At 43.3% G+C, this 288,358-nt stretch overlaps 7 protein-coding genes across 16 annotated transcripts; 4 read left to right on the top strand and 3 right to left on the bottom strand.

The window, feature by feature from the left end:
- The first annotated feature begins 17,800 nt into the window (after positions 1-17,800).
- Positions 17,801-33,571, top strand: PGF (placental growth factor). 2 transcript variants are annotated; one of them, XM_081048508.1, is made up of 7 exons: positions 17,863-18,287; positions 19,487-19,529; positions 23,749-23,945; positions 24,808-24,884; positions 26,973-27,002; positions 27,108-27,170; positions 30,874-33,571. In XM_081048508.1, the coding sequence occupies exons 1-7, from the start codon at positions 18,213-18,215 to the stop codon at positions 30,899-30,901; spliced, it is 513 nt and encodes a 170-aa protein (XP_080904634.1). In that variant the 5' UTR covers positions 17,863-18,212; the 3' UTR covers positions 30,902-33,571. The 2 variants fall into 2 exon arrangements, with proteins under 2 accessions (XP_080904635.1, XP_080904634.1); XM_081048509.1 differs by lacking the exon at positions 27,108-27,170 and having other exon boundaries at positions 17,801-18,287.
- Positions 33,572-45,378: 11,807 nt separating this feature from the next.
- Positions 45,379-61,114, top strand: RPS6KL1 (ribosomal protein S6 kinase like 1). Of its 3 annotated transcripts, none has more exons than XM_081049198.1 (11): positions 45,379-45,485; positions 46,782-47,069; positions 48,385-48,509; positions 49,425-49,517; positions 55,110-55,157; positions 55,513-55,645; positions 56,428-57,024; positions 57,481-57,570; positions 57,737-57,819; positions 59,226-59,321; positions 59,613-61,114. In XM_081049198.1, exons 2-11 carry the CDS (start codon positions 46,805-46,807, stop codon positions 59,721-59,723), a joined length of 1,641 nt encoding a protein of 546 aa, XP_080905324.1. In that variant the 5' UTR covers positions 45,379-45,485; positions 46,782-46,804; the 3' UTR covers positions 59,724-61,114. The 3 variants fall into 3 exon arrangements, with proteins under 3 accessions (XP_080905324.1, XP_080905323.1, XP_080905325.1); XM_081049197.1 differs by having other exon boundaries at positions 59,142-59,321; XM_081049199.1 differs by lacking the exon at positions 57,737-57,819.
- A 1,130-nt stretch (positions 61,115-62,244) lies between these two features.
- DLST (dihydrolipoamide S-succinyltransferase) lies at positions 62,245-83,053 on the bottom strand. 2 transcript variants are annotated; one of them, XR_013993461.1, is made up of 16 exons: positions 82,585-82,701; positions 81,974-82,007; positions 79,174-79,222; positions 76,165-76,220; positions 75,961-76,035; positions 75,679-75,734; positions 75,060-75,171; positions 73,003-73,152; positions 72,564-72,640; positions 71,460-71,557; positions 67,370-67,500; positions 65,915-65,988; positions 65,521-65,604; positions 64,927-65,094; positions 63,620-63,930; positions 62,334-63,533 (listed from the first exon to the last, which is right to left on the bottom strand). XR_013993461.1 is itself a non-coding variant. In XM_081050164.1 (15 exons), exons 1-15 carry the CDS (start codon positions 82,645-82,647, stop codon positions 63,796-63,798), a joined length of 1,362 nt encoding a protein of 453 aa, XP_080906290.1. In that variant the 5' UTR covers positions 82,648-83,053; the 3' UTR covers positions 62,245-63,795. The 2 variants fall into 2 exon arrangements, 1 of the variants encoding a protein (XP_080906290.1); XM_081050164.1 differs by having other exon boundaries at positions 62,245-63,930; positions 82,585-83,053.
- Positions 83,054-97,510: 14,457 nt separating this feature from the next.
- On the top strand, positions 97,511-105,789 carry PROX2 (prospero homeobox 2). Of its 2 annotated transcripts, XM_081050455.1 has the most exons (4): positions 97,511-98,946; positions 102,718-102,819; positions 103,779-103,973; positions 105,475-105,789. In XM_081050455.1, the coding sequence occupies exons 1-4, from the start codon at positions 97,645-97,647 to the stop codon at positions 105,658-105,660; spliced, it is 1,785 nt and encodes a 594-aa protein (XP_080906581.1). In that variant the 5' UTR covers positions 97,511-97,644; the 3' UTR covers positions 105,661-105,789. The 2 variants fall into 2 exon arrangements, with proteins under 2 accessions (XP_080906581.1, XP_080906582.1); XM_081050456.1 differs by lacking the exon at positions 102,718-102,819 and having other exon boundaries at positions 97,511-98,370.
- Positions 105,790-125,580: 19,791 nt separating this feature from the next.
- YLPM1 (YLP motif containing 1) lies at positions 125,581-184,752 on the bottom strand. 2 transcript variants are annotated; one of them, XM_081050453.1, is made up of 21 exons: positions 183,742-184,752; positions 173,258-173,491; positions 172,196-172,375; positions 170,400-171,391; positions 155,445-157,526; positions 152,670-152,790; positions 147,494-147,911; positions 147,289-147,381; positions 146,867-147,062; positions 144,981-145,099; positions 143,938-144,092; positions 141,463-141,525; positions 141,051-141,170; positions 140,635-140,811; positions 140,465-140,548; positions 140,104-140,187; positions 137,833-137,913; positions 134,597-134,648; positions 129,585-129,715; positions 126,302-126,483; positions 125,581-125,968 (listed from the first exon to the last, which is right to left on the bottom strand). In XM_081050453.1, the coding sequence occupies exons 1-20, from the start codon at positions 184,612-184,614 to the stop codon at positions 126,337-126,339; spliced, it is 6,402 nt and encodes a 2,133-aa protein (XP_080906579.1). In that variant the 5' UTR covers positions 184,615-184,752; the 3' UTR covers positions 125,581-125,968; positions 126,302-126,336. The 2 variants fall into 2 exon arrangements, with proteins under 2 accessions (XP_080906579.1, XP_080906580.1); XM_081050454.1 differs by lacking the exon at positions 147,289-147,381.
- Positions 184,753-195,631: 10,879 nt separating this feature from the next.
- Positions 195,632-215,209, bottom strand: FCF1 (FCF1 rRNA-processing protein). Of its 2 annotated transcripts, XM_081048239.1 has the most exons (8): positions 215,166-215,209; positions 214,791-214,858; positions 213,370-213,441; positions 212,709-212,857; positions 203,750-203,822; positions 200,772-200,859; positions 199,053-199,147; positions 195,632-198,370 (listed from the first exon to the last, which is right to left on the bottom strand). In XM_081048239.1, exons 1-8 carry the CDS (start codon positions 215,166-215,168, stop codon positions 198,322-198,324), a joined length of 597 nt encoding a protein of 198 aa, XP_080904365.1. In that variant the 5' UTR covers positions 215,169-215,209; the 3' UTR covers positions 195,632-198,321. The 2 variants fall into 2 exon arrangements, with proteins under 2 accessions (XP_080904365.1, XP_080904366.1); XM_081048240.1 differs by lacking the exon at positions 215,166-215,209 and having other exon boundaries at positions 196,054-198,370; positions 214,791-214,938.
- A 48-nt stretch (positions 215,210-215,257) lies between these two features.
- AREL1 (apoptosis resistant E3 ubiquitin protein ligase 1) lies at positions 215,258-250,805 on the top strand. 3 transcript variants are annotated; one of them, XM_081047769.1, is made up of 20 exons: positions 215,258-215,430; positions 228,887-229,207; positions 231,659-231,719; positions 232,567-232,793; positions 233,730-233,967; positions 237,338-237,507; positions 237,752-237,932; positions 238,135-238,382; positions 240,103-240,180; positions 240,842-240,983; positions 241,117-241,211; positions 242,178-242,253; positions 242,809-242,918; positions 243,590-243,769; positions 243,943-244,068; positions 245,116-245,245; positions 245,333-245,391; positions 247,379-247,468; positions 247,887-248,062; positions 248,166-250,805. In XM_081047769.1, the coding sequence occupies exons 3-20, from the start codon at positions 231,704-231,706 to the stop codon at positions 248,266-248,268; spliced, it is 2,445 nt and encodes an 814-aa protein (XP_080903895.1). In that variant the 5' UTR covers positions 215,258-215,430; positions 228,887-229,207; positions 231,659-231,703; the 3' UTR covers positions 248,269-250,805. The 3 variants fall into 3 exon arrangements, with proteins under 3 accessions (XP_080903895.1, XP_080903894.1, XP_080903896.1); XM_081047768.1 differs by having other exon boundaries at positions 241,117-241,238; XM_081047770.1 differs by having other exon boundaries at positions 215,271-215,430; positions 232,567-232,763; positions 241,117-241,238.
- Positions 250,806-288,358: the final 37,553 nt, after the last annotated feature.

Here is a 288,358-nt window from a genome sequence, read left to right as displayed (position 1 = left end):
CAGGATATAGTTCAAAATGCATTGGATAAAATGTATTTATCCAATACATTTGAAACAGACCTTACCACCTGGAATATGGGAATGGTGAGGGACGGACAGCGTAATGGGTGTTGGGAAGGATAATTTTCACTTTTTACTTAATATTCCTTGATACCGCTTTAATTTTATTTCAACAAGTCTGAACATTTTTTTGGTAATTAAAAATGTAAGGGTTCTATCTTAAAGGGTTATTGCCAGCTTTAAATGTTAATGTAGATTTGCTGAATGAATGAATGAAATCCCTAGTGCATGTCTGGCTCAGGACATGCTTCTCTTTCCTCCTATAAGCTAACTCTGACTCATGTTTTCTCTCCCCACTTATCTACCTTCTTTCCCCGAAGGGGTTAAAACAGCAGCACTTCCAAAGCAGAGTCAGGGAATCCAGAAGCCCCGATGCGGCAGCAGTGGGAGCTGTGGGGTGGCATGGAGGAGGCATTCCCTCCCCACCCCCCCAGTCAGGCCACCAGGGCCAGCCCACTCAGCTCGGCTCAGGACCTGCTTCCAATTACCCATGAAATCTGAGCTGGAAGAGACCTATTAAAGCCCCATTTAGTTTGATCCCCCTGGGGGCCTGGGATCTTTTCCGGCGACATTCCCCTCCTGGTCTGACTGGGACTCCAAGCCCTTTGGATGTTATCTCCTCCTGGGTCAATATTGTGACAACTCCAGCTGTGACCCGGGCCACCCTGGAGCCAGAGCTGATCTGGGCCTGTTGTGATTCAGGGGGCCCCAAACCCAGCTCCCTTCCTACCTTGGGTCTCCCGGAGGTAGTGGGGGCAGTCCTGGGAGACTCAACCCACTTCTAACCAGAGCTCAGTCTGGCTTGCACCCCTCTTTCCAGCCTGGTCTTCAGGTTGCCTGATGACTCTGGGCCCACCTGGCCATCCCTTGGGAAGCTCTTACTGGGATGGACCGTCTTTCACATATTCCCAGTCGTGCCTGGTACAGGTCCCATGTTTCATAATAGCCGTTGCATAAGAAATAATAAATAACGGTGATTAACGATCTCCTCCCCTCGTCCCTGGGCTCGTCTGGGTCAGACCTCCCAGGGAAGGCACAGGAGCTCCAGGAGGAGGAGGAGGAGGGTAGCCCAGGGTGTGGAGGAGCACCCACCCTCCTTCCACATGCACCCAAAGCACCTCGGCAGGTCCTCTTCCATGGCCACTCCCTACGGAGAAAGAAGAAGCCACCAAGAAAGGCAAGGCAGGGGCCCCAAAGTCCCTCAGAGAAGGGGGACCCCAGCACTTAGTTGGTGACCCAGGACCCCTCGGACCCCAGGGCACACTCTCACATCCGGTGGGCCTCAGCTCCCTGCAGACAACCCTGGTGAAGGATCGTGCCCACGGGATCTGCCATCTCCCTGCCCTCCCCAGGAGCCCCTCCCGTTCGGGCCCCTAGGCACCTCTCCTGTGAGTGGGAGGCCTGCGCTGTACCCCAGGGACCAGGCGGGGCTGGGCTGGGCCTTTGGGGGTGGACTGCTTGGAGAATTTGTGCCTTCTTTCCTGAACTCTGCAGCAGCAGGGAGGGAGTGAAGAAGCCACTTTAGGGGCAAGTCTGGGGCAGCCACTTGGAGATGAGAGGAGGGCAGCAGGAAATGGCGGATAAGAAGTTTCCAGAAGGAGGAGTGGAGGGAAGGATCTTGGGAGAAACAGAGTGCGCCTGACTAATCCTCTCCCCGCATCCCCTCTCGCCCCCCTTAGGGCTGCAGAGGACGGGTGTGGAGGGGTGTGCACGGCTAAAGATCACTGAGGCCAGTCTCCTGCCTCCGACCCCTTCCCGCCGTGGGTGGGTACGGATCCTGTTGGGATATTTGCAGACGGAGGTTTTATGGCCCGGGTCAATGAAGGACGCTCCGTCCTTACACGTAGCCTAAGCTTCCTTGCTGTGCTTTAAACCAGTATCTCATTTTTGCATCTAACATGGATGCACATAAATAGACACCCCTCAGCATTAATCTGCGGCTTTGCTCCTCCAAAGTTCACTCCCCAGAGGAAAGAGGACCATTGCCCTGGCATTTTCTGGGTACCCTAGTCCTGTCTCCGTCCCCACTGCCAGGATCCAGTACATGCAGCTCCTCACAGGCCCAGAGAGGTCTCCTGTTGCCTGGGGTCCAGGACAGCCATTATCTCTTGCTGGACCCGTTCTGAGCCCCCCTCGTCCTGATTGCCAGTTCAGTGAAGGATGGGGTGCTGCAGCCCGGGGGCCAGCGATCGGGTCACCATGGCGCCAGATCCCTGCCACTCACAGCGGCTCATCACCATGGTCGGACAACCTCCCAGGAAGGCTTCATTTATCTCTGTCAAAAGTCGGGATGCAGTGTTCAACCCTCCTCACTCTCCTGGCAGTGGGTGGTGGGTGTGGAAGGCAGATGGACTAGCCTTGGCCTTCCCCTTACCCCAGGGCTGGGCAGAAGGAAGTGCGCCAGGACACGGCAACTCATGTACTCATGCAGACCCACCTGCGTAAATGAGCACGCACGCGCTTTCAACACACGCAAATACTTATACAGGTTCATTTTATACACATGCTTTGGCACTTGGGCACAGGTTTACCTACACAGGCTTACATGCACACACCCACTTTCACACATTTCCACACATTTCCAAACACACACATGGCTCCCCGTGCACACACTTGCTTATATCTTCCTTTGAACATATATGTGAGGCTGACACTTAAGTTCACAGACTTGTTGCAATGATGTCGATAATCTTTTTTGATATCAGAGGGATTATTCATTATGAATGTGTACCAATTGGACAGTTAACCCAGTTTACTATTTGGAAGTGCTGAAAAGGCTGCGTGAAATAGTTAGACGACCTGAAGTTTTCACCAACAATTCATGGCTCTTGCATCACGACAATGCACCAGCTCACAGGGCACTGTCTGTTTAGCCAGTAAACAATTAACTGTATTGGAACACGCTCCCTACTCACCTTATCTGGCCCCCAATGACTTCTTTCTTTACCTGAAGATAAAGGAAATATTGAAAGGAAGACATTTTGATGACATTCAGGACATGAAAGGTAATATGAGAGTTCTGATGGCCATTCCAGAAAAAGAGTTCCAAAATTGCTTTGAAGGGTGGACTAGGCTCTGGCATCAGTGCATAGCTTCCCAAGGGGAGTACTTTGAAGGTGACCGTAAATATTCAGCCACGAGGTATGTAGTACTTTTTCTAGGATGAGTTCACGACCTTAATTGTCCCACCTCATATATTCATCCACACACAATGACACAATTTGTATGCACTCACATAGGACATTAATGGGAGGCTGCCAGCTACTGCTTGGTTCTAATGATGGAATATATGATGGGAGTTGTTCATAAGCCATTGGCTCTGGAGAGTAGGGGAGGGGAGGAACCCTGGGTCCCCAGGGGAGGTTTCTCTCATGCCCTTCAGGGAGCCATCAGCCTTCCAGGGAACCAGGAGACGCCAGACCTTGCAGAGTGAGTAGGATTTCAGTAGGAAGCATGGCATTAATGAGTTCCAGGAAGAGGGAATGGCCTGAGCAAGGGAGTAGAGAGGGGAAGTTTCAGGCCACGTTGGGGGGAAGGCTAGCAGGCACAGCCTAGGGGATGGATTATGAAGCAGAAAGTACAAAAGGCCTTTTTGCCATGGGGAGCCATGAAAATGCTTGAGCAGGAGAGTGAGCTCAGAACGGCTCTTTGGGAGTCTTTATTCTCTCAGTGCTTTGTGGTAAGGGAGCACAGGGAGAAATGAGCGATTGTGCCTGGAACAGATGGGGAGGAACAGAAGCAGCTTCACTTCTGATATGGGCTTCAAAGGGTGGATAAGAGTTGTCCCAACAAGGAAGGACAGGAGGAAGAACCAAAGCTGAACCTGGCAGCTGGGGGGCGGGGCGAGGGGAAGGGCTGTGTAATTATTCACGTGTACTCCAGAGAGCCAAGCACAGGTTGTCTGGAGGAGCTGAACAGAGTGTCTACCCCAGAATCGGAAGTCAGACAGCTATGACCAAGTCCACTGAGACATGAAAAAGAGGCGAGTAAACAGTGCCTGAAGCTACCCTGGGGGAAGCTGCCCTGACCTCAGAAAGGAGAGGAACTGTTCTCCTGCATGAGTGGGAGCCACAGGGTGAGGACACAGAAGGGGTGTCAGCGCCAGCTAGCTGACCTTCCCGACGGGCCCACTCAGGTCTCAGGGGCACCCAGAGAAAGAACGGGACCACCTGGCCCTGATCCTTTGACACACCCCTTCCCTGGGAAACCTCGCTGAGGCATTCCAGCCAGCCTCCACCCATCTGTGACCCCACCGTCCTGCTGAGCTCCGTAGCCCAGGGGCTCTACACTCCAGGCTCCAGCCCTACCTTGGCCCCATCTCCAGCCTCCATCTCCTCAGAGCAGGAAACACCACATCCCAGCTGTCTGTCCCAAATCCACCTGGAGGCCAGCCAGCTTGGCCGAAGCCCAACTTAGGCCAGACCCGGGAGACACTGCCGGGAAGAGGCAAGGACTGGGAGGGAGCGGCTGAGCCAAAGTCGGGCCCCTTTCTGGGTCCTACGTGCTAGGGTTCCCCCTGGCACATCCATGGGCTTGCCCATTGCCACGTACTTTTGAGCCCCTGGTCCCCTGGGCTGCAGGCTCTAGGCCTTTCTGTGCAGTCCTGAAGAGATACAGGTTGCCATGACAGCTGGTGGTTGGACTCCACCCTGATTGCCAAAGGCCTGGAGGCCTGGCCTTGAACCCCACTTGGGATAGAAGTGGATCTGGTTAAGAACCCAGAGTCCCATCTTGCAGACTTGAAAGCTTGTCAACAGGCTTACGCAGAGACCCTTACTCTGAGAACAGCTCTGTCCTCCTCTCAGCCCTCCCATCTTCCTGCAGCCAACAGCTTGCATCAGCAGCAACAGCTGCTGCAGCCCTCAGGGCAGCCTGGGGCCGCCACCACCACTGTGGAAGATAAAAGGAGGCTGGGCACAGGGGGGCCGAGGGCTGCTGCACCCTCCCTAGTTCTGGGGAACAGGCATCTCTCATTCTCCAGACACCAGCCCCACTGGCCCCCAGCCCCTCAACAGGCTCCTCCCTCCCTTCTCCTCTGCTTTGTCCTCTACCCATTCAGCTCCTAGCTGGAAGACACTTCTCTGCTGCCCATGGTAACTGGGTGCCCCAATTTGTTTGCCACATTTCATGCAAATTCCTTCTTCTTTTTCCTACCAGAGAGAAGAGCCAGAGAAACCCAGAGTCGGGGCGTCAAAGAGCAGGATAGACAGCCATAGAACACAGCATCTGAGACAGTCCCCAGGGATAGCTGGTCTGGAGGAAGGAGACACAGAAGAGAAAGGCGAGGCAGAGGCCTGAGGTCAGGTGACTCACACTGAGAAGGACCATTTAAGGGACAGCGTAGGTGCTCCTGTGAGGACGGTGGCCAGTGCTGAGACAATCTAATGAGGGCAGCGGGCTGGCACCTTCTACTTTCCCCACTGTTACTCTCAGCCTGGTCCGTGGCACTGGAAGTGCCCCCTGGCGGGCTGGGGGTGGGGAGGAGTTATGGGGGTGTGAGACACTTAGGTCTGCCCCTCACAGGCTATGTGACCTGAGCGAGTGCCTTCATCGCTCTGGGACTCAGTTTCTTCAACAAAAATGGGTCTACTGTAGTACCCACTATTCTTGTGAGACTTGAATAAGTCAACATTTGCAAAGTGTTCGGCAGAGTCCCTAGAATCTAATAAGCAATCTCTAGGTTAGGCTACTATCACTCTTATTTTCTGAGCTTTGATTTCCTTGTTTGTCAGAAGGACATAATACATACCTCCCCATGACTGTGGGGAGTGAGTGGAGCATTCAGTAGATGTCGAAGCAGGGTTTCCACTCCAAGTTTGCCTGTCCCTGGAGCCAGGGCCCAGCCCTACGCCTCGCTCTGTTGATGAGGCCCCCAGGCAGGCCTTGTGCCCAGTCAGGCAACAGGTGGCAGGGCCAGCAAAGCACAGGTGCAGCCTTGCAGGGGATGTGGGGGGTGGTCCCGCCTGTTTCCTCCCCACGCACTGCTTCCCCCAGCTGCTGGCTGGGCTGGCTGTGCCTGGGAGGAAGGCTGGGCGGAGGGAGGCAGCAAACACAGCCACGTGCAGTGAGACGGCCGGGGCTGAGTAAGCACCGCTTCCTGTGCCACTGGCCAGCACCAGTGACCAGTGGGTGGCTCACAATGCTTACTGGGGCAGGAGCTCTGTGACTGGACAGGGTCACTTCCCTGAATTGTCCTCACCGCCGGCTCCCACCAGCACACCTGGCCTGCCTGGGGAATGATGGGGTGTCCAGCCGGACCTGAGAACACCATCCTGGGTGGCAGCCAGCACCCAGCCCTCACCAGGCCAGGAGGCAGGGGGTTGAAGGGGCACTTGCTCAGGGATCGAGACACAGCACGAGGCTGGGTTCCACAAAGACAGGCTGAGTCTGTGTTGGACTCAAGCAACCTGAGTGTCCCGGATGTAAAGGGCCAGGCTTGTGCCACCCGCCCTGCAGCCCTCACTGGTGACATGTCTCACAGTCTCGGTGGGCGCGGTGGGGTAGGAAAGACCCCAACAGACACACAACCAGAAGAAATGCAAATGACAAGTACTCACATGGAGAAATGTGCAACACAGTTGCCTAGCAACCAATGAAATGTATCCAGAACCACCCCTGAGACATGACTTTATGTCTATGATGGCAAAGATATCAAAGCATTATAACACCAAGGACTGCCAGAGTGCGGGGGGTCTCAGCACTCACGGACATTCAGGGAGGAGTGGAAACTGGAACAGTCTTTCTGGAGGGCAACTTGACAACGAGCATCAAAACCTCTGATCCAGAAATTCTACTTCTAGGAACTTAAGGGACACAAACAACAAATGTGTATAAAGATACTCATTGTAGTATTGTTAATAATGGAGAAAACATTAGATATAACCTAAATGCCCAATGGTAGGTGGGCTTGAAAAGAAAAATTTAACCATGCAGCGGAAGTATTCCCTGGAAGTACAACCATTAAAAATGGCACCAAATAGCACTCTCAAACTTTAAGATGCATAAGAATTACCCAGGGGTCTTGCTCAAATGAAGATTTTGATTCAATAGGTCTGGCGAGACCTAAAATTCTGCGTGTCTAACAGGGGAGGCCTGTTAGACACACTTCCAGCAGCAAGGCTGTAGAATTTTCACTACTGTTGTGAAAAGGCATTACCAAAATAAGCTAAGATGAAGAAAAGCGTGTTACAAAACAATAGGATGCCATTTTTAAATGAAAAAATGATACGCGTGCATAGAAAAACACTAGAAAGATATACAACAAAGTATTAACAGGGATTTTTTTTCCGGGTAATGAAATTAGGGTTTTTTTATCTTATTCTTTATACTAATTTGTATTTTATACAGTGGGTGTATATTTAATTAAAGCAACTGAGTTTATACTGTTAGGCCACATCCTGAGTGTAAGAGGTGGGTCTCACTGGAAGGGGAAGCATTGCTGAGACTAGTTACGAAAAGTGTGTCCCTTGGCACAAGAACCGGCCCTGAGCTGAAAGGCCTGGCCAGGCAGCTGGCTGGGAATAGTGTTCTTTGGACCTGGACCATGAAGAGGCTGATAATGTAAGAGGAACCCAGGTGGTGGGCAGATGAGCTGTCCATGTGGAGGCAGGCGCAGGCCAGGAACTGAGGCCCCCGGGCCCTTGACACTGGAGGACAGACTTCTCAGGCTCTGGACGGTGACCCATTTCTGTTCCCTTGGTGTTTGTGTCTCCTTTGTCCATCCTTCCCTAGAGTACCCACTAGGACCAGCAGGGTGGGAACATGGGAATCAGGAAGAGAGAGACACCCAAGGGAAGGTGAATCCAGTCTCAAGGGCAGAAACCAGACTCCCAGGACCAACCTCCAAGGGTCTGGGTTTCCTTTGATAGGGAACAGGTTTCCTGTACAAAGTAGATGCTGCATTCTCCTACCTGAGGGTGAAGTGGCTCTAGAGAGGGACATCACGTATTTGCTCAGTGTTTTGTGAGGTAACCTGTTGCATGACCTTGGGTAGGCCCTGTGACCTTTTCTACCTGAGCTTTCTCAGCTGTAATGGAGAGAAAAATTACCCAAGGATCTTGTGGGCAGTAAATGTAGGGTCTGGGGGAAATAATAGGTTCCTAGAAGAAAGATATGGAAGTGATTCAAGGTACATGATGTCATCTGGAGCATTTGATTTGTAATTTGGAAGAATTGGACTCCCCAAAACTTTCCAGACAAAAAGCTAGAGCTGGAAGGTTTGAGAGTGAAAGTGCAGATGTCAGTGTCCAGACCCAACTCCACTTCTATATTTCCACCCCGCACCCTCCCACTTCACCCCATTATACCCAGGGCAGGAACCGTTTCTGCCCCTTAGGGTCTCCTGGGCTATAAACTCGAGGCCCCTGTTCTTCTCCAAATGAGGGGAGCTGGAGGCAGACGAGGATCTTTGGAGAAGCAGCCAAGCGTTCTTTGACTCATAGGGAGCCTGGGGCCCGAGGGGCCAGCTGGAGGTCCGCTGTCTGTCTGCTGAAGGCTCCACTAGACTTTCTGTCTCCTCCACCCCTGGGAATCCAACCATAAGAGGAACTAATCTGGCTCCCCTCTGCACCCCTCGCCCCCAACACAGTTTCCTTCCTGTGCTCCCTGGGGGAAGACAAGAGCTGGGAAGGGAGGGATGCCGCTGGGGAGGCAGGTCCAGCCCAGCTGGGCCTCAATATCTATATCCTTCACAGCGGCGTCTCCATTCCTGCTTCGAACTGAGAGGGGATGGGAGAGCCCCAGTTCTTCCCAGGAAATAGTGATATGACTCACTCCCCAGGAGAAGCCATGGAAGAATGCAGATTCTTTAAAAAAAAAAAAAAAGTAAAACATATAGAACTATGGAACTCATTTCTCTCACCTTTATAAGGTAAAATGTGGAGCAGCACATATGTTAACAGAAAACTCCAAACTAACAGAGACTTAAACATGATAGAAGCTGATTTCCTCCTCACAAAATAATACAAGCCAGGGCTGGTGTGGCAATCCTGTAAAGTTTTCAGGAATCCAGTTTCCTTGCAACTCATCCTGATGGTCCAAGATGACTGCAAGAACTACTACCGTCATATTTGAATTCCAGGCAAAAGCTTAGCAGATAAAGAAGTAAGACACGCTCCTCCCTTTATGGAGATTTCCCAGAGGTCCAACCCAACACTTCCCCTCACACCCAGAATCCTTCAAAGCTGTAAGGGGCAGGGATTGGCCAGAATTTAGTCATAAGGCCACCGCCAGCTCCAAAGAAGGCTGGGAAATGGATCATTTCTTCTGAGTAGCGTTGGGTCCCATCCCATCTCCTCCTACAGCCACTGTCCTGATTCAGGGCACACTCGGCTCTACCATAACCACAGACTTGGCCTTCCTGACTCCAGGCCAAATCCTCCACCTGCCTTGAGTTGTTTCTCCGAAGTATACATCTGGCCATATCACTCCCTTGCTCAAGAATCTGCAATGGCTCTCTGAAGCCCTGGGAATAAACCATGAACTCTCAGCATGGGGTTCAAAGCACTTCACAGCCTAACCCCAGCCTCCCCTTCCAGCCTCGGCTCCCGGCACAGCCCCTCCTCCACCCGGCATACGGTCCAGCCCATCCAGATTCCTCACTGTCGCTCAATTACTCCATAGGTCACCAAGCCACTCCACTTGACCGCAGCGCTTTTTCTGCCTTTTGATTCCTGGTAAACTTTGATTTATCCTGTGAGATGCTGCAAAGCATGACTGTCTCCATGTGACACCTTTCTTGCCCCCTCTGTGGACCTCCTGGGAAGTCTCTGGACTGCTCCGTCTTTTACATGCCTGAAACACTTGAGAGGACAGGCCATCTAAGGGTCGGAGCCACTCATCTGCCTGCAGCCGTGACTCTGAGGCACAGGCAAGGGCCGGCTGGGTTTTGCACAGACTTGGTGTTGTGTAAGGCAATATTACTCCTTTACCACCGGACTGGACATTCCTCCAGGGCCAGCATCATCTCGGTGTCCCCAGCAGTGAGCCCCGGGGGCTGGCGCCAAGTGAAGGGCCCACAGAAGATGTAACTCTCCCCTGTTCTTAGCCTGGAGCCCTGCTGACTCACCAGGCCCCGCCTCCTCCCTCACAAGTGTGGAATGACAACTTGACTGTGGATTAACACTCCGAGGGTGACATTAAAATGGAACAGATACAGGCCCTCACAGGGATCCTTTCTCAGATCCGCGCTACTCCAATTATGAGATGTTTAGTCTGTACTGTCTCTACTGACCTTTCGACCCATAACAGACACAGCGTCATTACTGACAAGCGCAGGAGCTCCTGTCACCCCCTGGGCTCTTGGCATCAGGGTGAGTGCTAAGTGGGGCCTCTAGACCCTTCACCCCATTGCCAGTGGAACAATGGCCTTTAGGCCAGACTGGCTGCCTCCCCAGACTCGGCAGCCTCTGGACACGGTGTCCTCCCAGTGAGGGGTGGGGACAGGTCTGTTGGTTGCTGTTTTCCTCCACCTCCCCAGGAATCCCTCTCCAAGTGCTCAGGGAGGGAGGTTTTCCAGTCAGTACCCAGAAAGCAGGCATCACTTTTTGTTCCTTTCGGGGGAGTATCTGGAGAAGATGCTTTGCACACTAAAATTTTGAAGACTTGGCTGAGGCACTAAGAATTCCTTTGCTAGGAATCTCAGGTCCTGGTTCTAGGACCAATCTCCTTCCCCTTCATAGCTTCTAGCTTCTGGGTGGGTGTCTTCCCTGGGGGGAGGGATGGTCGTGATTCCCAGGCCAGGGAAATCCATATTTATTTTGACCCCACGCCCCCCACCTCACACACACACACACACACACACACACACACACACACACACACACACACACGACATCAGCGCCCCACCCTTTATGTCCCCATAGTACTTTGCACCCTGACTGTGGTTCTTCAGATGATAGTTCATAATGAACTGGATCGTCTCTGTCTCCTTAGTGACTGGCACAGAGAAGGTGCGTCATGGGTGTGAGTGCCCTCTCCTCTGCCATCCTCTTCCCGTATTCCTGCTCTATGGAGAAGGAGGTCGTCAAGGTTGGCTCCAGCCCCTCAGCGGGCAGAGGAATACCCTGGAAGTCTTGCCTCCTCGGGGGTGGCTTCCTGCCACCCAGGGTGGCCATGGTCCTGGAACCCGGAACAGGGTCTGCTTGAAGCTTAGTGGGAGCAATTCCCCAGGAATTGCTTTCCCCATTCCCCAGGAAATGATCCTAATAGCTGAAGTGATTAGGCATTGACAGCATACCAGGCACTGTGCTACCTGGTCAATTTCTACTTTCTCATGTAAACCACACGACCAGCCTCTGAGATGGGGTCAAGCTTGCCCAGTGTCATGCAGCTGTAAGAGGAAGCTCTTAATCCCGGCCTCCCTGCCCATCACTGCCTCCCTGCGCATCACTGCTTCCCTGCCCATCACTGCCTCCTTGCCCAGCCTCAGCACATCTTTGGCCATTCCTCTCCTATCTGCTGCTTGCTAGCTGAGTGAAAGTGCATGAGTAACTTCACCTCTCTGAACCTCCATTTCCTCATCTGAGATGTGAGGCAACAATGCTTCCCTTGAAGGAGGTTGGGAGAGTCCCATGTTTTGAGTGTGTCAAGCACAGAGCCTGACACACAGAAGGTGCTCCATGGGCAGGAGCTCCCACCCACCGTCATCCCTCAGGCCTCCCCAGCAGAGTGGGGGAGGAGAAGGGTGACTTGCCATCCCCAACTCCCCAGCTGTCACAGAGGCGGGACAGCCCCAAGCTGTCGGCAGGCCCTCCAGTTCTCCAGTTCTCAGAAAACTCCGTTCCACATCACAGCCGATTAGTTACAAATAGCTTCCTCTCCTCCTGTATCACTTACACAACAGAGAGAAAGGGGCAATTGTTCCTGAGAAGGTCTCCCGGCCCCTCTCACCAGGGCAGCTGAGAGATGCAATGGAGAGGAAAGGAGGTTCTGGGGGGAGAAGGGGGACGTAGTCACAGGGAATGAGGACATGGAGGGTCCTGGCAGTTGGGAAAGGACCAGCTCCCAATGGGCAGCAGGCAGGCAGTGGACCAAGGCTAACCAAGTTGTGAGGGTAGGAAGAGAACTCACTTACTATTCCCGCTCAGGAAGCGGATTCCTCGACAGCATTTGCCAAGTAGCCCCCAGCTGGGGACAACTGCCCCCAATTGGGTAACCAAAGCACAGCAGGTGCTCAGCCTCTGGGTTTCTCCAGAGCTTCGGACACCTCTGAGATCTGAACAAATGCCCTCCGTCAAAGCAGCCACAACTGGTTCCAATAAAGCCCAAGCCCGAGCCTGGAAGAGCCTGGAAGGAAGCTCTGTCAGGGAGGCTGCTAGCTGTGGCCCCAGAGACTCCTTTTGCCCTTGGTGGTCCTCAACTTTGCTGTCACCACGAAGCTAGATACCTCCGTTAAAGCAGAGGGCCAAGCACACACAGAGTACCCCTTTGTCATTTCTCTTAGCACAGCTGAGACCAGCTGGCATTTTCACAAAGGGCTTTACTAAATACTAAGGGAGAACAAAAGGGAAATAATTACAGAAAACACGAAAAACCCAGCCCTGGCTGCCAAGTTCTCAAAGTACAGGTTTCTGATCCTTTGGTGACGACATGTTGCCCCAAAGGCTTGGGACACGGCCGCAGCACCTCGTCCGGCTTCCCTTGTTCGCGGCCCTCGTGGCGGGTGCCATCTTGTTTCCCACCCTGGGAGCCACTTGGTCACCCGTGGCCTCTGCTCTTATCTCCCTTCCAACTCGGCCCCACCCCAGGCCTCCCATCGGGTTCTGGTCTCTGGCCCAGGCATAAGCCTTGTCCCCTGAGGGCTGGTGGGGCTGTGGTGACCAACCCAGGCCATGATTACACAGTAACGGGAGGTTGTCCTCCCACACTCTTGCCCCACCAGAGAGGCCACCCAAGTCGTCTTGAGCATGGGGTCTAGGAGGGCTGCCTCTGAAGGCTGAAGGACATTTGGATAAGGAATGGCAGGCTTGAGACATTTTCCCTGTGGGGAGAGGAGAAAGTGCTCTGAGGACTGGCCCAACTCGATGAATACCAATGGAGCCTCTAGTGTGTACCAAGCCCTGTGCAAAGTGCTAGGGATCTAAGAGTGAGTAAGTGACCATCCTCTCAGATCTTACAGTCTAAGGGAAAACAGACAAGCAGCTAAGTAGTGATGAGAATGAGGGCCAGGTATCATGGGCATCTCTTGGTCGTGGCCAAGATGGCCAATGGAACCTGACTAGAAGAAACGCATGGAGACAAAGAAAGGGGCTCCGGGTTGAGGCTGGGTGGGGTCACAGGGCATCCCAACCAGGAAGGCAGGAGGAGAATATAGGCCGGTTCCTTTGGGTAGCAGGTGGTTACAGCATGTCCAGCCTATCAGGTGGAAAGGACCTCAGCCCCCACTGCCCACTGCTGCTCTCCCTGCCAGCCAGGAAGGGGGACAGGCTAGTCCTTGGATACTCTACTTCTCACCCACCTAGCATCATACCCAGGTCTGGGGCTGTGGGATAAGGTCAGAGGGAGTATGCTGACTCAGGGCCACCTGCGATACCACTCTAGTACCAGATGCTGAATTGTCATCAGGGAGAAAGAAGAATCACAGCTGGGAAATAGTTCAGATGGTCAGGACAATGCAGAAGCTAGGCCAAAATAGGGAAAATGAGTCAGGAAGCCGAAAGCCAAGAAATTGGGATGGGTTCAGGCAGGTGTTTCAGGCTAAGACCATGACTAATGCAAGGTGTGGGAAGCCCTGTGTTTTTGGGCAACCTTGGGAAGCAGGGGCTAGCCTGGGATCCTGGCATGCAGGTCTAGAACCCATGGCCACTCAAGGTGACTATTGTGATGGCCCGAACTGTTTCTATTGCCTCGACCCTTGTATTTACCTGTATTTGCTCCCCGTGAAAGGATCAGGCCTGGGAGCAGGGCTTCTCCCTCTCACATATCAACCTTTCAGAGATTGTCAAGCACCCACTCTGCTCCAGCAAGTGGAAGACCTAGAAAAGGTTTGAGACATTGACCCTACCTTCAAGGTATTTGCAATCTAGATGGTAGAGAGAACTTATGCTCACTGGAAAGAGCTCTGGAGAAAGACCAGGCTGATCCCCATTTTTGTTCCTTCCTTAATAGCTAAGTGACTATGGACAAATTACTTCAACTCCCTGCACCTCCATTTTCCCATCTTTATAATAGGAATAAATCCTAGGTTTTTTATGAGAATTCAGTGAGTTGAAGTGTTTAAAGCAACAGGCACACTGCTTGGCACATAATAAATGTTCAGTAAATAACTTCTCTCCCTGAAACAATAACAAATGATTGCAATGAAGAACAGCTAAATGTCGAGTGGTGAACACTGACTCTGCCATTGGATCTACTCAGAAGCTTCACTGACAGTTGGGGACGGATTGCCTGGATGGTGATGACGAGAATGTGTGTGTGTGTGTGTGTGTGTGTGTGTGTGCACGCAAGCACATATGTATATATATGCCAATCCCTCTATTCTTTTGCTTCCCTGCAGTTGGCAGAAGTGTGAGATTCTTTATTTTCTCTCATACCCATGACGATAAGGACTCCGCTCTGTAACTATAATATTTTTATATCTCTAACAAGCATTAAAAATTTATTAGAAATCTAGTGGTTACCAGAGGGTAAGGGAGGTGAGGGGAGGGAGATGAGGGTAAGGCGACTCAAATATATGGTGATGGAAGGAGAACTGACTCTGGGTGGTGAACACACAATGGGATTTATAGATGATGTATTACAGAATTGTACACCTGAAATCTATGTAATTTCACTAACAATTGTCACCCCAATAACTTAAAAAAAAAAAAGAAATCAAAATCCAAGCCCTGGTTTTGTAAAAGATATTGAGGAATGAGTAGTAAAATTTATTGCTCATTCACTGCATTCAGATTACATGTGTAAGTTGAGTCTCTTAATGATATATTGTGTAATTGCAGTCAAGAAATACAGGCGAGCAAAGTAAATCCAAAAAAAAAATTTATTAGAAATCGTGCCTAACAACTGCCGTTCTTGCACCCCAGGTGCTTTATCAGTCCTCACCCATCAGGTAAGTACTGTTATTATTCCCACTTCAGATGGAGGCAGCTGGCCTCTGGAAGTCACTTGAGATTATAGGGCTGGTAGGAGTCCCAGTTCAAAGGAGCAGAGCCACCAGCACACCTGCCCTGGATTGGATGTGAGCAGGAGGAAACCTCTACTGAACTCGTGGACACTTTGGGGTCTTATTGGTTTCTGCTACCTACCCTAGCGAATTCATCTCACAACCCTAGAAGCCAGGTTTAGAAGGGTGTGGTTTACAGTTTAGTGACAAAAACACTGAGGCACATTTGCAGGAATTGCAGAGATTGCCAGGTATTGAGCTCACTCCAGAGTGTAGAGAGAGCTGTGCCATCCCCAGCCATCTGTACCCCTACTACCCTCAGTGAACATAAACTTTCAGTGGTACCTCCACACATTCCCAGCGTCTGGGGCAATGCCAGGAGCATACCATGTTTTCCCAAAAATAAGACCTAGCCAGACAATCAGCTCTAATGCGTCTTTTAGAGCAAAAATTAGTAAAATGAGACCGGGTATTATATTGTATTATATACAATATAATATTGTAATATAATATAATATAATATAATATAATATAATATAATATAATATAATATAATACAATACAATATAATATTGTATTATATACAATATAATTAATACAATATAATACCCGGTCTCATTTTACTATAAGATAGGCTCTATAAAATATAATATAATACCAGGTCTTATAATTAATTTTTGCTTTAAAAGACACATTAAAGCTGATTGTCAGGCTAGGTCTTATTTTCGGGGAAACACAGTAGTAGGCCTGAAGCAATATGTGTCGAATGAAAGAATCAATACAAACACACAAACATATACAATGTACACAGCTCTATACATATACAGTTATAGGCAAATATGCCCAATGAATACGTGCTCAAAACATTCAGTTATAAAAAAGCATGTATAACATGATTACTTTAATACACACACTCATGCACAACACACACGCATGCCCACATACACAAATCCAAATCCAAAATAAAGAGACACAAACACATGTGTGTGTATGCACAGATGCTTTGGGCAAACATACGATCCAGATACGTATAAACACACGTCTACTCACCCCCATACACATGCACAGCGATTCTTAGACCTCCACTATGACCCTGGGCCTAGGAACAAGTCTGTCTGCCTCTTGAATCCTAGCGTGTTGGAGCTCATCAGAAAGTTCTTTGCAGCCCCTGCTTTGCTGGCTGGTAACTGGTCCCTGGCTACTGGACCTCCAGGCTTGGGGCTGGCCAGGAAGGGAGGCAGCATCTCTGGCAGCACCTCGTGGGTGGGCAGGCAGGCAGCGGACGCAGAGGTCACTGGGGTGAGAGCTGGGGCTGCCCCGGCCTCTCTGCTTCAGCCTGGAATGTGCGCTGCAGGGGCCACCTCCCAGGCCTCCCTCCTCTCCCATAGCCACCCACCAGCCCCAGGCCCGGACCAACCCATGACCCCAAATCCTGCCAGGTTCTTGCAGCCAGGGAGCTGTGCACAGAGGGTGGTGGTTGTGATAAACACTTGAAGACGCTGGGAGGGCACAGAGAGATGCGCAATCACACACAGAACCTGGCTGAGACATTCTCACACACAGAAAGAAACACACCAAAAGACACGGGCAGACATGCAAATTCACAATCCCACTGAAATACCCGTTCAGACACACTTCCAAACACACCTAGAGATGCAGTGGACACACGCACACATAATCACACAAACGGACAGAGATACCAGGAGACCAGACCCCCACACAAGCGACATTTATACATACAGAGGACACACGAAGAAACGCAGACCACACAGAGATTCAGAGCACAGGTGGCTCTTCACAGTCACACTTAAATGCCAAGGCGCCTGCACAGACACATGAAGACCTCTGTCGGCAGACCCCTGCCGAGTTGGAGCATTTCCTCCTCCTCCTGGGCCCAGGAGGAAATGCTACCCTAGGCACATGTGGTGTGCTCACAGGGAGGGCCTGAGAAAACTGCTTCCCACACGAGGAGATAGGGCAGCACCCCCAGCCAGGTGTCCCCAGCTAGGCTGCCCTGCTGTCTGAGTGCTTTGCCAGCAGGATGCTGTGGGGCGAGAGCCAGTTCTGGAGTCATGTGGCTTGGGTTTTGTCTCTGTCAATTACACACACACACACACACACACACACGCAGTTTTCAAGAGTGTATATGTATGTACAATATATATACGTGCAGGGACACTCTTGGAAGCTCAGTGCCTTTAGCCTTAAAACGGGGTTAATAATCTTTTCACCCCTGAGGATTGTGGGGATGACTTAAAGTGTCACCGTGGAGCGCCAGACCAAACTGCTGCCTTCCTAGGGGTCTGGGGCCTTTCTGCAGAGACCACTTAAAGTTTTGAGCCTTGTTCGCAGACGTTGGACTCCACAGCTGGATTCCCCCACCCAAGGTGGCCAGCCTAGAAGAACTGAGCTGTGGGCCTCCTTCTGATGGCGGGCACTGGGTGCCGGCTGCCCTGGCACCAGGCTCCGGGTGGCCTCGTGGGAAGCTGCAGGCTGGGCTCCGGCCGGGCTCCAGGGTCGGCGATCCGAGCGCTCTTTTCACTTACTGCGGACGCAGCCGCCGCCGCTGCCGCCACCCCGGCGGGGCTCGGCGCTTGGCCGCTCCCCGGGACCCGAGCCTCGTCTGCGGTGGGCGGGGCGGGCCTGGAGCCCCGCCCCATTCACGGCCTCTGAAACCCAGTTGACGACAAGCTCCAGTCCCAGAAGGGGTCTGCTGTCTGAGCAGGAAGCCGCATCTTCACTGGCCAGCCGGGAGAGGACCTGGGGTCTCGCTGGGCGCCCGATAGACCCTCCCCGGGGACCCGCCTGCCCACACCGCCCCGCGACGCCGGGCGCTCCGCATCAGGTTCTCCAGCCACAACATTACCTGTGGGCTCTCGAATTCCCAGGGTTTCCAGAGGATGCTCGGGCCACCAGCTGGGACCTCGGGGCAACAGTGAGAGGGGCATCCATTCCCCCTTTCTGCTCCTCTCCTCCTGTGCCAGGAGCTCCCCCAGGGGGACGAGCATGGTGGTTTTCCATCGGAGCCCCCTGGCTTGGGACGTCTGAGAAGATGCCTGCTATGAGGCTGTTCACTTGCTTCCTGCAGCTTCTGGCTGGGCTGGCGCTGCCTGCTGTGCCGCCCCAGGTAAGACCCGCTCCCGCCTCCCAGCCTGGGTCCCCTGATCTTCCGACCCTCAGCACTCAAAGCAGGGCGCTCTGAAATCACAGACCCACTCCCAAGAGCTGGCCCTCTCAGGATGTCCACACATTTCTCAGGAGCTAGGCTGGACCACGTCCTCTGGGAGGAGACTTCAGCCTGGGCTGTCCTAGCCTCCAGCTCCAGGGTCCGTCTTGGCGGGGGCAGGGAAGCCACAGGGAAGGGAGGGAGGCTTCCTGTCTGGCCCCTGGAGCCCCAGTGGCTTTGCTAAAAGCATCTCTCCACTAATCCCAGGCGGTCCCGGACTTGTGGTCAGGGTCGAGGCCTGTGACCAGGCAGGCGCCCCCAGGACCTCTGACCTGGCCTGGTGGAGAGGAAGCTGCCAGAAGAGGCCATTGGTGGGGAGGCTGGGCCCTGCCCCCACAAGGGTTCCAGACTGAGCACAGGGCTCCAGGGTGGGCTGGGGGCAAGACAAGAGGTCCTACTGTGCCTTCTTTCCCGGGTGGGTAGCTGGAGGTCCTGAGTGCAGGGCCTGGGGAAGTGAGCAGGGCCCTTTTCCCAGGAGCTGGGTGAGTCTGGCTAGGAGCCAGTTTGGGCAGTGAAATCCTGACAAAGCCAATGAGCTGCCTTCCCACTGCACTGTCCCACTGCCCTGGGAGTCCCCAGCCCCAGCCCAGGAGTGGTGGGCTGGACATTCCCCTGAGGCAGAAGAGCCCCACCGTCCACCACCCTCCTGCCTGCTGCAGGGGTGGCCAGAGGTATAACGTTACCAGCAGCACCAGCTCATGGCGCCACCCTCCAGCCCCTCGGCTCCCACCAGCTGATCACCTCCCCCTGGGCTCTGGCACCCAGCCAAGGCAGGCTGCACAGGGCCCAGCAGGGCTGGCCTGGGGGCTGGGTAGGAGAGAGACCCCAAAGGATTACAAGGTCTTTGAGACACAGAAGGCAAAGGGTTTCCAAAAGCGTCCAGCCTCCCACCTTCTCAAAATGAGGAAACTGAGCCCAGAGTGAGGGCTGGGACGCATCCAAGGTCCAGTGAGGTTTTAGTTATACCAGGAAAGACACAGCTCTGAGACAGGACAGAGTGTGCAGCGGGTAGGAAGGAGCTCAGAAGGTCCTCTATACTCAGCCCCAGGGCACAGAAGCCCAAGGTGGTCTCCCTCATCTCTATACCTTTCTGTCCACAGCAATTGGCCTTATCTGCTGGGAACAGCTCTTCAGAGATGGAAGGTAAGCCTGGGTTGGTACCTGTGCTCACCAAGCCTTCTCCTCCCAAGCTTCTGCAGAGGACGGGAAGGAACTAGCACGGGGTGGGTGCAGGATGATATTAAGTTGGGGAGAGTCTGCAAGCTGGCTGATACCCTAGCTGACAAAGTTGGCAGGGCTTGAGAAATCCCCCTGTTGTTACCCAGAGGCCTAGGGAGCTGTATTATTGGGCCAGGGTCAGCATCCAGAGAGTAGAGCTGGGGCCGATATGTCCAGGGTTGGTCGAGTTGGTTCAGAGCCCCTTCTCAGCATGATGTCACAGGGCAGATAGGGTCTTGGAGGGCAGTGTGGGCAGTGAGTGCCAGGGGCCAGACTGGGGATCTGGGAGCTGGATGCAGTGGGCAAGCAATCAAGAGACTCAGGGAGGAGGGGGGGGACCTTCCCAGAAGCCAGCCCTGGTGGAGCTGCAGAGATCTGACCAGGCCTTTCCATTGATTACAAACAGACAGAACATGAGTCGCACCCTCCCTGGCCGGTCCACTCCCCACCCTGAGTTGAATCAAGAGGGAATCTTCAAAGGGCGAGAAGTTTGCCAAAGAGACATACATGCATGCAGAAGGCAGGAGGCTGATGCCAGACCCACTGCCTTGCTCCTCCCTCCCTGTCTCTCCAAGACACGCAGCGAGGCCACACATCACTGCTAAGGCTTCCCACAGCTCCAAGGGAGAGGGAGCGTGTAGGGACATGCATGGGCACGCGTGTAATAGCCAATGATAGCTGGGAACGGCCTCCCTCTGCTGGCCTGCCTGCCTGGTTGCCAGACTCTCCTAGGTCTGGCCATGCTCCCATGCCTGAATCCCAGACCCCTTTGGCAATGAGAAGGTGGAGAAGGTAGCAGACCCACATCTTACCCTCTCCCTGCTGTGCCCTCTAGGACTGGCACAATATTATGTTCTCTGAGATTTGGGGAAGGACCCATCATCATCTTCCCTCCATGGCCTTTTTGATGCTTTTGGTGTATCAAAGCTACCAAAGAAGCCTGAGCCTCAGTTTCCTCATCTGTAAAATGGGAGCAGTAGACTACATGATATCTAAGGTTCTTTTTCTAAGACTGTAGGGATTCTCTGACTCCATGGAGGAGACACAGGAGTATATATCTCCCAGGGAATCAGGGTGAGGAGGCTTAGCAGGGTTGATTTATTAGGACAGTTCACCTGTCATCTTAATTAGGAGGCCTATATTGTGGCCAAGGGAAGTCCCAGGAGCTTTGGACCCCAGTTATCAAAATCTGAAAATGCCATCCCCTCCCGCCAACCCCAGACAAGAGAAAGCATGGTCTATACTTTGCAAACATGGATGTTGATTTTTACTACTAATATCATGGTAATAGTATTGGGCATTTACTATAATTCTATGCTGAGCATTCGTAGTCTCCACATTATATAGATGGAGAACCTGAGGCTCAGAGAGGCCCTTGGAGTTACCTAAAGCCTTGGACACGCCTAAGTATCCACAGGTCCTGGATGAGCAGGCGTGAGTAGGGCGTCCCTTGCGGCAGGCTGGCCGTGTGCCCCACTAGTGCCTATGGAGAGGACACCTGCCGGGCTCAGGCTGGTGGCCAGCAGCTCTGCCCAGCCCTGTGGCCCCTCCCTCCCCAGCAGCCTCCCCAGGAGCTTGTTCTCAGGATTAAACATTTCCCTCTTGAGTCTCCTCAGTCCTGGCTGGTAGGCAGCTGGAGCCAGTTAGGAGGCTCTCCCACAGGGCTGGTGAGAGATGAGAGCTCACTCGTGGTCCCAGGAGCAGCTCTTGCCAAACGGCCTAGCCCTGGCCCAGAGCCTGACGGGGCCACAGCCTCCCACTCCTCTCACCCCCACCCCTGCCTCTGGAGCAGCTCTGGGGCCAGAGGAAGTGCTCTCAGGAGCAGCTGAACAGAGCTCTTCGTGAGGGGCTCAGCCCACATCTGGGAGTGGTCACCACTCTCTCAGGCGGCCCCTCACCCAGCCAGCCCCCTTTGTTTCTACCACACACCAGACAGCGGCCTCCACAGATGAATTATCCTCTTTCCTCGTGGCTGCCAGGTAAAACAGACCCACCTCATCTCCTTCTCAGCCTTTCCCCAACAGGATCTGGCCATGTGGCCTGGAAAGTGGCAGATTTCAGGGCCCTGTTGATGCAGTCTGTATGGTAGGGTATGGGAGTGAGGAAAGGAAATCCCTTCTTTTGCCGCCAAGGCCCAGCCGCTCTGCTTAACCTGGCTGGGGCCCAAACAGCCCAGCTGGCTGGGAGTCTGTTTGCAGAATGGTAGGGGCTGGGGTACCCCTTCTCTGCTGCTGTCCCCCTCCCTAATGGCTGGTCCCAGGGCAGGACCTTCTATGGCACTTCGGCGGCTGGCTATTCCTCTCCTTATTTATGTTTTAGAAGGCGGAGATTAAACTTTCAGAGTTGCATAGTGCTCATGAAGATTTTAGACTAAACACGCATTCATGAACTAACGACAGGGAGGTGCCCCTCTGACCCTGCTGGCTTCGCTAGGGCTTTGTGGCTGCCTATGGGGACAGGGGCTGTTTCCCATTTGGGGGTTCCGGGAGAATGTCCCAGTGGTCTGGAGAAGTAGGATCAGGGAATCTGGTCCTCCACCATCCCTGGGCCCAGCCCTAGTGCCCTCTAAGCAGACAGGACAGAATGGAGTAGCAGGCGCTCAGATAAGCACGGTTTATTGCCTCTGTGGCCTCCTTGGCCAGCTCCACGTGGACACACCACCTCTTTGGTATTTTCCACCAACTTGCAGCCTTTCCCCAGGGCCTCTGCTAGGGCTGAAGTTTATTTTTCCTCTGAGATTACCCTGAGACTCATGTCCTCGTAGGCTGGACTTCGGCCCCTTCTGCCTCCTAGAAAGGGCCTTGGAAGGAAGTGAGGGGCTGTTAGGAGAGCCATTGCTCTAGGGCAGAGGCTTCAGGGCCCCTGGGTGACCCAGTGTCCATGCCCGCTCCCACCACAGGCAGGATGACTCAGGGTGGGAGACATAGTTCTCTGCCCATGGGCTCATGGCTGGGCTGGGATGTGTGCACGGAATCGCAGACCATCTTTCAGCGCTGGGAGAGACCTTAGCAACCATCTGTTTCCAACCTGCTTCTTCTTCCTCAGATTAGGAAATTGTTATGCCCAGAAAGGTTAAGTGACCTCCCCAAGGTCACACAGCCAGTGTAGGGCCAGTACTAGATGTCAGATCTCCTGTCTCTGGCTACCCACTTCCTGTGAGCCTCTGTTTGGGGCCAGGCCCCAGGCTTTCCCTTGAAGGAACAGTGTCTTTTGAAAGATTCCAGATCAGCCCCCAAAAGCTCCCGGTCCTGACCACCAGGACATTGTGGGGGTCCGGGATGTCCCCGATAATCCTCAGGGAACTATCACCTCATCAATCAGTAATTACTTAGCCTGTGTTTACCGGGTGCTTGGTCCCTGTCCTCATAGAGCCTCTTCAACTTGGTTGTAAAGGAGATAAAAGCTACCAGTGACTGAGATAAGGCAAGCCCTTGGGGCCTAGTTATGCTCAAAGAAGGAACGTCTGTTCATACTAGAGAAGTTGGAGAAGGCGGGGAGGTGGGCCTTGAGAAAAGGGTGGTAGGCTTTGTTGGTTCGGAATGAGAAGTGGTGATTCTGGTAATATGACCTAGTTTGGATCTGGTGGGAAGTGCTGGTCCCGCTACAATGAGGGGTGGGGATGGAGCACATTGCTGAGTGAAGTCTTAGCTGCCTGGCAGAGGAGCTGGCCCGGAGTGGGGCAGAACATAAGGACTCGGGGAAGACTAACCCTCCCCTTGGGACTCTGCAAGCCAATCTCACAGAATCCACAGAACTGTTTTCTGCGGATTCCTCAAAACTGAGGAAGCACCAGGTCAGGCCTGAGAAAGACCCCGCAGGCCTGGGGAGCTGCCAGGGCAGGGTTCTCGAAGCTCCAAGGGCACTAAGGCAGATGTGGGTACCTGAGCTAAGATTAGAGCAGAGAGCTCAGGACCCTGAGGAATTCCAGTCCACGAGAATTTCTGTCTGGCAGATGAGCTAAGGGCCCAGTAGTTTTCCCAGCGGGATCATATCAGTTCAGAACAGAGGGCGCTCAGAAGGCCTGGGGGCTTCCTGGAGGAGGAGATGTGGACTAAACCTGAGGCTGCAGAGCCTAGGGAGCCAGGACTAGGGCTTCCAGGAGCAGGCCCCGCCTGGCCTGACCCAGCTGATTTCCCCCTCGTAGTGGTGCCCTTCCAGGAGGTGTGGGGCCGCAGCTACTGCCGGGCCCTGGAGAGGCTGGTGGACATCGTGTCGGAGTACCCCAGTGAGGTGGAGCACATGTTCAGCCCGTCCTGCGTCTCCCTGCTGCGCTGCACTGGCTGCTGTGGTGATGAAAACTTGCACTGTGTGCCAGTGGAGACGGTCAATGTCACCATGCAGGTAGGGAGGGTCTCCTCCTCATGTCCTGCCTGCCCCATTGTCCACACCCTTCTCAGGGGACCACGGAACCTGCCAGCTAAAAGGGGCCTGGAGAGGGAAGGAGGGCAGGCCAAGGTCACAGGCGTGCCCCTGACTTCCAGGCCTGTGCTCTTACCACCCCGCACAGTGCCCCTCCTCTTGGAGCCCCCGTCCCAACTTTGAGCCCGCCCACCTCCTCCCTTACCCAACTTTGAGCCCGCCCACCTCCTCCCTTACCGGCTTTCCCAAGCTCTCGCTTAGCCCTCCTCTGGACCCAGGATATCTGGTTGAGGTTAGAAAAGACATCTGCTCAGACTCAAGAAGTCCCTGTTCATATCAGTAGCATTTGGTTAGCGTTTGGTACCCTGATCTTTGCTTGGCCACACACACACACACACACACACACACACACACACACACACGGTTTACTGAGCACTTACGAGTAAAGCCAAGTACCATGGTAGGTACTCCACAAATGCTACCTCAACATTCAATCCTTCACGGCAAGTGTTATTCCCATTTCACAAACAAGGAACTTGAGATCAGCGCTCAGCAGGTGGAAGAGCCAAGATTCGAACTTAGGTCTCTCTGACTCCAGAGAATGGCCCCTCTTCCTATGCTGTTGCTATGCCGGTGGCCCTGGGGAAGGAGGGATGAGGCCCCCCTAAGATTCATGTGCAGGTGGGAGGGCTGTTTGCTCCACACTCAGAGCAGAATGAGGGAATAGTCCAAAAGCTGGTGGGAAACAGGGAGTCTGGCCCCCCCTCCAGGAGAGGCTGGAGAGAGTGTTGGAAGCCCATCGGCCACCCCCCAGGCCGAGCATCCAACCTTTCTCTCCCCACAGCTCCTGAAGATCCGTTCTGGGGACCGGCCTTCCTATGTGGAGCTGACATTCTCTCAGCATGTGCGCTGTGAGTGCAGGTAGGTCCTTAGGGAGCGGCAGGGACAAGCCCAATGCACTTGGCAGCCTCAGCCACGTGGTTGCCCATGGCAGCTGCAGGCCACATTTCCTTCCTGGCTGAGGAAGAGCAGGGAAATCAGGGAGCAGTGGCAGCTGCATTTTGTCTCCCCATCAACTGGTTTTTGCCTGGGGAAGTGGTCCCAGCAGCTTGAGCACAGCTGCTGAGAAGCCACAGGGGCAGAGGAGGGCTGGGTCCCTCCCAGACTTGCAGGGGCTCAGGGCACACCATCACCCTCCCCAAGATGGGAGGCAGCTGTCACAGCCCTGGAAGAAACACCTGAGACAGGACATTGCAAGCCTGGGCTTAGTTCTGGGCCAGGCTGGTGCCTGTGGAAGGGGCAACTGGGCAGAGGAGCACAGGGCAGGACAAGCCTTTGTAGGAGGAAGGGGACAGACAGGAAGGAGGTACTGGGGTTTCTTTAAAATTACACCCCACCCAGCAGAGCCTCTGACCAGCACCAGTCTAGCTGCCCATTCCCAGGCCACTCTGAACGTTAATTACCAGGAGGAGCAGCCTGGCACTGCCAACCAGGCCCAGGGAAATAAATGGTCTGAGGGGCTGTACTGATGCCACTGGGCCATGGATCGAAGCACCAGACAAGAGGCCCTAAGCCTTATCCTGAGGCGGGAAGAGGGGGAAAGACTACTCTGTTCCTACCCCCGCTAAGTACTTGATGGGTTTTCTCACTCAGTGTTCAAATGTTCACATTCTCATGCAAAATTTTCTAAGCAAACATTTATCGAGCACCTACTGTATGCCAGACACGGTCATAGATGCTTAGGATACAGTGGTGAGCAAGACAGACAAGGTTCCTACTCTCATAATAACCTCCCAGGGAAGTCGGTTCTATTGTCAGCCCCATTTTACAGATGAGGAAACTGAGGCTTGGTATGATTACATGATTTGCCACAGCTTGTGAGTAAACCCCAGCCTGTGTAACCCCTAGGCCTTCCACTTTTCATGCTATCTCTCATGGCTATTACCACACTTTCCAGGAGCCCCAGTACTGCCTAGGGTCCAGGGCTCTGGCTGCCCTCTTGGACCTGAAGCCAGACTCTTCACTATACCACTGTTGGGGGCCCTGCCTTGATCTGTTTCCTCTGTCTCTTCCAGCCAGGGCTTAGCCTTATAACAACAGCTTGGTAATGAACCCTCCCAGGCACAGTGCTAAACGGTGACCTTTCACATTGCACCTCACCTTTGCCTTCGACAACCACTCTGTTGAGGCCGGCAGGCGAGGACACTAAGGCTCCAGGAGTGTCTCTGACCTGCCCAAGATGACAGAGACATGACCAGGCAGTCCAAGAGGCCCTGGTACCCTGCCCTGGCTCCCAAGGGAGACAGCCAGCCTAGGGCAGCATTCCCTGGCCAGATCGCCCCACCCTCCCACCCCTGTTCCCAGGGAAGACTGAAGCCCTGTCACTTCCAACGAGCTGGCCCACAGGAACACCTTTCTTCTCCCTTCTGGGCCAACAGCCACAGCTCAGAGGCAGAGCCAGGACATTCCTGGTGACTGTGGGGCAGTGCTTACCTCCCCTCACTCCACCCCTCCACCACTCCTCTTGCTGTTGCCTGCAGCGCCACACAACCCCAGGGCAGGGGTGGCAGTTGTGTCCTGACAAGCAGACTTAGCTGGTAGCAACCATCCCCCAGTCCATGGCCTTGCCCCTCATTTACTGTCTTTGAGGAAACGCTGAGTGCACCCTGGAAAGAAGGGCAGGAGCAAAGGAAGGGAGTGAACAGAGAAGGCAGCAGAGAACAGACATACAGTTCACCAGATTTGATGCCAAGAGGCTGAAAAATGCAGGAGGGTGTGCAGAGGGGCGCCAAGACGGAATTCGAACCTCTCTTGATGGAGTCACCGAGCGCAGAGTGGGAGCTCAAGCCCGGAGGTCTCTGACCGCCTCTCCATGCTGCCCCCTAGTGGCTAGAGCACCAACTGCAGAACCAGGACTCCGACTGTTTGAGGGGAGGTGTGAGGGTGGCAGGGAGCCCCCGTTTACTGCTTTCCTGATACTCCCCTGCCCCTCTCTGTCTGTTTTCCCAGGCCTCTGCGGGAGAAGATGAAGCCAGAAAGGTAAGTGGTCTGACTGGGGCACCGGACTGTTCTCCGGCCTGCCAGCCCCTGTCCTAGCATGGGCCCCCCCAGCCACTCTGTCCTGACGCTTTTGGCTTATTGCAGGAGGAGACCCAAGGGCAGGGGGAAGAGGAAGAGAGAGAAGCAGAGACCCACAGACTGCCACCTGTGAGTGTGCGGCGGGGTGGGGTGGGGCCCAGGGATGGCAAGGAGGCTGGGCCAGAGGGGAGCCCCCCGCCAGCATGGGGCAGTGGTGGGGAAGGGGAAAGTAAGGCCCAGAGCAGTCTTGGGGGCCAGAACAGGGAGCTGCCGGAGATTCTAGGGCCCAGGAAGCCTCAGGGGACCTTGGTTCTCGTCCTGACTTAGCCCAAGTCTCTGTGTGGCCTGGAGCAAGTAATGTCACCTCTCTGAGCTTAGTATTTTTCTCTGTAAAGTGAGGGGTCAGGGGCCCACCAAGCAGTTAGTCATTCTAGAAATATTCACCAAGCACTTACTGTGTGCCAGTTACACCAGTGAACAAAACAACAAGATTCTTACTCTTAAAAGCTTACCTTCCCGTGATTAAAAGTCCAACAGCTGAAACCGTACCCAGGGCTACTTCCTAGTGGTCCTGGGGAAGGGGCAACTGCCCACTAGTTCCCAGACCACTATGCACGCCCCCCGCCCCGCCCAGGGCACCTAGGAGTCCACTGGCTTCCTCTTTCCCTCTCAGTGTGACCTGCCCACCTTGGCTTCACACATGGAGGCCCAGCGTGGAGTCCAGGCCTGAGTGTGGCTGGGAGAGGATTAGAAAAGGGAAAACCCAAATCTGTGAGTAAATTGTAAACATAAAATATTTCATATCTACAGTAACTCAGTCACATTGAGTTTCCTCCCAGCTCTAAGCTCCAGGGAATTATTTCATGCCGTGGGACTGGAGCTGACCCATGTCTTACCCCATGGGCCCACACCTTCATGAGCAGAGACTTCCACCCCACTCCACAAAGACAGGGTTCCAGGGAAGTTGGTCTCCCTGAAGGTGTGTGGCCCTCATTTCTCCCCTGGGCCCAGCCAGCCCCAGATAGAAAGCATCCAGTTGCTCCATCTGCCAGGGCAGCAGTCTTCAAACGTCTTATTTGGAAATCTCCTGAAAGAGTTTCAAAAACCCATGTGCTCCCTTGCTCATTTTTAAGTTAACATTGAACTTTTCTATCAAAATTGTAAATAATTGCAAAGCATATCATTTCTCGCATGTTAAAATATTAATATTTTAATATAAAGCCCTTATATAACTCTTCAGATGTATCCTATAAAATAAGGCATCCTAATTTAATACCATCATCCACTTTAATATATATACATACATATATATATATATTTATATATATATATAAAATGGGGGTGCCAAAAAATGTATACATATTTGAAGAAAGGAAAAAGCTATTAACATTGTATTACTCAATATATACCGGGAACAAAAGATGAATACAAGTCACATTTGACTTGTGCAATTACAAGAGGTACTCAAAGTGGTTACCACTGTGTTTCCCTGAAAATAAGACCTAGCCGGACCATCAGCTCTACTGCGTCTTTTAGACCAAAAATTAATATAAGAACCAGTCTTATTTTATTGTAATATAAGACCAGGTCTTTATAATATAATGTAATGTAAGACTGGGTCTTATATTAATTTTTGCTCCAAAAAATGCATTAGAGCTGATGGTCCGGCTAGGTCTTATTTTCGGGGAAACACAGCATCAGCGTCCAGACACTTCTGATTATGGCGAACTACTGCTTGAGCAACGTTGACCAAAGTGTCCACTTGTTATACATTTTTTGGCACCCCATATATAAAATATATACATGAATACTCTCCTTTAATAGTAGTTGCATATTTACATTGCTTCTTTTCTCCTTGAACTTGTATTTCCATTTCACTTCCCCCACAGAATTTCAGCCTAACATAATCTTTTTAACATTCAAAAGTCTTTTGTATATCACCATGTCACATGTATCTGCCACAACAATGGTATATAAATTTGAATTATTTTAAATTTCCTGTGAACATAAAACTCTAAATTTTCTCCTGGAATGAATCTTCACAATAATTATTAGTAGTGGCAACTGATCAAAACAGCACAAATGCATTATATTTTAATAAATGTTAAACATAAAAGTACAACCAATCTCATTGGGAATACTTCTCAATGACATGGATGTGGCTGCCTCTTTTCAATTAGTTAATGAACCTGTTAATGAATGTTACCTCCTGCCAGACTAAAGGTTCAGCATTCATTCGATTCCTGTTCATCATTTTTTATAGACGAAAGGGTTGAGAAACCATGTTCACATAAATAAATAAATGGGACTAAATGTTACTTAATCACTTGAACTTATTGACGTAAGGACCGTCCAAACCTGTAGAAAATTTTTATGAGTTTATTTGAGCCAAACTGCTGACAATTGCTGGGAAGCAAAATCTCAACGGATTGAGAAAATGCTCCAGAAAATGGCACTTTTGCAGCTTACTTTATACATTAGAATCAAAGGAGGAGACATAAGGAAGGTTACATGAAATTCATTGGTGGTAGATTAAGGGGGCAGGAGAAAGCGAAGCAGGGATTGGATAAAAAGCAGAACGGAAAGAGACATATTTCTTTTACATTGGTGGGTACAGGATAGTTAATAATTAATATTTACAGCTCATAGAGATGGTATGTGGGCTTCAAGATAACAATGAGGGGTTCTATGGTCCTGTGCTCTGGTGAGAAATGCCCTGAGGGGTTTGGAAATGGAGATTACTTTGACATTTCAAAGGTATGTTATCTTAGATGCAAAAAGACAATAGACAAGCTCACTTTTACTTCATCAAGGAAGCTACTGGTCTAGGACGTGACTACCTGCCGTGACCGCTTTTAGTTAGGGATTTTTGTGTTTAGACGATCCTGTTTGGTTACTTTCCATGTCTGAGTTTGTAGGGCCTGCCATTCTGGCCTCCCCTGAGCTTGTCAGGTTTAGTATGTGGACCCTTTTTCGTCCACAAACTCCTTGCAAGTTATTTGCCAAAAACCTCAAGGTGATCTGCTAACAAAAAACTACTTCTCATGACATATTAGCTGACAATTCAGTTAAGTTGTTCCTCAGTTTTGTTGAAAGCAAAGACTTGGAAACTACCTGACTTGTAAAAGGCTTGTACCTACACCAGTATCTCAAGTTGTTCTTTTGTTCAGTGTCCCCCACCACCACCCCAATACTTTTGCCTTGGGGCAAAATACTATCACAGGATTCAGAATGGGCAGGATGCTTCCTTTTAAAGGGAAAAAGGCAATTGTGAACTCGCAAGATGGTGGGGAAGATCGTGGGGAAGCAGACCTCTAAAACACGTCATTTTCAGGTGGAGTACATGAGGCTAAAAACAGATTTCTTTAAAACCATCAATACTCATACACACCTTGGACAATCTTCATGTACATCTAAGGGTACCTGTACCCCCGTTTGAAGGCTGCTGTCCTAGAGTAACCAGAAGTATTAGTGCCTGTAGCTAACTAAGTTCATGTCACTGATAAGCTGTGTGACCTTGGGCAAGTTTCTTAACCTCTCTGAGCTTCAGTTTCCTCATCTGCAAAAGGATGATAACAGTGCTTCCCTCATGAGATATTGTTAAGGGTAAATGAGAGAGTGCTTAACACAGGACTGGGCACCTGGGTATGTGATTGGTGAAGGGTAGCTCCTAGCTTCTTATTGGCCTTGGTGCAAGCAGAGATCCAGGCGTGCTGCAATTTCCCCATGCTCCCTGTCCAAGCTTCCCCTCTGGGTTTGTTCCCCCTCCCATAGGAGGGACCCCACCCTCTGCAGTGTGCTGACACAGATTTCTGTGTTTGGTTTCTGGCAGGTGCGGCGATACTGTTCCCCGGAGGTAACCATCCCCTCGGAGGAGAGACCCCACACCTGGCTCGTGTATTTATTACCGTCACACTCTCAGTTACCTCCCTGCTGGCACCTGCCCTCTATTTATTAGCCAATTGTATCCCTGCTGAATGACTCTCGCCCCATCCAAGATGAGGGGCAGGGAGGGACAGGACCCTCAGGAATTCAGTGCCTTAAGCAGAACGAGAGAGAAAGAAGGCAGCCATGGACCCGTGTGTATTTCAGCTTGGCAAGAAGCAAGGCATGTGGCTTTATGAGGGGCAAGCCAGACCCCAGAGGCCCTGGGGGTCTCCAAAGGGCTGGAGAAGGAAGACGCCGAGGAACACCGCCTGTTCTTGGGCCTTGGTTTCTGCACAGACAAGCAGCCCTGGCCAGGGTGGGAGTGGAGGAGCCTGCTCCGGCCCTGACGGAGTGGGAAGGCAGGCAGGGGGTGGAGGGGTCCTTTGGCTTCCTCTTCCTGGCAGCAGCTCTGCACCCTGGAGAGCAGAACATTCAGCTCTGAAGAACACTGGTTGCCTGGGGCCTTTGCCACTCCTGGTCCCCTACAGTCTCTCCTCACATCTTGCCTCTGCTTGTGCTGGGACATTGTTCTCTTGTTCTATGGCCAAGGCATCACCATCCTGCCCCTCTCAGGGACACAGGCAAAGAGTGGGCCCCAGGCTGGGCATGGAGCAAGGTGCTCTGCGTGGCTGTCTGACTGCCAAGTCAGATTCTCTTGAATAAAGTATTCTAGTCTGGAGTCAGCTTCTCCAAGGGAGCGTGTCTGCCACAGCCGTGAGCAACAGCAGAAAAAGGAAGCAGGATAGAAAAAGGGCTCATGGGTTCCAAAGCAGCCCTCAGGGTGGCTCTGGCCTCTCTTATAGCTTCCTGGGGTGCCTTCTTCCCAGCTGCTTTAGGCAAAACCCTAAAGTCCACTCTTTGCATAATGAGGGGTTCCCAAGATATAGTCTTAGACCCAAAGTTGGGGGGCCCTGACCCCAGCCACCCTTGAATACCCTCAAATTCAAGAGCATAGACCCCTTCCCCTCCCCCCAGGGCCACCCCATCCTCCACCCCCACTAGACCCTGAGTGAATGGGGCTCTCTGGGTCCTGGCCCCAGGGGACTGAAATGCCCGTCTCTAGCCTACTCAGGCTGCTGAGTACAGGGATCTGCAGAGGCTGCCTCATTTCTTCTTCCTTTTACCTCCCATCTTCCTCTGCCTTCCTCCTGAAAGTCTTGGCATGAAATGAGAAAAATGGTTTTTCTTTACTTTTTTCAATCCAAATCTCTAGTACTATCAGATTCCCATCCACCTCTTACCCACATAGTGCCTTGTTTTATTGTATGGGTTGTGGGAAGGGGAGTTCCCTATTCTCTCTCTTTGCAGGCTGCTCAGGACAAACCCACCGGGGCCCAGGGGCAGGCCTGCCTCAGGCTTTGGAGGGAAGCCACGGACAGTCCAGTGGGGTGGGTGGCCCTGCTGAGGCAGCTGCCCTTGGCAGTCCGTTCACTGATGCCTGGCCCCCCTGGGAGACACTCTGGTGAGAATACACTTCTGGCTGGTGATCACAGATCGGGGTGTGGGCCAGCCCCAGGAGACCTTTTCATTTGCAGGGGGTGCAGGGGTCTGGTGTCTTCTCTTCCTAGCGGCAGGATCCAGTGGGGAATAAAACACACGAGGACTTGCTCTCACAGAGCTTGTATTTGAGTGGAGAGACAGACCATAGTCATGTGTTATAGGGTCTTAGGTGGACTTGATTGTTGCTCAAATTGGTGACTGGACTTACGGCTGAGGAAAAAGGGGTCTTGAGTACCCCAAACTTTAAAACAAAGCAGAAGCAGCTTGGGGCTGGATGCAGCTGCCTGTGGGATTTGTTAAGAGTTGACTGAAGTAATTCTGCTGGGCCCAAACATCACCCAGCACCCATTCCTCAGTCTCCATGAGCAGAAGACCAGGAAGGAGGAAGGGGGGGTGGGGAGGTCACTGGAGACCTGGGTTACTGGTCCCCCCCCCCTCTCTAGAGCTGGCTTTGCCATTCAGATCAGGCCACGTGCCATCTGAATTAGAATTGAGGGAAGTACAGAACTGAGGAGTGACAGAGGACAAAGAGAGGGGATACTGTGAGACATCCAAGAAGAGTTTCCCATGGGCCACGTGGACATGGTGAAAGGTGAATGGCCATGAGCAGCCTTGCCCGTGTTCTCCCAAGAGGGAGGCCTGCGAGTGAGGAGACACCACAGGCTATAGGCTGTGGGTACAGGGTAGGAGACATAGCTGAGTGGGGAGTATCAGATGTAGAGCTAGAAAAGGCACACAGCAGGGGACAGTGCTGTGGGGTGGCCCTCTGCTGCGCCCGCAAGGGATTGGCACCTGGATGTGTGTCATGCTAGACGCAGTCACAGCCAGAGAGGAAATGGCCATAGCTAAGAGAAACTTTGCCCCAATTTCTCCTTCCTGACCTCATGTGAAAGAAGAGAAAGGGACTGTGGAGAGGGAAGTGGGGAGGAGTGCAAGGGCAGACTGTACCCCTCCCTGCTCCCTGGAGCCAAAGCCAAGTGCTGCCTGGAGGAGGGAGAGGTGTTAGACTCAAATTGGATGGACCAGCCTAGATGGGGCTGAACCTTTAATAAATTAAAGTGACAGGAGCATTAGAAGATCTGCCCAAAACACCATTAAGAGACAAGAAAAGGAGAATCAACATAGTTCATCTAGAAACAATGATGAGAGAGAAAAAAACTGGTTTGTTTGTACTTCCACTGTTTGCTCAATAAGCAAGCTACACGTGTAAACAAAAAAATTAATAAGAAAATATCTTATTGCCAACATGTGATTCCTGCACATTAGAGATGGCCTTGAATTGTTTGACATTCCTTCCCCCGAGAGGGGAGGGAGGTCTCTGTTCCTTCCCTTTGAATCTGAGTTGACCTGGGTCTGCTTTGATCAATAGAATATGGCAGAAAGGACCCTATAATAGTTCCAAGTCCTTGGAGCCCTGAGCTACCACATAAGACGTCCAACTACCATGAGATCACCATGTTGGAAGGAAGCCCAAGCTAGCCATATAGAGGTAGAGAGAGAGAGAGAGAAAGAGAGAGAGAGAGATGCATTGTCAACCTTCAGTTGTTCTAGGCTCCCAGCCTTTATAGTCATCTAACAGAAGCCCCAGAGACCCATGGAACAGAGATAAACTGTGTATTCTTTGATTTCCTAACCCACAGAATCATGAGATATAATAATAACAAATTGTTTGGGGGCAGTTTTTTTATGCAGCAATAAATGCTGAATGGAAAATAAGGAAAGGCGATGAGTCAGGATTTGAGGGAAGTTCCTTCAGACCAGGAGGTCACGAAGGCCTCTCTGTGCAGGAGACATTTGAGGTAAAGTTCAAAAGACAAGAAGGAGTTGAGCATATGAAGGTCACTCCAAACAGAGGACAAGAACACTCCGAACAGAAGACACAGCTGATGCAGCAGCCTTCGAAGGAATCCCAGTGTGGCTGGAGCATGATGGGCAAGGAAAGAAGGGACATGAGACGTGATGTTAGAAGTAGGCAGGGGCCAGACCAGGGAGGGCTTTGCAGGGTAAGGAGTTTGAATTTTGTTATAATGTGGAGGAAACTATTGGAGGGTTTCAAGCAGAGGAATGAAGTGATAGTACATACATTTTTTAAATCACTCTGCCTTTTCTGTGGAGAATGGATCCTAGGAGCACAAGGCTAGAGGTACAAATATCACTTATAAGGCTGTAGCAGATCCGGGCAACCAACTAAAATGGCTCTGTCTAGGAAGAAGTACTAGGGATGGAGAGAAGTAGAGAGTTTGGTCTTAATTATGCATGTGGGCTGCTTACCCTGATCATTCATTCACTCATGAGCATTTTTTGAATCTACTAGGACCAGGCAATTTGTAGTACCATGTTTCCCTGAAAATGAGACCTATCCGGACAATCAGCTGTAATGCATCTTTTGGAGCAAAAATTAATAAAAGACCTGGTATTATATTATATTACCCAGTATTATCATATTATATTATATATTATATTATATTACATTACATTATATTATATCCCTGTCTTATAGTAAAATAAGACCATGTCTTATATTAATTTTTGCTCCGAAAGACACATTAGAGCTGATGGTCCGGCTAGGTCTTATTTTCTGGGAAACACGGTAGATGCATGTGGGTGGGAGGGAGGCAAAATATATTAGCCTGTGAAAGTCTTCCAGTTTCCCCACTTACTGAAGAAAATCACATTCTATGAAAAATAAGGAGCAAAGGAGAGAGGTCTTGGCTGAAGAGCTAAGTTGATTTACCTGAGGATTAAGAGAAGGCAAGCTAGGAAGAGGAAATAAAAGACCTCAAGGCTAGAATCTAGAGAAAGAGGTTGGGGTTTTGTTGTGGAGCTTCTGATGATTTGGGGAGTAAAGGAAGGGTTTGGGGAAGTGTGCGACACTTCCCTATGTTGAAGGCCCTAATGTTCTTTGAGAGATGCTCACTCAGTGAGATGCTAGGCAGACACCAAGTCTAGTGGAACACCTAGATTAGCTAGGGTTACACAGAGGTAGATGAGGTATTGTCTCTGACCTTAAAAAGTTTGTCAGATGAATCTGATATGCACAGGTGATTACAAAAGAAGGAAAGAAGGCCACGTAGCTGAAGCAAATGCAGATGCAGTGCTACTGAAGAAATCTGAGATACCTGAGATGATTTGCACATGGGGAAATCAGGGCTGGCTTTGCAAAGTCGGTGGTATTTGAGCTGCGACTTGAGTAGGCAAGATCGAATGTGGGGAGTTGGCTGAAGAAGGCGTGCTAGACAGAGGCAACCCATTAACAAAGACGCGGAGGTGGAAAACCCATAGCTTTATAGGGATTATCAAATGGTTCCGGTTGGCTGATGCTTACGGTATGTGAAACAGACGAGAGCTGGATAAGACTGGAAGGTAGGCTGGGCCCTGCCTAACATGTTAGGCAGTTAGGGCTTTGCTAGGCAGTGGGAGGCACTGAAATTTTTTAAGCAGGAAATTTTTTAAGGCAGGAGAATGACATCTTGGAATTCAAGGCTGAAGGAAAATTGATAGATAATCCGTTTCTACCTCCTTATTTTACAAGTGAAGAAGCTGAAGCGCAGGCTTGTCCAAAGCCATGAAAGTTAGGTGAGCCAGAATTTGAAAAGAGGCCAGTAAGCGACTTAAGTGGAATTGAACCCAGATTTGTCTCCAAAGCCTGTGCTCTCTACCCCTCACCACATTGTCTCCTCCTCAGGATGGAGAGCAATGCGGAGTAGGAGCGGAGGAGAATTCTGTCTGCTCCAAGCTAAGAAGCAAGCCAGACATCTGCGACGTGGGTTGAATGAGTGGACAGAAGAGGCCCCTCTACAAACTCTGGTGGGAAATCAAGGCTCCAGACAGGGCGGTGACAGAACAGAGCCTTGGTATGAAAAGGTGGCTGTCTGTCAGCACCAGAGCCCAGCAGCTGTTTTCCTAATGAAGGCTGACCCTTCCCTTTCCTGAGGGAAGACTGGAGTGCTCTCCCGCCCCTTGACAGTGGCTGTGACTGAGGCTAATGAGGATCTGGCCGCTGCTAGCAGTCTGTGTGCCCCACCTCAGAGGTCATGGGGCTCCAGGCCAAAAAAGATAGTGTGTTTCTAGTCCCTGAAGTAACTTCATTGTCACGGAAACCACCAGGCAGGACAGTCAGTCAGGGAGGAGGTTGAGTGCCTCCCCATTGAGTTGGGCCCATTGCCTGTTCTTCTCACTGACAGGGTGACAGGGAGGGGGTTCTGCCGCCATATTGACCTCTCATTGAGGCGCTCTGGAGACTCCGCTCCTGTCCTCAGCTGGACTCAGAGTGGGAGAGATCCCCACCGCATGCTCTAAGTCTCCCCCGTTTCCTTTTCTCTCGTCTACCGCCCCTGTCCCCACCCACTAGCAGTCAGCCTGGGCCACCCACGAGTTACCAAGTGGGTAGCCCAGTAATGGAGGCTTTGTGCTCACACAGCCCCCCGCTGACAGTGCTGGGTGTTTACAGACATACAACCACCTGACACCCCCAGCAGGGGTCTGAGATTTAGACTGTAATGGTGATACCCTTCTCTCTCCGAGCTCTTTATCCCTTTCAAAGCTGTCTCTACCACAATCCTCTTTTGAAGCCCAGGAAGCTTCTCACTTGCCAGACAAGCTGGAAAAAGTACTGTGAGGGTGAGAAATCTGCCCAAGAATTTCAGCCCCTGAAGGTCAGGGGGCTGACAGCTGGCCACGGCTGCTTGCTGGCTGGCTGCCGCAAGGCTCTGATTCACTTGTGGAACCAGGGACAGCCTTGCGAGGTCACAGAGGTCATCCTGCAGGAGCCGATGGCCCCATCATAACCTGGGGCCCGTCCTGGAGCTGTCCTCCTGGGTCAATCCGGAATTTAACTTGTCACTAGACATGGGGAGACGGAGAAGGAAGTAGGACTCCACTCACAAGCAAGTCCCGAGACTCTGGGTGCCCTTGGGATCCTTCTTTAGAAACCAACTCTGGCTGATAGAGATGAGCCCCAGCAGCCAAGGCTCCATATGGGCTGTTCATCGAGAACCTTCATCTTGCTGTATGTGTAGACCCCCTGCCATCCCCGCCCCTTTCCCTGAGAATACAACGTTCCAAGCTCTCAGGAAAAGACTAATTGTTATGTGGCTATAATAACCAGTAACTCTTGAACCAGTCATAAACCTGGTTTACGTGACCACTTGTTTCAGTAACCCTGCTCCTGAAACCCTGTGCTCAATCACCTTCTGAAAATAACCAGTCAGCAACAGCCTCACTCAATTGACTGTTCTTCTAGGTCAACCAGCTCCTAAATACTCTGAAAGTTGACCCATGCCTGAACGCCACGCTTCCCCAAAGCCTGTATGAGGTCTGTCTGCCTTGCTCAGAGATGGTGCCTTGCAAATACAGCTCTCCCTATGTAAGCAAGCAATAAACTCAGCCTGTTTCAGATATTGAGTGGTTACATCTTTCTTTATTACTTCCTTCCCTAAATCTTTCTTGTAGTCTATCACAAATTCTTCCAAACTCCAGAGAACGAACAATACACTTTCTTCAGCTTTGGTATAAAGTTGACCTAAACTGGGGCCAGAAGCCCCTTCCTTCGTATTTCTCTGCTTTGCCCCAATATCCCAGCTCCACCCTGGGCCCATAAAGCATACACAAGACAAATAAACCTCTCTTTTGATAAAGTGAATCACTCCCCTTGGCATAATTTTATCACGTTGCATTATGTCAAAAGACTCCCTCCTCCCACCACCTCCAAGCACGAAGAAAGGGAGGAAGGAGACGTGCTGCAAATATCCTGCACTTCTGATATCAAAATAAGATTGTAATATACTTGTTATTTTATAACTTGCCTTTATAACTTAATATTTTGTAGACATTTCCCCATGACATTATTCTTCTTCAATAAGATTTTTTAAAGTACTGACTTGGCATTGCGTCACTTGGCTATCCCATAATTTGATTAATTGACCTATTGTTGGATTTTTAGGTTCTCTTTTTTTGTTGTTACAATAAACAATGCTACAATGAACATCCGTGTGGATATGTCTTTGTGTATAGAAACCTCTCCCATCACGAAAATAACAACAGCTACAAAAATCAAACCCATCCCTCAATTGCACAGTCTCCCTCCAGATGCCTCCCTATCTTGGGCTTCAGATCCACGTTTTGAGAGTTATCTACACTTTCATTCTCTTTCTTGGCATTTCCTCTCACTACCATAACACAGCCCTGCGAAAGTGATTCCAGGAATTTCCACGGTGCCACTCAGCATTTCCAGTTTTCACATTACTCAGCAGTACATGTAGTTCTTAGAATTAAACCAGTCCTTTCCTCAGCCTGGGAGCCTCCATGACGTCTGACGTCTGCCCACCTTTCCAGCCTCATCTATGCCATGCCCTCTGTTTCTTTAAGGTGAAACACACTTGTCTTTTCTTTGTGCCTGAAATCTGTGCTGCTCCCTCAGGACCTTTGCTCATGCTGTTTCCTCTGCCAGGAAATCCCTCCTCCATTTCCACACCCAACCTCTCAACCTTGCTGACTAACAAGCATGCATCATCCATAACTCAGCTCAAAGGCACTTCCTCAGGAAAGCATCCCAAACACCCCTCCCCATCAAACCGGGTCTAGTACACCAGTAGGGCCTTATGAAGCACGCTTTACTTCCTCATGGCACCAGTCACTATATCCTGAAAAAAATAATGATCTCATCATATGTATATAATTTAATATGTACTTTTTAAAGATTAATTTTAACATTACAAATAATATACCAATTTATTTTGTTCTTTAGAAACGTAGAACATCGTAAGGATTGTAGAGTTTTATTTGAGCACTGCCTGCTCCCTTTCCCAAGTCCATCCAGGCCGCTGCCTTCACTCCCTAAATAACACCAGTGTCAGGAGCTCAGTGTGAATCAGCATAATGGTCCAGGGCTTGGGGCTTGGAGCCAAACTGCCAAAGTTTGATTCCTAATGCTCCCCCTTTCTAACCGTATAAGCTTACGCAAATTAGGTAACCTCCATTGGCCTTACCGGTAGTTTTATCATCTGTAAAGTAAGGATTAATAACAGTAACTAATAGTGTCGTTCTGGATTGACATAGGATGTTCCATGTTAAGAGGTGAGGATAGTGCCAGGCCCATAGTATGTTAGTTATTACCCTAGTGCTGAGTCGATGTTAGCTATAACTGTTTGTGATGTGTTAATGTTATGTCAACTTGACTGAGTCATGGGGTGCCCAGATATTAAACATTATTTCTGTGACAGTGTTTCCAGATGAGATTAGCATTTTGAATAGATTCAGTAGAGCAGATTGCCCTCCCCAATGTGGGTATCGTCCAATCCATTGAGGGCTTATAATAGAACAAAAATGTGCAGGAAGGGAGAATCTGCTCTCTCTTCCCGGTTGAGCTGGGACATTGATCTTCTCTTCCCCGTGGTCTGGGACTCGTACCCCATTGATGCTCCTGGTATTCAGGCCTTCAGACTCAGATAGGAACTATGCTGGAGGCTTTTCTAGCTCTCCAGCCTGCAGGCGCAGATCGTGGGTCTTCTGGTAATAAGAAATGTATCTATCTATTCACCTATCCATCATCTATCCATCTTACTGGTCCTGTTTCTCTGGAAAATCCTGACTAATGTACTATAATAAATAGATAATATATAAATAGTATTGTTCTGTATGTGTACTTTAAAAATACAAATATAAATGACATATTGTAGGCAGCATTTGGGAACTGACTGTTTTTACTCAAGAATATGTTTTGGAGATCTCACATGTTTATACACATAGATTTAGTTCTGGTTCATTCCTTTTAAATGCTGAACAATAATAATAATAATTCAATATACAAATGTATATCACATACATTTGTATATCACATTTTATTCTTTGTTATATTGATGTTCCATAAAATATTGAATTTGGAATTTTTTCCAATTTTTTGATATTGTAAGCAATACTACAATGAATATCGATACATATATCCTTATGTAGCTGAGTGTTTTCTAGATTAAATATCTAGAAGAATTGATAGGTCGTAGATTATGTATATTTTCACTTTAAATGGTTCTGATAAATCACCCTCTAAAATGATCTAATTTACATATCTTTCCCCACCAGGAATATTTAAAAGGTACTTTCTACCTGCAGATCATGCTGATATTCTTCACATTTCCTTCTAAAAATTTGTGGGATTTTTAAATTTAGAATTTTAAACTTGGATTTCTTTTTGTATATGATGTGAAGTAGGGATCAATTTTCTTCCATAAGTCAATTTTCCCAACACCTCTCATGAAGAATTCATCCACTGGTTTGAAGTGCCTTCTTTATCCTAAGTCAAATCTCCCTACATGCACAAATTTGTTTGAGGGCTCTGTTCTATTCTTATCTATTTATGTGCACAAATGCCACCTGTTTTAAAAATTGCAGCTTTATAATATGTCTTTTAATCTGGTAAGGCAAGCTTCTAACCCCCACCGTTTGTTCTTTTTCAAGAGGCTATTGTTGTGTGTGTGTATATATATGTATATATACATATATATATATATATCATTAAAATGACATGAGATACTATATATCGATATGTCTATGTGTTTATTATTGGTTTTCTCCATTAAAATGAAGCTCCATGAAGGCTTTTTCCTTTGTGTTATTCACCACCATACTGTCATTGCCTAGAACAGAATCAGATCCATAGTAGGTCATCCATAAGTATTTGTTAAGTGAATGAATACACATGAATTTTGGAAGCAAGTTTTATGAAAAGTCCTTTTGGTATTTTTATTGGAATTGCAATGAAGTTTTCAATTAATTTGGGTAGAATTGACATCTTCGCAATGGTTGTCATCCCATTACTGAACACAACACATCTCTCTTTTTATTTGGGTCTTTCAATACAAATTTATTGTTTTCTCCCTGAATGTCACATATTTCTAATTAGTTTATTCCTAAGTATGTCATAGTTTTTGTTACTATGGCGAATAGGATTTTAAAATTACTACATTTTCAAATAGTTATTGCTGATGTATAGAACTCTTGATTTGTCAATATTGATCTAGTGTCTGGTCACTTTGCTCAACTCACCAATTATTGCTCTGGGTTTTTCAGGTGGATAGTCATATCATCACAAATAATGAGAATTCGGCCTCTTCCATTCCAATCTTTAAACCTCTTGTTCCTTTTACTTTCTTTTTTTTCTTTTTTAAAAGATTTTATTGGGAAAGGGGAACAGGACTTTATTGGGGAACAGTGTGTACTTCCAGGACATCTTTCCAAGTCAAGCTGCTGTCCCTTCAATCTTAGTTGTGGAGGGCGCAGCTCAGCTCCAGGTCCAGCCGCCACTGCCAGTTGCAGGGGGTGCAGCCCACCATCCTTTGTGGGAGTCGAATTGGCAACCTTGTGGTTGAGAGCCCGCACTCCAACCAACTGAGCCATTCCGGAGGCAGCTCAGCTTAAGGTGCCATGTTCAATCTTAGTTGCAGGGGGCGGAGCTTACCATCCCTTGCAGGAAATTGAACTGGCAACCTTGTGGTTGAGAGCCCACTGGCCCATGTGGGAATTGAACCGGCAGCCTTCAGAGTTAGGAGCATGGAGCTCTAACTGCCTGAGCCACTGGGCCGGCCCCTTTTTAATTTCTTATTGTGTAAATTGCAGCTTTCAGTGTATTGTTGAGGAGTAGAGGAATTGGTTCATTTCTGAGTATAGCATTCAATATAGGTCAACGGACGCTGCAGTAACAATCCCAACATCTAGTGGCTTAACACAATAAAAAAATTATTTCTCACATTTCATGTCCAACACAAGTCATGGACCAGGGAGGAGTTCCTTATTGCTGTTTCTCAGAGGCTCAGGCTCATGGAAGCTCTGTGCCTCCACGGACATGTTCTTCTACAATGAGTAGGGCAGAAGGAAGGGGCAGTTGAATTATGGACTGGCTTTTGAAGGTTCCACCCTGAAGTAACTCATGTTCTGTCCACTAGCATTTCAAAACAAGTTCACTGGTCAAACCTAACTTCCAATGGGGTAGAGAATGAGATCCTATCATATGACAGAAGGCGAACAGGCCAGTGGTAATGCTTCTAATGCTCACCATTACATATGGTGTAAGTTACGTTCATCACATATGCTCTGAGCTTCTGGTAGATAACCTTTATCAAGTTAAGAAGTAAGTTCATGAGTTTGTTTAGATTTTGTTAAAGAGTTTGTCCTTATCATGAACGTTAAATTTTATCAAATGATTTTATGCATCTGTTTGAGTACAGATGTTATTTTTCTCCCTTAATTTATTAAGGTATTTATACATGTTGTTTCTCTGCCCAGAATGTCATTCTCCACTACCCTCTCCAAACACTTTTCTTGGTTAATTCCTTCTTATTCTTCAGGGCTCACTCATTCATTCAGCAAATATTTATTGAGCAATACTATGTGTTAGATGTTGCTCTAGGCACTTGGTGTATGTACATCGGTGAACAAAGCAGATAAAGGTCCTTCCCCCTGCCCCCATTCCCACTCCTAACCCCCTCCCCATTCCCACTCCTAACCCCCTCCCCATTCCCACTCCTAACCCCCTCCCCATTCCCACTCCTAACCCCCTCCCCATTCCCACTCCTAACCCCCTCCCCATTCCCACTCCTAACCCCCTCCCCATTCCCACTCCTAACCCCCTCCCCATTCCCACTCCTAACCCCCTCCCCATTCCCACTCCTAACCCCCTCCCCATTCCCACTCCTAACCCCCTCCCCATTCCCACTCCTAACCCCCTGCCCCCATTCCCACTCCTAACCCCCTGCCCCCATTCCCACTCCTAACCCCCTCCCCATTCCCACTCCTAACCCCCGCCCCATTCCCACTCCTAACCCCCTCCCCATTCCCACTCCTAACCCCCGCCCCATTCCCACTCCTAACCCCCGCCCCATTCCCACTCCTAACCCCCGCCCCATTCCCACTCCTAACCCCCGCCCCATTCCCACTCCTAACCCCCGCCCCATTCCCACTCCTAACCCCCGCCCCATTCCCACTCCTAACCCCCGCCCCATTCCCACTCCTAACCCCCTGCCCCCATTCCCACTCCTAACCCCCGCCCCATTCCCACTCCTAACCCCCGCCCCATTCCCACTCCTAACCCCCTCCCCATTCCCACTCCTAACCCCCTCCCCATTCCCACTCCTAACCCCCTCCCCATTCCCACTCCTAACCCCCTCCCCATTCCCACTCCTAACCCCCTCCCCATTCCCACTCCTAACCCCCTCCCCATTCCCACTCCTAACCCCCTCCCCATTCCCACTCCTAACCCCCTCCCCATTCCCACTCCTAACCCCCTGCCCCCATTCCCACTCCTAACCCCCTGCCCCCATTCCCACTCCTAACCCCCTCCCCATTCCCACTCCTAACCCCCGCCCCATTCCCACTCCTAACCCCCTCCCCATTCCCACTCCTAACCCCCTCCCCATTCCCACTCCTAACCCCCTCCCCATTCCCACTCCTAACCCCCTCCCCATTCCCACTCCTAACCCCCTGCCCCCATTCCCACTCCTAACCCCCTCCCCATTCCCACTCCTAACCCCCGCCCCATTCCCACTCCTAACCCCCTGCCCCCATTCCCACTCCTAACCCCCTGCCCCCATTCCCACTCCTAACCCCCTCCCCATTCCCACTCCTAACCCCCTCCCCATTCCCACTCCTAACCCCCTGCCCCCATTCCCACTCCTAACCCCCTGCCCCCATTCCCACTCCTAACCCCCTCCCCATTCCCACTCCTAACCCCCGCCCCATTCCCACTCCTAACCCCCTGCCCCCATTCCCACTCCTAACCCCCTCCCCATTCCCACTCCTAACCCCCTGCCCCCATTCCCACTCCTAACCCCCTGCCCCCATTCCCACTCCTAACCCCCTCCCCATTCCCACTCCTAACCCCCGCCCCATTCCCACTCCTAACCCCCTCCCCATTCCCACTCCTAACCCCCTCCCCATTCCCACTCCTAACCCCCTCCCCATTCCCACTCCTAACCCCCTCCCCATTCCCACTCCTAACCCCCTCCCCATTCCCACTCCTAACCCCCTCCCCATTCCCACTCCTAACCCCCTGCCCCCATTCCCACTCCTAACCCCCTGCCCCCATTCCCACTCCTAACCCCCTCCCCATTCCCACTCCTAACCCCCGCCCCATTCCCACTCCTAACCCCCGCCCCATTCCCACTCCTAACCCCCGCCCCATTCCCACTCCTAACCCCCGCCCCATTCCCACTCCTAACCCCCGCCCCATTCCCACTCCTAACCCCCTGCCCCCATTCCCACTCCTAACCCCCGCCCCATTCCCACTCCTAACCCCCGCCCCATTCCCACTCCTAACCCCCTCCCCATTCCCACTCCTAACCCCCTCCCCATTCCCACTCCTAACCCCCTCCCCATTCCCACTCCTAACCCCCTCCCCATTCCCACTCCTAACCCCCTGCCCCCATTCCCACTCCTAACCCCCTGCCCCCATTCCCACTCCTAACCCCCTCCCCATTCCCACTCCTAACCCCCGCCCCATTCCCACTCCTAACCCCCTCCCCATTCCCACTCCTAACCCCCGCCCCATTCCCACTCCTAACCCCCGCCCCATTCCCACTCCTAACCCCCGCCCCATTCCCACTCCTAACCCCCGCCCCATTCCCACTCCTAACCCCCGCCCCATTCCCACTCCTAACCCCCGCCCCATTCCCACTCCTAACCCCCGCCCCATTCCCACTCCTAACCCCCGCCCCATTCCCACTCCTAACCCCCTCCCCATTCCCACTCCTAACCCCCTCCCCATTCTCGACCTTCCCCCAACGCCCCGCACCGCAGCGCGGCGGCTTTAAGGGCCGACAGAAGCCGAACGGGGCGGTGATTGGTGGTTTATTCTAACCATGGAAGATGAGCTCATCTGCAGCCAATGGCCAAGATGCACTGGCCAGACCCTTGTACCTGGCTGGTGGGCGCAAAGCCGCGGTTCCCGGTGTACGGTCGCCGGCGGCGGTGAAGGGGCGGTGGCTGCAGGCCTAGGTCTGGCCGCGCGGACCGAGCTCCGGGCTCGGGCAGGTACGGGGATGACCCGACCCCTCACCATCCCGTTTCCCCCGAGGCGAGGACGTGTCCTCTTCTCATTCCCCCCGCCCGCCTTCCTCGGCCCGACCCCGGCAGGGTGGTCCCCCGTGCGTGCCTGGGACTCGCGGGCTGGGTGCGCCGCTGTCTGCGTCCAGGCGCGGCCTTGCGGCTCTGCCCCGCAGGACCCGACCCGGCGGGGTGGCCCCTTGAAGCCAGGCGAGGAGCCCAGTCCTTTGGCCTTGGAATCCCCCACACAGACCTCAGGGCCGCATGTCCCGCGTGGCGGGCCGAATCCTGCCCTCCACCTCCTGGCGGCATTCTGGCCGGGGTACACAGTGTCCCGATGGCCCTGGGAGGTGGGTTTCCCTTCCCGCCCCACTCCCCATCCTGTTCTCTGCTCCCTTTCTCCAGAGGCAGAACCGGCCTGGGGTTGGAAGCGTGGGCCCTGCCGCTTCCAAAGGGGCCTGAGACGGCAAAGATTCCCCTGCAGTGATGGGTAGAGGCAGCTCTGCTGGTTTCTCTTTGAGCCTTTTCCTTTTCTGTAGCCACTTCTCTATCCCTTTGGACACTTGTGTCACACATTGCTCAGGAAGGAGCTGCTGGCAGGTCTTTGGAGCCCCTTCCTAGGACTGGGGAGGCCCTGTCCTCCTTCCTCTTGACTCCATCCAGAGTCTGCCACTCAGTCATTTCACTTGCCCACAGGCCTTAAGGCCTGGCCTGTGCCCAGCTCTCTGCTAGGCTCTGTGGGGGCTTCTCACTCCCGACCACACTGACCTCAGCACTGAGGGAAACCAAGCAGGGCCAGTCCATTCTGTTTGGAGCCGAATCCTGAAGGATAAATGAGATTCCTGTAAGAGGAACAGGGAGGGCAGAACAGGCAGGATGGAGGGAACAGTGTGCGGAAAGGCCTTTGAGCCCAGGGCTCCTGCCTCGGCCTGAGTGTGTGGCCTGCCCATGTTTCCCGTATCCTAGACTCTGAAGGCTCGGTGAAGGCAGCTCTGGTCATGAATGTCTTCAGTTCTTTCCAGTGCTCAGTGTGTAGCAGGTGCTCAAGAGATACTTGTTGAACTGAATTTGAATTGAAAGGAGGAGCCCCAAGGGTGTTGCTTTTCTATTACCACCACTTGGGAAAGCTCTGGCCCAGTGAAGGGACTTTACCCACATTAGCTCTGATCGCCCCAGCCCTTGGAGGTGAGTGTTGGTCTCTGAATGCTCAGTGCGGGAAACCAGAGTGCAGGCGTGGTGGCGTTATTCCCGCTGGGTCCTGTCTAATGCATCTGTTCATTCCAGGTTGCAGGCATAGGCCTGCAGCCATGAGCCTGGTGGCCTGCGAGTGCTCGCCCAGCCCTGGCCAGGAGCCTGAGCCCTGCTCAAGAACACGGTCCCAGGCTCGCGTATACCTGGAGCAGATTCGCAACCGGGTGGCTCCGGGGGCCCCTGACATGCCCAAGCGTGACTACCTGGTGGATGCAGCCACACAGATCCGGCTGGCCCTAGAGCGCGACGTCAGTGAAGACTACGAGGCCGCCTTCAGCCACTACCAGAACGGTGTGGACGTGCTGCTGCGAGGCGTGAACGGTGAGTCAGGCGGGGCGGGGCGGGGACAGGGGCTCACTCAGGGCTCCTGTCGTCGTCCTTCCACCTGTGCTGGGGGAGCAGGGCTCTATGCTGGCCTCTAGGGCCTCTGTGAAAGACAATAAGAAAAGCTACAGTAGCAGTTATTGAGCAGGACCGATACGCCAGGCACAGGTCTGAGGGCTTTACCTGTGTGAGCCTCACCGTAATAGAAGATACTATGTCTGTTGTGGTGTGTAGTTCCAAGTATAGAAGAACTATTTTTATTCCTATTTTCTAGATGAGGAATCTGAGGCATACAGCAGTTAATTAGCTTGCTTAAGGTTCCGTAGCTATCAAGTCGCAGAGCTGGGGTTTGAACAGTTTGGGCTCCAGGGCCGGTGTGCTTGACCCACTATTCTGGCCTGGCCTTGGAGCAGGGCAGGGCTCCTGCCCTCTGGGGGCTTGTATTATAATGGCAGAAGACTGACGGGAGGGGGGGGACACTGACGAGTTGATGGACCATTGTAGTCCCAGGTGTGAAGAACAATAAGGAGGAAGTGAAGGGAGGGAAACTGAGGCCGCCCTAGGCCAGCATAGGGTATTTTCTAGAAGTCCAAATTCTAATCTGAGCACTGAAGGACGGTAGGCATTGTCCAGCTGAAGGGCTGAGTAGTGCTCCAGAGAGAGACAGCAAAGGTCTGGAGGTGAGAGGGAGGCCTGTTCAGGACAAAATGAGGCATTTCCAAGCTGGGGGGAGCGTGGCCCTGAGGCCAGTTTGAGACCCTTGAGGGCCTTGGTGGCCAAACTAGCGGTCAGAGTCAAGCCCTGCCCTCCTGCTGCCTGCTCTCCTGCTAATGAGACCCCTCAATGCCTAGGCTTCAAGCCTGTCCAGTGAATTCCTTTGTCCTCCCGTCCTGATCCCCACTCTGGCCTTTTTTACATTGGGCATCAGAGATGGAGGAAGCTGGATCCTCTGGGAGCTTCTGTCTCCTCCTCTGAAAATGGACATGGAAATCCCCACTCTATCTCTTCCCAGGGTGTGATAGCCAGCAAGGTGGTGGGTGCCAACTGAAAAGTGCTGTAGGCTGAGAGTGACCACAGTTCCCAACCTCTCCTGCCATCTTCCTTTCTCCTTCCCTGCTGGTCTCCCACCCAGAGGAGGGGCTCGAGAACAGATGACAGATGTGGGGCCAGAATCTGCTGACCAGCCTCATAAAGAGGTGCTCTGTCCTGTGGAGGTCAGACGGCAGGCAATAGGGGCTGGAACCCCAGCCCTCCAAGGCCTGGGTCAGCGGGGAGGCAGGGGTGAGTCTTGGTGACCCCCTTCCCCCCACAGTCGACCCCAACAAGGAGCGATGTGAGGCTGTAAAGCTGAAAATTACCAAGTACCTGCGGCGGGCAGAGGAGATCTTCAACTGCCACCTGCAGAGGACACTGGGCAGCGGAGCCAGCCCTGGCACAGTGAGGAGACCCCTCCCCAAGGGCCTGAGGGCTCCGAGGGGAGAGAGCTGAATCCTGGACTGCAGGGCACAGCGGGTGGTGGTGTGTGCCATGGCTGCCCCTCCTCCTTCCTGGTTCCGGCTTCCTCACTCTCCTACACCCTCCATTCTTCATTATTTTCAAACACTTTGTGAATCATTTCCAGTCCAGTCTCGCATCCTTACAGAGTACACACACACACATCTCCCCATCTTCATACACGGCTCATACACATGCTCGTGTGTGCATATCCTCTAAGGCTCCCAGATCTGTTTGTGTTTGAATAGGCAGCATCGAGTCTTTGGAGCAGACACATACCCACATGTGCACACACACACACGCATACATAGACGTGCACAAATGCTATCCCTGGATGGCTCTTCCTAACCCAGTGGCTCTCAGAGGGGGCTGTAAATGCACGCACACTTTTCATGCCCACAGGCTGTACAGACACGGACACACACACCTTCCCTGGGCTCACTGCATCTTGTGAGGCTGCTTTCCCCCAAAGCAGGTGCCTGGGCCGCATGCCTTGGTCTTCGAGACATATTCCGAGACCCACATGTTCCCAAGTTATTTCCCCATCCCTGGGATCATCTGCCTCTTGTGGATGGGGTTTTCAACAGGGGGTTTCTGAGCCTTGGAGGAGGGTTGGAGGGGAGAGCTGAGCGATGAGGGTGGCGTAGCCAGCCGGGATGAGGGTTGGCCCCCTGTCAGACAGGGCCAACTTCTCCACTCAGCCTGTCCCTGTGAGGTGGGGTCGGCCCATACCCCATTCTTGCTTGCTGTGGCCACTGCTTTCCTGGCAGCCAGAGGCCCTGCCCACTGCCTGGTGAGAAGCAGTGGCTGAAGAGGGCTGGGCCCTGAGGCTTCATGGTATGTCTCCCACCTCTGCAGGGTTTCAGTAGCCTGAGGCTCCGGCCCATCCGCACTCTGAGCTCTGCCCTGGAGCAGCTGAGGGGCTGCAGGGTGGTCGGGGTCATCGAGAAGGTGAGTGAGCAGAGCTTGCAGTGTGGAAGGAGATGGTGTGTGCAATTGGGGGTGGCAGGTGGCGAGCGAGAGCAGCTACCGCTATTCCCCCAGAGGCTGGAAAGGAGTCAGGGGGTCCAGGAGAGGAGAACATCTGTGTCCAATGGTTCCCCACCCCTCCTCATCCTAGCCCATACCAGTCACGTCCTAGAAAGGAAACTGGGACAGAAGAGGCAGACAGCCCCTCTCCATAGCCCTCCAGCTCAGACACAGTGGTTCGCTCCCTCAGAGATTCAAGACAGAAGCCACAGGAGAAGCTGGGTCCAGGGCAACCTGCCAACACACAGTGCCTGGCTCACTCGCACTTCCCACAGACCCCCACCCTGGGGCTGCAGCCAAGAGTCTCCCCACTAAGCACAGCCAAGAAGTTCTTGTGGCGGGAAGTTCTTGTGGCGGTTCCTCTCCAGAAACCTACCCTGCAGAGGGTCCAGGCTGGCTGGTGCATCATCCAGGGTCTTGGAAACTTTGCCCTTTCTCTCCTGGCACCCCCGACCCTCAACCTGACCCCATCTGAGACCCTTTCCCTTCATTCAGGGCAAAAAGGAAGATAGGAACTGACATCCCAACCTGTACCTGGGGCACTCATTAGAGTGGGGGATTCAGAAGGACAAACAGTTGGGTAAACTGAGTTTTGAGCCAATATTCGGTTGCCCTCTGCCCCAACCAAGGGATACCTGACTAGTCACAGAAGCAGTTCTTTCTCAAACTGGCTGTTTATCAGAATCACCTGGGGAGCTTCCTAAAACTACAAGTGCCTGGGCCCCACTCCAGGCCCGTTCAGTCAGAATTTCTAGAGTTGAGCCCAGGGATCTGTATTGCAAACACTCATCAGGGGATTTTGATGGGTCTGGAGGCCACACAGTAAAGGAGGCCAGTGTCTACAGGCCAGAGGAGCAAGGCTATCTGGGCACAGCGTGGCCGTGGGCAAGTCCCTTCATCTGTCTGAGCATTGGTTTCTTCAGCCGTAAGTGGGGTGAGAATCCTCTTCCCACGGGGTGATGTGGGAACTAAAATGAAATAATTTTTGGGAAAGGCCTGGCACATGATAAAATATTTGATGCATGTTTGATGGCTGTACATGCTGGTGACAAAAAACGAGTCAGGAAGGGTGCAGGCTTCCCATCCCCCCAGCCTTGCACCGCTGCTATTCCCAGGTCCCTGGAGCTGTCCCAGTCTGTCAGCAAGGACGGCCAGCTTCCGTCTGCAGTCCTGCTCTCCCACTGCCCTAGTCAGTGTAGCTTGGACAGGCTGGGGAGGTGACTGCCACCACCATTTCCCTACACGGGATCCCACTGAACCATAAACATTGTTGGAGAGAGGGGTTCTGGGTCAAATAAGTTTGGGAAATAGTGAGTTAAAGTTACTTTTTAAAAAAAAATTATTGGAGTTTTCAGAGCTTTTAGGATGAAATGTGCCCCGCGAGTTTCCAAGAGGGGAGTCTGTGAAAATTCCCCTAATTTGTTTAATTCTAGGACATGCAATATGCAAAGCATTTTCAGAATCCAATATTCTGAGGCCTGTGCACAGGGAAAGCACAAATTTGGGCTAAATTAGATTGCCCTGCTTTCCTTTTTTACCCTTTCTTGGGCACTCAACTTACCTACTCCACCTCCTTCCTGAGATCCTGCTTCCTTTTCCTGAATCATTCCCAAGCCAGGAACATCAATTTCCCCAAATTAGGAGAGGTGTTAGGGCTCAGGTCCCTGCAGCCAGGCCTGGATATGCTGTCGCAGTGTCCCATTCCACAGCTCTGCCCAGGCAGATCCTGGCAGGAGGGCAGTGTTGCCCAGCCATAGCACAGAGCCAGGTAGGAGCAGAGGGCTGCCTCAGGAAGGCTTGAGTGCCCCCAGAGATGCCTAATGGTCAGAATGGGGGTTTCTGGGGGCTGAAGAGATATTGGCAGGCGTAGGGGATGACGGGGAACAGCGAGGCTGGTGGGTCAGGGACGAGGTAACAGTTGGCCAGAATACCCAGGGGTCTGCATCCAGGGAGCATAGGGGCCTGGGAGCCTCATCTAGGAGCCAGGCTCTGAGTCAGGGATGGGGAAGAAAAAGAAGGTCATCCAAGTCCCTTTTTGCTTTTTTGGCTCAAACACAGGGGTGTTTTATTATTATTATTAGTTACCAGCATTTAAAAGTTGGCAGGTTTCACATAGAAGTCCAGATTTCCTGCTTCTCCTGAAAACCCAAAAGATCTGGAAATGCTGGCTCACGTCCCTGCAGTACGGAGTGGGGAGGGGCTGCCCACTTTAAGGAGGCACAGCCCTCCAGTTTGTTCCTGTCCCCACCCTGCCCTTTTAGCTCACGTGCCTGGCCCCTGTGGACCTTGGCGCTTATAAATCTTTTTGAAACTTTTGGACTTGTTTGCTCCATGAGAGATTCCTCCTGGGATTTTGATACTTTCGGCATTTTTTTTTTTTTTCTTAAGAGGGCGCAGCTCCCAGTGACCCATGCGAGGATCACACCGGCAACCTTGCTATTAGCACCGTGCTCTAACAAACTGAGCTAACCGGCCGCCCCACTTTGGGTATTTTTAAAGAAAGGGTTAATGTGTTTCACCAAAGCTTCAATTGTCCCCACTTCCTGAAAACTGGAGGTTTCTTTAAAAACAAACAACAACACCTCTTTTTAAAAAGGTGAGAGCAGGCACCCAGAACTGCCTTCCACCACTGCAATACCAATACCCTACATTCGTAAGACACGTTTTTATTTGCAAAGCTATTGTATTAAACCTCAGTCGTCCTGGGGGAGAAAGCATAACACTGTTATGTTCAATATTGTAGTTAGCCACATAAAACTATTTTAATTAAAATTAATTACAATTAAGTATTATGTTTCTCAGTCACACCAGCCACATTTCAAGGGCTTGATAGGCACATGGCTTCCTCATTGGACAGTGTGGATATATATTTCCTTCATGAAGAAAGTTCTCTCGGACAGTGCTGCATTTTAATAATTGCCTTACAGAGAATAAAACTGAGGTTCATAGAAGGCACATGACTAGCTAATGCTCTGTCTCCCATAGCAATGAGCAAAAGAGGAAGGGGATTCTTTTGTTTGCTTGATTTAATGGGAAAATGCCCCCCCCCTCTGCTGCCCTTTTGAGATGTAATGAAAGAGAAAGGAGTTTCAAAAAGAAAAAAAAAATTCCCCAGCCTACCTAAGTCCAAGATAATTTTGGTCTCATTCTTTCCAGATGGGTAGGTTTAAATATATAGATATAGATACAGACATAGATAGATAGATATAGATATAGATATATACACACACATGCACAAACACACAATGCCAAAAAAATGTATACACGTTTTAAGAAAGGAAAAAACTATTAAAATTGTAATACTCAATATATAGTCACATTTGACTTCTGCAATTACAAGAGGCGCTCAAAGTGGTTACCATCAGCGTCCAGACACTTCTGATTATGGTGAACTACTACATAGATAACAGCTCTTAAAATGTGTGTACATTTTTTTGGCAGCCTCTATATGTATATCTATACATATATGTTATAATTTATGTTTTATATGATTTATGTATATATATATATATATATATATATATATATATATATACATATCTATATAAATACACTTGTTTCAATATACTGAAATTTGAACATACTATTCAAGTTTTATTTTCTGGCTTCCCCAACCCTCATTGCTGGTTTTTGGACTCTGTAAATGAGAAGGCCTTGGCCAGGAGAAGGTGGTAGGGAATCCCACTTGGCAAGGGACAGTGGGGAATTATCTGGGTGTCAGGACTTGTGGGAAACTGTTCTCCTAAATGACCCCAGAGTTTTCTTTTTCAAACTGTACAGATTTGGTCAAGGAGCTGGGGCCAGGCTGGGTTTGGTCTCTGGCTGTTGGAGGAGAGACCTCTGGTGGTCAGAAGGGTGCCTCACTCCTGCAGGAAGGGCCCCTGGTGCTCAGCCGTCCACTGCCTTCATTTCACTGATGCTGGGGACACAGAGGTCCAGAGCGGAAGGCACATGCCAAGGTCACCTAGTTGTTCCCCCAATTGCAGTGAAGTCTTCAGGGCTCTGGCTTCAGCCAGCCTGGATTCAAATTCTGGCTCTACCATTTTTTAGCAGTGGGACTGGAGGTAACATAACCTCTCTGAACCTCAATTTCTTCATCAATAAAATGGGTCACTAATAACACGTGGTAGGGCTGTGGGAATAAAATTAGGTAATCTATATAAAGCACTGAGCACAGAGTAAGTGCTTTCTAGCTAGTGTGAGGTTTCTCAATGATAATAAGCATGTTATAGAGGCCATGTTATGTGGCAGGCACAGGCTGCTGCTCTACTTGAGCTGCTTTAATAGAATCCTGATGACCTTCTGAAGAAGGTACTGCAATGGCCCGTTTTGCAGTTAAAAACAAGGTTCAGAGAGGTGATGTGACTTGGCAAATGTGATCATTGGCATTCTCACGGCCTTGACCTTCCCAAAGGGCCCTTCCCCTTATGGCACAACAAACCAGTGATGAGGGAAGGGGGACATTTGAAATTGCTGTTTGGTAGATGAGAAAATCAGTTCACTTACCCAGATGAGAAATCAGCCAGTCCCAATATTGGCTGCAGCCTTCACCAACGCCTAGTTCCCTGGCCTTCGGGACGGGCTCCCACCCACCACCACCGGGAGTGTCTGCATAGCAAGCAGGCTGACAGCTAAACAGTCACAATACCAAGGTGTTGGTCTTGCCCCTCACATGTCCCTCATTTGGGCCAAGTTCTCCGCTTCACCTGTGCCCTCTCCTGTGATGAGTCCACCCCTGCCGACCATATGAGTCAAGGGCCCAACTCCAAACAAGGCCCCGTCCCAGTGATTGGCAGACCGCTGCCTCTAACCAAAACCACCAGGAGAAGGAGTGGGCTGCCCTCTAAGGACAGCCTCCTGAGAAAAAGATGATTTAAAAGAAGGTGGGCGGCAGGGGTGAGACCTGAAGGAGCACTCCAAGCGCAGGTGTTCTGGGCCCATGAGTGACCTGGGGCCACACTCTCAGCTTCTTCACCCTGCCCCCTCCCCAGAGCCTGGATCAGAGGAGGTAACTGGCTCTGAGGTCGCTTCCATCTGTGTGACACCCTCAGATCCTTCAGGATGGACCACTCACACGTGTGAAGCTCGTATAACATCCCTGTGCTGTGCGGGCTCTGGCAACACAGACCTGGAAGGGGTGGTTCCTGCCCTGGAGCTCGCAGGACAGTGGGGAGGCAGGAAATTAGTGCAGTAAGGTTCCCCTAAGGGTGAACCTGGAGAGCACTGGAGACAGATTAGGGGCCCCAGCCCAGTGAGGATTGGAAAGGCTTCCTGGAGGAGGTGACACCTGAGCTAAGACCTGTAAGTCTAAGAAGGGTGGATGAGCACAGCAAGATCCATCTCCGTTTCCGGGCATGGGTTGGTGGGGCATACTCTGCACCACCAAAGCCTGCCCTCCCTCCCCTGCCCCTGGAGTGAGTCAGCTGCAGTGGAGGATCCTGGGGGCTGTGGCTAGGGCCTTGGGGCCCCAGGAACTAGCATGGGCTTTGACCAGTGCCTCCTGGACCTCGGCAGGTGCAGCTGGTCCAGGATCCAGCGACTGGAGGGACCTTCGTGGTGAAGGCAGGTGCTGCCCAGCCCCCTAACCTGTATTCCCCTAGGGAACTCCCTACCCAGAACCTACATCTGAAGCCCATGCTCTCTCCAAATCCAAAAGCCTCTTGTCCTGCCCCTGAGCATGTTCCCTGCATCCCCCCACACATACATACTGCCTCCTCCTTGACCTGGAGGGTGGAGGATCTGGATTCCATGGTAGAGATAGTGGGGAGGGCCAGGTCAGGAACTGGGGAGAGGCAGCTGCTCCTCAGCAACTCCCACCCCTCATCCCATTGAGCCTGAAGCTGGGCTGTGACGTCCCTTGGCAGAACAGCCTCCGGCCTGTCTCCAGCTGACCTACCTGCCCTGCCCCCCTCCCCAGAGCCTGTCCAGGTGCCACGTGGCGAACCGGGAGCGGCTGACCATCATCCCGCATGGCGTCCCCTATATGACCAAGCTGCTGCGGTACTTCATGAGCGAGGACTCCATCTTCCTGCATCTGGAGCACGTGCAAGGTGAGGGGGCCTGCAGGGCACCTGTCAGCTCTTAGGGCCTTTGAGATGTCCTCTTTCATCCCCTTAAAATGCCAAGCTCTGGGGAGGGGTCTGACTGGCACTATATGTGCAGCATAGACCAGGGGACCCAGACTTTCTGGAGGATGATGGCAGAATCTGGCTGTTGTGAGCCTCTGTGTGGTGCCAGGGGGGCAGGTGACATCCTGGGAGGACGTTCCCATCCTGGGCTGGTGAAAGGGCATTTATGCACATATCTCCCTTGTCAACCATCTCCTGCTGTCTTGGCTCTTTCCATTTTTCTAGTCTGTGCCCACCCCTTAGAGTGGCCAGATGGGATGGTGGTACTGGAGCTGCAAAGACAGGAGGGGCAGTTAGCTCAGTTGGTTAGAGCGTGGTGCTAAATAACACCAAGGTTGGCGGTTCGATCCCCGCATGGGTCAGTGAGCTGCGCCCTCCTTAAAATAAATAAATAAATAATATACATAGAGATACATATATCTATGTATATGTAAAACACTGGTGAAACCACCACCCAAACCAAGGACATTAGCAATAATTTACATTTCCTTAGGGGTTAAGCATCTTTTTGGGCCAGATTGGGAGGCTAGGTCCTGTTTAGGTGAGTGAGAGGAGAGGCTAAGGGAGAGAGGAACAGAGGTGAGAGTCTGGAAGGCAGAGGGTCCATGCCCAAGTCAGAGGGGAGGCAGGAGGGGGACAGGGCCTGTTGTCCACACTCTTCTTGCCCCTGCCCCAATGCTCTCTGCTCCCTCTGCATGGCCCAGGAGGCACTCTCTGGTCCCACCTGCTCTCCCAGGCCCACCCCCAACAGTCTGGGCTCAGGTCTGGCTCCAGCCGGGAAACAATCAAGGCTCAGCTCAACGCCCACCTCAGCCTCCGGACCCCAACACAGCGGCTCCCAGGCCACACCTACCTGCAGGACAGAGTCCCCCTGGAGCCTCTGCAGACTTGTCGGAGCCTTCTTCTAGCCAGGGAGGCCCCATCCGTCAGACCCCAGAGAGAGGCTGAAGGTGAACCCTCAACCAGGACCAGCACCTGCTCCTCGGACCTCCCAAAGGCCCCTGGCGGCCTCCTGCACCTCCAATCCAGGCGAAGACCTGGCCAGAACTTGGATACAGGATCCCCTTCAGGGCTCCCTTGGGTTCGCGAGGGGGCCAGCCGGGTGCTGGGGGGCTGTGGCTGTGGTAGAGGACGGAGCCGCACCTCAGTGGATGAGGCCAGCCTGGGGTCTTCCTGGAATGTGAGGGAAGAGCAGGTGAAGCAGTGGGCGGCTGAGACACTGGTGGCGTTGGAGGCGCTGCACGAGCAGGGAGTGCTGTGCCGGGATCTCAATCCCCGGAACCTGCTCCTGGACCAGTCAGGTAGGTGCCTGGGCGGGGGGCGGGGGGGGGGGGTGACAGGGAAGGGGAGTAGGCTGCCCTCCCCAACACACCCCTGAAGTAGGGACCCCCAAAGCCTCAAGACAGCGAAGTAGAGTTCCCTGAAATCAAGGGGACGCAGAGGTTATCTGCTTCTTCCCCTGCCTCTCCCCAGCCTTTTCATGCAGGACTCTGCTGAGTCACCAAAGTTGAGCCTGGGAAACAAACCCCTTTCCCGCCATGAGTCCAGGGCAGCAAGTCCTATGAATACCCGGTTGTCTCTGAGCCTCAGGGGGCCATGCCCTTAGGGAGGCCATGTCTAGTGAGGCCACTGGCTCCTGCTTTGTGATTGTTGGGGGAAGCCCTGGAGTCCCCTCCCCTATGCCAGCTGCTCCATAATGACTAACTGCAATTTTTGTTTCCCCCTTAACTTACCCCCTGCACACCCGGGACGAGAAGGTCACATCCGGCTCACATATTTTGGCCAGTGGTCAGAGGTGGAACCCCAGTGCTGCATGGAGGCTTTGGACAATCTCTACAGTGCCCCAGGCAAGAAGGGAGGGAGCGCTGGGGGCCTAGAGCTTGGGTGGCTTTGTGTGGCTGGAGCTGGGAGCTGAGGATGACAGAGGGGATGGGCCATGTCTGGGTAAGATGAGTACAGGGGACGCTTGCCCTCTTGGGTAAGGTTGGGACATGTGTGTTCTTGCTCCCACAGAGGTGGGTGGGATTTCTGAACTGACCGAAGCCTGTGACTGGTGGAGCTTTGGGTCTCTACTGTATGAATTGCTGACTGGAACGGTGAGTAGCTGGGGAGGGTGTGAGCCCTGGTAGCTGTCACTAGTGCAGGATGGGCAGGGTTTAGTCCAACCAGCCAATGTCGGAGCTGAGGCTTCCCGGTTCTCTAAACCCTGGACGTTGGGCCTGGTGCCTTGCCAGCACAGCTGCTCCCTCCCTAGCTGAGCCCTCCACAGGCCATGAGACACGGGAAGCCATGCCTACCCAGGACATGGACACACTTAGTATCCGCACTACAATCATGGCTATAACTAGTGAGACTGTCAACATATGTGCACGTGAGTGGAGTTGGGATGGTCAGGGAAGGTTTGTGGAAGAGTGCGCCTGGGCTTAGGTCTGGAGCGGAACTTGACAGAGCCCGTCTGCCCTGAAAGGCACCTGGGGCATCCCCTGAGCCTCCTCTCCCCACTGCTCACTCCACCCCACCCCCATGGCCTTCTCTGTAACCCCAGACTTTCCCAGGAGGTAGGTGAGAGGGTTCCCTTGACCCAGGCCAGCAGCCGTCCTGTCTGGCCTGGGTCAGCCAAGAGCTCAAAATCCCCACTGCAAACACCCTGACACAGGACGGCCTCTGCCCTCGTCCTCCCCTGATGAGCTCAGCATTACATCTGGGACTGGTTAGGTCAGACATCAACAGAAAGAAAGGCCAAGCTCCATTTGATCAGGAAATGGCCGGAGTGGATGCAGTGTGACCTGAAGTCCACATCTGAGCAGTTCTCCCAGGCTTCCTCCTGCTCTTGTCCCACAGCCCAGGGCCTCTGAGCACCCTGGGCCACAAATATCCTCAGAGTAGTTCTTTCCTCTCAGTCTCCCACCACCTCACTAGCCCAGGGCTCCTGGCTTTCCTCCTGGTCACTTCTGGCAGCTCATCCTGACCTCCAGACAGACGTTGCTGCTCTCCAAAACTGCCCCCTTCCGGAGTGCAGAAAGGTCCTGCCTTTTCCCCTACCACAGCCCTGCCTGAGGCCTGACAGTAGCATGCCATGGCCTATTGCCAACTGAGTGGCCCATGGAGATACTTTTTCTGTAACGAGACAAGTTCCAATGTTGTTTCTGAAGGGCCTGCCCTGATTGTAATCCAAGATCAATGCTTCCAGCAAGCTTGGAGTCAGAGGGAACTGGGTTCAAACTCTGAACTCAGCGTAAGTCCCTTTACCCCTCTCAGCCTACTTCTTGTCTTTAAAATGCAGATACTAATACTTACTTTGAGGGTTGTTTGGAAAGTATGGATCATGGCTATCAGATATCTAACAGTCTGGCATACAGTGGATACAAAGCAGAAAGCAACGATTAACATGATTGTCATCCCGTGGGATGTGACGCAGGGAAGAATAAAATCCTGGCTGCTGCTTGAGTGTCCAGCTCTCCTGGGGTTGCCTCCTCAAGGGCCTCTGCCTGTGTCTTCCCAGGCCCTGTCCCAGAGCCACCCCTCAGGAATCCAGCCCCACACCCAACTCCAGCTGCCTGAGTGGCTCAGTCGCCCAGCAGCCTCCCTGCTGACTGAGGTGAGGTACAGCCGGCCTAGAGGAGGTGCTCGGCAGCCTGAGGGTGGGCGCTGGGAGGGCAGAACCCTGTGTGTGAACAAATGCTGCTACTAGATGTTTGATGTGGGTGCAGGAAGTTACAAATTCCTGTATGTTGGTGTCCCCGGGGGTAAAATGGGGGTTTCTGTGGGCCGGGCTGGCAGGAAGTGAACCCCCCAGGGCCATAGTGACTGCAGTCCCTGGCGGTCAGCCCATGCCTCAGCAGAGGGGCTGGGAAGGCCTGCGGGGTGCTGACTGGGCCTTTCTCCACAGCTGCTGCAGTTTGATCCCACCCGGCGCCTGGGCGCTGGAGGAGGAGGAGCCAACAGACTCAAGTCGCACCCCTTTTTCAGTACTATCCAGTGGGGCAAACTGGTGGGGTAAGAGGGGGTGCAGTGGGCCGTGGAAGCAGCTGGACTGCTCTGGATTTCTCTTCGCCTGTCACCCAGAGCTGGCCCCTCTAATCAGTGGCCCTCCGCACAGAATGCAGGGCAGCTGCCTTTCCTGCTCAGCCCCCTCTCGGGCCTCAGAAGTCATCATCACCACTGCACTGGAGGTGCCCAGAGACGCCCCTAGCCAGCTCGTGGAGAAGCCCTTTCTGGTCACTGCTGAGGGGGAGCAGATCTCACCCTGCTAGGCAGCTTGGACCCCTCCACCCATCCGTCCTCCACCCATCAGTCAACAGATACCTGTTGAGTGCACACCCTATACCTTGAAAGCAGACCGACACGTTAAAGGGTGCCTTCTGTCACATTAGCTCTGAACTACTGACCACCTGCTGAGCTGACTACGAGGTTTTGTGACTCGATACCTGCCACGTTGTGCCCCACTTGTGACATCTCTGGAGACCAGTATCTCAAGATACTGGTCCACTGGCTCAGTGGACTCAAACCAAGGCTGCCCTGGCTGGTCATCTTAGCCACGCAGCTGGTGGGCTTCTTCCACAGGGGCTACTTCTGCAGGGGCTGGGGGAGGCTGGGGAAGCAGGGGTGAAGTCTGCGGTGGGCGTGGAGTGAGGGGGGGTCAGGGTGATCCAAACCCCCCTTCTGACCAAGCCCCCTATCTTGTGATTTCAGACTTTGGAGAGCAAAATGAAGGGAGGGCAGAAGATAAGGATAAGGAGGAATGGGGAGAGGGAGGAATGCACACCTTTGCCACATAGAGCCATTCTGGAATAAAAAGGTCCATTCCCCAGCTAGTCTACCGGTGTGGAGAGAATGGGGAGCCTGCCCCATGAATCTGAGAGACCACAATTCAGCCTCCAGGCTGAATCTGCTAAGACAAGTTGTACCCATTAGGATTCCCTTCTCAGGCATTCATCCTATTTACTATTTTGCATTTTAGTCTTGAGGGCCCCCTCAATTCACTGCCCACTGTGACTTCATCCCCTTTTGAAATGAGAACTCAAAAGACACACAGAATGATTGCCCAAGCTTTCAGTCAGAAGCAAGACGTTTGTGGGGTAAGTAGTTACCCCCAAGGACAATCCCCTCCCCAGGTTTGGGGGCCCTCTTATTTCTCTCAGGACTCTCCCTGTCACTGGGGTGTGGCACTTGATAGAAACTTCCACAAGACACAAGCCCCGTGTTTCTGACACCACCAAGTGGCGCTTCTGACACGTCCCTCTGTGAAGGCCCAGGCCCAACTCTGGGGGTGGGGACGTGCTGTGGAAGCCAGAATGACTGGGGCAGAGGGGACATGGGGACACAGCTGAGCATAGTCCTGGTTCCCTGGGGCTTGCCTGTATCCCCCCAATAAAGATGTTGCCTATGGTGTCTTTGCCTCATTAATGCTGTGAGTGGGGGATCAGAAGTATCCCCGAGAAGCTCTGCGATAGTCAAGAGAGAGCTTGGAGTTTGCTAGGAAGTAGAAAGCAGGGCTTTCTACTGCCAGCCTGTGCCCTGCAGAGCAGCTGAGCCCCAGGGGAAGTGCTGACATGCAGGGGGCACTGGGCTCTGTGGTAAATAAGTCTTGGAAGAGGGTCACGGTGCCTAGGGGGGTTGCTAGTTTAGTCCTCACAGTGACCCCTTGAGACAATGCTGGCTCCTGTTCAGAGGTTAATGACAGGCCCTGGTCACAGCCGAGTGGAGTCTGTTCACAACTGTTCCTTTTGCTACACTTCCTAAGCCCGGCTGGACCACCTCCAACAGCGGCCGCATGGAGTCGCTTCTGGAACTTCTGGGCCTCATCCATGCAATAAACACTGCACATCTGGCACTTTGCTAGGCCCTGAGTTTTGAATACTGTAGTCCCAGCCCTCATGGGGCTGACAGTCCACCTCCTTTTGATAAAATGGGGCTAATACCCCCTTTGTAGGTTTACTAGAAAAATCAAAGCTTTTAGCATCATGCCCTGGACCTGATAATTCTAAAATTCCTTTCATTGAGCCCAATTTTTTTCTGCCTGCTAACTTGAGTGCTACCCTCTGGGAGCCACGTTGTTCCTGTGAGACCTTCATATAGAGATGGCACAGTGGGGCCAAGCAAGATCAGCAGGCAGGGACCGTGGCAAGACCAAGCTGTGTTTAAGCCCGAACACCATCATGCCTGTCACCCAGTCAGTCTAGCTTAGCTCCTACTTGTCCCCTCACCCTCACAGACCACTGCTCCCAGGTCATCTACCCTCTGTTCTTACTGACCTTAGACATCTTGGTACACATGTGGCCATCAGGTCCAAAACGTGAAATTTTAAGAGTAACCTCTCCCCAATCCACCCCAGAAATAATGCAAGCCCCACAAAAATGCAAGTGTGCTAGTGTTCGAAGGGGCTTCACCAAGCTGGGAACATGGAGGGGCTCATTGGAAGCTGGAGCAATTTCCTGGCTGACAAGAGAGCCACGATTCCATCTCCTGTCAAATTAGTGTTAACTTACTTCAAAAGTTTGAAATACCACAGGGTAGCCGATGGGACAGAATGTGGATTTCAATGCTAACAACAAGCAGTGCAGGAGACCTGTACAACCTCAGAAGCCAACAGGAACACAGAAGCAGGAACCCTGTTTGAGAACATTTGCCCTTTAATTTGCATTTAAAATCAGTTTCTTTAAATATTTCAGTGACAAGCTCTGAATAGTGACGACAGTAGATGCTGCAGGCACTCAGTGTTGGCTCCCACCCATCCCTTCCCCCACCCCACCCCCAGGCCTTGCTTCTTCCCTCAAGATACAAATGGGCACTCTGCACTAAATAAATGGCTCCCGCGTCAAGGGTCAGCAGCCTCAGGCCTGGATGCAGTTGGACTGAAAGCGATGAAGCCCGGCAGCTTTCATGACAAGACCCGCGCATTTAACCATGCTCCAAGAATTCCAATGATTGTGCCCAGACCCAAGGGGCAGTAGCTCAGAGGTGCCATCGGTCATTTCCCCGTGTACGAGCACCTTGGGGCTGGTTTCCACCACAGCCCGTCCTCCCCCAGACCTGTCTTCTGCAGAGGAAGCGCAAAGGGCCTGCTCCCCAACGGCCATGATGTAGGGAGGAACAGACTGTCTCTTCAGCCACTTGCTTTCACCAGTGGAATTGAAAAGCTCAAGTCAATCTGAGCCGATCCACAGGAAACCTCCCTCAACTCCATCTCTACCAGGCTCGAGTCCTGGGTTGCGACCATCCCCCACTGCCATGAAACGCTAGAATCTGCTCTAAATGAGAATAATGGCTAGAATGGTTCCTAGCAACCTGGAAAGGTTGGCACAGCCACAGCTGTGTGTGACTGCCAAAATGAGTCTTCCTGGCACGAGGCTACGACGAAGAGTGTGAGGGCAGGCCTGGGTTCTGCTCCCGCCTAGTTTACAGCGTGTGACCTCAGGGGGAATCTGCCCTCCCCGCCCAACACTGCCGACACCCCTCCCAGCCAGGTCCCCTGGCTTGTGCTTCCTGGCAGAGGTAGAAGAGGCATCTTGAAGTCAATGATAGCTGAGAATGAAGGTGAGTTTAAGCAAAGCAGCACCTCTTGGCCTGTGGTCAAAACCTCCACGTTGGTGGAATCGAGTGAAGGTGCACAGCCAGGACAGAGGCTGCCCCAGCTTGGGAGGCACTGCGCCCTCCCAGGCGTCTCTGGAGAATACACTTCAAAAGATGGAAACTTAATCACATGGTCCCCAGTGGTTTTCCTATAGTATTCTGTCTGGCACAGGGAAGAAGCAAAACCATCTCTGCAGAGGGCTTACGGAAAAAAGGCAGGGATATTAATGAGCATCCACTGAGGCTCTCTCTCTCTCTCTCTCCCTCAAGCCTAAGGAAGTAAGATACTTGAGTGTAAGAGAAGCATGTAGAGAGAGAGAGAGCCTGCTAGGACCAAGAAGAGACCTGGGACTGCTGGTTACGTAGTGCCCTGCATTCCTTGCTGAGGCCAACAGCATGTGCCTGTCCGTCACCAGGATAACCCAGGACCCACGTGGGGGCAGGGAGAAGACTGGTTTTCAGTTCCTGCATGGTCGATACGTAGGGCATTTGGCTTCCTCCTAAAGGTCGAGTAGGAGAACTCTGGGATCCTCTACCGCTGCCTTGATTTTGCGGAGAAAAGTCACGGCCTCTCTGCCGTCGATCAGACGGTGGTCATAGGTCAGTGCCACGAACATCATGGGCCTCACCTCCACCTACGGAGGAGAGATTCACAGGTTCGTCTGCAGTCGCGCAGAGAAAGCCCCGCTGACGGGAGGAGGGAGAGGAGAAAGCACAGCCCACAGGACAGTTCTCAGTTCCAGAGGCTTTCCTAGTGATGTTGCTTCTGGATACTCAGAATATTTTCAAAGACTAAGCCTTACCCTTAGCACAAAGCTCTCCCACCTCTCACCCAGAAATGAAGCTTAACCAACAAAACAGAAGTCTCACAACTTCCTTTTTAAACACTGCTGGGACTGCTCTGACCTATAGGAAAAGTTTTCCCTTCAGTTCTGATTGCTGTAGTTTCTTGTTTAGGGTTATAATTAACAATTTTTTTTTTTTTAACCTGGGGTCTACAAATTCTCTGAAATTGTGTGCAAAGCTGGGTGTGCGAGCATATTCAGGGGAGAAGATCTATGATTTTCAGATTCACAAAGGAATTAGTGACCCAAAAAGGTTCTAAACACAGGAGTCCCAGAAAATGTTTTCCTACTGACATATCTTCCAGGGCCAGCTCCACACCCTCTGACTTCATTCCCTGAACTCCCAGAGAACCTCTAAGTCTTATCCCACACCTGGCAGCTCATAGACTGCTCTGCACTGTTGTCCTGTTTCCCATAGCAAGGGCCTGGTCTCCAAATGTCTCCCCACTCCCTACACCACCTAGAGAATACAGCCTGGTGACTGTCCCAGATGGAGGAACAAGCCTTCCTAGCTCAAGGGTCCTCAAACTTGAATGTGTATCAGAATCATCTGTAGTTTCTGCTTAAACTGGTCCAGAAGGGGGTCCAAAACTGGCATGTCTAGTGAGTTCCCAGATAATGCTGATCCACACACCACAATTTGAGATTCAGTGCCCTAGCTATTAATTAGGAGCTAGGAGATGGAACTTATGCCTGAAATTATAAGTGCATCTTTTCTGATTAGCACTTGGTCAGATTTCCCTCTCATTGCCTAGCCCCTAGGACGTTAGCAGTGACGGTTCTTACCTTGCCTCCAATAGCCACTGGCCTATCAAAGATGGCGTGCATGCCTAGAATGGCAGACTGCGGGGGGTTGATAATGGGTGTTCCAAAGAGGGAGCCGAAAACACCTCCATTGCTAATGGTGAAAGTACCACCATCCATATCTTCAATGGCGAGTTCATTCTTTCGGGCCTAAAAACACAGATTTCACAATTGAAACATAAAGTCAACTCAGCTTTCTTCACCTAAAGGAAGTCCAGAAGGCTCATATCTGAGATCAACAGTCCAAATTCTAGCTTCAGCATGAAAGCTGTTCAGCTGAGACGCCTATTGCTAGCGCTCCCCCAGAGGACAGAGGAAAGGAAAGGTTCGGTCCTTTCCTTTTCCCAGCAGGTTTCACTTGATGAGATCGTCAGACATGAGAGCATGCTAAAGCTCTGCCAGGTACCTGCACTTCGGCTCCTGTGGGTGACTGCCATTCTCAGGGGCTCTGCACTCCTTACACAACAAGGTGAGGCTCCCTCTCCCTGAGCACTGCTCACAGGTGAGCTCAGCCTTCCCCGGGTGCTCTTCCCTGACCTGCCCAGCCACTGATACACGTGCTGCTTTCTAGTTTACCTTCTCTCCCAGTTCACTGATGGTTTGCTCGATGTCTGCATAATTCATGGTCTCCACGTTCCTGATGACGGGAACCACCAAACCCTGATGAAAGTGAAAAGCTGTTTACAGTTGCAAATTCAATGTAGTACCCTTCACAGTTATAATTCCCTTGATTCAAGCCAGTGGTCTGCTCTTCCCAGAATATCTTAATTACTTAATGTGATTAACAGAGTCTAAAATATTTAGGCTTGACATTAAAAGAGTATGGTATGGTCAAAAATAGGTTCTTCTTTTACTAATTCTCTTCTAAAAAGACAGAATTACAGAAATGATCTGGCTCAGGGGTCTGCTTCTTCACAAAAGCAAGGTGAGAATCTCAGACCAGAGTTGCCCACCTCCTGCCCCAACATACCCGTGGGGTGGCCACCGCAACACTGATGTCAATATAATCCCTATACACCACCTCTTTGGTTGCATCGTCAATCACTATGAGAGAGAGAACACATGTTACATTGAACTCCCCAGCCTAGGCTGATGATGTAATATTTGATTAGCACACAGTAAAAATCCAGTGTTTGGTACAGTGTGGGCTGACCAACCAGCATGAAAAGCACACCATTGCAAGTGACAAACCCCTCCTACTCCCATGCCAACCAATCATAGCAGCTCTCAAGTGCCCTGGCTAGCCTGAGCATAGGGGTAGCCATTGCCTTGGCAGCCCTCAGACGGGCTCAGTACACTGGCTCATATACGAACAGCATGCACTAAGTTCTTGTTAAGACGCCCTCCCTTAGCTGAGGATGGCTAGGTTTAAACACTTCTCTAAAAAAGGCAAATTAGCAAAAGAGGTGGGGGAGGCGCTGCCCCTTCTGCTGCCCACTTTCATCAAAGGGGACAAGGTGGGAAGGAAGGGTCTTTCTAGGGGGCTCAGGAGGAAGCAGGGTGGGCTGGCTTTAATACTATAGCCTGAGAGAGCAAACAGCAGCTGAAAATTTAGGTCTAGTGCTCATGAGAAAATACAGGCTTGGGCATCTTTTCCATACAGAGTGTATATTGTATCGTTAGGTAGGAGACCCCCAGGAAAAGCATGTAAAGTGAGAAAGGCCAAGAGAACTCAGAAATGCGTAGCTGTATGGGCAGGCAGAAGGGATAGAGAAAGCCAATAATCAGGAAGCATGAGGAAAATGGAAGAAATGAAGAGGTACACATATGGGCAAAACAATGACAGCCTTTCTACCTACCTAGAGCATATCTAGGGCTTCTATTTCTAGATCTTTAGAGACCCTGGCACTGCTGAGGGTTGCAAAAGTGTCAATGTCCCCTCTCCAATCTTCCAGGGAATAGAGAAGTGTCTCAATAGGAAAGAGAACTGCTTGTTACGTCAACATTTCAATGACGTAGGTAAGTAAAACGGAAGGAAAATGAGCACTAAGTCCATGAAAGGGGCCAAGCCCAAGGCCTCCTAATGAGGCCCATCAACTAGAAATCATAGGTCACCCTGGAGCCTATGTGAGGGGTGGAAGTCAGGGCCCAAAATAACAGTGCCCTCTGGAAGACGGGTGCCAAACAGAACAGGAGCTTCCACCCTGACATGAGGAGCCTGGGGAGCTGGGCTGGCTGAGAATTTTGAAGCTATGCACTGGGAAGAGAAACCATTCTGTCCATCTAGTGGGGAGAAGGCAATTGTAATACCATTTCAGGAAGGTGCATCAAACAATCTCCAGGGAAGACAATCATGTTTTCACAGGTATGAAATAAAAAGTCTTGGTCTGTTGACGCCCATCTTTGTGCCTGTGTAATGTGGGAGCAGGTGTGTGTTCACACACACCCCCCACGACCTCTGCAATGCTGGCCACCACAGACTCACCTGCATTTACAATAGGCTGCTCCTGCAAGGCAAAGGCTGAGGCTTTCACAAACGCCGACATGAAGCCTAGTTTGAGGTTATGTTTCTTCAGGAAAGCATCTTTGTGCCGGGCCCTCATCTCCTGGATGTTACTGCAAAAACCCATTACAAAACAGACTGATCACAAACGAAGCCTTCACCTGACTTTCACACTAGTTTCTAACTCTGTGTACACGATTGGGTAAGCCTTTCCCCTCACTCTGTACCGTAAGTTCAAGTTTTGAAACAGTCTGCTAGAGGTCAACACAATAACCTTGTTCCATTACAAAATCTGGATATAAAGGAATCACGTCCAATCTGTCTTTAAGGTAGGCTGGGCTCTTTATAGGGCTTTGTCACATTCCAGAAGTCACAGATTTCAGTGGCAGAGAATATGAAGGAGAGATCACACAACATATCAACATCCTTGCCCTGAATGAGAAAGTAATTTTTAGCTGTACTAAATTCATGAGCTATCTACCCTGAAAAAGAATTTTTTTAAGCATAAACAAAGTCCACAAAATAAGTAATACTCTTTCTTTTTATTAGAATTATTTCTAAAACAACCACCAAACCTGACAACTTCCTTGTGACATTCCTGTCTCCTAATTAGTGAAGATAACCCCTCTCTCCCCAAACTCCACAGGTGTAGGGGCTTCATGTGAGCAAAAGCAGTTACGACAATATACGGAAGGGATAGCCCAGTGTTCTTTTAGGTTCATGGGAAAGCCAGCCATTCATTCTTCACCTCCTCAGAGTTAGCAGTTCCTTGTGCTTGTTCCTACAAACAGCTGCTAGCACCTACCACGTGAGAGTCAATGCTGGGCACCAAGATACAAAGAGAATAAAGACACAACTCGTGCCCTTACATCAGTCTAATGGACGTGGTTTCCTTGGTATTTAGAAAAGGGACCATGTGTGGACCCAAGCTTTTAAAGCACGAGCAACAGGGCCTTCTGAGAATCCTCCGCAACAATGTGAAAAGCCTTTGTTCCTTCAGGACTCGTTTTTCTATATACACACCACATACGTACTGCAGTTAGTAGGAAGTGGCTTTCCTCTCATTTTGCTTCAGAAACCTTAGTATTTACCGGAATACAGTGCCGTGATGGAAATCGAATTTAACTTTATCTCAAGCCCAAAAGCTCAGTTGTCCCATTCTCCCTATAATGGCCTATTTCAACATTAACATGAAAGATAAGATGATATAACTTGAACTCCCCCCTTCAGATCTTTTGCATTTGAAAAAGGAAGTGTTCCTAGGGGGACTGATTGGGTTTAAATGTTTGTTTTCCTGAGTCTAACCTTATTTAGTGCTAGGATTACCACCCTAAAGACATTACAGGTTCCCAAGACACAAGAGCTGCAGAAGAGGGAAAGCGAAGTGATAAACATCTCTGCTCTCAAACCGGCCCAAATGCTATTGTCTGGTCATTAAGTAGTTTCCATTTCAGAGCTCTGCCCTTGGAGACAGAGGCTGGGACAACAGGGGAGAAAAGAAGGTCTCAGAAAGGCTCCTTATGGGTTCACTGATCAGCACAAGACCCAAAGGGCACTCAATGGAAACCAGATTACTGACTGTAGCAAGACCCCAGGCCATGTTAAGTAACTCCTAAAGTGGCTGCTGAAAGGAGATCCAACTATTTCTCCTACCTTCCAATCAAAGCTGTTGGACCAACTGCATCTTTCAAGGCCACAAATATTTACATGCTGTGTCTTAAGAAATTGGGTAGAATTTCAAAGTCCAATCCAATTTGTGCACAATTTAGCCCTAATGCATTGAAACCTAAGCTGCAGTCTTTGCGATTCATTAGTCAAGCCCTTCCCTACATCCTATGGACAGGAGAAAAATCTTTGGCTTGAATGACATCCAGTCTTTGTAGGAAGTTTCACAACAGAATGGATGACATCTAGTGAAACAGGCCGTAGAGCCCTGCTCTGTGAACAATGCCACAGCACAATGTCAATAAACCATTCCCTTCTCTATTCTTTTTAGATCCCTTCTGGAAAACAAATTTTCCTAATCAAAAGCAGATTAACATACGAAACATGCAAGACAAAAAGCAGCACAGAAATGACCTGAAAACTTGATGACTCACCCCCTGAATTAAATGATCAACTCTTATCCCTGTTACTTAAAACATTCTGAAAAATGGATCCACGGCTCTTGACCATTCCTTCCTATCCACATCCCTCCCAGCAGACCGTTCTCACACGTCTTGTGCTTTCCTGTCTGTGACCAGTCCACATTGTTAACATCAGCAGAAATGACTTTCTCCAGTGTCACCCAGGTCAAAATCCTAGTTGTCCTATCAGGTCTATTAAAAACCTCTTCCCTCCCGGAAACCTTTCCTGACCCTACCCTCCCTAGCTCTGCCCCCACCTCAAAACCAAATGACTTCATTCTCTTCTCCACTTCACCCTCTTTGGACCCTTCTGATACTTATTTTTTAGATTTTACTTTGTGATTATCCATACCAGACAGTAAGCTCTAGGAGGGGAGGGGCTCTTCTCACTCATTTTTGTATTCCCCACAAATAGAGTACGGTATCTTATATACAGTAAGTACGCAAAAAACATGTTTTTTTTTGTTTGTTTGTTTTTTTAACATTTGTTAAATTTAACTACAGGGTGGCTGGATGGCTCAGCTAGTTAGAGTGCGAGCTCTCAACAGGGTTGCCGGTTCAATTCCCGCATGGGATGGTGGGCTGCGCCCCCTGCAATTAAAGACTGAAACCGGCAACTAGACTTGGAGCTGAGCTGCACCCTCCACAATTAGACTGAAGGACAACGAGTTGGAGCTGATGGGCCCTCGAGAAACACACTGTTCCCCGATACTCCCCAACAAAAATTAAAAAAAACAAAAACAAATTTCACTACTATATTCTCTTCCCTATAGTGCTGATACTTGTAAACATCAAAATCTTGAAGAAGGGCCGGCCCAGTGGGTCAGGTGTTTGGAGCGCTGTGCTCCTAACACCGAGGTTGCCAGTTCAATTCCCACATGGGCCAGTGAGCTGCGCCCTCTATAGCTAAGGTCGTGTACAATGGCTCTCCCTGGAGCTGTGCTGCTGTAAGCTGTCGGTGTGGGCTGCCGCGGGTTAAAGTGTGCCTCCATGCGTGGCGGGCAGCTGCCGTGAGCGGCCGATAGACGACTGGCAACCTATAATACCAGAGTGGGCCAGGGAGCTGTGCCCTACACAGTTAGACGAAGAAACAACAGCTTGGACCGGAGGGAGGGGGGTGGGGTGGAGAGGCGGAAGAAGGTGGCAAAAAAAATCTTGAATAGGTAAGTCAACAATTAATTTGCTACAGAAAATGGGTACACAGTTAAGTCCTCACTTAACATCATTTGATACGTTCTGTGACTTTAAGCCAAATGATATATAAAGAAAAATTTTACCATAGGCTAACGAGAGTTATAAACAAGACTTACGTTCCTATGGCATCTCATTAACATTATAACAAAATGATATTGAACGTAACAACATTATGCGATGACCCTCGGTACTGAACTAGCCCCTTGGCTGATATTCTGAGGTTTTTCTTTAAAAACACAACTTATTTTCCATTTCATTATCAAAGGGGGGAAAGGTGAAAGAGATGACAAGCCTCTGTCTTTTCACGCACCCAATTATGAGTTGCTTATGGAGCATAAGGAGCAGTCCCTGTGTGGTGCCCTGGCTCTGGGCTTTCTATCAAGCGGTTCTCCATCCCAAGCGCTAGGCCTCGCGGCGTAAGCCTTGTTGGTGTGGCTGCCTTGTCTCTACTTGGCAATTCAACACTAGTATCAGAGATGAAGGCTATTACCAGCCTCGTTTACTAGACATCACAAGATTCAGGTATAAAAATCTAAAAGGCTAAGTTTTTTAAGTCAGGAAGCAGGCACAGAATTAGCAGTCAACGAGAGAATGAAACCAGTGGGTCACTGTTGAAGTCAACAAGCAATACAAAGCAGTACCTCTTCCCTGTTAAGTTAGTTTTGTTCTAGAATTAGCACTAGATGGAGACTGGGGAGAGTTCAAGTACTGCACGAAAACGGGCATGGAAATAAGAAGGGCCGAGCTCTCACCTCATGTCAACCTCATTGAAAGTCGTCAGCATTGCACATGTGTTCTGGGCCTCCTTCAGACGCTGAGCAATGCGCTGTCGCATCCTGTTCATTTTCTCCTGAAAGAGAAAGTGGGACAAGTACTGACAATCGGGTCTCAGATCGAGCAGTCCCCACTTAGTCCGAGGGAGCACCCACTCGTCAGGAGGGCCTGGTCAAGGACCACAGATACCTAAGGACAACGGGAGCCCCGGGCTTCCTCTTTCCCGGGCCTTGCTCTTTTGAGCAAGCACAGGAAACACACTGTGTTTCCCCGAAAATAAGACCGGGTCTTATATTAATTTTTGCTCCAAAAAACCTATTAGGGCTTATGATCATGGGATGTTCTCCTGAAAAATCACACTAGGATTTCTTTTCCGGTTAGGTCTTATTTTCGGGGAAACAAGGTAGACCAAAACTACACCTAAAGTTTAACCAAGAATGGAGGCCCAGGAAATGGTTTGATTTAAAAAACAAAACCAACTTATAAAGAGTGTGGTATAGGGTTAGCCAGCCCAGAAATCATTACTGAATGGGCAATTTCTGGTGCTCAAGACTTGCATGAGAATAGCTACTTGTGGAATGGAAACTCACAAGCAATAAACTTTTGAGGCTATAGTATTTTTAGGCCGTACTCTCAGACAGAGAAACCCACACTCTTGACCATACTTCCTTGAGGTTTTATGTCTGCCCCTGACAGCTACTGCCACTGTGAGCCCTCAGCTAAGCATTCCGGAAGTATAGGCATACAGCTCACTAACCCAACCTCTCTGAAGTGTGTTATCGTGGTGGTGGGGGGGAGGGTGTTACTAAGCTACCATCCCTGCAAATATTGTACTCACCCAAGATATTTCAGTGGTGGCACAACATAGTGGGAAAAACCACTGGACAAGTGTTCACTCAGGTTCTAGTCCTATCATTTGACAGTTTGTGACTGAACACGTCACTTCCCAAACTCAGTTTTCCTGTCAAGGCCAAGAGAATGAGCAGCCAGCCATTCAAAGGTAGGGACCACCATATCCCCACTTCACTAATCTCGACACTGCCCCTCTGCCTCTTTCCTGGAAGTGGTCCTCAGACACTTACCCGATGTTCTGAACGTAGACCTTTGCCAACTCCTGGCTCAGCTGATGGACGAGCAGCAGTGGGTTTTACTGCAGACACTGAAAACGAAGAGAGGGGGGTACAGCTGCATCAGAAAATGAGAGAAACATTTACTGAGTATGTGCCAGACCTTTCCCACTTAATCGTCAAGATATTGAGGTATGTTAGTACCATTCCCACTTCACAAATGAACAATCTGCTCATAGGAGTTAAGTAACTAGCCAAAAGTCACACAGCTATAAACAGAAAGCTGGGATGCAAACCCAGGCATTCTGATACAAAGTCTAGAGTCTTTCTACAAAGCAGACCACACAGCTTGTTCAGAGCTACGATTAGTCTCAGACTTTGCCCTGTGAGGGAACATGACATTACATGAGACATTCTTCTCCCACATAAAGAAATCTGGGAGGTGGAGACTTACCCGGTTTGCTAACAGGAGGTTGTGAGGGCGAGGGCACTGGTGGCATCTGAGTGGGTATAGATGCTGCAGGGGGAGGAGGAACTGCTGTAGGTTCTGCTTTTGGGGCTGCGGCAGCAGGGGCTTCGGCTGGTTTGGCCTTTGCAGGAGCAGCTGGAGAACAAGAAAGATAGATGCCACTGGCACTGTCTGGAACGGAAAGCAACCATATCACAGCTACTACGCAGAATTTAGCAGCAAAAGCTCTGTCTCCAATCAATTAACAAATGCTAGATGCAAGGCACCATGAGACACACCGTGATAAAGGCACTATTATTCTAGTTCCCAGGGCTCCCAGATGTTTTACATCAGATAACTTCCTGTTTCACAAATATCTACTGATCATAAAATTCAGCAAGTACTTTCAAAGTACCTACTAAGCTCATGGGAATATAAACTTCCAAGCAAAGAAACCCAGACAATTTAAGATGTTCAAGCACATATGTAAAAATAAGACATTTCTAGTTATGTTACTACTGATAAGTCTCATCTTCTATTTTAACATCTTATGTGGAAAAATATTAAATTCTCCACCCCACTTATGTGGAGTCTTAACTATTAAAAAAAATAAAAGTTTAAATAATCAAGGGTTCATTTAGACTTAAGAGTTCAAAACATTTCATCTAGGATAACTCATAAACCAATGAGGTGGTCAAATAATAAACTCACAACTTTAAATTAGATGTTTGATTTTACCCATCTGGACATTATATCTGGTTTTATATTTAAATTTGAGGAACATTTTTTTAAGGAATAAACGATCAGAAGATGGACTTCTTCAACTGAAGAATCAATCTTATTCCCTAGCCTTCTACTGCACATTCTTTCCATACTAGGCTTCCATGTTGCCTTGACCAATCACAATAATGCAATCTACCATTGCTCTGATTCCCCATTTCCCCAAAATAAGACCAAGCTGGACCATCAGCTCTAATGCATCTTTTGGAGCAAAAATTAACATACGACCCAGTATTATATTATATTATACTATACTATATTATATTTATTACATTGTAAGAGCCGGTCTTATGTTATATTAAAATAAGACCGGGTCTTACATTAATTTTTGCTCCAAAAGACACATTAGAGCTGATGGTCTGGCGAGGTCTTATTTTCGGGGAAACACAGTAAATATTTTAACAATGAGAAAGAAATCAACTTTAGATTGACTCTGGGTGGTGAACACACAATGTGATTTATAGATGATGTAATACAGAATTGTACACCTGAAATCTATGTAACTTTACTAACAATTCTCACCCCAATAAACTTTAATTTAAAAAATAAATAAAATGAAAAATAAAGAAATCAACTTTAGTAGTTACAATAGCATTTAACTAAGAATCAAAAAAAGTTATTTTCTTTTCTAATCTCTAATATTGACTGTAAGGCCCAGGACAAAGTCATTTCCTTATTTCTTCCCAAGAGAAATGCAACCCCCCCACCCCAAAATGTTATCAGTGAACAGATATGAAAAAACGACACCAAATTCTCCATAACAGATACCATGAAATATTGCTGCTTCTCACTTTAGAACAATGCTCTCAGCCCTGGCTGTGTATCAAAATCACTTGCAGAGCATTAAAAAGAAAGACTATGATAGATAACCTATATCCAGTATCAGAATAATATTGGATCCAGTATAACCTATATCAGAAGCCCTGGGCCATGGAGTCTAAGCATTTGTATTACTTTGAAAGCCCCCATGTGATTCTAATGCTATAGTTGGAGAGAAAAAAAAAATCACTCTTTAGAATCTTTTTCATTTCTGTATCTTTAAGAAAAGGTCCAGCATAAGAAACATGCATGGAAAGAATAGAATATTACCAGGTTTAACACTTTTTTCTAAAGCTTGACATTTAAAGTTCACACTGTATAACTATCACCCCTCTTATTCTTTCAACTCAGGGCAGCTGGAATGCCAAACTGTCTTTGAGGTACCAAGGAATTAGTACATTATGCTCAGCCCCCATCCCAAGGCGGAACACCGAAGACCTTGACAACCAGGAGAACTTCTTTACCGCCAGTTTTCCTGAGTGTGAAAAGAGGAGTGCCTCCTTCTACTTTTCCGCCATCGGGTACCAAAAGAGCTTCAATCACGCCATTTGCTGGTGATGGAACCTGCACGGATGTCTGGAAAAGGAAAACAGATGGAGAAAGAGTCCAAATTTTTACTCAGCATTATAAAATAAATCACATAGAATCTCAAATATGAGTTACAAGAGCTGCAACATAGACATACAAGACAGGGTAAGAGTAATGACAAGTCAAGTCAATGCTATTGTGAAGATTCACCATTTCTGTCCTTTCTCAAAAACATTCAAGAAATATTCAGTTAATGTGTTTCTAGGTGATTCATGAAAAACTAGAAACAGCTCATGCACGCGCATACACACACAAACACACACACACAGCTACAAAACTACTACTAAAAGATACAGTACATACACCTAGAACAGTCTAAAATCAAACATTTGAAGCTTTTTTCTTTTTAATGAGCTATTCCAACATTTTTATAACTGAGGTTAGAGGCCAGTTAAAAATTATCTTTAAACAACAGTTAAGTCCCTGCTTCTTTCATTAGGTTAAGAAACCAAGGGGACACCACGAAAAATTGGCACTAATATAGGACAAGCCTACCTTATCGGTTTCAATCTCACAAACCACTTCATCTTCTGCAACTGTATCTCCCACAGCTGAAAAGACAGTCAAAGGCTACCTATTAGGGGGGGCCTCCAGTAGCCACAAAATTCCTTTCAGCAGGTGTTATAAGACCCCTTTCCTACAGGGCCAGGAGAAAGTAACACCGCATGTAAAGAAAAGGGTGGAGCCACAGATTCCACTGATTATCATGGAAGTGGTAGCAGTAGATGGGACTTTTAGAAAGTATTTAAATTTAAGTGAAAGGGCACTAAACCTTACCTTTCTCCCACCTGACATCCCCCTCTGTGACAGATTCTGCAAATGCTGGGGTTTTGACTGTAATCACATCATCCTCTAGGAAAAGAGCAAAAAAGAAAATCACACCTAGTCCAGATTTTTCCTTTAATTAAACTCAGTCAATTGTTGATCTTCCCACTGAAACTCCATTCCCAAGAAGGCAGGCAGCTGAAGGTAGGTACTTACTGCACACAGCCGTAGTTCTGAAGAAGCGAATGTTGAAGACACTACTGTTGTTAATGCTACAAAAGAAACATAAAAGCAAACTCCATCAGCAGGTGAACCACTCACATTTTAGTCTAGATAAGGCACCATGGATCACCTTCCCTTTACATCAGTGATTCTTAACCAGGGGTGCCCACCAGTGTCACCGGCGGGACTTGCCAAAGCACACATGTCCAGACCGCACCCCCAGAGATTCTGAGTCAGCAGGTCTAGAGCAGAGCATGGATGACTTGGGTGCCCTAAGTAGTGAGCTCCTTGTGAGTCCAGGACCCAATTCTGTAATGACATGCCAGCTGTCACCAAACAGACTTCCCTTTGGTTTAACTAAATCCGAGTAAGATAAATGGCATACCCCTAGGGTACATGACATTGTGCCACACATAAAATTTCTGTCTGTAGGATTACAGATTTAGATCAGGTAAGGCAACAAGATTAGACAGTTAACTAGGAAGTAAAAGGATTATGTGCCAAAAGAAAAACCCATCAAAAAACTCATGGTGGGCCGGTCGGGTGGCTCAGGTGGTTGGAGCACAGGGCTCCAAATGCTGAGGTCGCCGGTTCAATTCCCACATGGGCCAGTGAGCTGCGCCCTCTACGGTTAAGACTGTAAACAACAGCTCTCCCTGGAGCTGGGCTGCCGTGAACAGCCAGAGCTCAGCCGGAGCTCGGTGTGAGCTGCTGTGGGTTGCCGCAGGCTGCTATGCTACCACGGGTTGCCGAGTGCTGCGGCGGGCTACCATGCGCCGCCACGAGTGGCCCACGGCCAGTGTGAGTGGCCTGCGACCAGTATAAGCAGCCGGCAGCCACCCAGGGCTGCGGTGAGCTGCTATGACCAGCCGACCAGCAACTGACTGCCTCCCCTGCGGGGGAGTGCAAGGCTCATAATACCAGCATGGGCCAGGGATCTGTGTCCTACACAACTTGATTGAGAAACAATGGCTTGAACTGGAGTGTGGGAGGGAGGAGGAAAGAAGGGGAAAAAAAGAATTAAAAAAAAAAACAAAAAAAACTCATGGTATAGTCTGTTCTCTTGCGAGGAGGCAGTACATTAATATATTACAGACTCATTCAAGAGGAACCTCAAAAGATGAAGGTGTTTTCTGATATGGCACTAACTTTAATGTAACCTGGAATGTTATCACCTATGCAGGAAACCATCAACAGTGGTCTCTGGAGAGTGGAGACATAGATATATATGGTATCTATGGTTACCTGTTACATACAGACACATGTTGGGAGAGTGACTGCACTGAAGGGGACTTTCCCTTTCCACACTTCAGGACTGAATAGTCTACACCAAGCACCTTTATAATAGGAAAGTAAAACATTTAAATTGCCTTTTGATATTTTTACTTCTATAATTTCAAAATAACTGTAAGGTCTATGCAGAATCAAGGAAAAAAATGTATGTTATAAAAAAATACAGAACACGAAGTTTTCTGTGTCAGGTTATAACTATGTACATAAGTACATGCTTAAGAGAAAGAACCAACAGGTAATGTGCACACGCAGAGACTGCTCAGCAAGTCCAAGAACCTGGTGCCCTGGCTATCTCTGGGAAGAGGAACGTGGCACTGCAGGACAAGGATAAAAATCTTCTGAACCATGTAAATGCATACATAACCTATTAAAGAAAAACATAACACCAAAAAGAGTTTTACAGTAAAAGATTTTTTTAAATAGAGTAGGTACATTATTCACAGAAAAAAGACAACACACAATGCAGAAAGTTTATTAGATTAGGGTGCTAGCCTAACCTAATGTGTAATCTCACTCCTCAAAGTTCAGGGTTTTTAAAAAATAATTTGCTTTCAAATAGTTATTTGTTTTAAATATTTATTGCAATCTCTATTTATTGCATAGAGATTTGTGGTTGCTCCAATTTTCATTGAAATTGTAGATAAATAGCATATTTTAAACCTCTAATTTTTTCAATTATAAAAGTATTAGATGTTCACTGTGGAATATTTGGAAATAGCAAAAAGAACATTTATAATGGGATTACACCAGACAGTAGAAAATGGAATCACTTTATAACCTGCTTTTTCTCACTTATAGTGTGAACATGTTAACATGACATAACTTGACCAATCCCTGTTGTTTGGCCATTTTGAGAGAAATTTGGGTTTACCAGCACTTCTGCAGTATGGATTCCTAGAAATGGAATTGCTAGATCAAAAGGTACACACAGTTCAAAGAGTTATGAATGCCAAATTGCCCTCCAAAAATAACATAGGAATTCATACTTCTAGAACTAAGTGCATCATTTTCTTAAAAAATAAAAATAAAAAAATCCCATTGTGATGCACAGTAAAAAAGGAGCTAATCTGCTGACCCTTCATTTTGAAGATTTTCCCTGCAGAGAAAGAAGCTTGATAGATATTTAATAGGTAACTAGAGAGCATCCTCTTACCACCACCTTGAAAATACTTGGAAGGCAAAGTACCATTAAGCAACATTCATAAGCAGAAGTTAATCTGAAACACACATGGATGGCCTTTCTCCAAACTTTGCCTTGTGCAATAATAGCATTCCCTCCAAACTAGTCAAAGTTCCAGATTCAACTGACTAGTCTTTTGCTCTTATTGTTTCTAAAATGAATAACTATATTACACCCAGAGGATGCTCTCAATCTCCACAATAAATGTAACCTCCAGCCCTTCAGCTGCACTTGTATCCAATCAGAATATTTAGGAGTACCCTTCTATATCTATTTCCACAAAAAGAGGGTTCCAACTTCACTTTCTAGATAATCTAAACGCTTGAGGACAGGCACATTCCTGGTTAAGTTCTGGACCTGAAGCTCAAGGTACATCACACGTCATAAATTAACATCAAGGTTAGGTCTAGGGACCCAACATAACCACCTAGATTTCTAGACTTGGAAGCCAGTAAAGAAAATGTACACATTTAGAACTGGTATCTTAAATAACCCATGGCCACATGTCTGTACTCCCCAGTGATACTTACACAATCTTCCTGCTGTCAGGGTAACCTTGTCCCTGACAAAAGGAGACCCCTGCAAGAAACAAAACAACTCTTAACCAACAACTCTTAGATCTTATACAGGATACCTGCTGGGAATGGAAAAGATGTCTGTTCACCTCCTGACTCTGAGACACAGCAAGTCAACTATAAGCAACAATATAATCTTTATCACACACACAGTCCTGCTTCTCAAACTTTTCTACCAAAGTAACTGTAATGGCAGAGAGCAACAGCTATGTGGGGTTGAGAGTATGTGCTTGAGGAGGAAAGGGAAGAATTGTAAGGGCATAGCCCAAAGAAGTTTTATAATCTTATTCAGTTTGAAATTCATAAACTTTCATTATCCCTATATGTTTTCATAACAAAATGTCTCTACTCCCCAAGTCTTCAAATACAATTGAAGCTTGAGAAAGATAGGTGACTTATCCTGTAACTACACAGAGCATAATCTGAGCAGCAGTGGGAATGTTTGGTTTGGGTTTTTGTTGCCCTGGTTACTTAATGCATTAAGCTGGAAGTCTTATTGCGTGAACCCAGGGTCTCCAGCTTGTCCTAGGACTGAGCAAATCATTATTCCTCCTTTCAGTTTAGTGAGGTCTTCTAAACTGGTCACACTCAACAGGTGGGAGCCCCTTTCTGCCCCACCATCCTTATCACCAATAACTGCACTTCCCCAATTGACAACTAATTACTACAGCTGCCTCACCTGAATATGTTCTTTCATATACCTTATATTTTCATATCTATTAACAACTTTCTGAACCATGGGCTCAGGAGACACCACATGCGAGACAGCCCTTTCTTGTGCCCGCCTCCCCACAAACATCCCCAGGGTTTCAGAGTCAAGTAAGTCACCTCTATGTCCAGCAGCCAATGACTGCAGTACAAATCCCTAGTATGTCATGTCTTTGAGCTAGAACCAGCAGCCCATGCTGATTTTTAGAACTCTGAGTCCAATTCAGAGTTCATCCTACAGCAAGTTTCATTTGTACAGTCCTTTAGGATTTATAAAAAGCTTAATGACCTCATTTTGATTTGCATGTCTCACCACTTCCTGAAGTGGAACGACCATCTGCCATTATTCCCATTTCATGTATAAGTAGAGTTTCCAGGGGTTAAGTTACTAGCCCAACGTGAAGCCCTGAGCCTCGATGCAAACCCCAAATACAAGGTTCTTTCCATTGTCCTGACAATCTATAAAATGGAGAAAATGTTTACTGACATTTTTTGGTTAAAAACTTATTTACGGGGCGGCCAGTTAACTCAGTTGGTTAGAGTGAGGTGCTCTTAACAACAAGGTTGTCGGTTCAATCGCCACTTGGGCCACTGCGAGTTGCGCCCTCCACAACTAGATTGGGTTCTGGAAAACCACACTAAAATAAACAAAAGTTTTAAAATAAAATTTATTTACTATTGAGAGTCCACTGTCAGCTAAGGTACACCACCACCTATGTGCTCGGTGCCTATGTTCTCGTGACTCTTAGGATAAAGTCCAAAAACTTGACACATTCCTGTATTGTCCATACTTCCCTATCTTTCCATCCAGACAGCCTTCCTTTCCATTTCTATGACCAGTGAAGTACCTTCCCGCCTGAAAACCTTTGCATAAGCCATTCATTTTGCCTGGAATATCCTTCTCTTGGCCAACTCCTATGTATTCTTCACGAGTTGGCTTAAATGTCAATTCTCTGGGGAAGCCTTTACTGACATTCCACGTTACTCTTTACCCTCCCAAGCTGGGCTACATCATCCCACCCTCTCATTACAGTCTTTCATAGTAATTACAAAGGAATTATGTCTTTATATGTGCAAAAATGTATATTTGCGGTCGCTCCAGCTAGCACATAAGATCCTGGAGGGTAGAGACCATCTGTATTCCTGTCGTCCAGCACAGTGCCTGGCATGTAGTAAGAACTCAAACGATCTGTTGAGTACATGAGTAAATGATAACATGGTGGGTTATGAGCTCAGACTGTGGAGTTAGGGAGTCCCGGCTTGACCAATAGTTGGCTGAGTGACCTTGGTCAAGGCGCTCTTAGCCTTGGGTTCTGCATTTATAAAATGGAGAGCATACTTCTTGTACTGTTTCTTGATGGTTAACTGAAAAATGCACAGAAACTACTCAGAACACTGCCTGGCACACGGAGGGCCCACAGTAAGATGGACTCATTCAACAAATATTTATTCCAGGCATAGAAAAAATTAAGTCGGGATTAAAATCTCAGTTCCTTCCAGTAGGCTCTAAACCCCCTTCTGCCTCATGGCACTCTCAACCAAAATGCTTTGGCCAAGTCCCCCTTTTTCCCAGTTCCAAAACACTGCCAAGGTCTTTCTTTCCTTGGCAACTTTGTACCCGCTATTCCCTTTCCTTCTCGTGCTCTTCAATGGGCTGGCTCCTGTCACATCTCCCGGGTCACCGCTTTAATGTCACCTACTCACGAGAACTCTTCTGTCCGCCTTCATCTGTTTCCTTCTCAGCATTTCACAAAAACTTGTGATGGTTCACTTGCTCAGCTGTTTACACTTCGTCTTTCCCGCTAGTCTGTGAGGCCCAGGGAGGCAGGAACTGTGTCCCCGAGTGCCTGGCCCAGTGCTCTCTGCCCCCACCGTAGCACCTTAGTGACCCTGTGCTAAGCGAATCAATGACAGCTGCTAGGACGAGACGGCTCTCCTGTTTCACTACTACCCGTCTGAACACAGGGAGAAACACAGGCACCCCACTCTCCTTCCACGTCGCTCTGCCCAGGAGAGCATTTTAGGTAACAGCGAGGGCAGGACTTACCAGGCAGGGAACGTCTCCCTAGAGGGCAGTTCCCCTGTTGAGAAAGAAGACATTATCGACGTCACCCAAGATGAAAGGAGGGAAGAAACAGACTTTTCTCTTAAGTACAGACTCAAAGCTGCCCAGGTGCTGGCGGCAGGTGAATCGCAAGACTCCAGAAGATAAACGAAACAGCCGGGGCTCTCCGTCTCCGTCGGGACACGGGGCCTGCCGCACATCTCAACTTCCCAACGGGACTGACCCCGCTGACTTGAACAGAAGAGAAGGGACAGGCCCTCCTATCCCGTCGGGGGCCTCCGCGACGCCTCCCCCCAAACTCTGAGTGTCGCGTCGGGGCGGGCGCGGCTGTGGGCGGCTCCTCACACTCGGCGCGGAGGGTGCGGTGCAGCAGGGACGGGCGCCGGCGGCCTCGGGAAGCCGAGGGGCCCCCGGGCTCCGCAACACTAACGCCAGGGCAACAGCGGCCCTGGGCCACCCAGCCCGCGGCCTCCGCGTCCCGGTGCCCTTGGTGCCCGGCCTGGCGCGCGCGCCGCGCCCCTGCCCCCAGGCTGCCCGTCTGCCCCCCCGGCGGGTTTCTCACCCGCCCCGACCAGGGCCCGGCCGAACCGTACCTTCTGAAAGGCGGAGAGCGAGCGGCTGAATGCCCGGGACACGCAACGCGACCGGGACAGCATCGCGGCAGCGGCGGCGACGGCGGAGCTGAGGGCGGGCGGACACCGGATATAGGGCCCGGCAACAACCGGAAGTGGGGCGGGCCGCGGCACCCGGCGCGCGGGGAGGGGTGTTCGGAGCGAACCACTGGCAGGTGGGGGAAGACGACGGGCAGCGCGGAGCAGCCTCTGCCTCAGCCCAGCGTTCCGCGCGGGTGAACGCACAGCTGCTGGGTGATCTCGGAGCCCGCGGCCCTGCCTGCCCGCCTGGCTCGGTCCTCCCGCAGTTGCTTACGACTGTGGGGCGACGAGGATTCCCCCCTCCTCCCCGGTTCCCGCCCTCTCCGACTTTTCCGCGGAGCTGGCTCTGAGCTGGGTGCCCTTCTCTCCTGGGATCTCGGGGCACCAAGCCATTCCTCCTCTGCACTACAGGAAAAGAGCGGAAAGCGGGCACGGACTTCGAACTCGGCCCTTGGCAGACAGGCCTGCCCGATCTTACACGCGTGTGGCCTTGGGCAGGTGACATTGCCTCCTGAGACTCAGGTCCCTCAAATGCAAAAAAAAAAAAAAAAAAAAAAAAGCAGTAGTCACTTCCCTGCCTTCCTAACCCCCGGACACAGGACAAAACCCTCAAGCAACCGCCAAAGGGCTCTCATTGATTGCCCTTTACCAAGAAGATCGTCAAGCAGCCTTAACCTCCTAATTTCCCCTGTCCCTGCTCAGACTCTCTCCCGCTGGGCTAGTTGTTCTCTACACTTCCCGTCCATTTGGGAAGCTATTCGTTTGTCACTCTGTCCCTAGAATATAAAGTCTGAGATTAGGGACCTTGTCTGTTTTGTGGACGGATGCATGCCCAGCACTTCAAACAAAGACTTGGCATAGGTTAGGCGGGCAAAGAATATTTGTGGACTGAATTTGGGTCTCTCAACTTTGGGCAGACCTTTCTGCCGTTATCTTCAAAGTGAAATCCCATAGCACCCCCTTCACCTCTTTAGTTTCCTGTCCCCTTAAGCCCCCAGGCCCCTGAGCGGAAAAGGTTTTCTATTAGCTTCTAGCTGCATCAAGAATGAATGCTTAACTGAATGAATGGGCGAGATACTTGGTTCCTGCAGGTTTCTTGGTTTCCTTAGGTGAGTCATCCTGCCTGGTCCTCGGACCATTATTTCCAGTGCCTTCACTCACCCAAACTCTGAAAGCACTTCCCCTGGAATTCTGGAAGGATGGGCAGAAGTGCTAACGAGAAATAGAACCTCCTTGCCCTGCTGCTGCCCCTAATCAAGTCCTCAGTATCCTTTCCCTGGATTATTTTAAATTTCCTAATCCATCCTGAGTCTCCACTCACTTTCTCTAACGGATCCTCCACACCTGTGTCAAAGATCCTCCTGAAATGCAAATCTAATCACGCCACTCCTCTGCTTCAAGTCCACTGCTCCGCCCTTATTGGTAGGATAAAGTCTAAACTCCTCAGTTTGACCTGGCACCTGATCGCCTGGCATCTGGGTAGTTGTGATCCTGCCCCCTCCCCCATTCTCACGGGTGCTGAGCTTTTAGTCCTACCACCCTGCAGGCCATAGCCCCAGGGTGCTTCTCACTTCTGACCTTGGTGTGAGTTGTTCCCAACTCTTATTTACCTGAGGGCTCCTAAGCATGCTCTAAGACTCTTTTGATTCCCTTCTTAATCCCCTCGGGCAGAGTTAACAGAACTTTTGGGTGCTTCCAAAGCATTGTGTCTGTATCTCTATATTGTATTGCAATGTCGTGTCTGTCTCTTCTACTGGGCGGAGCAGCAGAGAGAAAGATGACTCCCTATCGGCATATCTTGTTTTATTGCACTTCACTTTACGGACATTGCGTTTTTGACAAATTGAAGGCAAGAACCTCTACCAGCAAAAAGATTATAACGAGCTTAATTATAATTAATTAAGCTAGTTAAAGATTATAACTAGCTTAATGGCAATACTCGTGTTTTTTTGTAGTGGTCTGGAACCAAACCCGCAATATCTCCAAGGTATTCCTATGTTTTCCTGGATCCTCTGCACAGAACACATTGCCTGGTATTATGCAGATACTCAATAAATACAAGTGGAGTGACTAAATACTGCCATGTTTGTCACACTGCAGGATACAGAGTTCAAGAACAGTGATCAGGAGTTAAGACAATCCCTTGCAGGGGCTGCTGTTAATGTCTCTTAGATAGCTACTCGATTTTTTCAGTTTTATACCATTAATTTTTGAGATTCTTATCCAAGGTTTAGAAGCTGAAGCCTTCTAAATGGATGATGTGGCAAAGCATTTTTACTGCAGTTTCAGTGATCATCTAGGTTAATCTTACAGTCAGACACCCCCGCCCCCGCTACCACCACCACCACACACATGCGTGCACAGTAGCATGAAAAGTCCCTCTCAAAGGATAAAGGTTGAACTGATTTCCTTGAGATTCGCATGTGAGCTTCCATGGAGTCCAAGGTGCAACCCAATAAGCTTGCACCCTCTTCTGTATTTAGAGCCTCCTAGGACATAGCATTATTTATTGGGACAGGAGTTTATGAATATACATTGTGGCAGGGGTCAAAGGAGAATTTTAAAAATTTTATTGTAAAATATATATTCAAAAGCATATGCACATATGTGTAAAGAAAAATACTAAAAGGAATACCCACTCTCACCACTCAGCTTAAGGAATGGAAGAGCCCTCTGTGGCCCTCCTTGCTGATCTTCCCAAAGTTAACCACTGCTCTGCTGAATTATATATTAATCATCCCCTCACTTTCATTGTAGCTTTAATACACGTGTCCTAAACTATATTCGGTTTGGCCTATTTTTTAAATTGAGGAAAAGATGTATTTATTTTCAAAGTATATAAGAAAAAGTTTTGTTTCTAAAAAAGATAAATAGCTCAGTTAATGAAAAACACCAGAGTGGGCAGCTCACCTTAGATAAGACACACAGCATCTTTTCCCTCACCTGAAATCCCCCAATATTGGTATGGGTGGTCTAAACCAGAACATCCTTGCCCTGCTGCTGCCCCTAATTAAGTCCTCAGCATTCTTCACCTCGATTATTTTGTTTCCTAATCCACCCTGAGCCTCCACTTTCTCTAATCGATCCTCCACACCTGTGTCAAAAATCCCTCACATCCTTTCTTGTATATTTTTGTAGATTATTAACAGATGGTAGATGGGGCTATAGCCTATCCTTCCATCCCTGGGCTCCTTAAAATAGAGACTATACCCTACATCCACTTTGTATTATTACTCATGATACATACTCATAGATTCCATGTATTAACATCTGTCTATCTCTCCATTCCGTTGTAATTAAAAACAATGGGTGGGTGGGACTCGTGGCCGGTTAGCTCAGTTGGTTAGAGCGTGGTACTAATAACACCAAGGTTGCCTGTTCGATCACCACATGGGCCACTGGGAGCTGCGCCCTCCTTAAAAAAAAAATAATAATAATAATAACGGGTGGGTGAATGCTCAATGAAAATCTAGACATTGTTTGCCTATTTTTAAACATAATATAAGAGGAATCACAGTGTTGGTATCATTTTGTGACCTTCTTCTTTCATTCAACATTATATTTTGAGGATTTACCCATGTTGAGTTAAGCTGTAGTTCATTGATTTTCATTGTTGTATTTCACAATATTCACTCCACTTCCCAAACTGAAGGAGAAAAAGATGGCAAAATTCAAGTGATGTTTGGGCATAGATGATTTGGCCAGCGAGTTTTCCCCAGCTCTGCCAGATATGGGGGCTTTTGGTCTAGCAAACAGTCCCCCATCCCTAACAGTGTTTAGACCTCCGCTGGAGGGAGAAGCCACATAGCCTCTCCTTCCTGCAGAGCTGAGACGCCATATTTTGGTGGTAAGCTGGTTTCAGTATCCTCAGGAGGATATAGGGAGAAAGATGTTCACTTTGGAGCAGACTCGCTGGGGAATTTGGAAGCAAAGGTCAGAAGCTCCCTGCTTGAGACCAGTGCAATGGGAGAAGCTGGGTAATTCAATCCCAAAATTTTCAAGGGGCTCTGTAGGTCTTTAGGCAAGGACAGAAGAGATGTCCTTTTAGGAAGGTCCTCTCTGAGCTGGCTTTTCTGGGCCTCCGAGTTGGGGAAGGGGTGGGACACGGCAGGGGGGCAGCCAACCAGCTCCAGCCTCTATCTGCATATTCATAAGCCCCCCACTCCGGTTGGCTGTGCTAGGCAGCCCCCACTGTCCCCAGTGCCAGTGTCTGCAGCAGGGCTGGTCTGTCAGATGGTGCCCTGTACTAAGAAGGGGCAGGAGGCTTCCCTTACCCAGAAGCAGGCACCAGGCTGCCTGGGGAGGAAGCAGGAAAACCAAAATCACTTCCTGATCATGGCTCTGTGTGCCCAAGGCTGGTGAAGAGTGGACGGCTACATCTCCTAGGTGGTGGGCCCCACCAGGCCTCAGAGCTGGGACCTCTCTGAGGGCATCTTCTCTGTGAGTAGAACCATCCCTTTCATTTTTTTTTTACCTTGCCAGAACACTTTTTTAAAATGATGAAATGTTTATTCTGAAAATGTTCAAGTAGGCAGAAAAGTGGAGAGACTAGCAGTGTCTATATACCCATTGCCTAGATTTAACAATTGTTAGTATGTTGCCCTATTGGCTTCATCTATGTTTGTTGGCCGAGACACTTTCACGTAAATTACAGCCATGGAGATATTTCACTTTTAAATCTCTTGTATGCATTTCTGGAGCACTTTTGAAGCTCTTCTCTCATTAGGTTCTCACACCAGTCTTGGGGCGGGGGTGGGTTGATTATTATCCCTATTTTAGGAAAGTGAAAAAGGCAGAAAGTGTGGCTCGAGGGCAAATGGCTGGGAGTAGAGCTCAGATTTCCTAACTCCCGCCAAAGACACCTGTCTCAGACACAGGAAAGGACCTCTTATGCTCGGGGGGTGTTTTCCCAGGTAGCAATGAGACATCGGCAGCCATTCTGTGACCCTGGCCATGTCACTTCACCTCTCTGGGCTTTGGTTGCCTCGTCCCTAAAGTAGGGACATGGCATGAAGATCTGAGCTTCCCTAACAATGGTCTGGGATGTTTTCAGAAAAGACAATGTATAGAGTTTTTTACAAAGCTAAATTTATTTGGATATTATGCCCTTCTTCCTTTTTCTTTTTTAAAAACAGGATGCTTAAGATTCTTTTCTTTTAGGAAGTAAAAATGACAGTAGATTGTAGTCTTTTGTACGCTTATTTTTTGTGCCCTTATCTGCACATAAAATGTTAGCAACTCTCAAGCTGGTCCGATTTTTTATTTTAATTTTTAATTTTTAATTGTATTTTAAATAGTTGAAATCGAAAAGTCTAGAAACCACCCATTGTACCAGGTGATTGCTAAGCCCCTTGCAGCACTAATGTTCCATGGCTGTGGGACCTCCCCGACCAGCTGTAAGGAGAAAGGGAACTGTAATTCAAGGAGTGCCTATTAACGATGCTGGAGAGTGCTGCACTGGACATGAGTTCTCACATGTTCCTCACCACAACCCTAGGAGATGGCACTGTTATCAACCCCATTTCACAGAGGAGGAAAGTGAGGGGGGAAAGTGGCAAAGTTAACTTGTGTACGGTCACATATGAGCTAGCGAGTCCCACCCAGGTCTAATACCCGGTAGACGGTTCAGTAGTTGGCAGGCGCCAGGGACGCAGGTTGTACTTTTGTCTGTCGACGGACAGGGCTGTGTGGACTGAGCCATGAGTCTAACCTCCTCTCCTCATGTCCGCCATCAGTCAGTGCGGTGGGGAGAGCTGCTCAGGGATGGGTCAGAGATGGACGATCCATGTAGGGGGTGATGCCGGGGGTCCCCAGTTGCCTCATTTTAGAGAATGAAACAGAGATGAGGGTGTATATGAAACCACCTTAGTAAAGCATAAAAATGCAATCTGACCTTGAGAGGTGCCACCCTGAGCACGTCTTACATTGGCAGCTAAGTACTTGATGGGAGGCTATTCAGGAATTCTGCATGTGGATCAGACGAAAATGTACTCGGATATAAATGTGTGATTAAACGATCACTATTATAAACCGCCAATGGTGGACCCTTAGATCCTGTGCCATCTGCATAGGAGAGTCTGTTTCGGTATAAGGCATTTTCCTTCATATTTCTCCAACCATATTGTGGGTAGTTATCTATTAGGCACAAAGCTGGTCCAATTGGAATCCAACTGAGTCTAAGAAATGAATGAACAAAATCCTGCATTGAGAAACACTACATTTTCCCAACAAAACCTGGCAGGAACTTTATCAAAGAAATAACAATAGACCTCGTATAAATCTGGATTGAGCATCAATGACAGTGATGAGATACAGTTGGCATCTTATGAGCTTCACTGGGTGCCATTTATCTAAAGACTCCCCGTAGCCCACCTTGATTTATTCATTGATTCTCTGGGGGTCCTGCTGGAGTGTTAGAGGTGTTTGCTGTTGCCTAAATGGGGACACACCACAGAAGGGGAGCTGCTGGTCTCACCTCAGACAGCCCTTCCCTTTGGGCAGAGCTCTGGGAGAGCTCCCTCTTCCAGAGGGAGATCCTATGGAAAAGACTGGCAGGAAGAAGGACTCCCATGTTAGGGGAAGTGCTGTGCAGTTGACAATGCCGCAGACGGTGGCTGTCTTTTCAGCTTGTGCCCACGGCTTCTAACACTTCAGCTGAAAGGAGAGGAGACACAGCTTCTTTCTTATGTCTATTACTTGAAATTTAACCTCACCCTCATGTTACACTTACTAGCTATAACATCCTATATAATTTTGCATTTATGTCTCACGAGCTCTGTGTTCTGTACTCATATTTGTAGCTAAGTTTGCTTCTTCAGTGAGGCTTTTCATGTCTGCTGCCCAGGAATGTATTTTTGGCAAAAACTCAATGAGAGAACATGCAAGTTTTGTTTGTTTGTTTGTTTGGTTGGTTGGTTCAATAGACTTTATTTTTTAGAGTAGTTTCACAGAAACATTGAGTAGAATGTACAGCTTTCCTTATATATCTCTTGCATAGCCTCCCATAAATGCAAGGTTTTAACTACCAAAGATAAGGGTTGCCTTTTCTAAGCAAAAATATACCCAGTGAAAATATGGAAAATGCAAAAAAGTAAAAAGAAGAAATGGAGAAAAATGTTATCCATGGTTCCATCATTCACAAAGAACTATTGCTTATGTTTTCATGTATTTCTCATCTTTTACCTTTGTATTTTTAACACGTAATTTTCTCTCCCCCCACTTATTAGAAAATATTCTATAAACTATTCTTAAACATGAGTTTTAAAAAATGGCTGCATAATAATCGCATCCCATAGATGATACCATACTTTATAATTTATTTCACCAATCTCTACCCTTATAAATAATACTAGGATGATCATTTTTGACATAAATCTGTTGGTATAGCATATTTTCTTGATTTTACTTCTTAGATATAGAAACATTAACTCAAAGGGAATAAACATCCTTAAGTTTTATAATACAAACCACATAAGTATTTCTCCAAAAATATGTGAAAAATCAGCAAGATTCCCAAGAATCAAAGAAATACACATAATGAGATAACATTGTCACCCATCATGTTGGCAAAGAATTAAAAGACTGACAATGCCCAATGTTGACAAAGATGAGGGGATGTGTGTTCTTTTATAAATAAATTAATAAGAGAGCAAATGGGCTATTTAAAAATATGTATACACATAATGCATAAATACGTTCTTATAAAAATTAAATTAATACAGAAACGTACAGAGGAAAAATTGTAAGTTCTCCATCCCTCATCTCTATTCCCAATCAGTTGGTACATTTCTGGAGGGCAGTTGGGCAATAAGTATAAAGGTTTAACATATGCCTCATCTTTGACCCAGATTTTCCACTTCTAGAAATGTATGCTAAGGAAATAATAGGATAAGTTCCCACAGATATAGACAGGAGTGTTCATCCCAATAATTACTCATAATAAGCTAACATTTAGCAGCAATTTACTATGTTCCAGGAACTCTTCTAAAAAAATAACACGTGTTAACTCATGGGATCCTCACAAAAGCCCTATGATAACAGTAGCTATTATGGTTATTCCCATTCTATTGATGAGAAAGCTGAGGTACACAGAGGTCACAAGGCCAATAAATGTCTCTAGAGAGTCAAAGCTACGCAGTATAACTCAGAGGTCCACACTCTCAACCTTCATACTATGTTGTCTCTACAGCTATGATAATGAAAACATAGGAACAAATCTGTCTATCAAAAGGGAATTTATTAAACAAATTATGGTACATCCATGCAATGGAATATCATTGGCTTTCACAATGTTGCTGTAGATTGATTTTCATTGATGTGAAAGAGAAAAAAAGGAAGGTATAAAACCATGTATCTATAATTCCATTTTTGTTTTTCAAAAATGTATATAATTATGGGAAATTATGTAAATTTTTCTGTATACAGAGAAAAAAAATTGGAAAAAATGACAAGCACCACTAATTTTATTTCTGGAAGGCAGCATTATAGGTGTCTTTCTTTTCCTCAATACATTTCTATACTTGGGAAGTAAAATGATCCTGTATTATTTTCATAATCTAAGAAAAGCAGTAAAGCTATTTTTAAAGGGCTGTGACAATTGTTACGTCTATCAGTGAGTGAGAGTGCTGCTAGTTAATTTTCAAACAGAAAGCACTGCTGCTTCACGCCACACCCAGATAAAGGGTTCTGGGCCACGCTGGCCCCAGCACAGAGGTTTCCTGTTTCTCAGGGGCAGAGTTTCCATGATTGTCCTACAGAGATCGGCATAGATGTCTCTGGGCATCCCACCACAGTGGAGTCTAGCTGATTTCAAGATTCTGGCCTCAAGACATTCCGGCTATTTGTTGCTTCATTAAATACACTGAGCCCCATTGATTACCCTAGTAGTTATGCCTTCTGGAGAACACAGACTACATGGAACCTCAGAAACCATACCTTAAATACCCACGAGGGAGATTCGGCAGTTTGTGGTTCTGTGCTCTCTCTTGCACGTTCTCTCTCTTTCTGTCTCCCTCCCTCTCGCTCTCTCTTTCTGTGTTGACTTTGTTCCATTTAGGTGCTGGAGGAATCTGAAATAAAGTACCTCTAATGAGGAAACAAAAATCAGTGTAAATGAAGTGCATACAAACAATTTATTCAACTGAGTCAGCAAACGTCTATTTGGTGACAGTTGGTAGTCAGGCACTACTTGGAGACACAGAAGGAGCTAGCTCACAGCCTAAAGGGGAAGACACATAGATCCCTTCAGAGAGGTGGTGACATTTCAGTTGGATTTTAGAAGAGGAGTTGGGGTTTGTCAGGTGGAAACGTGGGAGAAACGCCTTCCAGGCAGAGGGAACAGTAAGTGCAAAGACATGAGGTGTGAAAGAGTTTGGCATGTTCAGGAAACACAAAACCCAGGACAACTCAACATAGGTGAGTGTTGATGATCCCCAGATGGGAGAGAGGTTGGGGAGATGGGTGAGAAAAGTGAAAGGGGTTAAGAAGTACAAATTGACAGTTATAAAAACAGTCACAGGGATGTAAAGTACAGCATGGGGAATAGAGTCAATAATACTGTAATAACTATGGTGTCAGCTGGGTCCTAGATGTATCAGGGTGATCACTTTATAAGTTATATAAATGTCTAATCACTACGTTGCACACCTGAAACTAATATAATATTGTATGCCAACTGTAATTGAAAAATAAATTAAAAAAAATTTAAAAAACAAGCGTAGGTGAGTTGAGGGTAGTGGTTGCAGACACTAGTTGAAGACCAGATTTACAAGGATCTGAGACATCCGAGCCTCAGAGTCAAAGGAAGCTGGCAAAGACTTTGATTCCATGGAGGTGCATAAGCAGACACACATCATAGAAAATAAATGCCAATGCCAATGGCACTGGGACAACTGTATCAAAAGGGTACTTCCGCCGACTCCCATCACTGCATCTATGCCCCTGCCAGCACCTGACCACATACACTGCCTTCCTTCCGGCTATCACGGTTGAACTGAGGGTTCTCTCTAATTCAATGCCTCCACACGTGCACTACATCTTGTCCTCTCCTTCCTATCCAAGGACAAGGCTTCAGAAGTTCTCCCTCTCTTGCCCCATTAATTTTATCTTCCTACAGCATCACAGCTTTTCAGCCTACAAATATAGCTCTGACAATTAAGTTCGCGAACTCATCCTAGAAAAAGTGCTACATACCTCATTGCTGAATATCACTACTGTCACCTTAAGTACTCCCCTTGGGAAAGTATGCACCAACGCCAGTGCCTAGTACACCTTTCAAAGCAATTTTGGAACTCCTTTTCTGGAACGGCCATCAGAACTCTCGTCATATTACCTTTCATGTCCTGAATGTCATCAAAATGTCTTCCTTTCAATATTTCCTTTACCTTCTGATAAAGTAAGAAGTCATTGGGGGCCAAATGAGGTGAGTAGGGAGGGTGTTTCAATATAGTTATTTGTTTTTTTTGTTGTTTTGTTTTTTCAAAAAATTTTGTATTGGGGAATGTTGGGGAACAGTGTGTTTCTCCAGGGCCCATCAGCTCCAAGTCATTGTCCTTCAATGTGCTTGTGGAGGGTGCAGTTCAGCTCCAAGTCCAGTTACCGTTTTCAATCTTAGTTGCAGGGGGCACAGCCTACCATTCCATGAGGGAATTGAACCGTCAACCTTGTTGAGAGCTCGCGCTCTAACCAACTGAGCCATCCGGCCGCCCCTCTGGAAGCTCAGCTGCAGCTCGTTGTCTTCAATCTACTTGTGGAGGGCGCAGCTCACTGACCCACGTGGGAATCAAACCAGCAACCCTGTTGTTCAGAGCTCGTGCTCTAACCAACTGAGCCATCCAGCTGCCCCTAATTATTTGTTTATTGGCTAAAAACTCCCTCACAGACAGTGCCATGTGACCTGGTGCATTGTCATGATGCAAAAGCCATGAATTGTTGGCTAAAAGTTCAGGTCGTCTAACTTTTTCAATCAACCTTTTCAGCACTTCCAAATAGTAAACTTGGTGAACTGTTTGTCCAGTTGATACAAATTTATAACAAACAATCCCTCTGATATCAAAAAAGGTTTGCAATATCTTTGCCACAAGTTCCCGGGAGCTTCATTGTCAGATTCATAAACTGTTATTCCCCCCATCTTGAGAAACCCTCTCTTGACTCTGCTTTTAGCCACTGTCCCATTTCTCTCCTCCTCACAAAGTCCTTGAAAGAGCTGTCATAGTCAATGTCACCAATTCCTCTTCTTGTCCTCTTCCTTAAATCCACTCCCAGCAGGCTTTTTCTCCCTCTATGCCATCAAAACTGCTCTGATCAAGACCCCGAATGACTCTACAAAACGCACGGCCAGTTCACAGTCCTTATGTGACTTGACTTCTCTCCACTCCTAGAAACATTTCCTTCCCTTGGCTCCCAGGACTTCACACATCTCTACATTTCTTCCTACCTCCCCGCTTGCTCCTTCTGTTCTTGATTGATTCCCTTCTTGCCCCAGCCTCTTTGTGTTGTTATGTCCCAGGCCTTGGACCTCGGCCCCCTTCTCCTCTCTGTCTACATTCATTCCTTTGTGAGCTTATCCATCCATATACTGATAACCCTCAATTTTATATTTCTAGCACAGATCTTCCCACTAAACCCAGGCTTATTTATCCAACTGCTTTCTCAACCTCTCCATTTAGATGTCTAATAATTACCTCAAATTTAACATGTCCCAAACTGAGCTCCCTATATTCCCCCACAAACCTGCTCCTTCTGCAGTCCCCCCATCTCAATTTGTGAAATTCCATCCTTCCATTAGCTCAGGCCAAATACAGTCACCATCTGTGATACTTCTCTTTCTCTTGTGCCTCACATCCAATCTGTTAGCAAATCCATTGGCTCCAGCTTCAACATATATCCATATATAACATTGGCTCCAGCTTCAACATAACTTCCCACTTGCATTGCTACCATCCTGCTCAAAGCCATCTCACCTACATTATCATCATCCAGATTATCATTGTCTAGATTATTGCAAGCGTCTCCTAAGTAGTCTCCCTATTTCAAGCCTTGCTCCCCATACCCCCCAGTCTAGAATGATCCTTTTAAAACAAAATCAGGTCTTATTACTTATAACCTTCCACTGGGTCCTCATTTACTACAGAATAAAGGCCAGCATTTTCACAATGGCCAACAAGGCCCTACATAACAGCCTTCCATTATCACTTAGTAAGTATTACATTCGTCTCCCTTTGCATGGATATTAGCTCGACATGGGCAAGGGATTTTTATCTGTTGTTAGCGATCTAGTCCATGTTTGTTGAGAGAATGAATGTAGAACAAGGACCAGAGTCCTAAAGGACGGGGTACCAGTCATGAGGTATTGGGATTGTCCAGGTGAAAAGTTATGAGACCCTGAATCAGGCAAGTATAATGGGAAAGGACATGGTGGAAAGTAGTTCAGAGCCATTTTTGCCAAAAATTTACCATGACCAAATCGATGTTGAAAATGAGGAGTTGGGCAGGAGTCAAAGAGACTCCCCAGCTTCCAGCTTGAACAAGATATAGGTAATACACATCTGGGGAGAGGGGAGTAAGAAGGGCAGTTACAGAGTTTGGTTTTGCAAATGTTGCGTTTAAGCAGGAATGTTCACTAAGCAGCTAGAATAACCATAACCAATCCCCTCTTCTTTTTGGAAGTTACTTAACTAAAATATGGTTTGTACTATTGTTGTACCATCTTTCTTGGTTAAAATATCAGTTCTGCCAGTTTAGTGATAATTATTAGAAAGCACCTAATGTATGCTTAATAATCTAGTTATGGTTATCAGATAAGATTTAATTTTAAAGTAATTTTTTAGTATTATACATTTTTTGTATTATATTATATTAATATTATGTAATTATGAGAATAAAATTAGGTAATGGATGTAAAGTTCTTTTCATAATGCCAGTTATGCAGTTATATATTATACAAATAATACATATTCATCGTCAAATGATCACAGGAAGTTATGAAATCTTTCTCCACGAGGTGGTAAACCATCCAAACTGTTGGTATAAACTTGGCAATAATAAATATTTTTTTTGAATCTTTTTTTTTTTTTTTTTAGTTTCAGTTGCACAAGACAAAGTAATACTTAGACGTTTATCATTTATATCCCTCACACTGTGTGAACTCTCCTCCCCCCGGCAATAACAAATTTTTTAAGCCATATTAATTTGGCAAGTCATCTATATTTATTTTAGCAATTTACAAATGTCTTCCTCAAAATAAGGGCCTTCTACTTATTCTAACCCAAGAACCTAGCCTTTTTTCAGTGGTATTTTCCCCATGATGGCATTGCAGCTGTCGCCCGGGTGCTTGGAGTGACATTGCTCATGGGAACTTTTTTGGGGTGTCTCTGCTAGTCACCAGGAACCTCCAGGCAGACGCTGGGGCCACGTCTGCAGACGAGGAACCTCTGGCTCCAGAAGAGCTGAGATTTGCCTGAGGCAGAGAATTCCAAGTAAGCTTTAGGGTAAAAGTGGGAAGAAGAAAGCAAACTCTCTCTTGCCAGCATTTGTGCAAGAGAAGTAAAGGAGAGTGGAAATTTGAAAAAAAACAAAAATTAATTCACCTCTTCTAGGAAAGGAAGAATGTACTTAATAGACAGCTAAGTTGGTCTCTTATGCAGGTCTTTTGATCTTCAAGGAGGTAGCTGAAGGTAGTGTGGTTGCATCAAAAGATTTGGAATCTTAGAAATGAGAGCCACTCTTGGCCTCACTAAGCCTTGGTTTCTTTGTCTGTGAAATGGGAGAATTACACTGACTCTCAAGGTTAGTGTGAGGTGAAATGAGGTGACGTGTACGAATGTTTTGTAAACTAGAAATGCCTTATACCTGCTATCAGAAGCCTCCTGGTTAAAGCATGGTGTATTTTGATACTTGGTGAAAATAAAACAGCTTTAGGCTTTCCTAAAATACCTCCATTTTTCTTCCCATACCTTCATCCCAATTTCCAACCCCTATTGTCCTTTTTCTTCACGACAGGCATCGGCAAATATGCTTGTTTATTCTCTCTTCTCCTGCTAGACAGCCAGCTCTATGACAGCAGGACTCTACTGGTCTTGCTGTCTCTTTAAGAGCTTAGAACAAGGTCTGATGCGTAGTAGGTGCTTAACAGATAGTTGTTAAATGTTGAATGATCAATGCAGACGAATGTATAATCTGATTCTTCCAAGAGCAGGACAGCTGCTTCTCAAATTTTGGTTTGCTTGTTTCAGATACACGTTTCCTGGCCCAGCACAGAGGGATTCTGATTTAGCAGGACTGGCGGGACTTACTACTGACTTTGCCATTTTTAACAAGTGTCAGGTGAGCCTGTTGCAGGTAGACACTAACAAAGTTACTCTGAATCTGACAAATCTTAAAACAAGACTTCAACCTGACATGTACTGGCTTTATGACTTCAGGAGGTATATTCTTACCTTCTCTGAGCCTGTTTCCTTTTCTGTAAAATAAGAATGACAACATCCTCGTGGAGTTGTAATGAGAATTAAATTAGGGAATGGACGTTAAGTTCTTGTCATAATACCAGTTATGCAGTTAGCGGCCATTATTATGTGTATTATTGTTTTTATGTTATTGCGCTGCTCTGGCAGGAGAACTTTCTCCCTGGAGGATTGCTCTTGGGAATCTCCTCAAAGTGTGGGCCCAACCACCATCACCACAGCACCTGGGAGCTGGTTAGAAATGCATAGTCTCTGCCCCACCCGACCTGCCTAATCAGACTCTGCATTTTAACAAGGTCCCTAGGTGATGTGTTTGCACAATTAATTTTGAAAAGCATGGTTCAGGATCACAGGTACTGTTCTTCCTGTCTCTAATTTCAGAGTTGGCCCAGGAGGTTCGTAAGCATTGGCATCTCAGAAGCTGAACCCCAGCTCACTTCAGCTGGCTGCACCTTTAGCTGAGGACGTTAGGAGAAGGGGGTCCTTCACGGAGCCCTGACTAACCTCACAACCTCCGAGCAAGTGACTGTGGAGCTAGCGGATGGATCCACACTCCAGCTTGCTGTCTCCTTCATCCCAGGCCTGCTCTCACCCAGCAGAACCCTGTATGGAAGGTGGGAGAAGCCCATCCCTCCGTGAGCAGGGCAGAAACTCCTCCTTTCCCTGGAGCCGGGTCCCCAACTCCAGCCTCGCTGACCCTGACTGGTTTTGGGATGAGCACATCCAAGCAAAGAGGGCCAGAGTGGAGACCATTGTCCAAGGCATGTGCCTCTCCCCTAACCCTCTGATGCCAGGCAATGCCCGAGCACGGGACAGCCCGTGCTGCCCGGAGAAGGCCCGAGAAAGGAAGAGGAAACAGAGCCTTCCCATGCAGCAAAACCCCCCAAAGCCAGGCCCTGCTGGGAGCCATGGCAGCAGGAAGGGGGGTCCTCGTGTGAGAGAACAGCTTCATCTACTGAAGCAACAGCTAAGACATCTGCAAGAACACATCCTGCAGGCTGCTGGGCCTAGGGACATAGCTCAGGGCTCAGGAGACCCTGAGAAGGGGAGGGGCCCTCAGGGTGTAAAGCAGAGGAATGGCTATGGGTCCAGACCGTGGGCTGTAGACAGTTATCTCTGTGGGGTAGAAAACCACAGAGTGTCTGAGGTCGAATACCAGCCTGAGGAACCCAGGTTCCTTCCTTCTGGAACACGGGCTTTGCTGGAAATTCTGAGGAAAGAATTGACTGGGGCAGTGTCCCAGGCTGTGGACTCAGTATTACAAAAGGTACTGCTAGATCCACAAGACCACGTGACTCAGTTGGGCAGAACTTTCCAGGAGCTGGTGCCAGAGGGTAGAAGCGAGACTTCACCTGAGGGAGGGGCCTGTAGAGATCCACCTCCTCTGGCTGCCTTACCCAGGAGGGCACAGGCTGAGGTCCCACGGGGAACCTTATCTCTGGCCAAGCCTCTAGATCCTCCTAGGTACCCTGTCTCTCCAAGAATTATCCCCAAGCCCTATCAAGGTCCTCAAGGTCCCCCAGCAAACTGTGCCTTCACTGTGTCTTCCCACATGCAAGAAAATCAGATTCTTAGCCAGCTACTGGGTCAGGGGCCCAATGGTCACTGGAGCAGCAGTCTTCTCCAGGACTCATCTTCCCAAAGTCACTCCTCCTCAGAGCCTGCCCTGCGACCTTGGGGAGCTGTCAAACTGCGGCCATCAGTTTTGACCCAGCAGCAGCATGCTTCGCCCTTCTCGTCCACCCTTTTGGAAAGACTGTCCCTTCTTCCCTCGGTGAAGATGGAGCAGGGTGACCTGCAGGCTGTCACTGATGCACTTCCTTTTTCTTCAGTCCACATATCCTTTACTGGTAATTGAAGTTCTCATTGTCACAGCCCAGAGAAACAGGAATCTGGAAGATGAGGGGGACGGAGACAAATAAGTACATGGCACAGGGAATAGCTTTGCTTTCTTGATGGTCTTAATGTTGCTTCTGGACCTTCCTTCCCTGTGGCTTAGACTTACTAGGTTCCTGAGAAAACGGTGACCACATTCTGGGATTTAAGGATACTGGGGAGAAAGGTGCATTTACCTTCTCTGTGACACCACAGCTCATACTACTACTGACTTGCTCCTTTGGGTCTGAGAGGGTTTTGTTTTTCAACTCAAATGGGCTTCCAAAGTACGATAAATGCTCTATGGAAGGAAGAACCCCATAATTTGGTTGTCAGCTGCCCATGTACCTCGACAGCAGGGGCCAAAGGAATGACTTCATCCGAGGCATGGCTCCCCAGCCCCTTGGCTCCACAGGCAAAAGCCCGGCACTGACTAGATAATTCAGGAGGAAGATACGAGGGATCAGAAACTTCTGAGGCAGATGGGGAAGGGGCCTAGAGCAGGGGCAGCTGGAGGGGTAAGAAGGCTTCAGTTTAAGGCCCAGCTTCTAAGCTGCTGCTGAGAGGAGTAGAGCGTGGGGTTGGGTAGTGGAGGGAGAGACCCCCATGGAGAAGGCTGGAGGGCCAGGGTTGGTCTGTAGGGCTCTGGACCTTATTGCATCATCTTGGCCACCCTTAGGCAGACCCCATTCTCTTAAACAGTATTTCCCAGAGTAATGTCCCCTCAAGATATTAATAATTGTTAAACTAGAAAAAAAAAAGCAGCTTGGGTAAATATTGGGTTAGTTTCTTTGCTGCAGGGCCTCTCAGAACCTTTAACATGCTCAAGTCCAAGATGTAGCTCTAAGAGGAGAATGTGTGTGCAGCCCCACACTCACATGACCAAAGAACCCTCTTCCAACAAGCGTCTTGTAGGACTTAAAGTTCCTGACAACATAGTTTGGATGTTGCTTTTTTAGCGAGCTGAGTTCATGCTGCTGCTTCTCATGGGAAGCCTTGAATCGAGTCTCCAGGGGTCGATGCGTCCGTGAGATGAACAGTCGTGCGCTCTCTCTGGCAAGCTGTAGTAAGGCCGGGGGGATCAGGTGGGACCAGCTCACTGCCACGCGAGCCGGCTCGTGTCCTAACTGCTATGAGCGCCCCCTGCTGGTCACAGGTGTTGGAAACACCCCGAAAGCTCGGGTGCCACTGGGTGTTTTCTGGGCAGGCAGTAAGCGCCTATAAAACCAATGCTAGCGACACCTCACCTGCCTCTTCAGGCAGCAGGGAATCTTTTTGGAGGTATACAGAGGGCCGCATAGATAGATTTTTCTTGTCAGGAGATCACCATGTGTGCAAAAGGCTTCCTATCTGGCCTTTGGTAGGAGGCCACTGGTTAAGACTCCCTGTCAAAGTCAGGCAGTGGTGGAAGAACCTCAAGAATACAGTCCCCAGAGATTCTCTGCTCCCCCTGGGAGGGGCATGCTGATCTTTCTCAGGCACCTACTGTGTCTGGCCCTACCCTGCGAAATGAGGATCGGGCTCAGAGAGCTTCAAGAGGTTTCAGGGCCCATCCACCGGGCCTGGCTGCACAAGTGAGGTGCTTTGCTATCTTTGCAATGATTCGGATCCCCTGGGCAGCATCCTAGCCCCCCAGGTATTTCCGCATTCCTGAGGCCTACATTCCAGCATTGGAGGTTTATTCCTGTGGGCCATGAAAGCCACTTAAGAGCAAGATACTCTGAAGTGTAAAAGAACTCCCAGGTTCACATGACAGCCCTATGAAACAGGTGAAGCAGGCGTGATGACGAGATGATGAGGGTAGCATCTGCTGTGCACTTGCTCTGTGGCAGGCACCGCTACCAGCATTTCACTGTACATGTCCACCTTCACTTAGCCGCATTCTGAAGCTCAAAAAGCTTTGAAAAACCCCTGATTTCTTTCCCCTATGGCTGGTGGGAGCTTTTTTGGTGGTAAAACCTGACGTGCCCTGATTGGAGGCTATTTATAACCTAACCAACTTACTGTAAATAGTCATCCATTTTTCTGTGGAAACATTAATGTTTTGGATTACAGACTGCTGCCACAGCCTCTGCTGCAGGTGTTAACTAACATATGGTACATGCACCATATTATCTTTATAAAATATCAGAAATTCTGAAATCTGAACCCCATTTGGCCCAGTGTTTCAGGTAAGAGGTTGTATGCCTGTGTTATCTCATGATCCTTGAGCATCCACTCCAGGTCAGGTATTTGAGAGGCAGGCACAGAGAAGTGAACTAACCTGCCCAAGGTCACACGAGAGACACATGCAGAGCTGGGATTAAAACCCACGATCTGACTGCCAAGCACAAGCTTTAACCACGCATTCTACATTTAGAAATGGCCCAGAGAAGGTAAGTGGCTTGCCCAAAGTCACACAGCTAATAGGTGGCAAAATCATTATCTGAAACAGGGTCTTTGGACTGCTAAATCCAGGATTCTTTCCACAGCTCTTATGAACCTACAAGAAGGAAAAGAAATAGAACCAATAGACAGGGGACAGGGTCTTCCAGGTAGCTGCCTGTATGCCAGGGCTAGCTGTAACTGTAATCAGTTGATTTCCTTTGGTAAACTGATATATCCTACTGAGAAGTCTTAATTGTCCTAAAGCTACAGCCCTCAGACCTGAGCTCCAAGGTTCCTTACCTGCATAAAGCTTTTCAACCAGCCCCAGGACTGACCCCGTCAATACTAAGTGTTCTTGTGTAAGAATATTTGCCTCCCATCCTGGTGCTAGGCAGTCATACCACAGGTCCCTGCTCTTGTTAAAGGGAAAGGATCTGTTCCCAGACTGAGGTATGGGTTGGAATACAATTTCTGTATTTGCAAATGGATTAAGGTTGACCATTCATTTAATCATTCACACTTACCTTTATCTAACAAATGGTTATTGAGCACCTACTATGTTTCTAGCACTGGGCTAGGCATGTGGAATACAAAGATGAAAAGATAAGGTCTTTGCCCTGGAGGTGCTCACAGTCTAAATGGGGAGACAAACAAGCAGTAAAAATTCCAATAAGGTCATTGCTACAACAGAGGTTTGTACAAAGAGGCTTGGTAGCCCAGGGTGAGGAAGGCCTAACTCGGCAAGGAAAGATTTTACAGAGGAGGGAGCGTCTGAGCTGAGATGGGAAGGGTGAGAGAAAGTTCTGCCAGGCAAACAGAGAGCAGGTACAGAGAGCAGCAGTTCAAGTTTCTTGAGCCAAAGCAAATTGTGATCTGGTACCTCGTCTGGTTAAATGCTTGTTGGCTTAAACACTGCAAAGGCAATTTTGAGAGCCAGAATGGGGCTCATCAATCAAGTTCCCTCTTATTTTACAGATGAGGAAACTGAGACAGAGAGGGGCAGGAAATCCTTACTTGGGTTTCAAAATGGTTTATCTGGTAAAGGGCTGCCATCTCTTCTCATCCTATTCTGAAAGCACAAACGAAGTACAACAAACTGTATTTAATATATATGCCATAGAACTTTTACACATCAAAATGGTTCTAAAATTCTGCAGCTGTACTGTACATAACTCATATGGTATTCAGCACCCAGAAAGAAAAAGCTTATCTGGTCAGATTTGCTAGAGACAAAAACAGAGCAAATACACTATGCAACCAGAATTAAATAAAATAAAAACTGTCAGGAACAGGACAATTCACTGTTTGGATAATTTGACACAATTATTTGATACACTGGTGTTAATTTTCCTTAACATTGCGATAAATCCAGGAGGGTCTAAATCCTGGTCACTTGAAGAAGGCCAAACTAATGTTTTTCTTCACACGCTACCCCAGCTCCCACCTCCTGAAGGCTTATTTCCCTGATGTACAGGTAAAGTCATCCCATTGAGCTTCAGCCTCTGCAAAACTCCAGCGTCCAGTTCTAGGTCAAGACGCTGTCTGAACAGGCACGAATAACTTTGGGTTAGGAAGTTTGGGTATTTGAATTTTTAAGCTTCTGACCTGTAGAAATACCCAGAAACACACATGGAGGGAAAAGTGGGGGGAGAGAGAAACATTAGCAAAGGGCATCTTTGACCTGGTGTTCTGTCTTTGCTGGGGACACCATGAAGAAGAAAGATTGTATGTAAAGAGTCGGACACTGTCAAATTGACATTCAAATTGCTGTGTTTCAAACGGAGTGAAGGTACATACAGAAGGAAAATCAAGCTCTGATGGTTGGAACCAGGCCTTGCCTGTTTCTGTCAAGTTTCTGAGGGTCTCCTTTACCCTGGGTGTTGGGTAAGGGCTGTTAATACTTTGTATCTATATCATTCCTTTGCATTTCCCAGGTTTTACCCTCATAATCAGTTGCTTGGTTGACCCCTGCACCAAGCTGATTTCAATTCATTCGGCAGCTCCAAGTTGCTAATAAACTGCTCTTTGGTCTACACCTACGCCCCTTCCCTTGGCCCTTTACCAGGCAGAAGACTCAGGGGCTGCCGTGCAATCTGCAGCAGGAGCTGGTACCACATGGGCCTCGACCCTGGGCCCTCCCAAAGTCATACCTAGACCACGGCAAGCTTTTCATGGGTGAAAAAACCTTCATACATCTAGCATATCAAAAAAAAACATTTCTTTTCTAATGGGCACTACATAGCTAATTCCGATTTTTCTGTGTATAGCTGAATAGGCTTAGAAAATAGCCATGGCTTCTTTTTCAAAGGAAGTCCTTTTTAAAAAGGTTGACACCATTCTCGTTAATCTCCATGTTGAACTGGAAGCTTACAGTTCTAACTCTGAGCACCTTACCGCAAACGGCTGACTAGATGGGCTTCATTGTTTGCACAGTTCAACCGCTGCATTACCTCCCAGATGAACAAGTGGTTCAGCAACTTTCGCGAGTTCTATTACATTCAAACGGAGAAATTCGCCCGGCAAGCGATTTCCGATGGAGTCACAAATCCCAAAATGCTGCTGGTTCTCCGCAACTCGGAACTTTTTCGAGCTCTCAATATGCATTATAACAAGGGAAATGACTTTGAGGTAAGACATGTACTTGGGTCCCATGAGGTCTGATGAGTGCGGTCCATTTGTGATTGGAGCTTTAGAAAAGATCCCCCTCTGGGTCTGTCCTTGTCACTGAGCACCAATCTCTGTACCATCCACAAAGATTACAGCCTCTATGTCTTCTCCTAGGCAACAGGTAGGTGCCGCCAATTGAATAGATAGCCAGTCTTCCTGTTGAAACTGGAGCAGAGGTCTGCCAGGTGTTATGCCATTTTAGACTTAATACTCTGTAATTATCAAGTCGCAGAACTTGTTGACCTTTTCGCCTTAGTGCCTGGAAACCCAGAACCGAACACAGGGCTCGGCTGCAGTACCTAGTCTTGGCCCAAGTTTTCTTGACAACCATTTCTGTTCACCATCTGGTGCTTACCTTTATTCTCACTTGAACAGTTTTATTTGTGCGCCTTTCACGGCAAGCCATCTCACTCAAGTCCTCTCAGGAAATAATGAATAAACAGTATTCAAGCGTCTCCGTCCTTTGGGGATCTCTATGAAGGCACACTGGTGGCACCTTAGAGGTAAAGCATCAGTAAAGGGTGAGCACATGGTCTGTGTGTCACTGGAGAAAACTCCTAACCCAGACGTGTGTTTCCTTGTGTGCAGCCCACAGCTGTTAGCCTGGCATCTTGTTCTGCAGATACCAGGTATATCTGGTCACCGACTATACTTCCTTCTTCTTGACTTTCTCACTGGTGATCACAGTTGGCAGTTGACCGATACCTCCAAGAAAGGAAAGAACTGCTGGCATCCACCGGTCGGATGCTCCATTAGAATGTTTGGAGACCTAAATCCACTTGTGGGGAAAATGGACCATGCCTCCTCGCTGAGGCTTGTGGGGTTAGGAAGTGTGGCAGGGGCAGTGCTGCCGCATCTTTCCATGTGGGAGTGGTCATTTGACATGCAGTGGTGGTCAGCCCCGGGCCAGGCTGGATGGAGGACCTGTGGATGCCCCATCGATTATGGTGCCAGTCTGGGTGAGGTCCTGGAACATATTCTTTAGCCTCCCTCAACCTCCTGGTTGGCTTTAGAAGCAGGAATGATTCCAAGTCCTTTAGATTCAGCCCCAAAAGTTGGTGGGATGAGGTATGACAGTCATAAACTTGGGGGCACTCTTTTCCACATTAGGCACTAAGGAAAAGGATCCTGAAAACCTCTTCTGAACCACAGATTTAATTTCAGAGTCAGAGTTTCCCACTTACTAAAAATGTGCCTCATTAGTGGAATGAGCTCCTGCTACAAGGCGAGTGTCCCTACTGTACTTTCTCCCAGGTCTCTCATTGGTACCATCATTTTAAGATTTGTTTTTGACGAGGGAGCAGGGGATTCCTAGGGCTGCAAAACCTGGAGGCCAGTAGAGCAGGACGCTCTTATCAGCCCACTACCCAAGGAACAGGCAGCATCAGGCAGTGAGGTCCGTTCCAGTAGTGTGTCACAGCCTCACGTCTTTTCTTTCTGGTGGGTCTCTTTGGGAATACAGGTTCCAGACTGCTTCTTGGAAATCGCCAGCTTGACATTACAGGAGTTCTTCAGGGCTGTCTCCGCAGGGAAAGACTCAGATCCTTCCTGGAAGAAACCCATTTATAAAATTATTTCGAAACTGGACAGTGACATCCCAGAGATATTCAAATCTTCCAGCTATACCCAGGAGCAGTTTCAGAATTAAAATCCCACAGTGAGGAGCTACTAGCCAGGGTTTCCTGGCTTTGTCTTACTTATATGGCAGTCAGCACATAGGACCACAGCCATGCTCATATAAAAAGTTATAAGGATAGGTATATATAGGTACTATTACCATTTCTGATCATTTATTTCCTTTTCCAGAATCGTCAGAAGTTTCACCTTAACTATAAAATATATCAACCAAGTGTAATGGTGTGCTGGTGGCATACTGTAAAAGGAACACAATAGTATTTCGGAATCAGAAGGCTTGAATCTCCACTCCACTGTTTCCAAGTGTTGTGACCCTGGGAACTTGCAGGTATTCTCTGCATCTATAAAATGAGGCTGTTAAGGATTAAAAGGTAATGTCCTAAAGTACTGTGAATTGTTCCCCACTACACAAGTGTTGGTTTCTCCCCCACCCTTGGCTTTCAGATAAGATTATCTCTGTGTGTGTGTGTGTGTGTGTGTGTGAGAACAAATTGCTGGTTGTAGTTACCTATTTATCAAGTCCCACCTATTTGCTAGACACTTTCAAATATATTACCCTCCAGTTTTTTCACCCTGAAAAGTAGGTATTATCTTCATTTAAAAAATAACCCTCAGAAGTTTTAGAACAGTGAGGTCACTCGCCCAAGTACAAGGCTAGGGTATTTGGGTTGGTAAGGATAGTCAGGAGTGTGGAGGAACCTAAGACCTGCTGATTGCTAGACTGTATCCTACCTCACGCTACTCGTCATGATCTTGAACAGGCCACCATCCCCAGTAAGCCTCCAGCACTGATGGGGCACTGTCATCGGACAACCCCTGCTTGGCACTTAGGACTGCTTCATCACCCAGGGTTTCCACTGACCATTCCAGCAAATGGAACACAAACTCCGCAGGACTTGAGCGTTGCTATCCATTCGTCTGCTGGAAACGCTTATCAGCTGGACAACCCAAATGCAGCAGGTCTCCAGCTGACCAATGCAATTAATGCCCTAACCTTCTACGTGCAGAAGAAGCTGAACTTTAGGATGTGAGAGCTACCGAGGGCCTTAGGAGGTCATCTGGCCTGCTTCAATTAGGAAGGAGGAAACTGAGGCCCAGAAAGGAGACTTGCGCAGCCTGAGAGCAGCCTCACAGATGATGAATGGCATAACTGGGACAAACACAGTGCCACACACAGAAGTGGAAGCTGTCCCACTCCAGAAGGAAATTACAATCCATGGTCAATCTTTCACAGAATTCATGAAAGGAATTCATGAAATCGACATCTGCCCCACCCCCCATTGGCCCAACACAAATTGTGACTCACTCTGAGGATTAGGCAACCCATCTGCCAAGCCGAGCAACTGCGTCTGTCTTCTAAAGAGTCAGAATCAAGTCTTGAGAAGCACTGTCAGAGGTGTGTGGGCACACAGCTCGGGCTCGGTCGTTCTGCGTAATGGTGTCTGTGACCTCATTAGCTTCTTTCCCATCTACGTAGAACAGTTTCCATATTCAACTACCCCACTCCCTTGACTTTTTGGGTGGGCTGGATGAGATAAAACTCCTATTGCTACATGTAGCAACATGAAAAGGTATGAAAGATGACTTTCTTTTGAATTTTCTCTTTCTTCAGATGGCTGAGAGGAAAAACAAAACAAACATATTCAGCCCAAACCAGCCGTCTCAGTTTAAGGTTGTTTTGAAGTGTCCTTCAGTACATCCAACTGTACTCAGAAGATCTATGCCCTGTTTTCTCCCACAATGCCCCCTTGACAAAAATGAAGGCACCTGCCAAATCTAAGTTTTAAAAGTAGGCAAGCACTGAGTACTCCAAGCAAGGGCAACAGTTATCTGTGTTTGGAGACAGCAGAAGAACCCATTATCCAGAGTGCTAACACATAGCTATTTAAGACATTCATGGGAAACATTTCCAAGTTCACGATTGTCTGATACGGAGCAGCCGTTTTCTGTCCCAAACCTGAAACTCATTAGTGTGTGTTTTAAAGACTGAGCCAAGACACCTCCAGGGTAGTGAACCTTATCCCAGGGACCAATTAGATGAAATGTACAAGCTCAAATTGAAAACATTTGTGTCCTGCAGTCTTTCCAGGAACTGTTCTCTAACCACTGAGCTAAATACAAAAGAATGTATAAATATATATGCTCTGCCAACAGAAGAAGTCTATTTTATTGTATTTTTCTGTTTCTACCCAGTAGACTCTTTTTCTGTTGGGAACACATTCTGAGTGTAAGCTGAACTGGTTATTGTTCTTTTAGCTGCCGTAACATTGCCAAGGTCTGGTCATTCTTTCCATTAAGGTATATGTGGGCACTATTCTCTCCCACATTTGACACATTCAGAGCCTGGTCGAATACTGCATAATAGTCTAACACATCAGTGGTGGACAGTAGGGCCTGGCCTGTGGTTCATGATGATGGCACTACTGAGAGAATGCCCAATTAGCGATTAAAAGTAGGCAGTTAATTGGCACTCCATGCAGGAAAAGGTTTATTAGGAACCTTATTTCAAACATGGTTTCACATAATATACACAGTTCCAAACCCGATTCATACAGTGAAGAGGCCAGAGGAGAGGCCATGCATCTCCAGGGCATAGAAAGGGTGCCTGAACCATTTCCTCTCCATCAGGGAAAGGGCAAAGCATAAGTGGCCAAGACATCACAGTGCTCATTCGTAAACATGACCCCACCACTACGCAGTCGCAGGCCCACTTTTAAAAATTGTCTTTAATGACAAAATATAGATTCCTCAGAAAAAGTAATTTAACATGACTTCTGTAATTTTAAAATATTTCTTTTAAAAAAATCCTTCTAAAATTAGCTAAAATTTTGGTAACAAGTTTCCTGGGTGAGGGCCTACATAGTCTAAATTTTCATAATCTTTGATTCTATCTTTTCTCTGTAGTTTTGATCCTTTGCTCTGTAAGCAGATCAAATAGTTTAATGATGCATGCGTTCAAAAGAAAATAGAAATTTTAAAAATCCTTTGATGTTTTTACACAAACTATTAGGCATTTGCACAGATTTCATACAAGATCATTTTCTCAGGACTGAGAAATCCAGAAAAGATAATGAAATTGAGCGATGGCTAGGAAAGAGATAACACACGCATTGGCTAATGTAGGTTATAGCTCTATTAGGCTGATGATTAAATTATGTTTATTTGAATTTGAAAAATGCTCTACAATTCTTAATAATTGCTTCAGGGCTTGATGCTTTTGGGATAAGCTTGTAATAATATGGCATATGTAGTTATGAGGGTACAAAAATATTCTTGGTGAGACTTAAGTATATACAACACACACTGGGAAGAATGAACTGATTATCTACCTGACAGCATTAACAAAGCATGCTGTATCTCTGAGCTAGATTGTGGTACCTACACTGTGTCTGTTAAGTGCTCACCTGTGGAAAAAGCTACTTCGTGAAAAGAGTATTTTTAGGGGTAGATAATTCCTATAGACCAATAAAAAGCTCTTTCAGACAACATAAACCGAAATAGTGTAACCAAGTGCCCAGAAGTAGAATGCTCTGTCCTATTCGGCCCCCCGCCCCCTGTTAGCCTCTAGAGGAGGAAGGGAATGTCTGATGGCATGCTGAGGATGGGGACAGACCATGAAAACAGGAGAGGAACACCAGTTCCAAGCCCCACTAGTTTTCCATGTCCATCTACTCGCTGAGAGTCTGCCTTCTCTTTCACCAAGTGTCTTTTGAGGTTATTTAGTTTCTTATAATTTTACCCCTTCAAGCTTACACTCTTGTTTTGCTATCTCCAAATTCTTCAGAGTCACCCTTCAAACAAACATGTCCTAGTCTTTCCTTAGAAAAATCCCTTTCTCACCCTATTTACTGATTTTTATAGCTCAGACTCTCTTTCTCCTTGAAAAGTGCTTCTGGCCTGGAAATTAGCCTTAGGCAATATTGTTTCTACCCTCACCTTTTCTCCACTTTATCCTCAGTGATCTGATCTGCTGTCCCCCTACCCTCCACTTTCGCCTTCAACCAATACCTTTCCTGATCCAGAACCATATAGATCTCTACAAGTTATTCTCTCTTGGCCTCAGCTTTCCCATCTGTAAAACAGAGATAATAAAATAGTACCTACCTCATAATACTGTTCTAAAGTTTAGATAAAATAATACCTGTGAAATTCTCAGCACACTCGGCAGTACACAGTAGGTGCTCAGTAAATGTTAGTTACACTGTTTCCCCGAAAATAAGACCTAGCCGGACAGTCAGCTCTAATGCATCTTTTGGAGCAAAAATTAATGTAAGACCCGCTCTTATATAAGACTGGGATATTATATTATATCATATAAGAGAGGGTCTTATAGTAAAATAAGACTGGGATATTATATTAATTATATTATATTATATATTATTATTGTAAGACCGGGTTTTATATTATATAAGACTGGGTCTTATATTGTAGTAAAATAAGAGTCTTATATTAATTTTTGCTCCAAAAGATGCATTAGAGCTGACTGTCCGGCTAGGTCTTATTTTTTGGGAAACATGGTATTTATTACTCAGTAGTCATAAACTGTTAGCAAAGTCATGAATTTATACTGCTTTACAGCGAAAAACAATTTATTAGCTTAAGAATGGCACTGATGTGTAACATTACTGATATAAAACATATTCTGAATTTCATTGCTACTATAACCATGAAGTAACATGCTCTAATACCTAGGATGACAGTATAGAAGTTAGCTTTAAGCTTTGTAAATGTTTTCTGAGAGGTTAACACCCAGCTAGAAAAAAAGTTTGTGCTATAAACTTCACATGCATTCCTTCATTTACTGTTTGTAATCATTCTATGTTGTCGTCTTTACTTAACATGTGACATAGCTATTATTGCTATTTGTTAGCTGGTTGCTAAAACATTGACCTGCTTTTGTTAAAACATTTTTGTAGTGAATGTTCCACTTGTTAAAAGAGGCTGGTTCATTGCTTTCTTGATTGGGTTGTGTGTGTGTATGTGTGCTGGGGGGTGGGCGCATATACTAATACAACCCTACCATTTAAAAACTTCTCCTAACATTTAAAAACTATGTTCAGGATTATAATTCTATAAAAATAAAGCTTACTTTTTAACTGAAAATAATCTGGCCTCTTTTCTGATTCTTTTCATTTTATAATCATTAATGTTATCTTCTTCCTCTGCTCTTTCACGAGTGGGTTGGTGATTACCTTTTTCAGAATATCTAAGACTCTAAATGTTTTTTGGCTACTCTTGTTTCTAAGTAAATAGACTTTTTCAAATCAGGCTTTATGAGATAATGGGATTATCAATTAGGTGCTTTGCTGAATTTTCACAATATTAAATCCCTAACAAAAAAAAATCACACAAATACATCTGGCAGAATGTATTCTTTATAAATACCAAAAGCTACTTTTGCTCAAGATTACTACCTTGTTGTTTAGACACTTTCTCATCACATATCCCATGATTTCATCAGGGCTGAGCTTACTGACTCCAGAAAAACCAGAATGACTCCAGAACTCTTCTCTTCTATAGAACTCATGCCAAAAATAGAGTCAGAAATAAAAGTTTCTAAGGAAGATAGTGGGGTGCAGGTAGTATAACAGAACACACATGCAGTTTTGCTAGATTATAGATTTAGCAGCAAATCCTGGGAACAGAAAGCTAAATACTGGACTTACATTCCCTAAGCACCGTAGTTTTTATATACTATGTGCAATAATTAAAATCTTCATGCTATGTGGATGGTAGATATGATTATGTATCCTTGAGCTCTGGAGACAGTAATAACAAGTAGAGTTTAATGTTGACAACGCTTAGAATATGCTATTGAGGGACTGTTTCCGTTTATTATAGAATCATGCCTACTCACTTCAAATGTATCAGGGCATTTCTCAGCGAGGTTGACAGTCTTCTCATTGTTTCAGAAACTAGATAGATGCGCTAATTATTGAGCAAGTCTCAAATTTTCTAAAACTTGGCAGAAAAAGAACTTCCTAGCATTTAGTCCATTGCTGTTGTGCCAGAATCGGTGGATTTGCACCCAAAATGAAGATCAGTAACAGACTTGCATGCTTTGGGGCATATATACTTCTCATTTCCCTTTCTTCAAATAGTGACCACAATTTACTTCCTCAAAACATAGTTACTGAGAAACGCACCTTTAAGGATGATCCCAGGAAAAAAAGACTAAAAAGCCACTCACGTTTGAAAAGCTATGCTACCTACCCCCATCGTACGGCAGTCCCCAACAATACAGTCCTGAACTCCAGCTGGTGATGAGACTACAAGCAAAACGACTCCTTCCACATCCCTTAACAGTGCTTCAAAATCCCATGAGGAATACTGTATCTTGATTGTAGTGGTGGTTACACAAGATAAAATTGCACAAAACTACACACACATACTCCAGGGCTTGTAAAACCAGTGAAATATAAATAAGTCCGAGAACACAAATGTCAATTTCTTGGTTTTGATACATAACTTTATCTAAGATGTTACCACAGGGGGGGCTGGGTGAAGGATGCATGAGGACTTCTCTGTACATTTTTTCCAACTTCCTATGACTCTACAGTTATGTCAAAAGAAATAGTTTTTTAAAAAAACAAAACCCATGCAGAATCAGAATCTCTGAGAAAGAGTTCTATTGAAGGAGTGATGTCCCCTAAGGAAGAAGCAAATAAAAGTCCATACCACCATAGATTAGAATGCTTCTATAAGGACACTTTAAACCACAAGTATCTAATTACCTTAAATACCAAAGCAGACTAATTTAATAAGGTACATTCTAGCTTCTTGATTAAATAGCAGTTTTCATTTTGTTAGAGTTTAGTTCTGTTCTGAGTAGACAGATAATCAGGACTATGAGCCAGTTTTTGTTCCTGGGCTTCAGAAAGGAGAAGTCATAGAAAAATAATCTGTCCTGCCTGCCCTCTGCACTTCTCTTCTCCCATCTACCTCCACCACAAATCAAATTTCTCCTCTAAACTTTTAAGTTTATATAATATTGTATCACAACTCATTTCTATCTATTGTTAGGGACCTTTACCACAATTGCAAAGGTTTGGGCTTATTTTCAGGCCCAGGGGCAAAGATATGTTTTAGATTAAGAGATATTTTAAATCTTGGCTTTATTTGCTCCCAATAAGCCAGATTCTCCCTGTGCCTAAGCTGTTCCTTGGCTATCCAGCACCTTTGGAAACGGCATTAACTCTTTCAGGCGGGGTGAATTTTATTTTGGAGTTAAGGAGTTTGTATTAACAATTATCCCTCCAATACCTCCAACACATTCCACACCTGCAGTTATCAACAGACCAGGGCCTTTGGGAACTGTGATTAATGAACCTATTTTCAAATTGAGACAACATAAAATTTAAAATCTCAGGCCTACCGGTTCTCAAACTTGTCTTTATATTGAACTACTTGGTGGGCTTTAAAAATTACCAATGCCCCAGTCCCACCTTTAGATTCTGATTTAATTGTTATGAGGTGTAGCCTGAGCTTTTGGGAGTTTTAATAGGACACCAGGTCATTCTTTTATGCAAAGTTTGACGACGACTGCTTCAGCACACAACTCTTCACATGGAGCACTTTTCAAATTTCATCATTCTTCCAAAAATGCATACAGAAAGAAAATAGTAATCATATGTTTGAGTACTTATGGTATCTAAGCATTAATTCAACTACAGCCTTACCAATTTGGGGATTAGGGCCTCCATTGTCAATACCCTTCCCTGACAATAAACTTTGGGAATGCATTTCAGATCTAGTAGAAGCCCTAACCACATTCAGATTCATATCTCGTGAAAGCAGTGGGCTCATAGAAAAAACGTCCTCACAGTACATATATTTTTTAAAAAAATAGACTTTATTTTTTAGAGTCATTTTGAGTTCACAGCAAAACTGAGTGGAAGATACACAGGTTGCCCACAGGTTGCCTCTCCCATTATCAACACCCCCACCAGAGTGGCACATTTGTTTCAACTGATGAACCAACCTTAATACATGATCACCCAAATCCATCATCTTCATTAGGGTTCACTTTTGGTGTCGTACATTATATGGGTTTGGACAAGAGTATAATGACATGTATTCACAATTATAGTACCATACAGAATAGTTTGTGCCCTAAAAGTCCTCCCGTTCCACTAATCCTAGCAACCACTAATCTCTACTGTGTCATAGTTTTACCTTTTCCAGAATGTCATATAGTGGGAATCATACACTGTGTAGCATTTTCAGACTGACTTCTTTCATTTAGTAATATATAATTGTTTCGTCCATGTATTTTGATGGCTCATTTCTTTTTAGTGCTGAATGACATTCTATTGTACCTGTTTATTTATCCATTCACCTTTTGAGGCACATTCTGGTTGCTTCCAATTTTTGGCAATCATGAACAGAGCTGCTATAAACATCCATGTGCATGATTCCATGGCCATAGTTTTCATCTCCTTTGGGTAAATACCAAGGAGTGTGATTTCTGGATTGTATGGAAGAGTATGTTTACTTTTGCAAGAAACTGCCAAACTGTATTCTCAAGTGGCTGTACCATTTTGCATTCCCACCAGCGATGCATGAGAATTCCTGTTGCTCCATATCCTTGCCAGCGTTTGGTATTGACAGTCTTCTGGATTTTGGCCCTTCTAATAGGTGTATAGTAGTATCTTGTTTTTATCTGAATTTCCCAAAGGCATGTAATGTGAAGCATCTTTTACACTTGTATGCTTATGGTAATCTGTAATCTTTGGTAAGGTCTTGGGCCCATTTTTTTTAATATTCTTTTTTTATTTTTATTTTATTGGGGAAGGGGAACAGGATTTTATTGGGGAACAGTGTGTACTTCTAGAACTTTCTCCCAAGTCAATTTGTTGTCCTTTCAGTTTTAGTTGTGGAGGGTGCCATTCAGCTTTAAGTTGTCCTTTCAGTCTTAGCTGTGGAGGGCGCAGCTCAGCTCCAGGTTCAGATGCTGCAGCTAGTTGCAGGGGGCACAACCCACCATTCCCTGCGGGAGTCGAACTGGCAACCTTGTGGTTGAGAGGACGCGCTCCAACCAACTGAGCCATACGGGAGCTCAGTGGCAGCTCAGCTCAAGGCGCTGTGTTCAATCTTAGTTGCAGAGCGTGCTGCCCACCATCCCTTGCGGGAGTCCAACCGACAACCTTGTGGTTAAGAGGACATGCTCCAACCAACTGAGCCATCAGCGGCAGCTCAGCTCAAGGTGCCATGTTCAATCTTAGTTGCAGAGGGTGCTGCCCACCATCCCTTGCGGGACTTGAGGAATCGAACTGGCAACCTTGTGGTTGAGAGGACGTGTTCCAACCAACTGAGCCATCTGGGAGCTCAGCAGCAGCTCAGCTCAAGGTGCTGTGTACAATCTTAGTTGCCGGGGGCGCTGCCCACCATCCCTTGCGGGACTCGAGGAGTTGAACCGGCAACCTTGTGGTTGAGAGCTCACTGGCCCATGTGGGAATCAAACCAGCAGCCTTCGGAGTTAGGAGCACGGACCCAACTGCCTGAGACACCGGGCTGGCCCCTTGGGCCCAGTTTTAAATTGGGTTGTTTTCTTATTGTTGAGTTTTAAGAGTTCTTTGTATATTTTGGATAATACTCCTTTATCAGATATGTTTTGCAAATATTTTCTTCCAGTGTGTAGCTTGTCTTTTTATTCCCTTGACAGTATCTTTTGAGGAGCAGAATTTTTAATTTGAGTGAAGTCCAACTTATCAATTCTTTCTTCCATGGTTTGTGCCTTCAATAATCTAAAAAATCATTGCCAAACCCAAAGTCATCTAGATTTCCTCCTAAGTTATCTTCTAGAAGCTTTATTTACAGTTTTGTGTTTTACATTTAAAACTGTGATCCATTTTGAGTTAATTTTTTTGTGAAGGGTATTACATCTGTCTAGATTCACTTAGTTGCATGTCAATATCCAGTTGTTCCAGCACTATTTGCTGAAAATATCCTTTGCTCCATTGTATTGCCTTTGCTCTTTTGCCAAAAATCAGTTGATTATGTTTATGTGGGACTATTTTGGGCTCTTAATTCTGATTCATTTATTTATTTTTGTCTATTCTTTTTATCAGTACCACACTGTCTTGATTACTTACTGTAGCTCTATAGTAAGTCTTGAAGTCAGGTATTGTCAGTCCATCATTTTGGTTTTTCAATACTGTGTTGGTTATTCTGTGTCTTTTGCCTCTACATATAAACTTTAGAACCAGTTTGTCGACATCCATGAAAAAAAAAATCCCTTGCTGGGATTTTTATTGGGATTGCATTGAATCTACAGATCAATTTGCAAATAACTGACGTCTTGACAATATTGAGCCTTCTTATCCATGAATATGGCTATCTTTGCATTTATTTAATTCTTTGATTCCTTTTTTCAGTTTTGTAGTTTTCCTCATATAGGTCTTGTACATATTGTTAGTTGTATATCTAAGTACAGTAGTCCCCCTTACCCATGGTTTTGCTTTGTGCAGTTTCAGTTACTAGCAGTCAACCGCAGTCCAAAAACATTAAATGGAAAATTCCAGAAATAAACAATTCATAAATTTTAAATTGTGTATCATTCACTTCATCTCATCAGGTAGGCATTGTATCATCTCACATCATTACAAGGTTAAGTACAATATTTTGAGAGACCACATTCACATAACTTTTGTTAGTTCCACTTGTTTACTGCTGGTACATAGGAAAGTGATTGACATATATTAACCTTGTATCCTCCAACCTTGCTATAATTGCTTATTAGTTTCAGGAGTTTGTTGCTTCTTTCAGATTTTCTACACAGACAACCTTGTCTTCTGTGAACAAAGACAGTTTTATTTCTTCCTTCCCAACATATATAACTTTTGCTTCCTTTATTTGTCATACTGCATTAGCTAAGACTTCCAATTCGACGTTGAAAAGCAATGGTGAAAGGGAACATCCTTGCCTTGTTCCTGATCGTAGTGGGAAAGCTTCAAGTTTTTCACTTAAGTATGATAAAATGTTAGTTGTAGGTTTTCTTGTAGATATTTTTTGAGAAAGTTCCTCTGTTCCTAGTTTACTGAGGGATTTCATCACCAACGAGTGTTGGATTTTGTCAAATGCTTCTTCTATCTTTATGTTCATGTCATTTTCCTTCTTTAGCCTGATGTGATGGATTACATTGATTTTTGAATGTTGAACTAGCCGTGCATACCCGGGATAAATCCCACTAAGTGGGATACACCCACTTAGTTAGGTGTATAATTGCTTTTATACATTATTGGATTCAATTTGCTAATATTTTTGTTGAGAATTTCTGTATTTATGTTCATAAGAGATCTGTAGTCTGTAGTTTTCTAGTAATGTCTTTGGCTTTGATATTAGGATAATGCTGGCCTCATAGTATGAGTCAGGAACTATTCCTTCTGCTTCTATCTTCTGGAAGAGATCATAAAGTACTGGTATAATTTCTTTTTAAATGTTTGGTAGAATTCCCAGTGAACAAATCTGGGCCTAGTACTCTTTTTTGAAAGGTTAATAATTATTGATTCAATTTCTTTAATAGATATAGGCCTGTTCAAATTGTGTATTTTTTCTTGTGTGAGTTTTAGTAGATTGTGTGTTTCAAGTAATTGGTCAATTTCATCTAGGTTATCACATTTGTGGGCAGAGAGATAGTCATAGTATTCCTGTGTTATCTTTTTAATATCCATAGGATCTGTACTGATGTCCCCTCTTTCATTTCTGATATTAGTAACTTGTGTAAAGAATATTCTTCTAATAAAAGTTTTAATACTTAAATGAACTAGATCCTGTCAAGAAAACTGGGTGTTATAGATTTCATTTTTTTAAAGCAATGGTACAGTATCAAAACCTGTATTTTCCACAATTATTAAAACTAGTATTAAAGAAGATGTGAGAAAATATTTTCATAGTACCTGTGGCTCGCTGTCATAATTCCAAAGGGAGCAGAGAAAGACGTGAAAAAAAGAACTTCATGATTAAAGGTGATTATCAACTGGCAATTTAATTTCCACACCATTGAATTACAGCACCTAGTCCCAAGCTTATTAGTTTTGAACAAGGGCTACTACTCAGAACCTATTTTGCTTATCCATCTAATTCCAAATTGATTTAAAGGGAAGAATTCAAATGAGAGCAGCATATAAAACTCGAATTTTAAAATACAAGAAAAAATTCTTGATGCCTTGGACATTAAGTCAGGACTCTCTCTAAAACACATACACAGATAATTATTAGGAGGGCATAAAGAGAAGTTGTTTCCCTATGGCCCAGTAATTCAATTCTTCTGTATTTTGCCTGGAAAATTTGAAAGTATGTCTCAAAGGGATATTTACAAGGATGTTCAATGCAACATTGATATGAAAGGGGAAAACTATTACAAATAAGGGAAAATAATCTGTTATATACATATCATGAAATATATACATATGTATATATAGACACGTGTATATATACATACACATAGTGGGTCTGCAGAACACAACATGTAACTCTCACTCATGTAAAAAATAAAATTATATCTTTATAGGCACATTTCTGTTTATAAATGCACAGAAAAAGGTTTGGAAAGCTACATTCCAAAATAACAGTAATCACCTCTAGAATGTTTTGTTGCTCAATGGGGGGTTTTAATATTATTTGTAACATTTTAATTTTTGAAATAGTGAGAATGAATTAATATTCTATCATTGAAATGAATTTGGAAAATACCCAAAAATATACTTTAAGAAATCAAACATAGCAAAAGTATACCCACCTTGACACAGGCACCAACAAAGAAGCTTAAATGACATCCATCCTCTTTCCCCAGTGGAAATAAGCAGAAAGCAATGGAGCGTTAAGAGCAGAATATTCTGGTCAAATATGCATCTGGGGTGGCTGCTCCTTAATCAAAGGGAATTCTTGCTGTCTTCTTTCTCTGGGATAGGTGTGTGACCACTATTTAATTGAGCACACACAGGTGTTTACCTGCATCTTGATAAATGGAGGCACTGGAAGGATGTCACCCAAGGAGGGGGGTAATATATATGCTTCTATGTGACAGCAGAGGATAAAAATAAACCCACTGATAATTCAACATCAGTATATGTTTTACCATCTGGCTTGTTAATGAAAACAGAATTGCTAATTTCAAAATATCAGTTAAAAGATGCTAGTTAAAATATTTATGTACAATCTATATAACCAGATGTTTCCATTCCTACAGATATGTTCTTTGCAATAATTGTCTTTCATAATTGTCATCATCTTTTATGGTATATGCCTGAATCCCAAGATGATGGCCTGTAGGTAGTATGTGGCTTCCAGATGTAATTTGTTTTGCCTCTGATGTATTATCCCCATAGTATTTTGAAAAGACTATTTCACATAAAAATCCAGACTTCTACTTATCTTCATCTAGTAACTGGGCTTTGCTTCATGGCAACCACTGGCTGAAGAATTGTCTCATTGTGATAGGGCAAGCACTTTGCGTCATCTGGGTCTTCATTATGTTCTCTATTGCTCCCCAACCCTGAGGCTGGGAGTCAGTTGCCATTATCATTCTGCTTCTGCTGTTGTTTTTCTCACAGTAAAGAAGAAAATTAATACTTGTACTTACATCTTTACCAAAAGCTGGAAAACTAAAGATACACAGATGGTCAAATGTTTCAAGGGAAATGAGAAAAAGGGAATTTTTCCATGAGAATGAAGAATATTCCCACATCTCTAATTTGCGAGCAAAGTATGCTTCTGATGAACGAATATAACTTAACAAGCCATTATGAAACTATTGGCCAAGTCTCTCAATTATTATCTTCCCGTTCATAGCAGGCATATGAATTTGCAATGCCTGGTTTATGTAACACTTATGGATATGCCATGAACAAGAAGATACAGAGGCAGTGAAAAAGCAAACACAAGAATTGGAGTTTTGTGAGTTACACATATATTGACCACGTGAAATTAAAATTTACCACATGATCAATTCTAAATATGCTTATTGAGCACCAACTACGTACAGTAGGTATTGCATATTGTGTTACAAGGACGGAAGGAAGTAAAACAAACTCATAGTTCTTACCATCTAAGAGCTTGCATTTGAGAATAGGAAGGGGTGAGGAAGAAAAGCATAGACAATTATAAGTTACTCTACTAGAAAGGCAAATTAAGATCTAGGACAAATAGAAACAAAGCCCTTTGAGAAGTGAGAAGTGGGAAGAGGGAGCAAGACAGGCAGATCAGGAACAGCTTCAGGGAGAAGGTAGCATGTGAGCTGGGTCTTCACAATTTCTGAAGGATGAGACAACAAGGAGGCAGTAAAACAGGCAATTGTAGGGAGTGTTGAGGAAACAGTAAGTCCTGCAGGGCGCCTGCAGAGCAGTGTACGTGTAGTAATTAGAGTGGAAGAGGAAGCTGGAGAAGTAGTTGGGATCCTGTTACTGACAGATTTCATTGCCACGCTGATGAGTCTGTCCTTAATAAGGTGGGTAATGGGGAACTTCCCAGTGAAGTAGGTAAGGTGCTTGTCATTGAAGCTAAAGCAAATAGGCTACACGTAAAATTACAAATGACAGAAAACAAAACTATTTCCATCAGCTATCTGAATAGCAATACATGAATGATTTTCTCTACCCTAAGGTCTGTCCAATCTCTGCTCCAAATATCAAGAGTTTCAAATTGGCAGCCATCAAGTCTGAAATGGCAGGCAGGCTCTATGGGCCAAATCACTTACAAAAACCCAGCAAACCAAACAAGAAAACATCAAAAGAAGTTCCGGTGCTGAAACACTGATGAACTCACATAAAAATCCAGATCCTTCACTTTTCTTGAAAACCCTGTGATCTGGCAACCCAATACCCACATTCCTACATGGCCACAGTATGCTATAGCTGGGCAGGTTCCACCTTCCATTTCATCAGACCTACCTTGTTCTCCACAGTTTGCCAGTTATCGCCCTGTGGCTCATCTGTTACCTGTCCGACTCTGAATGTGTGACCATTGCCACACACAGAGGAGACATGCCTTCTATTTATTCACTCTACAGATATATGAGCCATGCACTGAGCTACTACATACTGTAAAAAAAATAATCATTAGACATACCTAGTCAAGAAATAGGAACTGACTGTCAGAAATAACAGATATGAGATTGTGATTTCAAGTCATGGTGGAAGAGATTATTTCAATTCTTCAAATATCATAGGAGAGGCATCTGTAATCTAGATCAATATTGTCAAAAACAAGAATGTGAGTATTTAGTAGAAAGTTCAAGCTTTTTAAGTAGAGGACTCAAAGTCATGTCTTTCTCTACATAGTAAACCACTCAATCTACAAGCTCTTCATAGGTACTGATGCAAGATCCAGTTACTGGCAGGCAGAGGGCTGTGCCCACAACTGCAAAAGCTCAGCCCCAGGCAGGAGGATGGTCCTTGACTCTGGTCTAATGTAAGAGCAATGGAGCCTGAGAACTGAGGTCAGATCAGTTATAGAGGTGCAGGTGAATAAATATCCTGGTACAGAGGCCAGTGGCCTTCGATCATAACTCTCAGCCACTTGTGGACCAGGGAACCATGAGTCTCTGGCCGCTCTGGCACTCTAAGACACGCCATGCTTCTTTGCTTTGTCAGAATCCCGTCATGCAGAATTTACCAGGAAAGATCTGCCTCTGTCATTTGATTACTGTCATCTCTTTTGATAGTTCACCTCTATGCTGTGCTGGTTCTTAAGTGCCTGTCACTATCTAAGCATGTCTATTTAAAGGATGCCATTGGTAGTGCTCCTTCATTGCTAGAAATTAGGCAAGTATAGGAAGTGGCAGAGGGATGAGATACAGGAGATTCACAATTTATAAGAGTAAAAGATAGCATGAATACCTATCATGAGAGACCTGGTAAATTAAATTATGGTGAAGACATAAAATAACATATTCTGCAGCTCTAAAATAGAAAGGGATGGAATGTTACTGAGCAATAAAAAGGAACCATTGCTACATATAACAACTTGAACGAATGTCAAGGGAATTATGCCATGTGAAAAAAGCCAAAAAGCCAATCCCATAAAGTTACATACTATATGATTTCATTTATATAACATTGTTTAAATTATAAAATTACAGAAATGGCGAGCAGATTACCGGTTGCCAAGGATGGATACACAAACCTGCACAAGTGATAAAATCGTATAGAAATACATCCACACAATTTATATTCCATGCAATAGAATGGAAATACAGATGAAGCCATTTCTAAAATTGTTCAGTAAAACTCCTTACAATAAGAAGGTACCTTTGGAAAAATTAGAGAAAGGAAAGAGAGGGAAAATGAGAATGATAATGTTCTATGCATGATCTGAATGACCTCTTAAGACACACTATTAAAAAGAAACAACAAAGTAGTGTGTGTAGCACGCTACCATTTGGGTAAACCAAAACAAAAATGTTAATAATATTCAGTGCTTATCCTCAGAATTTTCCCTAAAGCACACAAAACAGGCAACACCGGTTGCCTATGTACATCAGGCAGTGGGAGGCTGAGGGTTGGGATGGAAGGGAGACTTTTAATATATATACTTTTGAACCTTCTGAATTTTATACCATGTGAATGTATTACTTATTCATAAAATTACTATTTTCTTCCAGAATATGTGAAAATCAAGGTCAAATCAAAGCTTCGGTGCCTTCACCTTTATTCACACTTGTGTTCTGGCAACTGCCTTCTGTTGCTACTCATTCTCTCCTGGGTACTTATTAGTCGACCTTTGCACCTAGGCCTCTTACGCCTCCATACTGATTCTGAAGCTCAGTTTCTAGTCACCTGAAAATGCTTCTGAATTATTACCCACAAACTGCACTATTTCATAAGGCATAGCTCAGTCTATAGTAGCTGGCTATCTAAGGTGACAACTATCGTCAAGCGAAAACTTTGAACTTCTAAAGCGCATGAAATTTGTCAAAAAGTAATGACGATGATGATGATAGCTACCAATCTTTGAGCTTTTACCATGTGTTTGGTACTGTATCAAGCAGCTTACAAGCTTTATCTCAATTTACTACTCATAGCAACCTTTAATAGTAGGTAAGCTTTGTTATTTTGCTTTATAGATGAGGAAAATGAAGCTCAGATATGTTAAATGATTTGCTTAAGGTCACATAGCTCCTAAGAGAGGAACCTGAACTTACATGAGGGTCTGTCAATACTAAACATAAGGAATCATACTTCTATGGCTCAATAAAATTCATCTGTTTTGGTAGTTTTGAACTCGAAAATCTACCTGAAATTTGTAGCTGACAACCTGTTTCTTCTACAGTTCTAGCAGTAAGCTAGGCTCTAGATATCTATTATTACCAAAATAACTGCAAATTGCATAGTGAGCAGGATAAAGTACTTAACAAAAAGCTGAGGGGCCTCCAAAGTAAGAAAACCTAGGTGCAAATTTTTAGTCAGTCCAATTCAGAATTTCATGCTTGGTCTCCAGATGAGATGGCACTTACTTTGGTTTGCCCAATCAAGAATCAAGAGTTCTTTCACTAGGGAAATGAATCCGCCCAGAACATTTAAGATTTTATCTTTATTAATAAACTTCTGAATTAATCATTGATATGTGGATCAAATTCAAATTTCTGGAAAAGTATGTGAAATAAGGGTCAACAGATAGACTACCGTGTATTACTGATGGCTTCTGATCTGTTGTAACGAGTCACAACATATTATGACTATGCCAACTTAACCCTAAATAAATGACTCCCAAACAGAAAAATTTCTGCATGTCATCTACTAAGTTATTTGCACAAGGAGTTTATAGATAGAGTTGAATCATTAAAGTGAGAGGTTTTACATGTAGCTTAAAAGATCTGAAATGTTAAAGATATCAGAAACTTTCCCACAAATCACTCTATTTTCTTTTAAGACATGAGATACCACAAAAGATTTTAAATAAACTTATGATTAAAATAAAAAATTTAGAACACGTACCAAGCAGCTTTCGGAGATAAGGAAAACAATGTTAATAAAATAACAGTAAAATGCTAGCAAATAAATGGAACTCAAGTTCGGTCCTCTGTATTTCAAGGACATCTCTTAAGAAACTTTAGATATATATGCTATCAAAGCATTTTCTATCCACACCAAATTTCTCTAAGATGTCTTTGGACTTTCTAGTCTATTCTTCTTCTGATGATAATGTAAATTCAAGAATTTCTTAACTGTCTCATTATCGGACTACCAAAGTTAAATATCAGCTGACAGTCTCTATTTTGTTTCTTCTGGCGCCTAATCCTTGTTTTCGTTAATTTCCTTTCATTGAGGTTATTTGCTATGCCAGTTTCTTAAGGTAGGAAACATTCTATTTCATCCCCTAAGCCCATGTTAATTGGTATCTTCCAAAAATCGGTAGAGGCCATTCCTGACTCTGTCAACTCTTCCCCAGCCCCGCTTGACATCATACCACAGACACAAAGCCATGGTTGCAAGGCGAAAACATGATGGATTTTAAGCAATTCCTGGGTGATTACCACTTTGTATTTCACTGGCATTCTGAACACTACCAGTCAGAATAGAAAAAGGTTATGAAGACTGAAGTAAAACGATCCTCTACAAGAACATATATGCCTCCATTTTCTTCTGAACTAGTGAACACACTCTGGAAATTTTGTTTTTGATAAGAATAGACAGTCAGCAGATTCAGTAACTAGTGAGCCTTTTTACATATATTAATTCCATTGGCTATCTTGTGATGTACTTTCACTCAACTCAACAAAGGTGGTTGAGAAAGATCAGTACATAGAAATAAACTGCCAGCCAATAAGCAACCAAAGTAGCTTGTTAAATACTACAAACAGTGGAAGTTATTTGGCAAATTGTACATTCAATATTGACTTGTTAGTGAACTGAAAGCCTCTTATGTGTAAACATTTAGAACTTCAGGGAAGATAAAAGCATAGAATGTAGTCAGAATTTTCCATTAAATTAATCTTCAGTTCCAGAATTTCAAGTTTTTGAACACAAAGTGGTACTATTCAAATGCTAATAAACGTTATATTTATAAACACAGTATTTAATGTAGGTCATAAAACTACAAGGTTTTTGTCTGTAGCCCGAAAGTGAACATTTCAAAATATCCCAGCCTTTTGTGAACCAATTTACAACTTGCTGAGTTGGATTCCAAAGTACAAATGACGTCTGAAGGAAGAAGGCTTGTCTGTCTTCTCATGCTAGAAAATAACATTTTTTTCTTTGCAGAATGAAAAAGTGAAAAGAGCTCCTTTTCTGTTTTTAAATAGGAATGATATTTGGGCTTTAACTCTGTATGTTTCTGGGTTCCACCTGGAACTATCCACAAAAAAGGAAATTCTTTGCAGAAGGCCATGCTTTCCAATAACGAGCAATCTGGCAGGAACCTGAAAACCTGAACGGCTTAAAGGCTGCCTGCCAGAGCGCCCTGCATCTCTATACTCCTTCTCTACAACCTGGATTAAAAAATCAACAATTCAAGTTCAGTACTAAGGCAACAAGCTCCTTAGTTCCATGGAGTACATTAGCTCTGTCCATCATGGAGTCAAAGTGAGAGCAGGGGAAAATCAAAACAACAGCACAAAGGGAGAAAGTAAAAAAAGGAAGGAAAGAAGAGAGGAACAGAGAGATCAAAAAACTAAAACAATAAAACATCATGTTACAGAATAGATGTGCTCCAGGGAACTGATGAGTATTTGCAATTGTCTCTACTAGTCTTCTTTAAGATACAAAGATAGAGAAGAAATCAGCAATAAAACAAAGATGAGTGTTTTGAACATCACTGAGACCTGTGTTATAACATGTGCTATGGAATCACTGAGCTATATAATGATCGATGAGAAAGAAGTTTCGGGATGTTCAGCTAGCATGCGATTACAACACACCATATTAAAGAAACAATAAAAATGAAATTAAGAAAACAAGAGCAAGGGGCCCGTGCTGTATAGCCCATGAATCTCATCGGCTTTATCATGATGTTTATTGTTTTTAATCCTAGTACAATCAGCTACCAGTTACATACAGTAAAAAACAAGAACAGCCACAAAGCAATGATGATAGAGATAGTCCGTGACATTGTACAGTGGAGAAAATATTTTCTGTTGGAATCCTTCAGCAGATCCCCACCTGGCTTCAGCAGTTAAGCTATCACTCCCTCCCTCCCCAAAATAGTTTTTAAAAAAATTAATGTCTTGCTTGGGTACAGCAAGATTCTAATACCTCTTGGGGACACTGGAGAACTTTAAAAAACTAAAGCAGTAGAAACAAAACAAAAACTGAAACGTGGAAGCAAGGTGACACACAATGAAGCTCCATGAGGTCTTGGCTTCAGATCACCTCAAACCGAACCACCTGGAAAGAAAAGAAAAGGCTGTCACGCCAGGAAAGAACAGGCAGGCAGTGCAGTAGACTTTCATATCTCAGCACTCCATTCCTTCGCGAATCTACAGGATCCATCCTTTCCTCAAGTCTTGTATTTTTATAAGGGAGCCAGGTTTGTAGAAAATTGCTTCCTTTCCCAATATCCTGTATTATAAATATTGGCAACTAGCACACACTTCTTCTTTTAGAACCAGAAAATAATATAGAAAACGAAGCATTTTTAACAAAGCATACTGCCTTCTTTATCTCAAACCCTTCAAAACCACCACACAGTAGGTTACTAATGTGACTATGGACCCTTACCTTAGAGGAACAATTGACTCCGTTCAAAAACTAAGTCATATATATTTGGTTCGATTGAGGGCTTTTTCAGCCAGGTGACCACTTTCATCTGTGATCTTCTCCCAATCAGTCTGTCCGACCACAAAACCTATGGCCCTTTTCCTATCTGCATCCTTCTTTTCCTCCAGGTCTGCCCATCTCACCTAAAAAGAACACAGCATTAGGCTGGGCTTTAGAAAAAATAAGTATGCATAGGGCCTCTTCCTTCTATGGATAGTCTTAAGAGGTAGGATTACTAATATGAAACCAGGAGTTGAAAAAATTAGAAATTCACTGGGAAAGTTAGAGAAAGGCATATATCTTAAGTTACAGAAAGAAAACTCTCCAGTCCACCACCAAGCCTTCGCCACTCCAGCTCCCACAGCTCTCAGCTCAGTCCTGTCCCCTCCATGTCCTCTGTCACTCCTTTTTAGTTCACTGACCTCATTTTTTTACCTGAAGTAAAGCACTAAGCTCTACCTAGTCTTCCTATCTGCATTCTCACTTCGTCCAATCCATTCTGCCAGAATGCTCTCCTTAAAACACAGTAGTGACTCTCATCTGCTTTAAATCCTTCTCTTACCTACAGAATAAAATCCAAGCACACAGGGCCCTCTGAATCTGGCCCTGTCTCCTCTCCTGCAACATCTCTGGGCTGTGCCTACAGAACAACTTTCAGCTAGAAATGGCTTCTTAAATGTCAGTGTACCCTGCTAATCTACCTATAGGTACTCTTGTTGAGATTTACACTTTTTTTTGTGCCATTTATCTTAAACCGTAAAGAAAAATGTTACAGTACAGCAAAACCTTGACTGAAAGGTTTGAGATACATATATTTCACCCATTGTCACTAAAAATATTTCTAAAATGAATATTTCTAAAACAAAACAAGGGAAATGTTCACCTTCCAGTCATCACAGAAACACAAATTAAAAGTATACCTGAGCTACCATTTTATAACCATCAAAGCAAGTGAAACTTTAAAAAAATAAATTATATTTTAAAACCTAACCATTCTGGTAAAATTCTAGTATGACCAGCTCTACAGAATGACCTTTTCTTATGGTGGAAGTTAATCCCAGGAACCCACATGATATTTGTAAAAAGCTGAGTTATAGAAATTTAGAGCACCCAGGAAAGGAAAGGGTAATGAATTCCGCATTCCTTGCGACCTGTAGCATCTCCTGGTGCTCTGATGTTGATTTTGGTGAGTGGTTTGAGGGTTAAAACTATGTGAAATGAGGGTGTGCGGCAGGGAGGAGGGTTAGAGTGGAGCCACTTTAAAGAACTAGGATGTGCTCAGCTCAGTTCTCTTTGCCCACCCATTTTACAGAGTAAATTACGTGGGATCACACATTCCTTATTGAAGAGGATGACAGTTGAGTAAAAAAAAAAAAAAAAAAAAAAAAAAACTAGGGCAAAATATTTCTCATTTGAGATTATTCGTCGTTACCAGAACTACACCAAAATATTATTTCCAAGGAAGAGAACTTCTGTTGTCCCAACCTTAAAACTGGAATGAGAGGTATCAATAAAAGTCATTCCTGGGTGGAGCTGGGCACCTAAAGGTCACTAATCAGATCTCCCTTCCCCTCTCCTCCAGCTACACAGACAAAGGTGGGCCTAGGGACTAGCAAGTATTTGAAAGAGCTTTGAAACCTGGAGTTCTCTGATGGTATCCACTGTAATGAAGTTTTACTGGCGTTTTTATTTTCTTTACTAGTAAAGTACTGAGGAAATTCATAAAAAAGCAATGGTGCATAAAGATAATGATACACAACCTCATTCTTAATTAAATAAATGTAAAATGAGATATCTTTTTTCACCCCTCAGAATGTCAAAAGTTTTTGATAACAGCACTGTGGGGGCAAGTGTGGAAAAATCGGCATTTACTTACATGTGGGTGTATAAATAGATGTAACCTTTCTGGAAAGCAATCTCACAATCTCTGTCAGGAATGATAAGTCATATTCTATGAGCTTGCAGCTGTAGTGCTGAAAATCCACCCCAGGGATTATAGATCGCTTTCAAAAAGATGCCACGACATACACCATGATTTTCACCATAGTATTTATATTAGTAATAAAATGGAAACAGCATAATTATCCCCCAATAAGGGACTGGATACATAACTGATTGTACAACCAAACAACGGCACACCAGGAAGCCACTTAAGTAGGTCTGTATATACTTATAAAGATCAAGACAGATTAGCTGAAAAAGCTTATGCAGATCATATATAATACGATCCCTTTTGTTTTGTTAAGTTTGTTTTAAAGGATATACACAAATACCATTTTTGCTGAATTTGGCATCTACGTGGAAGACCTATCCAACTTCATTTCTCTGCTTCCTTTCATAGCAAAACTTCTTCAAAAAGTTGTCTATCTGTGAAGCCTGTATTTATTCATTTCCTATTCCGTCCTCAGTCTGCTCCAAACTGGCGCCTGTCCTTCAACTCTCTAAGAAAACTTGACTGATTGTTGATCAATCAGCAATGATCGCCATGTGGCCAAATTCAATGGTTATTTCTCTGCTTCCAATTTACTAGTTTACTCTATATCATTTAAGACTATTCTTTACTTCTTGAAACATTTACCTATGTAAACTTCTAAATTTTGGAGTCCTAGGTCCTATTATCATTTCTAAAGTAATTGGTTTCTCACTAAACTTCTAATTTTTCACTCTCAAACTTATGGCTCCCTCCGTCTTCTCTAACTCACTAAATGGCACCAAATACATGGAACATTTACATGCACTCCTGGACCCTCCACATCTAATCCATTAAGTCCCACAGATTCTCTTGTAACACTCTACTCTGTACCTGGCTCTTTTGCCCCGTGACAATATGGCACAAGTGGCCACTCCAAACTCCTCTAAGGTTGACAACATGCTAGCCATGTGAGGTTCAGTTCTCCATTTTTAAGTTACTTGTATACTTTGATCACACAATTTGTGAGGTCTGACTCATTTTTCTGATATGTAGTATGATATAGTATAAACTTAAATCACTCTAAAAAGCACATTCATATGCTTATCTGTCTATAACTTTTTTTAAATTAAAGTTTATTGGGGTGACAATTGTTAGTAAAGTTACATAGATTTCAGGCATATAATTCTGTAGTACATTATATATCTCACATTGTGTGTTCACCACCCAGAGTCAGTTCTCTTCCCATCACCATATATTATGTCTATACCTTTCTAAAACCAGATGCCTGAACGGGCCCTTCCTCCATTGGCAGTTATTGACAAAGTCTCTTACCCTCTTCTTCCCAGGCTCAGAAGCACGAGTATCATAGTCATCAGGGAGCTGAAGATAATCCTCCATTCTGCTGGCAATTGCCTCCCAGTCACGTTTCCTTTTCGTACCAGTTCTCAAGCCATCCAACTTGTCTGAGGGACAAACACAGAGCCGCAGCATTAAGGCCAAGTGTGAGTTTGCACACAGCACACACACAAGGGAAAAGAAGGCTGGGACACGTCAGCGGGCACATCCACAGTTCTGAGAGCAGCATCACTTGCAGATCCAAACTCTCTTCTCAGCTGAGATAATACCAAGTCCTGTACGATTCCCAGTGTTTATTTGGTGTTCGTATTGGCAGCCACTACGTTACGATGGGGGTTTAAGTAACCAATACGGGAGGAGCAAGAAAAGGCGCTTGTCTCCTGGCCTCCTCATCCTCCACCCCCCGCACCACACATCAGCTCTCGTGGGCTGAAGGAAAACGCAGAGTGGGGTTTTTCTAAAAACTGTTTCTTCCATTCTTTTTCTGTAACACAGTATTAATAGCACCCATCTGATTTGCAATCATGTGTGACACGGTGTCATATGAAAAGCTGTAGGACCAAGAACTTAATGAGCCAAGTTAATGTTTTAAAAAGTTTTTAGATGAACAGTTTCTTGGGATTTTGACCTCGGTGAGAAGATTCACCATGAGTTAATGTTTATGAGTAAGTTGACCATACATATCACCACTTTCTTTGGTCATACTATGAAGTGATGTTGACCATTCTAAGGCTAAGGGCTAATCAGCCAAAGTGACCAGGTCTGAATTTTCTTTTTGAATCCGCAATCTGAGGGGACTAGGCTTTCCAAGAGCCTAAAACTGTAATCAACTATATGAACAAGGATTGTCGGTTCAGAAATTATGAGATACGAGTTTAGGTGTCTTTAAGAAGAACACGTGATAAAAATGGGTCTTTTTTATTGATTGTAAATATTGATTTGAATTCTACACGTGAAATGTTATGAGTTATAGATATTTTTAGTTACATTGAAGCACTAAACTTTTGAATCATCTGTAGCTATATAAACACACTATTAAGCAGGTCAATAAAGGAAAACCTAAAAACTTCAGAAACGATTAACTACACTTCATTGAACTCCATAAAGGGTGCAGAGTATATATAATAGAAATCTTTGAGGCACCAAGTTGGAGAGAACTTGATATGAAAAGTACAACGGAAACAGAACTTGATACAAATAAAGTACAACGGAGAGAGGGTGAATTTGTTTTAAATGTAAAAGTTGCACACACAACTAACTGTACCATACCATACAGGCTACAAAAACCGGTAAGATTTTGCATAATTAGCAAAGCTTTTATTTCCTAAAACCCTCCCCCTCACTACAGTTCTTTACAAAACTCAAGAAATTTTTATCGTATCACTTTGGAAAAATTTTGACATGGATGAGTTCAACAGAAACAGTCCCCTAATTTCCTCTGTAAATCACATGCTATACCAAATAGTTCTATCTACATGTGTATGACAGGCCATATTATAAAGGATCTTAAGAAGTAACCCTTTGATTATACAGGGGCACAGGATATGGCAGTAGAAAATGGAGTCCCACAAACAATAAAACTGTTCTCAGCTCAACAGCGAACAGTATTATTGAAGAGTAGGAAGCTCCAACGCACTTATTTAAATAAACTTTAAAAGATTTCCCAACTAACAAGATCAATTTTGATATTAACATACTTCAAAGGAAAATGTCATATTTCAATTCCAAGAACAGAGCATGGCCAGGTAACAATGCAGAAGGGCAGTGTGGAAAATGCAGTAACTTTTCCTCAGACACGGGGTATGTGACAAGAGTGACAGACCAGAAGTCCCATATTTGCAACACAGAAATTTAGAAGAGCGTGTATTCCTAGTCTGAACACCCTTGTTTGTAACGTATAATTTGACATTTTATTGTGCACAACATGCTTTGTTTTCCTTTTGGGGGCTAAAGAAAGGTTCATACCTCTTCCACATGGCATCCTGGAAACCCAAACACACAGATGTATGGTGTAAGGTGAAGGAAGAGGAATCTGGGGTGTTAGTTACAGAAGACGACTGGTGTCCAACACACTCATACTAATGATTTTCAGAGGCTTAAGTGTCAAAATATGAAGTTTTAAGATGAAGAAGAATGTTTAAATAACCAACTTGGCTGGTCCCAGAATTTTACCATATTTTCCAAACAGTATGTGTTACTAAAGCATTGCAGAAACACTTTTTTTTAGATACATTAATGCATTTTCTAAACATAAATGGTATTTCTGAAAATGTGTCCATGGTGAACATACAAGGGTATGTGCCTATACAAATAATAACTGTGTTCCAACTGGGAAGAGATGAAACTCCCTGAGATGTAGGAGGTCAATACACAATAACTCATAAGCAGAGACAAATGACAAAGAGATGAGAAAAGCAAAAGGACTTAATATGGAGAAACCTAAATCATGTGATTGGATTTAAGTAGCTTCAATGCTGAATCCCAGTATCTGAGGTGGCATATAACATCCACCCTTGCATTAGGATGCTTGGGTCCTAGCTGGGAAGGAGTCAGTCAGGTGGACTGAAGGGGGGCCACACACAGTCTTCAACAACTCCATGACACCCATGCCAGATGTAGCTCAGGCCAGTTCTGAAAATTACAGCACTTCTAATTTAACACTCAAACAAAGGCTGAATGAACTGTATATTGTACTTAACGAAATGAACACAGATCAAGAATCTGCAATGAGATTTAACCCACTCTTTGAAAGATTATAGGTAAGTGAGTATTTTCTCATTGGCAGACTCATTTGTGAATCAAAATTCCTCCGTTACCGACTCAGCTCTTCTGGCGCAATGTGTGGCATTGCTAAAGCTTACTGTGTTTCTATCCAGCACAATCATGTTAGCACAAACAATGTCAGTAAAGTACTCAGAAAAATAAATTGGACCTGGTAATCAAATCTACTGAATTTGTTATGCTAAGGAAGGCAACATAAATAGGCTAATACTCAGATGATGATCCTATTTTAGAGAAGAATCTTCTCAAAGAAGCAAGTACTTTCAAGAATGCTCACATTCAATTTGCCCTTCTCCAGAGGAGGATTAGCTCTCATGAATACAGTGGTGCCAGATGCAAGTCATTATACGAAACATCAGTGTCATTCTTATTAAAAAATAAAAACCCAACTGCAAACACGTTAGAATTTATTTTCTAGATTCATTATTATATCCTCAGTGCCTTTCACTGAAATAGTTTACTTAACAAATCCATTTCTGGAATTCACTGTGTAATATTGTTTTTAAAACGGACTGAATTTGTATAAAATGCATTTCCTGAGAAGCAAATGGTAGATAGGCCAGATTTATTCCCCCCCCGCCCCCCCCAGACATCAATACCAAGATTAACGGCATATTTTCTTGAGTAATCACAACTAAATTCCATTTTCCTTTCTCTTTAAAAATTAGGAAGGGAAACAGAAAATAGATGGGCTCAAGTTTAAGAAAGCATTACCCTAGATCATATGTCACATAAGGTCTCTGGTTATATGAGTAGCTACATTATTTATCACTCTTGCAATCCCTTTGTCTCTTTATGATCTCTCTTTGCCCCAAAAGATAATCACTACTTAGAGAACCAGAAAAGAGGGACGTGATCTTTCAGGTTATTCTAAAAGTACAGAACTTCAAACATTCTTAATCTAATGTCAAAATAAGCAGATCTAAAGCATTATCATTAAAAGTGAGTTGATATTATTATTTTACTATATATTTAATTGCATTTAAACCCTTATAAATGCTTTAAAAGTTTAGGAGATAGTTGGTCATTAAGATTTCCCACAGAGGGAAGACTAGTAGAAAAACGTCAGTAACCATATATAATTTTTCCAGGAGACACACTAGAAAAACATTCTAGACTTTACAACAAAGCACCTATCCCAATAATATAATAATACTATAGTTTATGGAACTATCTTTTAACATAGGACCTGGTCAGTATCAATTGCCAATGTGATCAATTGGGCAAAATAAAGGCATAGCCTATGTGACTATGTATAAAATGCACATCTCGGACATCAGGAACACAGATAATGGGTCCCGAACAGTAAAGCAGCTAAGTGACTGAAATCTGTTCTCTGAATTTAAGATATTTAGATGGATACTTCAGTTCTGGAATAACTGCATGATATCAGGAAGAGAAACGCAGGGACCAACAGCCACATTTCACATATATATAAGGTCAATCTTCTCAAAAAGTCCTTGTCACAGTTTCTTAAATTATTTATTAATATATCTAAATCCACATGTTACCATGAAATATTGGGAAAAAATCCATTGGACATGTATGATTTTCTGCTTGACAGATAACCTCATAGTAAGCAACGCCAATTTTTGATTTAGACAATCACTTTAACCAGTTTACCTTGTAATCTGGCACTAAAGACAAGTTGAAGGAAAATATAAATGGAATCTTATAAGCAGGCTCCTCAGAAACCTGAATTATGTTATCTACCACCCTGTACCCAGAAACTCTTAATTTATTTTACAAGGAAAATAACTGCCTTTTAATTGAATTTTAAGCTTCAATATTTATTATTAGTAGTACTATTACTAACCAAAGTATTCATAATCCGGTTCAACTTTGGACTGCAGTTAAATATTCTTTTAGAAAAGCAGAAATCTCATTGGCACCGACATTTCTAATTAATATAAAAGAAAGGATTTTAGAAGTGACGGTATTTTATTACTAAATTTACCACATATTTCTGCTTACTCTAAAAACTTTTAAGTGGTATTGAAGGTAGTTCTTTTAAAATACCCTTCTTTCACTTTGTCACAAGATATGACTAGTTAACTTGAAAGCTGACAACATAGACCAAAAATGTAAGGTAGGCCAAAAATCTTAATTTAAGCAGAAATTTTGGGAAATTTGTTCTTACAGCAGAAAGATCTATGACCATTACCATCAGGTATCACATATAAAAACAGGAAAAAGGAAATACCCACCTAGCTTTGCCTCAGATGTGTCCATCTCCCATTTGCTTTTCGGAATGTAACCCTAAATCGTACACAGAGAGAAGCTCGAAGGGTTAGAAAGAGACACATACATGCATATCACTTTTGAACTGGAAAAGCATTAAAACTGGGAATGGATTCAGTTTCCACTCACTAGTTATAAATATATCCCTAGGGAAAACAAAGTCTCATTATCTTTGAAGAAACTGAATTATCAAATTCACCAAACTTCACAGCCCAGATTTCAGAGTAGTCACTTCAGAATAGTATGAAGGCGCTTGGAGGCAGCTACAGTTCAAGACACACAATTGTAGTCTGAACAACAGCTGTATAGTAAATATGGTAAGAATGTACGGTAGTTACTGTGCTAACGTTAATATCAATCAGAGTAGCAGAGGATTTATAATACTAGCTAGGTTCTTTTCTAATTCAACTGCTATTCTCAAGTGATAGTAGCCATGAGGTCCAAAGAGTATTTTTCAAGACAGTTACTTTATAGTCTAGCGTAATTGTAAATACTCAAAAGAAAGGAGAAAGCTTGGTATCGCTGAACAAGTCTGAAATTCAACTTCATTTTAAAGTGACTCAATCTATTTACTAGTTAGATCTTACAAAGGCTAATTTTACTGAATCTATTTCAGAGCATTTCTTTTCCATTAGTTGGAAACTGTTTATTATTTCTGATGTCTTTTAAAATTATATTTTCCTATTACATGAAAAACCAGACATCGCCACAGGCAATTTGCATCTTATTTAATAAAATAACTAGGTAATTCATTTCAAATGAAGTCCCAAAAGATTTTCAAATTTCCCAATGTACCTATTTAACTATGTAGTAATCCTTTCAGTTTATTCACCTGGCAAGTGTATGCTTTTTCCATGTTGACTTACTATGATTCCCCTTTTCTTTTATTTGGACTCTATTAGACCCTAACATACAGAACTTTAATACTAGAATTTATTATGTAGAACAGATTCATCACAGGTGTCAGCATCTCCTTTTAAGAATCAATGTGTCTCTACTGTTGGCAAAGTTCAAGGTCATAGAACAGACTGACACACAGGTAAGTTGGAAAGTATGTTGAACATTTCACGACAATAGCTTCTGTACAAGAGTTTAGTATAGCATTATCATTCTTCCAGGAAACCTATAGGTCTTATACATTTCTAGTATTTCAGCCAGACTAATAATTCAATTTCAACTCATTAGGTAGTATTTCAGGTTATAAATTATACCATCTTTTTCAAATGCATTTTGAGAACAAACCAAGACAAAGCTATGCTGAAGTGATAGTGCTAAAGTTAAGTATTGATGAAATTTGTACAAGTTATACTTCAAAAATCATCTGAAAACCTTAAGGATCACTAGAATAATTATAAATTTTGAGTCATATCTACCAGGTTCACTGAAGCACCAATGAAGGCAAACTATCAAACCAATGTTTCCCCGAAAACGAGTCTCTTAACCAAGAAAAGTTTGGCTTTCACCCAGCTGTAGTAATCAGTACAGAGTAGAAAATGCAAAGTTTATTGAGAATTGCATTAAATGGTCTGAATGACATGAGACTTGCTCTTAAACCTCTGGTTAAAATTTTCCAAGAATCTTTTACTCTTGGAATAGAACCCAATAGTAGAAGATCTGGATTCTGCATTTTTGACTGGGTTAAGAGCAGTTTTATAACAAAGATAAGCGAAACGAGCACATTAATTTCCCCCTGCTGGAACTGCCCTGTTCTTAAAACGACATCATCTTCTCGCTGCTTAAAATGGAAAGCCACTTGGAAATAAAAGAGATAGTCTAGCAGGGTAGAGTTCTAAGGCTTCCTTGCCATGTTTCTGATATAAAAATATAATATTACAGTGTGTTTTATTTTTTAAAATAATATGCACTCAACTGAAAGTTCTAAGTTTTGACCTATACCTAAGTAAGTCATATTATGAACCAAATCCTGAACTGAAATATCCACGAAAGGAAGACAGAGCTTCAGAAAGCTAACATTATATATATATATGCGGGTGTATATATGTGTGTGTGTATATATATGTGTATATACACACACACATATATATATAGACCTCTCACATGATCACTTTCCAGAACATACGCTGCAAGCAGCTAAAGAGGTCATTAGCTATGTTCCAGAACAGCGTGGACCTTTAAGTGAATTTCCTGCTTACATTTTAGGTCACAGATGTCAAAATACAAGTTAATTAAGAAAAATACTTTGTTCAAAGAAAAAAAAACCATACTGAGACTCAAATGACATTAACTTTAAAGCTTATTTTTTAATCCACATAAGAAATCTAGGAATGTAGAGGTTGACACCATCTCTATATAAACACACAGTTGCTACCCATAGTCCTCTTTCATGCATGGGTTTAATGGGACCACTTCTTAAAGACTCTGTATTCTCTAGGGGAGTAGGAATCAGGGTTCTCACTTTGTACATTTTCAGAAGAATATGAGAAGCAGCTTTAGCAAAGGCTGAAATATTAAACAAACCGAATAATATTCTGAATTAAAAAAGCAACAGTATTTCATGGCACTGCTAATCTCTGTACCTCATTTGGCAAACACTGAAAAGTAATATAATTCTATAGGTCGCATATTCATGAATGACAGGGTAAGGCAAACATCTCTAGGAGGTGTGATCAAAAGCATTTACAGTAGGTACACGGGAACTTGGAACCCACACTACGCAAGCCTCTAATCAGCCTAGGCAGAATGCATTGCCTGCACATCAAATTATTTTCCTAAAATGCAGAACAACAAATCCAGCAGTCGGTGGCAACCCTCTGCCTCCTCATTCAATAAGCTCTTCTGCCTCAGTTGACAGAAACTCAATTCTGAGATCTTGTAGCGAAGAGACAATTATGCATATATTGGGTAGGCTATACCACATATCTGCTGGAATGTAAGAACACCCTTTCAAATGTCATTGATTTTCTGAAAAAGTACACTTCCCTAAAGCCGCCCACAAACAGATGAGTGAGTACACGGGTAGGATTCTTAGCATTATTGAAATTTGCATGTAACAGCGCAGTAGAGGGTTCTTTTGGTCAGGGGAAAAATAAAAAGTATCCAAAAGTCTCCTTGAAGATGATTATGGAAACTTTGGCCATTAAGGTATATAGCAACAGACTAATCTGACCATAGCGGTGACTTTAAAGCCCTAAGAATTTTACTAAAGAGACACTCTGTTCAAAGTGGTCGGTCCGTCTCCTACCAGTTCGTTTTCCTCTTCCTCTGCATCTTTCTTTTCTTCCTTCTGTTCTTCGATGTTTGCATCAAAATCTTCCATCTCTACCTACACCACCCCAATAATCATAATAATAACAAAAAAGACTGAGTTAACATTCAGGAAAACGCTGAGTCCCTCATTGAGACATGAGATGAGCACAGCTGCCCAGAGCAAAACAGCACTGTTACATACTAAGTAATTTTTAACAACCTAAACTTTCAATGATATTTCTGCCTTTCATTTTCCTGGGATATCTATGTTTACAATTTCCTATGAAGTTAGGGAGAATGATCTATCCTAAGTTGACAGTTATGTTATGAATGCCTATGAATTACTAGGATTTCTTTTTAAAACCTTTAGCTAGTATTCCAATTAAGTAAAACATATATGTGATTCAAATTTCAAAATGTAAGAAAGGGTACAATGAAAAGTGAGATGACAGAAGCTTGGTCCAGGATGGTAGCAATGCAAATAGAGAGTAGATGGATTAGAGCGGTATTTATAGGTCAAAGTGAAAACGCTTGTAGACTGATGACATGGTGGAGGGATAGGGTCAAGTATTGGTATAACTGACAATAAAGAGTCAAGGATAATGTACAGTAAAAAGTCAAGAGTTCAGCACCAAAGTGATGGGTGGGTCTAATTACTAAAATATAGAATACTTACTAAAAAAGGAACAGGTTTTGATGAATTACATACTGGATAGGTTGAATCTGAGGTGTACTAAGGTAGTATGTTTTTTGGTAGAAAATTGGGAAAATAAAGGTAGAATGATAAAAATCACTTTCACTCAGATATAATTATTAAAATACTGATAAAATGGATTCCGGTCTTTACAATTTACTATTAAGGGCACGTAAGTGGCAATCCAAACTATCAGTAGAACGTGCAAAGTGAAAATAGAGCCTAGGATAGATAGAGCCCTAAAGAACACCAACATCTAAGGATTGGATAGCAAGAGAAGCCAGCAAAGAAGACCAAAAAGGAATGGGCCAGAGAGACCAGAGGAAAACCAGGAGAAGGTGGAATCACAGAAGTCAAGAGAAAAATGTTTTCAAGAAGGTGAACAGGGTCAACTATGTCATATGTAGCTGCAAAATTAAGCAGCAGGAGAAGTGAGAATTGTCCACTGTCATGGAAATCTTTGGTGAGAGAGCCTCTGGAGAATGGCTGGGGCAGAAGCCAGAAGGAAATGGGTTGAGGAGTGGCATGGGAGGCAAAATCACATAGAAATATAATGACAACATTGAGTATAGATAACGCTCATTCACAGTAGGAGGTCGAACAAAACAGAAGTGCACAACTGATTATAAGAGAAAAATCTTTCCTTTTCCATATTTACTTCCACCAAATTGATAATTAATTTAGGCAAGAATTATCAATGGATAAAAATTTGTTGGGGGAACAGAATATTAACAATTTCAAAGTATCTCCCTACAGATTATTTATTACAAAGAAAAACAGACAGGTAGAAAAATTTGATGGATTCCACCTGAACCAAGTGATCGACATTTAAATCACCAATAATGAAAAAAATTGACACCATCTGGCTCCTGATATGATGCACCGAGGACACATCACTTATATAGTATTCTTGCTAACGTTTGACCTAAAACTAATAATGTGGAAACAATCAGACAAACCCAAATTGAGGGGCAGTCTACAAAACTGGCTTATAACCTTTAAAAATTCTTTGCTTTCGTAACAATGATGTGACTGAGAAACTACTTTTTATATTAAAGGACTGGATCCTGGATTTTAAAAAATTGCTATAAACCAATTATGGGAATAACTGGTAAAATCTGAATATGGACTGTCTGAGATAATTCAGGAAATTTATATTACTCAGTATAGCATTTTATCTATGTTAAATTTCCTGAATTTGGTCATCGAGACTTCTAGTTTTTTAAGAGAATGCCCTTGTTCCTAGGATACCTACTGAAATATTTAGGGGTGAAAGGCTATGAGGTCAGCAACTTAACTCTCGAAGGTTCCACAAAAATAGTGATAACAATAATAATAATAACAAGAAGAAGGAGGAGGAAAAGGAGGAAGGGGGGATTTTATCTATATAGAGAATAGTATTACAAAGTATTAATTGGTGAATCTCAATGAAAGTTGTAAAAAAAAAAAGTTGTACAGGTAGTCTTAGACTATTCATGCAACTTTTCTTAGTTTAAAAACTTTTCAAAGTAAAACAAAGTTAAAGAAAAAAAAGGTCACTTATGCACTGCCCTTGAGCCAAAGGACACTCACCTCTTCAATAGCAGCATCTTGCAGCAAAGAACGAATGTCCAGACGCATCATATGACGAGGTGCAGTTTCCCAGTGATCAGCCATCTATAGAGAAATTCAGGAGGTCAACTTATCTCTACTCAAACAAAGACCAAGTGAGCCTCCAACACAAGGGAATTAATTCTGTAAAGTCTAACAGACTAGTTCCAGGCAGAGCTAGACCACCTCATTTACTTAGACACAAAGGATAAGAAACATTTACTAAAGCAGATAGAAAAGATATTTTGAAAGTAAAGGGGATAAAAAGAACTTCCAGACAACAGTGATGATACAGCCTAAATGAAATTTAGAATACAACACCTTCTATGTTTCTAAAAATCACCTTATTTATTTCTTTAAGCTTTCTTCCATGAATATTTCTCTTGCCACAAGTCTGGTTATCTGCACTCATTTCAGCCAAATACACCTAAGAAAGAATGAATAACGATTACGCAAACAAATGCAGCACTTACAAGATAACACAAAGTACTCTAAAAATTTTTAAGTCTATACCTCAAATCCCTTGGTTTTTGCTGCACTCCAAAACTGGTCAAAATGTCGAACTTGGTCATTGATGGCATCCAGGATGATGAAGGGGAAAAAGCCATCATCCAGAGTCTTTTTGAAAGTTTTGAACATGCTGGTGCGATAGGTCTCCTCCATCTCAGCTTCATATTCATATTCCATTACCTACGATCCCCCCAGAGAGATATGGGGTTAGCAAAAGCAAAGAATCATCCTAAACCTCTTCCCTGGTTAGCATCTGGATAGAGATGACTTTGTAGTCACACTACACCTGAGTACTAAACTTTGTTTTTTAAAAAAAGAGAATTCTTTGTCCTCAAAAAAAGCCCCAGGTCTTTCTGAACACGTTTTCCTTTCACTGTTGTTAATGAATGAGGATGTAATCTGAGAGGAATATACCACACCTTCTTTTTCACTTTCTTCCCAGAATCTGGATCTTTTTCTTCTTTTTCCACTTCAGTGATGAAATAATCATCCAGGCTTAGAACTCTGGGTGCAGGTCCTCCAAATTCTACCTCTTTATCCTAAGAATCGTATCATCAAGAAAGCAAAAGAGAACTTATGGAATAAATTAATGAATGTTCACACTAAAGTTCTTTCTCTTGGCTAAATAATAATGCAATCTTTTGGTGGTTTCAAATTAAGCAGAGGCAAAAATATTTGTTTAAGCAGATCAAAATTTATATGAGACAGCATCTACTACGTGGGCCAACTAGAATGGATCAAATGGGAAATACCTGTATTTTGCTGCTTGCTAAGAATAAAAAGGCTAGGGGCTAACAACAGTAACTGATTCATTGGCTTTCCCATACTTACTCGAATAAGTTTTGCAACATGTGTCTTTCCACTGCCAGGCAATCCTCTCATTATAACAACAATCTGAAACACAGTGAAAAAACTATTAGAAGATTTTTTTTTTACAATGAAATCTTACAGTTAACAATGACCTATCATTCTCCAGGAACAGACCACATGATGTATATCATGAAGCCAACCTTAATAAATTTGAAAGGATAGGAATAATACAAAGTGTGCCTCTGACCATAATGAAATAAAATTAGAAATTAATAGAAAAAATTTGGGAAATTCACAGTATTCAGAAATTAAACACCATACTCCTAAATAACCAATGGGTCAAGGAAGAAATCAAAAGAAAAATCAGAAAATACTTTGAAATATAAAAAAATGAAGACACAACATATCAAAATTTATGGGCTGCAGCTAAAGTAGTGCTTATAAGGAAATTATAGTTATAAATGTCTAATTTAAGGAAATTATAGTTGTAAAATTATAAAGATCTCAAAACAATAACCTTCAACCTTACGATAGAAAAAGATGAACAAAATATACCAAATATTAGAAGAGAAGTTAATAAAATAGAGAACAGAAAAATAAAATCAATGGAACCAAAAGCTGGTTCATTGAAAAGATGAACAAAATTGACAAACCTTTAGCTAGACTAAGAAAAAAAAAGGGAGAAGACTCAAATTATTAGAATCATAAATGAAAGAGAGGACATGACTACCAACCTTACAGAAACGAAGCCTTATAAAGGAATACTATGAACAAATGTATGCCAACAATTAGATAACTTAGATGAAATGGACAAATCCCTAGAAAGATACAGACGACTGAAACTGACTCAAGAAGAAATAGACAATTTGAATGGACCCATGACAAGTGAAGAGATTGAATTAGTAATCAAAAAATAAAAATAAAAGCCCAGGCTCAGATGGCTATATCACAGAACTCTAACAAATATTTAAAGAAGAATTAATACCAACTCTTCACAAACTCTTCCAAAAAACAGAAGAGGAAGGAATAATTCCCAACTCATTTTAGGAAGCCAGCATTTCAAATCAAGCAGATACCCCAATACCAAAACCAGACAAAGATATCACAAGAAAACTATAGATCTCTCTTACGACTATGAATGCAAAAATCCTCAACAAAATATTAACAAACTGAATTCAGCAACATATAAAAAGAATTACACACCATGACCAAATAGATTTCAACCAGGGATTTAAATTAACATCTGAAAAGCAATTACTGTAATACATCATATCAACAGAATAAAAAACAAAAATCATATACAACAAATAAAATCACATACAATAAAAAACAAAAATCTCATTCAACAACAACAAAAAACATTCAATAAAGTACAACATCCTTTCATGATAAAAACATTCAACAAAGTAGGAATGGAAGGCAACCTTCTCAACCTGATAAAGGGCATCTATTGAAAACCCACAGCTAACATCATACTTAACGGTGAAAAACAAAGTTTTCTTTCTAAGATCAGGAATAAAACAAGGATGTCCATTCTCACAATACCTATTTAACACTGTACTGGTGATTCTATCCAGGACAAATAGGCAAGAAAAAGAAACAAAAGGCATTCAGATTGAAAAGGAAGAAGTAAAACCACCTCTATCTGCAGACGACATGATCTTGTACACAGAAAATCCTAAGGAATCCACTAAAAATCTATTAGAACTAATAGATGAGTTCAACAATGTTGCAGGATATAAGATCAATATGCAAAAATCAACTGAGTTTCTATTCAATTGGACAATCCAAAAATGGAACTAAGCGAATTATATCAATAACATTAAATGTGAATGAATTAAATAATCCAGTTAAAAGGCAGAAATTGTCAGACTGCATAAAAAACTTGATCCAACGTATGTTGTCTATAGGAGACATACTTTAGATTCAAAGACACAAACAGATCAAGAGTAAAAGGATGGAAAAAGATTTATCACGCAAACAGAAACCACAGAAAAGCTAGAGTAGCTATACTAATAATAGATGAAATAGACTTTAAAACGAGTTATACACATATATGGAGTCAAAATATCTGATGGAAATCTCCATTACCAGTTTACTGAAATGGAATCTAATTATTCTGCAGCATAAGTTTAACAATTTATACATCTGGAGGTCAGTAGGAAAATAAGCCTAAGCTAATCAAGTGTCCTAATTCTCCCTCTTTTTGTTTCACATAAGACCAAATCTACTTTTACTCTCTCAAAAATGCAATTAATTGAGCTCTTATAAATTATTCTCTAAAGTTTCAACATCTTCTTTTCCAAGCAATTAAGCTCTAACCTTCTTAGATTCTATAGGGTAGGAAATTTATGAAGTTATATGATGATTTGGAGATGGTAAGATGCTTTGAATCTGTATGTCACAGAAAAGTAGAGAAATTCTGTTCAAGATATTAAAAAGATCTCTTATCAGCTTCTGATGTGCAAGAAAACTAATCAACTATATAGGACTCACTCTCTCAGGTCTACTCTCTCTGCCAGGTGGTTTCAAAATATCATCCACATTCTTAGATTCAGGCTTCTTCTCAACCCGTGGAGCTGGAGGTGGCTGGTGGCTTAGTGAAGGAGCTGGCAGGGGCATTCGCTCCTCTGGGTAAGTTCTTCTTTCTCCTAGGATTCCAGTAGTTGAACAAAATTACTATTTGTATAATAATAATTTAAAATTTTAACTCTCTTCATTCATCCTAAGGTAACATAATTCATAATGATTTGGGGTCCACTTTTAACCTTAATTAGAGAAAGTGTAAGTAACATAAATCTATTGAAATCAAGAAAATGAAAAGATTTAGGTATGATCTCAGGCAAACAGAAATGTTTTGAAAAATACTAAATTCATCCTTGTTTGTATTAAATTTAGGAAAAAGTTAAGCAACAGGACACAGAAAAATAACATATACTTTGCTGGATAGCCCCAAGTATGACTTATAGTCTATAACTTCTGCTTTACAGTTTTAAGAACAAGAGTCACCAGCTTAGGAAAGCTTATTCTTATAAATAAGTTATGAGTTTCTAGTGTAATTTATAGTAGTGAAAAAAACTAAAAGCAACTTAAATATCCAACAATAAGTCTGTATTTTATCCACTCAATAAAATATTGCAGAGCATTAATAGGTTTAGATATGGAAAAACGTATATGGTACAATATCAATGGGAATAAGAATGATAAAGAAACTGTATTTATACTTTGATTGCAACTTCATTAATAGGTATGTGAAGAGGGAATGAAAGGAAATATACAAAATTTATAATAGCTATTTGGTGGGTGGTGGGATTATAAGTGATTTTGTCTTTATTTTCCAAAATTTCTTCAATAATATAAAAAAGCAATTTGTTTTATTTCATTAGTTATATTGCTATTTTTGATAATGCTGCCATCTCTGAGAAATCTGAGTGCATTTTACTCTGAAAGTTTAAATCCATAGCTAATAGCTACAATAGAAAACATTTCCTGTTATTTACATTCTCAACACTCTCACAGTTAATAAAGCATTGCTCTACCTCCAAACATGGATGGTCCTTCATAGGCTGGTCGGTCAGACTTTCGGTCATAGGATGGCCTATCAAACCCCCCTCTTCTGGATGAAGAATGGTCTTTTTTGTCTCGATACGACTGAGTCCTAGAAGGTGTTAACAGGAAATGGTTTGGTAAATAAAAAATAATTGGAGGTCTCTATCTTATAATACAACACCATTTTACACCTAATTTTCCCTGAGTAGTTACTTATAATCAATATTTGTATTTTTATTTTGCTTTTCCATTTAGATCTGCCTTGCATACACACATATAAAGAGCTCACAAATTGCAAAAACAAATTGTCTACTAATTAAGTAATGGCTGCACCTTTATTGACAATTCTATTTCCTTTCCTTTCTGGCTATCTCCTTCTCCCATTTAATTCTCTGGAATTCAAGCTGGCAAAACTCAAGTACTGTTTCCTGAAAATTGGTCCAGAGCTGCTCTTCCCTCTCCAAATTATACACGAGAATATGAAGTCTGACAATTAAGTTCGCGAACTCATCCTAGAAAAAGTGCTCCATACTTCATTGCTGAATATCACTACGGTCACCTTCGAAGTACTCCCCTGGGGAAGCTATGCACTGATGCCAGCACTTCGTCCACCTTTCAAAGCAATTTTGGAACTCTTTTTCTGGAATGATCATCAGAGCTGTCATTGTATTACCCTTGATGTCCTGAATGTCATCAAAATGTCTTCCTTTCAATATTTCCTTTATCTTCAGGTAAAGAAATAAGTCATTGGGGGCCAGATCAGATGAGTAGGGAGCGTGTTCCAATACAGTTATTTGTTTACTGGCTAAAAACTCTCTCATAGACAGTGCCATGTGAGCTGGTGCATTGTCGTGATGCAAGAGCCATGAACTGTTGATGAAACGTTTAGGTTGTCTAACTTTTTCACGCAGCCTTTTCAGTGCTTCCAAATAGTAAACATGGTTAACTGTCCAGTTGGTACAAATTCATAATGAATAATCCCTCTGATATCAAAAAAGGTTAGCAACATGGTTTTGACTCTTGACTTGGACTGACGGAAATTTTTTGGTTGTGGAAAATTGGCTGACTTCCATTGTGCACTTTGATACTTTGTTTTAGGGTCATATTGGTACACCCATGTGATACACCCAGTGATATCAAGGCCCAAACACTGTCTTGCCTCTCCAAAAGGTCTTGGCAAACTTTGACTCTCTTTTGCTTTTGTTCAGTAGTGAGCTCCTTCTGGACCATTTTTACACACACCTTTCTCATGCCAAAATTTTTAGTTAAGATTTTCCTGTTTCCCTATCGATGTTTACTTGGTCTGCTATGCTTCTCACAATCAGCCGACAATTTTGACACGCAATTCGACGAATTTTTGCAATGTTTTCGTCAGTTCTACTTGTTACTGGCAGCCCTGACCTCTCTTCATCAGTGACGCGTTCTCTCCCCTCAAAAAAAAGTTTAATCCATTTGTACACCGCCGTTTTCTTCATGGCATTATCCCCATAAACTTGGACTAACATGCCCCCGATTTTACTTCCACACTTGCGAAGTTTAACAAGACATTTAATGTTTGTTTGTTGCTCTAATTCAAGCTCAGACATTCTCCCGATGGCACACAAAAACATGCAACAACAATAATGAATGCCACTCAGCAAGACACCGCCACACATTGACACGAACACAGCTGTGAGACACTGTTATACCAAGGCTATGAAACCTTACCGAGCTGTCTGTACAATGCTGCCAACGTAAGTGCATGGTGGCAAGTTCGCGAACTTCATTGTCACACCTCATATGTCATTTAGTTAATTTTCTTTAGATACACTGACTTTTGCTGAACTGAAGTGTATGGTGATTTGCACACCTGGCAAAGGTATTTTTCAGAGCATACCTATCATCTCGAGGTCGGCGTTCTCTGTCAAATCGATCCCGGTCATAGTCAATGACACCACGATCCCGGTCTCGGTCTCTATGTGTCTCCCGATCCCGTTTGAAATCTCGATGATCTGCCATGACATTACTTTGACGATCAAAATAAGGTTCACGGTCTCTATCTCTGTCATAACGATCGCGTTGGCCTGCATGCTCTACAAAAACAATTAGTACAAAGTAAGAACTACATTCCTTTTTCTGAAATAAAAGCAAAAAAGTACAAATCTAACTTTAGAACTAATACAAATTGTTGCCCTAATTTCAATTTATGAATCTTTTAACTATATTAAAAGGAGGCCCAGATAATCTTACCAAAGGGAAAATCATATGATAATTTAGCCTTAAAAGGTTTAAAAATACTGATCTCTCTGGGACTCCTACCTGTCTCAAAAGTTGATCTTTCAGGTAGTGGATCTGGGCGCAGAGTTATTCTTTCTCCATAGGGTATCTGTTCAACTTTATTAGTGGCTATGTCTAGTAAACAAAATCAGGGATAAAGCACTGTAAGGGTGAAGCTACAGAAAGGCAAAGCTGAAGCTAACAATTCCTTTAGAATCCCAAACACAAACATGCCACCGTTCCTTACCTCGGCCATGGCCATAATCAACAGTCTGCTGCACTGGTGGTGGCTTTGACATTGGTGGCATACCCATAGGCATTGGGCCAGGAGGGGGAATGGAAGGGTGAACAGGTGGGGGTGGTAACACTGGAGCAGATGGCATTGTTGCAGTGTCTGATTTAAATTCTGAATTCAGTCCTTGTTCATCATTTGTATCCCAGAGGCCATAGAAAGAGTCTTCATCCCAGCGCTCCTGTTCCACACCTGAAGTTTGTGGCTTTATCACTGGAGGAGGTGGGGGTGGAGGAGGAGGAGGAGGTGGGGGTGGTATTGGGATAGGCGGCCTGGTTACAGGAACAGATGATCTTGCTGGTGGAGCAGAGGGTCTCACAATTGAACCTGGTGGTTTACCCATAGGAGGGGGTGGTCTATAGGACCCTGGAGGCTGGAGAACAGAGTAAACAGCTTAGTGGATGAGGATACCACCATGTTTTTGTACATAAATGAAAATGAGTATCTGGTTCTCAATCCATAAAAGAAATGGACTCATTCAAAATTCAAAACTTCTTGTGCTTTAGGAAGAAAATACAGTTGGCCCTTGAGCAACACAGGTGTGAACTGTGTGGGTCCACTTAGATGTGAATTTTTTTCCAATAAATACTTGTACTGTTTTTGATCCACAGTTGGGAGTCCACAGATGTGTGTGTGTGTGTGTGTGTGTGTGTGTGTGTGTTGGGGGGGGAGTACAGGGAAGTGACCATATACACTGATCTATATTATTTTACACAGGGGACTTGAGTATCTGCTGAGTTTGGTATCCACAGGGGACCCTGGAACCAATCACCCCTAAACCCCCATAGAAACTGAGGGATAACTTAAGTTTTGGGGAGTTAAAAGTTACGTGCAGATTTTCAACTGCGTGAGGGAGTGGTGTCCCTAACCCTCATATTTTTCAAGGGTCAACTGCATATGCAAATCACATATCTGATAAAGGATTTGTACTCAGAATATAAAAACTTAATAAGACAAATAATTTAAAAAATGGGAAAAGATGTGAATAGATATTTCTCCAAAGAAGATATATAAATGGCCTATAAGCACATGAAAAGATGTTCAACATCATTAATCATTAGGGAAATGCAAATTTAATCCACGACGAGATACCATTTCATACCTAGTAGAATGGCTATAATTAATAACAGATAATAACACGATAGCAAAGATGTAGAGAAACAACAGCCCTCTTACGTAAATTGCTAACGGAACTGTAATATGGTACAGCCACTTTGGAAAATGGTTTCTCAAAAAGTTAAACATAAGTATACCATAAACTGAGAAATTCCATTCCTAGGTTTTATCCAAGAAAAACATGTCCATCCAAAGACTTGCACACAAATATTCATAGCAGCATTATTCAATAACCCAAATGTCCCATAAACTGGTGAATGGATAAACACGACGTGGTAGATCTATACAACAGATTATTACTCGGCAATAAAAAGAAATGAAGCACTGATTCATGCTACAACATGGATGAACTTTGAAAACATTAACTAAGTGAAAGAAGCAAGACACCAAAGACCACATATTTTATGATTCCATGTAAGTGAAATGCCCACAAAGGTACATCTATAGAGACTGAAAGTGGATTAGCTGCTGCCTGAGACTTGGGGTAGGAAGGAAGATTAACTGCAAATTGGCACAAGGGATTTTACTGGAGTGATGAAAATGTTCTAAAACTAGATTATGGTGATGGTTATAGAACTCAGTAAATTTACTAAAAATCATTGAATTACATACTTAACACGGGCAAATTATACGTATGTAAATTGTACCTCAATTAATGGTTAAAAAAAGATTTTTAAAAAATTGCCCTCAACACTATTGCCCCCTCCCCAAAGTACCACCCTCTTTCTTCTTCTTCCAGAATAATGAGGATACTAGCACTTAAGATACAAATGTCCCCGGCCCACCCTAAACCTACTGAATTTTTGTGGGTGAGGTTCTGACATTAGTTTAAAAGAAAAACAAAACCAAACCCTCCATGAGTAATTCTGACGTTTACCACTTAGTTAAGAATCCCTGCTATAAACTATCTTCCCACTCTGGTGACCTATCTCCTCCAGAAAATAGTGAATTTCCAGTGAGAGAAACAAACCCTAGCTAGCTTCCTCACTTCTATTCAGTTGTCTGGTTGACAATAGCGGTTTGTGGTAAGGCTGGTACCAACATACAAAATGAGCACCAGGAAACAATAAAACAAAGAAACCAAGTGGGACATTTAGTAATCTCTCCAAGGAGTGCTACTGTTGTGTGCAATGTTTAAATTCTTTTCCCAAAGCCATCACCGAATGTCAACAGAAATGTATATTAAGGAGATAGGGGAAACTCTTGGCAAATAAGTCCTATCTATCTACTCAGTACTGAAACCCAACTGTCAAAATTTACTTTAATTTTTGCAAGTCTGATTCAAATACTCATTACCCAGTTCTCTGAGTTCATTGTTTCTGGTTTGTTTGTTCTTTATTAACAGCTATTTTGGACCTTGGAAAGCGAACATACAGATAACAAGTATTTTACGCATATATCAGTTGTGCTTTAAAAACAAACTTTTTGATTAACAGAATGGATTTGGCTAATATGTAAAAAACACTATTTAACTAGAAGCCAATACAAGCTAGAGTTAAAGACAAATGGCTATTACCTAAAGGTTAGGTAATAACACTTTAAACTGTTAAGAAAACACATAGAACAAAGCTATTGCGTCTGGAGTACAGCTATCCAGACATGTTTTAAATATCTTAAGAACTCTTAGGACTATGTCTACAAATAAAGCAGAAGTGTTTTCTTCATACTACACAGTGAAAGCAACAGATACATTTTAAAAAACAAAACATAATACCCTACAGTACTTATATGAGAAAGGATTAACTATATTACATTAAGGATAATATAAAATTGGTAAGAAAAACCTTAAGAGCCAAACAGATAAATTGGTAAAGAACCAAAATAGAATTTTTACAAGAAATATAATGAACAAATAAGGAAAAACATTCATGTTCACTAATTATCAAAAATCCATATTAAAGTATTTTATTGAAACTATTAAGTTTACCAAAAATACTAAATAGCTGATGCTTGCAAGGCTATAATATAAATGTTACACAACTATTTGAGAGAGCCATTGGCTATATTACAGGAATCATTAAAAATGTCCTTATTCTTCAACTGAAGCATTCCACTTTGGGAATTTAAAATTACTTTTAGGAAGTTACCTAAAATAAGAACCTGATACAAAGACATTCATTAAAGTTGTATTATTTAAAAAAGTGAAAGATTAGAAATAAATGTCCAATAGAAATTTAATAAATTATGCATCAAAAGTAATAAAGCATGTAGCAACATGGAAAAATGTTTATGATTGTTAAGTGAATAAAACAAAAATGTGGATCTATAATCTAGAGTTTCTATAATTTGCTAAGAGATACAAAGATAAAAGACATAGTTCCTACTCTTATGAGCTTTAGAGTTTAGAAGGACAAACAATCAAAATACAGTATGACCATGGCTATGACAGAGGCCTGTACAAGATGTTACAGGGGTACACGTAAGGACAATTGTCTTACACAAGAGGAAGAGAAGATACAGAGTTGAGTTCTAAAAGATGAACAAGAATGAACTAGTTGGAAGAGGAACTAGGAAGAGAAAGAAAAGAAACTCTGCGTTTAGAGAACCACATGCATGTGCACAGGCATGGAGAGCCTGGTACACTCACAGAATTATCAGAAGCTCCCTATGGAGGAAAGTGGAGTGTAGAGAGTGGAGTAGCAATTAATGGTGAGCAGATCAGGCCAACTCAGGGAGAACATAAAGGCCATGCGAAAGAATCAAGATTTTATCCTGAAAGCAATGGGGAAATATTGAAAAAAATTTAAAGCCAGGGTGCGACATATAGAAATTTGTTTTAAAATGTCCATTGTGGCCAGAAGTCACATCAGTGCTGCCTGAAGTGGAATATGGGGGTATGAGAGAACTTTTTAGGGTGCTGGAAATTTTTTCATCTTTTGGTATACATTTGACAAAACTCAAACTGTAGGCTTAAAATGGGTGGGCTTAAAATGAGTCTGTTATTGTATATAAAATTATACCTCAAAATTTGATTAAAAAATGAAATATTTACTTTGGCAGCAGAATGGAGAATGGATCAGAGGGGAATGTGATGGAGAGTGATGCATTAGGATGGTCCTGCAACAATCTAGGCAAGAACTGATGAAGGCTCGAACTGAGGTTGTGGGGAAGTGGAGAACAGACTACTTGAACAATGTTAAAAAGACAGTGAAAGCAATCAACAGAATGGCTGAACATGGAAGGGTAGAACAGAGGACAGATGTAGGCTTTCAGGTTTTAAGTTTGGGTGACTAGGGACGGTGAGAACAAGCGCGATAGAGGATGATAATGAGCTCCATTTCAAATGTGACAGGAGACACGCCCACAGAGAGAAACGCTGTAGGCAGATGGGATGCAGACACGGGTCAGGAGATTCGATCTAGGAGTCAACATCATGGTGGTTGGTGATGTCAACAATTGTATGAGTGCCATGTGTTAGACCAGGACGAAAGGGAACAATGAGAAATGAAAAGAGTTAATTTGATAAAATGATTCATGTGGTTTTTTTCCCTCTTATTGCGTTGATATAGTTATTTGCATGATAACATTTTTAAAGCCCATCATTGGCAAAGGTAAAACAACAACAAAACGAAAGCAAAACAAATGGAGAACTTAAACAAGAAGTTTTTAACATAAACACCCCCTTTTACTGCCTGAACTGGGGCATGTTTGATCTCTTCCCTAGTTGAAGGACTAGTAGTAGTTTGAAGAGATGGGGAGACTATAAGGGAGCCTCTGCACTGCCCAGATGGAAACAAAAAAGTACTAGAAGAATTCTACAATTTTGTGAACGTGAAGCCATACAGATCAGGTGTGCTTGGTGTACTTATCAAAACCTGGAGGAAAAAGCATTGTCACACTTTTGACCATATGTATAAGATTTTCAAAAGTCAATTACCATTAGCTTTTTACTTTTCCAAAATTTACCTTTTTTTATGGAGGTAATTTATACTCATTGTAATATAAAAATATCAAAGAACAGACAAACATACAAAGTAGGAACCATTTCACTTTCTGAGCACACATTTTTCCATACCGGATACATTCCAGGTCTTGAAGATGTATTTTGCAATCTCGAATCTGGGGGCGGTAGGTGGTCAGGCATCTGTGGCTCAGACCCAAAATCTTTCATCTTTTGAAGCTGTTCTTTCTGTTCTCTGCAAACAAATAAAATTGCCATTGTACATAAGGCATGTCTACTCCATTCCTAGATGACTACAATTAATACAGTAGAACAAAAAAGAAACCTAAAAATCTTGTTCTAAAACCCTCTACAGTGCTCATAGAATACCTCCAGACAAATCTGAGGATACTTCCAGGGAAACCATTCTTAGCTTCAACCAATTAAGATATACAGGTAACTCTCTCTTGCCTTTATGTAGCTAACTGACCTGTCATCTAAGACCTATAAAAAAATTATAAATTATTGAAGATCATCAAGGACAGATTTTATAACCTGCCTCATTAGTCTATTCTAATATCTCATCTACTTGTCATGTTTTTCTTTCATCCAACCAAAAACTCTTGCAATATTTTTTGTTCCATACTTGTTAGACCTGGTTGCAAAATGGGGGCCAATGGGCCAAATATGGACTAGAAGGGTTTTTTCATTTTGGCTCTCACATCAGTTTTCAAAATCTGAATCAGTTGCCATTATTTAAAAAGCAAAATACTTCATATAGAAATACTTTAAAGAGATGTGGCAACACTGGGCCTGCATTCCCACATGCCAGCTGTCAGGTGAGTGAAGTAGTGGCTGTTCACTTTAGGTGAACCTGTTTGCCACAGCCCTCATTCAGCAGTTATACTGGCCCACTTTCACTCATTTCTGGTACCTGTCTGCTTCTCATGGGCATTTTAGTTCATGGCCCTGGTTGTATACGGTGAGAACAATTGCCAGTCTATGCCATTAAAGACAACATTTCATATTCCTAAAGAGTAATTCTGTAACTTTGCTTCAAGTTTTTCTTTAAATCTCGGGTCAAATTCCTTTTCCTTTTCCTTATAATGCCCACCTTAAACACATGTAACATCTACTACATCTTCTTTAGACCTTTTATGATTTTCTCCCTACATTTTGTAAAGTGTAGTGATCCAAATGGACACAAAATAAGGGTCAAGAAGTACATAAAAATATTATTTTCTCCCTTGTGTAAATCATGAATTTATACCAACACAACACGCTTACTTGTATTCAACTATGACCACTCTTATCCATCACTTCATATATTTTGTTTAACTAAGTTTATATTGCCTAGAAAGAGCTTAAAAAAAAGGATGAGGAGGAAGCACCTTTTATCCAGCATTTCTATGCAAAGTGATAATAGATGGAAAGGAAATTTTAAATAGAAGAAAAGAAATCTTGGCAGCTTAGCAACACCAATCAGTTCGGTGTTCTCTAATAACAAAATAGACTTTTAGAGTTGGACAGACTAGGTTCGAATTCTGGATTTGCCACTTATTAGCCAAGTGGACTTAACATCTTTGAGCCCTGGTGTCACTTGTGAAGTGGGGACACTATAATGCTATTTATCTTTACAGGCCTTTGAGATATAAGGATTTGAGAGAGGAGGATTGAGATAATAGATGCTAAATTATTAGCACACAGGAGTGTTAAATTAAAGGTATCTATAACTTAAATGTGAATTGTATAGCAGCTAAATGTTCTAGGGCATGTTTTCCACACCTTCTGCATTAATAATCTGAAAAAGTCAAACTGCATAGAGCGTATCTCCCACAGACCACAGAAATCTGCTTTGCTGCCTGAGGCACCTGATCTTTCACCTTTTCCTACAAGTATTTTTCTTCATCATACCTTTCTAGTAGTAAAGCTTTCACTATAATTTCAATTGGTATAATCCACAAACATAGACCAGAATTGAATAATGAAAGAAACACAATACATTGGAATATATAAAAACTTAACCATTCATTATTTTCTCAAAACATTGCTAATCCCTAAGAAATTGCTCAAAAAGCTTGCAATCTGCCAATGACTCCTGAATTCTTACCTCAGGATATAGTTGGTTTAAGGTAAAACAAATTAATTCACACAAAGCCTTAGTACAGTTCCTGGCACTTAGTAAGCATGCAATAAACGTTAGCTTTTGTTTTTATTGCTACTACATGGGAAGCATTATGTAGACACCTATCCATAGTAAGTTGATTGTAAATCAGGAAATCCAAATTCTATTCTCCATCTCACAAAGAAAATACCTGATTATGTAGAAACAAGTAACATCCTCAAGTAGAGATACATGCTTCTAGTTACAATGAAAGATAAAACATCTCCAAAAGAAAGTTATCAATGGTTAGACAAATCTGAAGATGCTTCCAGGTGAATCATTCTTAGTTTCAATAGAGAAAAATATAAGTCCTTATGGCACTTTCCAAAGTTATATCAAAGATTAGTGAACATGAAGTCTATCAGATCTAATACCAAAGAACGAACTGCCTCCTGGGGAATAAAAGGATGTTACATATGAGATCTGAAATCCAGAGGACTAAATTTGAGAGTTGAAGTTTGACAATTCAAACATGCACAGGCATGGCATGTTGGCAACACATCTATAAAGGCCAAGAATGGCTACCAAATTTTCACATTTCAGAACATAAGTTTATAATTAACAACAGTTCCTAAATATCCATCCTAACCCTGAAACAGCACTGAATGATCAGAAATACAAATTAAAATTATGTGATAAGAATTTGAAGTAAAATTATTCCATTCAAATATATCACATCACTTTAAAAAGAGCAGTCTGAATGTGGTTTTGACTAAAAAAAAAATGATCTTAAGTAGTCAACTTACCGAAGCATTTTCAGTTCTTGTGCAGCTTTCAAAATGATTTCGTGCTGCCTCTGACTGAGAACCATTACCCCTCCAAGGCCTTGGTCAGAGTCTAAATTTGCATCCGACCCCATCATTTCAGAAGAATGATGTGAGGAGGGCATATGTTCCGCAATGGGGGAATGTCTATCCACATCAGATGGGTACCATCTGTCTGACAACCGTTCTCTTTCCCAGTCCATTCTGTCAGGAATATAATCTCGCTTTTCCCGCCATGTATCTCCTCTTTCTGGATACTCTCGGATCCTCAACTCACCCCTATCACGGAAATCTCGATCAAACCCATGGTCTCGATTTCTTTCTTCTCTCCATCTATCATCCCGATATCTATCCAAAGGTGGAAGAGGTGGGAGGGGTGGTAAAGGTGGAAGAGATGGAATATCCCGTTCACGGAACTGTGATTCTTGTTCATCCAGTTGTCTCCCATAATCTCTGTCCCACTCATTATCCAAATTTCTATCATACACATCCATGGGTCTTCCAATCCGCTCCACATCCCTGTCCAAGTCCCTGTCCATTTCCCTGTTGTAGTCCTCATCCATATCCTGATCTCTCTCCCAATCATCCCACCAAGGGCCTCGTCTATCTCCATCATGAGCTCGAGATGGTGGCGCTGAGAACCTGTCCTCTCTATTATATGGATCTAGTGTATCATCCTGATAGTCACACTCTCTCCAGTATCTCTCTCTATCCCAATCATCAAGTCTTTCTCGTTCCATTGGAGCATTTCTACCATCTAATGGGAACTTTTCATGCCCTCTCTCTTCTCCATGGTTCCATGGAGCCCTAGGAGGTTCATCTCGGTGATATGGATACATCTTTTCCCCACCATCTCCTGGTTCTGGTCTAAATGGACCTCTGTCATGACCAAAATCTGGTCTTCCCAGTCCCCGTTCCCGACTGCCAGGCCCTCGAGGTGGTCCCCTCTCCCTGCTCCCAGCTCTTCGGGGTGGTATCCTCTCCCTACTCCCAACCCTCCGAGATGGACCCCTTTCTCGGCTACCAGTTCTACCCCTGTCTGGGCTGCCCTGCAGACCACCTGGCACTTTCTCCCGACTGCTTCCTGGCCTCACCAACCCTCTATCCCGACTACCTTCTCCTCTGCTCATCTTCTCTCGACTATCTTCTCTTCTACCCATCATTTTATCACGAAAGTCTTCTTGCTTGACCAACCCTGGGCCACGGCTGAATGGCTGGCCTCGACCTCTATTTACTAGTCCTTTATCTCGTGTGTCTTCCATTCTACTTTGCCCAGGACCTCTGTAAGATGAGCTGCTGCCTCGACTGCCTTCTAACCTATTATCTCTATTCTCTAGCCGAGGCAGCCCTTTATCTTGGTTGTTACCCGAATGGGGCAGACCAATACCTAAAAGTTTAAAATCATTATCTGCAATTAATGATGATGATGTTGTTACTATTGCTCCTCCCTCTATCCCCCCCGTTTTTGATGGAAAAGTAGTTTGAGTAGGTACAGGTTTATTTGCAAGGGATACAGGCTGAGTAACAGCGTGGGCTTTGTCCATTTGAGTCTCCACACTTTGAGAATTCTGGTCCCAATGAGAAGGCTCTATGGGCCCTTCCGAGACTTCGCTCTTAGGTGGCTCTTGCTGAGAGTCGCTTAGATTCTCATCTGACTGAGCCGCCTTGGCTTCCTTTATATCTGCACCAATGGATAATACAGCTGATTGCATTTTAAAATTCTTCTGCTGGTTACTATTGGTGTCTGCTAATGGTTCTTTGTTTCCTGAAAGAGGTTCTGCTTGTGACTTAGGTTGCTGCTGATGTTGCTGTCCCAAAGCTGGTTTGGGGCCTTTCCACTGTGGTCCACTCTGCCGAGGACTTAGGGATGTATTGGGGGTAATATAAAACTGAGATGCTGGCCCCCGGGGAATCATTCCCCATTTGCTTTTAGTGCCCTCTGCTGGGTGACCTTCATATCTGGGTCTTGGCCCATCGGGGCGATTTCCTTCAAAACGAGGCCCTTTGGGTCTCGGTCCTTCACACCTTGAACCTAAATCCTCAAATCTTCGAGGACCATCAAATCTACAAGTAAAACAAAAGATATTACTCAAGACAGTAAAGCAGAAAAAAAAAATTCTCCATGTAAGAATATTTAAGGCAATTTTGCCTTAGAATCTGTTTACAACAATGACTCTTTTAGTCATTAAACAAATCCTGAGGTATCTATATCTTAGAACCAGTATGTTAAGGTGGCAGTACTCTGAAGGTCTTAGGACAGGCTTTGGAAATCATATCAGTTTTATCTAATTCACTTTTGACACATCTCCTGCAGCAGTCACTGATATACTGAATTGTTAAAAAACAATGATAGACATTGTGCCTTGGTAGATGGAAAAGTCCACGCATTTTAATGGGGCAAAAAATAAATTCCATAGCTAACTCTGAGAGTATTTTTAGAATTAAAATTTAACTAAAAACTCATCAATTAACAAGCTAATACAGGATGATTATAAATTTGTTAGATGTAGCATTATCATCTTAGCTAATTGACAAAAGTTTAAAAAACCAGCAGCCAGCCATATCTTAAGCGTGTGCCCTGACATTTTAAAGTCTGGACAGAGATGTTTTTGCTATGGACCCATTCACTCATTCAATAAATATTTAGCGCATATCCCGTCAGGTACTACACTACACCTAAGGGATATACAAATAAAATGGAATCTGCGACCCCAAAGGGTATACAGTCGAGGAGAAAGAGAATCTAAGTGTAAAATGAGCCATAAAGTGCAATGACTAAAGTCTGCCTGACTGCATTAAGGGTAACAGAAGAAAGAATGGTCAATTCTACCAGGGTGACGGGGTGCTATTCCATAAAGGCTTTATACAACAGAAGATGCTTAAATTTTGAAAGGCAAATTGTCTCAGATCAGACTAATGGTGTGCTTGTTGGAGGTGAGGGGAGTGGGTAGCAAGGGCATCTCAGGCTCAGGAGGCATTACGAGGAAAGGCAGAGAAACACATACCAGCATAGCATGTTTAGAAGTGCAAAGTGAGGCATGGCTGAAGCAAAGAGGAGATGGAATTGGGGAAAACTGAGGAAGGAGCAGGAGTAGAAAATCAACACACTGAGACAAGGTAGAGGAAGGCCAGAGTCAATGTCCAAAAGAGCATGTGCCTATGTGGCAGACACTACTGGTGCTCCCCCAATATGGTCCCCTTCCTGCAGTGATGGAGCCTCTCCGCTTGAGCTGGGCAAGGCTAGCCAGACTACAGACTCTCCCCCAAACTGTCTTGCAGCAAGAACTTGTAGTCAAGTTCTGGCCAGTGGGTTGAGGGTGTAAATGATTTACACATCCTTCTGGGTTGTACCCTTAACGGGAAGGGCACATCCTCCTCTTCACCAAATCCTTTTTCATGCTGGCTCCGACAAGGTGGTGAAGTTATCCTGGACCATGTAGATGAGGCAACGTATTAAGAGATGGTGAAGAAACAAATCAGAAGGAACCTGGATTCCTGACACTGCAAAGCCATCACGTAAGTCCTCAGAGAGAATACACTTCTAACTTGTTAAAGCCATGTGACTTTAGATTTCTGTTACAACAGATGCATTAACTCAGCTGAGGAAGGAAGGAACTGGGAATTACCTTATAGCACTTGGAGCCACTAAAATGGCCTGATTTTTAAAGATTGCTTTAGCAGAAAAGTAGCAAATGAATAGGTGGGAAAAGCTTATTGTAGATTGTTTCTACATTTGGGTAAGTGAAAGTGAAGCCTGTCCTAAGGCAGTGACTGACATACGGATGTAGAGGGAATAAAAGAGAGATGTGAAGGAAGCTAAAACAGATAGGATTTTCTAACAGGTGAGATCTCAATAATGGGAAGGGAAGCATTTCCAAGGTTTCTGGCTTAGGTGACTGAGCAGACGGTGATGTCTTTCACGCCTTTAATGAGAAGTAGAAGGGTTTTTCTCTCATTTATTTGGAAAATCAATGAATAGTAATTCCATTTCAGCAAAATTTTTACTTCCTACCCTGTGCCATTGGACTTTGCTGGTCTAGAAGTCTTAGTTTCAAAGGGAGGAATGCTTCCATCGGGGACACAACAATGATTCCATTAAACTCAAACTGAGACTGCCACCTGGCCACTTTGGGTACTGAGTCATCAGGCAAAGAAGGAAGTTACTGAACTGGCTGGGGGTGACTGGTCAGGACCATGCAACGAGGACAAGCAGGAGGAATGGAGACGGAATGGAGGAGATCCTCTAGGACACCTCTTACACTTCCTGGGATTCAAGTCAATGGAAAACTACAATTGCGCAATTCAGGCAGGAATGTGAATAGCCCAGACCTTTCAAGAATGAAGGACTGGATCACCCACCAGGCAGAGAACCAGGACCAGCTGAGGTACTTGCTGAGAGCAAAGGAATATGGAATGGGTAGTGAGAGAAGGTAGTTATAAATACCGACTATGATTACATGACCGATTGCAGAAATACGGACTGAGACAGTTAGGACTATTTCTTCCCTAATTTGATATCACATGCTTAAATATATACAAATATATTAATCAAAATTTGTTGGCTGATTTTTCTTCTCATCCAACATAAGATGTATTAATAATAGTTAACTTTATATCTCAGAATGTGTTACAGAGTATCAAAGAGAGAATGTGAACCAGCTAGAAGAATGAAGATATCCCCAAAGACAAAAAAGGGATTTTTATATCCTTTTCTGGGAAAAGGGTTAGAATGTTTTTGGTTGTCTAGGGATGTTTCATGTTAGTTACAAAAATCTCCCTTGTGATCCACCCTAATCAGAAACATATAAGAAAGGGAACTCTGGGAAACATACTTCAGCCTAGGCAAGCTGACACTTTATAAGAGTCATCACAAGTAATTTAAACATACATAAACCCACTAAAAACAGAGAAAGGAGGCCAACAGCAGATGAGAATTTTGTTTTAAAATTTTGAAAGACAAACAAAAGTGGTAACATTTGGGGCAGGAAGAAGCTGCAGTTCTAAGTGCTGATCTGGAAGGTGATACAATGAGGAAGGTGATACAATCAATACTGGCTGGCCTGCCCACAGAAACCCAGAGAGGGTTAGGGTTCTTAGATACCAGGGATGCTGGGCAAGGACAAGAGTAAGACTTGGGGCTAAAAATGTGTAAATTAAAATCTATATTCAGAACCATCAACCAGACTTTCCCTAGGCTGAATGTCTCTAAATTCTTGAATTGGAGGGTCCCCTAGCCGTAGCCGTTTTCTGCCCTATCACCTAAAGCAAAGCTTAAAGCTCCCAATCAGCTTGTCAGTGTCTGCCAATCTTAAATATAAATGGATAACCAAGCACCACTGAGCATTTGAACAATGTTTCCAAAATGAAAGAGACCAAAGCTAAACAGGACACAAATCTGGAGAAAACAGATAACGTAAAACAAAGAAAGAAAAAAGAAAAACCCACAAATTAGTATTTTCAGAGCGTCTCAAGATATTATACCTACACATGAAGAACAATTTGCTATATATATGTATATATACACACATGTACATATACATATACATAAAAGATCAGAACCAGAACTGCAAAAAATTTACTTCTCAAAATAAAAAATGCAATAAAATGATTTAAAAGTATTTCAGAAAGTACAACAGAATAAGAGAGAAAAGAGATAAATACAATCAAATCCAGCAGGTCCAAAATGCCACTACTGAGGAGTTCCAGAAAGAGAAGAACAGAAAACGAGAAAAAAAATAAAGAAGAAATAGCACAAAGAAATTTCCCAGAGTTAAGAGACTCTAATCTCAAACAGAAAGAGCCCAGATCACTCAGTATCCAGTACAATAAAACTAAACCATCAAAAAAAGAAACAAAAACCACTGTGAAATTTCAGAATACCAGGAATAAAAAATGGTTTTCGGCAGTAGGGAAAAGTCATCTAAAAAGGAAAAGAATCAGAACAGCACAACGGCTGCATTAGGTGACAGAAAAAAATAGAACAATGACCTAAAACCTTGAGGAATACTTATGTTCAACTTCAAATTCTCTATCCAAATTATTAACCAATTGTGAGGTTAAAATAAAGACATCTGCGAACATGCAAGGACTCAGAAAATTTCCTTGCAATTTGAGCATGCACTCTGGGAAAAATAGAAACGAAACCACAAACAGGAAGCCATAAGGTTCAATAAATAGTGTATCCAAGTCCAGGAAGACAATCAAGGGAAATGTGGGAGCCACAGCCGTATGGCCATCTTGAGAGCAACCAACCAGCCAACCAGTTCAGGAAAAGCAAGAGGATGAATACATTTGGGCAAGAGATCTCAGGAGAAAAAGAGATGGTGCTTTTGGGACTGGGTTTGAAGGGTTATTTTAAAGATTTGGCAAGAAGAAAGACAACTGGAAATTCTGAAAAAAGTTATTACACTAAAGAAAATGTGATGACTGCTTATCTCTACAGCGAACAACATTGTTTACTGATTTATAAAAATATAGTGATGAAAATATATTGGGCAGATGGGATTACAGAGTAGTGTAAGAACTAAACCTTTACCAGAACAGGAAGTAAATATATAGCATCTAAAAAGTACAAGTCAAGAAAGTAGCAGCATATTCTTTAGTGATAGGAAGGTAACTACCAAAAGAAATAGCTAAAGAATTAAAAGACAGTATCATTAGGAAACACATTTAGGGTGGCCTGGGGCAGTGGATGGCTGTTTTTCCTTTTTTTTGTTTTTAAACTATCTGTATGTAGCACTTTGATAAAAACGTAAAATTTCTTTTAAGGACACAGAGAGAATTAGCCCCAATTTGGAAAAGCCCTAACCAGGAGAAAGGCTTCCACAAGAAGTAAGATGAGGATGAGAAGCTAAAAAAGCAAGGGAGAGGAGTGAGTTTTACTGGGACCGAAAGCTTTGATTTTTCTCTGTAGGCAGGAATCTAAATTAAAGCTATAAAGCGAAATAAAATGTTTGCTGAGACAGAGAAAGTAGCACTAAGGTAGATGGTCCATGCTAAACAGGGCTTGACACAGCCATTGTTGAGCGAAGGGAAAAGGAGGGGACCAGACTTGTCAAAGGACCCACGGTGCTCAATGCTAAAGATGGAGACCACACATTTACAAAGAGCAAAACGTATGCTGTTTCAGAGCTTGTGAGGATGGTTTGGCTCCTTTTCTTGAAGTTACATGTATTAATTCAAAGTGCCTGTAATAACATCTTAGATCATGAAAACTCTGTATTCAATTCAGCATCATCAGTGGGAAGACCATCCTCCACAATGTGCAAGTCAGCGAAGAGACCTTGTCAACACGTTGTCCAGTATTATCATCCAATTCTGAATATGAATGGACTGCTTTCCTAACTAAATTATGAATGCCTTGAGAATTTCAGCCATAACTGAGATGTTTTGGCATAAGCAACACTTGCTTACTGAACACCTACTAATGGTAGGTACCGTGTGTGTCAGGGCTGGAAATAAACTGTTACCTAACCTCAGGGAGTTCACAGTCCATGGAAGAGTGAGACAAATAAATCAACAAGCAGAACAAAATGTAATAAATATGGGAATGTTGGTCTTGTTCACCGAGGTATCCCCAATGTCCGCCTCATTAAAGGATCTCAAAATAATAGTTATTGAAGTGCCACCCCATGACAGAAAAAATAAGAATTAGTAAAGCAAAAACTGGCAGGCAAGGGATTCCAGACAAAGAGAAGAGCATGGTAAAGGCCAGAGGAAAGCACAGAGGAAGCAGGAGCACTACAATGTGTATAAGCAAGAAGGAAGATGACAGGGCAGAAAAGTTCTGCAAGCCTCACGCCTGCACATGTGACGTGCAGTTCCCATGAAAGGGGTAGGGTGCTTTGCTTTCAGATTAAACTGCTAACCAACAGCCAAGGGTCATCATTTTATTTTTATTTTTGGGATAAAAATGTTAAACCAACTGAAATATACCTTCAACACTACACATAAATGGCAATTATCAATACTGCACTTTCAAATTTTCAAAGTTCAAGGATGTTATGAAATCTTAAGACTATCAAAACCTTTGATTTATAAAAAGCAAAGAGTTTTTAGGTCTTAGGAATAAATACATTAAGAGATACTCATGTTAAAAATATGTACAAATTTAAGCCATCAATACAATGAAATACTATGACATTTTTAACATACAAAAAAAGCATGTATTTGAAATAAACAGTATATATTCACCAAATACCATCATATAAAAAGACATGCATTGCACACTGGTCAGATGAAAGAAAAATAAATACTTGGTGTTTAAATATTTAGAACATTTTTGTACAGTATTTCATAAACCCATAAAAACTCTAAAACTAGGTATGAAACCATTAGAACTGAGTATAAAAACCTCAACATTGGCATAAAAATACTCCAAATTGAGTATAAAAACTTAAGAAATATGCAGAAATACAAATACCCTTAAACAAGGTATTATCTGATTATCATCATATCTACATAAACATACTCAAATCAGCAGACCATGGAAATTACAAAACACTAAATTCTGGAATCAAATTCCTCCCCTTTTAGTTTTCATGTGAAATAATGCCTACTTTCTAATATGTATAACCAAAATCCTAAAATCCAAATTCCCAAAGAGAAGTAAACACTACAAACAGGAACAACCATGACAAATGGAAGCATAAAGAAAAACCATAGTGTTCACAGTCCCTTGCTAATCCTAGTAAGACAGCTACAGAAGGGAAGAGGGTCACAATTCCAATCCTAAAACCAATCAAAAAGTAAATGGGATCGATCAGAAGCCCTGATATTATAAAGATGTCAATTCTTCCTCAAAATGGTCAGTAGATTCGATGCAATGTTCATCGAAATTCCAGCAGGTTTTTGAAAACTGACGAGCTGATTCTAAGCATCACATGGGAAATACAAAGAACCAAGAATAGTCAAGACAATCTAGATCTGGGGTTAAACTACGGCCCATGGTCCAAATCCAGTTAAAAATGACTTTTTTACACTTTTAAAAGTTAAACAAGAAGTAGAAAAGGAAGAAAGAAAAACATTTGACGGAGACCAAACATGGCCTGCAAAACCTAAAAATATATACCATAGTGTCCTTCACAGGAAAAGTCCTCCAACCTTTGATCTAGAAACAGAATTAGAGGGCTAACAGAAGAGAAATTAAGATTGAGTATAAAGCTACAATAATTAAAGAAGTGTAACGTCGATGCAAAGGTACAAATAAACCAAAGGAATAGAGTCCAGAAACAAATCCACAAATATAGTTACTTGACTTATGATGGAGGAGACACTGCAAAGTAGTAAAGAAAGGATGACTTTTTAAATAAAACGGTACTGGGGTCAACTGGATAGCCGTATATGGAAAATAATGAACCATGACCTCTACCTCATACCATACATTAACAACAACAACAAATCAATTCTATACGGATTATTGATTTAAAAATAACAAAACAATTAGAGATAGAAGATAAAATAGGATAATGTATTTATGACTTTGGAGTAAACAAAGACTTCTTAAACAGGACACAAAAGAGGAATAAAGGAAAAGATCAATAAATTGGACTACTAAATTAAAATCAAGAACTTGCATTAATCAAAAGATACCATTACCTAGCCCTTGGGGTTCATCAGGGTTCACTGGATCCAGTTATAGTTTTTGAGTTGTTTTGTTCTAAACAGTTCTATTTGTAAGGATTGACATTTTGTGACATTTTTCGTACAGGCCATCCCAAGAACAAAAAAAAGAACTTTTAAAACAATAAAACAAAACTTGCGTTATCTTCCAATTATTATATGGGTCCATTGGATCCTTTTGCAAATCTAAGATACATTATAAGATCTTAAGTGATTTTTTTTCTGTATATTGAAACATTTTACAATTTCCTTATCCTAGAATTTATTATTACTCATCATTACTTATCAATTATCCCCAACTATGCCAAAGATTAAAATACAAAGACAAGGAAAGAATGATAGAATTGTTGAGTAGGATGAAGCAAAGGTGAAATAAACTGTCATGTCCCCTTGCACTGCCCCAAATATTGCAGCCTGCTTTTAGGCTTCATTCAGCACAATTGAGAATTCAGAAATTTTCATTTCCTGACTATAATGACAAAGAAAAGTGACAAAGAAAGTTGTACCAAAAATCATCAGATGAATCAAAAGATAAATGCAGAGACAGTAGCACTCTAGGCTCTAATAAAGATGAAAAATTTATCATATAAGTGAAATCTCCAATTATGAATTCTCAGATGACAATACCCTAGATGAACACTCTCAAACTCAAGATTCGATGAGTGAACAATATATTTCTACTAACAGAAAGAAAATGTGGTATTGTCATCCACTTAGTTTTAAGAAGGAAGGACTTCACATAATTTTTTTGTGGCAAGAACTGGGATCATTCCACTTTGCTAAAAGAATGTGACAGAATTATTTCATCTTTTATGATGTTTGTGTGCTAAATTTACTTGATACAAAGAATTTTTTAAAATCTTTATTAGAATTTTAGTAAGTTGTTTTACACTAGTCCTTTATTCTGTAAATTTTTTGTAAAATTACTTTAAAATTTTAAAAAAATAAAAAGGGTCCAGTGACCTAGATGGTAAATGGGGAAGACCACTTTCTTGATATACTGAAGAAAGTAAAGAGTGTTGTACAGTGAAACATAGTCAAGACAATCTAGACATATACTGGACAAAAAACTGGTATCTAGTATATATAAAGAACTACAAATCAATAAAAAAAAACACAATCTAATAGAAAAAAAATAGAGAAAAGGTGTTTCTCTAAATAGAGAAAATCCAACTGAACAATAATCAAATGGAAAGGAATCAACCTCATTCATCATCAGGGAAATATAAATCAAAGCCATATTACAATACCACTAAACATTCACCAAAGTGGCTAAAATTTAAAAGTTTAACAATACTAAGTATTGATGAGGATGCAAAAAAACTGGATTACAGACACACTGCTGGACTGGTGACAGTGTAAATTAAAACCACTCTGGAAAACTGTTGGACAAGATCTGTCAAAGCAGAACATATACAGACCCATGATCAAACAATTCCAATCCTTGGTATATATCTGAACAAAATTAAATATCCATACATATATACACACACGTATCTGTATGCATCTAAAGGGACACATATAACACTAAAAGATACATACCAGTATTTTTCATAATGACCAAAAAAATTAAACGACCATCAATATTAGAATGGATAAACACATTGTGGTATATTCATACAATAAAACACTGTACAGGAATGGGAATGAACAAACTACAGCTACACACAACATGGATTAATCTCACAATAATATGTCAAGTGAAAGACGCCAGACTCAAAAGAGTACATACAATATGATTCCACATATATAAAGTTCAAAACTAGGCAAAACTAATCTATGGTGTAAAAAGTCAGTATAGTGCTTTTCTTTGGGACGAAGGGAAAATGGGAAGGGACATGAGGGGGACTTCTCGGACACTCATAATTTCTATTTCTTGATCAGAATAGTGATAACATGGGAGTGTCTATTTTATACAAATTCACTAAGCTGTACACTTACGATTGTGCACATCTCTGTTTGTTACCCTTTAATAAATAAGTTTTATTATTGAAAAAAAAGGTTCTGGGAAACCAACGTCCGCTGATATGACAGCTTTTTGGAGCAGTGGCAGTCTTCTAGAAGACTTGATTAATCCAAAGATATATATACATACATACATATACACAGTTTCAAAACAATGCTCAACAATGTGGTATGCTATTTACACATGATGCAGTTGTGTACTTGACTTTTTGGAAACCTTCAGTTTTTAGAAAACCTAAATCTGGGTTTTGCAAAAACTCAAAGTACTTTCTTTATTTTATAGTGTTATTGGTAAATCAATTATCTGTGTTCTCAATTCCTGTTTTTCTACCCAGTTGTTTAAAACAAGAGTGGCCCATATCAGTTAGTTGTTTACAGCAAACTCTGAACTCAATTAAAAAAGGAAATTCACAAATTTCTTTAATAGTGTGGATTAGCCTTAACTCAGTGAGTTAAGTAACCAGACTTAGTGAGTTTCTTGCACTCACTAACCAGATTTCCACTGATTTTTTTTCCCCCAGCTACACGTGAGGAAAAAAAGAACTATGTCTGGTCAATAGCCACAAACTATACTTTATATGGGCTAAATGAGCAAAAGAAGTAGAACGGTAATAAGAAATGGCAATGACATAAGCTAGATGGGGGAAAGTCTTTTAAAACAAGGTAGATAATGAGAGCAGGATCCATTTCAATGACAAAGATTTTTAAAAAGCCATCCTTAATCAAAGTTACAGGTGAAAAAGCTGGGGAGTGATATCTCAAACCTGAAAACAACATAATCAACATTCACCAAGATTTCAGTAGACTAAAATGTCACTAGATGAAACCTAACTAGATGAAATGCAAAGATAAAGTCTTAGACAAAGAAAAAGAACGTAAAACAAAAAGCAACTGCACAAGTTCAGGATGAGAGACACTTGGCCTAATAACAGCTAATGTTAAAAACGACCTGGGAAGCTAAATTGATGTTAAGCTTAACAAGAGTCAATACTGAGAAAGTGCTGACCAAAAAAGGGCAATTTATTCAATTATATATTATTTATAATGAAGTTGGTCTACAGTCTTCTACACCTGAAATAAGTGTTCACTCTGGAGACTGACAAACTAAAGGCCCTGTAGAGGAGACTAGAACGAATGTCAGTGGGAAAAGAGAAGAATTTGAGTTTATGTGATGGCAGAGCAGACTGGGTAAGGCAGGATAGGGGAGATGAGAGGGTGATCTTGAAATAACAGCAGGAACACACTGTAGAAGAGTGACAGGATAAGTCATTATGTGTTGCACCATAGAGGCAGATCTAGAATCGACAGGTAGTTATAGTGACATACTTAGGGTCCATGTAAGAAACAAACTTTCTAGAAAACTCAGTGTTCAAGCAGACAGAGTCCATCAACTGCTTGTCACAGGAAACAACTAATTTGTAAGTGGATCAGAAGGCCTTGCATTCAAATCTCATCTCAACCATTTACTAGCTATGTCATCTGGGAGAATTTATTTATTACCTCTCCAGAGCTCAGCCTCCCTTATCTACTTACATCATGAGATCACTGAGAAATAAATAAGGTAATATGTGCAAGGTTACAAACTAAAATGCTACACAAATGTAAGCTGCTGTAGAGGGGGCTGCATCAGATAATTGTTAAGATCCTGCTAGCACTGAAGTTATTAACTGTACCTTGAGGCAAGAAGAAAAGACAGATTCTAAATTTACAGTCAAGACTTGGTAGGCAAAAGAGAGAAACATTAATATGACAGAAAAAAAGGGAGCAGGAAATCTGTTTCATGAGGTGTTAAAAATGTACTTCTCTGATAGCAAATTAGTCACCAGATCTAAAAGGCATTGCTCAATCCAGGAGATGAATTCAAATCAAGAAAATACACAGATAAATGAAGGCTACAGCTGTATTTGTAATTACTTGACAGTATGAACATTATTGAATCATGACATTAAATACAGTACTTAACTATGCTTTTGCTCTGCGGACCCACTGGATATAGACTCAGGCTCTCTCCTTCCAGTGACATGATCCTGTGCAAGTTACCCAATCCTTTTAGTCCCAGTTTGTAAAGGGTAAATGTAGGGTATGAACCTGCCAAATTAACAGGTTGCTGAGAAGACTCCATGAGATAATGTATGTAAAGCCTCTGGCAAGGCTTCTGGTTGGTACCCAGAGGAATTCATGTTATTTGCCTCTAATTAGCTTTGATTTTGGAATTTTGTGACATACTGTTTTCAGAATTATAAACTTGGGGAACAAATAAAAGATATATTTTGTTCTCAAATGTTTAAATTAGGTTTAAATTTAAAATAATGATGTAGATTGACACTGAGATGGAAAAACTAACCCATGTACTGACAGGTGGAAAAAACAAGTTACAAGACAATATACTTAGTATGATCTCAGTTTTATGACATATTTTAAAAATTCTTGTCTCCAGATAATAATCTCCAGTGGAATTAGGTGCCTTTTACTTTTTTCAATACTTCTCTGTACTGTCTAGATTTTCTATAAGAAGTATGTTATTTCTATTATGATTTCCAATTGGAAAAAAATCTGATTGAAAATGTTTTTCTGTAGAAAAACGATCATTTAGGTCAACTTGGGGAGAAAAATATACTTTTATAAACTAAGGAAAATGAATTTAACACTTTTTAAAAGGTAAACAAAAAACTTTAGAAACTACTAATAAATTTTTGTGTGTACTTTTCTAAATAAAAATGTGGTTCCGACAAAAGAAAAACATCTCCCAAATAGAGGAACATCTGAAGGATACAAGCTCCGTTTGTCTGTTCTGTTATAATCACTGCAGTAAACACAGACCAGGAACTTAATAAATATTTGCTGAACAAATGGATAAAACGTAAGTTCTATTTACCCTTACAATAAATTTCATTGTCTTATTTCACTAGAATGTTGGCTTATTCATCTTTATCTCCAATAGTGAGATTACCTAACAAAGTTATCAATTCAGTTATTTGTCAAATAAACAAAAAGCATAAAAAATAAATTTAATAAATATTACTTTTGAAGCTGAAAAGTCAGTAAGAAATTGATAACTATTACTTTAAAACATTACATTCTTCCTGCACTATAATCTCTATATGTAGGATAAAAGCAGTGATATCAAAAAAATGGGGGCATGTTATAATTTCTAGATTTCATTATGTCCTGTCTAATAAGTGACAACTAGCATTAATTGTGAACCAGGAATGTATATAGATTAAAAGTATCACAAACAGAATATAAAAATTGTATAAATGAAGCTTTTTATACCATCAAGGGCTGCTCAGCCTGAAACAACAAAAAGGCCAAGCCAAACCAAACGGAAAAAAAAAAGCAGGGCAGACCTACCTTGGTCCTTTTTGACCTTCCATGTAACTGCTTCTAGGAGGATCTGGTAGCAGTCCACCTGGCCTTACTGGCATGTCCTTGACTGCAGTGATTGGCTGAGAGGGAGCAGGTGAAGATTCCCCAAGTCCTTGCTCGGAGAACGAACTGTATGGCAGAGTAGACTTGCTCAGAGGAGCTTTAGAATTCCCTTGTTCTGATGGGCCAAGAGCTGACTGCAATGGAGGATGGTAAGTTGAGGGTGGGGCTGACCCAAAAGACACAGGAGTAGGAAGTAGTGCTGGTCTAGGTTTTTCCGGACCTTGTGAACTCTGAGAACCGGAGACTGGCGGACCTGGGGCTGCTGTTAACTGAGGAGGTAACCCTTGTGGAACCCCTGGGGGAGGCATTCCTGGAGGAGGTGTGGGTGAAGACAACGGTGGGAGGGGCAGGACAGGTGGAGGTGCTGCTGAAGAGAGAGATGGTGGGGGGAGAACAGGTGGCGGCCCTACAGAAGAGAGGGAAGGTGGGGGAAGAACCGGTGGCGGCCCTGCCGAAGACAGAGCTGGAGGCATCACAGGTGGGGGCACGGAGGTTGGTAGAGAAGGTGGCATCACAGGTGGGGGCATGCCAGGTGGTGGCACTGAAGCAGGCAGGGCAGGGGGCATCACTGGCGGTGGCAATGACGGAGGCAACACTGGAGGGGGCATTGTTGGCAGAGGCGGAGGCATCTGAGAATACGGACCAAAAGGAGGTGGCATTGACATGTTCCCCATGTACTGGTTTTTCATGTTCTGAAATGAATTGACTTTCTCCTGGAGATAGGTCTGAGTGGCTTTCATATGTCCCTGCCATGTTTTCCACTGCTTCTCATACTCCTGAAGCTGATCTTTATGAGGATAGGAATGGAGCTGTTCCTCCCACAGCTGAAACTCTCGCTCCCATTCTTGGTAGAGGTGTTGAAACTGTTGCTGCTGCATCTCATAATGCCGCAGTTGCATATCTACAGACATGGTCTAAAGTAAAGGGATAAAAATTATTTCAAGACATTCATATAAGAGAATTAATCACAACTTAAAAACAATAACGACTCGAGGGCATTTGAAGTTTTAGGAAATTAAAACACTAAAGACTTCAGGAGCCCAAGGATCAGCTTGTTATATCCGTTCAGTGATGCTCATTCTTCTTTCTTCCTTTGATTGATTTATGTAACTTATCACAGAGATGGTAAAATCAAACAAACACTAAAGCAAATCTCTACCTCAGCAATAAGTATTTTTCACATTTTTAGTACTACTATGGATCGTGTGAAGAACTTTAAAGAATCTATCATTGTAAATATATACACGTAAGTTTATACCTCACGGATAAAGGATAAACAAGCATCTAAGTCATTTCATCTTTTATGGTATATTTGCTTAGGTTTTCGTGGTGGGTGCTTTGATTTTTTTGGTGGATTTTTCGCTTGTCTGTTAACCATAGTGATTTGCGGACGAAACACAGGTTAACTTGAATCTACAGAAGAACCTCTGGTTCCTAAACCCCTTACCAGCAGTACTCTAATATCTGCCTGGGTTGACGTGATCAGAAGACCCAACTATACCTGTCCCCCCACCTCCCAAAAGCATTTTCGTAACACCACCACACTTCCCAAGCCCCCAGGTAATGTGACAGATAACTACTTGGGCACCCCATGGGAAACATCTAATTGTCAGTTATTTGATCTTTTTCCTTCTTCACACTTAAATCTGTTTCAGGAGAAACAAATCCCTTCCACGGCTGGGGGCAACTTCCCACGTGCCAGCTGAGGAAGCACTTGCCTGCAAATGTGGTGGCTGCTGTATAATCTGCTGGTACTGTTGTAGGATCTGTTGTAACTGCGCGTGCTTCTGCATTATTCCCTGGTACTGGAAGCCCAGGCGATGCTGCTGGCGCTGCTGCCAGTGCGCTGCTGCAGCCTGCAGCTGTTTTAACCGGGCATCTTCCTCCGGGTCCTCGGACTGAAGGCAAAAGAGGGCACATTTTCTTGAAGTCATAAAACAGCACTCAAATTACTGAGAAAAGGGAATATTTTATAAAGTGTCATATTGCACTGCATTGTATTATAAAGTCCAGAATCCCGGTAAGTCTGGCTGATTAAGAAAAGCTATTCTATCTTTACATAAAATACCAGATAATAGCTATACTGTTCCTGGCTACCCCTATAAAGGAGTTTATAAATTCCACAGTCTTTACTGAATAATCCCAGTTCCTAAATAAGATAACCAGTTCCCCGACAAAGTTAATTAATCTACAGTTACTGTCCTTTTCAGTCTGTGAGAAATCTCTTTCTCTTTCACCTTAGTCACTTTTCACCAATGGACTGCGGTATCATTCAATCAAGTTTCCACATAAGGCTCTTGGGAGAACAATGACCTTTGGACCAGTGTGAGAACTTTCAATGTGCCAGTGTATGTTGAGTGACAAGGATTATCACATTGAATGCTCTAACCCCTTTTGCAGATGAGAAATTTAAAGCACAGAATGGTTAACTAACTTGCTTAGAGTCACCACCAGTAAGTGGCAGTGCCTGGACTGAGCAGTTTGACAATAAAATTTGGAGCTGTTAACTATTGCCCGGTGCTGCCAACACTAAAGGTACCCCTTTAGCACTTAGAGACACAATTTACAAGTGTCTAATTCTTCACTCTCACTTCTACCATGAAAAAAATGCCTTTTCTAAACCTGATAAGGGTTTGTCTGATTAGTCCATAAACGGAATTTTATATGTACTGAAAGAAACACATGAAAATATATATCCATTCATGACAAAGGTATATATAAATGAATCAGTAAAAAGCTGAACAATTTAATAAATACCAAGTAATTAATTTTATGGTTACCTGGGATTCCTCAGGTGGGAGAGGGGGTGGTACCTCCTCATTAGGAGGTGGTAATGGGGGCTCCTCAGATGGAGGGGGTTCTGGTACTTGACTGGTGGCAGGTACTGTAACTTCTTTAACTGGCTTGGGCGCATCCTTTGCTATGACAGGACCCTTTTTGTGTCCTGGCAAATGTACTTTTGTCCTCTGCTGCAAACTAAGCAAGTGCTGTCGATACCAGTACTGCTGCTGTTCCTACAACAGAAACCATTTGTAAGAGTTTACTTGACAATGCTGTATAGCTGCAAGTTGGTGTTTACAGAGAGCTACATTTGTGTCTGCGTTCATGTGTTTATATGTAAGAAAACGCAAAGATGGACTAAGAAAGGCAAATAAACAAGCAACATTTTCAATTCCTCCCCTAAATTTATACCATGTTTCCCCGAAAATAAGACTGGGTCTTATATTAATTTTTGCTCCAAAAGATGCATTAGGGCTTATGCTCAGGGGATGTCCTCCTGAAAACTCATGCTAGGGCTTCTTTTCCGGTTAGGGCTTATTTTCGGGGAAATACAGTACATTTAAGTTAAACCATACCATTCATAATAATTCAACATACTTCTCTACTTTCTTAAAACACATGCTTTTGGAGGTGAGAGCAGTCTTTTTGATAAATTCACAGCTACTTGTTTTTAACCTGTCTTTAGTTGGTTCAGATTTATCCACAGGGGTCTTGCAGTTAATGCATATAACCAAGTAGTCCTACCTCTTTTCTTTGCCGTCTCTCTTTTAAACACCTGTTGTATCATTAGTCTAGCTATCCCCAGGTACATACAATAGTTTCCCCTTATCCACGGGAGATACATTACAAAATCCCCAGTGGATGCATGTAACCACCATAGTACCTATTTATACTATTTTTTCCTGTATATACATACCTATGATAGTTGAATTTTTAAATTCGGCACAGTAAGAGATTAACAACAACTAATAATAAAATAGAATTATAACAATACACTCTAATAAAAGTTATGTGAATGTGGTTCTCTCAAAATATCTTCTTGTACTGTACTCACCCTTCTTGTCATGATATGAGACGATAAAATGCCTATGTGATGAGATGAAGTGAGGTGAATGAGACATTATTAAGTAAAATAAGGGTTGCCTCAACACAAGCACCACAATATTGTAACAGGGGATCTGATAATTGAGATACTGGTAGCTACTGAGTGACAAACGGCATGAGTAGGGTATACCCCATGGATATGCTTGACAAAGGAGTGAGTTACTTACATCCGGGCAGGACGGAGCAGGATGGTGTGGGACAGTGCAAGGTTTTTATCATGCCTCTCAGAATAGCATGTGATTTAAAACTTAAGAATTATTTCTGGAATTTTCCATTTAATATTTTCAGATTGTGGTTGATTGCAGGTAACTAAACTGCAGGAAGCGAAACTGCAGGTAAAGGGGAACTACTGTATGCATAAATGAAAATATAACGTGATTTTAAATGTTTTCTATTTTAGAAGTCTTACTTTGCCTTCCATAGTATACTGTAATTTAATTTTCTGGAAGCTTGTTTTGTGCTTCCACTTTGTAAGAGTCACAACAATAAGTTTAATGTAGAAAAAAATTAGAAACTACAGCCAATCCTCATTATTCATGGATTCTGTATTTGTGAATTTGCCTATTGGCTAAAATTTATTTCTAACTGCAAAATCAATACTTGGGAGCTCTGGCGTTAATTTCTGGACTTATGTATGGCGGTGAAAAATTTGAGTCACCGGACTTGCACATTCCCAGCAAATGCAGAACACATCCATGCGTGCCTTTTTGTTTAGCTCTCATACTGTAAAAAAGTGTCCTTTTCACTTTTTTACATAGGCCTAAAGTGTCTATTTAGGCCACTTTCCCCATTTCTGTGCTTTTGTTGGTGATTTTACTGTTTACAATGGCCTCCAAGCATAGTGCTGAAGTGCTGTCTAGTGTTCCTAAGTGCCAGAAGGCTGTGAAAAGCCTTACAGAGAAAATATGGATGTTAGATACACTGCATTCAGGCATATATGGTATAGTGCTCTCGGCTATATGAGTTCAGTGTTAATGAATCAACAATGTATATTACATAAAGTGTCTTTAAACAGAAACACACATATAACAAGGTTATATATTGAATGGTCAGTGAAAATGTCACCAAGAGCTCACAGTTATACAGGAACCTAACCCTGTATTTCACTTAGGAGCAATGGTTCAGTATTCACCAATGCGGTATTCCTGGTGACTTTACAGAACACAAATACCTCAAATAAAAAGAATCGACTGCATAAATAAGCAATAACCAATTAAATAAAATCAATAAAAGAATCTCACCACTCAGAAATAACTACAGACACTTCATTACCCCAGTATTCACTCTATAATCCCCTTACAAGGTTGCATAAGGAAAAACGGTTGTCCTAACACTAAAATATTCATTAATGAGCTGTCCTATATACTTCTATAATTAACAACAGCATATATTTCTACTACAATTACAAGGATGCAGGATTTTATGAAAGTGATATTGGAGAATCTCCTAATTCATTACTGAGAGCTGAGGATCTAGCAGAAGTCCTACTGATTAACAACCAAAGAGAATTATGATAGGACCTGCAAAAGACGACGATATGAATATCAAAGGTTGAAAAACAGCCCCTGGGAAAATTGATAAATCCCTCAAATATTTTTTTCAATATATCCAAAAATAAAAAATGATATATAATGTTGCCATATAATTTTGTCACCAAAATTATAGTACAGAAACATAATCTATACTTTATTCTTTGTTCATTCTAAGACTCAGCTGTTCCTTGATTTTTCAGTTTTGTTTTTTCAAGATTATGTCCCAAATCAAATTTTTTACTTTTTACAATAAACTTTTAGTCGCTATGTTAAATGGATTCATTTTACTTGCATTCACTGCGATTCAGTATCTTTGGGTAACCAGGATTTCTTATATTGCTAATATTTTCCTATACACGTCTCTAATTTTCCACATGAAAAGAGATGCATAAAATATATATAATGTATACTCTTTTCTCACTTAACATACTGTTTTGTTATCTGTTTTTTCACTCATAGAATGTAATTTTCTTGGGAGAGACAGGCTCTCATGTTTTTTTTATGTCAAAGTAGGATGTCAATAAATGGTTGCTGACCAACTGAAGACTTCCTTTCTAAGCCACTCATTACTATGACCTGAAACTTGCTCCAATCCACTGACAAGAATAAATTTCATCTCGTTAACTCCATCTTGAAGTGTGAGTCATGATTGGGTTTGTTTGTTTTTAGTTATCATACACATAATCATCGGCTCCCGGGATTAATTACTTTTACTATTCAACATTTAAAAAAGCACATTGACCATGACAGTCAACATTCATGCAGTATTAAATCATTTGTAACTTTCTTCTATTATTTTATGAAAATCAACAGGTTTATCTTTCAGCTTAAAAATGTTAATAAACCCAGTCTCTTTCAAATAGATGTTAAAAGTTTTTTTTTCGAGTTGCTTTGAAACCATCACGAAAAGATACAAAGATGCAAACTATCTGTCACAAACTAGAAGCCAACGGCTGCTACAGATATGAAAACTGTACAGATCTTAGATTCTTCATCAGTTTGCACCATACTTATTCTCGTGCTTCCCATCTTTGCCTTAGACCTGGTCTAGGGTTAAGAACCACGTTCGGTGCTCAAGTACTTGCTGGTTTACCCATAGTATGCACTATAGGTCAATTTCAATGACCCCAAAAAGCAGAAACCAGATAGATCTATTAGGTTACTGCAAAAGTAATTGCAGTTTTGCCTTTAAGCTTTTAAACCTTAAACCGCAATTACTTTTGCACCAACCTAATAATTCATTCCTAGGATTAGGCTTCGGCACATTTTTCAAGCTCTACAAATGAATAATGATGACATCATTCAAAAATGTCCTCAGTGACCATGAAAAGGGTGATTTATCTTAATTTCAGAAAGAATAAAAATCTGCTTGGACTTGCTAATGAAGTTGAACTATCTACGTAGTAGTACTCAGTTCTTTGGAACATCTCATCATATCGGACAACTCCATCTCATACGGGATGTTAGTTCACAGATTGAGGAAAATCAGAGCATGTGTCACATTTAAAAAGAGACTGAATGAAGGGAGTTAAAATGTAAGAATGTAAGAACTATTTGTCACAAATATTACTAAAAAATGTGCTCATTTACTCATCAAGCACTTACTGACCACTTCCTATTGGTATACTAGCTATGAACTAGGTACTAAATAATTCTCCAAGTAAGGAAATACAAAGGAGAGTGAAAGAGAGAAAGAGAGGTAAGGGAGAGGAAGAGAGAGGGAGAGAGAGAGTCTGACTTTTAAAGATTAATTTTGGAGGCCTTTCCTATGCAGGTTGATTATGATAAATGTCTGAAACACTAAAAGTACTATGTCTTATATCCTAAAGCAAAATGGGGTAGGAAGAGAACCTGGTAAAATACTAACTAATGCATTGGATTTCCATTTTTAAAATTGATTTAAAATATAATTATTTTCAGTATTTTTGAGGTTCACATTCTACTCCAGGAAATTAAGGTCACCAGATAATCTGTCCATCTTAAAAATAACAACAAAAAAATAAACTCTTTTACTTCACCTCTTCCTCCAGCTCCTGCCCTCATTCTCTCTCTCTCTCCTTCAGTTAAACTTCTGGAAAGAGTTGTCTATACTCACCATCCCCATTTCCTCACCTTCCATCACTCCTCAAATCAATGCAATATGGCTTCAGTCACTATGAAACTGCTCCTGCCAAGGTCAACAATAATCTACATGTCAGTATGTGCAAAAGGTAACTCAACGTCTTTATTTTGCTTGACCTCTCAGCAGTACGTGACACAGCTGACCACTCCCTCCTCCTAGAAACAGTCTTCTCTTCACCTGTGTGCCACTGCACTGTCCTGATTTCCATCTTCCTATTTGGCTTTCCTTCCACTGGTTCCCTTAGATACTGTGATTCTTACTCTGTACACTCCTTGGGAAACCTGATCTATTTCTGTGCCTTCAAATATCATTGTTTTGCTGATGACTCACAAATCTATCGTATCTCCCGTATCTCACTCCTAGATTCCACATCTATACCTAATTTTCCATTGGACATCTCTATTTGGACTCATTTATATAAGTCTCAATAACTTGAAACTCAGTAGGTCTAAAATTTAACTCAACATTTCCCCGCCATCCCCAGACCTGTTCTTCCGCCTCCTCTAGGGTTTCCTAGTTTATTTATAAACGGGACCACCATCCACCCAGCAGCCTACCCCAGAAACCCAGGAATCATCACTGATGCCTCCCTCTCCACTACTACTCAACCCCCAACTGGAGTCCAGCACCAAAGCATTTCTCCAGTCTTTCCACTTCTCTCCATCCCCACAATCACCACCTAAATCCAAGCCATTATCATCTCTTGCCTAGATTTACTAACTATTCTCTTTGAATCACTCTTGCTCCTTTTGATTCCACTCTCCACAATGCAAGCAGAGTGAGCTTTCAAAAACGCCAAGCTGTCACATTTGCCTGTACAAAATCTTTCACTGGCTTCCTCCTGCCTTTAAGATAGAGTCCTCACAGGTCCTTCCCTATCTGGTTTGTGTCTACCATTGCCACCCTGAGCTTTCAGTAAGCCCTACTGAACTTAATTCTTTGAACTCGTATCTGGTTAATTCCTACCCATTCTTTAGGTTTCACTTAAATATCACTTACAAAGAGAGGACTCTTCAATTAGGTTAGAATGCCTGGCTATACTCAAACATTTAAAAAATATCTGTTCTCCACCTATGTGCTAGACCCTAGGCAAGGCACTGTGAATAATTATAATGGTGAGCTAAAAAACTGCCCCCTTTCTCCCATTCCTTAGAGAACAACCTAGTGATATTTTACATTTTATAATCCCACAGAACCCTGTACTTCCCTTAGTTACTTAATAAATGTCTTTGTCCCCCCCCCCCCATCAGAACAAGTCAATGAGGGAAGGTACCATGTCTGTCTTATTCACCATTTCATCTCCAGTACTAAGCACAGTACTTGGCACACAGTTGCTATTCAGTAAATACTTGAACATTAAACAAACGACTAAAAACACTAATCAAAGCCAACAGCTTTTCCCAAATAAGTTTTGAGAATAGAAGCATAAATAAAAATCACAATTCATGAAAAACGGTTGGTATACACTTTACCTAATCAGTCCATTAAACACACAGAAAATTTAATTCTTGAAAAAAGACACATTCTGCAGCAGGCAAGAGCTGCTGTGAGCTGCTGTGAGCGGCGGGCGGACCGACAACCGGCAGTAGGGCACAAGGCTCATAATACCAGCGTGGGCCATGGAGCTGTGTCCTACACAACAACCAGACTGAGAAAGAACGGCTTGAACCAGAGTGGGGGGGAGGTGGAAAAAGGGGGGGGGAGAAAAAAGACATATTCCATTAACTCACCAACACTTTACTCTGAAAACCAGAAACTACACAGGAGAATACCAAGCATGTATCCTGTCTTACTTATACTAACTATATTTCCAATCAAATAGTCCTAGTTCATGAGTGAATGTTTTTCTTTACAGAATTACATATAATAAATGTAGAAGAAATGGCAGGAAAAAATCACCATGTTGTAACCTCTAATAAAGACGTAATCACTTAGGCAAAGATAATCAATGGACGAACCACTAGATGAAACGTTAGATGTAAGACTGATGGGCAGCTTTACAGTGGAGGGACCACACTGTCACCCCCTTGATCAGTCTTGGCACCACTATCAGGGGGACAACCAGGCACCGAGTGCCTCCCAAATGGATGTGAATGAAGTACACAGCACCACCTAGATTATAAAGCACACCTGCTTAAAGAAAGGTGAGCTTAATTCTGAGAAGCCTTCAGAGTTCACTTCTAGTGTACAAAAACCAGAGAGAGGAACAAGTCAAATGACACCACAAAGCAACAGACAAATCCGGAATGTGGGACATTCTACAGGACAACGACACGGCTTTTTCATCAAGTTCAATGGCATGAGATAGAAAAAGAATCGGAGAAACTGATCTAAATCTGGAGTTCTCAACTAAGGATGCGTTGGCCCTCCTGGGAGATATCTGGCAATGTCTGGAAACATTTCTGGTTGTCGCAACTAGGGGCTTCTACTGGCATTTACTAGGTAGAGGCCAGAGACGCTGCTGAACGTCCTATGGGACATCCCCATAACAAAGAAGTACCCTGCTCCAAAATGTCTGTATTAGATCCTGATGTGAACAAATCAACAAAACATTATAAAATCCATTGGAGAAGTTCAGCCTAGATATCAAGGAATTATTTTTAATTCCATTAGTATGAGAAAACGGGAAATCTGAATAGATCAGATATTAGATGATACAAAGAAACTGTTAATTGTGTTAGGCATTAAAATGTGTTTACCTTAGCACAGGTCCTTTTTTTTTTAGGAGTCTAAGAATGTAGGGATGAAATAACATGAGATCTAAATTTGCTTTAAAACATTTCAGCAAGAACAATGAAAAGGGCATAGGTGAGGTAAATACGGCAAAATCTTGACAGTTGTTGTATGTGAATGATGGGTTTATGGGGGTAATCATGCCATTTTCTCTACTCTTGTGCACAGTAGTCCCCCTATCCATGGGAGATACACTCCAAAACGCCCAGTGGATGGCCTAAAACTGCAGATAGTACCGAACCCTATATAGACCATGTTTTTTTCCTATGCATACATACCTATAATAAACTTAATTTATAAATTAGGTACAGTAAGAGATTAACAACAACTAATAATAAAAGAGAACAATTACAATATACTGTTGTAATAAAAATTATGTGAATGTAGTCTCTCTCAGCAAACTACCACGAATTCCTTTTTCCTTCTTCACAATTTCACAGATAGAAGATTCATTCTTACCATAGATCTTAGCAACCTAAGTCTACAATTTTTTTCTTTCCTTATTAAGTCGAGAACTTTCACCTTTTAACTTAAAGGAAGCACTTTATGGCTTTACTTTGGCATAACCAGATTGCCAGCATCATTACTCTTGCATTTGGGGCAATTATTAACTAAAACAGGGTTACTTGAACACAAGCACTGCAATACTGCAAGTTGATCTGATAAATGAGAGCGTTACTAATGGACTGGCCGGTGGGTAGCTGGGATACAGGGTGGATATGCTGGACAAAGGGATGGTTCACATCCCAGATGGGATGTAACAGGATGGAGCAAAATACCTTCACAGGATGGAGCAAAATTTCATCACGCTACTCAGAACAGCATGCTACACTAAGCATTTCTGGAATTTTCCATTTAATATTTTTGGACAGTGGTTGACTGGCTAATTTAAACCGTGGAAAGAAAACTGCACACGAGAGGGGACTTCTGTATATTTAAAATCTTTCACCATAAAATTTTAAGTGACATTTTCCAAAAATAAAATATGAATCAAAAGATAATAAATATGCAGAGGGGTTGTCAGACATTGGCACTGGCACGAAGAAAGTGTACGTCATCCGACAAACCAAAGTACCCTAAGTCTAGAACATGACAACTCTTGTATCTTATTCAACAAATCTTTGTGGAGAGCTTACAATTTTCAAGGCACTGTCCTAGGTCCTACAGGGGACAAAAAGATGAATGAAGTAGTCCCTGTCTGCAAGAGACTTACAATCAGAAGAACAGAACCAAACCAGATGTCTAACCTTAGGCATGGCTTCACAGAGACCTAGATATTTGAGATGTGCCTTGAAAGCAATACAACTATAAGGGGGAAAATAGGGTTGAGGAAGTGGGATGAATTCTAGACAGAGGTAAGAAAGCTGATACAGGTTTACAAGGCCATTTGTGATCTGGCCCATTCATACCTCTCAAGCCTCATCTTCTGACTACTTTCTTTCCTGCTTTCACCAAAGAACTGGAGGCAGTGAACAGTCAAAGCACTAAAAGAAGTTCACTACAGAATGGGTACAAAGGTGGAAAAGCAAAAGCGTGCTCATAGAATTTATATTAAGGACAGGTCTGATCCCCCATCCAAAAAACCAATTCATCTGCCTCTCAAAGGCCAGAAAAAAGACTAGTAGAGATGAAAATATGTCATATTTTGGCTTGGACTAACTCTAAGAGTGACAACAAAAACACTGAAAATTTCAGAGTGGGGTGGGAAAGCAGACAAATTCTATCTCCATAATAGAGGAATCTGGGGGAAATAACCTGGTGGGGTGGGAAAGCAGACAAATTCTATCTCTATAATAGAGGAATCTGGGGGAAATAACCTGGTGGGATGGGGCTTTGGGGTAAGCCAACAAAATCCCTTATTCTACTGTTTTACCCCAGCATCTTAAGTGTTTTCTCCTGTGCCAAGTACATCTTGCTTACTTAAAACAACTTGCTTCTTTTCTTAATTTCTAAAGCCAAACCTCTGTCAAATTAGAATTCTGCCTCCCTATCTTCTGGAAATCTTTTATATGTAAATTTAAGTGTAGATTAAAAGATTCTCTTTTCTCATAAGGCAACCTTAGGTAGATTGGTAATTGCTAAAAGTGTCTAAGAAATCCTAAGAAATGGTTTATTCCACTTTAGTTCTATCTTCCTTCTTAGGGAAGGAATTCATTTATTATTGCCATCCTATCAATCTTTGTCTGTTCTGTGGGAAACATCACTTCAAACAGAAGTTCAGAGGAATGGTTCTTCCATGAATGAAGGGGTATCACCTATTATTATTATTATTTTTTTTTACCTTAGCAGAATTCCAAGGTTGTTACTCTGGAGTGAATGGTTAACAATGCAATGCAGCAAACTGGTTATGTCTTTAAATCTTTAAGTGATGTGAGAAAAGCATGAATGGGTCAATTTCTTAAATGACCAATAGACTCCTCAAAGGGTCAAACGTGTACTGCGAATGCATCTAGAAGCACAATTAGGATGCTCCTGATAAGAACAAGATTTCTATCCTTCAGTTGATTAGACTTCTTAATTCAAGAAGCTGACACCATCGGTTTTTAAAATTTTTTTTAAAGAAGCTTACTGGTCCTAAAGTTTATATGCATTTCAAGTGTCACCCCTTTCAGAAGCTTCTTTTTTTTATGCTGCCTCCTAAATGGAAGTTTTAGTTTAAAATACAATGTAGAAACAAAGCCCTTTACAACACCAGCAAAATGTGGGAGGTTGATCAAAGGAAACCAAGGAATGTATCTGAAAAGTAACTCTTGAGCCACCTCACTACTCTGTGGTGTCTAGAAACACCTTCAAACACTGTTCTTTAAGTAATCTACATTTAACGAATTAAAAAGCTGGGCAGTCAGACCTCGGATTCATGGAATCCTGTGGAGTGTAAATTATCTAGTCACAGCGTGTTGGAATTAGGCTAAGCACTGTGTCCAAGCCCCAGGCCTGCTCACTTAGGGCCCTCCAGGTGAAAAGATGCGGATCAGGTACACGCTTTTCTTACCTGTGGAGTCATCTTAGAAGGATCTGGCTCAGGGGCAGCTTGATGCTGTTCAGCATTCTTGTTCTTGGCTCCACTCTCCAAAGGTTCTTGCTGGACAGTTGTCTTATTCCCAGAAGGGGTGGACGGTGGTGGAGCTAGTAGCTGGGATTTAGAATGGCCCTGGGAGGGGCGGGAAGGAGATGCCTGAGAAGGGGGCAAGTAAGACTGGGAATGGCTCAAATAGGACTGCGAGGAGGAAGAGGAAGAATAAGAAGGGGTGGTCGCCAGGTAGGACTGGGAAGGTGGGGACTGCGAAGGGGACGGCTGAGCCGGAGGCAAGTAGGGCTGAGACGAGGCCGGGGGGTAGTACGAGGGTGGCGGCTGGGGTGGGGGCATGTAAGATTGCGACGGGGGCATATAGGACCCCGGCGGCACTGGGGGTGACTCAGGGGGCGAGTCCAGCTCCATGGGAACCAAACCAGGAGGCCCGTCTCGTTGGTGGTGGAGCATCTGGTGTTTGTATTGCTGCGGCTTCTGATAGCTGAGGGCCGGCCCAGGTGGCGGGGGCATCGGTGGCGGCGGTGGCTGCCAGTCTCCATAGCCGCCCCCCGGCATCACCGGCGGGGGCGGCAGGGGGGGCGGAGGAAGGTGATGGGGCTGGAGCACGCACTGCATTTGCTTCTGGTGCATCTGCTGCAGCTGCTGGAGCTGCGCCAAGTGCTGCTCGCGGAAGCTCATGAAGCCCGAGGAGGAGGAGGAGGGGGCCGCTGGAGTCGTCGAGCTCGAATACCCGGGCCCGGGCGAGGCCTCAGGAAGCGCCACCGGAGGTGGCGGCGGGACCGGCGGAGGCGGATAGTGGCTGCTCCCGCCATATCGGCCCCAATTCGGGTACATATCGGAGAAGAAAGCGCACAGCTCGTCCTGGCGCCGTTACTCGTCGCAACTGACCTCCAGGAGCTGCGGCGGCGGCGGCGACAGCCGGAACTCGCGGCGCCTACAGGCCCCGGAGCGTGTAAACGGAGCGCGCCAGTGCGCCGGCGCTACCGAGGAGGGCCCGCGACGGGGAAGGCGGGGTCCGGACTGGGCCACTACGCCTGCGCAGTAGCCACAGAGAGGAGAACAAAGGCGAGATAGAGCGACTCTCTGCTAGGAGACTCTCGGTTGCCATCTTCCTTCCGGTTCGAATACCGTAGGTGCGAGTGGAATGTTCTCATACAACCGAGGAACCATAGAGTCTCACAGCTGAAAGGGGTGGCAGAGATCCTATCGCTCCATGGGTTCATTTTTGAATGGAAAAAAAAAAAAAAGGGTGCCATTCACAATAGCAACAACAGCAGCAAAAGAACAAACCAACCACGAAGCAAACAGAAGTAACTCCAATAAGATGTACAATTTATACAAAGAAAACGACAGAACCGGACAAAACCATATCCGCGTGGGATAAAATTAGACTTGAAATAATGGAGAGGTTCAGCATGGTCTGAATGAAAAGAGGAAACATTGGAAAGATGTCAGTTCTTCTCAAATTACATGAATAGACTTAATTCAATTATGACAAAAAACTCAACGGGGAACAAATCTGTGAAGGGTGAACATGTATTTTGAAGACAATGTAAGACTACACCAATTCCCGCAGTCATATGAAAGACATCTGCAGTTGTAAAAAGATATAAATGGAATTCTTTAGAATAACTCAATACATAAATATTCATGTTGGAGAATCTCAGCTAAAGCAAAGATAACCAAGAACAAATACAAAGATTGTCTAGAGAAGAGGATCTAGAAAATAATGCAATCTCTCAGTGTAATACTAAACACGAACTCCTTTGGCTTGAATGAATCACTGAAAAATAAAGCTAATACACACTGAATTCTGAAAACACTACCTAACTCTGAGAATATTAAATGTGTCAGTTGTGCAACACTTAAAGATTTGACGTTGCTTCCATATTAGCAACCCAGATCCTCACCTCTGTTAAAAGGTGGATATGAGTGCAAAGTGGGACATCTGCATATCCTTCAGAAGAAAGAGCTTCTTATTCTTAAATAGGAATTTAGTTGTTTTTAAAACTTTATTTAAGTATAACATGCATAAAATTACACATCATAAGTGTACAGCTTAGTGAATTTTCACAAACTAATCACAATGGTGTAACAAACACCCAGATCAAAAACGAGAACATTATTCAACTCAGAAATCCCAGTTACTTGTATTTTTAATCCATTCAACTTAAATTGTTTTGAAAAATAAAATGTATTTTTCTATAGTAATAAACAAAAGGAAAAAATCAGATGATTACCTCATTAGATGCAGAAAGAGTATACATTTCATCATCAAAAGTTTAGCAAACCAGAAATTAAAGGGAACTTCCTTAATCTTATAGAGTACCTACTATAAAAACTACAGTAAACATCACACTTGATGGTGAAAAGTTGAAAGTTTTACCACTGAGATCGAGAATAGATGCCCACTACCATCACATGCATGTTGAATTGTGTCCCCCCCCCAAAAAAAAAGATATGTTTTAATTCCTAACCCCCAGTACTGCAGAATATGACCATATTTGGAAATAGGGTGGCTGCAGATGCAATTAGTTAAGATGAGGTCATAACAGAGTAGGGTGGGCCCCAATCCAATATGACTGGTACCCTTATGAGAAAATGGACATGTGAACTTGTAATGTCATGTAATGTGAAGACAGAGATTAGAGTTATGCAGCTGCAAGTCAAGGAGTGGAACAAATGGAATTCTCATACATTGCTGGTGGGAGTATAAATTGGGATGACCATTTTGAAATACTATTTGGCAGTGTCTACTAAAGCTAAAGAGACCCGTAGCCTATGACCCAGGAAATCCACTCCTAGGCATATAACCAACAGAAATACATACATGTGTGCACCAGAAGACAGTACAAGAATGTTCATAGCAGCAGCATTTCTAATGGCTGAAACTGGAAATCAACCCAAATGTGCACCTACATTAGAATGGATAATCAAATTGTGGAATATTTATACAATGGAATAAAAACTAGCAATGAGAATGAAGGAATTGTAACTATATGCAACAACTCAAAGGAATTTCACAAACAGGCATAAGCACCCTCAAGGGAACACATAATCTTGTTAACTGGATTACACAACCTTGTAATCCATTCATAGAGATTTCCCCACCTTGCTTTCTCTCACCTTCATATAATCTTAATTCCTTCCTTAATTCCAAATGTATAAAAGAAACTGAAAAACTGTCATTCTTTGGAGCATTTGCAATCTTGCTTCCCAGCACGTTGTCAATTGGGTTCAAATAAACTCTTACAAAATTCTTTACAGGTTTGGATGTTCTCACGTCGAAAGAATCATGTTCTCATTTTCTCTTAAAAAAACTCATAGGTGTTCATAAGTAATCTCAATTGCATGAGGTCAGTCCTTCCAACCACTGCCAATGGGTCTGCACAGATTAAGGAGAGCCTGGAACTTGAAGATGGTTGTATCCATTATAATTCTTTAGAAGTTTTCCATAGTAATGCTAAAACTTGAAATGTATTGGAAAATATTGTGGAAGTCACAAAATAGACAAGAAAGGTATATTAACTAAGTCTAGGAGCAGGAAAAAGCCAAGGCAGGAGCTATTCTACCATCAAAACTCTGAATGCTGTAAGAAACAAAGTTCAACTCTTTTTTTTTCCTTTTTAATCACTCAATGTCGTCTCAGACATATGGATTGTTAAGAGGAAGGATCTGGAAGAAGGAGCCTCTAGTGTTCTCTATAGCTTTTATAGTGAAAAGGCTGGGCACTCTGATCCAAATCCAAATATAACTGCACACAATTTGGGGAAATGTGACACTACAAAAAAAAAAAAAAGTCTGGGTACTATGAGGAAGACAGAAGATGTAGGCAAACAAAAGTAATAAATATCCACTACCCTGGGGAAGGGCCACCATTTCCAGGTGAATGTCCTCTAAGACAAGGGGCATAAAAAGGAGTTTATCAACACAGATCAAATGCGAAAAGAACATCACCAAAATTATCTTGATAGAGAATAAACGGGCTTTCTGAGCAAGGGTACACTGGGAATGACTTTAAAATCAAAGAACAAATGTATTAATTAGGATGCAGTTGCTGTTACAATGAGACACTAAAGTACAGTGGCTTAAACAAAATAAAAGTTCATTTTTCAGTCATAGAACAGTTCAGAAGAAAGACGTCCAAAATTGTCATCTTCAACATAATAAAGCTTCCATCTCTGAGCTCTGGCTCCTGCCATCTAATCTGCATCTAGCCTTGGAGAGGTAGAATGGGTTAGAGTAGCATACCATTTAAGGAGCATGCCTTTTAAGGTCATGACCTGGAAGAGATACAAATAACTTGAAGTTACATCCTGTTGGCTACAACTTGGTTGGCCATGCTTTACTGCAAGGAAGGTAGGGAAACACCTAGGGAAAGTAGCTGAAATGCATGAGAATTATCATTAAAGGAAGAGAGTGGATGCTGGACAATCCACTGACAATACCAAGTTGTAGTGAGGCTACTGAGCAAGAGAAACTCTCATACACTGTTGATGGGAGTACAGATGTATACGTAAGGAGTCATTTGGTAATATCTGATATGGCTGAATGTATACAACGCCTTATGACACAATTTCACTTCTAAGTGAAATCTATCTTGGACTAGAGATACTTTTGTACATATGCACAGGAGGCATGTAGAAGAATGCAGCCCTGTTTGTAACAGCAAAAATTAGAAACAACTTAAATGATCATCTATACGAGAATGAAAAACAAATTGTTTAATACTCATACAATGAAATATCACACAACAATTATGGTGAGAGAACTAAAGCCACTCATATTAAAATGGATGAATCTCACAAACTTAGCTTTTTGCTCTTTTTGAGAAAGTTGCAAAAGACTATTTTTACTGGGTAGGTACCCAAAAGAATTGAAAGCATGTACCCAAATTCATAGCAGCATTATTCACAATAGCCAAAAGGTGGAAGCAACCCAAGTGTCCATTGCCAGAATAATGGATAAACAAAACGTGGTATATATGTACACTGGAATATTATTCAGCCTTAAAAGGAAGGAAATTCTGATACATGTTACAACATGGATGAATCTTGAACATTATGCTAAGTGTAATAAGGCTGTCACAAAAAAACAAATACTGTATGATTCCACTTACATGGGGCACCTAGAGTTGTTAAATATATGTAGACAAAAAACAGAATCATGATGCACAGCAGCTGGAGGAAGGGGGGAATCGCCAGTTATTGTTTAATGGGTTAACAGAGTTTCTGTTTGGGGAAAAGATTTTTTTGGAGTTGGATGGTGGTGATGGTTGCACAATATTGCAAATGTACTCAATGCCACTGAATTGTACACTCGAAAATGGTTAAAATGATAAATTTTGTTAAGTCCATTTGACCACAATAAAAAGACTATATACACAGCATGATTTCGTTTATAGGCAGCTCAAAGTACATACATTACAAAATATTATTAAGGTATACAGGTAATGAAAAGGGGTAAATGGGTAAAACTATAATGGGGGTAAAACTAAAATGGGGAAATGGGTAAAACTATAATGAAAATCAACAGGGTGACAGATGTAAAAAGCAGGACAGCGGTTACCTCAGAGGTGGGGAGGAGTTGAGGGAAGGGACTGGTATCAGAGAGGACTACTATATACAGAAAGCTTCAAAGTTATAGGTAATATTCATTTTCTTAAATCACGTTATGGATGTAAGGGTGCTCATTTTGGTAATATTCTTTATGCCTTAAATATATTCTCTATATGCAATATTTTATATTATCTATTACACAGTATTTCATACAAAGGTATACATTTTAAGTACCATAATATATATTTAAATAGTATAAACATATACCTTTGAATGTATGAAGTATTACCTATTTCTACATTGGAAAATTATAGGAGAACGGAGGAATATTAAGGTGGGTGAGTTGAGGAAAACAGAAAAACTACTGTTCAAACACTCTTCCTCCACTCTGAAACAACTCTACTGTGTATAGTTCCACCTCAAACATTCAGGCTTGAGTGTTTGAGAATGAGGTGTAGTGAGCACTATTGTTTGCCTACAGAACATCGTTCCCTTCCTTCTTCCATCGTGATAAACATACCAATTTTGTTCAGGTGTGCACATCTCCCCTTACCTATCTCATGTCGCTCAAAAAAAGCGAACTGTCTCCAGCTCCAAGAGTACACCCAATTAATTTAAGTCAATCATAGTAATATCACCCCCCTTGCCATTTATTGGTTCAGAGATTCTGGCTTAACCTAATGAGCACGTGGCATTTCTTTGGCTATCTAAAAATTGGCATTTCTCCAACTTTGGCACAATCACATTGAAGGGAAGGATTTTCATTAGATGGCTGGGGAAGAGGCCCTCTTTCTCTCCAATGATTGTGAACAAGAGGTATGTTGCTACAATTGCTCTTTACAGCCAAATGGCGGCTTTGGTGACAAAGCCAACAGGGGGAGAAAGTCAGCACTGAGGGAGGTGGAGCTTCAGTTCCGATTGTGCCGTGCATAAAGGGGCACTATCTTTGAAATTCCTGTTACTTGAGCTGCATTTCCTTATTAAGGTAGACTGAGTTAGGATTTCTGCTACTTGCACTGGAAGCATCCTAACTGAAACCTGCAGATATACATATTCTAAGGATACATATGGAAACAGGAATCGCAGACACACAGTTGGGCCCTGTTGAAACTCAGGAACCCCCCTTGGCATTACAAGAAGGGCTGTATGTGTGGGCCTCACAAACACTGGAATATAGTTCAGGAACTGAATGGCCCTTTAGGATGCAACTGGCAACCTTGGTGTTATTAGCACCATGTTCTAACCAATTGAGCTAACCGGCCACCGCCTAATTTTTAATATATGTGTTCATCAACCTTCTTGAGCTTTCAGTCCCTTGACTGATTCCTTTCCCCCCAGGTTACCACACCGCTCATGATTTCACTTTCCTATCAATTCCTGAACCGATGCATATGTTACGTCAATTCCGTATCTTGCACGCATCTTCAACTCATTGTTCTACTATTGTATTTGCCCTGTAAATGCCCAACTGTAGCTCATTCAACCCATTCACTGTCTTTTGTTGAATGGTTCTGGAGAAACCACATAACACCCAACTGGTGCCCCTGCTAATTCAGGTTCTGCAATCTTGCTTGGGTTCTCAACATTGTTTTGTCATTATTTTATATGTCACTGACCTCTCCCATTCACTACAGTAGCTATTCAAATTCTTCACCACTACCCCTAGCCTTGTCTGTCAATACATGGCCTTCTTTCAACTTCACAGAGTTGAGATGAGTAGGCACAAACTGCTCCAACTTCTGCTCACACACCCACACACTAACCTTTACTGGCAGCCACACCTGCCTCCTATCCTCTAGTTTCCCAAGTTAATCTTGTCCTTTATGGTCTAGAGCCCAGCTCTTGACACTCTTGTGTCTGTTATCTTTTCTCTCTACTGTATCTTATTGTTTCACCAAATATTTTATTTTGAAAAATGCCAAGCCTACGGAAAAGTTGTAAGAATAGTAAATAAACACCCCTATACCCTTCATCTAGGCACATCATTTGTTAATGTTTTGCTACATTCTCTCCCTCCTTATCTCTTTCCCGCCTGTCAGTCTTTTTTCCCAAACCACTAAAATGTTACTTGAAGATATTGTGACCCTTCACACCTAAGCATTCAGCATGTATTTCCTAAGGAGAGGGAACAAGATAGTGACACAGGAGGTTCCTGAATGTTCCTCCTCCCACAGACCCACAGAATGTACAGCTATGCACAGAGCAATTCCCTCTTGAGAGAAATCCAGAAACTAGTTGAGTGACTCCTACACATCGGGCAAAATGAGAAAATCCTCACCTCAAAATGGGTAGGAAAGGCTAAGACACATTCTCACCATGAACCTCACCCTGACTATAGCACCATACAATTGGAAGGGAACCCCCTACTCCTATCCTCTCCCTGAGGAGCCGAGGCTTTGGACCACACATCTAGTGCCCACACTTTTAAGGCTCCCAAACCAAGGTGGGTCCCCACAACACCTAGCTCTGAAAACCAACAGGCCTTGTGTCCACGAGTCCCACAGGACTATAGCACACAAAGAAGCGGTTCTTAATGGGTGTGTGATTTAGCTAATCTTTCATTCCTCACCATGCATGCTTTGATCTCATAATATATATATATATATATATATATATATATATATATATATGTAAAAAGCACATTAAATTTACCATTTTTATAATTTTTAAGTGTACAGTTCATAGTGTTAAGTATATTTACATTGTTGTGCAACAGACCTCTAGAACTTTTTCATCTTGTAAAACTGAAACTCAGTATCTACTAAATACTAATTCCCCTTCCCTCCTCTCTTCTACACCTGTCAATCACCTTTCTACTTTATCACAATGATTTTAGCTACTTTAGATGAGTGGAATTACATAGTATTTGTCCTTTTGTGACTGGCTTACTCACTTAGCATAATGTCCTTGAAGTTTATCCATGTTGTAGCATGTGACAGAATTTCCTTCTTTTCAAAGTCTGTATACTATTCCTCTGTATGTATATCCCATATTTTATCCACTCAGCTGTCAATGGATATTTGGATGGCTTCCACCTCTTGGTTATTGTGAATAAAGCTACCATGAACATGAGTGTGCAAATGTCTCTTTGAGATTCTGCTTTGAATTCAATTGGCTAGAAGTGGGATTGCCAGATTATGGTAATTCTATTTTTTAAGATTTTATTGGGGAAGGGGAACAGGACTTTATTGGGGAACAGTGTGTACTTCCAGGCCTTTTTTCCAAGTCAGGTTGTTGTCCTTTCAATCTTATTTGTGGAGGGTGCAGTTCAGCTTCAAGTTGTTGTCCTTTCAGTTAGTTGTGGAGGGCGCAGCTCAGCTCCAGGTCGTTGCCGTGTTTTTTTTTTTGCTAGTTGCAGGGGGCGCTGCGCATCATCCCTTGCTGGGACTCGTGGAATTGAGCTGGCAACCTTGTGGTTGAGAGCCCGTGATCCAACCAACTACGCCATCCGGGAGCTCAGCGGCAGCTCAGCTCAAGGTGCAGTGTTCAATCTTAGTTGCAGAGGGCGGAGCCCACCATCCCTTGCAGGACTCGAGGAGTTGAACTGGCAACCTCGTGGTTGAGAGCCCACTGGCCCATGTGGGAATCGAACCGGCAGCCTTCGGAGTTAGGAGCATGGAGCTCTAACCGCCTGAGCCACCGGGCCGGCCCCTATTTTTGACTTTTTGAGAACCATCATACTGTTTTTCATAGTGTCTGTACCATTTCACATTCCCACCAACAGTGCACAAGTGTTCCAATTACTAGGATGTTGGCCACATCCTCACCAACATTTGTTTTTTCTGTTCTTTTGATAGTGGCCATCCTAATGGGTGTGAGATGCTATCTCGTGGTTTTGATTTGCATTTCTCTTATGTTGAGCATCTTTACATAAGCTTGTCAGCTATTTGTATATCTTTTCCAGAAAATTATCTATTCTTTTGCCCATTTTTAAATTGGGTTGTTTTATTGTTGTTGAGTTGTATAAGTTCCCTATAAATTCTGGATTTTAATACCTTATCAGATACATGATTTCCAAATAGTTCCTCCCATTCCATAGATTGCCTTTTCACTCGTTTCTTTTGATACAAAGCTTTTAAGTATGACACAGTCCCATTTGACTATTTTTGCCTTTGTTGACTATACTTTTGGTGTCATATCAAAGAAACCATTGCCAAATCCAATGTCCTGAAGTTTTTCCCCTGTTTCCTTCCAGTTTTAGGGTTTTAGGTCTTAATGTTTAGGTCTTTAATCCATTTTGAGTTAATTTTTGTATGTAGTGTAAATTAACAGTCTTACTTCACTCTTTTGCATGTGGATATCATTTTCCCAAAACCATTTGTTGAAGACTGTCCTTTGACTATTGTGTAGTCTTGGCACCCTTGTTGAAAATAACTTGGCAATCTACGCAAGGGTTTATTTCTGGGCTCTTTATCCTGTTCCATTGGTCTATATATGTCTTTATGTCAGAATAACACTGTCTTGATTACTATTTCTTCATAGTATGTTTTGAAATCAGGAAGTGTGAGGCCTCCAACTTTATTATTTTTCAAGATTGTTTTGGCTATTTGGATCCCTTGCGATTCCACATAAATTTCAGCATTTTTCCCCATTTCTGCAAACAAATGTCATTGGGATTTTGAGAGATTGCATTGAATCTGTAGATAGCTTTGGAGAGCACAGACATTTTAACAGTATTGAGTCTTCCAATCTACAAGCACAGGATGTCTTTCCATTTCTTTGTTATTTTTGATTTCTTTCAGCAACGTTTTGTAATTTTCAGTGTACAAGTCTTTTGCCTCCTTAGGTTTACTCCTAAGCATTTTATCCTTTTTGAGCTATAGTAAATTGGATTTTCTTCATCTCTCTTTTTTTTTGGATTGGTCATTGTTAGTGTTTTGAAATGCAACTAATTTTTCCATGTTGATTTGGTATTCTAAAACTTTGCTGAATTTTGTTGCAACAGTTTTTAAAAAATTGATTTCTTTATGGATTTCTACATATAAGATCATGTCATCTGTGAACAGAAGTAATTTTACTTCTTTTCTAGTTTGGGTGCCTTTTATTTCTTTTTCTTGTCCAATTGTTCTAACCCAGACTTTTTAACATGTACTTTGTCAACTAGCATAGGCTAAGTTATGCTACAGTAATAAAAGCAAACAAACAAACAAAAACACAACCCGAATCTCAGTGGCATAAAACCACAAATGCTTATCATTCACCCTAATGTTCTATCATTAACCTAGAATGTTCTGTGGGATCCAGGCAAAGCAAGATTCCATCTCAATGTTTTCATGATTGTCAAAGCAAGACAAAGGAAACATTGCTAACCACACAATGACATTTAAAGCTTCTGCCTAGAAATGACATATGCCATCTTCACTCATATTGCCACATATAACTTCAAAGGTGGTGGGGAAGAGCAATCCTACCTGGGGGCCATAAAACAGAGAGCCAGAAATATTTGGTGAGCAGCACCAACAACTGCTACATTCTACCCTCCTAGTTACCAAATGTTGACCTCAATTTCCCTATCATAGGCCAAGTATACACAACCTCCTCTTCCATATATATATTCTCCAGTCCAGGTATGACATCATGCTCAAAGTCCAGGAAATCTACCGTTTCTCTGAAAATAAGACCTAGCTGGACAATCAGCTCTAATGTGTCTTTTGGAGCAAAAATTAATGTAAGACCCGGTATTATATTATTACATTATATTATATTAATTATATTATACCTGGTCTTATAGTGAAATAAGACCGGGCCTTATATTAATTTTTGCTCCAAAAGACGCATTAAAGCTGATTGTCTAGCTAGGTCTTATTTTCGGGGAAACACAGTAGGTGAAGCAGTGTTTAGTCTTTGCAGCAAAGGGTATATGTATCACTATCAGGTGTGGCTTTTTTCGATCTAGAGCCCTACGCACCAAGAAGGCAAATTATCTGTCCTCATAAACCAAATATACAATTGGTGGGATAGAAACAAGACAATCACAGTGAACACTTCCATTCAGAAAACGGAAAAAAAAGAAAAAGACTCATAGAAGTGAATAGTTTCCAGCAATTCTGTCTACAAGATAAAAAGATAAACCATGCATGGGCATCTTACTTTGGAAATAAGGAATACAGAAAAGCTGAAAATATAAGGATGGCAAAGGTTTAGAAAGCAAATGTGTAATAATAAAGAAAAAGAGGGGCGGTGCGCTTAACAACAAGGGCCACTGTGAACTGCGTCCTCCACAACTAGATTGAAACAACTACTTGACTTGGAGCTGACGGGTCCCGTAAAAAAAACACCTAAAAAAAAAAAATAGAAAGCAGAGGTCTTGTTCTTAGTATCAGAAAAAGCAGAATTCAGGCACAAAAGCATTAAATGAGGCAAAAGGACATATTATAATGAAAAAGGCTACAATTCACAAGAAACGTATCAGTTATGAGTATCCCTGGGGCAAAACAATACAGTACCAACTTTCATTAAGTGGAAACCCCAGGAACTGCAAGGAGAAATACACAAAATATACTAAAAAAATATTAAGAAACTAATGTACTTCTCTTAGTTTGAGACAGATTAGAGTCAAAAAATAAAAATGTATATAGAAGGCCTAACCAATCAGATCTCAGGGATAAATATCAAAACTTTTACAGAGAATGTACTTCCTTTACAAATATAAATGAAACTTTCATGAAATTGACCATGTGAGGCCACAAAGAAAACCCCAGTATTTTCCTCATTGCATATTCAAACAGCATATTCTTTTTGTATGCCTTTTCTATCTTTTAATTCACTAAGATACAATTTACATACAACAAAATGCACCCATTTTGTATACAATTCAATGCATTTGGACAAATCAATATATCCGAGTAACCATCCCAACAATCAAAATACAGAACAACAGTTCTAATTTCTCCACATCCTTGTCAACACTCGTTATGTATTTATTCTTAACAGTAGCCATCCTAAATAGGTGTGAAGTGGCATTTCATTGTGGTTTTGATTTGCATTTCCCCAATTAGTGATATTGAGGATTTTTTCATGTGCTTGTTGGTCATTTGTATATCTTCTTCAGAGAATTGTCTATCCAAGGCCTTTGCCAATTTTTAAATCTACCCCATTCTTTTTAAATGCTTGTGACATTTCACAGTATAGACATAACAAAGACCTTTTTGACAAACTTTTACATTCTTCTAAATTTTTTTCTATTATTAACTGTGGTGCAGTAAACATTCTTCTATGTGCTTCCTTGTACAGGTGTGAACGTTTCTTTATATATTTGTATCACACTTATTAGCATTTATATGATACTGATTATGTATTTTAAAGGAAATCACCTATGTGGTAAAATAACCAAAAAATAGAATTGAGCTCAAGGGATATTTGCAATGTTTATTTTAATGGATCTTGACAAACTGCTTTCTAAAATAGTTATACCTATTTGTACTTGGCAGCACTACATGACTAACCATGTAGTCACACCCTTGGAAAATCTTCTAGTCAGTCACTTCTCAATAATTGGAGGAGTTGCTTTGCACAGAAATCTAGAATTTTAACATATTCACACTTATCAATCTTTTCTTTTATGGCTTTGATATTCTTCATGTTATTTAAGAATTCTACACATTTTTCGTGTCTTTCTTCCCTAATACTTTCATAGCTTAAAAAAAAAATTTAGATCTTTATTACACTTGAAATATATTCTCATGAAGGATATGAAGTAGGAATCTAAAAGTTTTTTTCAAAATGGATAGCTAATTGCCATTATAATAATTACTAACACTTATTGAACAGCATTTGTGTCAGGTACTATTCAATTTAATCCCATTTTATTGGGGTTATTTTCAGGATTAAACAAAACATTTTAAGGTGGAAATGAGGAAAATACCAAATGGTTATGTAGTTTGTCCAATTCATTGACATTAACTGGTAAAATCAGGATTCTAACCCTAGTAGGATGAGCCCACAATATTTGGCCTTCTAAAACCATTTTCTTTTTCCACACATTTGAAATTAAACCTTTAAAATATACCAAACTGCCATATAGAGCTGTTTATGGACTTTCTGTTGTTTCAATGATTTATTTGTCTATTCCTATACTACCCTGTGATCATTTAAACTATCTAATCTGATCATGTTATGTACCCTAATTAAAATTTTAACAACTTCCTACTGATCTCAAGATCAAGTCCAAACCTTCTAGTATGTTATATAAGACCCCCTTCCTCCCACCTCTTACCTCTGGGGTCTCAGATGTGGGTATAATCCCCTTTCCCCTATGTTCCAGTTATAAAAATCTTCTGGTTGTCTGAACAGGCCAAGCATATTCATTCCATGTAATACCTGTGTCCATGCTTTTGTTCATATGCTTATTGTGCCTCATTTTCTTTATTGGGCAAGCACCTATTTATTTTTAAAGATTAACTCAAAGATGATGTATCATAGAACTGTACATTTGAAACCTATGTGATTTTATTAACCATTATCACCCTAATAAATTTAATAAAATTAAAAGAAAAGATTAATTCAAACATGACTACCTCTAGCCTTTCCTCCCTCCCGATCCCAACCACGTAGAAAGAAATCATTCTTTCCTCCTGTATGTGTCTGCTCCCTCCTACTTCTATCCTAACGTCATTTTACTGTATTTATTCACCTGCATGTTTCTCTTTCCCACCATAATATAAGTGTCTTGAGGGTAGGACCGTATCTTATTAAGTGCCTACTGAAACCTTAATAAATATTTGTTGAGTAAATCAATATAAAACAACAACCATCAAATTTGTGTGCAGTCATTGGATTTATAAAAAGATGCAACAAATTTTAAAATGATACAAAAATATCATTTTCAAAACAACATTTAAAAAAGTGAGTGTCTTTAACCATATTCAACTCATAATAGAGCAAATGGGTGAGTGGAATAATAATTCATGCTGTAGCGTGTTTCATAAACTGGCAACAGAGAAAATTGGTTGAAGGAAAGCAGAGGAATTTTGTCTTTTAAGAATTAGAATCGAGGGGCTCCATAATCATCTGGCATCCGCTCAATGTTGTACCTGATTAGGATAAAAAATTAACACTGGTAAGAAAGGTGGGTCCAGAACCCACCTAAAAAGCCATCCTTTACTGACTGCAATACTCTCACTGGTCACTGAGAATCCTTTTTGTTAATGGGAACATTATAATGAATGCTTTATAGCAAAAGGCTGACTATAATATCTTTATTCTCCAAAGTCAGAAGCTAACAAGTGGGGGAGCCAGGCACTGAGTCCAGGGAAGCCCAACTTTTTAGCCCATATCATTTCCTCTATATTGTGTTCTCCTCAGGCTGAAAATAATAGTCTGAAGACTGACTGACATAATATCCAAGAAGGATAAAAAGCAGTTTGTGTGTTTGTTTTTAATAAGCTTTTAGTTTCCCAGACGGATGCTAATCACATGCACTAGACTTATTAAAAAAAAAAATTCTGGCCAAAAAAGATTAGCTTAAGTTACTGCTTTGTATTGAAAGCAACACATTCCTCTACTTCTTCTAGTAATCTTACTGTAACAATGTGAACATCTGCCTCATTCCTAAATCCCATCTTTAAATCTTGCTCTTGTTCTTGTTACTTTGTCTCATTTCTTCAAATATAACTACATAAACATTTGATACTCTTTCAAATTCTTCTATGACCTGACCTCATTTTTAATTGCTATCAGCTATATACTTCAATCACTTCTGCAAGAAGTTCTCACCTATGGTTAGAAATGTACATGATGGGAACTCCAGGAATTTTCCTGATTCTTCGTTTAAGGTCCCGGTCAACCGTAGCCACAATGTAACACTTGTGCTGTAAGAGACACCGATTGAGTAGTCACTTAAAAATAGAGCTTATTAAGTCTACTTAATGATACTATAACGGTACAATCACTGGCCAGTCTGAAGAATCATTCATTTTCATAGTAAATAGCAAAGGAAAGGCTATAACAATTTATTGAGTAGCTACTATGATGTAGGAGCTCATATTTGTAACATAGATAATAAGATGCCTGGGTTGAATGTAGCTCTAAGAACCCTGAAGGGAAGAAGAAAGAAAAACTGAAAGCTATAAACTTTTTTTGCCTGCTAAGTGGTAGGGACTTTCAAATTTGGGGCAGACAATTCTTTGGTTTGGAGGCAATGCCCTGGGGGACTCTACGCAAAGACAAAGTACCTTGGATCAGAGGGCACAGCTTTTGCCTTTCCTGGGACAGCAGGGCCAGCTCTGAAGCCTCCTAGTGGTGGAGGTATGCTACCTCCTTTGCCATGAAGCCAGAATAGGATTGGCAGGACAAGTTTGAGTCTAGTAGCTCTGAAAGCAACAATTAGCTGCCAGCTGAGAGCTAATCTGTGTTGTACTTTACTTCCATCATGCCCAAATCTCCCATTGAGTTTTATCAAGAGTTGCAGCCTGGTGTCATCTGTGCTGTGGGAAATTATGGGAAATACTGGAATTACCCGCAGGATAGAGTTGCTAAAAGACTGGCAGAGTGGTCACTAGATGAAGAAGATTATCCTCAGCAGAGAGAGGCTCTTATAAGGGCAATCAGTAGGTGAAATCGTTGTGGTGCTTGACAAGGAAGCCAAAACATAACAATCAAAAACCTACTTATTCCAGGGTACTTGTGATATAGCACTCTGGGAGACTCAGATGTAACTGAAAAATACTTCTGGGTTAGGCATGGTAGAGAGGAGGAACCAAATTCCTGCATGGAGAGTAAATGGAAATGGATCCTTATTTTATATTCACAGGGAGGTGAAATCTGATATACAGTTGACCTGGAACAACACAGGTTTGAACAGTGTGGATCCACTGATACACAGGTTTTTTTTAGTAAATACCTGTACTGTTTTTGATCTGCGGTTGGGAGCCTGCAGATGCGGAGCGCAGACTGTATGTATTGATCCATGCCATTTTACATGGGGGACTTGAACATCCGCATATTTTGGTACCCACAGGCTAACCAATCCCCCATGGATACGGAAGGACACCTGAAGTTTTTGGAAGTCAAAAGTTATCTGATACAGATTTCTGACTGCACAAGGTTTCAGTGCCCCTAACTCCCACGTTGTTCAACTGTATTATTATATCTATACTCACTCACTTAAACCACTTTTCAGAGAAGATTTATGGAATAAAGAATCAGTAAGTGCCTCAAATCACACACCTAATAAACGCAGGTGCTAAGATTTGAAACCCATGTCTCCTTCCCAAGCCCATGATCTTTCCATTATGGTTATAGTATACATTTCCAATCCACGTTCTCAGGTAAATGAGGACATCTATGCTTCCTATGAAGGGATTCTATATAATTTTTTTTTTTTTTTTTACCATTTATATTCCTTGATACTTACTGACCATGAACATTCAGGAGACAATAGTTCATCTTTTCTTTTTTAAAATCACAAAATAAACATTTAAAAACTAATGATACCTGAGTTACTCTCTGTACTAAGCAGTCATCTGCATAGGTTCCTTTGTGTGTGCATGGTAATCGCTCAAATCTTGGATCCTTGGCAATCCTACAGGGTTACAAAATGGATTCATGAAAACATTCCAGCAAATGGAGAACTTTCTGAGTCTCAATCAGTGGAATAAGGGTTACATGATCTATGTGTAGATATTAAGGCACCGCTCTCCTCATGCATCTTACCTTCTAACTGTAAAGACAATTTACAGAAAAGGGAATTAAAGCTTCCTGACTGACAGCTGGTGTGCCTTATGTCATGGAATCTTCACAAAACTCTGAATTATTATATTTCCATTTTACAGATGTGGAAGCAGATTCAGAGGGATGAATTGATTTGTTTCAAGTTACCCAGCAGGGAAAAGCCAAGACGCAAAACCAAATCAATTTTAACTCAATCATTTCACTTTGAGGAAGTTGTCTTAGACAAATGTACAAGAATATAGGCACAAGGATGGTCTCTACAGCAGTTTATAATAGTGAAAAACTGGAGATAATCTGAATATCCATCAACAAGGAAAGTTAAATACATTTTGGTGTCCCTATCCTACTAAAAAAGATGGTAGAGAGCTGTGTGTATCAACATGGAAGGACCTATAATAAACTGTTGAATAAACAAAGCAGGCTACTGAACTGTGTGTGTGTCTGTGTGTGTGTGTACACATATACGTACATGATCCAATTAAGAAAGTACAAATGTCTTTCCCTGATTCTTTCTTTAGATTTGCATTTGTCTGGAAAAACACATACGAACTACATATGAATCCTTCTCAGTTGTCGCTCTTAGGGAAGGAGAATGGACCAAGTGTGAATATGGAGAAGGAATTTTACTTTTTATTGTATGTATGTGTTTATATTGTTTGCTATTAACAAACCAAACATTTATCATTTTCATACAAATTTGAAAAAGAAACACCCAAGTCTGTGATCCCCAGAGCAATGCTCTTTCTATTACACAACGATGATGAGTCACAATATGAATAAAAATACAAGGCAGCACACAGGTACCAAGTACCACAAAAATACTCCACATCGCAGTAGTTCAGAGTCAGGTCAACGTGGGTTTATAGAGTTACAAAAATTACATGGAGACAAAAATAAAATGAAGATGAAAGAATGTTCCAAGCAAAGTGAAGGCAGGCACATTCCAAACAGAGCACCAACCATATGTACAAAGGTTTGGCTGTGTTCAGGGAAGAGTGAGAGGAGTGTTTGTACAGAGGGGAGTGAAATAGGGTTGGAAAGGCAGGTCGAGGGTAGACTGGGAAGGGGCTCCGGGGAAAATACTGATTCACTGAGTTACACAGATCGTCCAAATATGGACACATTTCATTATACAATATCAAAAACATCGTATTCATTAATATCTTCATTAGTCTCAATGGAAAGGTCTTTAGTATTGGGAATGCGATAAGCTCATTGACTTTTTAAAACTTTGATTTTCACTTGAAAACTTAAACTTTAACTAAGGCAATAAGTTGTTTTCCATAAAGTGACAGGTTCACTGAATTTTTTTAGACAGTAGCCGCTAAACATTGAATTCTGAAAAAAAATCAGTATCTGTCAGTTGTTCTCTGCATAGAAATGATATTCCATGAAAAAGCAACCGGTTCAATTCACAACTGAAACAAGCACACAAATGCTTCCCAGGGAGGTAAACTCCATCCTTCGGTACGCAGACGTGCTTTATGTGCACTTCGCAGAATCATGAGGAACAATGATGTGCACTCCAGGATTGAGATGAAACAAAGTTAGCAAATTTTACCGTTTCATCGGTTAAGTGACTCTGGGCAGCAGTGAAGAATACAAAGACTATTAGCATTACTTGGGCCCACTGCCTGGCTTTGTACGAAGGCACCACTTAAATGTGAACCAAAAGAAACCATGAAATTAAGCAGAAAATTTAAATTTCATCATATAAAAATATAAAACTTCTGTTCGACAACTATCAAACAAAAAGACATCACTGTGCTGCCATCAGTTCAAATGTCAGCACAGTGACAAAGGCAATGTTTTGTTAGTATTATGAAAAGTTTTGCAAACTCCCTGCCAAGTTCTCTGGGACTCCTAGTGGTGCAGACCATACCTTGGGAACAGCTACTCTAAACTCCAGGGTACATTCGAGAGTAAACTGAGAACTTAGAATGTGACTTCTTTAACGGTGAGATTCTGAAGTAGATGCCTAGAGAAACTAAGAGAAAGACACTTTCTAACTGAAAATCTTAGAGGAACTTAAAAGGAGGCCCAATACAACTAATTCACTTCGTGCAAAAAGTTTCAGCTTACATTATTCACATAGCCAAGACATGGAAACCACCTAAGTGTCCTTCGACCAATGACTGAATAAGGAAGATGTGATGTATATAGAGAGAGGAATACTACTTTTAGCCATAAAAAAGATGAAATATTGCCATTTCCAACAACATGGATGTATCTTGAGAGTATCATGCTAACTGAAATAAGTCGAGCAGAAAAAGACAAGAACCGTAAGATTCCACTCATTTGTGGGATATAAAACAAAAAGCAACAAACAAAACAAACTCATAGGCACAGACAACAGTATAGTGGTTACCAGGGGTGGTGTGGGGTGGGGAGAGAATAAAAAGGGTAAAGGGGGTCAAATATATGGTGACAGAAGGAGACTAGACTTTGGGTGCTGAGCATACAACAGAATATATAGATGACGCATTATAAAGTCGTATACTTGAAACTTAAAAGATGTTATTAACCAATGGTAGCCCAACAAATTTAATTTAAAAAAAAGAGCTTCAGGATAAAAACCTCTAACCTTTCAATGTCTGCTTTCTTAATCATAAAGTTTAGTTTTGTATTTTTATTTAATCTAATCAGCCAAGAAATCTTTGGACAGCAAACCGATGAAGGAAGGTCAAAAGAATCTTGTCTACCAATCTAGAACAATTTTAGACAGATCAGCTCCTTCCTACCTTAGAGCCACTCGATACTTTTGCCCCAGTTTCTCAATTTCAGCCATTACACAGTCAGTTATACAAGGGATACCTGCCAGGGCCAAAAAAAAAAAAAAAAAAAGTTAATAAAAGAATATATGAAGAAACTGATTTAACTCTCTCTGAATTACATTCTGTTGACAATCTTTTTTTTTAAAGTGTGTTTTTCCAAGACCCATCAGCTCCAAGTCAAGTAGTTATTTCAATCTAGTTGTGGAGGGTGCAGCTCACAGTGGCCCAAGTGGGGATCAAACCAGCAACCTTGTTGTTAAGCGCACTGTGCTGTAACCTACTGAGCTAACTGGCCGCCCCCTGTTGACAATCTTTGAAAGACCCATGAGACTTCTGGAATGAAGCAGAATAAGCACACTGAAAAGAACAGTAAGAACTAGAGGAGAATATTTATAAAGAAACTAGGGAACTGTACCAACACCACACTACAGATTCCATAATGTATCTGTCATAAACATATCTGGGGGAAAAAATTCAGCTCGATCCCCATCGTTCTTTATATACTAAAATAAATTCTAAATGAAAAAAAAATTTAAATGTGAACCGAAAGAAACCATAAACTTAACCAGAAAATGTAAATTTGATCATGTAAAAATGTAAAACTTTTGTTTGACAACTATCAAACAAAAAGACGTTAAAGTAAAATACAAATAAAACGGGAAAATATCACTACACATTTCTCAAAGAGCTTATAATAATAGCTTAGAATTATGTGCCAGACACTGTGCTAAGCACTTTACAAAGATTATCTCATTTAACCTTCAAAACAATTCCTATCATGTAACGTTATTATTATCAGACCCATTTTGTAGATGAGGAAACTGAGGCATAAAGTAACTAGATAACAAATGGTCAAGGCAAGATTTGAACAGAGACTATCAGGCTATTATTGAGGAAACAGGTATTCTCACACTGCGTTAGTAGCTGTATAAATTCTTATAACTATTTGAAGGTAATTTTGCAATACCTATTAAAACAAAATAATTCACTCAATATGGAAATATAGCTTTAGAAAATGTATCTTAAAGAAATACTCCACCCTAACACAGGGACATAGTCACAAAAATATTCACTACGGCTTTGTTTATAACAGGGTAAAAACTGGAAGTAATCCAAATGTCTAGTAGAATACTGGCTTTTAAAAATTATTTAAACAATAGAATACGACATAATTTTAAAAAGATTAAGGTACATCTTTATATACTGACAGAAAAACATTCAGGATATATTTGTTCAATATAAAAAGCAAGGAGAAATGGATAAATAAGATGCGATCTATCCATGTAATAGAGTATTATTGGGTAATAAAAAGCAATTTATGTACATACATGCTTTAACCCTTGAAAACGTGATGCTAAATTAAACAGGACCAAATACTATATGATCCTATTTTAATGAAATGTCCAGAATAGGAAAATTGATAGACAGAAAGCAAATTTGTGGTTGCCTAGGGATGGTGGAAATGGGAAGGGGTGGGGGATGATGGCTAAGGGGTTCAGAGTTTTTTTTAATAGTGAAAATGTTTTAAAATCGACTGTGAATATACTAACAGCCATTGAATCATACACTTTAAACGGGTATATTGTATGGTCTGTGAATTATATCTCAAAGCCATTTTAAAAAAAGCACAAAGAGGAGTAGCCCGATGGCTTAGTTGGTTAGAACGGGAGCTCTCAACAACAAGGTTGCCGGTTCAATTCCCACATGGGATGGTGGGCTGTGCCCCCTGCAACTGAAGATTGAAAACAGCAACTGGACTTGGAGCTGAGCTGCACCCTCCACAAATAGACTGAAGGATAACGACTTGACTTGGAGCTGATGGGCCCTGGCAAAACACAGTGTTCCCCAACATTCCCCAATAATAATAATAAATTTAAAAACAAAACAAAACACAAACAGTTAAATAACATATGATCCATTTTCTACCTCTCCCCTTTTCCCGCCTCCCCACTCCTGAGAAGCAGTTGTTTCTCAGTTTAGTTGTGGAGGACACAGCTCCCTGGCCCATGCTGGTATTATGAGCCTTGCACTCCCCCACCCCCCACCGGCTAAGGCAGTAGGTCACCAGTCATCGGCTGGCAGCTCACAGCAGCTCATGACAGCCCTCGCCAGCTGCCAGCCACTGACGATGGCTGCCAGCCATTCATGCTGGCCATCAGCCACTCACACAGGCAACTGGTCGCTCATGGCAGCACACGGTAGCCCACGGCAGCCCATGGTCATTCCTGCTGGCTGCCGGCCACCCACACTGGCTTCCGGCCACCCACACTGGCTTCTGGCTGCTCATGGCAGCACACGGTAGCCCACCACAGCACACAGCAGCCTGTGGCAGCCCATGGCAGCTTATGCTGACCTCCCACTGCCCAGCCCCAGGGAGAGCTGTTGTTCACAATCTTAGCTGTAGAGGGCGCAGCTCATTGGCCCATGTAGGAATGGAACCAGCGACCCTGGCGTTAGGAGCACCACGCTCCAACCACCTGAGCCACGGCGCTGACCTCTTGATCAATTTTCATTAATAAAAGAAACAAAAATAACCTCTATCCTACAGAAATAGTATATGAATTTTTAAAAACTGCCCCTCTGAGAAAAGGCATTACAGGGAGCTTATTTCTTTTCTTTTTTTTTAATGCTATATATTTTTTCAAGTATATTCATACTTTTGAAAGCAAAGTTAAGAAATTTTAAACTAAAATACAATGCCCAGGGGGAAGAAAAAGCACTTGTAAAATGGGGGTATGAAGTCAGTAAGATCAGATCATTATGGAATCAGAGGGCAATATATGTCTTAAGAAAATCAATTGCAGAGCCATGTAGCAGTGAAGCAAGCAAGGCCTTACATCTTGGTCAGGGAAGTAGGCCCAGGAAGATCACTATAAAGAAACAGAAGGTAACAGGAAAGAAGACTCCTGGACAAAAAAGAAAACTGAAGGGAAGCAAACTGTCCTTCCCTGTTGGAATATCAGATGGAAATGGAATAGACCAGGAGCTAAGAAAAGGTCAATGGGGCATCTTCAAGGCAAGAGGAAGATAAAGAACTTCCTTTAGGTATAAAGGAAAGTGAAGAAAAATTAAATAAGTAAAGATTAAAATAGTTAACTTAATCTTCTAGGTAAATGAATTTGCATTTAAATGTTTCTTTAGCCTTTGCTTTGAGATATTATGTTACACAGAAGACTATAGAAAATGGTATGTTCCTTAATAAGCTTGTGTGTGGAAAAGACACAGTGGAAGCATTTAGCTACATGCGTTATAGCTATACTCTAAGATACTCATATTTAGAGGAAACCTAACTACAGGACTAAGGCTACCCTAAAAAATCATCTAGATAATAATGATGGAGCTAGAGTCAAGTAAACAATTCACCTGCAAGGGGCCATGTCTGAATTCTCCATCCATTTCATTTATAAATAGGTCATAGCATTCCTGGAGAAGCAGCTAAGACAACTATAATAAACACCATGGGAACAAAAGAAGCCTACCAAGTTTCATGCCTTCCCTCATACAGGGCCACCCTCGTCCACTCTTACGGGCATGGTAGTGTCCCAACTTCAGACTACTCTTTATTATTTCTAAGAGATTTTTTTAAAGAAAATTAAAGTATTACATAAACATAGTTTTAAAAAGAAATACAAAGAGGCCTCTATGAAAATATAACTGTCCCCTGATCCTTCCCACCCCACCAGTTTTGATCCTTAGAAATGAATTATTTTATTTCATTAGCTGTTTTCCTCATTTGGTGGTTACCTTCATATCTTGATACAACTTACACAGTCACTTTTTATATTTATTAATTTGAAGCTTTTAAAGAATTTAGTGTTCTTACGCATCACACATCCCTTACCCACTTCCCATCTTGCTAGTTCTAATAAATCAATAAACATTTACCTTACTGTCACTCTGTGATGCTGTTCATTACACAGTATCTTTTAAACATTAAAGAAGGAGACACAAATTTTTTCCTTGAATTCCAATAATTTATTCTTTATGGCAAACTATAGTCTAATTTTCATTTGTACCTTTGACTAGATGGCTGAAAAATATTATGAATATAAACCTACCACAAAATGCAACAGATGTCACTATAATGATTACCTTGTACATGGCCTAAATTTTTTTTTCTACTCATGGTAATGAGGGAAGATCATCGCAAGGAAGGGGACACCCAAATACACCAGGGAACTCTATTAATGGTAAACTGCATATTCAGGTGTAAGTAAACTACCCCAGATCATTCGTGGTACCAATAAATACAAAAATGAATAAACTAGGAATCTTTGACCATCATCACTTCTGGTTCTGTGATCATAAATGGCAAAATGTCTTATTTAGCTTTCCTACAATGGAGTGGAACGGAGAATGTTTCCTCCTTAGTGAAAAACAACATATACACTGATAAATACAATAAACTTTCATTTATCCAGAATTTTTAAATCCAGAATTCAGAATATATTCAAAATTATATATTCAGAATATATTCAAAATTGATGCCTATAATGACAATCAAAGCAAGTGTTTTCTGAATTGTGAAAGTGTAATTATTCCCAGTCAAGTTTTTGTTACATTTCACCTAACTGAAAATGGTCATTGCTAACACAAGGGCAAAGAAACAATGGAGATGCGGAGCTACCAGAAAACAAAAGATACAATGGCTATAGGAAATCCTCATACATCAAGCATCACCCTACATGTAAATAGACTGAACTCACCAATAAAAAGGCACAGAGTAGCAAGTTGGATCAAAAAACAAAACCCAAATCATATGTTGCCTTCAAGAGACACATCTCAGCTGCAAGAACAAATATAGATTCAAAGTGAAAGGGTGGAAAATGATACTTTGAGAAAATTGCATCCAGAGAAAAACTGGTGTGTTCATACTTATATTTGACTAAACAGACTTGAAGATAAAAAAGTTAATGAGAAACAAAGATAGACATTTCATAATGATAAAGGGGACAAATACATCAAGAAGACATGACACCTGTCAATATATATGCTCCCAATCATAGAGCACCAAAATATATAAAGTAACTACTAACAGAACTAAAGGGAGAAACTAACAAAAACACAATTATAGTAGGGGACCTAAATATCACATTGACAGCTATGGATAGATCATCCAAAAAGAAATCAATAAGGAAATAGTGGCCATAAATGACACAGACCAATGGACACAATCGACATGTATAGAGCCTTTCATCCCAGAACACCAGATTACACAATCTTCTCTAGTGTGCATGGAACATTCTCAAGGAGAAAGCCTATGTTGGGACACAAAACTGACCTCAACAAATTTAAGACTGAAATCATACCAAGCATGTTCTCTGACCATAATGCTTTGAAATTGGAGATCAAGTGCAAAAAGAAAGCAGGAAAAATCACAAGTATGTGGAGATTAACAACATGTTACTAAAAAACGACTACGTCAAAGAAGAAATAAAAGGAGAGATCAAAATATATATATAGAAACAAATGAGAATAAAAATACAACATATCAAAACTTTTGGGATGCTGCAAAAGCAGTAATAAGAGGGAAGTTTATATTGTTATAGGCCTATCTCAAAAAACAAGAAAAAGCCCAAGTAAACAACATGTTACATCTTAAAGAACTAGAAAAAGAACAAATTAAACTCAAAGTCAGCAGAAGGAAGGAAATAATAAAAATTAGAGCGGAATTAAATGAAATAGAGAACAAAAACACAATAGAAAAAAATAACTCAACAAAGATCTGGTTCTTTGAAAAGATAAATAAAATTGACAAACCCCGAGCTAGACTTACTAAGGAAAAAAGAGAAAAGACACAAATAAACAAAATCAGAAATGAAAGAGGAGAAGTTACAACAGATACCACAGAAACACAAAGGTTCATACAAGAATACTCTGAAAGACTATATGCCACCAAATTCAACAATCTAGAAGAAATGGACGAGTTCTTAGAAATATAGAACCTTCCTATACTGAATCACAAAGTACTATAAAATCTAAACCAGGGGTGTCCGAACTGTGGCCTGCAATCCATTTTTTATTGGCCCATAGCAAATTCCAAAAAATATATTTAGTTTACTTAAATAAACCAGGTGAGGCAATACGTACTTCACCTCGAGTGAGTGTCCTGGTTGTTTGTGTATTTTACCATATATGGCCCTTGGTGAAAAACGTTGAAAAAAGTTTGGACACCGCTGATCTAAACGGACCAATTAACAGCAAAGAAATTGAGACAATCATCAAAAACCTCCCAAAAACCAAAAGTCCAGGACCAGATGGTTCCACTAATGAATTCTACCAAACATTCAAAGATGATTTAATACCTATTCTTCTCAAACTCTTCCAAAAAACTGAAGAAGAGGCAATACTTCCTAACTTCTTTTGTAAGTCCAACATTACCCTGATACCAAAACTTGGTAAGGATAACACAAAAAAGAAAACTACAGACCAATATATCTGATGAACACAGATGTAAAAATCCTAAACAAAATACTAGCAAATTGACTACAACAATACATTAAAATGATGAAACATCACGATTGAGTGGGGTTCATTCCAGGGGAGGCAAGTATGGTTCAACATGACGCAAATCAATCAATATGATACATCACATAAACAAAAGTATAAAAATCAGATGATCATATCAATATATGCAGAAAAAACATTTCACAAGATACGACACCCATTTATGATTAAAACACTTAATAAAATAGTATGCATAGAAAGAAAGTACCTCAACATAATAAAGGCCACATACAACAAACTCTCAGCTAACATCATACTTAATGGTGAAAAACTGAAAGCTTTTCCTCTAAGTTCAGAAACAAGACAAGGATGCCCCCCTCACCATTATTATTCAATATAGTATTGCAAGTCCCAGCAGAGCAATGAGGCACAAGAAAGAAATAAAAGGTATCTAAATTAGGAATGAAGAAGTCAAAATCCTCCAAACTGTCACTTTTTGCAGATTACATGATTCTTTATATAGAAAACCCTAGAGACTCCACCAAAAAACTATTAGAAACAAGAAACAAATATAAATTTGCAGGATACAAAATCAATGTACAAAAATTCATTGCATTCCTATATACTAACAATGAAATTTTCAGAAAAAGAAATGAAATTGAAGAAGACACAAAGAAATGGAAAGACAGTCCATGGTCATGGACTGGAAGAATCAACATAGTTAAAATGGCCATATTACCTAAAGCAATATACAGATTTAATGCAATCCCCATCAAAATCCCAGTGGCATTTTTTTAAAGAAATAGAACAAAAAATATAATCAGATTTGTATGGAATCACAAGACTCTGAACAGCCAAAGCGATCCTGAGAAAAAAGAACAACGGCAGTGGTATCATACTCCTCGACTTCAAATTATATTACAAAGAGACAATAAACAAAACAGCATGGTATTGGCAGAAAAACAGGCACATGGACCAATGGAACAGAATTAGAACCCAGAAATAAAATCACATCTATAAGGGCAAATAATTTTCAACGAAGGAGCCAAAAACATACAATGGAGAAAAGAAAGCCTCTTCAATAAATGGTGCTGGGAAAATTGGAACACCACATGCAAAAGAATGAAACCAGATTGTTATCACCATACACCAAAATTAACTCAAAATGGACCAAAGATCTAAATCTAAGACCTAAAACAATAAATTGCATAGAGGAAACATAGGTACTAAACTTAAGGAAACATATGGTACTAACCTTTGGTCTTAGAGAGAACTTTATGAATTTGATTTCAAAGGCAAGGGAAGTAAAAGCAAAAATAAATGAATGGGTCTATATCAAACTAAAAAGCTTTTGCACAGCAAAAGAAACAATCAACAAAACAAAGAGGCAACCAACTGAAAGGAAGATATTTGCAAACAACACCTCTAATAAGGGGCTAATGTAAAAAATATATAAAGAACTCATACAACTCAACAACAAAAAACCAAATAATCCAATTAAAAAATGGTCAGAGGACCACTTCTCCCAAGACATACGAAGGGCCAACAGACATATGAAAAGATGTTCAATCTCATTAGCTGTAAGGGAAATGCAAATCAAAACTATAATGAGATACCATCTAACACCTGTTAGAATGGCTATATCAACAATAAGAAGTAATAACAATAGTTAGAGAGGTTGAGGAGAAAAAGGAAGCCTCATATACTGCTGGTGGGAATATAAATTGGTATAGCCACTATGTAAAACAGTATGGAGGATCCTCAAAAGATTAAAAAACAACTAAAGTGTCCTTCGACAGATGTCTAAATAAAGAAGATACAGTACATATATATACAATGTAATATTACTCAGCCATAAGAAAAGATGAAATACTGCCATTTGCAACAACATGGATGGAGCTTGAGATGATCATACTAAGTGAAATGAGTCAAACAGAAAAAGTCAACAACAATATGATTTCACTCGTGGGACATAAAACTGAAAGCAGCAAATGAACAAGACAAACAAACAAGCAAAAATTCATAGACACAGACAACAGTTTAGTGGTTACCAGAGGGGAAGGGGAGGGGAGGAAGGTAGATGAGAGTAAAGGGGGTCAAATATCATGGTGACAGAAAGAGATTTGACTTTCGATAGTGAACATGCATTGCAATACAGGGGGAGCCAAAAAAATGTATACACGTCTTGTATTCATCTTTTGTTATCGGTATATATTGAGTATTTTGGTTTTCCCTTTCTTAAAACATGTATACATTTTTTGGCACCCTCTATAAATCATAGAATTGTATAGTTGAAACCTACATCATTTTATTAATCAATGTCACCCCAATAAATTTTAAAAAAAAGGTCATTGGTATGGTGAACAAATTAAATGGCCAACAATTCAGTTAACTAGGACTCCATTCCTCTCTTTTCATATATTTGAATAAATGATTATTCTATACAAATGTCAAAGAAATGTAAAAGTATGATACTCACACTTGGCATACAGACAGTCCATCATTGACTGCACTAAGTCTAGTTTGGCTTTAATGGAAAAGTTGATAAAATTGGTATCAACCAGGATGTGGTAAGGTGGGCCCAGCTGTGTGTTATACTGGAAGAATAAGCAGGAAGGGTGTTGGGGGCTGAAAGAAAAAGAAACAAAACAGAAAATAATGTCTACATTGATACTCTGGTATCAACAAAAATAAGAAGTCTCTGTTTGAAACAGGTTGGTATAAAGTTCCTTTTTCCTTGTTCTTGGAAATAAATCCTAATAAATTCTGTGATGATATATCCATCACCACTCCAGGGCAAAATGAGGAAAATGTGATAAGGTTTCATAAAGCTAAATGTATTTATTTAAAAGGAATGACTTCGATTCTGAAACTATGTACTTACTATATTTGTGGTGATATAGTCCCTCTTTCATAAAATGCTAGTGAGTTAAACAACAGTAATTATTTCTTTTGAAAGATTCTTGGCAAAAAAAGAAGAAAAGAAATTATCGATCTTAGATTCAATATCACTTTCATTTACATAGTTGTGCTGGATTTAAAAACAGCTGATCAACTCAACTCAGGGAAAGCCTGGATTTCTAAGAGGTCTATGATTTCAGAATGTCTTAAAGGAAAACTTGAAAATTTTGATTACTCACACTTCTCTTTCCTTGAGTGCACTGGGATCTTTCTTTTGTTTCTTTTTAGGTTTTAACCTATCCTTTTCTTTACTAGGAAAAAAAAGTAAATTAAATGCAGGGGAGAAGGAAAAAACCACAGCAATTATAATCTCATTCAAAATCAAATATTCTTTTTTGTCTTCAGAAGAAATCCTACTTTGTGACTTTTTACATTGGTATAAGTATACACATTTTTACAATATAAATATACATATTTTGAGCACAAACAACTGTGGGAAGTAGCCTGTAATTAACATAATTTGTAAGACATAATTAAATTAAAAAATCTACCCAATAATCCATAAAAATTGTTAATCGGTAAATAAATGTTGGTTATGTTATAATTTCTTTCTTAGTCAGAAGCTCTTACATCAAGGATCAAAATTCACTTCCAAGTAGTGGGTAAAAAGGCTGACATTTATCTTCTGAAGACTCAGATGCTTCAATGGTAGGGGAGAAAAGATTCCCCCACGTGCCTCTTACAAAGGGTAAAATGTAATAATACATATAAAAAATTTAACCCTTAACTAGGAATATTATTAGTGGGGTAAATTTCCTAAAAATTACATAAACACAAGACTGAGAATACTATTTAATAGCTTTGAAGACTCTAATGACCATTCCTTTGTGCTGAGGCTCCTAAACACAATGAACATCAGTCCTTATTTAACAACTTTGTCCATTCTTCACTGAAGCAGGGAAGGTTTTTAGGTCTTCCGTACAACAGGGACTATAATTCTACAATCTATTTCCACAGCCAATTGAATTTCTTATAAGACTTATAAAATGGAGACATCTAGGTGTCTTCCCATTCTTTCTTTCAAAAATATTTGAGTGTCAGGTGCTGGAGACACATGACAAACTGACCTCACCTTTTTTCAACAATTCTAACAAACATTTTTTTTCCTGGGGAATGTAGTAGTGTAATTACAAGAACATAAAGATAACCCTACCTACCTCACAGAACTGTTAAGAGTCTTAAATGTGACATGGTAGATAAAGTACCGTGTTTCCCCGAAAATAAGACCTAGCTGGACAATCAGCTGTAATGCGTCTTTTGGAGCAAAAATGAATATAAGACCGGGTCTTATATAATACAGTATAATACAATATAATACCGGGTTTTGTATTGTCCTGCTAGGTCTTGTTTTCGGGGAAACACAACATATAAAAACGGTGGAACAAAGTGAACACTTAAGAGATGTTTAATTCCCATCCCATTCACCAGTGTTCTCGCTCAGCAGCTGTGATTCACTTGACTACTATCTCAAGCTACATAAATCCAAGACACAATAATATTAAAAATAAACACGAACTAAAAACAAAAGTTTTTACTATTTATGCCCTCCTGACTGCTTTATCTGTGCAGTCTATGAACCCGGTAGATTCCAGACACTCACAGCCTCTGATCTCTGAGACTAAGCATTCGCTTCATGGTCGCATACTTCCTTGTTTTCTTTTGCTTCCCCTTGAAACAGAAATTTTAGAGTTAAAAGAGTTGGAAATACATCCCATCTTCTTGAGTCCCTTCTTTTCTTTGTCCATACCCTTCCCTTCTTCCCTCAAATACCCAGCTCCTCTTATCCTCTCTGCCCCAACCCAGGCAGACTATCCTCTCCCTATTCGCTGGAGCATAACAGAAGCAGTTTCAGAGCTAAGATCAGAATGAAAATAAGCAGGGGGAATGTGGACGAAATTTCGCCAGGGGCCGACTCTTTCAACCTCCACCCAAAACGTGGTCCGACATTGTCCCTTCTCGAACCCTCCTCTCTCACCATGTTCACGCCACACTCTTGTTTCTTCCGGAATCACCAACGGCGCGACCCTTTTACGTCACCCGTATACTGCTTCCGGCAAAGGATAACCCGGAAGCGGAAGCCGCTTTGAGAAACGGAAAAGCCCGGAGCCGGTTCCCATCCCGGACGGAGGTCTGCACTTGAGTCTCTTGAAGGGAGGGTTGAGGACCGGTCTTCTGCCGGGTGTTGCCGCGTCACAGGGCAGCAGATCTGGGACATCGCTGCGTTGCACGCTCCAGCTCTGGTAAAGTTTCTTTCCGCTACCACTCCCTCACGGGATGGCCTGCCGGCACCAGAGTTCCAGGGAGAGAGGGAGAGAGAGAGACGACGGGGTGGAGGGGGGACGGAATTCTGGGATGCCCAGTAGTTTGGGGAAACACAGTCTCCTCATCCTTCAGCGCTGGGCGTCAGGTCTCTGTCGTGCAGCTCGGTTCCTACTCTGGTTCCTACTTGCTTCTCCCAGTCGGCTTGGTGCTCCTTGCGGCCGGCTGGACTGTTCTCAAGGTTCTCCCCTAGTTGACGCTGTGTATTCTCGGTAAGGGAAGGGGTGAAGCGGCGCTTGAGGGCCCTTTTTAGACTCTAGAAAATTGGGGCATAAGCTTGCATCTGTTACAAGTTACCACGCCAGGAAAATGGTGGGACGTAATTGACATTTACGGTGAAGCCTTGGTGTGTCATCCTTAATGGCAAAGGGAGAGTTTGCGAACAAGAAGGAAACGCTAGCTCTCAGTGTTTGACTTCCTGCTACCGTGCATTCTGGTGGTTTTAACTTTTTGGAAATCACATAACCCTTGAAAGTTTATGGAAAGCCAGGGATGAGTCTTTAGAAAATGGGTACACATATGCTATTTGTTATACAAGTTATGAGACTCTTGGAGCCTGAAGCCCATCCAGGGACCCTCTAGGTGTCGGTAAACTTAAAGTTACGGATCCCTATCTTGTAGACCGTACTTGGCACTTTGGCTCTATTACCTTCTGTGTGACCTTCACAGACACTTAAGTACCCTCGTGTTACATACGGGAAGCCGGGGCTCAGACTTCGTTCAGAGGTTTGTTTGGGTCTTTTTGATTGCAGAGCCTGTATGTTTTTTTTTCCTTTTATGTTTTTTTTTATCAGTTTCAGGTGTCCAAAAAACATAATGATGAGGCATTCATATAATTTATGAAGTGATCCCCCTGATAAGTCAAGTACTCACCTGACACCGTACGTAGTTTTTGACAACGTGATTGAGTATATTCTCCAATGACTATGTTCTCCATACTGTATTTCACATCCCCATGACTGTTTTTTTACCACCGTTTGTACTTCCTAATCCCTTCACCTTTCTCATCCATCTCCCCATCCCCCTCCGATCTAGCAACCATCAGTTTGCTCTCTGTCTGTGTGAGTCTGTTTCTGTTTTGTTTGTCTCTTTATTCTGTTCTTTAGATGCCACATATAAGTGAGATCATATGGTACTTGTTTTTCTCAGTCTAACTTATTTCACTTAGCATAGTATCCTTTAGGTAAGCCTGTACTTTTCTTATTGCACAAAGCTATTCTACTGTTTGAGATCTAGAAAGGTTTTTAGGTTAAAAACAAAGCCGATCATTCCACATCCCGTACTATGAAACATAGTGAATTGGTTGACGGGAACTTTGAAGTCTGATGGAGCTAAAATCCATGCCCTCCCTCTTACTAGTTGTATGGTATTGGGAGAGTTAATCTATCTGTGCCTCTGTTTCTTCGTCTGTGAAATGGAGATAATCATAATAGTACCTGTCTTACAGGGATGTTGTTAGGACTAAATGAGTTAAAATGTGAAGTCCCTAGAACTACCTCTACTAGTAAATCCTATTAAAGTGTTTTCTATTATTATCGTTGTATATTTTCCAACATGGAGGATGTGGTGGTGTTGGAATTTCATGTTGATTATATTTTAATGTAGTTGCTCTGTTTTGGAACTTGAATGTGTTGATTACCTCAAGAACGTTATTAAGTTTTCAGTTCTTGAAAAGCTCAATCTCAGGGTGATTTCTCGTGTTGATTTGAGTATAGACAGTTTTCTTCTTGCTTCTTTCTCTTTTAGGCATGCATGCACTTAGATACTTTGAAGATCACATATCTGACTTTGTAGGCTCTGAATTTTTTATGTTGAAATAGATGAATTATTGAAACATATACAGATACTACGTGTGCTTCCTACGGTCACTAGAAGTTCCTAATCTTTTCCGAAAGCTTGTCTGCCAAGCTGTCATTCATGGGTAGAGCTGACGGTGGCCACTTTTTTGACACATTAGAACTTCTTGGTGATTAGGCAATAAGCTTTTTAAGTAAACATGATGAGTTTGTTTATATTAAACATTTGGAAACTGATTAGTATTATACATATAGGTGTAGAAGGGAAATTGCATATAATTAAATAGTAATTTGCATTTACAATTAGGCATTGAAAAACAAGAAAAACACTCTCTTGGTAATTTGTACTCTTAATTTTGGAATCCATGAACAATAACAAGTTATAAAAAACCCCAAGCAGTTTGTAGTATCTAGTCTGAGAATTTTCTGATTTCCTTGATTGTTAATACTTGATAGGGAGCTAAATTAGTGTAGGGACACTATAGGGGAACAGAATATACTTAGAAAAATATGTTTTTGTTTCATTGTAACTTTATTGCAATCTGAGATTCTTATGGTCTAAGATTAAAGTACTCAGATACTGTGTATAGTATAGCACGTTTTGATGGTGAAGGGAGGGGCAGATGGTGTTGCTTTGTGTTGGGTGGGAGCAGAAAGTAACTTTTTTTGATTACATACCTGTGAGGAAAAAAAATGAGTTTAGCCCTTCTCAGCAGTCAAGAGGGTTGTTTTGTATTTTTCTGCAGTCTGCAGAGAAAAAATTGCTCAAAGCATTTGCCCCACAGTTTGAACACATAATTGGGCTTGACCTTCATTCCATTCACTAATTGGTTTACTAATTTAAGTTGATAAATGTCTTTATAAAATTATGGTTGGTGAAAGATTCCTTGAACATCTTGTATTTCAGTATTAGAAGGTTAAAGGTAGATTCATTTTTGTGGCCATGAAGGGAAAAAAATCAATTCGCAGATATTTTATTCATTATCAAGTTACAGTTTTTATACTTATTTTTATGTCTCATGTGACATGAGTCTTTCCCCCAACAAATATTAGTTGCTGTTAGTTTTCAGTGAACCTGACTGCCTCCTAAATGTGGTAGCATGGTATGTTCCTAAGATTTTAATATTGAATAGGTTTGTAAGGATGCCTTGGAGGTACATGGCTGCTGAATATTCATTCCTTCAGAGGGCATTTACTGAGGGCCCATTCTGCACTGGGCAATGTGCTAGTTACTCTGCCGGAGCTCAGGCGTGTAGTGGAGAAAGATTTGTGAACAGATAAATTATGACAGGTGGTTGACAGGTAAGCAAATTAAAATATTTTAAAGGACTTACTCGTTCATCTTTCTGGAAGTGGTCCAGGTCAGAGTACTGTTGTATAACATTTATTTACTACTATAACATAACATATAACAGGTCAAATTGTGTGACCTTAATGGATTCTAGTATATCATTTTAACTTTTAAATAACTTTAGCCATTAAATAGCTTAGGTTTAAATTTCAGTTTCTTTCTTTGGTTTCTTGTTCTTTGAAAGTTTCATGCATGTTTAGCCTTCACTAATAACCTTTTGTATAGTAGTTCTCAATTTTTTGAGGTTGTTTTACCTTATTGCTGTTTGTGCGCTGTGTGTATGCCTTAGACCTTGATACAGTGTTGTATCACCATGATGTTTTCCTGGTAAGACTCAAGACCCGTTCTAGAAGCTGTACTTTAATAGAGGGAGATGAGTGTTCATTTACTTATTAGAAATCAAATAGTCATGATGGATATATGTTTTGTTATTTAGCTTGAATTGAATAGTACCATATGAATTTAATATAAATTTTTGGTACCTTGAATAGTTGAAGAATTTGCACCATGTTTTCAGAGCTTGTAGCAGTTTGCCTGTTGGTGTTGAGATGCTAATAGTCAACATCTGTTCATTGTATTTTCTATTCATTATCCTTTTTGGCCAGAGATTATCTAATAACATACATTTTCTGTAGTGTCCCCTTGCTTCTATCCAGAGATCCAGCCCAGGTTGTTTTAACCCCTCTCTTGTCCACTTAGGGAAGTTCCACCTCCAAAGATACCCCCTCCTGTATGTGGTGAAGCTATTAGTAAAAGGAAATAGTTAAAATCTCCCAACTTTGATCTCGTTTTTTTTCATGTCTTGGTGAAGAAGGAAACCCAGCCAGGCTGCGTAAATGGTTTGTAGAAAGGAATTGAAAAGGATTTGGGGAAAAAACCCCACATTTCAACCAAGCATTATCTGAATTGGGCAATGACTAGGAAGGCATGATCAGAAGCCTAAGGGGAGTGAGAATAGGAAGTGGGGAACCATATGTAATTTTTTAAATAAATAAAAACAAATTTTATTTTGGAAAAATTTTAGATTTACAGAAAAGTTGCAAAGATAGTACAGAGTTCCTGTATACCTTCCACCCAGCTTTCCCCTAATGCTAATGTTGTACATAACTATGGTACATTTCTCACATCTAACAAATTAACTACTATTAATTGAACTACAGGCTTTTTGCATTTCACAACTTTTCCTACTAATATGCCTTTTCTGTTCCAGGATTCAATCCAAGATACCACATTATATTTAGACCATGTATAATTTTGGTAAATAGGTTGGGATTTCCAATGACCTTTTTCTGTGTCATGTATGTGGTCCAGTAATCCCCAGCCTCATCTGGGTTTCCTTCTTCTCCAAGACATAATCTGACCAGTGCTAAAGAGAGAAAGTCATTGACCATGAGAATAAACAGTACGGCATACTGTAGTGTTTTGTATCCCAAAGCACTCTTAATTGGTGGAAGAGTTGGCTTTGCTCCCATAAGGGTAGTGTGAAGTTTCCTGAGAAGCCAAGAGCTGATCCTGAGTGAGGGGGCTCTTCCTGGGCTCCACCAATGTCACGTGCTCACCTCATAGATTTTACTCCAAGTAAAATCTACTACATGGAACTATCACCAATTATTTACTAAACCATGTCTGTCATCTTTACTAAACCATGTTTTTAAAGGGTTGTGGGCCATCTTACTCATTTTGGAATCCTCAGGACCAACGTATTGCTTCGCATATGGTTGTTAATACACATTTGAAGAAATTAACCTTTGTTTGGTAACACTGATTATTAGGTCAACGGAAGTTTTGTTTTGAATACCATAAGTGTTGAATTTCTCATTCAAATCGAGCCATCTTAGGTTGCCATTTCTGTGGCTGGTTGAGTTTGTCTTCCTGGAAATATTTCTTTTTTTTTTTTTTTTTTAAGGAGGGTGCAGCTCCTAGTGGCCCATGCGCCAGTGGCCCATGCAGGTTTCGAACCGGCAACCTTGGCGTTACTAGCACCATGCTCTAACCAACTGAGCTAACCGGCCACCCCTCTTCCTGGAACCTTAAAGAACTATAAAATGCTCGTTTAAGGTTGCTCTTTCTTTTGATTATAGAAATAATTTATTTTCCTTAAAAATAAGAGTAGAATTGAAAAGAATGGATGGTTGTAGGTTTAGAAATTTGTTAGCTTTTGAGTATATGTGTGACAACTTTAATTCCACCCCCCGCCCGCCATGGGTTGTAGATGTGGCTGTTTGCCTGCCACTTGACGCACAGGTAATGAAATAACAACTTCCTAGGCTTATTGAGGGAGACAGCCTGTCAGATTCAGAGAATTCGTTTTAAAGTTTTCCTGTTATAGCCAAGGTTCACTGTGGCCCAGGGTCACCTAAGCATAAAAGCTGCCGTGGTACGGGAACACGGGTCTGTCCTAATTCTGTGGGTCAGGCACCGTAGAGTCACTTTGGTAAATAGAAAAAACATCAGAATAGGAAGGAGCTGTAAAGTGAAGAGACTATTTTCTTGATTTAGACTAAAGACTGTGACAGGGGTGTACATGAACCAGTTTTCTATTTTGTCTTTCTCCAGACATCTCACAAAGTCACAAAATGGGCAGTAATAAACTGTCACTTCTTCCTGTTTTATTCACATTAGCTTTGAATCCTTTTTTCTACTTTCTCTGAACTGGGCTAAGAATGGCAAACTCTATTCCAGCAGGACAGCTGAATCTAAACTATTTTTTCATATATACTATTCATTTCATTTTGAGTCTGAAATGTACATTTGAGTCTAAAAATGTGCTGTTATCTTGGTGAACTTAATCTTTATAAACCTAAATTTTCTTTTAACCAGTGAGTGATAACTTTTTCCAGCCTCCTTCCAGGTTAGAGTGACTCAGTATGGTGAGAATGATCTTATGAAAGCTTTTCTTTAAAACCAGAAGGGTAAGTAGTTCATTGTCCCTGGCTTACCTTGAAGGTACATACTCTGGGTTTTAGAATTTTCTTGTCTGAAGAACCAGCATCAGAGGTCCAGAGGTTTTATGACAATTTGAGAAGAACCGAGAGACTAAAACCTTGGCTAAATTTAGAAATGCCATTTATTAGGTTGAAGAGGGGGAAATCTGTTAAAAGATAAAAATCTTTCCAAATTCGGAAATAGACTTAACTAATGCTTGGTAATGTGGGAAGTTCAATTTGAAAGAAACAAAGGGATAATAAAACTGAGTGATGATGAGAAAAGGAATGCTGGAGTTTTAAAACTCATCAAAATTTTTGAGAAGAAATTTTCCGTTGTGAAACTTTTAGATAAAACTTCTAGAAGAAAACAGAAAAAAATCTGTGTGACCTTGAGTTAGGCAACAATTTTTTTTTAATAGGACACAAAAAAAAAACAAAAGAAAAAAATCGATAAGTTGGATTTCATCAAATGAAAAACTTTCACTCTTTTTAAACAACACTATTAAGAAGATGAAAAACCAAGCCACAGGAAATATTTGTCAAAAATATTTCTAATAAAGTACTTGTATTCAGAATATGTAAAGAACTCTTACAACTCAATAGTAAGGAGACAAACAGCTCAATTTTTTTAAATGGTGAAAGATTTGGCTATCAAAGAAGGTTCACACATAGCCAAAAACCACATGGAAGGATAATATTGTTAGTCCTTAGGGAAATGCAAATTAAAACCACAATGAGATATCACTTTACACCTATTAGAATGGGTAAGATTTAAGATTACAGTACCATTTTTGGCACACCCAATTGCTGGTAGAAATGCAAGGAGATATAGTCACTCTGAAAAACAGTTTGGCAGTTTCTTTTAAGTTAAATACGTATGTGCCTACTGTATGACCCAGCAATCCCACCCTTAGTTATTTACCCAAGAGAAATGAAAACATATGTTCACACAAAGACGTGTGCTTGAGTGTTCATTGCACCTTGATCCATAATAGCCCCAAAATGGATGGAACCCCAATGTCCTTCAGCTGGTGCCTGGATAAACACATTGTTGTATGTCTACATAACGGTCTACACGGTGATAAAGAGGAACGAACTGCTGATACTCGTGTATCATGATTGTGGTTTTTATGTCATAACCACATACAGTTGTCAAAACCTGAATTGTTAACTTTAAATTGGTGACTTTCACTATATGTAAAGTGTATCTCAAACCTGATTTTGACAAGGACATGTTTTTGCCAGTGACATGCAGGATTAGATAATGGATTCAGATTAGTTTGGGTCTGAATTTGTTATAGGCACTAAAGTAATATTGAAATAATAATCAATATCACTGAATTGAATTTCAAAGAGTTTACTACATGTATCAGTGTTGGGTCAAATTTAGGTTAATACTGCTATGAATGAAAAGAGATGGAAATGAGATAAAATGTCTATTTGAAGTCACTAAATCAGAAAATGAGAATTCTAAATAAGGAAAAAATACTTGGGCTAATTTTGAATCCCATGTCTGGCTTAAATTTTTACTGGGTCTAATACTGTTGATCACCAATTTCTAGAAATAATCACTTCCTTTTGCCTTCAATAAACCACTTTTACAATCGTTGTCCTCTTCTAGGATTGTTTTTTTTCATTCTTCTTTGCTAGCTCCTCTTTTTTGGGGTGGGGAGGAGGGTACATTTAAGGTTGATCCCTGTAGGCTTCTATAGTTAGTCTTTTCCTTGGTCGGCCTGCTTGCCATGGCAGTCTTTTCCATTCTCCATGTCTTTTAACTGCCCTCAGGATGCTGGTACTGCTGTAGCTTCCTATGCCTGTTTCCTTTTAGTTTGTGGATATATTATTCACCTGGATGTCCTATAGACCCTTCAGACTTAACATGTTTATTTCTGTACTCATCCTCTTTCCCTCCACGTTTGCTCTGTCTCCTTAATTCTCCACCACCATTCATCCAGGCTCCCAAGCGTAGAAATCCCTACTTGTCCTTGGCTTCTTGCTCTCCTTTATCTTTTCCATCTCACAGGTCACCCACCTCCTTTTTGACTCTCAGCCATCAGCCTGTCCTCTTCAGAGTCTCTTTCACATTGTCCCCAGAGTTATTTTTTTTAAGATGTGTGATCTTCCTCCTCCCGTAGTTAAATATTTCTTGGTTTTGTTGTTGTTATTGCTTAAAATCTAAAATGAAGTCATATTCCTTTAAATTTCCAAATTAAGTATTTCTGAACTCTCATTCTCTATCTCATTCTTCCTTTTAATTTTTTTTTCCTTTGGGGATTTTTCTGATGCATCCTCATTCTTGGTTAAGAGTATAGGCTCTGGAATCACATTGCCTGCTCCTTCAGTTGTCAACTGGGTAACTACAGGCAAGTTATTTTAGCTCTCTGTGTCTCTGTTTTCTAATTTATAAAATATAGATAATATGATTGTATGGTTGATGTGAGAGTTAAATGAGATAATAGATGAAGCACTTCATACAGTGCTGGCGTATAATATGTTCTTAGTAAAGATGGATTATTGTTTTTATCATCATACTTAAAAAAAAAAACAGAAAACTTAGTATTTGGGATTGTTGCTGTCATTGTTTCCAAATGGGATTTCTCTGGAAAACCAGTTAGTCCCTCCGGTACTCAATGCCATCTTGCTCATTTATTGCGGGACGGGCTGCAGTAGCACGGGCACACACCACAATCACCACCTGGCAACCCAGCAGCCAGGTTTGCACATAAGCGCCCTGTTTCGCGAGGCACTCCTGTACGGCCAAGACACCTGGGTCTAGTTTCCAATCTTAACCAGCCCTCCTTTCCCTGTGAGACTTGGAGAGTCTTGCTCCCCAAGAGCAGCTGAATTCCTTCCTCTTCTCAGTGCATCTCCATTTGATATCTGAGGCAACTGAAGTAGCTTGTCACTCAGTAGTAAGATTCATGCTCTTGACCATTACGCTGTACTAAAAATCAGTCACCCTAGCTTGGCTCCAGGTGGTCTTCCTAAACACTGCATTCTTAATGCTGAGCTTTCCATCACTCCCTGTCTTGACTCAGTACTTTTGCTTATGCTTTTCTTTCTGCTTGGATGCTAGTCTTTGACCCCCTGCCTTGTAAATGCTTACTCATTTTTAAATAACATCTTTGTTGTCTCTCCTGGGAAGACTTCCCCACTGTCTCAGACAAAGTTACCCCTCACCTTCCTTTGCCCACCACACATTGTTTAGTCCTCTTTTGTGGTACTTGCCGCGTTGTATTGTCCATCTCCCCCCACCCCAGTCTTCTTTGTCCTTTTGGCACATAGTATATGCTCAAGAAATTGGAAATGAAGAACGAACGATACAGACGATATAGATGTTGGTAGGGAGTGAATTACAGTGAATTTTAGGCTAAGAGAAAAATACAGATCTCTAGGGATCGGGAACATAGAGAAAATACAGTTCCATTCAAAATGGGAGTATATGGGACGGGTGGTAATGGGGTAATAGACTAGAAGTTGAGCGGGGATTATAGTGCTTCTCAAAATTTTCAGCCCAAGTACCTCTAGTGGTAGAGGATAGTGGGTATGGAACCCCTTTGGGGCTGGGTGTTGAACCCCTTGGGGACTGGGAGCAGAGCTCCAAGCAACCTTTCTGCCTCAAGTATAAAATAACTGAATATTTTGAACATACCCATGTTTTACCTTTAGAAATGCATGCATATTTTGCATTCTATTTTATTATCTATGCATTTGTTTCAACAAGAAAATACTTTTTTATCCTCACCCACCTGATTCTCTGTTAACTAGATGCTACGGGAACATGTGTCATTTATTCTCTGGCTTCCAGCACATTCTGGCATGCCCCAACGCCCAAATCTGGGAAGCGTGGAATAGGGTTATAGTCTAATATGGCAGCATTCTAGCTTTCTGTGATTTGGGGGATTGTCTACTCAAGAGTATTATGTCATGGAACCAAGGAGGGTGAGCTCATCCTGTTCTGACTAACGCGGCTGTTCCTGGAAGGCTGCAGTCAGTTGGAGGCACCTCATTACCAGCTCACTGGGGACTAGCTGGAGAGAGTTCACAGAAGACCCACAGGAATGATTAAGAGACTGGAGGGGCTGACTGATGAGGAAAGAATATAAATGAAAACTGTATAACTTGGCTGAACCAAGATAGCAGGAATACACAACTGTATAAATATCTCAAGAGTATAAACTTGATGAGGGAGGGCAATCTTTTATGGTGGGATGTGGGGGTGGGGAGAATAAACCAAGGGTGAAATGAAGCAAAGGAAAAATGTAAACGAATAATCTAAAGTATCTGATGGTACACTTTATTTCTTGGAACCTCCTTAGTTAGACCACTAACCGATGGGCCTATGGCTAATTGAATGATTTGGTTTTTTCCTTTGATTTCCTTGGACTCGTGGCTGGTGCTTCTGTGTAGACAATGCTGGAGGCTACATCTTACCAAGCCAACATCTTTCTTTTGTCCTATCTTGTGCAGCTCAGTGGGTGATATTTGGAACTCGTGTGTGCTGCCACTGCCTCTTTATTCACAAAAATTATAAGTGGACTTTCACATCATTTTTTTCATAGCTTTTTAGAATGGCACTTTGAAAGTAGAGACTGAATCAGTGATGTGTACTGTAATAATTTTAGAAGCCCAGATATAGTATTTAGTTCATGGGGTACTGGTTTTAGGAAATTACAGCCTTGATGAAATGCAAACATGCCTGTATGAAACATGTACTTTGGGAAATGATTGTATAAAAAGTCCTACTTGGGGTATGGGAGGCATAAAGCTTTTAAATAACAGTTGAAATTAGCCAGGAGAAACATTTGAATGTTGCAAATTTTATAGTTCTTTTCCTAAGAAAGGAATGGTAGAACTGGAAGAAAATGATTTTATGCTCTTTTGATTTATAAAAATGATTTCATTTCTACAAGGCAGTTATATAGCTTTAAGACTAAGACCTCTACTCCAGATTGGTAAACTTTTTGTCAAGGGTTAGATAGAAAAACTTTGTAGGCTGTATATCTCCCCTGCAACTACTCCACTCCACTGATGTCGTACAAAAGCAGTCATAGATAACATATAAACGAATGAACTTGGCTGTGTGCTTTCTTTTTTTACAAAACTTTTTTTTTAACCGAAACACGTGGCTGTCTGGATTTGGCCTGCAGGCTGTAGTTTGCCAACTCTTTCTGTAGACCCTTGCTCTTGAAAGCATGATCTGCAGCATCAGCATTCCCTGTGAGCCTCTTAGAGATGCAGAATGTTGGGTCCCTTCTCAGGCTGACTGCTCTGCCATGCTTCTCTAACTTTCACGTGCATAGGAATCACCTGGGGAACTTGTGAAAGTCCAGGCTCTGAGCTAGACTCTGAACACCGTACTAGCCACTGGGAGGCACAGATGAGTAAGACCCAGTCAGCATCCTCAGGAAGCCGGCAATCCATCAGGAGAGATGACTGTATTACAGTGCAGACTAATACGTGCTAGAATAGAGGTATCTTCAGCATAGGAGATTACAACAGGAAGTGATTGGTTCTGCCTGGCATGGAGGAAGCCCTCTGGGGCCTGGGAGTTGGACCAGGAAAGGTGATGGTGCTTGAGTTGAGTCGTGAAGCTCATTAGAGACACTGAAGCATTGAAGTGGGGTGGGGGTGGGGGGGTTAAAGCATGGTAGTTCATGGCGGGGCACAGTAAGCATGATGGAACCAGGAGTTATTTGATTTAATAATCAAAGAGCTGATCGCAGGGTTGGTTGGAGAGCCCGCTAAGATCACAATGAATAGGAGTAAAAGTTTAGTACATTCTATTATCTTTAGCTAAGTTTTTAACACAGTTTTCTTATTTGAGAAAAGGACCACTTGCCTGTTCTTTCCCTTTTTTAGGAAAAAAAAATCACTCTTCAGAAATAGAAACTTTTTATGTGTTCTTGCATCATTAAGAATTTAGAAAACACTAAAAGGTACAGGTAGAAAATAAAAATTACTTATAATTCCATACACCAGGAGATGACCACCGGTAACATTTTTGTGTTGTTCCTTCCAGTCTTCTTTATGTAATGTAATATTTTAAAAATTGGGCTCATGCAATGTAAATAATTTTTTGCTTGCTTTTCCATTCAACATTTTATTTGTGAGCAATTCCTTGTGTTGTTATTCTTTAAGAGTGTCATTTTTAAAATGCTTATATAGCATTCTAATAGATCTCTTATAGTTTATGTAACTCTTCTCTTGTTTGCAGATCCTTTAAGCTGGTTCCAATTGTTAGTTGACCCAGGTTTTGGCTCATGTATTTGGCAAGTCTGTCACCATATTTTAAAATAAATACATATACTTATTTATTTTTAATTATAAAAGTTTGCCAACTTGTTTGATCTGCTGGCCTTCACTCATTCTGTTCTTGTGCTCTTATTAGTATTTTGTGTTTTCTTGATTTCCCATGGTAGAGAGTAGTCATTAAAAGCATGGATTCTGGGTCCAGGTTGTCTGGGTTTGATTCAAGTCTGCTACCTGTTGTGTGTAATCTTGAGGAAGTACCCTGAGAAAATGCCGCAGTTTCCTCATTTGTAAAATAGGGATAATTGCAGCTATGTTTTGGGGTTGTGAATTAATATGTATGAAGCACTGAGAACAGTCCCTGCCATGTGGAAAGAGACTGTCTTCATTTAGTGATTAGTAGTCTCTTCTCATTTGTTTTATGGTGGCTGTTTGTGTATGCCTTGCCATAACCCCCTTTCTGCTACATTAGTTCATGAATATCTTTGAGTTACAGACGGACTTTATTGAATTTTATTACTTAGGGACTTTATCTTGAAAGTTGAAAGATTTTTTCCCCTCTCATTCATAGTAGCAAATTTTACTGTTGAAAGATAAGCTCGGCGTTGTTTAACCATGCCTTGGAAACGCATGGACAGGCGCTTGTAACCTGCTCACCACCCAGCCTGCCTCTCTCTCTCTCTCTCTCTCTCTCTCTCTCTCTCTCCCCTCTTCACCTTGTTTCCAGACCCCCTGCTCCAGCCCCATCAGACAAACGGGGCATGTGGTTGTGATGAGGCTCCCTCTAAATCTGTGCTCCACTGTGTGTCTGCTGAAGCGTTGGCTTCAACTGAAGTCCTGGAGCTTCCTTCTGGGAGTGACACAGGGCAGTGGCAGTGCCGCTTGCCTTTTCTTGTGCAGTTTCAATTGGGAAAACTTGGTCAGAGTTTACCTGCCGTGGTCGTTTTTAGTGTCTCGGCGTTCCCACTGTCTGTTCTACCTCGTCTTTTTGTTTCCTGGGGATGCTCTGTCAGAAACAAAAACCTGTTCCACTGACCCTTTTGCTTTGTAGGGTAGGATCCTGAGGCAGCACAACAGACGCACCCTTTGGCAGTTGCTTGTGCCCTGCGCTGGAGAGAAGTCCAGGGATGATACATTTTGGGGTGATAGTTCTCCACCCCGGAAGTCACCCAGTTCATTCCAGAAACATTGACCGTCTGCTTCTGTGACGCACCCTCAGTGAAGGTCTGATGGACAGACACTTTCCGTTGTTCTTGCGGCTATTTTCTGGCATGTGGAAGTTGAAGACAAGGTGAGAGGGCCACGTTACCTGCTTCGGTGAATAGGAAGGCGTGCTGCACTCCGTTCTCAGAACATGGGCCCTCGTTTAAAGGTAAGTCAACAGCCTAGTTAAGGTTCACTTGTTACTGGGATGCAGTACATGAACTCAGTGGCCAGTCCCTGTGCCTTTTCAGCAAGAAAAAGCTGTTGAAGTTCACGGTTGCAGTTAGAATTGACTTTGCTCCCAGAAGGGCGTCTTTGAGTAAAAAGAAATAAATTCTCCATTTCTGGGAAATGACTTTTTTACAACTGATCTTCAATGTTAGGGCTAAAATTTATTTGATGTTGTAATTATAAGTCTTTGTACTCCAAAACAAGCAAAGAGTTTTAGAATATGCATATTAATCAACTTTCTAACATTCCCTTGAGAGAGATATTTTCAAGTACTTCCCCCTCCCCTGCTTTTGTAGGTAATGTGAGCCAAAGTGCTGTAGTATTAAGCATCTTGCCTGGGATCTTTTAGTAAGCAAGTGATACTTCTGCATTAGATAATTGGTACTGCATTCTCTTTTCTTCTGTCATGCTTTATTTTTATTTCAGAAGGTTTTTTAGAAGAGCCGTCAGCATTTATCTTTCTAATTTTAGCCTCACAGTGAGATTCTTACAGCAGGATTGGGTAATATTTTTCATACCTTTTTTTTTTTTAACCTGTTTTCTTAAATCTTTTCTCTACCCAAATACTTCACTGTCTCTGTGACTCCAGTCTTTTTCACAATTCAGTGTCCTATGAGGTTAATACCACTGGGATTCAGAGTTAGACGTGGATTTGAGTCTCAGCTCTGTCACTTAACCAGCTGCGAGATGTTCAGCAAGTTAACTTTTCTAAACCCAGTTTTGTTTTTTTAAAATCTGTGAAATGAGGATAATAATGCTTATTTTACCAAGTTGTTATGGTGACAATTACTTAGGCTAATATGTAAAACAGTGCAGTGTGTGGCTTATGGTAAGTGGATCAATAAGGTGGTTGTAAGTACTAGTTTACTACGACATACTACTGTTATTCTGCTAGCTTTGGGTATCACAGTTTGCTGAATTGTGTAAGGGCAAGGACACTAGACAGATGAATTTGAAAAGAAACTACTCACTTAGCTGAATTGCATGACATAGTCTGGTGGAGGCTTAACATCCTGCTTCTTTGTGCTTTGAATTAGACTAGGGAAGAGTTCCAAAATAATTTTATGAATGAGAAGTGTGAGCAGCAGAAAGTGGAGGGTGCTATGGAAACTGTTATAGAAAAATAAGAGCTCAAGATAAGGAAAATAAGACCATAAAACTGGATACCACGCCACGCATGAGAACTGACGGCTCTAGGCATTGGTATTTAATACATACTTGTAGAACTGAAGTAAATTGACAACTTTGGGTCTGAAGAGCTTATGACGCCCGGCTCAAGTGAATATACTGCTAATTAAGAAGTCTTTAAAACTTTAAAAAGTATGTCTCAAAGGAAGGTCGCATCTGGAAAATTCCCGATTCTTAGACATTCTGGATTAAACAGACATTTGACCTTATTCATTCAGCAGATATTTTATGCATACTTATTGCAGTTACTATATGCAATCATGTTGGATGCTGTGGGGAGTTTTTAAGATTAGTTCTTTGCCTCATGTTATTGACCACTCTGAAATGGAAAATAAAACACACAAGGGGCTAAAAGAGCTGATAAAAGGTGCTGACTTGAGATAACATCAATAACTTTAACATATATTAGCCCTAAAAGAAAGAATGAACTCAGTGCATTATAGAATGGGGAACATAAACTAAGGTCAAAACTCAGTGATAAGATACAAACGTTAGTGTACATTGCATTTTTCTTTGACAGTACCTTGGGTGGTTCAAATGAGTAATAATTGAAGTCTTACTCTGGAAACAGGTTTAATAAACAGTGAAAGTTTCCCCTCAAACTCTGGACCCTGTATGAATTGTTCTGACCTTGGCAGGCATCACTTAGGATGAGAAGTAGTCTCCTCCTTCTGTTCTCTCCTGGGCCTTTCTGCTGAGCTCATCTTCCACAGGGCCCATTAGTTTGTCTCACTGGTAACAGCAAAAAGGATTGCTCTGACATGCCCACTGCTTATTATTGGGATGAGCCAGGGTTCATTTTAATTATATAATGCCAAAATGATGATAATACTTGCTTTTATAAATCCGCATTTTATATAACTATTTCTACTTAGATGAATTACTTCCAGAAGGCCAATATAAGTGGAAAGTGACTCCATTGTCCTCTTTGCTTGTGTTGATTAGCACTGCTTTGCATGGGGGAGGGAAACTGTCTCGGGGCCCTGGATCTAAGAAGATGAAAGCCATGTCATTACATTTTGTAATTAACAATAAAGCAAGTGGCTGTTTGTGGTATTCCTAGGGTGGTCAGTAGATTAGTAGTCTTTATGGGGAATGATGCAGTCTCTGTTTCTCTGAAGTATGTCATAGGGCACCTGTCAAGCTGAGGTGGCTGTAAGAAAGAGTTGGAGAAAAAAACTGAACAAGTTTTCTTCTGCAGTTGCAGCTGTGATCCTCGGCTGTCTGTCGGCATTGAAGGGACCTGATGTTTTACGTTATTGGTATGTTCTGGAAAGAGTTCTCTTTATTATCTTTTTGTTGGGGATACTTACATCCTTTTTCCTTCCTTTTCTATCCCTTTTCCCCTTGAAAATAGACTTGGACATATTTCCAGTTATGCCAGAAAGTACCTTCACGGAGTTGGCAGTGGAATTCATTCATTTGGGAAATATTTATTGAGTAATTATAGTCAATGCCAGACACTGTTTCCTGCAGAATCAAAGTTGAATAAGGCAAAAATCTGCCTTTAAGAAGTTCATACCATGAAGGGGGAAGTGGTTAAGAGGGAGAAAAGTTATAATAGATAAATGTACAGGAGATTGAGGGAACCCAGAAGAGGGAAGCCCTAACTGGTGGTTGTTGGGAAGGGCTTTTGCCAAGTGGACAAGGGAGGGGAAGGCTTCCAAATGGCAGGAATAAAATGCACACTCTTTTTACTATTTCTGAAAGGGAGCAGCATGTGCAGGGGGTGGGCATGATTATGTGGTCCATTGTATAGAACAAGGCTTGGCAAACTTTTTCTATGAAGGGCCAACGAGTAAATATTTTCAGCTTCCAGCCTCTGCAGTCTTTGTCACAACTGCTGGTTTAGTTCAAAAGCAGCCCTAGACAATACGTAAATGAATCAAACTGTATTTACAAAAGCAGGCAAATAGGCCCAAGGACTATTGTATCTGAGCCGTGGTAGAAAAGTTCCTCTCTTCACCCGCAGAGGTACACCCAGTGCAGTTTCTTTGGAAGTCTTGCTGTCTTGTCCTGACTAATTTTTGAGAGATGGCTAGCCTCTTCCATAATGAGAAGCTGTAATGTGTAACTGGCAGGTGTCTGTGTGTTCTCTCTTTTGCATAGGTGGAATCACAGTGTCTGTGGTTGCATTCTTCTTCACGATTAAGTTCCTCTTTGAGCTCGCCGCACGTGTAGTCAGCTTTCTCCAGAATGAGGACCGTGAGCGCCGAGGGGACCGGACTATTTATGACTACGTGCGGGGAAATTACCTGGATCCCCGGTCTTGCAAAGTTTCCTGGGATTGGAAGGACCCCTATGAGGTGGGCCACAGCATGGCCTTCCGAGTGCATGTAAGGGCATGTTTCTGTCTCCATACCCATTGGGGTTTCTCAGTCACTTGCTTTCCCGAGCCCAGTTCAGTCCGTTGGTGATGCTGGCTGGAAGGTTAACATTTTCCCTTGTTTTTCAGTCCCTCCCAGGAACTTCGGAATTGTTACTATCTGAAGAGTCATAAGTTTCTGTATCATTTTGGTTTAATGGGTGCTTAGCTTTGAAGAAGTATAAAGCTTAATGTTACCTTTTCAAAATAAGAAAAATATTACTGAAAAGAATAGATGTTGTAGATCAGAGGTTGGCAAACTATGGCCCAAGGGTTAAATCAGGTGCACCTCCTATTTCTGTAAATACGGTTTTATTGGGACACAGCCACACCCATTCATCTTTGCGTTTTCCTGATAGCTGCTTTCACACTTGAGTAGTTAACCACAACTGAGTAGCTGTGTATGACCCATAAAGCCAAAAATATTTACTCTCTGGCCCTTTAGAGAAATAGTGTTCTGCCCCCTGTGATGACGTCCCAGGGCAGCGTTGTGCTTGGCTTGATAGCCTGAACCCTCATAGCTACGCCTCGTGCTTTAGTGCACTCGGTGCCAGTGGTACTCACTGACTTACCATTCCATTTGGGTTAGCAGTGATAATATAATAAAAAGGGCTGGTAAGACAGAGGAGGCAGCATTTGTCGTTCAGAAATGTCAAGTTGAAATTGATTTAATGATATATCTTACCCCGCCCTCAAAACAGGTTAAGAATTTGTTCATGATTTAATGGTTTTCCTTGAAGTATTGAGAGAATTTGTGTCTCCCTGTGTCTGCGGGACTGTAGGAGCGAGTAGTTACTGGCTTTTACCAGCTACCTCCTCTCGCTACACACTTTTTTGAGTTAGATGGGAAATGATTTTCTCCTCCTGCTCACTAATGGGTTCCTCTCTTCTCTTCTTCCCACTGCAGTTATTCTATAAGAACGGGCAGCCTTTCCCCGCACATCGGCCTGTGGGACTAAGAGTTCACATCTCTCATGTTGAGCTAGCAGTGGAAATTCCGGTGACCCAGGAGGTGCTGCAGGAGCCCAGTTCCAACGTGGTCAAGGTGGCTTTCACTGTGCGCAGGGCCGGGCGTTACGAGATCTCAGTGAAGCTTGGGGGATTAAATGTAGCCTACAGTCCCTACTACAAGATTTTTCAGCCGGGTACGTTCTCTCTCCCTTTCTCTCCCTCCTTCCTTTCCTTCCTTTTTCTTTTTGCAATAGTACTCTTTTTTAAACAACATGTTTATTGGGGTTTAATTCATATGCCGTATAATTAATCCATTTAAAATAGATAACGGTTTTTAAAATTCATAGAGTTGTGCAATTTATACCACATTCATTTTAGAGCATTTTTAGCACCCCATCATCGTGTACCCATTAGTAGTCACTCACCTCACAGCCCTAGGCCACCACCAACCTGTTGCCTCTGTTTGATTTGCCTACTCTGGCTACCGCTTTGTTGCAGACATTGCGAATCATTGCAATCATAACACACATGACCGTTCGTGACTGGCTTGTTTCACTTAGCATAATACTTTTAAGGTTCATTCCTGCTGTACCATGAATCAGTACTTCATGTCTTTTTAATTGCAAAATAATATTCCCTTGTATGGATATACCACATTTTATTTTTCTGTTCATCGGTTGATGGACATTTGGGAGTTGTTGCTTTTGACTGCTTCGTATAATGCTGCTGTGAACATTTGTGTACAAGTTTTTTTGTGGACACATGTTTTCAGTTCTTTGGGAGTGGAATTGCTGGGTCATCAGCCTGGTAAGTTCTTAAGGGGTAAGAACTTAAGGGTCCCAGAATAGACAAAAGATAAATTCTTCTGATTTTTGAAACCTTTTCAAGTAAAAGTACCTTGACCCTAATCCCAGCCTTGCTGCCAATTTGTGTTTTACTTCTCACTGAAGAGTATCTACTCAAGTTTCTGGTAAATAACTACCGCTTTTACCCCATTCATGTCCTTCATGCCAGATAATAGATGCTCACTGACTTCTAAGCCTAAAAGTGTAATCTGTGACTCCTGCTTCTGCAACATATCTGTTTTAGTGCGTTGAGGTCCTGTCTGCCTTCTGAGGGTGTCATTAGATACTAGCCAGTCTGGTAGTCGAAGAGTGATAGGACCTTGGGAACCTTTTGTGGTCAAACCATAATGAGAAGAATCTTAAGAAGCTTTGTGTATCTTTGCCTGGATGGCTCTGGACAGGGTGGTTCCCAAGCCATCTCTTTCTCTCTCCATGTATCTCCTCCTTTGATTCATTGCCTCTCACAGCCTCCTTTCCACCTGAATTACCATCACCCCACCTCCTTGCCACCAATGGAGAACAGTTCATATCCTTATGTGTCAGCCCTTTGATTTTTAAACTGAAGTTAAACTCTTTATTTTGAGATAATTATAGTTTCCTATGCAGGAATACAGAGGAATCTGGTGTACCCTTGACCCAGTTTCCCTCAATGATAGCGTCTTACATAACCGTAGTCCCGTATCACGGCCAGGTTGCTCACACTGGCACAGTCGAGATGCTGAGCGTTTCCCACCACCAGGATACTTCATGTTGCCTTTCTATAACCACACCCATTTCTCCTCTCACACCCACCTCTCCCCTAACCCCTCACAGTCACTAATCTGTTCCCGATTTTTATAAATGTTATCATTTCAAGAATGTTATATAAAGGGAATCCTATAGTATATAACCTTTTGACTACATAACTTCTTTTCACTCAGCAGAATTCCCTGGAGATTCATCCAGGTTCTTGAGTGTATTAATAGTTGGTTCCTTTTTATTGCTGAGTAGTATTCCATTGTGTGAATGTACTATAGTTTGTTTAACCATTCACCAGTTGAAGGACATTTGGTTTTTTCCCCGTTTGGAGCTATTATGATTAAACCTATGAACATTCATATACAAGTTTTCTTGTGAACATAAGTTTTCATTTCTTTGGTATAAATAAATGCCCAGGAATGCAATTGCTGGGTCATATGGTAGTTGCATGTTTAGTATTTTTAAGAAACTGCCAAACTCTTTTCCAGAGTGCCTGTAGCATTTTACATTCCTACCAGCAGTGTATGAATAATCCAGTTTCTTCACATCCTCGTCAACATTTGATATTGTCACTATTTTTCGTTTTAGCCATTCTGGTAAGTGTGTGGTGGTTTTAATTTGTATTTCCCTAATGGTTAACGATGTTGAACATCTTTTCATGTGCTGTTTGCCATCTCTGTATCCTCTTTGGTGAAATGTCTTTTGCCCATTTTGTAATTGGATTTTTTGGTTTTTTACTATTGAGTTTTGAGAGTTCTTTACATACTCTACATACTAGTCCTTTGTTAAATATGTGGTTTGCAGATATTTTCTCTCAATCTTCAGCTTATTTTCTCATCTCCTTAACGGACTTCACAGTGCAAAAATTTTTCATTTTGATGAAGTCATTGTATCAGTTTTTCCTTTTTTGGATCATACTTTTGGTATCTGAAAACCCTTTGACTAGTCCTAGATCTTGAAGATTTTCTCCTATTTTTTTTCCCCTAAAAGTTACATAGTTTTACATTTTATATTTAAGGTCATGATTGTTTTTAGTTCATTTTTACTTGTGAGACTTGGGTCAAGGTTCTCTCTCTCTCTCTCTCTCTCTCTCTCTTTTTTTTTTTTTTCTGCATATAGCTATCTAGCTGCTCCAGCACCATTTGTTGAAAAGGTATCTTTCCCATTACATTGCTTTTGCACCTTTGTCAGGGAGAGTTGGGCATATTTGTAGGGATCTGTTTCTGGGTTCTCTCTTCTGTTCCATTAATCGATGTGTCTCTCCACCCATATCAGAAAATCTTGATAATGTAGCTACATAGTAAGTCTTGAAATTGGGTAAACTGACTCTTCTCACTTTTCTATTTCAGAGTTATTTTAGCCATTCTATGTCCTTTGCCTTTCCATATACGTTTTAGAATAATGTCTAAAGCTACAAAACATCTTGCTGAGATATTGATAAGAATTGTGTTAAACCTTCATATTATTTGGGGAGAATTGACATCTTTACTGTGTTGAGTGTTCTAATTCATAAACATGGTGCATCTCATCATTTATTTAGACCTTTTATATTTCTTTCATCAGCATCTTGTAGTTTTCTGTATATAAGTCTTGAATACGTTGTGTTAGATTTACACCTAAGTATTTAGGGGGTTTTGTTTGTTTGTTTTGCAGTTGTTCAGCACTTATTTTTAAGACCTGTCTCACTTGTAAATTCCCAGTGGGACTCTAGCTACTATGTCTGTAGCTCTCAGTTCTGTTTTCTCCAGGTTCTTTCCTCATTTTGTTTAGTGCCTGCAGTGGTTAGGAATTTGTAAAACGGAGTCCCCAAAGTTTATTTGATTTAATCTCTTTGTTTTCTTTCTTGCTCTCTGCCTCTTAATGGTGTTGTTTACCCCTAGGAGTTGGGCTGGGACCCAGCTCTCTAGGACTCACTGATTGAGCGATCTTTGTGCCCTGAAAGCACCTCTCTAAATGTTAGATTCCATTGTCTTTATTGCAGGAATGGTGGTACCTTCCAAGACCAAAATTGTGTGCCATTTTTCTACTCTCGTGTTGACCTGTGGGCAGCCACACACCCTTCAAATAGTGCCCCGAGATGAATACGACAATCCTACAAACAATTCCACATCCTTGAGAGATGAGCACAATTATAGTTTGTCCATTCATGAGGTAAGCAGCCTCCTTTCTTTCTCTGTGCACTCCTTTCTCTCATTGTCATCCTTTCTAATTCACTTCTATCTCTTATCTCTGCTCTGACTTCTGTGCTATTCTTTCTTCATCTCCCAATACCTATCTCATTAGTAACTATGAGACTTAGATTGGCTTATAGGTAGGAAAGTTCTTTGTAAAGAGTAAATTGCTATGCAGATAGGGAAAATTATATAGTTTAGTGATGCTTTGTTTTCTCTTATAGCTCGGTCCCCAAGAAGAGGAGAGCACAGGTGTCTCATTTGAGAAGTCAGTGACATCCAACAGGCAGACCTGCCAGGTGTTCTTGCGACTCACCCTGCATTCTCGAGGTTGCTTCCATGCCTGCATTTCATACCAAAATCAGCCAATCAGTAATGGCGAATTTGACATTATTGTCCTAAGTGGTGAGTTGAAAGACAAACTGTGACTTAGTCCTATCCCCAAGCCCCCTGTTCTTTGCATATCTGCCCTCTTCTGACTAACCTCACAAACATTTGCTGTTTGAGCCAAACTTAGTTTAGAGTTCTGTGGTCTAAAGGTCTAACGATAGGTGATTTTTTTTTCCCCTGACTCCTACTTTAAACCTTATTCCTTGTTCTACTTCAGAGAATGAGAAGAATATTGTCGAACGCAATGTGTCCACCTCAGGAGTGAGCATTTACTTTGAGGCTTATCTTTATAATGCTACCAACTGTACCAGCACACCGTGGCATCTTCCGCCCATGCACATGAGCTCTTCCCAGCGCCGGCCTTCCACGGCTCTCGAGGAGGAAGAAGAAGATTCACCCTCTGAGTGTCAAACCCCTGAGAAGGTGAAGAAACCGAAGAAGGTGTACTGCTATGTGTCACCAAAGGTTGGAACTCCCATTCTTGCCTCAAAATCCCCCTGCCTGACCCTGCATGTAATTGGTATTTGGTAACAAAACCCACAAAGTAATAGTCTGAGAATCAGGGCCAGATCTTGTAGGGTGACTGGGGTACTAAAAGAGGCTACTTAAAGTTGAATGGCAGACTGTGCCATCTCTCCTGCCGCAAATGTTTGGTTTGGACTAGATGAAATCTCTGTCTAGAGATTCTGTGTGCCTTGGAACTTGGGAGCACCTGTGGGATTCTGCCCTTTGATTGCTTCTGAGAAGATTTTTCAAGGCATGGCTTTTAGAGTTTTAAAGAAAGCTACTTTAACCATCACAAATTTCTCACTACTGTAAAAATTACCATTGGCTCCTTGTGCTATTTTGAAACAATTTGATCTTTCATTCTGGATTTGTGAAACCACAGTAAATGGATGTCACCATCAGGCTTCAGGATTGGAATAGAGAAGTTTTGGCAGAGACAAGGAGGTGAACTTCTCAAGGCCCCTGAACTAAGAGGCACTTTGTGTTAGGGATTTTCTTTTTAACATTTGCATTTTACTTATTCATTCAAACCTCAGAAAACTGAGACTCTTGAAACATCCTTTTAATCTCATAACCCAAACTGAGTTCTGATTCTGTTCTTCAGGACACTTTGCTTGGTACCATTTATCATTTTAAAATCTAGCTTTAATTTGGCCGGGGGAATGGTCACGAGGGAGCTGCTGGGTTATAGATGAACAAAGGTTGGTTATGAATTGATGAATATTGATGCTGGTGATGGGTTCATCGTACTGTTTTCTTTAGTATGTATGTGAAATTTAATGAAGAGTTTTTAAAATTCAAGAAAAAAATCTGATCTACACATTCGGATATGTTTTTGTTTTTTTTTTTTTTTTTTTTTTTTTTGCTGGTAATTTAAAATACTTTATTGTTTTTCTTTCCTTTTTATTTTTTTTTAAATTAAAGTTTATTGGGGTGACAGTTGTTAGTAAAGTTACATAGGTTTCAGCCATACAATTCTGTAATGCTACAACATCAACATATCACATGGTGTGTTCACCACCCAGAGTCAATTTTTCCATCATTATATATTTGATCCCATTTACCCTCATCTACCATCCCTCTGGTATCGGATATGTTTTTTTTTAATATTAAAAATTATGGCATTGTTTTTTCCCTTTTTGTAAATGGCATAAAGATACCCTTCTTTATTCTTACATAAGGGATTTTTATGAACTTTTTTTGTATGAAACACCACCCCACCCCTCTTGCCCAGCAAACCATTGGTACCATTCCAATAGAGACAAAGCAGTGGGTATGGCCACTGGTGTTCCCTGTCCATTGACTCGGAGGAAGTCTCTCTGAGCAGCTCCCAGCTGAGCAGAAGGAGATTTTGTTTGTTGATAGGTGAATTGCTCTCTACTCATAAAGTGACAACCAGACGTCAGCTAGTTAGAAATGGTAGTAAAACTGGAGTGTCAAGATTATGAAATATTTCTGGGTGAAAATTTACTGTCAGTAATATTTTTAATTTGCCCAATTTAAGATAGAGTGGTGTTATTTATTTGATTTCAGTACTGACTTAAATGATCCTTTTTGTTCATAGAGTAACAAGGTTATCATGAGAAATGCAGCTAGGGACTCTGATATTTGAATTACAATACCCAGATAGAGCCCTTTATTTATCATTCACTTCATTTTCTGTATGTTGGTCCTCCAGCAATTCTCAGTGAAGGAGTTCTACCTGAAAATCATTCCCTGGCGCCTTTACACCTTCCGCGTGTGCCCAGGAACCAAAGTAAGTAGGACCTGACATCTGGTTCATGCTGAGCAGACGTCAGCTCCAGAATGTCTTAGCTTTTTTGTCATCATCTCCTCATGAAAAGCATGAAGAATAAAGACATTCTAGAAAGACATGTCCTTCCAGAATCAGGAATTTAGATGCAAGTCAGAATATTTAGCAGTTATCTTTTGCCCCTAAGACTAAGTGAACAGCGAGGGTGTTGGCAACTCTGTCCCAAGCTTAGTCTCCCCGTGTGCTGAAGCTCCTTTAAATCAGTATTCTCATATATTAAAAAAAATTGTTTAGTTTTAACTTTTCTGAATAGTCTAAAGGCAAATGACTTTCCTCCATCCAGTTTGCTTAGCCTCTTCGGGTAATTATTGCTGTTTTATATATCTTTACTACTTTTACCTTTCTTACATTTTATGTTGAAAGGTCTGTGGTGTTTGTTGCCTGTGATCTTTACTAAAGGCAGTCTCTGTGACTCAAATAATTTAAAATAAAATTTGAATTGTAGAGCACTGAGGTGAAAAACAAGGAGATGTACTTTTGGTAGGTACTTTCTTGGAGAAAACGGCTTAGCTTGTTTTTGTCGGTTGGTACAGGGCAGGGATGTGGAGGGCTTTTGCTGACTTTGAGGGTTTTATGGATTAACTCCTTTGTTTTCCTTTGTTAGTTTTCATACCTGGGCCCTGACCCTGTTCATAAGCTCCTCACACTGGTGGTAGATGATGGCATTCAGCCTCCTGTAGAGCTCAGCTGTAAGGAGAGGAACATCCTAGCGGCCACTTTCATCCGCTCCCTCCATAAGAACATAGGTAAGGTTGGACATGACTTCTCATGGGGAAGCCGTGGCGCCAGCTACCTGGGTGCCTGGCGGTGTGGAGGTGGCTTTCACAGATGTCTGCTATGACTAAGGCTGTAATCATGATGGATCTTGCTGCTCCTTAGGAGGCTCTGAGACCTTTCAGGACAAGGTGAACTTTTTCCAGCGAGAGCTTCGGCAAGTACATATGAAAAGACCACATTCCAAAGTCACCCTGAAGGTCAGCAGACATGCTTTGTTGGAATCGGTGCGTAAAGTTTTGTCTTTGTCAATAGTTATCATACTTTTCCACCTTAGAAACCTCTTTGGCTATACTCTGCGGGTTGTCTTTTTCATGAAACCCATGTTTCTCTTCTTTAAACATATCAAAGACTGTTCTGTGTGTTTGATTATACTAAATTTGGGCCAATCTTGTTGGAGGTATATTATTGAGGGCAGAGACTGGTTGACTAGCTGCTTGGCTTTAGAATCTGTACTGAACCAGTTCCTGAATAATCTCATGGAACTCCTATGTCAGCAGGTATAAGTAGTTGTCACAGAAGAAAGTTTTGTTATTGAATCCCTGAAATAGAGAGCTCTTGTTGGATTAAAGGCAATGATTTTTGCTGTCACTCTGGTCTGATGGAAAAGGAACACCTGATGTGTGTCTGTCTCCACTTCACAGACACTGGCATAGTTCTTACATTCCCCAAGAATGAGAAGGCTTGGTCTCTGTCCAAAATGTGTTTGTGATGTTTGGCTCTGGTAGGTGAGACTGGAAACCCCTTTTCTCAGCCACATTCTCTGTGTGGCATGACTCCCTGTCTGAATCGAGCCTTCAGATAAAGACATCTAGTGGATAGACTGTACTTTACTGAAAACCAGGACTCTTTGGTTCTCTTGCTGACAGCTTACTAATTTGAGCTATTTTTACTTCTCTGTTTAAGAGGTTTCTCATTAATAAAATGAGAATTGTAAAAAAAAAAAGAAATGCTTCAACTTGCCAACAAAGTGGTGGTGTGAAGATGAATTAGATTATTTTTTAAAACCTTAAATTTTTTCTGGAAATACATGCATTTTAAATATAAGATGGTATTATTAAAGTTTATTTGTGAGTCGTTAGTTAATGTTCTTATGCTTCTGTCCTTCACACCCAAGAGATGCCAGCCGGTGTTCTGATCCTTTTCTTCCTTTCACTGCTTTTCAGTCTCTGAAAGCCACTCGGAATTTTTCCATCTCAGATTGGAGCAAGAACTTTGAAGTGGTTTTCCAAGATGAAGAAGGTCAGTTTTGGAATTTCATATTCATCTTTTTAAACTCTCCTCCTCACTCCTACCCTCCTCCTTACCCCCTCTCCACAAAAAAGAAAACAACTCCCCTAACACACACACACACACACACACACACACACACACACACACCAGTTTCTTTTTCCAAGGGAAAAAAGTCATGAGTCAAGATGAAAAGAGTGGTGTTTACTGGCCAGATGGCGTGGTGGAGCTTGTAGAGCACAGACATACAGGGACTTGGGGAGAGAGCTGTAAGAGTGTGAACCAGGAGGGCCAAGTAGCCTTTGTAGAACCAGGAGAAACGTCCATTTCCTGAGATCTCTGATCGCCTGTGTTTTCACACTAGAGGCCATTAGCTTAGTGATCAGAATAATCTTACAGAAAAGGATGGGATTTCAAAAAAAAGTCCACAGTTTAGGTGAGTTGGAATGGGGAAACACTTAAGGTGGCAGAATGGAGAGAATGTGGAGAGTATAAAATGATGAGTAAATGAATAAGCATAAGAGGTAGTAGGCCAGAGTCACTTTTTATTTTTATTATTCTTTTCAGCTCTGGACTGGGGAGGGCCTCGCCGGGAATGGTTTGAGCTAATCTGCAAAGCACTATTTGATACCACCAATCAGCTCTTCACCCGATTCAGTGACAACAACCAAGCATTAGTGAGTCTGTGACTTCGCCATGGGTGGATGGAAAAACGTGGATTATGTTATGGATAGACTAACAAAGGTTTGAGGTTACGAACCTGTCCTGGGAATCTGACGACCTGAGCCCTCTTCTTAATTTTGATACTTACAATGTAAACTAATCAGATTGCCTCCCTCCTCTTTGCCTTCATTATTTCATCTATAAGATAAGAGAAAATGCAGACAGATGAATATTTGACTAAAAAGCATTCGAATGCAGTGGCTATTCTACTAATAAGAATTAAGCCTCTTTCTCAAAACATACGTGACGCTATTGAATTCTGTACCAGATCTTTGACTGTGCAGAGGTGTCAGGACTAGAGAGGTACATGCTTACTGAAGGAAGTTCAGGGAAAAGACATCACATCATCCCCACATCAAGTTAACTTCATACTCAGCCAGACTAAGCCACACACTTAATGTAAGTTTCCTCTTGAACTTAATGTAAGTCCATCTTTGCTCTTTATCCTCCAGTCACTCTGAATTACTCAGTGGTGGCTACCAAAAAGCCAGTATCATTTGGATGGACTCTTTGATCCTAATACTGAAATTCTTGTTCCCTTGAAAGGGAGTTAGGAGGGAGGGTCTTTCTAAAACTAGGCTTGAAGAACAAATGGCTCAGAGCCTTTAATCTCTTTCTTTGACAGGTACATCCCAACCCTAATCGTCCCCCTCATCTGCGTTTGAAGATCTATGAGTTTGCAGGGCGGCTGGTGGGCAAGTGTCTCTATGAGTCCTCACTAGGAGGAGCCTACAAGCAGTTGGTCCGCGCTCGCTTCACCCGTTCTTTCTTGGCCCAAATCATAGGACTACGCATGCATTACAAGGTAATGTCAGAGGTGTACGTTTTCTGCTAGGGCCTCTGGCCATTAACTCTGGAATCTCTGCCTCTGAGCTTGTTGTTCTTAAGGCTGAAGGGATAAGTGGTTCCAAGCAGTGACAAATTTCACTTCTGGTTAAGAGTAGTCATGTTCTGTTCTATGTCTTTCTGTCTCCTCAGTACTTTGAAACCGATGACCCAGAATTCTACAAATCTAAAGTTTGTTTCATCCTCAACAATGACATGAGTGAAATGGAGCTGGTCTTTGCTGAAGAGAAATATAACAAATCAGGTCAGCTGGATAAGGTGAGAAAGAGGACCAGATGTTCTCTATTTGTGCTGTTTTTTGAGCACCCAAAATGTGGCCTGTAACCAAATAACTGAATTGCTCATTTTATTTTCATTAGTTTAAGTGCAAATAACCACCTCTGGTGAGTGGCAGCCATATTGGGCAGCACAACTTTAGGGCATTGCATCCCACACTTTATGATCTTAGCCCATTTGAGTGGAACAAAAGATGCATGAGCCCATCTGCCCCACCCATTCTTCCTTTCCAGTAGAAAAAGAACTTAGTGATAATGAAGTGTCACTGCACAAGGAGCTTTGGAAGGGATGGCAGTGCCTCTCTCAGCTTCTGTGGTGGTGATGTACATGACTCCTATTGTAACACTGTGCCTGAATATTTTTAGACTTTTCATTACAAAACTATTGGCCAAAAGTATTTCTGATGCAGATGTGATTCTGTTTATATTTTGGGGTTAAACAATATCAAATGATAACGATGAAGCTAAAGTTGCAGTAACCTAGAATTGAAAGAAAGCAAAATAGCAACGACTGAAAAGTGTGCCCACTGGTCCCTTATACTGATAATCACATATCATTTGTGAGCATTGTGGGACTGTAAGGGAAGAATGTAAGGAAATAGCTGTTTTCATCTTAGAAGTTCTGAGACCTAAAAAGACTTCTTCACTACTTATCTGGCTTTGTTTAGTCTCAATTGGCTCAGGGGCTTAAGAGAAGAGGCAAGTACTGGTTTAATTTTGGATCATAGAGACATTAAAAAAATTGCTAGCAAGGAACCATAGTATCTTCCTATTGCATCACCATTATTTGACTAAGTCAGAGAAAACTCACTCAGTACCCACTTCAGAGATAGTAGCTCGTAGAATATAGCAGTAGTGGTGGGAACGCTGAAGCTTAGTCACACATAAAACCAGGTGTGTTGAGAAGCTGCCTGCACAGCAGAAACATGTGATGGTGATGGAGTTCCATCGTGCTGTGTTTGTGGGGTACATCATCTTACAAACTCCCATCTACAGGCTCTCCCTGTCTGTCTTTTGCCTCCTATTTCAGGTTGTAGAACTCATGACAGGTGGAGCTCAAACCCCAGTCACCAATGCGAATAAAATCTTCTATTTAAATTTGCTGGCTCAATATCGGCTGGCCAGTCAAGTGAAAGAGGAGGTGGAACATTTCCTCAAAGGTAAGATTCTGTCTACTCTTAGCTTTGAGATGAAGATACCTGTATCCATGGTGCGGGTGTGGCTTTAACCGGGCTACTTTGTTTCAGGCCTGAACGAGTTGGTCCCTGAGAACCTTCTGGCTATTTTTGATGAAAATGAGCTTGAGGTAAGTGCTTACAATTGCAGACCCCCGTTCTTGACTCAGTGTTTTAGTATGCCCACAGGAACCAGCTTATTACACCTTCTGTTATGAGATGTGGTAGGAGAGCCCTTTAGGCAAGAGTTGATTTCACTTTTGTCACTCTTCTGTGCATTGACCCTTTCTTCAGCTTTGACAAAGTCAGAATGTGAAAATTAGAAACCAGGAAACAACAAGTTTTGAACAGTAATAATTAATATTCATTTATTTACCAAGTATTAGTGATAGTGGTTGAGTACTAAAGAATGTTGGTATCATGTGCAGTCTTTGTAAATCTGTGACATTTAAAGGTGACTTAAGGGAATAATAGAATTTATTGGTTCAGGGACTGTTTATTGAGTGCCTCCTACATGCCATGTCTGTCTGGAGCACTGGGGAGAGAGCAGTGAATAAAACAAAGTCCCTGCTCTCGTGGAGCTACATTGTAGGGACGGAGACAAACCAACAGATGTTGACATATTTCAAAGTTTGGGGCCACAACGATATATATTAGGTTGGTTGATGCAAAAGTAATTGTGGTTTAAGAGGTCAAAAATAATTGCAAAAATCGCAATTACTTCTGTACCAACCTAATAATACAGTGTTATTTCAGATCCTGAAACAACCAAAAAATGGCTCTAAGATGATAAATACCATTCTGTCATGAGCAAAATTGACTTTCATACCAGGTATGGGCAAAAATAAAATCAGTTTGTTTTTACCTAATGCTAACAGCTGATACATAAAATACAAATTATTAGTTTCGGTTTCCCATAGGCCTTATGAGGAGTGTGTTTTTGCAAACTGTTTCCTGTAAGGAGAAACTGCTTCTTTGAAAATGAAAAAACGAAAAAGCAGTTTCAGGTGGTCTTACACAATGTTTATTCTTACTAACTGAACTGGCTTCAAGAACAAGAATCAATGTTTTATGCAATTTTTATCACATTTTGCATCTTTGGATATGAAATCTAAACAAAATAAACTCTCCATCTCTCAGCCTGAAGCTTCTGATAGACCTGTCACCTAGTGCTGTTATTTTGGGGGGCTGCAGAATAGCTACCGGTATATTTTGTTTTATCATGAAGCAGAGCACTTGTAACAATTTGTAAAAGGAAGGAAGGACAGTCTCTTAACAGTTGTTCTACATTCTGCTATTAGTTACTCATTAGCTTAGCAAGTTCTTTTTGAAGGAGCCAAGACTTCTCAGGCTTAATTTGGACTTTTCTTCTCTCTTCATTAGGATGTATCATTATTTATAATTATTGGATGACTACTCACAGTCTACTAAGCAGCATGCAGGATCCTGAACCAGATTAGGACATGAACAAAACGTTTATTGGGGCTCTGATCTCATTAATGTTCTCATTTTTTGGCATGCTTTCTAATTTATCTGATCAGGTAGAGTCAGGGCTAAAGAGAAGGAAGGTAGCAAAAGTTCAATCCACAAAAGGATGGATCCTGGGGGAAAGGAAAGGCCAGCCGACAAATTCATAAATGGGGCTGGGGGGTCTTCGTCAAAGGGAAAGGGCCTGCTTTGCTCCCTGGTATTTCTAGGCTGTGTCCAGAGCACACTGTCGGTAAACGTGGTTTCCTTTTTGTCCTTTGTTTCAATTCAAAATAATCTACAGCAGCAGTTCTTAATTAGATGTGCGCATCAGAAACACTTGGGGAACTTTTTCAAAATACACAAGCTCCTAACTCACTCCTAGAGATTCTGATTCGATAGGTCTAAGGTAAGGCCACAGGCATCTATGTATTTTTTTAAAAGCTGTGATTTGTACCACACTGGTTAGGAACCATTAGCTTATTATAATTGATTTTCCTAACGCAGTATTCTGGCATTCTGACCTCACCTTTGGTCTTTTTCTTGGTATTCTCTTTATTTCACATTTTTGCATGTTAACAGAGGTAATTGTCCTCCTGTTGGGTCTTTTTCCCTTTGACTGTCCTTGTGACACCTGACTGTCTTCTCCAGCTGCTGATGTGTGGGACGGGGGACATCAGTGTGTCTGACTTCAAAGCCCATGCGGTGGTCGTTGGTGGCTCATGGCATTTCAGAGAAAAGGTAGGTGGGCCAACTGTCTTTTAGTTGGATTTGTACCATGTTGTAAAGAAAAAGTTTCAGAAGAAGAAAGCCGAGGAGTCACAGAAGCAAACATGTCACTGGGAAAACGTAATACATGTGGGAAAGCCAGGTGGTTGTTTAGGCAAAAGGGAGCCCTGGTCCCTGCTGGCTGTCGTGCTGACGGCCACAAGGCAGCACACTGGAAAGTCAGAGAAGCAGAACCAAGCAGTCGGTGACTACCCTCCCGACTGTGTGACAGTGTGTATTCCTAGAGTTTGCCGACTCCCCATTCCTACCTGCGTCCTCATAGAATGGTCACTGGGGTACACCCCCGCTGCAGGGTGTACGATTCCTTCCCCTCGGAGCCAAATTCGAGGTGGCACCCTGGTGCGACCCCAGCCTGTGCCCTCCCTGCCAGGTCATGCGGTGGTTTTGGACCGTGGTTTCCAGTCTGACGCAGGAGGAGCTCGCCCGCCTCCTTCAGTTCACGACAGGCTCCTCCCAACTGCCGCCCGGAGGTTTCGCCGCCCTCTGTCCCTCCTTCCAGATTATTGCCGCTCCGACCCATAGCACGCTGCCAACTGCGCACACGTGGTAGGTACCTGACTGCCCGGTGCGTGCTGCTGTGGGGATCCCCTTTCCAGCCTGTCCATGTTGCGGGCGGTCTGAGCTAAGTGCTTCCCCCTTGCCCTTCCAGTTTTAACCAGCTGTGCCTCCCGACGTATGACTCGTATGAAGAGGTACACAAGATGCTGCAGGTGGCCATCAGCGAGGGCTGCGAAGGCTTCGGCATGCTCTGACCGCTCCTGCCGTCCTCTTGGCTCCCGTGCTTCTGGAGGATCTGGGTGCATGCAGCGGACGTCGTAACCACTTCATAGCCACTGACCCTAACGTACACATCACCACAACCAGAAGCTGTGCATGCGCCCCAGTGTCTGGAGTATTCGGTCACCTACAAGCCTCGTCCTCCCCTCACCCCGCCCTGTGCATCTTCCCCACAGGCCACTTTGGTGTGGTATGTAGTCTGAGCTACTCGTTCAGGCACGAGAAGAGGACTGCTGCAGTCATTTCACGTGGTTCTTAGATCTCGGTAGTGGGCGCTCCTCAGCGGCTGAAGGAGATGACACAAAGGGCTCAGCTCTCTTGGGTAGCTGGTGTCCTCGCCTTGCTCAACCTCCTCTGCTAGGCTCCTCCAGGGTCCCCCTGGTGGCCCTCAGTACTTGACCTGAGGTATGCGTGTCCTTGTGGACAGGGTCATTACCTCTTCTCCTCAGGGCCAGGACAAGCACCGATTGGAAGTGGCCTACATTCGCAGTCTTTGGTTTTGTTCCTCTGCACAATGTCAGGCATAGGCCGTGGCACGGGACTACCTCTAATGGGGACTGAGAGCACAAAAGGATCTTTTTTTGTGGTGTCAGAACTGGAAACGGAGCTTTCCCTGCAGGCATTTCTGGAAACGCTCATTAATCCCTAAAGAAGCACTCTCTAAGCTTTTTCTTGAGTTTGAGCCAGTGAGAAAAACAGACGGACCTAAGAATGTGAAAGATAGCTGGGCCGTGGCCTGCAGTGCTGCATCAGGTTCTCCTGTAAGGTTTGGGGCACGTCCAGGCACATGGCTGGCTGGAAGACTACTGACGCTTGTCCCCGAGTTTGTTCTTAGCACTGAGGTGTGCCTGGGTGGGCCTGGCCACCTACCTCCAAGTTCTGCAGTCTGCTAAGAGCTAGGGATTCTTTAGCTTTCTACTGAAGACAGTTTTGTAGCAAAGGACTGGGACAGTCAGAACAGCGTGCCACTGACCCCTGCTTCTCTCTCTGCTTGCTGTTCTCTGGCAGCACTGAGGCAGCCAAGGGAAAAGGGACCAGCCGTTTAAGTGCTTCTCACAGGTCCTTGGAGTTAGGACCTGGGAACATAGATAGAGAAGGTACATCAGATAGTAAACACCTAGCCGTCCCAGTTACTTCCCTTCACTCCATCGGTTACCAGCAAGGGGATCTAAGGAGGGAGGAAGATACGTCAGGTTCACTGTTACGCGATGATTGACGAGAACCTGCTGCTGTCTCGGGAAGATGGCAACATCCTTTTTCATTACAATTTCAATGAAAACATTTTCAAGACTCAAAATCTCATCAACTTCCCCCAAATTTCTGTTTTTCAAAAGCCTTTGCTGCAAGCTACCGTTCCCAATGGGGCATTCAACTCTGTGAATATTACAAGCCATCTTTATTGCCAAAACCAGCAAGTACACGGAGTCCAGCGAGGAGGCAGGACTTGTGGCGCTGCCGGGGCCTCCTGGAAGCATGTCTGAGCCCTCCTGTTCCCGGACCGTGAGGAAGCAGCCCTCCTGAGCTGCTGCTTTTCCTGCGTGACCTCACTCCTCTGCAGTTGTCATTTGTCCTCGGCTCGGGTGCTGACCTCCCTCATTCGTGGAGTCCAGGAGCCAGCATCAGGGCCTCTCACCACAGGGTCCTCCATACCACATGGTTACTGCTCTCCTCAGGGACCAGGACAAGGTGCTGCTGCTTGCCCCAGTGGTTTCCCATGGGCTGTGTACAGGCAGGTGTCATCATCACCCTGGGAAGCGCGATGCTGCCCCTCGGGCCCAGAGAGGAGTTTCCAACTCGGGCATGTGGGCTGGTTCTGCTGTCTTTGGCAGGGATTCCTCTTCTGGACTCTACATCCTCCCCTCCAGCAGCCCTCCAGAGACTGATGCTGGAGCTCGATATGATTTTCTTGGCTAGATCTGTCATTTTAAGCTCTAGTCATAGCACTTTTCAAAGCATCCTGGGCACCACTGCAGCCCATCTGGGGCAGCTGTGTCCCCGTGGTGGTCCTTCGCCCCAGGGTCTTTGTTGAACAAAACCCTTTGGTACTATTGTGGTTTTCTATTCCAGTTTACTCTCTCCCCCCCTAACTCTACTCAAAAATGTCTGCTCTTTTAGGCCTTTCTTTTACTTTTTCTTTCTTCCTAATCCTGCTTTGGTACTACATAGCCAGTGTGGGAAAAAGATACGATATGTTGGAGAGAAGGAAGAGTGTCTGTTACTTCCTGGGCAATTTTCTACTCATGTTTCTTATTTTGGCCAGTTCTTTTAATTACCGCCTTGTAGCCCAGGTACTTGGGGGGTCAGCTGGGGGTGGTCATGGAAAAGACCTGGCCTTTCCATGTCTTCGAAGGAGATCAGACATGAAGTAAACAACAAGGAGAGCATCGGTGTTTCTAGAACTTCAGCAGAGACCAAGCCCTGCTGCAGATTTGTCAGGCCACGCAAAAGGGCCAGACAATTGCAGTGATAGTGTAAATATTTTGTACAGTAAATAAATAAATGTTTAAAAGGACTAAGGAGTAGAAACATTTTTGCATTTCCCGAGGAATTCCTTCAGAAGCAGTCAGCTCAGGGCAGAATGGACACCCAGTGCCCTGTCCCAGGCCTCTTGCCCTTTCACCTCTTCCCAAGTACTGTCCCTGGTCCAAACAGGACCACTGGTCATTCGTACAGACGGCCAACGGGCGGGACAGGCGCTTGTGTATTTGGCAAGAGCAGAGGATGTCTGTTCTCACCAGTCTTTTAAACATTAACTGATTGTTTCACTATGTAAGAAACTCGGTGTAGAAAATTGGGAGATCAAATACAAGGGAAATCACCTGCCATGCACAGGTAACCCTTGTAAACACTTTGATGTATATAGCCTTCTGATTTGCATGTAATCACGCATTTATTTCCCAACATCCCCCCCCACTCTCCCACAAGTGCTCTGAGTATGGCAAACAAAAATACTGCACCTCAAAAGTGTTTGGGTGGCAGATGACACCAGTTCTCTTCCAACCAAAGTTAAGTTTGACAGAAAGAAAAGAAGGCCTGATTTGGACCTAGAAGGAAAAGTATTAGGGACCCCGGCTTTCTAAGGGAAGTTATCATGGTGTCTTGTACAATGATTACCAATCAGGAAAATCAAAACAAAATCCCCTTTGGAATTCCTTTTAAAACACATTTTTGCCGCTACTCCCCGGACCCAGTGAATTGGAATCTTAGCTTGAAAACTACTCTTTTAGAGTGCATTTATTCCACCTCCACCTCATCAAGCTCCTGAGTGATATGAGATGTCAAAACAACAAAACAAAATTCTCTTTCTCTGACTTCACGTTTTTAGGGTTGCAGTCCTATACATCTTTTGTATTTGCTCCTCTTGTGACTCTGAACATGCGACATTGAGTGATTTCAGTCCATCAGGAAGTTACCAAGACTCACAAGGTTGGTAGGGTTATTCTGGAGTTAAGACAGTAAATGCTACTAATAGCATGAGCCTCTCCGTGCACTGTTACATCTGCGCCACTGCAGGTAGAGCTCTCAGCCATCCTCTCGTAGGAACACAAGAGAGGTTCTCCAGCATGTGGCTTGAACCAGAGGCTCCTTCTACTTTGGTTTCACTTAGACCTTCAAGCATACTAGACTAGCTCCAGGTGTCCAGTAGTACTTTCATATAAAAAAATGAATAGTTTATTTTGAGATATATATACCCCAAAAATGTAGATAAGCATGTACGATTTAGTAAGTAAGTATACAGAAAGTGCACATGGACCACCATTCAAGTCAAGAAAAAACATTGCAGCACTGCAGAGCAGGTCTCATCCCATCCCTCTCGCAGTAACTACTATCCCGACTTTTACGATAATTGTCTTACCAATTCTCTTTTCAAAAGCCTAAAATTCACAGTGGGGTAGGGGAAGAATGAGCCCATGGGATCTCTTGATAAGACACTAAGCAAGGTCAAATTCTTCATAGAAAGAACTATATCTCACAATTAGTTTAAAAAGTCTTCTGAGACCATCGTTGCCTCATGAGACTAGTTCAGATTCCTGATGCTGAATCTGATGAATCATATTTAAAGACTACAAGGTCTTTCAGCAAAGATTTCTCCCCAGGTATTCTAAATTGGATGCTCCTTTGCTTTCATACCCCAAACAGGTTTGGTGGTCTGGCTTAACATGATCATGATTCTCTGGTGGTCAGTGACAGGTTCTTGAGTATCAAGTAGAGTAGTACTGAAAATGACTCAGCACTAAATTATTTCAAACGTCGAATGGGCTAGAATGACTGACTCAGACTACTGAACCTGCACCCCTAAGTTGTTGGAGAGCTTCGTTTCCCCGTTTGGAGTGCAAAGGGAGTGGATTTAGAAATCTGCAGGGGGTATTGTGATGAGCTTGGTTTGTATATAATGGAATGGTGCTGCCTAGAATTGGGATATGCCTTACTATGAAAATCGCTCATTCCCCCGATTCAGTTCACTTTCATTTTGCTTGTGGAAGAACACTTTGTTGCCACAGCAGGGACCCGGTTCTTGGCAGTGAACTCAGGTATAGTCTGTACAAGTGACTTCCTGGAGGACACAGCTGATGACCGGAAGTCAGAGTACTGATAGCTATAGGTTTTTGACATGGCACCCGAGGTGGCTGTGACAAAGTTGACCAGGTTGGCAGCAGAGCCCTGGTGTGTTCATATCAGCAGCAGCAGCTTCTTAAACACAAGGTGGTGGCAATGTTGGTATCTTTAGGCGCAGGGATCAGACACCAGCACAAGACATTGGAACGTCACCTTGAAAGAACAGTGGGGGGCTCCCTCTCTAATTCCCCTTGTAGCTTTCCTTCAGGAAGATGGTGGATAAATTATCCAAGATAAAGTCTGTGGATGTGGTTGCTGCTTCCCTTGAGTACCCAATCAGCAGGCCAGTGTGACTTTTGTCATCTTTGATGGCCATGAATGCCCTAAACCGGGTTCATCTGGCAAACTAGGCAACTTTCTGATCGAGCGAGGTCTTAGAACTTTGTCTCTTAGGGGTGACTCTAAGAAGAAGTCCGTCTAGGACCAGAGGAGCTAGGCGAGGAGATAAGTTTCTTTGATCTCTTCTATAAACCTTGCTGTGTCCTTGACTGGGTGGCCCTTCCTGATGACAGGAACTTCCTTGTATGTCCATGTTTCTGACTCCAGGGCTCTGGGCCTCCAGCCTCCCCTGCAGTGGAAGCATCTTCTGTCGTTTGGACTTTTCTCAATATGTCCTTGGACACTTGCAGAAGTGTGCAGGATGGGATCCTCGAAGGATGGAGAGCCATGAATTGAGATCTTGAACATCCATACTTTAACTTCCCTGGTTCAATCTTGGGCCAGATATCCTCCTTTCAATACCAGTTTCCTGACCTGCAAAATCATGCTATTAACTGAATAAGAAAATGGGCTAATAACTGGGAGCTCTTGAAAAAAGTTTTCTATATATATAATAGTGTGTAGTATGTGTGATACCATATTGACTACAGCTTAAGGCCCTCGTAACTTCCATAGCGGGAGCAGTAGAGTGTGCTAGAGTGGAGGACTGGGATGGGGTGGTGGCCCTTCTCCCACCGTGCCACGTCCGGGCAGGCCAGAGAGAATGGGTATTCAAGACACCTAGTCCAAACACTTGTGAAGAAGACCCCAGGTCAAAAGAGACCTCCGTCATATGACTCTCCAAAGGCCAGAAGAAGTATCTGAGGGGACTCCATTGCACCCTATGTCGTGTGATAGGCAACCTGATAATAAGCAGCCTAATACCCCTGACTTTCTTTAACTCACCTGATCACTGAATCATGATAACAGCTGCCATTTTTTGAGCTCTTTCCGTATGCCGGGAACTTTAATATATATTGTCACATATCGACGACAAGGTACGTTTTGTTTTCTCCATTCTCCATAAGACATAATTGAGGCTAGGAGAGGATAACTAACTGCCAAGATTCCGTATCCAATAAGTAGCAGAGCTGTATTTGAACCTGGGTCTGTTTCATGTCAAAACCCAAACTCTCCACATGGCTGGTTTGTCTCAGGCAGATTAGTTTAGACTGAAAAATAGCCCAGGCACTGGGCCACCAGTGCTCACGGACTCTGCCTCACGTACGTTACGTGATACTGTGTTAACTTTGTTTACCTGTCAGTCACTTGAGGATTTATGAGAAGGCCCTACTTTAAGAGATACAGCTATTGGTAGTAGCTTTAAAATTTTTTGCATGTAGAAAGTTCCATAGAATACCAACTAATGACTTGAGTGAAGTGACTTCTAAGTTTAAATGAGTCCTGCATAAAGAATACAAGACACCCTGAGGATATAACTGGGGGGCGGGGGGATCCTGAAATGTTAATATCCCCTATAGGTGGAAAATCCATAGGTTGCATGCAAATGAAATAATTAGAATGAGATCAGACATACTATGCAATACCCTGATGTGTATCTCTGGTAACTAAGTCTGCAAAAAAAGGATGATTTACATAAATCTTTTGTCTCTAAACTCTCCTTCCATGAAACACAGCACCGTTTGGCAAAGGCCGAAGTCCTGGTGGCTAGCTCAGTGAGGAAGCAAACATTTTCAAGATTTCCATAGTTAAAGGGAGACATGCACCTCAAACAAGACTGATTCTATTAGAACTATAAGCATGGCATCTTCTCCAAGGTCAGGGGTTCTATACCCCTCTAGGATGAGGTCACCATTTCTACAACCCCCGCTTGACCTGCATTATGGATTTGCACATGAAGGAATCTTTCTGAATCTTCCCATCCTCTTTCTACAGACCAACAATGTTCCCTCTCTCCTCAGAACTCCCACTCGAAGGAATTGCCAAGACATTCCTCTGCTTGCCCGTTAGCAGAGTCAGGGATATCAGAGTATTGGCAAGCCAGCTGGAGAGCATTTGACGGCTTTTAAGTTTGTTGAAAACAAAATGTTGTGTTATTGTGTAAGAGGAAATTATGTGTGTGTCATCATTTTGTGCTCGTAGGTCTAATCCTACTCCAAGTTGTCATTTCATTTCCTATAATGTATCTCCCCCGCCCCCCCCCACCAACAACAACAAAAAGTCTGATGTTTCTATTCCATCACTGGGTTTGTGGCCTCCCTTTTCCCTTTAGTTCTTTGCATCTCTGCATTTCACCAGACATTTCTTGTGTATTGGGTCCTGCAGGGACCAGAGAGCTAGATAGAATGTGATCCCTGCCTCTGAGCAGCTTCCAGTCTTGTCAGGGGAGGCAGACACATAAACAATCCATTTTCTTGGAGTTTTCTTCCCCCAAGGCTTGAGCACCCAACCCCATCACCAGCCACCCCCATCGTTTCTCTCATTCCTGTTTAATTTGGGGGGGGGGAACATTTCTGTTTATGCATTTGGAGACTTTCCATGGTATAGAGTAACAGCTGCAAGTGAAATTTGTCTAGCTCCTTACACATATACAAAGCAAAGGAAATTACTCTCCCGGTTGATTTTCAGAGAAGCAAGAACACTTGCAAGGATGGTTTCCAAACCAAGAGACCCAAGGAGCAGCCCCGCATTGTGCATAAATATGCCATCACTGAGTAGGTCCTGGGAAAGGCTGGAAAAGGGAACTCCACGATCTCAGGACCCACTCTCCCTTTTACCCACTCTCCCAGACAAAGCAGCCAGGAGGTGTTGATTTTGGCAGTGGGGACTGGCCAGCGGCCTGCAGCTCAGTGAATGAAATTAAAATCTTGAGTGGATGGGGAGAGGAAGATATCTCCAACAGTAACAGCAGTCAGAGGGTTTGCACTATGGTCAGAATCACCAGGGGTGACAGAGGAAAGACAAAGTAATGCCATATCCAGTGAACCCAGACGCATGAAGAGGCAAATCCACTTCATGGACGGCCATGAAGTTGGTTGGCTGTGACCACTGTGGATGGAAACACAACTTCACTCCAGTTTCCCTTGATGTTAATCAAACCCAGGAAATTGAAGTCCTTGGTCATCTGTTTGTCACGTGCTGCAGCTCATGCCTATTCCTCAGGGGTTTGGGCGAATCTTAATGTTGATTCCCCAAGCTTCTGAGCTGGATCACAGCTGGATGGGCCCTGGGTCAGGCCACTACCTTTAGGAACACCTTCAGCCTTCCTTTCCCAGAGGGAGTTCTCCTCTGACACCTTGTTCATGATGGTGCCAGCCTGTTATCTCCTCCAAAAGTCAAAGCGACGGAATTAAACTTGGGTGTTTTCCTGTAGATCTGACATTTGCAGTCCCAGTCAGGGGAGACAGACGTGTTGTCAGATCCTGGCAGGCTCACTTGTGCAGCTCTGGAAGTGTCCGTGGGAGGTGGTGTGGGTACCACAGCCATGCATCTGCCTCTTCCACAGTGGTTCTGGTTTCCACAATTCTGGCTTCTAATTTTCCTACACCTTGAAAATTCTATTGTTTTGGCATCGAAGTTATGTCTTCCAGCCTCTCACACTCGGAAGCAGCACAAAACTCTTTTGTCAGACCATATCTTGAATTTTGGCTCCAAAAATGCCATTGTGAATTAGTACAGGGGGATAAGAAAAGCAAAACCCCAGTCCTGACTTTTGGGGGTCAGGCTTACAGGCTTGGTGTGGTGGGAAAAAGGGGCCAAGATAGTGGTTGGCACAAGGATATGGAGAAGTTTGGAAGCAGAGCCAGAGACTCTGAGGGTTGAGGCCCAGGAAAGTTTGGCACGAGTGAAAGTTGGGTATTTAACCAGGAACAGTCACTCTATTTTTCTCAGTCTTGGCAGTAGGTCAGAGCAACAGGCAGTTCTAGCAGGGTCCATATCCTTCCTATTGTCTCCACCCCAACCTCTCTCATCGTCCCACACATCTGCTTCAGATTTGGGTCCTTGCCTTCTCCCTGATTCCTGTACCAGACTGTGGGTGGCAAGGGTGGGAGGGCAGGTCTGCAGGTGTGGGATGAGGAAGAAGAGGAGGAAGACTCTGGGAAAAGCTGCTTAAGGGTTTTCTTTCAGGTGCTACAGAAGGATTAAGGGTTTGACCTATTTTTTTTTCCCCCCAATGTGCATATGTATCACCAAACGCTAACCAGTAAATTGTTTCACTTTCTGAGTAAAGGGAGCAACCAAGGGAGAGAATTGGGACCAGCTGGGGGAAGTCTCTGGCCCGTCACATGACTTGCTTTTCAAAGGCAGCTCAGAGTCACTCCAGAGGGAGCAAGCTGAAGTGATTAGTGCCCACAACAAGCAGTTGGGAGGCGCTAATGAGGTATTAAACACCTCTTCTCCAGCTCGCAGCTGAAACAAACACCTGGAGTCAGAGTAGTGAACTAGCAGGAGAGAAAAAAAGCCAGCGCTCACCGCTAGTCACAGCAACCTCAAATGTTTCACTAGGAGGAAAATTAAAGTGTCTCTAGCACTGGCCCTGAAATCTCAATCATGAATGACAGAAACTCCCTCAGGGAAAATATTGGGGAGCCTAAGGGAGTAATCTCAGATCTCTCGTAAGAATATCAGCCACACCATATTTCTAAGCACTGCCTGTGTGGACTCCGCTACTCTTCACAGCCATCTACAAGGTAAAGACGATTATTATTGCCATTTCGTAGAGAAGGAAACTCAGGCCCAGAGAAGTAACTTGCCCAAGGTTAAATGTCCAGTGGTGAGTTTAGGTATCAAGTTGTCCCTGACACCTTACCTCACTCAAACTCAAAGGAGCTGGAGTTTGGGGGCAGGACAGCCAAACCCAGAGAATGCTGGCAAGAGAGTAGCTAGTGTTCTGTCTGCTCCTCCTCTAAACCTGAGGCAGATTATTGGACCTCTGACTCTTGGGACCACAGGGAGCCAGTCAGGTACGTCTCCATCCAGTCCAACCGTCTGCTGCCCTGTCAGGACAGACCCTATGCTTTCCACCTTCCCCTTCAGGCAGGAGGCACCCCTCCACTTCCTGACCCAAATCAGCTGGGGGAGGCACCTGAGTGAGTTGCCCAGATGCTAGGCCCCTGGTGGGGAATGGAAGAAGAGCTAAAGGGCAGAGCTGGCCAAGGCCCAGGCTGCCAGGAGCCCCATTAAACTTCAAAGCTGAGGGTTGGGAGCCACACCCATCACTTGGCTGGAAAGCTGGGAGCCTGGGTGACATAGCAGCTCACCCTGGCAGGCGTCTGTCTTGCAGAGAAGCAATCATACGGGCTTCAGGCCTCTTTCAGCTGCTGCTGCGGGGACTGGGCCAAAGTCCATTTTCAGGGGGAGCAGCCCACCTCAGAGAGAAGTGTGTGCTGGTGAGAGGTCCTAGGAGGCCCACCTGACTGGGCCAGGCCCAAGGAGAGAGGCTGTGTGGGTCTGAATATGGTCTGAACAAGCTCACTCATCCCTCCTTTGAGCCTTTGCTTATGCTCTGGACTGCTGCCCAGCTTGGTTCGTCTAACCTCCCTACCCTTCAAACCCAACTCGTATCAGAGGATGTGAGGATAAATTAGGGAATTCATGAAAAGTGCTAACACAGCCTGACATATACTGTCTTAAAAAAAGGAAGTAGTATTATTGTTAATAATGATAATCCAATATCCATAGCTATCTTTGGCTTTGTTATAGATTTGAATTTAGCAGATCTGGGTTCAAATCCTGACCTTGCCACTTAGTTGAATACTCTTGGATAAATTGGTTAATCTCTTTTAACTAGAAAAGAGTGATTCTACCACCTACAAAGTGTAACCGCCCCCCCCCCAGAGAGTGGGGTGTGATGCTCAAATGAGATAATGCATGTGAAAGATGTTTTGTAAATTGCACAACCTCCCATCGGGGCTGGAATTGCCTTTCCCCCTTCCACTGGCTCACGGGGGGTGGGGGGTGCTCTGGTGAAGCTCCAGCACCCCCCATGCCTGTCCCTTGGGGTGATTGGAATCCTGCTACTGGCCTGGCTTGGGTAGAGCTAAATCTCTTTGTCCTTCTATTCAGCAAAGACATGTGTGGGGACAAAGCCCCAAAAAGCAGTTTCCAGGCTCTTGGCCTCACATAGAAAGGTGCTGGCTCAGGTAGTAAATGGCCATCAACTGTAATCAGATGGCCATCAGCTGTGGCTAGTTGGCTGTAACCAGTGAGCCATTGGCCACTAATATAACTGCTGTGGCTACGCTAGCAGAAAAAGAATGGGGGCTAACAAGAAGATGGTGGCTGGCAAGCACGGATTACAGTTAGCACGGTGGGTTATGGACAGTGTGGCTCCTGCTTCCTGTGTCTCCAACCCAGCCGCCAGCGAGAATATAGTGGTGGCTCCCCTATTTATGGCTCCCTGGGTGTTCCTGTTTGGCTTCACCATGTCCTGCGTTCTTATGTGGGGTGTGGGAGCTGAGACCCCGCAGGCCACCCCGCACGCCACCCCGCACGACAAATGGCGCAGCGAGCAGGGTCCCCTGCGCGATAACATGCCTGGAATTTTTTCTGATGAAACTTTGGTTTAAAAATTAAGAAGGTAAATTAAACAAGAAGTTGCAAAAGAAGAGGAACAATTGGGTTCATAAATACTGATGTCTCCTGCTAGGAAGTCCAACCTCGGTGGCCCAATTCCGCATGCGTCCTGACCACAGGCCTCGTTTGCTCCTCCTCCTCAGCCTTGTCTGAGGGTTGAGGGGCACCAAAGAAAAGGAGAGCCAAGAACAATAGTGAGCCACACTCCTCCGCCCGCCACACACATCAGGTGTGGCTGAAGCCCACATACCTTAAAATATTGTGTCTGAGCCTCACAATGAGTCCAGCCATCAGAGGCAGATGTCCTGAGAAGCTAATGAGACTTACACTTAGGCCCTTTCACTTGCATAAGCCCCTTCCAAGGTCACATACTTGTCAAGGTCATGTATTTTATAATATTTCCTAAAGTAAGATTTTCTTATGTAGTAGGTGTCGTGCAGGGTGTCATGAGGGGTCTCTGGTCCCGCTCCTCACACAAGAACACAGGATATGGTGAGGCCAAAATGGAACACCCATGGAGCCATAGATAGGAGAGTCACACCACTATCGTCTCGCTGGAGGCTGGGTTGGAGACACAGGAAGCAGGAGCCACACACTCTGCAACCTGCCGTCCACTTCTCTGCAATCCAACCAACCCCACTTGCTAACTGCAATCCACTATTGCTAGCTCAGCCACCATCTTCTTGCTAGTCCCATTTCCTGCTAGTGTAGCCACAGCAGTTATATTAGTGGCCAATGGCTCACTGATTACAACTGATGGCCATCCGATCATAGTTGATGGCCATTTACTACCCGAGTGAGCACTCTTCCACGTGAGGGCGAGAGCCTGGAAACTGCACTCCTGGCTCTGTCCCCACAGTAGGTTTAGTCCACTGTCTCCACCCCCATTTCTTCTTTTTCACATCTTCCTTCATGTCAAGTGGTGGGAGGTGGCTATGGCATTTCAGAGTGACTAAGGGAATTTGAATTGGGAATATATTCAGTTGGGTTTATTATCATATATTTGTTTGCTTATGTTGGGAAAACATTCATTTGGATTACATGTAATACATTTATGTCGTGTGATATATTTATTGCTGGCCAACCTGTTTAGAAATAGATTTCTGGAATATTACCACCACACACTATGGGAGTCACCTGACGCAGTATCATGTGCAGGGCCAGAGGCTAATCACATCTGGTACCAGAAGTATACAGGTAGGAGAAGAGAAGCCGAGGCTGAGATGTACGGAGCCAGGAGCCATTCTGTGAAAAATCCTTCCATTCTTCTGAGTGTCAAAGCATATTGATGTTCTCTGTTGTCTGAAGCTTTTAAAATTTGGGGAGCATGCTTTTAAAAAGGGATACAAAATTAGCTATTAAGGAGAATACTTATTTGGTATAAGAAAAAAACCCACAAGTCACAAAATTTAAAAAAACTAGCAAATATCACAAACGGCACAAAGTCCAGAGAAATAATCCAGACAGCGTCTAGTAGTTCTGCCTCTGCCAGCCGCGGTGTGTCTCTGGCCTGTGTAGGTCTGCCGTTTCTCCTCTGATGGGACGTGGGAAGAAGCACAATAAGGGTTAATTTCAGGATAACCATTTGGGGTGCCCAGGAATGAAGAAAGATGACAATAATAATTAATATGAATTTTATGTCATCTTTTGGCACTGTGCAGATTGCTGGAGAGAGCACAGCAAGAGTCCCGAAGCCAGTGGCTCAGTTTCCTGAATTGAGGGCTGAGAGCAGCCAGCCAGGGGCCAGCCTGCAAGTTTCCCGTCGCACTGGCCATTGCCATGTTCAATACAGGGAGCACAGGTTTCCTCAGACTTAGAAAGCCACTGTGACTGATTCCTTAGGAACTTGGGAGGACCTGCTTTGGCCAGAGGTCGGCTCTGCAGAAAGACTGGGACACACAGCTTAGGAAACACTTCCTAATGTTTACTAGGTATTTCCCAGTGTCTTAAGTTGTGTTCCCCAGAAGCAGACCCTGCCACAAGGATTGTGTGAAAGTGATGGTTTTTTAGGCATCTTCCCAGGAGTGAGAGAGGGGGGTTGGGAAGAGGAGGAGGCCCAACCAGGATGCAGTGTGAAGCAAGCAGCCACAGACAGAAGTGTCTCAGTGCGCAGGGAGCGTGGGATATGGAGGTGTTTATACCCCACACCCAGAGATGTTGGTTAGGAGCCTGTGGGGACTGAGGGTAGTAACTTCCCAGACACTTTCCTAACCTCTATGCAGGGGGCCAAAGCAGGTTCCAACAGTTGGGGACAGGTGCGGGCAGCGGTGTCCTGAAACAATACAGGGACTCAAAGAGCTATGGATTGGCCGGCCCGGTGGCTCAGGCGGTTAGAGCTCCGTGCTCCTAACTCCAAAGGCTGCCGATTTGATTCCCACGTGGACCAGTGGGCTCTCAACCACAAGGTTGCCAGTTCAATTCCTCGAGTCCCACAAGGGATGGTGGGCAGCGCCCCCTGCAACTAAGATTGAACAGGGCACCTTGAGCTGAGCTGCCGCTGAGCTCCCAAATGGCTCAGTTGGTTGGAGTGCGTCCTCTCAACCACAAGGTTTGCTGGTTCAACTCCCCCAGGGGATGGTGGGCTGTGCCCCCTGCAACTAGCAACAGCAACTGGACCTGGAGCTGAGCTGCGCCCTCCACAACTAAGACTGAAAGGACAACAACCTGACTTGGAAAAAAGGCCTGGAAGTACACACTGTTCCCCAATAAAGTCCTGTTCCCCTTCCCTAATAAAATCTTAAAAAAAATAGTTAAAATGGCAAATTAAAAAAAAAGAGCTATGGATAGTGTACTGACAGCCCCTGCTGCACATCAGCCCTCTCTGCTGTCGCTTGGTTCTTACGTCCTTACCCGCGGGTTGTCATCACTACTGGTTACCATGTATCGATTATCTCATCAAATCCTCAACACAGCCCTGTTATCGCCCTCATTTCATGGGTGAAGCCACTGAAGTTCGGAGACAGCTGCTGTGATCTGCGTCAGCTGCAAAGTGCTGTTCCAGGTCCCCCCTGCCTATTACCCCAGGTCTCACCACCCCATTTGCTTTCTTCATGAGCCAAGGCACCTGTCTGGTTTGCTCACCACTTGTACCTACTGCCGAGCACAAGGTCAGCACTTGTGGAATAGGTGCTCAGTTCGTGAAGGATGCCAGAACCAAGGGTTCAGCCACTACATAAAATGCCACGCCTCCAGAGACCACACCTCATGATGTGGCACTGTGGTGATGCCCCCTCAGTCCTAGCCCAGTGCCAAGGACTGCAGGGTGCCCCTGGGTCGTGGAACAAATGCCTGCAGGGAGGAGAAGGCAGCCCTGAGCAGATTGGAGAGCGCCAGGGAGATGGGTCCCAGCTGTATTCTGACTACATCCTCATTCACATCCGCAGAAGCATTTGTGAAGTTGCCCTCTAAACGAGTCCAGTCTCCTGGGAATGACAGCAACCTATTTTGGAATGGTTTTCAGTGTGTCCGTCAATTTTCCCCAAAAAGTTGTATGGCGTTCACAGCCTGTAGATGAGATTAAAGTTAATGTGTGAAATCACCAGTGACCTCTGAAATGTGCCACAAATGACTCCAAAGTCCAGCCTGAGTGCTCAGAGGGTTGTGGACAGACCCATAAAGGAAAATAAGACAACTGGCTATGGAGCCCATATCAATGGGTAAAGTATTTAGACTGTACACAAGCCAAAGAAAAAGCACATTTGCCTTTGGAGACTGTCTGAGGCCCAGTAGGGATTGAAAGGGAAGGGCCCCTCCCAGCCCTTGGCAGAGCAGTGGGGGGACACAAAACACACCCCATCCTGTCCTGCCTTCCCTTCACCTGGCCCCATGTCCTTGGAGGAAATTGACTGTGGTGCTTCTCCCTGGTGCTGGAGTGGGAGGGTCCATCCAGGCCAAGAAGGAAAGAGAAATGTCACGCTGAAGGGGACCTCCAGCTGGGGAGGGGGCGCGGAGGAGTTGCTCTTGCAGGCTTGGGAGCTCCAGGCTGGATGCCACCTGCCCTCCCCAACTCAGACTAAATATCCAGCCCTGCGGGTAAGTGAGAAATTCTTGGCCTCTGCCTGCCCAGGCCTCTCTGGCTTAAAATCGCCTTCCTTCGTGGAACCAGGGCTGCTGTCTGCCCTCAGCCTGTTCTTCCTGTTCCTCACCCCAGGGGCTCAAGCTGATTGGCAGACTTATCCAAGCATGGAGGGTAGGGCACTGGCCTTGGGAAGCAGCCAGGAAGAAGGAGGGAGTGTGAGCCAGAGACTGAGGGAGTCAGAGACCGTCTGAGAGTAAGAGACAGAGTAAGACAGGCGGTGCCATGAAGACAAAGAGATGGAGTCAGAGAAACAGAGACTGGGAGACAGAGAGACAGACGGAGAGAGAGACAGAGGAGAGGCCAGGACGACAGACCTATCCTATAGGAACACAAGAGAAAGCCAAATACAAGAAAAGAGAAGCAGGGGAGGCAGCTGAGCAGGCTGGGCCCTGAGCTGGGGCTGCCATGGGATCTGAGCACAGCCTTGCCCTTCAGCCTTCTGCAGGGAAAGGGGGCAGTTCTCCAAGGTGGGCCTTGGGTGCTGGAGCAGGGACTTCCAACATCTCACATCTGCTTCCCATCTGGATCCCACTCATGGCGGATTTGCATCTCCAGGCTTTCTCTCCAGAGCCACAATCCATTCAAAACAAACCGTGGCTTTTCATTCGTAGCTGCAAATCCATGCAGACATCTGCGGTTCTCTCAGGCTGTGTGGGGCCCCGCAGGCTCCGGCAGAGCCACTGCAAACCAGGGATGCAGAGCTGGTGGCAGAGGGCTGAAAAGGGGAGCTTCTGGAGGGGACACGGTGCTCCCCTGGCTCTGACCTGGAAAGGCCTTGCCTGAGGGCTTTCGGGAGGCACCCCATGTCCAGTGGGTGCCCAAGGCCCTTCCCCCGAGGCTGGTGACACGGCCAGCTTGTACCCCCTGCATCTGGGGGTGGAATACATCAGAGCAGAAGCCTCAGCCGTCAAGACTGGCCACGTCAAAGCAAGCTGCACAATGTCCTTGACAAATGGCACTTGTGTGAACAAAGTCTTTAAAAGTTATTAAATGGGCTCTGTAAAAGGAAGAAACCAGAGTTTTTTTTAATGTAAACACAAGGCTGACCGAACTGATGGCATGGGTCTCCCTCCTGCCATTCTGACACGGTAGCTGCCCCATCTTAGCGCCTGTCTCCTTTCTCTGCTCCTGCCCTCCCTGGGCTCAACCCCCACCTCCTCTAGGGCTTTTTGACCCTTCTGCCACAATCCTATTAATGCCTCTCCTCATTGGTCTATTCATTTATTCATTCATTCACTTGCTCATTTCACTATTCGTTCAATAATTTATTTATTCAATCACTGATTTCTTTTTTTTTAAAATTAAATTTATTGGGGTGACAATTGTTAGTAACTTTACATAGATTTCAGGTGTACAATTCTGTAATACATCTATATATCATTGTGTGTTCACCACCCAGAGTCAGTTCTCCTTCCATCACCCTATATTTGATCCCCTTTACCCTCATCACCCACCCCCCACCCCCTTACCCTCTGGTAACCACTAAATTATTGTCTAATCACTGATTTCTTCATTCAGTATTTGTTGAACACTGTGCTAGGCTTACAGTCCAGTTGTTATGGATTGAATGTTTTTGTCCCCCCAATATTCATATGTTGAAGCCCTAATCCCCAGTGTGATGGTATTTGGAGGTGAGGTTTGAGAGATGATTAGGTTTCGATAAGGTCATGAAGGTGAAGGTCCCACGATGTGATTAGAGTCCTTATAAGAAAAGGAAGAAAACAGGGTTCTCTCTCTCTCTCTCTGCCACATGAGGACATAGCAAGAATGCAGCCATCTGCAAACCAGGAAGAGGGCTCTCACCAGACACTGAATCCGCTGGCCTCTTGATCATGGACTTCCCAGCCTCCAGGCTGTGAGAAATAAATTTCCATTGTTTAAGCCACCCAGTCTGTGGTATTTTGTTATGGCAGGCAGAACTAAGACACCAGTCAGTCAAAAAGGCAAGCCTCATACTGAGTGGAATTTAGAGGACAACTCAAGAAATGTTGTAAGTCAGTGTATGATGGAGTAGTTTAGACAGTAAATTCCATAGAATTTAGAGAAGGGAGATGGAATCTTCTCAGAGGAAGTGGAAGTTTGGGTTTCCCTAGTTTGCCCTTAGGACATGGCTTCTACCAGGGCATAGAGGGAGGAGAGCTCGAGCACCCTTGAGACAGCCCTGAAGCTGCCTGGGCCTAGAATTACAGGAAGATTTTAGGGACAGGAGATTAGGGGGGCCCTCTAGGGTGTGAGCCTTAGTGTGACTTACGAGGTTGGGGGTGGCTTGCTTTTGTTGACCATCAGTGACTGGGCAGTGCCCTTCAGTCCTGCTGGAGAGGAGGAGGCAGGGCCACAAAAGGCAAGACTGGGGGCTGGGAGTTCAGCCAGGCTTGCCTGGAAGGAGAGTCTTGGGCAGAAGAGTTTTGAGAGGTAGGAGCTAGGTGAGCAGGGGGAGAGGCTCCAGCTGTGGAGAATGGGGGAGGGGAGGCTGGTTATTGTCCTTGTGCAGGGTTCTCCTGGGGAATGAAGCAGGGGTGGGTGAGCCAGAGGTGGGAAATGGGATGGAGTGGTGTGACATAGGTGTATGACGGTTGACACTTGGGGACAAGGCAGAAAACTAAGTATTCAGAGCAAGAGCAGGGGCTCAGTACAGTGTCCAGTTTCCTGCTCAGATGTCAGCTTTCTAAAGGATTGAAGTAATTGTAAGACTCTTTCTGTAATGAGTAGTAAAAGGGAATTTATTGGCATGTGTAAACAAAAAGTCCAGAATTAGACAGACTTCAGGCCCATTCTTACTTTATATATTTTTAAAGATTTTGATTAAAAATACAGCTAACATACAATATTATATGAGTTTCAGGGATATACCATAGTTGTTCAACATTTATATACCTAGAGAAGTGATCACCATAATAAGTCCAGCAACCATCTGACACCTTACTATGCTATTACAATATTATTAACTATAGTCCCCATGCTGTACATTATATCCCCATGACTTATTTTGTTTTCTACCTGGAAATTTGGACCACTTATTTCCCTTCACCTTTCCCCACCCTTTTTAATTTTTCAATTACAGTTGGCATTCAATATTATTTTATATTAATTAAATACAGATAGTGGTACAGATAGTTGTTAGACATTTATATAATTTAAGTAGTGATCCCTCTGACTAGTCTAGTACCCACCTAGCACTATACATAGTTATTCCCTATGCTTTACTTTACATCCCCTTGACTTTTTTTGTTGTTGTTTTGTTTGTTTGTTTGTTTTAAGATTTTTATTGAGGAAGGGGAACAGGACTTTATTGGGGAATAGTGTGTACTTCCAGGACTTTTTTCCAAGTCAAGTTGTTGTCCTTTCAGTCTTAGTTGTGGAGGGCGCAGCTCAGCTCTAGGTCCAGTTGCCATTGCTAGTTGCAGGGGGCGCAGCCCACCATCCCTTGCGGGAGTCCAACTGGCAACCTTGTGGTTGAGAGGACGTGCTTCAACCAACTGAGCCATTCCCTTGTGGTTGAGAGGACGTGCTTCAACCAACTGAGCCATTCGGGAGCTCAGTGGCAGCTCAGCTCAAAGTCCCGTGTTCAATCTTTGTTGCAGGGGGTGCTGCCCACCATCCCTTGCGGGACTTGAGGAATTTAACTGGCAACCTTGTGGTTGAGAGCCCACTGGCCCATGTGGGAATCGAACCGGCAGCCTTCGGAGTTAGGAGCATGGAGCTCTAACCGCCTGAGCCACCGGGCTGCCCTCCCCCACCCCCATGATTATTTTGTAAATACCAATTTGTACTTCTTAATCCCTTCACCTTTTTCACCCTGCCCCCCCAACCCTTTCCCATCTATCACCCCAACAAATCTAGTAACCATCTGACACCATACATAGTTCTTACAATATTACTGATTATATTCCATATGCTATACCCTACATCCCCATGACTACTTTTTAAAAAACAATTTGTACTTCTTAATCCCTTCTCCTTTTTCAATCCACACCCCCAACACCCCTCCCATCTGGCAACCATCAAAATGTTCTCTGTATCTATGAGTTTGTTTCTGATTTGTTTGTTTGTTTATTTTGTTCTTTAGATTCCACATATAAGTGAAATCACATTGCATCTGTTTTTCTGTCTCTAACATACTCCAATCAGCACAATATCCTCCAGGTACATCCATGCCAACACAGATGGCAAGAACACATTCCCTTCCATGGCTGAGCAATATTCCATTGTATATATGTGCCACCTACTCTTTATCCATTCTTTCATCGATGGACACCCAGGTTGCCTCCACATCTTGGCCATTGTAAACAATGCTGCAATAAACATGGATACACATGTCCTCTCCAAGTAGCATTTTGGGTTTCTTCAGATAAATACCCAAAAGCGGGATTGCTGGGTCCTTCTTTGTCTTTTGTTATAGCCTTTGTTTTGAAGTCTATTTTGTCTTGTATAAGTATGACTACTCCAGCTTTTGTTTGTTTGTTTGTTTCCATTTTCATGAAATATCTTTTTCCATCTCTTTACTTTCTGTCTCCATGTGTCTTTCAATCTAAAGTGATTCTCTTGTAGGCAGCATATGTAAAGCTTTTGTTTTCTTTTCCTTTCAGCCCTCCTATGTCTTTTGATTGGAGCATTTAATCCATTTACATTGAAAGTAATTATTGAAAGATATGTAGTTATTGCCATTTTATTATTCATAATTTTGATCTTCCCCTGGCCCTGACTTAAAGAAGTCCCTCTAACATTCCTTGTAATACTGGTTTGGTGGTGATAAATTCCATTAGCTTTTTCTTGTCTGGGAAACTCTTTATCTGTCCTTCAATTTTAAATGATAGTAAAGTAGTTTTGGTTGTAGATCCTTGCTTTTCATCACTTTGAATATTTCCTGCCAATACCTTCTGGCCTGCAAAGTTTCTGTTGAGAAATTAGCTGACAATCTTATGGGAGCTCCCTCATAAGTTACTAGTTGCCTTTCTCTTGCTACTTTTAGGATTCTCTCCTTGTCCTTAACCTTTGTTGTTTTAGTTATGATGTGTGTTGGTCTGGGCCTGTTTGGGTTCATCTTGTTTGGGACTCTGCACTTCCTGGGCTTGTATGTGTATTTCCTTTGCCAGGTTAGGAAAGGTTTCTGTCATTATTTCTTCGAATAAGTTCTCAATCCCTTGCTTTCTCTGTTCTCCGTTTGGTACCTCTATGATGTGAATGTTGTTACCCTTGAAATTGTCCCAAAGGTGTATCCTTATTTTTTTTGGATTCTGTTTTCTTTTTGCCATCCTGACAGGGTGTTATCTACTACCTTGTTATCCAAATCACTGATTTGATCCTCTGCTTCATCTAGTCTGTTGGTGATTCTGTCTAGTACATTCTTCACTTCAGTTATTATATTCTTCATTTCTGACTGGTTATGTTTTATGGTTGCTATGTTCTTTTTTTTTTTTTTTTAATCTTTCTCTATGTCCTTTGTAATGCTTGCTATCTCTTTGTCGAAGTTCTCACTAAGATCATTGAGCATCCTTATAACCATTGTTTTGAACTCTGTCTCTGGTAGGTTGCTTGCCTCCATTTCATTTAGTTGTTTTTCTGGAGTTTTCTCCTATTCTTTTATTTGGGACATATTTCTTGGTTTCCTCATTTTGGCTGCCTCCCTGTATTTGTTTCTATGTATGAGGTAGATCTGCTATGTCTCCCAGTCTTGGCCAAGTGGCCTTTGTAATAGGTGCCTTGTGAGGTCCTGGCACAGTCTCCCTGGCCACCTGCTCCGGCTGCTCCCGGAGTATCCCTTGTATGGGTTGTGTGTGCCCTTCTGTTATAGTTGAGCCTTGATTGCTGCATGCCAGTGGATGTGATTGACCTTCAGGCTGGTTGGCTGTGGGGTTTGGCCATATCCACAGCTTACAGGCTGCAGTGCAGGGGACTTACCCCAGCGAGTGGGATTCATCTCAGTGGGCTCTGGCACCTGTTGAGACCACACTTTGTGTATGCTGCTTGTGGGGCTAATTGAGCAGTGCTCTGCTGAGGTTTGAAGCCAACCTCCAGGTATGTTGGTTCTGGAGCCTCTTGGGAGGGGCTCTGGTGTAGGCCTAGGTCACTTACTGCCTGTGACCAGCTGAGGGTTACCTGGTAGGGGCTATAAAGTAATTGCAATTTTTCACTGCTGTGCTAAACCTGGAGGCAGGCAGAAGAGGCCACGATGTGAACAAAGGATGGCTGCCACGAATACTGGGCCTGGGGTAGCTCTGCAAAAAGCTAGGACATCCTGAGGCCTGCTGCCACCTGCCAACTCTCTTAAAGGTCAGCTGCTGATAAAGCCTTGTGTGGTTTTCAAGTTGGGTGAGGCAGTGTCTCAGGAAGTCATTAGAGTGGGAGGAGTTGTGTTCACCAGGTTAATATAGATTCTGGTTTGGTACCAGTGCTGAGCCTGGAGCTACTCAAGAAAAGTCTCAGAGCACATTGAAACTAGTCATCAACCACCCGGGGCCTGTGGACTCTGATAGTATTTTTTTTTGTTTGTTTGTTTGTTTTAAAGATTTTATTGGGGAAGGGGAACAGGACTTTTATTGGGAAACAGTGTGCATTTCCAGGGCTTTTTATTGGGGAACAGTAGTAGTGTGTTTTTCCCAGGGCTCATCAGCTCCATCGAAGTCAAGTTGTTGTCCTTTCAATCTTAGTTGTGGAGGGCACAGCTCAGCTCCAGGTCCAGTCGCTATTGTTAGTTGCAGGGAGCACAGCCCACCATCCCTTGCAGGAGTCGAACTGGCAACCTTGTGGTTGAGAGGACGCACTCCAACTAACTGAGCCATCCGGTGGCAGCTCAGCTCAAGGTGCCATGTTCAATTTTAGTTGCAGGGAGCACAGCCCACCATCCCTTGCAGGAGTCGAACTGGCAACCTTGTGGTTGAGAGTACGCATTCCAACCAACTGAGCCATCTGGCCACCTGGGAACTCAGTGGCAGCTCATCAACTTCATTTTAGTTGCAGAGGGTGCTGGCCCATGTGGGAATTGAACCGGCAGCCTGTTTGCCCAGAGCTTACACCAACTGAGCCACCCATCTGCCCTCTGATAGTTTTCCAAGAAAGAGTGCAATTAGGATGGGGTTGGGTGCTCCCAGAGAAAGTGCCTCAGGCATTGGGAGAGTTGGGTGGGCAGAATCCCAGTGAGTCAGCAGGGTGGAGCCCCGGAGCTCACCAGACCAATCAGATTCAGATTCGGCCATAACACATTAAAGATGGCAGCTGCCTGCTTGGCTGCACTGGAGCAGGACCCCACACAGGGAAAATGCCAAGTGTCTTCCAGCCTGGCCTCAAAGTCACACACCTCAGTCTGTTCCCCGTACACCTCTGATGCCCTCGAGTTACCGTCCCTTCACTGGAGCCGAAGGTGAGTGCCTGTGAGTGAGTCTGTGTGTGGGCCATTTAAGAGAACTGACTGGGTTTCCCATCGGATAGTTGGAATCCCCACAGCCAGATGTTGTGAGGGCTCCTCTTCCCAGCACCACACTTGGGAGCCTGGAGTGGGGCTGGGGTCCTTCGCTCCTCGGGGGGAACCTCTATGGCTGAGATACCCCTCTCTATTTTCAATTGCCACGTGAACGTTTGGGACCAGCCTGTTTCACATCTCCACCAGTCCTACAGTTTCAATGTGGTTTCTTTTTTATATCCTTAGTTATAAAACTTCTGTTCAGGCAGACTTAAGATGGTTCTGCAGGTTGTTCTATAATCTAGTTTTAATTTTATTATGTTCGTGGAAGGAAGTAGGTGTGGTGTCTACCTACTCTGCCATCTTGGATCTCCTCCAGGCCCATTCTTGACTCAGGGTCTTGAACAATGCCATTAGAACTCTGTTTCTCCTCCACTCTTGACACCTTCCTAAGTGGTGGTGGCTTATTCTCAGGCCACACTTGTCACCGCCTTAGCTCTTAGCTCACAGGTTCTGACCAATAGGAGCCCCAGCACAAAAGTCTCACTGGTGCTGATTGGGTCATGTTTCCTTGCCTGAACCAATTACTGTGGCTAGGGCAATACATGCATTGATTGGCTAAGACCTGAATCCTATGATACCACCATAGGATCATTTTCCTCATTACCCCAAAGGAAAATGAAAACTTTCCTCATTATCCCAGAGGAAAATGAAAACCAGGAAAGTTCCCATCCCCTCACTACTGTCTTAAAAAGTATTTCAGTCTTTTGTAAGGTTCAGATATTTTTAGTCCAGGAGAATGCAAGCTCCACAAGAGCAGTGACTTTGTCTCTTGTTTAGTGATGGAACTACAGGATAGACAACAGTGCATGCTATAATGCTCAATAAATAACTGCTGAATGAATTCAGCAAGCTGAATCAATTGCTGGAAATGCCAGATTTCTGGCTAATAAGTAGTGAATGTTTACATATATCATGGACTGTTCTACCATGTTTCCCTGAAAATAAGACAGGGTCTTATATTAATTTTTTTCTCCAAAAGATGCATTACAGCTTATGTTCAGGGGATGTCATCCTGAAAAATCATGCTAGGGCTTATTTTCCAGTTAGGTCTTATTTTGGGGGAAACACGGTAAGCAATTTAAACATTTAAACTCATTTAATCGTTATTCAACTCCATGTCAAGTGCTGTTATTATCACCTGAATTTTACTGATGGGGAAACTGAGGCACGGGGGTTTACATAGTAAGTAACATAACTATGGTTCAGACCCAGGCATCTGGCTCCAGCACATGTACCCTTAAACCTTACATTATACTCCTTGGACGATGTGAAAAGTCCATGAGTTGGACTCACAGGGAACATCAATTTCCTAGCATAAAAATTCCACAAATACTATTTCTTTTGTCTTTCCTTGACCCTCACAGGGAAGTGGAAGTGAGAAATTCTGTGGGACGTCAGAACATTTCTTGTTCCTTCTCCCAGCTGAAAATTGAATTGGATGAACCTTCCGAGTTGGGGAATCACAGAGGAGCTGAGTTTCTATGCATGCACCTTCTTTTTCATTCCACCATTCAGTCATTCAAAAATATTTACTGAACAAGTTGAGACTGGAACATATTGTGGTGTCAGAATAGTAGGAAGTGCTTGGAAAAGGGTGGGCATGTTGGAAGGACATAGGAGCCCACTGTGGGAGCTCCCAATGGATGGAGCAACTTGAACAACAACAACAACAAAAACAATTATTAGATTATAACTCATAAAATAAAATAAATAGCCATGAGCCCCTACTGAGGTAAAAAAATTTTTTTTTGAAAAAATTGGGGGTGATCGTGGTGAAGAAAGTGCAGCTTGTCTTTACAGAAGAAATTCCAATTAATACATACAGAGTAATGAGGGAAACACAAAATCACCATTAGGCCAACACAGCAGTAATAATTGCTGTAGGCAAGGCCCACTATTAATGGATGCTAAAATTGGAAGGAGAAAGTTTGAGGAACATCAGATGTTTGCATAGTCGCAAAGTCTCCCCACAGCAAGACACTTAGTCATTACAAAGGAAAGGATAGTAGATATTTTGCAGCAGAGAAACAGTGGAGAAACCCATCAGACACTAGCTTAACCATATGATCAGGGTTCACATCACCTGTAAGGAGACATGCCCACATCATGTACCCCCTGACGTAATGAAATGAGAAGGACACAGCAGCACTTCTGTGGTATTCTTACCCAAAATGGATAACCTCAATGTAATCACTCTAACAGAAAGCCTGGCAAATAGTGTGTGCTCAATAAATATTAGCTTTTTCTGTTTTATGGTGTCATGGTGTTACTGAGCCCACAGGGAGGACCCCGAGGCCCGGCTTCCACTCCCGGGAGACGGTGCTCTCTGCCCTGACTCCCTACACTTTGGCCCCACCTTTTTGACCCGATCTGGAGGAGATGTTGAAAGCAGCTGATGCCGTCTGTGTGTGGACTCTAAAGTGTTCCTGGACCTTATATCAGCAGTGTAAAGGGGGCCAGGTTACAGCTCTGCTTAACGAGGAAAACAGGAGCTAAGCGGCTGCCAGAGGGCAATAGAGCAAACACCGGCCCTCCCTCCAAAGGAGACGAATGCTGTCTGCCTGGGGCTCTTGGCTGACTGTGTTGTAAGATCTGACTTCCCTTTTTCCGTTTTCTTTTTAAGACAGAATAACTTTCCCTGCCTCAGGCTGCACCACCCACTATCCAGTCCAGCCTCTAGCTGGAAATGGGTTTTAAAATTCTTGGAAGCTCCTCACTTATCCAGCACCCCATCTTCAAAATTCAAAGGTCCCCAATACTTCCTCATTTCTCCTGCTTCTCCCTGTCCCACTTGGAGTATCCACAGCTAACTCAGTAAGAGCTAAGATCTCTAACTTCATTTTCTCTTTCAATCATTTTTACAGTCTTATACGGTAGGTCTTATTCATACCATTTTTACAGAAGGGGAAGTGGAGTCTCAGAGAGGTTGAGATTCTTTGCTGAAGATCACACAGCTGCAATGGGGAGCGGCTAGAACTTGAATTCAGGCCTCTGGCACCTGCTTCCTTGTTCCTCTATACCTGCCTTGCCCGATGCTCACAAAGCAGTGTGCCAGACGAGTGGCAGGAGGGAGAAGTGAGAAGGGGAAGGAGGCTATTGTGACACAGTTTAGCCTCAGGCCAGCCTTAGCTGATGAAACCACCTTCCAGGCCCCAAAAGACTTCTCTCTCAGCAGCTACTCCTGATCCAGCCCAGAGGAAAGTGCCTCTGCCTCCTCCTTCATCTTCAGAACCTTCTCACCAGGCTGATCTGCTAAGCTTTGTCCCCTTGTAGGGCTGCAAAGGGGTCTGCAATGCCTGCGCTGCTGGCCCCTGCTGGGGGGATGTTGGTCCAGCTGTTGTCTCCAGGCGGGTGGCTGCTTTGGGCTTCTATCCCAGCAGCTACAGACAGGTCAGTAAGGGTCTCCAGAGAGGCCAGAGCCCATCTAACCCAGAGGCGTTAGCTGGAAGAGGACCAGCTGGGTTGGGGCAGGAAAATCTTAGGCTCAGCTCTGACTCCTGCTGTGCACTGCCTCTTCCCATCACCAGCTTCTACTTCCCAGGGCTGAGGTTGCTGATCTGTTCAGGCCCCTCCTGGACCCCTTCCCCTTGCAGCCCTGCTTTGAGAGCCAGCTGACTGCTCTCCTCTCCAGCCCGTCTTCCCTGGTAGCTGCCCTTCTTGCCAGGGGCAGTCGCTGTAGCTGTTCTCTGGGGCTTGGGAAAGTACCCTACACTTGACCCTGACCCCTGGGTGGAGAGGAATGTTTAGGCGGGAACTGGTGTGGGATCTGCTGTCCTGGCAGGCAGCCTTCCTGTGCTTGGGATGAGTGATGGGGAGGGGCCAAGGGGTCAGGGACTCTCCCAGCCTGGGGGGTGGGGGGTGGGGGGAGGAGAGGGGAGACTTAAGGCCCAGGGCAGGCAAGGGGCAAAATCCCATTCTTGGGGCCCATGCCAGATGCTGGACTGGCTCTTGCGACTGCCCCACTCCTTGAAACATTAAGATGTTCTCAGAGTCTGTTCCCAGATCACACATGGACAGTTTTCTCTCCAGGGAGGCTGGGTTAAGCGTCCAAAGTTAACAGAGGGGCACTAGGGATGGATGGCCATCAGGTCTCACTCTTCTCAGCTGAAAATGGCAAGTAGGGCTATATTAGTGGTTTCCAAGCTATGCTCTGAGAAGCCCTATGGTTCCTTAGATACAAAGCAAGGGATTGTGTGTGTGTGTGTGTGTGTGAAGGAGGTGGGTTGGCACCCCAGTTTCCTGTTTTCGTCCTTGAGCTGGCCCGTGAGGCTCTGGCAGTCTGGTCCCTGCATCCCCCACTTTCATTCGAGCCACTCTACTTACCTGGCTCCACTACAGCGACCTTCTACAACTTCCTTGAACACAAGTGCTTTCTACTTGGGGATTGTTCTCATAATATGTCCTGTCTGGACCCCTCTTCTCCCTATCTCTTTTCCTATATACCCTTCAGATCTCAGCTCAAATGATACTTCTTTGGAAATGCCTCTTCAACATCCCCCACGTCTATATTAGGCCACCTAGCTGCATACACATTTTTCATGGCCGTACTTCAATGGCAACTCATTATTCGTCTACTTGCCTAATTATTCAATGTCTGCCTCTCCCACTAGACCGTAAATTCATAGGGCAGGAACCAGGTCTGTATTGTCACTCACTGCTGTGTCCCTCTAGCAGATCGCTTGGCACAGAGTAAGCATTCAATAAATATTTATTGAACGTTGAAATACTGCGTGAAAATTTTGCTAATTTTTTAAACAGTTTGAAAAATAAAGGCTTTCTCAGGCCTGTTCAATACTGCATTCACATCTTTAAAACTTAGATGTAGTTGCTTTTACCACCAAAATATTTCTGACCCTCCCCATTAAACCTTACCTGGTCTTTTCTTAACTTCCCAGGTGCTTCAGAAGGGAGTGATGTGGACAGTGATGGGAAGAAAAATAAAGAAATCCCAAGAAAAGAAAAGCAATAACTCCTCCCCCGCCACTGGAGAAGTGGGTGGGGGTGGGGAAGACAGCCGTGTGCTGCAAGAAGAAGAAAGGGCCCAACACTGAGTCCCAGGGGTTTTGCTTGTCCCCGTGCGCACCTGTCCCACATCCATCAAGCTGCCCAGGGGTTGAGGGGCAGACACTCAGGCCACAGTGACCACGGCTCTCAGGCCAGCTGTTTCCTTGCCTTTGAATCGGTGGCTGACCCCGTGCTGTTCCCTGCCTGTTCCAAGTAGCCTGGGAGACTTCCAAGCATGTCTTTTGCAGGCCAGATGTGTGTCCACTGGCTGTGAATTCTTGCATGGAGAACAGGTGGGTGGTAATTACTCTAGCAGGAGCCAAGCGTGACTGGAAGCTAAGGAGACAATTCTATCGAGCTGTCAAGAACAGAAAAACAGCCTTCTTTCCCTGAGCTTGCTTTTATAGGGGAAAAGGAAGATGAAATCCAGGACTGGAGCAAGAGCCTTGGCCCCCATGGCAGATTCTGGAGTGTCCTGGAAATTCCCATACCCCACCCCACTCACGTCCCTCCTCTCTAAACGGAATGCCATGTGTAGTGAACATCTGCTGTGTGCATATGACCAGCACTCCTTTCCCTTCCTTGGATAAGAGAAACTCAATTTTCCTTTGGGAAACTCTGCCTCACCTATTCCAGGCATTCCTGGTGGAGCTGTTAGCCATGGGGTCCCTCCCACCCCCTTCCTACAAAGTATGGGCACAGGACTCCAGGAACTTCCATCAAACTCTCTTGTGGTGAATTTCAACACGGGGTATAGTTGCTATTGACCATAGAAGGTGGCTGGCTTGGAATCATCCAACACCAAGCCAGCCCACGGGTTCCTGCCACCCAGACTCCCATAGCTGCCCTGGTCCCTGGCTTCCCAGGCCTGGTTGTTGAGCATCTCCTTCAGTACCCTGTATATTTCCAATAAGTTCTTTTTGCCCACTTACATAAGTTTGCAGGAATCAGTTTCTAGAGTTTGTGGCCAAAGGTGATGTGTACCCCATATGCTTGTACCTGGCCTTCTTTTACAACCCTTACTCTTCCTCTGGTTCACCTGCAGACACATTTTTTTAAATAAAATTTTTATTTATTTAAGTGTGTTTTTCCAGGACCCACCAGCTCCAAGTCAAGTAGTTGTTTCAATCTAGTTGTGGAGGGAGCAGCTCACAGTGCCCCATATGGGGATCGAACCGGCAATCTTTTTTTTTTTTAATTGAAGTTTATTGGGGTGACAATTGTTAGTCAAGTTACATAGATTTCAGGTGTACAATTCTGTAATACATCATCTATAAATCCCATTGTGTGTTCACCACCCAGAGTCAGTTCTCCTTCCATCACCATATATTGGATCCCCTTTACCCTCATCTACCACCTCCCTTCCCCCTTACTCTCTGGTAACCACTAAACTATTGTCTGTGTCTACGAGTTTTTATTTCTCATTTGTTTGTCTTGTTCTTTTGTTGTCTTTGGTTTATATACCACATATCAGTGAAATCACATGGTTCTCTGCTTTTTCTGTCTGACTTATTTCACTTAGCATTATATTCCCAAGATCCATCCATGTTGTCACAAATGGTCCTATTTCATCTTTTCTTACTGCCGAATCGTATTCCATTGTGTATATATACCACAACTTCTTTATCCATTCATCTATCGAAGGACATTTTGGTTGTTTCCATGTGTTGGCCACCGTAAACAAAGCTGCAATGAACATTGGAGCACACGTGTCTTTATGAATAAATGTTTTCAGATTTTTTGGGTAGATACCCAGGAGAGGGATTGCTGGGTCATATGGTAATTCTATTTTTAATTTTTTGAGGAACCTCCACACTGCCTTCCATAGCGGCTGCACCAGTCTGCATTCCCACCAACAGTGTATGAGGGTTCCTTTTTCTCCACAGCCTCTCCAACAGTTGTTACTATTTGTCTTGTTGATGATAGCCATTCTAACTGCGAACCGGCAATCTTGTTAAGATCACTGTGCTCTAACCAACTGAGCTAACTGGCTGCCCCTGCAGACCCATTTTTATTTTCTATATTCCCAAAACCATTCTGCTCCCAACCATTTTTTCTCCTATGAAGATCTACTCTCAGGAAAGACTCTATACCTGTCATTTACACTTCAGTGTGAATGTAAACATTGTCTCACTTTCATACAATTAGATGCATTTCCTATGTCTAAATGTTAACTGAGTGCCTTTGCCTCTTGTTTCAAAAATTAGAAGTATTTGTGAAGAGGTAGAAGAGAGACTTTGAGGACAGAGAGGGCTTTCCCCAAAACACCCTGAAATGAGCCCTGACCAATACTCCCCAGAGCTCATCACTTGTGTGTATTGGGAACTGCTTTGTCCCAGCCCTATCTGCCTTCCACCTACTATCCCCTGATACTTATTAAGTTTTGTCCCCACTGGAGTTACATACTTCAAACTATAAGATCTTTTTTTAAAAAGATTTTATTGGGGAAGGGGAATAGGACTTTATTGGGGAACAATGTGTACTTCCAGGATTTTTTCCAAGTCAAGTTGTTGTCCTTTTAATGTTAGTTGTGGAGGGCGCAGCTCAGCTGCAGGTCCAGTTGCCGGTGCTAGTTGCAGGGGGCACAGCCCACCATCCCTTGCTGGAGTCAAACCGGCAACCTTGTGGTTGAGAGGATGCGCTCCAACCAACTGAGCCATCCGGGAGCTCAGCGGCAGCTCAGCTCAAGGTGCTGTGTTCAATTTTAGTTGCAGGGGGCGCTGCCCACCATCCCTTGAGTGAGTTGAGGAGTCGAACCGGCAACCTTGTGGTTGAGAGCCCACTGGCTCACGTGAGAATCGAACCAGCAGCCTTTGGCGTTAGGAGCACAGAGCTCCAACCGCCTGAGCCACTGGGCTGGCCCTCATACTATAAGATGTTGATTCAGTGCAACTGAGCACCTACAGCATGAAAGGTCTTCAGCCATTTGTATCTGGGATAAAATGTGCTTGTTGTTGATGTTCGCAGTCTTGTTGAGCAAACATTGTCTGCTACGTGAACTGAGTGCTGTTGGAGAGATGAGGCAATTGCCCTGGGACCACAAAGGAGGGAGGGCTGCAGAGAAGAGGGGCCCAGCCCCTAATCCACCTGGCCTCTCTCTCGGTTTGTATAAGGTTAGGGCTCTTTGGTTGCAAGCAGTGATAAGGACTCTGACTAATTTGTACATGAAAAAGAGTAGGGTTACCAGAAATATTTTTAGGAGCAAATAGAATATTAATAAGAACTGAACAGATAGGTATCAAGGTCAGGAATCGAGGCAGCAATGGGAAGTCCTTGGAGTATGTCTTTTTTGGGAGTTACTATTGGATGGTTCAGTTATAACTGTGTGTCTCTGCTTCAGGATCAAATTGTGGCAGAGAATCTGATTCGCCAGTTTGCCCCATCAGAATGATCTAGAAAATGGAAGGACAGTTTCCTAAAGGAAAAGGGACGCTGTTAACAGAATAAGAGAGAGAAGGGATGCTGGGCAGACAACGTGACAAAGCCCATCTTGGTCACAGGCTAGAGGGTGACACCCCTGCCTGCTAGGTCCACCTTCAACTTGGGCTGCTCCCATGGCAATGGCTGAGTGAAAGGCTGTAACCAACGAAAATCACTGTGTACACAGTAGGCTTAGTCTCCTCGTGATGCAGATAGATAAACTGAGGTACCAAAATGGGAGGCGACTTTTTCCTGGTCACAGCCTCGTTCTAACCTGTAGCCAGCGCTGACAAGTACACAGAAGGCCAGACTGGACCCACAGGGTTCTGCTTCTGGTAGAAAGTTTCCATATTAGAAATGGAGAGGGGGTGAGGGTCCTTATGGAAACCATGGGAGGGGTCCTAAGACCCTACACATAACGGATTAATGCAAATGTTCCATAAATATTCTCCCAGCTGCCCTGGCTGTACCCTGGAGCTGGGAGGCAGAGGTGGCTCCCCCACACTTCTAACACCATGTCCAGAATCCAAACAGAAATGCTAGGATCCTGGACCCCTGCGGGAGTGACCTGTCTGGGGTTGTGTCCAGCTCCTGGCTCTACTGGAGCTTTCAGAGCTGGCCTGGGACTCTCAAAGTGACCCTCCCTCTAGAGCCTCAGGACGGTCCACTGCAGAGAATGCCAAGCTCAGGCCTCCGTCTCAGCCCTGCCCCACCCCTGCCAGGCCTAGCCAGGTTCCTGCAGACCCAGACAAGCTCTATCCCTCTTGTTGTTTACAGTCTGTGAACGCCTGTGGCCATTTCTGCTGCCCTGGCAGTGCTGGGAGGACACATCCCTTCTGCCTGCCTTTATTCAATCAGTAGACCATCCAGATTTTGCTTCTCTTCAGATTCTCCCCTCAGGGCCTGTGGCTATAGCTGACCACCCCCCTGGGCCTTTTCTCTTCCTAGGGTTGGCAGGAAAGCCTCTTGGCTTTCCCTTCCCTATGCCGTTGTCCCTTGGCATCTTTCCAATCCCTTTTCCCCAAGGAGGGCTCATTTCAGCCTCAGGTCTGCTCTCACCTCCCAAGCCCCTTCTCTTGGAAGGTACAGGTTCCAGCTTGAGCATCCAGGGTGTGGAGAAGGGACGGGCCCTCTTCCCACCCTGTTCGATCCTCTTCTGTCCAGCTGGCATGAGGAGGGCTTTGCCTTTGCTGGCCTTCTCATGCTGGGCGGTTTCTGCTTCTAGCTCATTAGTGCAGGTATGACAGGAGCCAGACCTATCTCCTGCTTAACACTGAGCTCACGGTCCTGCTGGGGCAGGTCCCTTCCTGCACCCCTGCCCCAGCGTCCTGTTTCCCACCCAGTCTAGGGTACTTGGCACAGAGTGTGCAGCCCCCCTCCCCTCGCCTGTGCTTTGGTCCCTCTCTCTCTCTCTCTCTCTCTCTCTCTCTCTCTCTCTCTCTCTCTCTCTCTCTGGCTTCCCTGGCCTGGCCCTCTTTCCAGGGTCTGGAATAGGGGGGCTTTTCTTCTTGGGGATCCCACAGATCTAGCCCACGCTTTCTCAGCCAACACCGAGTCAGTTTGAAAGTCCACAGGCAGGTTTTATTGTTGTGATCTGAAGAGGTCATGACACCTAAGGCTATATGGGACCACCTCAAGCCATCTAGCCTTCCTCTGTCTTCTGGAAACAACATTAAAACCATCCCAGATCCACAAGCATTTAATTGGCTTTTAGGGACAGCTGCCTTCCCCTTGCCTTTAACAGAAGGAAATGTCACATGAAACTTTTTTTTTAAATTAAAATTTATTGGGGTGACAATGGTTAGTAAAGTTACATAGGTTTCAAGTGTACAATTCTGTAATACATCATCTATATATCACATTGTGTGCTCACCACCCAGAGTCAGTTCTCCTTCCATCACCATATATTGGACCCCCTTTACCCTCTTCTACCATCCCCATTGCCCCCTTGCCCTCTGGTAACCACTGAACTAACATGAAACTTTTCTAATGTATAAAACCTCTTACTGTCTCTTCTCACTGCACATACCCACAAATCTCATGTTGAACTGAAATAATTTCCCCTGCAGTTTTAGTCAATGACACTTCACACTGTTTTCAGCAAGCATGAAGAATAAGTGATCACCATCTTCTACATTAAACAAACAAAGCAAACACCTTAATATATATGAAGACCTGGTAAAATCTTCTTTTGCTGCCTTTTTCTCTGGGCTGAGGGGTTTTAAGACCCTTCTCCTGGGGGCATATACATTGACCATCTCTGTCACTTCTTCATGACTTACCTTCTTATGAAAAAAAAAATTTATTGGGGAATATTGGGGAACAGTGTGTTTTTCCAGGACCCATCAGCTCCAAACCAAGTCGTTGCCATTCACTCTATCTGTGGAGGGTGCAGCTCAGCTCCAAGTCCAATCGGGAACTTGGCAACCTTGTTAAGAGCTCATGCTCTAACCAACTGAGCCATCTGGCTGCCCTATGACTTGTCTTCTTGATTTGCCCTGAGTTATGTGACCTTAGGACTCCAGGGGCAGAGCCTGTATCTCTAGCCTAGGTGAGCGTCGAAATAAATTCATGGGTTGTGAAATCAAGGTAGTGAATCACAACCAGTATTTTAAAAATAAAAGCATAGAAGAGAGGTAATAGGAAACATGAGAATGCATTGCACGTAAGGGTAAGTTGTTCCAGTTATAGATGCATGCCCTTGTATAGTGAGTTGTGTTGTAAGATGTATTTTTTACTGTGAGCTATGGTTAGAAAGTTCGAAAGCCACCACTCTCAGCTGACTTGTGCTGTTGGTCCCATTTAGTGTGGAAGAGAGGGACACGATCTGGCCAGGCCCTGGGATTTCCTTGGGGTCAGGGATGTGGAAAGAGAGACCAGAGAAGGCATAATCTGGAACACTATCTAATGGAATCTGTGAGAGCAATGTTGGATGGTTGTTGGGTGAGTGGATGGGGAGTGGATGGCCTGGAGGTTAGATCTCCCCCCCCCCCCGAGGTCCCTTAACTCTGAGATTCCGCTCAGGCCCCAACTTTGCACTGTACACCATTACACTCTTCCTTTACTCCTTCCACATGCTGGGAGGGAGACCCAGGTCCCTGTGTTCTGATTCCTTACACCACAAGATAAGGTATTAAGATTGGTAGTTCTGCTTACTTGTCACACAGGCTGCTTCCTGTGGCTGGACATGCAGAACCTGCTATCAGTATTGTCATTTATACAACGTGAAGCACAAACTGTTGCAGTCTCCTTCTTCTACCTCCTTCCTCCAGCTATGGTTCTTACTCAGAGATAAGAAAGATGGTTGGTTTTGATTTCATGAAGCACATTCAGAAGCATGCATTTAACTCATTTTCCTCCCGCTCTGCTACCCACCTGTGTTGTCATATTCCTTGGAACTTTGGAGCAGTTGTCCTTATACTCCAGAATGAATGACTGCAAGCTCTGTGAGGGGGCCTGGTGCATAGAAGCCCAACAAATGTTGGCTGGACGAATGAATCAGCTCTTGAGTGTTTGTTTTGGTGACCAGACAGCACTATAACTAAAGGCTGTTAAGGATTCCTTTTCCTTTGCCATGGAATCAGAGTTCATGCTGGAGCAATGCCACCAACTCTAGTCATGACCGTTGGCAACTAAGGCTGAGCAGAAGCTCCACACAGCTTTCCAAGTCCTTGAAAATAGCTTCTAGATGTTGGTTTTTATTTCTACACCATCATGGCCATTTCTGGTGGGTGACTAAAACAGGCCATCAAATAAACAGAGCTCCAGTTAAGAAAGCTGCATTAAATTCTTCTTGAACCCACTCACATGATGGATCCCCAGTTCCCTTTGCCCTTCAGGAGATGTGCAGATACATTTGTGTTTCATCTCCTCCTCTTCTTCCTCTCTCGGGAAATCTCCACATGGTAACCATGAACTTCATCTTGTATCCTCTCCTTCCCGTGTCTTATCTCTGGGCGGATGTGGGATGAGTGTGAGGCAGAGACAAGGCAGCTGTGGGACTGACCTTTAGGTGTGTGTTTTAAAATAAGCACTTGTCCTCTCATGCCGTCTCCATGGCCTTTCGGCCTATTTTGCCTCGGTCTCCTGAGATGACTCAGTTCTCTTGTCCTGACTTGGGTGAAACCTGCTTTTGTGTGACTGCTGACCCCTGAGCTAGCTCATGGCTCAAGGGAGAGCTCAGTGGCTGAAGGCTCTTGAACACCAGCAGTGAGGCACCTGGGCTTTCAGGAGTCAGAGCCAGTCTGCCTTCCCAAAGGTTAACTCTCAATGTCTGTGATGAGGAGCCCAACGCCAAGAGTGGAGAGGAGACCTTGGGCAAAGAGAGGTAATGAAATCTTAGGAAAACACTGAGCCTTTAATAGACTCAGACTCCTTAGAATTCTTCCTCCCAGGTAGAAATCCTTTCTACAAGGCCCATCCAGCCTCTCTTTGAACACTGCCATTCTTAGAGGGCTCATTACTCAGAAATGGGATCTGTCCCGCTGTTGGACAACCCCAAATAATATACTCTATAAATGGAAATCTGAGTTCCCACGTTTTTTCTTATTCCTGAACCAGGATCTGGAACAACGCTGAGAACTCTGCTGTGGCAGAGACGGTACTATTAACTTTCCATTTTATGTGACATCTCAATAACTTTGACTAGAGTTGTCCATGCTTTCCTTCCTTAAACCTAATCTTTCCTTGGATCCTGTGCCACTTCCTCCTTCTACTGGGATATTCCTTTATTATTTCCTTTGCAGGGTTATTCTCCTTTCCCCAATCTCAAAGTACTAACCCTTAACTCTTAAAAAAACGTTATTAGACATATTTTATATATCATACATTTCACCCTTTCAAAGTACAATTCATTTATTTTTCGATAAATTTACCAAATTGTGCAACCATCACCACAAATCAATTTTGGAACATTTTTATCACCCCAATAAGATCTCTTGTGCCCATTTACTGTTAACTCTCCTCCCCCCGTACTCCTAACCCTGCCCCTTGAATCTACTTTCTATCTCTCTAAAGATGATATTAGAGCGATATTAGAGCATTTGGATATTCCTATCCAAAAAGATATCCTAAATATCTTTTTGGATATTTCATATAAATGGTATCATACAATATGTGGTGTTGTGACTGGCTTCTTTAACTGTGTATAATGTTGTTCAGGTTCATTCATTAGTAGCATGCATTATTGGTAGTTCATGCCTCTTTATTGCTGAATTGTATTTCATTCTATGGACAGACCAGATTTTATTGATCCACTCACCAGTCAAAGGACAGTTAGCCGATAATTAACCTTTGATTTTTATGAATACTGCTACTAAGTCTATATCATTTATGTGCAAGTCTTTGTGTAGATATGCTGAACCTTAACACTTCTGACTCTTTTTTTTTTTTAAAAGATTTTATTGGGGTAGGGGAACAAGACTTTATTGGGGAACAGTGTGCACTTCCAGGAAGTTTTTCCAAGTCAAGTTGTTGTCCTTTCAGTCTTAGTTGTGGAGGGCGCAGCTCAGCTCCAGGTCCAGTTGCCATTGCTAGTGGCAGGGGGCGCAGCCCACCATCCCTTGCGGGAGTCGAACTGACAACCTTGTGGTTGAGAAGACGTGCTCCAACCAACTGAGCCATCGGGAGGCAGCTCAGCTCAAGGTGCCGTGTTCAATCTTAGTTGCAGGGGGCACAGCCCACTATCCCTTGTGGGACCCGAGAGGAGTTGAACTGGCAACCTTGTGGTTGAGAGCCCACTGGCCCATGTGGGAATCAAACCGGCAACCTTTGGCGTTAGGAGCACGGAGCTCCAACCACCCAAGCCACCAGGCCGGCCCCAACACTTCTCACTCTTGAGGCAATCTCTCCCAAGTCCACAGTGCTAAAGGCCATACCCACAGTCTTTTTCTCATGAACACGCAGTTAGATTACATTTTCCAGCATCCCTTGTTGTAAGGTATGACCATTGGCTGAGTTCTGTTCAACGGAATGTGGACAGAATGATCTTTGCTTCTTCCAGACATTGCCCTTAAAAAAAAAAACCTGTGCAATCCTCTACATGTTTTCCCTCTCTCGAGCTACTGGCTTAATGAAAAGGTGGAAGAATGTCTGTATTGGAGTTTCACAAAGGAAGGATCCTTGAGCCCAGCATGACAATGTGGTTCAGAACCCTGCTTGATGTGAATAAACATAAACTTACTGTTTTGGGGTTGTTTCTTACTACAATTAATCTGTTATGACTAATGAAAACAGAATGACAGAACCCCTCTCTTACCCGATAATCCTACAGACAGTTGAAAATTGCCAGTATCCTCCATCAAGATTTCTCTTTCTAGTATCTCAGCTACTCCTGGGTTGTATTTATCTCCATTCAGGTCACCTTCTCGTAGACGTGCTTCAAGTTTGTAATAAGCCGTTTAAAACATGGCAACAGAATCAAGCACAAAACCGTCATCGTGTTTTAACAGCTTGGAGTACACTGTTATCGTCCCTGTCTAAGCCCTGGATTTTATCCAAGATGGCACTAAACCTTTTAGAAGTTTAAATTCTTAGTTATTCAAACCAGTGGTTAACAATTAAGTTGGCACAAAAGTAATGGCAGTTTTAAAGGTTAAAAATACGTGCAAAATCCGCCATTACCTTTGCACCAAACTAATAGGCTCTCCTTTTTCAACAGTCTCTGCACCTCCCCCAAATAAGGTCATTTTACATGAATTGCTATCAAAGCAAGTATCCCTCATCCTTTAATTATTGCTTTTTTTGGACCAAAATGCAAGACTTTTTCACTTATCTTTATTAAATCTCAACTTCTATAGATCAGTTTATATCTTGCTTCTATCATCCAGTTTTATCATTTATTCCTCCAGTTTTATGTCATGTGAAAATTTGATAAAAATGCTTTTTCTGACTTCATCCAAATTGTGAGAAGTCTTGCATGGGGCCCAGCCCTGTCTTGTGTGGCTGTAGATCTCAATGACCTTCATCCATTCTTCAGTGTGGACAATGGTTGTTTAAACATCTACACATACATCTAACTGCATTACTGTAGTATCCACGTTTTCCCAGCCTAGCCACATTGAATGTCATTTGAAGTTCATGTGATTAGCATTCAAACATGTAAGTTTCTCTGATCAAGAACCCCACTGAAACAGGAAATGGGGTAGACCCTGGTAGGGTTTAATGTTTGTAAACTTGGCTCTCGTAAACATTGCTGTGTTCTTTCTCTCATCCTTTCCACCTTCTCCAGGCTGAGACTGGCCCTGGCTTTCAGATCCCACTCAGATAGCATCTTCTCTAGGATCTTCCCTGACCAATTGTCCCGTATTCCCATCTTGAAGTGCTCTGTTGTTTTATTCCCATCACACCCTGAGCTTATCTCACACAGCATTTCCCATGATAGGTGTTGCTGCCTTTCCTGTTACACTAGATGTTCCTTGGGGATAGGGACTAAGCCTTATTCTTCTTGGCAACACTGATGCCTGACAAAGAGGTGCTCAATGATGGCTGAAATGCACTAGGCACTCCCCAGCTATCTGTTTGATGTCAAACACATATGGCTTATCTATCAATGGGCCAAGCTATGAGGGAGGCTGCAGAGTGGGTGGGCTTGGATATGTGTATGATGACACTAAGGCATGACGTAACTTCAACATATGCTTGTGGGATTGGAGAGGAACCTGAGGCCAAATATGAGAGAAGCTAGGGACAGAAGCCTGACTGGGTGACTGAGTCTCTAGAGGGACCTTGGTCCAAAGCATGTGAGGAACTCAGATAGGCGAGGTACTTGGAAAAGAAGGGATAGTCAGGTTGGTGGGTCATGGCAGCAGGAGCTGGGAAACCAGGCCAGACCTGACACATCAGCAGCTCCACAACTTCTATAAAAGAGGAGCTATAAGGGGGAGACAGACAAGTTAGAAGCAGGGCTGAGGGACTTTTAAGCAAGGCAAGCTCACTGGCTTTCTGTTGATTGGTGTTCATTTAGAGCGGCTTTGAGTGGGTTGATGGAGATTAGGAGTATGCCACTTCCTCCCCACATCAATGACTCCTTGCTATTGGCCTGAGGGCCTCAGTTTCAGAATTCCAGATTAACAATCTGTCCCGTCCAGGGCCAGCTGGTGGCTTGGACGTGGGGAACAGTCCATCTTCCTGATAAAAGGAGCTGACTAGAGCTAAGCCCCCCATAAATTGACCCCAACCTGACTCCTTCCATCCTTGTCCCCTTACATAATCCCCATTCCTATCCAAACTCCAGCTACATAAGTGACTTGTGATTCCGATAGCCACAGCTTTGTCTTACATCCATGCCTCTGCCTCTATGCCTCTCCTTGGTACATCTCCCTCCCCTACACAGTGAACTCTTCCTTAGCCTTCTGTATTCGTCAAAGTCAGGACTCTGAGAAATGTTCCTTAGCCAAACCCCACCTTGCATGGTGGGCAGTACTTCAGTGATCCCGAAAGACTCTGTTAATTTCCCCCTTGAAGCACTTACCATCACACAGGCAGTGAGGATGTCCTACCCATTCTCAGCACCTGGCACAGGGCCTGGCACATAGGAGGGGCTCAAAAAACAGTTTATGGAATGGAGGACATCATGTTCCCAGCCAAAAAGGCTGAGCATTAGAAAGTAGGCAGGTGCCTAGAGGCATCTTGGGCAGCAAAAGAAATCCTAGGCCCCACCAAATAGTGCACCTGAGAGGATAAATATACATTA

The sequence above is a fragment of the Rhinolophus hipposideros genome (genome assembly GCF_964194185.1).
Source record: "Rhinolophus hipposideros genome assembly, chromosome: 5".
Lineage (NCBI taxonomy): Eukaryota > Metazoa > Chordata > Mammalia > Chiroptera > Rhinolophidae > Rhinolophus > Rhinolophus hipposideros.
This window is presented reverse-complemented; position numbering and strand designations above follow the sequence as displayed.

Bases quoted from the DNA above. Each gene is read 5' to 3' on its own strand.
- AREL1 (XM_081047768.1), top strand. The intron at 237,933-238,134 runs GTGAGTTGAAAG...GTTCTACTTCAG, and splicing joins TGACATTATTGTCCTAAGTG to AGAATGAGAAGAATATTGTC. The intron at 245,246-245,332 runs GTAAGATTCTGT...ACTTTGTTTCAG, and splicing joins GGTGGAACATTTCCTCAAAG to GCCTGAACGAGTTGGTCCCT.
- DLST (XM_081050164.1), bottom strand. From the start codon at position 82,647: ATGCTGTCCCGGTCGCGTTGCGTGTCCCGGGCATTCAGCCGCTCGCTC. The intron at 67,501-71,459 runs GTGAGAGCTCGG...GGGTTTTTGCAG, and splicing joins TTCAATGAGGTTGACATGAG to TAACATCCAGGAGATGAGGG. The intron at 65,095-65,520 runs GTAAACTAGAAA...CTGTGTTTTTAG, and splicing joins TCAGTGAACTGGGAGAGAAG to GCCCGAAAGAATGAACTCGC.
- YLPM1 (XM_081050453.1), bottom strand. From the start codon at position 184,614: ATGTACCCGAATTGGGGCCGATATGGCGGGAGCAGCCACTATCCGCCT. The intron at 173,492-183,741 runs GTAAGAAAAGCG...TTTCTGTTGTAG, and splicing joins CTTCTAAGATGACTCCACAG to GAACAGCAGCAGTACTGGTA. The intron at 141,526-143,937 runs GTGAGTCCTATA...ACTGTGTTTCAG, and splicing joins GAGAGAGTAGACCTGAGAGA to ATTGTTGTTATAATGAGAGG.
- PGF (XM_081048508.1), top strand. From the start codon at position 18,213: ATGCCTGCTATGAGGCTGTTCACTTGCTTCCTGCAGCTTCTGGCTGGG. The intron at 18,288-19,486 runs GTAAGACCCGCT...TTCTGTCCACAG, and splicing joins TGCCTGCTGTGCCGCCCCAG to CAATTGGCCTTATCTGCTGG. The intron at 24,885-26,972 runs GTAGGTCCTTAG...CTGTTTTCCCAG, and splicing joins CATGTGCGCTGTGAGTGCAG to GCCTCTGCGGGAGAAGATGA.
- FCF1 (XM_081048239.1), bottom strand. The intron at 213,442-214,790 runs GTGAGTGTCTGG...TTTTTTTCCTAG, and splicing joins AGTCTCAGAGATCAGAGGCT to TAAAGAAAAGGATAGGTTAA. The intron at 203,823-212,708 runs GTGAGTATCATA...TGGCCCTGGCAG, and splicing joins GGACTGTCTGTATGCCAAGT to GTATCCCTTGTATAACTGAC.
- RPS6KL1 (XM_081049197.1), top strand. From the start codon at position 46,805: ATGAGCCTGGTGGCCTGCGAGTGCTCGCCCAGCCCTGGCCAGGAGCCT. The intron at 55,646-56,427 runs GTGAGGGGGCCT...TGCATGGCCCAG, and splicing joins GCATCTGGAGCACGTGCAAG to GAGGCACTCTCTGGTCCCAC. The intron at 57,571-57,736 runs GCAAGAAGGGAG...TTGCTCCCACAG, and splicing joins CAATCTCTACAGTGCCCCAG to AGGTGGGTGGGATTTCTGAA.
- PROX2 (XM_081050455.1), top strand. From the start codon at position 97,645: ATGGATCCACACTCCAGCTTGCTGTCTCCTTCATCCCAGGCCTGCTCT. The intron at 98,947-102,717 runs TTTACTGGTAAT...CGATAAATCCAG, and splicing joins TTTCTTCAGTCCACATATCC to GAGGGTCTAAATCCTGGTCA. The intron at 102,820-103,778 runs GTAAAGTCATCC...TTGTTTGCACAG, and splicing joins CTTATTTCCCTGATGTACAG to TTCAACCGCTGCATTACCTC.